Here is a 288,358-nt window from a genome sequence, read left to right as displayed (position 1 = left end):
TTTCCAAGCCATCCACTATCGCATTAAAACATCTTTTTACTATTTGACATACGTAAGAAATAAACATTACACTGGAACAAAAAATTCGGCGATATAAAACTTACCATGTGCCAACCATATCACAGGATCTGCCTGATTTTTAAATGGACAGCCTCTTATATAGCTCTTATTATAAATATTTAATAAACAATTTACCATGTTCTTCAATATAGTCGATACATTCCCTGAACATAACTGGCAGTTCTATTCCATCGTAACATTTATTCCGCTCCACGGCTATTGTCAGCGGAACTCCAAATATAGCTTTATCTAATTCCTCTGTAATTACAATGAACAATTTTTTTACTATTATGACATGCAAGCGATCTTGAACAATCAGTTCTTAGAAATGAATTCCACATATTTTTTTGTAACTAATACCTAAAAAATGTTTTTTTCTTAAATTGTTCTCAATTCAGAATTCAGTGTGCATTTTTATACAATAAGAAAATTGGCATACCTGGGTACATTATGCTTTTGAGGTATGAAAACTAACAATGTGAATAGTTTCCAATTAAAACTATCAAATTATTTTTTTTCTATTCTCAGGACCTGAATGAATTTGAAACTTTATAATAGGGTAAATTTATTATTATATAGACAGCAGCGTTTTATAGAACGTTTCCAGTATAATAAATTTCAATAAATCACACTGTGAAATAAATTTGGTAATTTCACTCTCGCGCTTTCTCCCACCAAAACATCACAACTTTGATATCAATCCACCAATCACAGAATTAAAAATTCATATTGAAAATATTGATAAATTATGAAGAAAATCTATATAATAAATAGGATAATCAATTGGTTATCGTAAACAACCAAAATATTATCACTCTTGCCAAGAACGCTTGAGGATTTAACTTGAGCGTGGAACAAGTTGCGCACACTTGTTAAATCTAGGCGTCTTGGGCACTCGAGATAATATTTTGATAATTCACTCTTTCCAATTAATTATTCTACCATTATTTTTTAAGGTAATGTATCTACAAAGAATAATAATGCTTCACAAGGAAGACGTCACAAGGAAGACTTTCATGGAGGTTCCTAGAGGAATGTTCCCTTGAGAAACTATTACCAATATACCAACATCATGTATGTGACCCTAGGGGAACTATTCACCATATTCCTCTTGGCAGAAGAATTAACTATATACTAGTAAAAGCATTTAATTCCCCACGGGAACAAAGCAAAGAAGCTAACAGCCACCAGCCAATTTTTATAGAACAGGATCTTAGTCAATTTACAACATGAAAACACTGCATACAAAGTAGTAAACTATTTACTGGTAGTGTCTGTAGTCTGTTCAACTTCTTGTTTTCCTTTCTTCTTGTCTTTTGTATGTTTCTTGTGCTGTTTTCCTTCCTTCTTCTTTTCTTTCTCACGTTCTTTTTCTTCTCTTTTTACTTCTTTCTTTTCCTCGTAAAGTAAATTTTAACACATTCCATATTTTCAGGAATTATTGAATTATATAGAGAAGTCTATATGATATTTCTATAAACTATAAGTTTTTACACCTTTGTCACTCTCAGTACTAAATAAGGGGGGTACCACTCTCAGTACTAATTAATATCTTTACACAGTAATATAGTACACAGTCAAAAACAGGAAGCAGGAATCAGCATGCCCCACCCTTGACTTTTATACTCCACCCTTAAATTTAGAAAATTGATATTAATATAAAATTTATAACCAAATATATGTAATTACAATGGATGTAATGACATTTTGTTTTACAGAATATATAAGCTAAGACCATATAAATCAGATTTATGGACCTATAAAATGTATGAAAAGCTTAAAGACTATGAATATGGAGCATAGGTTAATTATCCCCACCCTTCAACTTTGATCTGTAGTGAACAACAAATGACAAAGCAAAGTCTAGATTTTGCTTTTTCAATAACAAGAGGCTCCCAGAAGCCTGGATCGCTCACCTGGTTGAATTTTGCCTTTCAAGGGCAATAAATTAAACAAGAAGTTGTCCAACAATTTTGACTCCAGAAAACTTTAATAGGACTTATCATAAGGATAATTTCAGTAAATGAAAGTCTAAATCAATCATAGCTTTCAAGACGCTGGCTGAAAACTGTAAAAAAACTGCCAAGGGCAATAACTTTTATAAGAACATGTCTGACAAATTTTATGCCTGAAGACTTTTGTAGTCCTAAAAATAAGGATCATTTCAGCTATTGAAAGAATTTGGCTAAACCTAACGGTTTTGGAGATATATGCGAAAAACTACTGTCTGACCACTATGTTCTATTTTTAGTAAGAGCGGCCATATTTTACAATGGATAAAAAAACCTCTTCAATTCTATGCAGGATACCCCAAGGAACACTTATACCAAGTTTTGTTTCAATTGGTTAAATAGTGTTAGAGGAGAAGATTTTTTAAGGAAATAACATTAAAAATAGCAAAAAACTTTGAAAAAGGGCAATAACTCAACATAGCTTAATAGATTAAAGTGAAAATTTGACCCCAGATAGATCTCATTATGCTTAAAACTTTTACTCCTTTCAAAATGGGCTAAACCTAACCATTTTGGAGATATATGCGAAAAACTATTGTCTGACCACTACATGTATGTGCTATTTTCAGTAATGACAGCCATGCTGTTCGACGGATCAAACATCCACACATCAGTTCTATGAAAAATACCCCAAGCAACATTCATACTAAGTTTGGTTCCAATTGGTCAAGTAGTGTCAGAGGAGAAGATTTTTGAAAGAAATAACATTAAAAATAGCAAAAAGGTCAAAAAAGGGCAATAACTCCAACGTGGCTGAACAGATTAAAATGAAAATTTGACCACAAATAGATCTCATCATGATAAACACTTTTACTTATTTAGAATTGGGCTTAACCTAACCGTTTTGGAGATATATGCGAAAAACTATTGTCTGACCCCTATGTTCTAATTTTAGTAACGGCAGCCATGTTTTTTTGACGGATCAAAAATCCCAATATAAGTTCTATGAATGATACCCTAGCAACATTCATACCAAGTTTGGTTCCAATTAGTCAAGTAGTTTCAGAGGAGAAGAGTTTTTTTGAAAAATTGTTTACAACGATGACGGTCGACAGATGCCAAGTGATGGCAATAGCTCACATGGCCTCCAGACAGGTGAGCTAATCATTAGTATAACAAATTAATCATACCTTCTCTTCTTCTTTATCCTTGTCCTTTTTCTTTGTGGAAAATTAAAAAGCGAGTAGCATCAGATCAATTTTACAACAAAATAATTCAAGTGTAAGTTTTTGTAAGAATCAGGCAAAATAAGAAAAATCAGAAAGCATGCGAAACCAGTCTGACAATATGATTTCCCTCAAGGATGCTTTCTCTATATGAAAAGACCATTATTTGATATCTGCATCACATGATATGCTCAGTAATTTTTCAATAGAATGTTAAAAATGATGTTTTTGACAGTTATCTGCTCTTGCAATGTTCATATTCGGTGCATTTCAATGAAATTATAAATCTATTTTCCAACGTGATTTGGAAAATCTTGGCTTTTATTCTTGATTCTGATGGTGAAAATAGGCAAATAAAACTTTTGAAATGGTGTTTTTTTTTCATGGCATGTTTTGCCCACTGCCTGATTCTTACAGAGACTGACACGTCACCATTTAGCCAAATCAGTGTGTCATTAGACTGTCAATGAGGAGTCTAGGGTTTGATCCTAGATAGAGTAAGGTAATTTTTTGTAACGTAAATGATTATATCTTGTTATAAATGGAAATCCTTACTTGACATCCTCTGAGGTGACTAGGGACTCATCTGAGTCATTTTCATCGAACATTATATATCCCTTGTCTTTCTGTCCTTTCTTCCCATCTATTTTCTTCCCAAGTAAGATTTTTCTCTTGTTCTGTTTGTCATAATCATCACCCCTAAAAGTACTACTAAAAAAGTACTATTCCAAATTCAATGCAGGATGGAAGTCAGATTTTAAGTGGTTGCAAACCAGTAATGACTATTTGAAATGAAATCATTCTGATGCATATTTATGTACATGTAATAGTAATTATTGCAGTGACATATTTAAAATGAAAACTATTTAATTAATAACAGCTATAGTAACCAGGGGCGGATCCAGGATTTTAGTTGGGGGGGGGGGGGGCATTAATTGAATTGAATGCGGTGCAAAGCAAGGCAAATCATAGGGGTGAAATTTGTAGTGACGCCCGGTACGCCAGTATTTGGATCCGCACCTGGTAAGAATGACACATTTAAAATGAAAGTTAATTTAATACAGATATCTTTGTTTATGTTATGTAAATATTGTTATTATATATAAAATCATTAAATTCTTCTAAGTGTCAGCCAATCAAAAGGGTCATACCAACTATTCAAGAACTAACATGTACAGTAATAAGCATTTTTGTCTCAAGGAAGCACCCTTTATGCAAGGTTTTTCATAATTTTTACACACATTTGACTAGTTATGCCAAAACAAATCCTGATGAAACCCAGTTTTCATACCAAATCTCCTGCTGAAAAATGACAAATGAAGGAGTGACTGTATCACATTTATGTACTCCAGCAATGCTAGAGGTTGTCTGGCAAGCTATTTTCTGACTTAATGCCATCTTAACCTCAAGCATCTGACATGTTGAAAGCCACCGCAAATGTTAATACGCTCCCGTATGGTTGTATTATCAACTTGGTTCTGTATACTTATGGCAAGAAAAAGCATCAATATCCGGTTTGTACCTGCATTTTCAGGAGCTGAAAAACAGCATAATGGCAGCTTCATTTGCGTATATTTGCAAACCAGTCTGGGAAAATATTTGCTAGTTTCCATAATTAAATACTAATCGACTCATAGTTTTTCCAAGATAGGGTTGGCCTTATAGTCTGCAGTATGGCTCCCGAATGTTTACGAAAATTACGTCATCAATATTACCCATATTTATCGGGTCAAAAAAATTCGAAACGAAAACGAACCAAAACGAAACGAAAATAATTGATATATGAAAAGAGTTGAAACGAAATGATTCGATAAAATGAATCAAATCGTAATTAAACCATACTAAATGAAACAGAATGCAGCGAAACTTAATACAATAAAAGAAATCTTTTAAGACGTTTCACAAATTTTAAGAACCATAATGTTAACCAGTGTCGGACAATTCAACCCAAAGACATTTCGGACCACAAAAATCAATAATTCTTTATGAATGCAAATAGACATATCTGACTATGACAATTAGTATAATGCTTAAGGGCAAATATAAATCATTACAAAATTTACCTATAACATATCAAATAAGAGCTGACAAAAAAAAAAGATGTTTTTATTAATGTTTCTTCGGGAGCATTAAAAGGTTTCACCTTCATCATATTAAGCTAAACAAAACAATGAAAGTGGTCATATATTAAATACTGGGAGGGGGTGGATTTTAAAGTTAATACAGACATCTGTTTAGCCTCTGCAGGGCTGGGGAGGCTGCAGGGAATCAGGGGTGTTCACTAGATGGGGGTCCAGGGGCCGCAGCTCTCCCTCCGTAAAAATGGGATATGGGTAGGGAGGTCGGTAGTGCGTTTATCGATATTCTTGCGAGAGCAAAATTCTCAATTTTGAGTCAATTTTAACATGTTAGAAAATGGTTAAAAATCCATTGCATGACAATAAAAAATACATGTAATTGAAGTTGAGTCATTTCTGTTTCTAAATATACAACTTTCATTGTTATTGGAGTTGATGGTCATTAGGTACAAACGTTTGAAGTTACGATACTTTGAGAAAAATAGCCGCCGGAAAAACTATGTTTCAAAGATCATACCTATTTCAAAATTCATTCCGCAAGCTATTACTCATTTACTGGACCGATTTTCTTCATTTATGGCTTAAATTTTTGGAAATATCTTCAATTTTGATAATCCGGTTGTCAGGCTAATTTTTTGGTTAAAAAACATATTTTTTACGTAATTTTAAGGAAAAACATGTTGAAAAAAAAAGTTTTTGCGTACCCGGAATGCACTGACAGTCGGATTCCGAAAATTTAATCCTTTCTGCGTCCATCCGTAACCCTGGTTTCAGAAGAAAAACAATAATAGCTTGCGGAATCGATTGGATATTAGGGTGGTCAGGGCGTGGTTTTCACAAAAATTAAAGCGGGACCGGTTATCGTTCTTGCTAACCGGATGTTACTGATCCGCCATAGCTCCTGTTAAGATTTTCGAACACTCGTGGATAAATGCCTTTTACCAACAGTTTTCTGGACAGATTTTTGACTGGTGGTGCAGACAACGATGGACCTAGGCCATGGAGGCCAATCACTTACGGTAAGTACCTAAATTATGTCTAATATAAGCCTAATCGCCCTTTTTCTGTAAGGTCAAGTTCTAGAATGACCTTTTATCATCTGCAAGTTTAAAAACTATGTTCACCTTCTTGGAAGGTTTGATTTTCGTTTGATTCTGTATTACCTGATTTAAAAAAGATTACTCTCATTTAGCATTAGTTGGAATATGTTTCCATAACATTTTTATTAAACGATGAATATGTAATGAGGTAAATTCTCCCAACGTTTGATTGCAATCCATTCAAAATCTTTCGGACTTTATCGACTTTCCTATATTATCGGAAGTCTCTGTATTTTACCTTGCTTTTTTCTATTGGTTGGGAGAATTTGCACATTGCATTTAATTTCCTTGATAATTCAATTTTAATTTATATGTATTGCCTAATTTATATGAAACTCACATGTTTAAGCATAAACCTTCTTTATATTTATTAAACTGTTTTATTTATTCAAATTTATCATATGTAGAAAAAAAAATTCAACCTTAAATTGCTTCATCAAATGATACACAACTTTTTTTTCTGGTTTTCATTTAAAATCCTAGTAATATACATTATTTATCATTAAATTTTAATTAATAATGGTTTAATATTTTTTTTTGCCTTTTTAGGATCACATTGATTGACTCATAATACCAATCTTTTGTTGTATGTATATGAAACATACTTGTACTATGTTTTTTCTTCTAATTATTGATTTATTTCAGAAGAAAGTATTAGTTAACAGGCTGCCTAAAAAATTATTTTATTTTGTCATATAAAAAGTAAACACTGATGTAAATTTTATTATGATTTAGTTTTATTTTCTGTTTCTTTTTCATCATGTTAGTTTCATTTTGTTGAGTTCTGGAGATGTTTTGAATTCATGGTAAGTTAGTTTTTATACTTTGATTTAGTTTAGTAGCTTTATTTATTTTAATAGTAAAACTTTTGAGTCTTTTAATTATGGTAACAAATAAGCATTTGCATTTGAATCATATATTACTTACTGAGTCTGAGGTAGGACCATGTGGGGATGGAATAGTTGGAAGCTCTCAGCCCAGGATTAGTATGGTAGGTATGGCTGATGTTTGTCAGATCCAGACTAGGGTGAGTAAGTTGGTAAGTATGATAGATGGGGAAACCTGCTTTCCCATCTATCAATTTTTGAGTCTCAGCTGGATAGAGTAGGTCCTTCTTCAAGTGCACAGGTATGTATGCTGCTCTATCCAGACACCAGGTCCCGAGGAGAATTGGAGTACTTGCCAGAATGCAGACAGATAGGACTGGCAGAAGCTGACCTATTGGACACTGGTTCCACAAGAAGACTTTCCTCAGGACAGATGTCACTAGGACTGATGATGGAGGTCCACAGGTATGTTGATAAGTATTGTGTTGGTTCTAAAGTAAATAATTTTTATGAAATAATTAATTCTTTATTCCAGGTAACGAATATGACTGACACAGAAAAGAACACCTTGCATGTGAGAGTGGAGAGAGAAGTGGACAGGATGAAAAAGATGAAGAAAGCCAAACAGATGAGTCAGAAATGATGAAGAGAGAAGTGTTCATCATGCCTGGAAGTGGAGATGCATTGGTTGACAGGTTGAATTCACATGGTAGTACAGTAAGTAGGGTAGTTCCAGACACATCTGAACCTGATAACCTGATTGGTAAGAGAGTTCAACACTTGATAGAAGAACCAGACGGATCTAGCAAATGGTATTATGGTATTGTTACAGGACTTAAGATAAGACATGGTAAGTACATGTACGGGTTGGTGTATGATGATGAGACAGAGACTTACAGACTCCCCTTGCTAGATGACCTAGAGACTGGAGAGTTGCGGATTGTGCCCCTGGATCCTTCTTTAAATGTAGGTAGACGAGTTGACCACCGTTTTCGTCAAAAGGCTGATGGTGAGGAGTTTTGGTACACAGAAACTGTCACAGGACATGATGCTGATACAGGTTTGTCGACTGTAGCATATGATTACAAGGATGGTGATGATGATGAGGAAGATGATAGCAACATTTTTGAGGAGCCTATATTAGAGGACTATCAGAAAGGAAATGCGAGGATTTTGTTGTAGGAAAATTTTTTTCAGCAAAATTAATTCTTGTTTTCTGTTTTCTTTTAGCACTAACTCATTTTGCTTCATTTCAGGTTCTTAAACCGTTTTTTTTTTCTTGTAGATTTTTATCCAGGGGCTTTTAGTTTTCAGGTACTAATTATTATTTCTTTATTTGTAGATCGGTTGTAGCAAAGCGTTTCGAACGCAGCGAAATTATTCATATTAAGTTATTTAACATAACATTAATATAACCTGATAAAACAATCTTCTTGTTTTGAAATGAAGATAATTATTCTGGAAAAGGAAGTTTGGTGTTTTTAACTCCTCGCCACATCTTTTGTCAACCGCTTTGTGAGCAACCAACATCAAATAAAGTTTTACATTTTTTCAGATTGTTAGCAAACCAGATTATGATTTAATAGAAAGTAAACTAACTGTAAGTAAATTGATAAGGTAAATGATGTTAATAGGTGTAATGTCCTTATGTACATAATCTCTTTTGTAGATTTGGCAGACATAGTAGATCCTGGTGAAGAAACCCTTCTGGCCTGAAATGGAAACTTCGAAAAGTTCATTAAACTTAATCAAATGATGATATTTTGTTTATTATCATTTAATGTACATACTAGTACACATGAGGAAACAGCTAGGGCTTCAAAGGTCCATAGTGAAAGGATGCGCATTGGTTCAAGTCAATGTATTCATAAAAATTTTCTCAATTTCTTGGGAAAACAGCATTTGTTTTTGAAAATTTAAGCATTTTTAACATTATAATGAGATTATTGTTGTGTTAAAAGACCCTATTTAAACAAGAAAACATTACAAGACTACATTAGGAATCTTAGAATTGACCAGACCTTGATATAACATTATTTTGCCACTTTTTGCGGCAAAAATGTATGTTTATTTTGATTATCGTCTGGCTTCATTTAAGGTATAGGCCTAACAAATTTTCATCCACATTAAACATTTTATAGCAAAATAAGATGAAAGAATCTTCATGTGATAGTTTAGATTCTAAGCTTTAAAATGGTACCACATAAGTATATGGTAGGTTGATATTTTGATCAATATTAGCATAAATATGCGGTTTTTTTTTTAATCTGAAATTTTCAAAAATGTTCAATTTACCCCTATTTTTCAACATTTGCTTGTTGATTTTTAAATATAATTTAATCATTTCTTGATAAAAATGTGTTTTTACATATTTAATCACAATAACAATAACTGTCATGTGCTAAAAACTGCTTTTAAATTCAAAATGTCTTTTTTTGTCTGACCTTTCACCATTTTTTCCACTGAAAATAGCTCTAAAATTTACCCTAAAATGTAAATTTTCTACCTCAAAAAATTTGTTTGAGCTGAAAAACATGATTTTTCAAGTCAAGCAACTGTATTGCCATACAAAACAAGTGACAGAAAAAAATAAATATTTTTTTTGAATTCTTAGTAAGCAAAAATGTATTTTTTGTTGAAAAAAACGCATTTAAAAAAAGGGGGTCTGCCGCAGTGTTTTTGATTCCAATGAAAAACAAATCAGAGGTTTTGACATAATATTTGTTTATTTATTTCTGTTTAATGGATTACTCTTGAAAGAACAGCAAAGTATCAGATTTCTACTACCTTCCAATTTCCAAATAAGAATATCCAAAAATGGCACTTTAATTCACGATGCTGTTGACACATAGCAAAAAACACTAAGTCCAAAGTGTTTTTTTTGCCAATTTTAAAAAGTGTAATTTTCTTTGTATCCAAGATACAAGTTTCCGGAATGGCTTAAATCAAAGTACGAAATGGCTTTATTTAAATGATTAAGACACAATGTATAAATTTCTTTACCTGTTTGACTTATGTGGGCCACAGAAGTGCCCAAAATGTGACATTTTTGCCTTCGCAAGAAAAATGACCAAAATTTTGAACTTTAAATTGTAATAACTTTTGAACCCCTTGACCAATTTTAAAAATTTTGCACCTGTAAGTTACATTTCTTGGGCTCTTTCAAACTAATATAAACTTGTACATTTTCTATATACTTCATATTTTGACTGACCTCCCTACTATGGGGATTTTTTATAAGCCCAAGGGGAACACTGGGGGTAAAGGGGGCCTTTAATAAAACGGAGGGAGCGTTGTGGTCCGGGGTTTAGGTTACCCCAATAGGATGCAGCTTTGGGGAATCCCCGACACTATTCCCGCAAAAAAACAGCCAGCCGAAACAAGCACATGTTTCTCAGATATCTAGCAGTTCAGACGAATAGTAGCAAGATCAAGTTGCAGCCAGGAGTACACCACATAAAACACATGGGCTTGGTGAGTACTTTTAGTAACATATATGCGGCGCTAGGCCATGGGAACCTCGGAAAAAAACCTAAAGGGAATTTACAAGTAGCCTACCGTCTTTTTTCAAATTGATTTTTTTCTCGCCAGAAATCGCTATTTGACTAATTTCTGGTCGCCAAAATCGAGTTGATATATTCTTTTTCTGTAATAAACCAACCCTACACTCTAAACTTCTCTTTGAACATCGATTTACCCAGTTTTTCCTCCTGATTCCAGACGACGGACTACTATGACCGGAAGTGAAAGAAATACTCGGAAAATGTCTCGATGCATCCAGTGCAAGAGAAGCACACCGTCGGTAAGTCCCGAAAGACAACTCCGCAGTAAATGATTTTGGTGGGGAAATACAAAGTGAAAAATACAGTGAAAAAATATACAACTTTTAACAACATGCTAAATGACTGTATAACAGTGTCTTGGTATGATTCTGTTAATTCTAAAAAATATAATGGAGCCATAAAAGATTTAATTAACAGAAGTAAACCATTGCCCGGCATTGGGAAAAAATATTGCACCTCCCTTTTCAAAGCTTAAAAATACAAATACTTCTATGAAATAAATTATAGCAAATATATCCTGCTACCTAAGGCCGAATATGAAATATTATGTATCCTTCTTATCCATAATTGTTAAACTTATCACTTATCATTCATATTTTTATTGCTCCTACTCCCCCCTCCCTACACACACAAACTGTGACAAAGACAGTAAAAAGTCCTTCTCTAAGGCCATATAAAATTCACTTTTATATTTTTTATATTCTTATCTTATGTTAATCCAAAGAAGGTGATGCAAGCATACATGTACATGCATGTATACATAGAACCAGAGCTGCTTACCCTTATGAATTAGATGACTCCATATATTTCCCTACTGGAGTTCGTGTGATGAAATTGCCTATTTTCTGCAAGCGCCCTTGTAAATTGTATCATCCGTATTAGGACTGCATTATTGATCAACCTGCATTATGGTTTTCTTTCTGTGTAGGTGACAAGTTGCATGCAATTGTTGAAGGAGTGGGTGTAAATACTGTAAATTCAGAAATTTTTTGTGAGTTTTTATTAATTTGAAAAATGTGACTGGGCACGAATCAGAATAGTTAGAACTAGCATTCTAAATTCAAGTCCATAATATTCAATGTATGGTTCTGTGGAATTGCATTATTTTTAAATCGCATTTGCTTCCATCATTCAAGAATTGTAATAAGTGCTCACAAAAAATTCTGAAATTACAGTATTTAGGCAAATTTTTTTTTCTGATGTGTAATAAAATTCATATATAATTAAGGACAGAAGACTTTTTTTTCTGATATGTTATGACAGATCAAGATTTATTTTTTCAAAACCTACAAACCTTACTTGCTTCAGAATCAAATGACTGTCTCAGCTGATTAATCTTGTTTCTTTTTTTATTTACAGCTGTAGTGTACATGTATTGCTGAAGCTACATGTATAAATTTAATCAGTTAAATTTAAATTCATAACATCTGGACAGTAACATTGTGAATTCCAAAAGAACATTTCTCTTTCACTACTGTCACCGCACCGCTAATATTCCATTACTTTGTTGAATGTTGAGCAAATTGTGCTTATTTTACATGTATGTATTACACCATAGTAGAAGTTTTTAGTGTTTTGGTTTTTCAACTACTTCTGCCTTAGAACCTGGACTTGAAATACTTTAGCAACTCAGCAGTTATTTCTAGGATAACAGAGTATGCTTTCTCTACCAATTCGCCGGGTCCATGCTCACAATTTTTTTGTGGATTCTGGGTTACTCCTTTTTTTTTTTTTTTTTTTTCTATACATGTACATTTCATGTTCTTTTTTGTTGTGTGTGTTTATTTTTCGTGGTCTTATAAACATGTCATTATTCCTAGATTACATGTACATGTATATTGCAACAAAATGGTTAAAATAAAAGGAAATTCAAACATACATGTACATGTATATAAGTTTGGTGTTAAAAATTTATGATTATGTATGACATGATCTTTAAACGATCATGTCACATTTTAGAAGTGTGCCAGTTTGTGTAACATTCATGTATGTTTTCAATTTACTGTAAATTATATGAAACACCTACATGTACATGTAGATTAATGGACTCAAACTGTTTAACATCCTGAATAATCAAATATAAAGCTACTATATGTACAATGTACATGTAGTTGACTTTTTTAGTTTCTACATTTTTAATTCAAAATTCGAGTTCCACTTGTACATGCACATGTATCAACCTTCTGGTCAAATCTGTCAGTCAAAGTTTTACATGTACATGTACAGTGTACATGTATAAGCCACAATTATTGAAATCAATTCTGCACAAAACAACTAACCACAATCACTTCTCAGTGTTCTCCTCATAAGTTTTAAATAGCACAGTGCTTACTGGCATAGCACAGCTCTTTCTGCCTTACTCCAAAATTATAGCACAGTGCCCATAGTGCATTCTAACTAAATTAATTACTGATTAGCACAGTGCTAAGAAATCATAGTGCTGCAAAGTACATTGCTATAATGGCCTGGGGAGAACGCTGTTTCTTTGATAAGCTGTAGATTATGGCATAGTCCTGCGGAAGCCCATATTTTCTGGTGACCTACATTATATACTTCCAGAGACATATACCAGACAAGACAAGTTTATTTTGCGAACTCAAGACACAATTAAGTGCTACAAGAGCAATATACATGTATGAACAAGTATATAACAATGTGGCAAAAGTAAGAAAGAAAACAGCTTAAATGACAACACACACATGTATGTCAAAATCATGAAAACATTTTTTTTCGAATTTCCTTTATAAATATACATAACCTTATAATAACTTGGATTATACATGTACATGTATTTACTGATCAGTAACACAGTTACTCATTGTTCCTACAAGTAAAAAGATAATGACATTCGGACATTTCCAACTTTTTTAGAATTACACAAATAGCATTGCCTATCCTGATATAGTACATTATGCCAGCATAAGTAGTATCAGAATACAACTGTGCATCGACATTTCAAATGCCAGTCTTACAATTAATGTACATACATGTACATGTACATGCATGAATGTACATGCATAATACATTAATACTCCTTTTGTACATGTAGGTCTGGTTTTCATTTTTAGGACAGGAAAAATAAAAAAAAACAAAGGTATGAAAAAAATGTAGTGTGGATCGTTCTTAGACTAGTAAGGGAAATATACAAGGTACAAAGAAATTGTAGTATTTTCATTGATAATTTAAATCGGAGGGAAAAAATGATATTCAGTTATTTATGCAGAAATTTCTTTGTAAGAAATATATGTATGTGGCTGTTTGCTGGCTGCAGACTTTGATTCAAAACATGGAATTGTACATGTAAACAGTATATTAGTACATGTACTGGTATATAATTTTAAGTTATCAATTGAATTACATGTATGAAATGTACATTGTACGCCAGACACCCCCCAATCTCCCCCCTCTATCCCTCTACAGTTTGTCCTAAGATTGGGATAGACCGACACACATCTTTTACTTCATATATGCATACCTCTCTTAGTGTCTCTCATTTTGATTTTAAAAGGGACCTGGCAGATTTTGTAAAAACTGTAGCCGTAATTTTTAAAACATGAAAATACAATTTCTGACCTTCTTTACACCACCTATAATACACACAAATCCTCAGACACATACATATAAATGTATAGAAATAAATATTTCAACATCCAAAAGACAAAAGGTGTAAAAATACATGTATAACTATATGTTCTCCTCTGGCATGATATGCTTCTCTGATGTTATCATGAAAAACTGCGTTGACACACATGTACAGTAGTATTGGTCCTAGTGCTACATCTTATATTGCTACATTGTATGTACTGATGAGTATGACATGCTTGATAAAATATTGAATTGAATTGATATAATACAAATGTACATGTCTGGTAGTGAGAGAAAAAAAATGTTTTAGAACTTTCACAAAACTAATAACATAAAACATTTGAATTAAATCATATAAATCATGTTTGTGACCAAAAATTACCAAATAAGAACTTAGTTTACTTACACTTAAATTTTAGTATAGACTTTTATTATAGTATAGGCTATGCAAATTAAGGTAAGGCAGGAACAGTTTTGAGCTTAAACTTTGTGCAAAATGCTTCATATAAGAATTTCTTTCTCAGTTTTTAGGGTTGTACCAAGTTTTCCCACTTATGATGAATGTGGGGCTGCCTCTGATCACTAAAAAAGATAATTTCTATTTCTAAGTACATGTTATTCTTCCATATTACCATTATTGTGTTCTTTAGTGAAAGCAGCAAAGAAATCAAAAAAGGGAATTGAAATTATATTTTTTTGGGGGGGAAAAAAAAATTTGGAAGATTTTTTATCCTTTATTGATTTTTTTTATAACAGATTCATGCCTGCATTATACTATCAGATTTTCAGATATTGTTCATGGTTATCGACATATTTTTTTCTTTAGATTTGGAGAACTATTTAAAATTAGATTTCTCTTTAAAAAAGCCTGTTTTTTCAATTAGGTTTCCGATGAACTCTAAATGACTTTCAAATGAATGTAAAAGACTATTATTGTTCCTACTTGCCTGAAATTTTATATAATTCTAGTGCTGAAGTTATCTCATGTTGTACTCCATGTAGCTCTTCATGAACTTTTTTTAAGCTAAAATTATTTATTGCACATCATCAGACTGTGGTTTCCATTTTTTTTCAGATATGACAACTACTGAAACTGATACCCACCATGAAGAAGATAAACTTCCAGAAGCCCTGTGGCGACTTAGTAAGGAAAAGTTGAAGATTGCTGATAACAGAGCTTCTAAAATAAAGTACCCAAGAAGTGTTGATTATACTCCAGCTGATCACTTCACCAAACAATGGACTCTTAGAACCATGCATAGAAAACAACAGGTAAAGTTGAACTTTGTCAAATGTCAAAACTTTCCTTGTAATTTTGCATTGTAAATCTTACCAGACAATGTTGCAATTTGATACTTATTCTATCGTTTACTGAAATACCTTGTTGTATGATGTTAATAAGTTTTGGCAATATATATTTATATTAATGTTCCTTTAAAGAAACATTCTTAAAGACTTAACAGAAAGTCTCCCATGAAATTTTTCATAATGATGCATGTATTTTTACTTATATTTTCAGTTTATCACAAAGAATGTAGCAGCATGGTGCTTGAGAGATTTACTTGGCAAAGAACGGGAGTCAACACTGTTCAATTTGTTTGGTGTGATCAGAACACTGGCTCAGCCAAACATTAGTAGAGAAGAACTGCCTTCATTAGAGACACAAGTACTGCAATGACCTTACTAGAACGAGATTTCCCATTGACATTACAGATAAGAAGATAGTGTAAGCATTCACACAGCACAGACTGTCACATCTAAGGAAAACAGGAACGGTGGTTCCACTTGTGTTTCAAAAGCATCCCAATTCTAATATATCATAAATAAAGTATGTAAAAATTCTATTTTAGAAGCAAAGTTATGCACTTTTCAAGTTTTCTGTAAGTAAAAGTATTTTCTGGATTCTTAGCTTTTGATTTATATAAATTTAAGGTTAAAACTATAAATTCATAAAAATTACACCCATTCTTAAGTTGATTTCTTAAAAATGTAATCCATGAATACTGGAATCAATTTTGAGGTTACCGGTACATGTATTTCAGACCCAATCACATTATAGCTGAAACAAAAAATATTGCCCAATTCCTGTGATATATGCTTGTGCTGTAATATGCCAAGCTTGATAATTTCAAAACAGTCTATCATTTGAGGATTCAAAACAACAAACCATATCTGTGGTAATAGACTTTATGCCAGTGTGGTATATAAATACATGTACTACATTGCTATGGTATGAAAATAAATGTAAGAAGATTCATACAAAACATTGCTATAGTATGTAATTACATGTGTGGTAATTCATAGTTCATACACAGCTTTTCAATGGTATGTAACACACATCTATTGATTCATACACAACATTGCTTTGGTATTTGGTATTGTAAATGCATGTATGGCAATTCATACACAGTAGGTGTATTAAAAAATAAATGGAAAAAAAATGTTTTAATGAATGTTTTTCTTTAGAAATTGGAATACAAACTTGTACAGGCCTATTGTGTTTTTTTTTAAATACTGGTACATACATGTATAAAGTATGTACATGTACACATATTCTATTGCCAATGGCAAGTAATTATAATGAAAATACTCTAATTTAAATTACAGAACTTGACTACACATTTGCTGCATCATATTCCTGAAGGTTTCAGGGACTTTGGGCCTTTATATGATTGTTAGCTGTATCCTCTGAAGAGGGCCAATAGTTGGATAGCAAGACAAATTCTTCGTCATGGACACGAAGAAGCATCAGTAATGCAGACATACAGTGTATGTAAATGTTCTTCAGTATATCTACATTACTTTAAACAAACTTATACTCCCATTTATGGAAAACAGACCAGTATATTTGTATCATGATAGGGGTAAATGGATTTTTATTTCTTATTTTATTCTACAGCTTTCGTGGCAAACCTTAATATATATAATTGAGATATGACATTTGAAGTAATATGATCTGCATAATACATAGTTGGATGTTATTTCAATACCAACGATGAAGCTTCAGTAATTTTTTTTCTGACAGTTAATTTGTCAACTATACTTATTGATCTCGTGTCTGTCTGTCTGTCGCATGTTAGGTTATTATACCTCTATTGCTCTTGTTAGTTTGTCAAGTATGTACAGTGATCTCATGTGTGTCTGTCTGTCCGTCACACTTTATGTTATAATACCTCTATGGCTGTCGTTTATTTTGTCAATTATGTACAGTGATCTCATGTGTGTCTGTCTGTCCGTCACACTTTATGTTATTATACCTCTATGGCCCTTGTTAATTTGTCAATTATGTATAGTGATCTCATGTGTGTCTGTCTGTCTGTCACACTTTATGTTATAATACCTCTATGGCTTTCCTTAATTTGTCAAGTATGCATAGTGATCTCGTGTCTGTCTCTCTGTCGCACGTCAGGTTATTGTACCTCTATGGCTCTTGTTAATTTGTCAAGTATGCATAGTGATCTTGTGTGTGTGTGTGTGTCTGTCACACGTTAGGTTATTATACCTGTATGGCTCTTATTATTTTGTCAAGAATGTATAGTGATCTCGTGTCTGTCTGTCTGTCGGATGTTATGTTATTATACCTCCATGGCTCTTGTTAATTTGATAAGTATGCATAGTGATCTCCTGTCTGTCTGTCTGTCGCACGTTACGTTATTTTACCTCTATCGCTCTTGTTAATTTGTCAAGAATGTATGGTGATCTTGTGTCTGTTGTGTCTGTCTGTCTGTCTGTCACACTTGATGTTATTTTACCTTATACCTCTATGGCTCTTCCTAATTTGTCAACTATGTATAGTGATCTCGTGTCTGTGTGTCTGTCTGTCGGATGTTAGGTGATTATACCTCTAAGGCTCTTGTTAACTTGTCAAGTATGTATAGTTATCTCGTGTCTGTCCGTCTGTCACTTGTTAGGTTATTATACCTCGTTTGGCTCTTGTTAATTGTCAAGTATGTATAGTGATTTCCTGCCTGTCTGCCTGTCACACTTGATGTTATTATACCTTTATGGTTCATGATAATTTGTCAAGTATGTATAGAGACCTAGTGTCTGTCTGTCTGTCACACGTCCCCGTGGATGTTGGGGTGTCAAAAGAATAGGCCTGCAGCAGCGCTAAGCTTGTCGTAAAAGGCGACTAAATAGTGCTCAGAAACCTAGTGCGGGGCCAGGCGCTCTGCCCACAGAGCAACTGGGATGTGTGCCCCAGTTGGTGGAATGGGGTACCCCTGGCGTGTTACATGCTGGGGTTGTCAGGCTATAATACAGAAAACCTGACTGCAAACCACAGTGGTGCACCATGCTGGGAAAGAGACCACGTTCCTTGCACGTAAAAGAACCCTGAAGTGGTATTCGATAGGGGTAGGAACCTTTGTGCTCCGCCACAGAAGGCTAAATTGCCCGACTTTACCCATCCCTCCCCTTTTTCTAGTGGCAATCAAAATTTGTTGACTTTATTATCCTTGTGTCCCATCCAATTTTTCATTTCATCATCATTTCATGTTCATTTTATCATTTATTTCATGTTCATCATCTGAATATAGCTGAAATATTGCTGCTTGGATGTTAAACCCCAAAAATCAATCAATCAATCAGTGTGTCACTCGTTAGGGTATTATACCTCTATGGCCCTTGTTAATTTGTCAATTATGTATAGTGATCTCGTGTCTGTCTGTCTGATGTTAGGTTATTATACCTCTATGGCCCTTGTTAATTTGTCAATTACGTATAGTGATCTTGTGTCTGTCTGTCTGTCTGTTGTACACTAGGTGACTATACCTCTACGGCCCTTGTTAATTTGTAAAGTATGTATAGTAATCATGTGTCTGTCTGTTGCACGTTAGGTTATTATACCTCTTTGGCTCCTGTTAGTTTGTCAAGTATGTATAGTGATCTTGTGTCTGTCTGTCTGTCTGTCTCACATTAGGTTATTGTACCTCTATGGCTGTTGTTAATTTGTTAAGTATGTATAGTGATCTCGTGTCTGTCTGTCTGTTTCACGTTAGGCTATTATACCTCTATGGCTCTTGTTAATTCGTCAGGTATGTATAGTGATCTCGTGTCTGTCTGTCTGTTTCACGTTAGATTATTATACCTCTATTCTCTTGTTAATTTGTCAACTATGTATAGTGATCTCGTGTCTGTCTGTCTGTCACACTTAATGTTTGTAGGTTGATTTTATACATTTGATTAATTGGTCAAGTGTGAACTGTGATATCATGGCAGTCTGTCTGTCTGTTACATGTTAGGTTTGGAGGTTGTTTTTATACATTTGATTAATTGGTCAAGTGTGAACTGTGATATCATGGCAGTCTGTCTGTCTGTCTGTCACACTTAAAGTTTGAAGGTAGTTTTTATACATCTTGTTAATTAGTCATGTGCATCTCATGTTTGGAGGTTGTTTTTATACATTAGGTTGTTTGGTCATGTGTATAAAATGATCTCATGTCAGTCTGTCTGTTTGTCTGTCACACTTAAAGTTTGAAGGTAGTTTTTATACATCTTGTTAATTAGTCATGTGCATCTCATGTTAGTCTGTCTGTCTGTGTTACATTGAGTTTGGAGGTAGTATTTCTGTCTCTTGTTAATTAGTTTAGTGTATTAACAGAATTTAGACTTCAAAATTAGTTCCTTATAGACAGTTGTTTGGTACAATTAAACAGATATTATGATATTTATACCCCATGCAACCAAGTTGTGAAGGGTATGATATTTTTGACCTGTCAGTCCATCATCAGTTTTCCAGACTTTTTTTCTAAACACTTGCAGATATTAAGCTGATTTTTGGTATGTGAGACTACCATCATGATAAACAGATTTTGTTTAGGTTTTGTTCTGCTGATTTTTACCGAAATTACTTGCCTTGGACTGTACAAATTCTCAAAAATAAAAGTTTTTGGGACTTTTTTTTCTAAACGCTTAGATAGTGAGCTGATATTTGGTATGTAACTCTACTATGATGAGTATCTAAAAGTTTTTTTTTCTGCTCCGCTGACTTATACCAAAATAACAGGCCTTAGAATTAGCAATTCCTTTTAAATCAACAGTTTTTAGGACTTTTTTTCTCAATGTTCTCAGATATTGAGCTGATGTTTGGTATGTGAGTTTACAATGTATCATGATGAGTTACAGATCAAGTTTATGTTATGTTGAGATTTGCTATGAACTAAGGCCTCTGAACTTTCTTTTTTTCAAATACTTTTAATTTGAGAGTCATATTTGTGTATGTGTTGGGTATATTAGTACGCTCACTAAGGTTCTTTATATTAAAACGTGTCTGTTATAGACAGGTATTCAGGTTATTCAGGTTCAGTTAAGACAGGTTTAAGTATTCTGTTGTAGATATAAGAATTAAAATTTCATCGTAATTTATTAGTGTTCTGTGTTAAATATTAAGGTCATTAGTTCACTTATAACAGATTAGTGTTTAGTATTAGATATTCAGGTCATTCGTTCACTTGTTACATATTTTAGGCATGGAAGTACAGCGTTCTTATTCTTGTTCTTCTTTTTCAGGACATTTATATATCTAATGGTGTTGAAGAATATGGAATCAAAGTCTGCTTTCATCTCAATTGTTTCATGTTCATTTTGACTGTGTATATATCATCTTCCAGTACTATGTGCATGGGGCTGTTTGAGATTATGGCATTTCATCATCATCAGTAGATTCAGCAACTGGGGACCTACCATAGAATTTCTTTTCTTCAATCTTCCAGAATGGATTTCAACTCTCCCATATTAAAGACAAATGTAACACCAGCTTGACCTCTTGAGTATTCTAAAATATATTTAGACCCTTCTTTTTTTAGACCAGCCTAACCCTCTTTTTTTTAGACCAGCCAATCCTTTTTTTTAGACCAGCCTAACCCTCTTTTTTTTAGATCAAACTAACCCTCTTTTTTTAAGACCAGCCTAACCTTTTTTCAGACCAGCCTTTCCCTCTCTTATGAAGACCAACCTAACCCTCCCTTTTTTAAGACCAGAATAACCCTCTTTTTTTATGACAAGCTTTAAGCTGCTTAAGGCACAAACTGAACTGATGAAGGAATGTCACAATATTTATTTATCTATGAGCATTATTTTATTAACATTAAATAGTGAGAAATCTATCAAAACATATATATTTCAAATTTAAAATTGGCTCGGTTAAGACTAGTATCTCTGGTTCGTTTTCTAAGGATCCAAAATGTACATTTACACTGACATAATGATCTTTAAAAAGTGTTTGGTTTAGACAGGTTTCAGTGTATATGAAACCATCTTAGTTTTGTGTCAAAGAAACTTTTTTTAAATGTGAAGTTAAAACTTTCTTGAATTACCTCCCTTAGACCATTTTTTAGCTTCACTCAAATTCTCTTTTAATATTTATAATGATTATATTTGAAAACTTCTTATACAACCCAAAGAAAATTTAAGCCCAACACTGTATCCAGGTTATGCACTGAATCTTTTTTAATACTGAAAGGAAAGGGGGTGGGGTCGGATAATTTGGAGAAAAGTAATTTTCCAAATTTTAGCTATTTTTTTCTCTTCTTTTTTCTCAAGCATTGACAGAAAAAAAATTATGAATCAATATTTCCCTATTACTTTACAATGGAAATTTACAAATATTAAATGATGGCCTTGTTAATTGCCCTTTTTTTTCAACCCGAGATCTTGATATTGGCGGGTCAGTCAATATCAATCAAGGGCTGATAACAAGGGCAATATTAAAATGGCTGTACATATACTGTTTATCACATACACGTTTTTACCAGTAATGGATTATTTATCAATTTTTCCTTTTTTGGACAGAAAATTATAAAAGACTAGCAGATAAATGATATGGTCCATTCTATTATGTTTTTACTGCATTTGAGTTTTCTCTGTGTTTATAGCAGAATCACTCTTCATTATGACAGGTGATTATTGTTTATCACCAATTCAGCATAAAACGAAGAAAGAAGGAGTGCGTAGAATAATAAAAAACTGAAAAATTGAATTGTGCCTCAGCGAGGTATAAAAAGTAGTCAAAAATACAAAAATTCTTCAGTATATTTCTTGGCGACAAAAAGATTCGGAAATGGGAGTTATAAGGGTACCTGAAAATCATAGTTTGGTTGAGTAATGGGGGTGGAGGTGCACAGGGGTTATATCAGTTCACATGCTATAGGTCCATGTTCCTTGTACCAATTGTTAGGCACATACCATTTTTGTACTGAGGGGGAAGGCTTGGTTTGTTACGAATAAAAAAAAGATTACTCCAAATTTTAGCCAAAAGTATTTTACTCAGTCATTTATTGAAAAAAATATTAATATTGTTTAATATTTCCACCATCCCATAACAATGTAGATATTCAAGTACAATTTTTAACTACGGCTGCTGCTGAAAAAAGAAATACTTTTCGTGCCTGGGCAAAAATTAACTCAACATTAAATCCAAGCCCCCTTCAAAAAGAAAATTGTTTGTGTCTTACTTTCATATTAAGCAAAAGAAATGCTTCTCAGGACAATGCTTGATTAGAATGTAGAGGTCTAATCATGAACAGTTGGACCAAACTTTTACACGCTTTTCAACCTTGATACAGATCTCAATTTTAATAGCTATTAGACAGGAAAAGAACTTGACCAAAGTCCCTGTTTTGCCCTTTATTCCTCAGTAAGCACAACCCCCACAATCAATCCAAGCCTTTCTTTTAAGGATGGGTATGTCATCTTGAGGTACATTTATAAGATTTATTCATCTTTACTCAAGCTGTTATCATTGACAGCAATGATGAACTGACGACAGTGTGATACAATTATTCCACCGCAGACGACAATGACGACACTGATGAGAGTGTGGTACCATAATTCGACCACAGACAACAATGAGAAAACTGACTATAGCTTAAACCATTATTCCACCGCAGAGAACAATGACGAAACTGACAACATCATGATACCATTATTGCACCACAGATGACAGCGTGATACCATTATTCCACCAGCCGACAATGACGAAATTGACGCCAGCATGATACCATTACTCCACCACAGAAGACAATGACAAAACTGATGACATCGTGATACCAGTACTCGACGGTTGACGACAGCGTGATACAATTATTTCATCGCAGACAACAATGACGAAACTGAAGACAGCGTGGTACCATTATTTCACTGCAGTCAACAATGATGAAACTGACTATAGAATGATACCATTATTCGACAGAAGACAACAATAACGAACTGACTAGAGCATGAGACTATTATTCCACCGCAGTTAATTATCTGTTTCAAACTTTTCTAGTGTAAAATGTTGTTATACTAGTGAAACTGAAAGAAACTCTCTTTAATAAGGTCTCCAACATGGACCTCTTTAGCAGATACAATCAGGAAGACATGAAACATATCATCAGATGGTAGCGATAAATTGGACACATCTTGACAAAACATCAAGATCACACTTTATCGTCTGAATATAGCTGAAATATTGCTGCTCGGACGTTAAACCCCAACAAACAAACAAACCTTTCATGGACACTAGAGTGAAAGCCAAGCTTCATACCATTGTGTTGGAAATGCGCAAAATTAACCCCTCATGGGAACATCATCAGAAAATGGCCAGAGACAGGCAAGGACATTAAAACTAGCCCTTAAGTGCAAACAAAAAGAGATTTTCGTAAAATATGTTTTATTTTTGTTTACATCAGCAGTGTGAATACTATTACAAGTCTCTTTACACAAAAAAATTTCAGACTTGCTTGGATTAGAAGTAAAATTCTGGATACATGAAAAATTCAAAAGCAATAACTCTTCTCTTCTAAAGTTAAATAAAACTAATTATGGAGGACTGCGATGGCTTGATAATGTTTCACAGTAATTTTGAATTGAAAGCAAATCTGATTGATACATGATCAAAATTGACATACATGTATTATTAAGTTATTGCATTTGTAACATTAGAACTTTAACTTCTATAGCATTAAATAAAATTACAAAACATTTAAGTGGTAAATGTTGTTAAAATATTGTAATAAAGTCTACAAAAAAGAATAAACAAACAAAAACAAAAACAAAAACAAACCAACGAAAAAAAAAAGATAAGTCCCCACTATGAAAAAAATCTTGATAATTCAAACTGTCAGAAACAAAATCCTACTATTGATGAATGGTGGACAGCATTGACATGGAAGCAAAATGGATTATTTCCCTTAGAACTACAATGTAATACAATGTACTATAGAATTATTAATATTATTGGACTGGATCTCTATTTAAACTAAATAATTAACTGTAAGTTTTTAAAATAATCAGGAAACTGAATATTTACAAATGAATACTACATGTACATGTATTTTAAAAGTGTTATTAATTTCACTCTTCAACAACCTGAAGTGTAAGTTCATACAATAATCAAGACACAATGTATAATACATGTACAGGTGAAAAACCTTTGATAGCTTAGTTCTACATAAACGAAAGTTCTCACCTGAGAAAATAATTCCATCTTAAAAAAAAGAATCCAAATAGTCTAGTATTTACAATAAGTGAAAATAATTTCCAGTTTAAGTAAGAAATATTTCAAATTTGAAGAAAAAAATATGAATATTCATGTAACTTGAGAAGGATTTAAACATGTACAGTACATAAAGAAATGTATTTAAAAAGTTTTAAAAAAAATACATTTGACTTGCATGTACAAATTTTGTAGGATATCACAAGTTGTAAAAGTTGAAGACGAAATGTCTTGTAAAACAATTCAAATCATACATGTAGATAAAAATAAAATATAGTACAAGTTTTTACATAACTACTTCTTTTACAGTTTCATTTTTATAGAGTCATTAAAAGGATACATACATGTACATGTACTCATAATATTCATAACTAAAATAAATAATATTTGTTTACAGTTTCTAAAATGTTCATTGTTTTAAAGAGTCTTTTAAAAGAATATACATGTACATGTATATATGATATTAATGACAAAATAACAAATATTTTTTACATCATTTGAGTATGACTAAATCCAATTTAGAAACGTGAATATGATAAATACAACCACATGTATATACATGTACAAAAACAATGAAGTGAACAGATTTTCACTGATGACACATCTAGATACATGTACATGTATTTGAAAAACTTGATGAAGACCAACACTTATTAATAAAGAAATATAAAATAATTTCAAACAAATCATTCACTTTACTAAATAAACTATAATTCTTAATTAAGTTAATTACAAAATGTATTACATGTATGTACATGTAAATAAAATAGTAAAAAAGTCATTAAAGATAATTAAGTCTGTAAATTAAAACATGTTTGTGAAAATACAAAAAAAAGGGGGAAAAATTTCTGATATTGTTATAAAGATTTCTGATAAATTAAATCATTATAAATTAGACATGTTTTATTTACCTTTAAAACTGAATTTGTTTAATTAATATTGTCCTAGTCCATCAAGAGAAAAAAAAAAACACCAAATCATTCTACATGCACCATTCAAACTACATGTACATGTAATGGTCTTGTTAGTCATAAAATACAAACAGGCATTGTTCACCATACGCATCATTCAACATAAGATTTTCCTATTAAATTGTCAGATTTCATTAGATTTGAACTAATTATAAAATACATGTATAAGTGTTAACATGATTACAGTAGCGGATCAAGGGGTTCAGGGTGTAACCCCACCCCCTGAATATTTTAATTTTTTTTTTGCTATCTACGGATCCGAATGAGCAAATAATAATGTGGCACCCCTCCCCCTTTTCAACATTTTCCTATATGCCCCTCCATCTGCCCCTGTTAGTGCTAAATATATAAAATCAAATACATATACATATACATTTACAACAACTGACAAAAAATATCAACCTTTATACCTAAATCAATTAACTGAAGATATTTTTATTTATTATTGAAGTTGCAAGTACATGTTATCACTGTTGAGGGTAATTCAATGTCCTTAGTAGTATCTTTCAATAATATATATGTACACGTAATTCATATTTCAAGAAAAAAGATAATAAAAGTTCAGAAATAAATCATTCTTTTAAAAGAAAATCCATTTTAGTCGAAGAAAGGAAGACTTACATGTATAAGACCACATGTTGCCAAAAAATGTCTATTAAATTAATTCAAACCATGACTAAAATAATGTTACATGTACATTACATGACTGTACCTTTTTTATTATTTTTTTAAAGAAAGTAATTTTTAAAGACCTAAATACTGGGTACAAATAAATCATTAATTGTGAGATAATAGGGAACATTTCAAAATATCCATAGAAACAAGATGGCGGATAAACAATACATTCAATGCAAAATTCTCGTAGAAAAAATAAATTTTGAATTTTTTCAATCTCGGAGGTAAGAACGAAAAATAATTGTAAGGGAACGACATGAATACAATGGCAAGTTTTTGAAAGGAACCGTCGAGTAATTACAAAAAATAAACGCAAAAAACCGCAAACAATCTGAGGTGACTTGGACTATACATGTACTTGACAATCTTGATGAAGACCAAAACTGACTGATAAAAAAATGTAAAATAATTTTTTTTAAAAATCATTCATTTAACACTGTACTCAATATGACATTTCTGTACTATTTGAAAGATTTTTTAATAAGTCAATAATGATCATATTTTTGTAATCTTATACCAGAATAAAAATTTAAAATTCTGTCAGATATTGTTAAGATTTCTGAAAATGGAGACCCAAAAAATAAATGGTGTTTCTTTTCTTTTAATCGAGTTAATTATCATATGAACAAATGTTTGTTTATTTATGTCTGCCAATTAAGAAAAAAGGTAGAAATGTCTGATATTATTAAAATTTATTTAGATAAACAAAGCCTACATGTAAAAAATAAAACATGTTTTCTTACCTTGAAATCGAATTAATCTCAATTATTTGTTTATCTCAGTTTTGATTCTCCATCAAAAGTCAATATACAGTAAATATCCTGACCACATTATTTCTATCAACAACAGTGAGGAGATGGGTCACTTTATCATAATGTACACACACAGGGCGCCACAACCCATCACCTCCACTGACTACAACTTCATGTTTATCTCCATCCCTTGAAATTAGTAATAAATTATGTTTGTTATAATCACACACAAAAACATTGTCCATTTCATCCATTGATATTCCCCGAAGCCATGACATTGTATTGTGATCCTTGAATGTAAAGATAACTCTGAGATCAGAATCCAGGACAGTAACTGTGTCGTTGTTGTTGTGAGGACAGGTATAACATATTCTGTTGCCATCTGTGTCTATATATGAACCACCACTAACAGTCTGGTCATCATGGAGTTTGTCTATTTTTTCTGTTTCTATATTAATTTTTCGGATTCCTACCTGAGGTACACAGAAGTATAAATGTCCATCACTATGTGTACTTCCTCTGACTTCACTCTTTATCTTTAGTGTTTTAATGATTTTACCCCTGTCTACATCTATGATGGAGATTGTTTTATGGCCAGGATTAGAAACAGCAACATGGTTCTCATTGATGACTGTTACATCCTGTACTGCTCCTGATTCTCCATTAAATCTGACTGATGATTTGTGTTGACCATTACTGTGTAGTATGTTTACTACACCATTGGACCCATCAGTCAACACCAGGAGTCCATTAGGCAGCGTACAACAACCATAACACCAACCTTGATTTACTGTAAACTGTTGTTTAAGTGTCAGTTGTCTGGGGAATCTTGTCTTCACCTCTGCCTGACCTTTGTTTGGTTTATTTATGTCTATGGAGGTTCTATTTTTTTCTTTTGATATTTTAATGTCACACAGAGTTTTTATTCCAAAAATTGTGTCGTCTGCTGTAATGTTTTCATTCATTTCTATGTCTGTATTATCCATGGCTCCTTTTTCAGATAATTTGTGTAAGATTTCTTCTGATTCTTGAACTTTTTTCTCCATTTGTTTTGTTGCGGTGAATGTTTGAAAATTTGATGCGTGGTTCTTAATGAGTTCCTCCTGTTCCAATAATTCACCAAGTTTTCTTTTATTTGATTCCAGGATTTTTGTGGTGGCTTTGATTTCATTTACATTTTCATTTACAACTGACTCTAACTCTGATAGTGTTTTGTTTTCTAGTTTCTTTATTTGATCAATAAGACTTTGTGTTCTCTTTTTTACATTTGTTGATAATTCTTCCTTCTTTGTTTTCAGTATTTTCACATTTTCTTCTCTTTCAGTGATCGCGGTCAAAAAAGTTTGATGAGTCGTTTTTAATGATATCCAAACATCTTCAAAAATGGCTGAAGATTTTACATTGCGGATCACATCATCTATGGGTAGAGCGTCCTCACATTTTTTATGATATTGCAATAAACATTTATAACAGACAACGCAATCGTGAGACCTACAGTAATATTGAAATTTTTGCTTGTGTTCTTCACAGTCAAGTTGAACTTTGTGGATAAAAGATGGTAATTTTAGGTAATCCTCATAAGATATGGTGCTGTGGTCTCTTGTTGCTTTTTGTACTCTGTGTTGCTCACTACATGTTGAACAGAGGAAATCCTCACATTGTGGACACCATACTTCAGGAGTGCTGGTTTTTTCTAGTAACAGGCAGATGCTGCAGCTTTCAGATGCCATTTTACTGTAATGTAAATAGAGAAGTATAGGATTTAAATTTTTACATATAGATTACTATAATCCCTTTTGGGATTTGGCAATGGTTATAATTTTTTTTTGTTTTGATGGTGATCAAAGCCAAAAAAAAATCTCCAGCACCGAATCCCAGAATGGATTAAGCTTGTTACCAAATGTTTTTCTCTTAATAGACTTTTGAATGAGTTCAGACCTTTCATAGTGTGTTAACCCTCACGGAGCGTAGTGTATTGGTGGGGGGTTACATTATCGTATCCAGTTTAAGCCCATACTGGTGGTCAAAATATTAAGCCTCTAGACCTTTATATTATAATATCTTCTGGGATTTGGGCACTGGGGATATTTTTTTGTGTTGATATTGGTGGTCAAACCAAAAACAAAAAAAAAACAAAAAACAAAAGAATTTTTCCTGCGCCGAATCCCTACTTTTGAATGAGTTTAGACTTTCCATACAGTGCGTTAAGCCTCACGCCAGTCACGGAGTGTAGTGTAGGGGTTACATTAGCGTATCTAGTTACTCCTAGCTGCGAAACGTAGCTCTATTTTTTTTTTGTATTTTCTTAACGTTAGATCGCAAAATAAAAAAAAAAGCTACGATTTCGCAGCCAAGTTACTCCATACTGATGGTCAAAATACTAAGCCTCTAGACCTTGCCTTAGTTACGTACATGTACATGTATATCAAGCCCCTGGTCGCGTTCTACGTTACAAAAACTAATTCTTAGTTGTGATAACACGGGACACAGGTTTAAACTCTCAGGAATCTCAAATTTAAGTACTATCATGACATGTCTTGATTTGGCACAACCGTCATGTATATCAAGTTTGTAACTCAACAAGTTATTGAAGAACAAATGTTCGTATGACTTACAGACATGATGCAGCACAGTAAGGGATTTAAATCAGCGGTGGTCCTGTATATACGTACCTATCAGACAGACGAGACGACGCTATTGATGACGTATGCCTGCGGGTCTCAATAATTTGCGACAAGAAGTGACAAAAAGCGACAAGAAACAACTAGTCGAATAGCGCCAAGACATTATTGTTTTATTTAAAGACAGAGACATACAATTGTTTATTTTTCAGGCAATAATGTGAAGATAAAAGGTTGTATAGAATATTTTCATTTTTCATTAACGAAAAATAATTAAACAGAAAGAAATAAATCAATAGAGTTACAAGAAAACTGACTTCAAAATATGTCATTAAGATTCATTGAATATAAAAAGACATAATGAAGATAACAATGACAGGGAATTGTTTGTGTAAATTAAAATGCTAACATAAAAACAAGAAAATATTTAAAAAGCAAGGTTGTTTGAAATTTAACACAATATCGAGTTACCGGTAAAATAAATTAAACTAAACGCCTTGTGTCAGTGGCTTGACAAAAAAAAAACAAAAAAAAAACAAAAAACAAAAAAAACAAAAACAAAAACCAAAAACAACCCCAAAACTACAATGTGATATATATATATATATATATATATATATATATATATATATATATATTCCCAATTTTTTAGAATAAGGCATATTGCTTATCTTGGTAATATGATGAAGGTGAAACCTTTTAACGCTCCCGAAGAAACATTAATTTAAAACAACTTTGATAATTTTTATAAACTCTGATTTGATATTTTATACTTATAACCTTCAAGTATGGCAAATTTTGTAATGATATATATTTGTCCTAAAGCATTTTACTGATTGTCGTGGTCTGATATGTCTATTAGGTGAAATGTCCGGCATTCATGAGGAATTATTGGTTGTCATGGTCCGAAATGTCTTTGGGTCGAATTGTCCGAAACTGGTTAACATTATGGTCCTTATATTTGCGAAACGTCTTCAAGGATTTCTTTTGTTTCATTTAGTTTCGCTTCATTCTGTTCTATTTGGTCTAGTTAAATTATGTTTTTATAACGATTTGATTCATTTTTAAATTGATTCGTTTCGATTCTTTCTTTTATCGATTATTTTCGTTTCGTTTTGGTCCGTTTTTGTTTCGCAATTTTTATGACCCGAAAATTGTGGGTAATATTGATTACGTAGTTTTCGTAAACATCTGGACGCCATACTGCAGACTATAATGCCAACCATATCTTGGAAAATCTATGATTCGATTTGTATTTAATTATCGAAACTAGCAAATATTTTCCGAGACTGGTTTAGCTCTCAATCACACATTTACAAGTATATGCAAATGAAGCTGCCATTATGCTGTTTTTCAGCTCCTGAAAATGCAAGTACAAACCGGATATTGATGCTTTTTCTTGCCAAAAATATACAGAACCAAGTTGATAATAAAACCATAAACGCTCCCGAATAATTTTTTTCAAATTATCATATCTTTCTAGAGTTTTATTTCAAATAAAGTTTTCTCTCCTCATTAAGAGATGTACATGTAAAATATAGTGATATTCTTCACAAATTTCTTGAGAGTTGCATATATTGCATTTTCTTTTTTTTTTCAAAAATGCGGCTCCATCTGCCAGATGCTATAGGCAGCTTATGGTTTGTGGTTCGAAATCTAAAAAGAGTGATACAATTGCTATCTCGTAAAATCATTGGATAATTCTCAAACTCAAAACTATTTTTATAAAGTCTATAATTCAGAGCTTTCGGCGACTCTTGAATGTCAGATTGTCAATTTTATTTGAATTGATCTATAAGTGTTAGTTTTAATGAGATAACTAACCAGGATATTCTAGTAAAAAATTCGTTATTCCATACATTTGATTTACCACAATTATCTACGATGGATTTCACATAATTAAGCCACATATAATTATTATTGAAATTCTTATGACAAAGTCTGTATAAAATGAAATGTAATTTACTTTCCTTCCCTTTAATAGGTTTTGCCCAATATTTGACAACTCTTAGTTTAATGCATATATCAAGCGGATATTTCCCTAGCTACCCATAAATCATGAAACCTGGCGTCGAATTATTTGCATTTAGCAGAAGTTTACAAAATTTAATGTGAACTCTCTCTACCACGGAATTATTCCCTGCCCCCACACCTCACAACCATAGAGTAATATGGATTTAATAACTGTATCATACATATCTAGCTGACAATCAATAGATAAGTAATGTAATCTCCCTTTCGAAAAATGCCATACATTGCACGGGTGGCCTTCTCTGCACTATATTTTTTTGGCTTTTAGAAAGCTATACTAGATTTAGAGAAAAAAAGCCTAAGTATGTGAAGTCCTTAAATACTTCCATTTCATCTGACATACTTTTCAGACCAATAATGTTTTTACTATACATAAATCTTCCAAGTCATTTACATATAATGAAAATAGTGCAAGGGACAAGTTTTCTCCTTGTCTAACACCTATAATACAGGGAAATAACCTGAATGTTCTCTACCATTAAAAATACGAGATTTTACACTTCTATACATGTTAACAATAACATAAAATATCTTACCATTAATTGATGAGTTTAGCAGTTGTGTCCATAAACCAGGACGCCAAACCGTGTCAAAGGCCTTGACAAAATCAATAAAGGCAGAGTTTTTTCTTCTTTTGTCTTTTGAAGCAATTCATTTAACAAATGTAAAGTAAAAATGTTGTAGTTGAATAACCATGTCTGAAGCAAAATTGGTTCTCATTAAGTGAAAGATAATTTTCTAAAAAGGCTTTTAGCCTAAATTCAAAATTGATGCGACTAATTTTCCCATACACCTTAAAAATTGTTATGGGTCTATAGTTTTTTATCTGATTTGTCTCCCCTATTTTTATAAAATGGAATAATATTGCCATCTAGCCAACTTTCTGGTACTATACCAGAATTAAATACAATATTAAAAAAATGATGTGTAGGGGCATAAGAATATGACAAGTATTTGTAATATACTCAATAATTATTAAATCATCGCCACAGGCTTTACCATTTTTTAAATTTTTAACACATTTTAAAATTTCATTTCCAGACATCTCATCACTGATAACTGAATTTGAATCTACATCATCGCTATGCGGATTCGGAGTTTGAACCTTGTCGTCATCGACGCTATTTAAATCTTTGAAAAAGTTAAACAAGGAATCAATGGAAATTTCCGGAGCATTTCTGGTGCGATTTGAGTTTAATATATTCCTAATATTCCTTACAACTTCTGAGTGCTTTAAGCTTTTTTTCTCATTTCACGTCGATGTGTAATCATTGCCTTGTTTATTTTATATTTGTATTCTTTTTCCTTTGTCTTCAGATCAGGCATGTGTAAAGAAGATCTATTACACTTGTGACGTCTCTTAGCTACAAGGAAAGCTTTTCTCTTTTCCCAACACTCTTAACTAAACAAAGGCTTACTTTCTTTGCGGTTGTCGCGTTCATCAGTAGAATGTTGAGGATAGTATGAACCAAATAAATGTTCTGCAGGTTCAATCAAAATATTATTAATATCATACACTAATTCGTTGACGTCATTTCGAGTCAAAGCAACTGTATCAACCCGACTCAAATGCAGAATCATAGTATTTACTTTTGACACATCTATGCATGCTTTATATTCCTCTGCTTTATCATTATCCCATTTTTTAAATTTTCTTATAATTACAGTCAACACTTATAGTACCCTCTTTGTAAAGGTCATACGCAGGTGTAAAATATTGAGCTAAAGAAATGGGACAATGGGCATCAGAGTACAATGATGAGAAATCTAGTACATGTAAAGTACCAACATAAGGTAGAAAATCAACAGAACAAATACAATAATCTACAACACTTGATTGTCTACAAGTAAAAATTTCGTTTTTGTCACCATTAACTCTACCATTTAGACTAAATCAGTTATTTTTGCAAAACTCCAACAATTGATTTTCATAATTTGTTTTTACAGAGTCCATACTATTTCGAATGTACAAATATCATACTGAGGTAACATGTTAGCGTAGTTTACTATATTATCAAAAGGACTATGGTTATCATTCACAACTTCCATAAAATCACGATCTGTACCAGTTCTTCCATTGGAATATCCATTTAGGAGAAAATTTTGAGAAAATTTCAAAAATTCTTGTTCTAATTCATTAAAGGAATTCTCTGCCCTGTACAAAGAATTTTCAGGAGTTCTATAAACATTTCCAATAATAACACCATCGTTTATATTAAACAAAGTTTTTGAGTCTTTAAACCATGAGATAAGCTTACTTTCAGATTCTACAGCTTAAATAAAATTATCATATTCAGTTTTATATTCAAAGGTAATACCTCCGGATTTAACTCTATTAAACGGTTTTCTGTTTTAAGAACAAAATTATACCTTGGTATGTTTATTTTATCTAAATCATCAGTCTTAGATTCCAAAATGCTGATAAAACCATAACAGTTTACTAAATCTATAAATTCAGGATAGTTAGCTTTTTTTTCAATATGCCATCACAATTTATAGTTAATATTTTAATATTTGCATGTTTATCAATCAAAGAGGTTCCACAGTCATTATTTGAATTTCTTCGGGTGTCCTAATACCGACTTGGCGTTGATGAAATGCGTCGGCGCTTAGAGTTGCGGGTATCAGGCGTGGATCACTTTATAGAAAATCAAACATTTATCTCCCACTAAAATCAACCAAATGAAGCCAAATCAAGAACGTAACTCTTGCAAAGTTTGCAATACGACGATTATTTGAGGCATACAAACGATCGATATAAATTGATTCAGTACATGAGTACTTTGATTCTACACCATGAATCAACTATACCATTGATAGGCAGTGTCTGAATTATATGTGGACTGGTACTTGAATATACTTGTTTATAGACGAATGTATGTGGCAGAACTTATTTTGTTTTGATATCCCCCCCCCAAAAAAAAATCCTAGTCTTAGTACAGTCTTAAAGTTTGACCCTTGACATTTATCAACAGTTATGAAATAATTAAGTACGGACAATATAGGAAGATTGTACAATGAACTGAAGTAAAAGCTGAATGGAAAAGTAAATCTTACTCTTTACTGGTCAGTATTCCCAATTAGCACGAAGTTAACTTCTTTGAACGTCAACGAGGAAAACGCCCTGTTGTTATGGTATGGAATGTTATCTTTTTACTTCCTGGTAGAACTTCACAGATTACACATGATTGGTTGACCTTTAAGTGGTATTTTTCAAACAGTTAAATATGCGTTAATATTTAAACATTGTGAAATTCTGAATAACACAACGTTATCGAGCACACTGTCCATTTCGTATATTAATCTAACTTGGTATTTCAGCCACGCCACGGGGTGGTCACTTTTGTTATGGGAGTGCAGGAGCTGGAAAAACACCCACATTTATATAGTTGTCTAGCAAGAAAATCCGCCCCATTCATATAAGTTGCAGTGCAAAATACATACCCAATCATATATTCTACCACATCAATTTGAATTAAGAGAAGACACTTATTAATTCAATAATTGGGATAATAGGAAAGTTTATCTTAGCAATAAATTATACATTTAAATTGTAGAAATATGATCCCTTGATATAGTACAGCTCAGAAATTACAACCCATTCACATAGGAAAGCACAAAAAAAATAGACCCAATCATAACTTCCAACTCCAAAAAACAGACCTGTTCCAGCACCACGCCTGTATATATATACTGGTATATAGGAAGTGATTTAAAATACTTTGGCGGGATCTTTTTAAAATGGCAACCGTGAAAAAATATATTACACAATTATACATACCTAAAATCAGTTTTCAAAGGTCCGAATTCACGTATTTTTGATGAGTTTGTGCAGGAAGTGTATATCAAATTGACATAAAGTCCCAGTGGTGGATCCAGAGGCAGGGTGCAGATGGGTGGGCACCCCTCCTTTTAATTGGAAAATTTGTCAAAATCGTGAGTAAAATCGACAAAAGATGGCGAATAATGAATTAGCTCATCTCCCTTTTTTGTGGCACCTCGGCTGGCATCCCTCCTTTTCAAAGTGTTTTGATTTGCCCATGAGTCCCTGGTTAGTCCCTGGTCTTTGCCAATATAATCATGACGAATTCCTAGTTATAATGAGTATTCAATGAATGTTGAAATGAGTCATCTTTAATCCTTTTTGTTCATCAGTTTTGAATTAGGTGAGGGGGGAGCCGGGATGAATATTTTCATATTCCCCCCCCCAAAAAAAAGGTTTCAATTAAAAAGAGGGGGTCTTTTTATTGCTCAAATATTTTATGTGTAAATATGTTGAATGAAAAAGGGGTTTAAAAAAAAAAAGACCATAACTTAATTTGCTGATGGGTCTTATATGATCAATTTCACCTTTAATTTCATGTTAGGAGACTTTTCAGTTCTATGTGTTTCTTATGGTTTGTTTGGTTTTTGTTACAAAGTCACACTTTTTATAAATTATTTCTAGTTTAATGAGTATTGCATGCAAAAAAAAACATATCTGTATGTGACCAATTAGCTTTCCATTAGTTATAGAGGATGTCATTTAAAGAAATGAGAAAGAATGATCAATGTTTTTTATTTAATGAATTTCAATTTTGGAGGTTCAGAAATACATAACTACTGTTGTTTTTTTTTTCAGAGGATACCTCCCCAAATAAAAAGAGAAATGGTAAGTCCCTTAAATTTGTGAGAAGGCACTTAGTATTACAAATCCTTTAAGGTAGGCAAGTTTAAAACAAGTGTTTAACTTCTAAATATTTCACCATTTACTAATGATTTTCCTGCAGTTTGCAATTGTGTGTTGTATGATATCAGACTACTGACAGTTCAATATAAGCTTTGAAGTTTCCATATCTGTCAGTAGAGAATACACAGTGTTGGGTCAGTAGTTCTGTCAGTAGAGAATATACAGATGTGTGTCAGTAGTTCTTTCAGTAGAGAATATACAGAGTTGTGTGTCAGTAGTTCTGTCAGTAGAGAATATACAGAGTTGTGTCAGTAGTTCCTCCGGCCCACTACTAAGTTATATAAGGCTGAATAGGGTACATTGTGTTCTAACTTGTACTAACTTTTCTAAATATGTCTGAAAAATACTTGGATTAACTTGACCGAGTCTCACCTTGTCCAAACTAGTCTCAACTAGTCTCGACAATGTCTCGACTTGTATTGACACAGTCTTAACCTGTCTCGACCAAGTTTTCACAAGTCTTAACTTGTCTCGACCAGTCTCAAGCAGTCTTACCAGTCTCGAATAGTCTCGACTAAGTCTTAAAGTATCTGAACAATTTAATTCGGTATAGGGGAGATTTCCCTGATTTCAACTCTTTTATGTCAGAGATTTTGCGTGACAAATTTTTTCCTCCCCAAAACATATTAAAAAAAATCTTGTAAAATGTCCATTGTTCTTGTTATGCAACATTTACACTAAAACACTGTGGTAGATCAAAACTGATTGTTTTCCTGATGAAAAAACTCTGCAACTTAACTTATATTAACCGGGTGTCCAATGAGGCATCTCTAAAAATTGCATTGTTGTTTTCTCGCTAATTCCGCTTTATTTTTCACTCGATATAAACACAAATTCTTTATACTCATGTATACATAGCCCATGCAACTTATCGAAAACAGAGAGTACTTCGATTATAAATGGTATTACTCAGTGCGTGATCTATCTGCTGCATATTTCAAATCCACAGCGCGCAAATTAATTGTGCTATGAATTATACATGTACGATACATGTGATGTAAAGGAAATGAGCATCTGTACCAAACATCACACAATGAAAATAATTAATCGTTAAGGTAATTTGTATGTTTATAGTTGAGCTGTCTAATCTTTAAATAGAAATATTCGCGTGAATTTTATACATGCAAAAGTGTAGTAAGGAAAGAGCCTTAAATCTCCATTCAGCTCGGAATTTTATCATTTTTTTTTAATTATTTGTTACAATTGTATCTACATGAGTATAAGGCTTAAATTTTATTCATATTTCTCGTCTTCGGTTCACTTGGTCAGTACTGGATTTTACAACATTACTTCGATACCAAAAATGAACTATACATACATGTACAAGTATACCGCTAGTATATTTCATATTAAATAATTTCACTCAGTATCTGTATAGTGTCACTACAGGCGCAATATACACGCGTATCACTTACCAACTGTCAGCTAACTACCATGTGTCTAAATACATGTTTTTATGTTAAATTCTTGCCCTTGAAATAAGATGGCGACCTGAATTTTTGCAGAGCATCAAAACTGTGTCCTTTAGAGTTTATGTTGAGTATTTGTTGTCTTTCATCAGCTGGAGAATTGATCGGCATCTCCCTTAACCCAAACTTCATCTTTGATCTATCTGCGAGGCGCTGTATTGGCGGTTTTGGTGGTAAGTTGGTCGAGACAAAGGACGTAAAAAGACCGGGAAAATTTGTGGAAGGTTTGAAGGCTTGCAAAAACGTCCGGACAGTATTTGTTTGTGAATATGGGAAACGTAGATATCATTAATAACTTTGTTCTGGCTGATTTAGACCCTCTAAACTGTTATCCCTATGGAAGTAAATTTGAATGATGGGTCAATAAGTGACGATAAAGATATTGTTATGAATACATGGAAAGATAGTTTTTGTAATATGTTAAACCAGAATTATAGTAAATGATGATTTTTTAGATAATATTATTTCTGTAGAAGAGGTTTTTAATATTTTAAGAACATCAAAAAACTGGAAAGCTCCTGGTATAGATCAGATTCAAATTGAATTTTAAAAAAATCAAACTGCTTTGAACGCATTAACTCGTATTTTTAATGTTTGTTTTGAGTCTGGTAAAAAACTATCTGGAGTAAAGTTGTGATTACTCCTATTCCTAAATCATCTACAGCTGACCCTCGAGATCCTATAGCATATAGGGGAATTACTTTGGCCCCAACATCATATAAAATTTATTGTGTGGTATTAAATGCCAGAAAATTAATTGAGGTCTCGTGCCAGACTTTGAAATTATACCTGCTCTTACGGGAGGTAACTCTGCAAAAACAGGATAAAATCTAGCTGCACCCCGAGCTCCCCAATTAGGGAATCCCTGACTTGCGGACCAGCATTTTGTCAACATTTATCTCCCTTTGGGCCCCGTGCAGGTCCGGGGGTTAAAATAATAGGCCTGCAGCAGCGCTACGCTTGTCGTAAAAGGCGACTAAATAGTGCTCAGAACCCTAGCGGCGGCTAGGGCGCTCTGCCCACAGAGCAACTGGGATGTGTTCCCCAGGTGGTCGAATGGGGTACCCCTAGTGTGTTACATGCTGGGGTTGTCAGGCTATAATACGGAAAACCTGACCGCAAACCATAGTGATGCACCGTGTTGGGAAAGATGCCAAGTTCCTCGCACGTTAAAGAACCCTACTGTGGTATTTTCCCGGAGTAGGAACCATAGGGCTCCGCCACAGAAGGCTAAATTGCCCGACCCTACCCACCTATTTCCAGTGGCAATCAAAAATTGTTGACCCCATTGTCCTTGTGTCCCATCCCTTTTTCATTTCATCATTATTGTTCATTTTATCATCAATTTCATGTTCATCGTCTGAATATAGCTGAAATATTGCTGCTCGGACGTTAAACCCCAACAAACAAAAACAAACAAATCTCCCTTTGGAGCAGGTGTCTATTCAGAACACGTAAGGTTTTCCATCCAATATCGACGATACTTTAGAAAATCTCGAATGTCAAAAGGAAATTTCTCGTTCTACTGACCCTGCCGTAAATTTTCGTTACCTGGGATTCAAATGAAAATCATTCTTATGTAACCTATCAACAAAATGAAACACCCTGTAAATTTTAGAAACACCGTTGTGTTTGTCTGCTGGGGATTCCATTTTCATTCGAGTTACCTCTTTTTTTTTGCACCCGAATCCGAACATCGATTAGAGAGACTTCGAAATTATACCTGCTCTTACTGGAGGTAACTTTGCAAAAACAGGATAAAATATGGCTGTATCCCGAGCTCCGCAAGTAGGGAATAAAAATATAAAATACACATACCTGAAATAATGATACAAAACTTAAAATAAGTTTTTTATAATTTATTGTTTCCTCGATGCATGCATGTAGGATGCGGCACCGTAGGAACATAGCTTTTTATATCAGATTAGCCAGAAGAAATGATTAACCAATAAAAATCAAAATTTATTTAATTGGTCAACTATCAATCAAAATCTTGACCAATGAAACAAAATATAACAAAGTGTTTCTAGGGTCAAATCGTCACTATGTGTCAACCAAAAGTAATTTGTATTTAAATCCTAAGCCAAATGGACATTTGTTCTTTATTACATAATTTATCTCGTCTTTATTGTTTGTGTTCACTTAGCGAAAATCGGAATTAAAGAAAAGACGTTGTACATAATGCTTTGTGGCTTAATCTTAAGAAAAGATATAAACAATTTACCATAAATAGACTATGATACTTCTATAACAGTGCATATTGCTATATTTTATTTAAAGACAAAAATCACCTTTTCTTTTAATCCTACCACTAAATATTTTTTCCAAATAATTTCTTCTTTGTAATTTCACATAAAACATGTTTCCATATTTTTATCAATTTGAAAACACATCAAATCAAATCTAATATATATAGATGTAGTTTCTTTATGAATTGTAGTATCTAATTTGTTCAAGCTGTTCATTGGTCAAATTGAGAAAAGTGCCGTCAGTGTCATGTGACTTGAATATGTCATGACGTATATTTCACTTAAAATATGGTTGTACTATTTCAGTATTTGGACTAGCCTAACCGTCTTCTATCTTCAATCCTATTTGTGCATGAATTTTTTAATACCTTTCAGTGCTACCTATATGTTGTATGGAAGTGTTTTACTGTACAGTTATTAAATTTATATGTAGCCTATAGTATACATCTTAGCGTGTTATGGCCCACCTTTTCACACGATAGTGTATATTGCTATAATAAAAGCTGTGATATTGAGCGATACATATTTTCTATTGCAAGCCAAAGTAGACAAAAATCAATATTTTGTAATATTAGAAGATTTTTTTAATATTAGAAATTCATTTTGTAATATTAAAAATTCATTTTTTAATATTACAAATTTCTGATTTAGTAATATTATAAAACATCACACATTTTGCAATATTAAAAATTGAATTTGTAATATTAGAAAATCACTTTGCAATATTGCAAAATCAGTCACATTTTGTAATATTAAAAATTCATTTTCTAATATTACAAATTCCTGATTTACATGTACATGTAGTAATATTACAAAACATCACCCATTTTGTAATATTACAAATTGAATTTGTAATACTAGAAAATGAATTTGTAATATTAGAAAATGAATTTGTAATATTAAAAAATCATTTTGCAATATTGTAAAATCAGTCAGTCACATTATTTAATATTACAAAATGATTTTGTTCCCCATTTATTTATATTTATTTAGTAACATGTGTAAAAGAAAATTTATCAACATGTGCATAATTCAATTATTAATATCAATAAATTGAGGAGTTTTCTAGACATGCAAACACAATCAAGACAAAATGTATGTATGATCAAATTTGCTCTTTGGGCAATACCTGAGTCTGAGTTCATACTTCCCCTATTGGTAATACCTGTCTGTGTCCACACTTGTATTTATATAAATACAATTTGGACATTATACTTTCCACTTCTGTATATTATGTCATGTGCATGTCTTTACTAGATGATTTGTAGAACAGTTGTTTTCGGGTTTTACGTAGAACATGTAGGTCTATTTGCATTAATCAGTCTTAAATATCCTTTATGTATAAAATGGAAGTTTTTTGTGTGTTTCTGCAGCTTTTAGTCCTGGTGACAAAGTTCAAAATCACAAAGGCGATGTCATACGATTAGAAGTTATAATGACATATTGGCCCTGTATAGATGCCCGGTTTGAATTCATATCAATTGGTTAGTTTTTGACATATTTTTAACGTATTGTGGGTAGTTGGTTAATAAAATTCCACTAAATGAATAGAAATATGCTAGTATTTGATTTTTTGACGAAAGTAAACAAAAATGTAGTATTGGAATAAAATGACTATAGTTTATGTATAATTTATTGATTAAAGTTCAAATGTTGCCCTAAATATGATCAAAACTGCCAATACAATACAAAATACAAAAGTGCGCCAATACAGGATTTAGCCGTCCAATACGGCTTTTACCCGTCCAATACGGCTTTTACCCGTCCAAAACGTCATATTGGACTTGTTAAAATCCATATTGGCCTACATTGTAGCGTATTAAGCTTGTTAGTCATTAAAGGTAAAATTGTGCAAGGTTTTCCATATTGGCTGAGTTATTGGTCCTTGGCTAGAAATATTTTAACTTGTCAAATCCTCTGAAAATGTTCATTTTTTGTCATTTTGGCTTTCCATATTTTGTTCTTCTTATGACACATGACATATTTTGGTCATGTGATTTGAAGCTTTGCAAATAGCAGACGATACATCTATATCTATTGATTTGTTTCATATTTTTTACTGCATTCTTAAAGGACTAAAATAATATAGCATACAGAGGTTTTGGAAAAGTAAGTTGGAAATATTCTATATTGAGCTTAAACTCCAAAATTACTTGGAAATTACCGGCAATCTCATCTTTGTTGTTTTCATCAAACAGACCGGTTTCAGTGTCCGCAACCTCTGACCCCTGACCAAAGCACATGCATCAATTCTGTACAAAACGCAATGTTAATAATACACCGGAACTACATTTTGTAGTTATATATTGGATAGAGGGTACAGAAGTATAACTCTGGGCTAACTGTCGACTTTGAAGGCATAGTTTTCATATTCCTAAGCAAGGGAGATAATACAACTTAAGCTAGGACTTCTAATCTTTTTAAAATCCTCTTCGTCACTGAGCAATGTTTATGCCATTTGTAGCAGTCAGATCTACTTGGCCTGTTCCATTTTACTAATATTCTTTTTCTGAACATCATTGTACTTTTAGGCCTAGGAGGTATATCAAGGTGATGTTTGATTTCCTTAGGTAGGACCCCAAAAGTTGATATTTAATTCATTGTTAACAATGTTTTTGACATATAATCCAGAGTATTTGAACTATTAATATTTAGAAGATATTACAACTGAAAAATTGATATTTATCCTTCTTCTTGGAACATTTACTTTGTGGGTCGAAAAGGCCTCCTGTCAATATATATGTAAATGCCTTTAGTAATACACATTAATTGAAGTATGATGTCTCTAAAAAATGAAAATTTATAACCTCTGTTGCATACAGGAAAATTTCTTGTTGAATGTTTATAGTTAATGCATATGCCTCAGGTTGCAAAACCCAACAATTTTTAAAATAAATTTACATTTTTGAAGTAATTGGCAAATAAACATATACATCATTTGTGTTGGCACACATTGTTTACACTTTATAACACCACACTGAGGTAAAAACTGTTAAAATAATAAGCTACCCTTACTCCAAGGTTGGGTGCCAATATGACCTTCAGTAAGGGTGGAATGCCCTCAAAACACTTGAGTAAAGCTGGCTTGACACATTTTGGGGAAAATACTAGTGTAGTGCATACAATGTTCATCTCAAGGCCAACTAATTTAGATTGTGTATGTACATACATGTATGACAGTGCTATCAGCGATATGATTTTTAATGCAAATGATGTTTATATGCTGACAAATAAACCACTGTTCAGTAATACAGGTCCAGACATGCTATCGGTCTTGTTAATATATAATAAGGAAAAATAGAATTGATGATTCGTACTGTACATGCTCTTGTTTTGCATCTCATTACATTTTGTTCATTTAAAGTTGATATTTATTAGAGACATCTTTATTCCTTGTTAACTTTTTTTCAGGATTTTATATTGGTATGGTGAAAATACGGAAAGATATTCGTACATGTTTTAAGTGACATTTTTGTGAATCAGTAACAAGTAAATCTACAATGTATTACCAGTAACGCATATCTTAAATGATGTCACATAGGTGGGTTAAAAAAAGAAAATCACAATTAATTTACATTGTTCACAAAGGTGGGAAAAGTTAGAAAGTGACAAAGTCGTTTAAACCTAGTGTTTCTGATGTTTCCAATAGTATTAATCAGAACTGTGAAGCTACAGCAAGTGAAATACCAGTAATTGAGGATGTCAAAATTGAAGAGAAGCCCAGTAGTTCCGCACCTTTAAAAGAAGATTGTCATTCCTGGGACCAAACAAGTAAGTCATTTTGTAATATTGTTATAATAATAATATTTTGTTTATAAAAATTGATGAAATTATTTTTACAATCACAGGAAGTTGTAGGATGACACCTTGTTTGAGAGTAAAAATAAGGCTAAATTTAGATAGCCCATAGAACTACCATGAACAATTTTTTCAAGTAGTGCTTAGTGTTAGTGTCGACCCCTATTGTTTATTTAATACTTCATGTAATTTTTGGATCATTTATATACAGAATATGAGAAGGCTAACTACAAAAGAGTGGAAAATTGAACAGAGGTTAGCAAGAAGCTATACCAGAGAGGACTGAAAAAAAAAAAAACAGTATATAGCGGTTTCTACATGCAGTCAGTGTGACATTTATACAAATAATCTCTGCAGGTGTATTGACTGCATAAATTCCCATGTTGCCTGTTTACCTTGCTTGGAAAAAATATCATGAATTCCCTCTTTTACTTCTGTAGCACAAAGAGGCAAGGTGTTATGTGATGCCCTTCAAAAGTTGTTTTTCTGTCTGTCCGTACGCCTCCCCCTCCATGATAAATTAGGAATGAATTAATGTTTTTTTTGTAAACTTTGTAGATGTTTTATGGACCATGAAATACAGATCAACTTCAATTTTCAGAAAATTGCAAAATTCGGTTTTTAGAAATATATTGAATGCCCAGTAACAGAGTGAAGTAATATGTAAAAAAATTAGGTGAAATACTAGGATTTTAAAATATTTCAAAATTACATTTGAAAAATTTTGTTTTGACACGTTTTTAAACTTTTGTAAACCCTGTGCAGAAGATGCACAGTTTTCTGAAAATAGGCTTTATGTTGCATTCTTTGGATCGTTATGTTAAGCACTTACATACTTCATAATCTTATGGAGTTTGTGGCCTCTACCGTATGAGAAGAATGGGTCAAAAATGGTTAAAAATAGGTGTTTTATTGAAACCATGTATAATGCTTGTTCTTCTGCTGATTTTAATTATTCCCTTTTATTATTGGATTGCTTATGAAAATTCCTGCCTGTGTTTTTCAATCAGATTTAAGATATCTCATATGGCTTTTGAGATTAGGGGTTCAACATGGCCACACCCCAAAAAATTCACTGTTTTTGGGTGATAAGAAAACAATATTTGACTTTAAAATTTTGTCCAAACCAGCTGTTGTGTCGATAATGAATGTTAAGTGCCTAGGCTTAAGTGTGTCAAAAACTAATATTGTTTCAACACTTGATGGAAAAGTTTTGGAATCAACCATTGTGGACGTATCCAGCTGCTTTCCGTAACACTTTTGTTTTTAATGATGCATAAAAATTACATTTAGAATAATATGATACAATATACAAAATCATTACACAGCTTTGTTTACAGAATCTATTGAACAAGTTGATATATATGTAATTAGCATTTTTCATTAATAGGGAAAGGAAATATACAAACTTATCATAGACGAAACTATCCAACAGATTCAGACCTTGTTGATGATGATCTGTCCAGCATGTTTTCAGGTACTTTTTTTTTAAGAAAAACAGAAAATGCTTACGTTAAACATTACACATCATTATTTCAACCAATGAGCTTTTATAACATGTACAAATTTGTCTTACACGTTTATCAGTGCACTTGTGTTAAGTCACTGTGAAAAGGATATTTGGGATTGACCTTGGGGTTTGTATATTTGTAGAATTTAAAATTGGCTGTATATTTTTTTAATTTTTTTTTTTACAAAAGGCAGACTTAGGGCAGACTATTAAAAAAATAATATTGTTTTTATTTATTCTTCTTTATGTACACCTCGTAAGCGCAGATGACCTAAGTACATAAAAAAAATTATTTCAAATAGATATGTATATCAATAAATCTTAAAAAAATAAGTTGCATCAATAATAATGTTATTATATTGCTTTCAGTGTGAAAAAAAGGTTTACTGCTTCGATGCAGACTTTCAGTTGGTCCGAAAGACATCTTCTGGTGAACAGTGCTTATCTACAAAGCACAAAGATCGCTTTTTCTTAGATCAGAAAGAGGTGGATAACTTTATGAGTACTTACACCAAGTCATCTGTTGATAATGTAAGTACTGTTAATATCTGTATATGGCAAGGTTCGTACGGGTCCTTGAATCCTTGAATTCTTGAAAAGTCAATTTAATAAATTAATAAAATCTAAATTTGATACTGTCCTTGATTTTTTTAATATTTTAAATGTTTTATCGAAGTAATGTTTCTTAGTGTATTTTATGTATTAGATTTACCTTTTATGTACCTTTTTATATGTAAATAGCATTTTGTTTTAATTTCATGATTTTATGAAGAGACTTTGATCTTGATTTTAATATTTACATTACATTAAATATTATTGCCGTGATATGGCCCTGGTCGCCGAAACGGCATTAAACAAGAACAATCAATCAATCAATCCCTAACGATTTTATAATCTTGATTTAGGACTGCAGTGAATTTAAAGCTGGGAGCAACATAAGATCTAAGGCAATGAATAGAAAGTTGTCTGATACTGCAGTTTTGGGGGCCACTTGTAGACTTGACTATCCACAAATGATTTTTAGTTTAAAACATGGAGAAAGGTATCTGTTACTTTTTCTTGGCCCTCTTTATGCAACGCCAAAGATGACTTAAGGTTAGCACTATCCTTGTTAAATAATCCTTCAGAATCATTTTTTTATCATGCTTGGAGATTTGGAAATTATTTGTAGCATATAGTTTATCAATTACATGTTTAGGATTAACTTTGATATTTTAATTTGTCCATTTTTTCCATTGTATGCATTTTGAAGGTACAAAGTAGTATAGATATTAAGCAAACATAAGTGTACATGTACTTCTCTAGGTAGTTTTTCCTTCTCTCCTTGTATTTAAAGTAGGGCTACAATAATGTTTCTTACATACTCTGATAGAACTTATCAGTGTTGGATTAAGCTTTCTATTTTAATATTCTTGGTTTTGCTTCTTGTATACCATTTAGTTTTGAATGTTGAATTTCTTATGTTTTGATTCTATTGATGGGATGAGAGGTTACTTACTAAAATATATGTACAGCATACCTTAATTCGCTTTATCAATTTTATAAGTATTTTTGAATTTACATATAATAACACAATTTATTTTTTTCTCATAACATTGTTTTTACCTTTGCTTCTGCTGAAGACAAATTATTGAAACCCACACTTCATTGTGAGGCAGGGTAAGTAATAATAGCTTGTTTTTTTTTTTTTTTTTTTTTTTTTTTTCAGAAGAAAAATGATAATGAAGATATCATCAACAAAGTATCATTTTCCATATCAATTTTTCACTGCTATGGGCATAGTGTTCCATGTCAGGTAATGTGTATATCAAGAAATGTGATCAAGCAGTTTGATATAATTCATTTGAAACAAAGGATTTTTAAAGCAGTATCATTTTCATAAGGCCCCGTGCAGGTCCGAGTGTTAAAAGAATAGGCATGCAGCAGCGCTAAGCTTGTCGTAAAAGGCGACTAAATAGTGCTCAGAAACCTAGCCGGGGGCTAGGCGCTCTGCCCACAGAGCAACTGGGATGTGTGCCCCAGGTGGTGGAATGGGGTACCCCTGGCGTGTTACATGCTGGGGTTGTCAGGCTATAATACGGAAAACCTGACCGCAAACCATAGTGGTGCACCGTGTTGGGAAAGATGCCACGTTCCTCGCACGTTAAAGAACCCTGCTGTGGTATTCGATAGGAGTAGGAACCTTTGCGCTCCGCCACAGGAGGCTAAATTGCCCGACCTTACCCATCCCCCCTTTTTCCAGTGGCAATCAAAATTTGTCGACCCTATTGTCCTTGTGTCCCATCCTTTTTTTTTTTTCATTTCATGTTCATCGTCTGAATATAGCTGAAATATTGCTGCTCGGACGTTAAACCCCAACAAACAAACAAACAAACATTTTCATAAGTGCCCAAAAATTATTTGCATGAAATAATTTTAAATCCATCTTATTTATACCAAAAAATGTTTGTTTGAAAGTACGTTTTGTTTTTGATTCATTTTCTATTCTAAAAATAAAAGTCTTGGTTTTTTTGTATTGATTTACTGGGTAAAAAAAAAAAGATTTACACAATTATGTAGTTTTGATTTTATGTGACCCCAAATTTTTAGATTCCTTAGCATTATTAAATTTCTTATTAAAATTCAAATCAGATTTCAGATACCATTTATGGTTTTCAGTTAAAGGGATCCAAGGCAAAGCTTTTTGAAAGGCACCCTTAATGCAAAACTTCTTTCATCTTTAATTATATTCCAAGTTTTTGCAGTATTATGTCTATTTTTTAGGTTGTAAGAAATGAAGAAGTTACACTTGGCAATTAAATGCCCAAAACAAGCACTTTCTACAGTTGCAAGGTATAAAACATTGGAGGAAAACAGTACTGCTGCATTACTAGAAAATTTTCATCATTTCCATGTAAGCTTATTGTTATTAAGTGTCTTATTTCACAGTATTTCTAGTTTTAATCTATGTTACTTTATTATTTATACTATTTGTAATATAATGCAATGGCATTTTTTGAAAGAAAAATGGAGCTAAAAAATGCTTTACTAAAACATTTGTCTTATCCTTATTTTCATATGTTATTGCAATTACAACCTACTGATTTCTTTAAAGAAAAAAATAAACAATCAAATTCAGGTTTTGATTTAAAAAACTGTACATGAAATTCATTAGATCAATAATGCAGGTAACCAGTCAGATCTTCTGGTACCACTTACTTATACTAATTTTAGAAAAAAAACTTAAATATTTGGAATGGTTAATCAAATATGAGGAGATCGCATCTTCAAAAAAATATTTAGTATGGATCTTCATCCATGTTTTAGAGCAGTGGCAAACATTCTTACATTTAACTGATTTATAAAGTTTCTCTAATTGAGTGCCCTAACTGATTACTTAATTCTTTCTTTTGTTTTTTCTTATTGCAGAGGGTGGAGTTGACATGGGTGCCATTGAGGATTGGGTGAATGAAGAAAAAATAGCTATATTGTCAAGAACGCAGAACAATTCAAGTGAATCTGAATGTAAAGACCTCATTTTCATATAATATTGTAATTAAATATGCAGTGGTACGGGTGCGTGTCCTTTTTTCCCTCTATTATGCAGAGGGCTACCCATCTCTTATCTGTCGCTCATTCAATACAACAGTTAATTTTAATGAAACTTTCACAGAATTCTTATTATACCCCTGCTTTGTAAAAGGGTGCATACCTTTTTTTTACCTGTGTCTACATTCCTTATAACATTTTTGCTCAGCTCCTGTTAAACACAGCATTTAAAGGTTTTGTACAAACAATTAAATGGGTATAGTTTATTGGGATGCAATATTGTTGTCCTTATGACATCTATTTCCTGTTCGCCAAAAATTTGAAATTTTTGAAGCACGGAGGTATAATATACAAAATTTTCATCACAATTATTTCGTCCAGTATTAATTACATGTTACTAAAGGTATTGTGCAGCATTGGAAGCCTTTTTGTTCCTATGTCCATGCCTATGACATCTATCTTTCTAAAAACATGATTTTCTTATACATGTATCATGATGTTAAGCAGTAATATCACTAGTAAACCATCATTCTCAAATTTCTCGTTTAGTATTGAATATATGCACCATCCATTTTCGATCTTGATCAGAAGCTTTTTTAGGTCTCAAATTAGTACTCTTATCAATCGTTGAAGTCTGAGTAACCATCCTTATTCAACACTACTGAAAAAAAACTTAATTAAACTTTTAACGGAATCTTAACATAATACCATTGTTATTAGTTTTTTCATGTAAATCACTGTTGAGGTCAATAGGTGCATTTTAAATAATTGTGGTGTTAATATAGAACAATTCTCACACTTTATATAATATTGTACTTTATTGTATTTTTGGCCTTTAAATAAACTGGTTTCTATAGCAACTTAAGTATATTAAATGATCTCTTTTTGTCTATTCAGTTGCCTTTGAATTGTCCATAAAATGTGTTCTTTTTGTTTTTCAGATGCTTTTAGCAAGAAAGATATATATTCTTTGGATTTTCAGAAATATAACAAAAAGAGGTAATTTAATTATATTTTAGCACAGTGAACTGACCAAAAGTTGATTTATTGTGATTCCTGTTACAAAAAGGTTCAGGAACATAGAAATTATGTGTATCTGCTTGTCCCAACACGGGCCCTTTCACATATATTTGTTAATGAAAGTGTATTCAAGGGAACCAATGTTCTGGCGGTAATCAAAAGAATGTAATCCAGAGACAAAGACCAAACAAACAAAACAAAGAACATAAAGTAATTAAAATAATACATACAAAGTAACAAAAACAACAAGCAACTCGGATTCCACTAAAAACTGGGAGCATTGACCAGGTGTACCAATAGTGTAATCGTCTTCTTTTCTAGGCTTTTCTAGAAACATCCGCCAAGTTGCTCATAAAAAGTCAAGTCCAGAGTAGTCAAATTTTTCTTTTTCAACATTTTTAAATTTTAATATAACGTGCTTACTAACTTCCTCGGGGAATACATGTTTGTGTAGATTTGAAGGAAATATTTCTGAAAATGCAGAAGACCTTTTAAGGTATATCAATAGATTTAATTATCTTTCTGCTCTTTGTACCTTTAGTCTGTTCTAACCTGAACACCTATCTAAACACTGATAATAATTTAGAAATATTTTTAATCACATTATGCCTTTTGTGCATCTCCTGATTTGTTTGTGACTTGAAGAACTTTTGGGGTTTTATTGATGCAAAATATGAAATTGGTCATTGGTCCACCAAGGGACCTCCTCTAAAACCACTTATTATCCTTACAAAGAACATGTAAGATGCAGGGATCTCCCAAGGATTTTGGGATAGCGCTGTATTTACCGCGTGTGACACGACGTTAATATGTCTCCTGTCAAAACGTGCCTCTTTGTATTTAATGTATCTTAATATTCATGTTTCCAAATATTTTCATGAAGTAGTGTGGAGTTGACCTAATTATACCAGGAAAAAGACTTATTATTGTTATTTAAAGTTGGCACACTAGTTGTTTTGTTTTGTTTTATTCATAAATATTATGTTTATATGTAGTTTGTTTATGTCAAATACCCCATTTCATGATTTACAAAAAAAAAAATGTTCTTCCCCCACTCTTGTTGCACTATTTTTAGATTGGGGGATTTTACGATCTATTTCTTAACTAATTTTCCCGCGAAAAAAAAACATGCTCTCGATACACAACAACATGGCAATGTAAACAAAAGACGGCCATTTCCTTTTCATTTTCAAAGGGTTTTGGAAGTATCTGATGGAATAAATATTTTTGGGGAATTTACTGTTAATTACCTTGGAAGATGGCGTAAATTACCTCGGGCACACATGTTTCCTGTCGTAATTGATTTTTAATTCGCAAATTTAAGATTATAACACAGCGCTAGTAGCATGATTGCGCAGTACCGGTCTCGATAGCGCTGTAAAGCGCAGCGCTTTAAGGGCCTGGGGAGAACACTGAGATGATTTTGAATGTTGGGTCATGACACTAATAATATTTATATAATTCGGACTTACATGTGCGCATGCACTTCATTAGGATGAAATTTTAATATTTTCAGAATTGATAAGAAGTTATCTACTTAATAAGAACAAGATGAAAAGACTGGATAAAGAGAGTGAGACCTACTTGTCTTGTTTAGAAGCAGCCAAGTCCACAGAAAAGATGCAGGCTCTGTAAACAATTCACCAATATGTTTCAGAGAAGCAGCATCTGGTGAAGCTAATAAGGAAATATGCAAGTGAGGAACAGTTAAATGCTTATTGTTACATTTATTGTAATATGTATGAAAAAGCCACTTATTCCTTAGCCCTATTTTGAATGTCATTGCTATCGATTATAATATATTTTGCATACTGTGTTAAAAAAAAAAGTACAATTCCTATGAAATTACGGTTCCTTCTCATTACCAATACAAATAATTAAGTACTTATTGTAATACCTTAATTGAAAAATTTAAAGGTTGTGCCATATTTTTAGTCAATTTAGATTGATGTTACGTTTTTGAAATGAAAACTTCTGGTGCCAGACAAGAAGTACATGTATTCCTTTTTTACTACTGAAATGACAACCTGTTTAGTTTAGTTTTTTTTAATTTTACAAACAGAAAGCTAAGTAAGGAAATAATTGATTTTGAAGGTAAAAAGAGGAGGTAATTATCAAAGAGGAAGTCTTACATTTAATGGATTTTGGAGGTAATTATCAAAGAGAACGTCTTATATTTAATGGATTTTGGAGGTAATTATTAAAGAGGAAGTCTTACATTTAATGTATTTTTCAAAACAATTTAGCAATGGTCTCATTTCTATGTCCATTAATTATTTTCTCCTCCTTTTGTTTTAGAGGGGCAATCGGTATACCATAGGCTTTCAAGGCAACTTAAGTGCAGCACAAAGTGGATAAGTCGGTAGATGGTTGCAACGAGATTGGGGAACCATGTTGTAGCATGCCATTGATAATAAGCGTTAATTATGTTAATACTGTTGAGAGTGAATTTTTCAACTGCCTTGCAGAATATCAAGGAATTCCATCAGCAATAAAACAGGAAGTTATCCAGTTGAAATATCTTGCCACCGGATGTGCTGAGGAGAAAGAACTCCTTAAACAAGAAATGTTATCAACTTTTTTAGTAACCTTTTCCAAGAATATATTAGTGATATGTGTGCTCCTTTACCTTTAATTTTAACAGAAAATTTAATATCGGATGACTATGAAAGAATCACAGAAATGTTGTTTTACCTGGCATCAGTTGAAGATTTGTTGGTAGATGGAGATAATGATAATGATATAGAAAGTAACAGTGATGATGACACTGAATGAATGTAATTTTTTTATTTTATATTTTTAAAGTTTTGTTTATTAAAATACTATTTCAGTAATTTAAACTTGTAACGCCTGTTTCAACTTGTGACACACCAGTAGCATGTTTATCATGCCATCGATAATTAACTCTAATTATCGAAATACTGTTGAGAGCAAAATTTTCATTTTGGTTGGGCAATAAGGAGAAACATAAAATTGTTCAGTTAAAATGCTTGGCACCTTATATTGTGTCTCCAGTTTCCAAGTTTGACAAAAACAGTATAGCAGGGTTATTATTAGCACGTTGTAGCTTATTATAGTTGTTACACTTTATACCATACTACTCCTGAAATATCAGTAAAAAATCTTATCCAACGTATTTCAAAATTAGTAGGGAGTAGCTGAATTTTATTTATTTATTATTTTTAAATTGAGTGAAAAAAAATGTAGATTTGAAAGGAATGTATCTTTATTGGGGATAAAATCAAAATATAATTTTTTCTAGGAGAGTGATAAAATTGGATCAGTAAGGAATGAGAATCAATGGTAGTTTTGTTTTTACTTGCAATCCTAAGACATACATGTACTTGTTTACCCTGACTCTCTTTGGATAACAATGAAATAAAAAATGCAAAATAAATTTAAGCAATGATGAAAATTTCCATAATGGAAAAAGAGGTTGAAGAAAAAACATCATCTGTATGTACTTAATTTTAAACAAAAAACTGTAGAACTGTTCACATTATGTTTTTTTATTGCATGCACCGATGTATAATGTACTAATATTTGCATTGTAAATTACATGTAAATGTACCTTGTATTTTTGTGGTTTTTATGAGATCTGCAGGAGGAGAATAGTTTCAGACTGTGTTTCCCTCTTAATACAAAGTGTTTTAGTAACAATCTTTTTTTCCCAAATAGGTTCCTCCTTCACAGCATCATAGGTAAACACAATTCAAAAGGTGTCGTTTATATGTGGATGAGTGTGAAGGAGGACATGATTGTTAGATCCTTGTCATCAGACACTTGCATATTGTGATGATTTAGCTTGCAATTTTTACGTTTTTATGCACTCACAATTTTTATCGTATGTGATGATGAATTTTCGGACACCATGAAAGCCTGAATGGGAAAAATTTCAGTTGATGAAATGAAAAAAAAATCTAAAGAGTTGAACTATAGGAAGACTCCTTGCAGAGTTATTGAAAAATGACATATTTGTTTGCTGTTCTTAGCTTTTTTCTTTAAAACCAATGTAACTTTTCAGAAAGTTTCAGTTTATAAAATGATTTTTTCATGATAAGGCCTACAAAAGTCTTCATGACATTGAAGTTGTAGGACAACTCACTGTTGGTGTTTCTTAACTTCAGGGTCATATAAACCAATCGGAACTCCTCAGACTTTCTAGTACACAAAAGAGAAACCTAGAGGGCGTTAGGTGAAAGAATCTATCCGGAATTTGACAGATCCGATTCTAAAATTATAGTTTTACTTGTTGACATTTTTACCTTTACTTTTTTCCTAGTTCCTCACTTCATGCTGAATTCTTGACTGATATGTTCTTTATTTCTAGTGATATCTTACCAATTTTTCTAGCACCACCTGGTGGATAGAATAACTTTGAGCCGCTAGTGACTCCTATTCCGGCATTTTTTCCGAAAAGAAATTCTCCTTTCTGCATCCGAGGATATTTTCTAGTAAAGCAGAAATGACAGAGTAGTTCCGATTGTCCTAGAAACCTTTTTTTGTGGCAAATAAGACAAAACTGCGGGAAGTTGTTAAAATTTGAGCCACGGGGTGCAATTAACACTCATCAAAACTTTGCCAATGTATGTTTGATTAGTACAAGTTATAATGTGTTGCTTATTACTTTTGATATGAAATATGCATATTTATGTATTATTTTGAAACTCAGTTTTTTTTTCATGTAAATAAAACAATAATTTATAGTTTTATATGATTTTTTGTGTTGCTTGAAAGAATAAAATGATAATTAAACAATGTGTGTTTAGTGTAATATTATACACCAACAAAAAATCTTCTCAAGCTGTGAACAAAAAATGACGCCGAATATGCAGAGGCCACATATATGCCAATCTTCAAATAGGCACAACACAACACAAATATATCAACGGGCACAAAGAACACGAATAACTCAACGGGCACAAAGAACACAAATATCTCAACAGCACAAATAACAGAAATATCTCAATAGGCAGAAAGAAAACAAAATATATCAACGGGCACAAAGAACACAAATATTTCAACGGGCACAAAGAACACAAACATTTCGACAGGCATAAGGAACAGAAATATCTCAACGGGCATAAAAAACAAATATTTCAACAGCACAAATAACAGAAATATCTCAACAGGCACAAAAAACACAAATATCTCAACGGGCACAAAGAACACAAATATCTCAACAGGCGCAAAGAACACAAAATATCAAAACACACCTTTTTTGGCAATTGCATTGTCAGGTGAGACAAATATTATGTCGTCGCCCCCCCCCCCCAAAATATCTCTGCAAAGGAAATGAAAATAATATAATCATGACTCTTCACTTATCTTTCTTTACTTGATTATCAGAAATGTAGAGGGAATTCAGTTATACAAGGAGTAGTAGAATAATAAAAAATTAATTATGAATTTCGATTCAATTATACCAATAAGTTGCATGGATTTCCATATTTCCAAATAACAATTGACCTAGTTTTAACTGACCGGGGAGGGGCGGGGGGTAATCTGTTCCAAATTTCGGATGGGCGGACGAGCTTACTACAGAAAAAGTACAGGAAAACTTCCCGCCAGAATTTTTACACTATAACCAGTCAAAAAATATTTCATGATAAGTAGCAGATTTAAGGAAATGACCACAGAAAGAGTTGTTTTTATGACCTAACAAATATATTTATACAGTTTCATTTATTATCTGAAGGTATGATGAATCATACAAAGGTTAAAAACACATTTAAACTGATATAAAGGGAATTTAAAAAGTGTCTGATTTAGAAGGTTGTTGGATTATTCAGTTGTAATACTTAATTATTCAAATGTTTATGACGTATAGGTTGACGCAGTAAAGGAGTACTTTGATTTTATTGTTCGTAAGTATTTTTTACACATTTGTTGTTTCGGTATGCTAAAAATGATTAGCTACTGTATATCACCACGATATTAAGTATATCACTCCGACATATCACCCTCATCAAAATATACCCCTTCTTGACCGGAAAAGCCTTTTCTTGTCTGTATGCACATCCTGCTGGTATTCATTTTTGAGATGACTTCAATTAACAAAATGAATAGACAAAAGTATTCATTTTTGTTATTTCACTAATACTGATTTATTTAAATGTTTAAATACTTGTAAATTTCATTCCAGTAAGACATTCATTATATCTGAGGTATTGCACCAATTACACTTGGGTTTCTTTAAAAGTTAAGCACGTGTTCATAAAAGTGTGATGATCAAAAAGGGTATTCAGTGTAATATAGCACATCGGTAATGTATAACCCTATGGTTTTCACGTACAACGCTTTATTTTTAGATTCAATACGTTTTCAAAGTGTTTCATAAATATTCATTTTAACGCTCTTATTTTCTGTTGGCTATACACGTAGAAGTATTTGAAATATAAAAGATTTGATATTGATTGATACATTGTCCCAAGTACATGTAGTTTATTTAAGAGTTTATCACGGATTAACGTAATAAACTTTAGGCTTGATGTAAGTTATCTAACAGTGACAAACGTAAATTGATGCTAATTGCTAATTTTCAAAATAAATTATTCTTCAGACAAAAAATAAGTGTTTGAAAGTAATCCTTGTTTAAGGTCACATAAGTTCTAAAGTCTTTATGTTACAATTATTATTATTGGTCAAGCTATTACTTATTCCATATGTTAATCATGTTTATGATTTGAACCTGATATTTGTGATTTTATGTATAGTTATGTTATAATCTGATGAATTATTCGGACGTGATTAAAATATGTAAAACTCTATGTTTTTGAGTATGGTTCTATCGAAGTGACTATTTCCACAAAATAGAGACAAATAGAACGGTTATAATTGCATGCAGCCCTATTAACACGAACAGAAAATGTCAACCTCGAATGAGTCTCTGGTGACATATCTACCTCTTGTGTTCATGTGTACAAGGATTTATATATAGCATTTAAACTCCTTGATGTGTTTAATATCGCCCAAATCGCAATTTATATCTCCCTAGTAGACTATGCGGATCAGATTGAACATGCTAACGTAACCTTTCGATGCACACAGTCACATCCTTTTTTTTTTTTTTTTTTGTTAATTAACATTTAAAGTGCTTGTATGTGTGTGTGTGTTATGTCATGTTTTAAATATTTTCAGATTCATTTGATTCCGTTTGCTATATTGTGTATGGTAGATCGTCGTTTTCCCCCTAAGGCCATGTATTTGAATATATTAATTGTTATTAATGTTTCGGAATTTTTGCCGATATCTAGTAAATTTCATATCAAAATTAATATACAGTACTTACGTAATCATTTTTACATAAAACTAAACACGCTAAAGTTACCAATATTTGTATCAAATATCCACTTACAAAAAATGCAAATGGAGGGGGGAAGGGGGATGGAGCAGGAATGTATTTTATAGAAATGTGATGAGAATGGCATTTTTTTTGTACAAGACATTTAGCAACTATCTGAGCAGATTTTTATTTTGATTTGTCCTCTACATCCAATGACTGTTGATTAAGGTTAGAACACAGGGACTTGTTCTCACTTTCAAATATGCAGTCCAATTAACTAAGACATACCACGAAAAGTATGAGTCCATAATTAGGGTGCCTCGCTTCTACTCTTTTCACTATAATTCCCTTTTTTCACCTGTTCGAAGACAGCTAGCTCCACCGACCGTCCTTTCCGTTTATTATCCCTGGAGATAACCTGCGTGAGTGGTTTCTGGGGGTGCATTGATTATAGTACTAAGGATTTTTTTTCACGATCTTGACCCCCCGTGCAGGTCCGGTGATAAAAGAATAGGCCTGCAGCAGCGCTAAGCTTGTCGTATAAACCGACTAAATAGTGCTCAGAAACCTAGCCGGGGGCTAGGCGCTCTGCCCACAGAGCAACTGGGATGTGTGCCCCAGGTGGTGGAATGGGATACCCCTGGCGTGTTACATGCTGGGGTTGTCAGGCTATAATATGGAAAATCTGACCGCAAACCATAGTGGTGCACCGTGTTGAGAAAGATGCCACGTTCCTCGCACGTTAAAGAACCCTGCTGTGGTATTCGATAGGAGTAGGAACCTTTGCGCTTCGCCACAGGAGGCTAAATTGCCCGATCTTACCCATCCCCCCTTTTTCCAGTTTTGTCTTTTGTTTTCAAAATTTGTCGACCCTATTATCCTTGTGACCCATCCTTTTTTTTTTTCATTTCATGTTCATTATATCCATTTCATGTTCATTGTCTGAATATAGCTGAAATATTGCTGCTCGGACGTTAAACCCAAACAAACAAACAAACACGATCTTGACTACTCTTTCCAGTCTCCCACTAATTATAGGTTAGGGGTAAATCATGATTGGCATATTTATTTTAAGGAAAATGGTTTGTTTATTGACATAAATAATATAAAGTCATCATGGATATTTTAGAACTAACTGTAAAAAAGGGACCTTGGTATTGAAATTGGAAATCTGACTCAAGTCCACATACATGTACTTTGAACAGTGAAATGGAAATAATAATCTTGCCTCGATTTGGTTGGGAATTAACAAAAAAATATCTGACTTACAAAATTTCAACTTGAATATAAATATACTGACCCATACACAATTTTCTTGCCCCACAGGTTCATGTATGATATAAGGACATAATAAAGAGCCTTAAACTTTTTAATATTCATTTAGATATAAAATAGAATTGTCACAATATTAGGATTTTGACTTTATTATCTAAATAATCTAAAGTAAATGTGTAAAATAAAGTTTACTCCATCCCACTTGGAAAACAAACACAAAAACAAAAAAACAAAAAAACAAAAAAATGACTAAATGTGTCCAATTATTGCAATTTTTTGTAAAACTGGCTCGAACGTCGCCCAGTATAAAAAGGTCCGAAGCTGACAGCAGATCGGACACTCTGTTGTCTTGTAAGTATGTGGTGTCCCCAGATGGGAATCTTAGCACACTCACATCTGGTATGGAAAGTGCCCCGACCAATTCAACTAAAAGTACCCAACCACGCGTTCAGTCTGCAGACCATCTATTCCATTACAAAAATTCTGACTATTTTAAAATTATCAAACCATGTTCCATCACTTTAAACGATATATTTGACTACAACGATGACGAACCACATTGTGCCATATCAAAATGTGGTATTAAAAATTGCAAAACATACAACATTCTTATAACCGACCCTTACTTCTCCAGTTCCCTTACAAACAAAACCTTCCATACAAGAAGTCACGATGACTTAAATTTGCAAATCAACAAACTTAATACTTAGATTAGAATGCAACTTATGTGGTTTAATGTATGTGGGAGAAACGCAAGAACGATTAAATAAAAGAATGTGCGGTCATCGTTCGGGAATTAACACCACAAAATTCCCGACAATTTATCAACACTTTAATCAACAAGATCATTCAATCCTCTCCATGAAATTTCGTATTTTTGAACAAAATTTACCATCCTACGAACAGTCCCGTGCTAAGTAAAAACTATCGTAGGGAAAGAGAGGAGTACTGGATACGCAGACTAGGTACTGCAATACCTTACGGATGCAATGACAACATCAAAAGTATATGAAACCTTTCAAGCCAATATAACAATAACATAAATGTGATGAATTTACTTGACAAAAATCCAACAAGACAAGTCATGTCCATCGCCACTATACGTCACCTAAGTTACATGATGTCTCCATAAATGATCTCCTTCCTTTCATACAAAAACCTCTTGGACTTCATCCATTAGAACCAAACTTTATTATATACCTCTCACTCTACTACACTCCCTTTACAAAACAAGTCTTGACACTCCTGTTTCTGACCCCACCTCATCATTATACAGACTTGTTGCCATCATTTTGGATATTGGTTTCCATAGACTCTTTAAACCAGTTTGTGTGAAAAGTCAAGATGAAAAAAAAAAAACGATCATTTCTTCCACTACCGTTTGTCAACAATGGTACAGATGCAATTAATTTGGCTAACATACTCTATCACAAAAACGTTACCAACAAAATTCCCCCATATTTCAAAGACAAATCCATACCAATTATTTCATATTCCTATACTTCACCCATCGCATCCAAACTTTTCAATTATAAAAGACTATTGCAGAACCTCGAGATTGAGGACCTGAAGGCTAAACCACCTGACTGTTCTTGCAAAACATCTCCATTCAAATATGGTCAGTCTGGTTACGTCATTACAGGAGATTTAACCATTATCGAAAACGAATCTCTGCGTAATATCCTTTCTAAAGGTCCCAAGAACCGTGAACCTTGGTCCATAAATTGGAATTATAAACTTTAAAGTTCTTATGGATGCCGTCGAGGACTATGCAAGTAAAATGGATAAAACGAGAACAAGAAGACATTGATTCTCTTTCAGAGTGGTTAAAAGCCGTGAGGTCTTTAATTTTGAAACGAATGAAAGTTTTTAGTAGGTCAATGAGTGCCAAGGCTACATCAGTTTGCAAAGACCCCGATGTAGCAAAAACATTGTCTACTATACATGACAAATATGTTGTCGTACCAGCAGACAAAGCCCAAAACAACATAGTTTTTGTCTGCAAAACGTTTTACATCCAATGGTTATTATCAGAGGTAGACGTAGAAAATAATAGTAGTGATAAGACCTACACTGCTACCACTCTCTCCAAAGAAGATTTGTAGAAAACCATAAATCTGTGCTATCCTCTTTTGGTCTCTCTACCAAGGACGATGATTATGATTTACCGTCTATGTACTGGATTCCTAAACTTCACAAGAATCCATTCAAAAAACGTTTCATAGCTAGATCTGCAAAATGTACCACCAAACCTCTTTCAAAACTTTTATCTTCTATACTTACAACTGTCAAAGAGAGTCTACAGTCCTACCACAACACTTGTTACTCCCGTAGTGGTATTAATTCAATGTGGATCCTGAAAAATTCGAAAGATCTTTTGGAGACAATCAGTTCAAGACTATTATCTGAATATAATAGCATTAAAACCTATGATTTTTCAACACTGCATACTCAGTTAAAATCCCGACTTAAAAACATTATACATCGTTGTTTTTTTCCCAAAAAGATGGTACACCTAGATACAAATATATAGTTTGTAAGAAATAATTCCAAATCATCTTCCAAATATACAGAGGAAGATGTTTACAAAATGCTGGAATTTTTAATTGACAACATATTTGTCCAGTGTGGTGGACGTTATTTTCAACAAACGGTCGGCATTCCAATGGGAACAAATTGTGCTCCTTTACCTGCTGACCTATTCCTTCACTCCTATAAGGCTGACTTTATGGCTGATCTGATCAGAAAGAAAGAATATCGTTGGCTAGATCCTTCAATCTCAGTTTCCGCTATATAGCTATATAGATGACGTGTTGTCTTTAGACAATCCAAATTTCGGGGATTTGATACATCGCATCTACCCAAAAGAACTTGAGATAAAGGATACTACAGACACTGTGAAGTCAGCCTCATATTTTGACCTACACTTAGGAATCGATGGTAAAGGAAAACTATTGACCAAACTTTACGACAAACGTGATGACTTTTCATTCAGAATTGTCAACTTTCCTTTCATCTGTGGCAACATCCCTTCGGCTCCTGCGTATGGAGTGTTCAAATCACAACTCATACGTTATGCCAGAGCTTGCCGAAACTACGCAGACTTTTTGTATCGCGCTAGAACTCTAATAAATAGGCTTCTGGAACAGGGTTATGTTGCTACAAGATTGAAGTCATCACTACAGAAGATTTATGGTCGTCATCATGAACTCGTGGATCGTTATGGTGTATCCATCAGCACCATGAAAACTGATGTATTCAACGGGTCATAGTTTCCTCGTTTGTCTACCCCGGACTTGACTTTTTTATGAGCAAATCGGCGGGTGTTTCTAGAAAAGCAGAGGATGCTTACCCTACCGGTGCACCTGGTCCATGCTCCCAGTTTTTAGTGGAGCCCGAGTTACTCATTTACTTTTGTTACTTTTTATGTATGATTTTAGTTACTTTATGTTCTTTGTTGTGTATGTCTGTTTTTCATGTCTGGTCTTTGTCCCTGGATTACATTCTTTTGATTACCGCTATAACCTTGGTTCCCTTGATTACTCTTTCATATTCTTACCTAGCATCACCATCATTCATCAGTAATGTTAAGCATCATATATGATACCACAGTACAGACAGAAACACAAAAATATTTACATTTTAGTGCATACACATTTTATGCACAACTTTTATGCCAAAGTCCATCAGATTCCATGTTGATTGATAATGACTAAAGCCGAAGGTATTAAAGTACACTTAAATGCATACATGTGTATTGCAAATATGGAGCTAAAAGAACACACGCCATTTCCCATCTTATCCATGATGACATAAAATTACTCTTAACTGTATAAATATTTTTTTTCCAAATTAAAAGACTGCAGACTCCAGTAAGCTGTAAATCCTTTTTATCATACTTTGATATACCATCGTCTATTTCACAAAATTGATGATTTTCTTTCATTTTTTTCCGAATTTAAAGTGAAAATATCAGGACAACAAAGTCATTGCTGCACACAAATACTTGATTGCCCTACCAGCTTTTTTGAGGTGGTCGTTATTAAAATATATATCTTTGATCATATAGGAATGTATAATGCATTTACGATGTTTTACAAACGTGTTTGTTTCAGGCATGTGATATAATTCCATTAACAAATAGTTCTTCATTTTGTACCAAATGCTGCAATGAAAGTCGATGTAACAACAAACTTTGCAAAGAAGAAGATTAGTGAATAAGGAGGTAGACCTTGGGTAAATGACACAACTCTTACAAATCATTGAAACGTTTGTAGTCAGCATTTTACATCAATCTTGTGTAAGCATCAAAGTAACTTGGACTAATTTCATTGTATTTCAAATAAAAGCCTGGTAGACTTTGGTGAAATTAAAGGTGATACAAACACCATTGGTTTCAAGAGTTATATCTCTTACCCTAGGTCTACCTCCTTAAATGAAGGAGTAATGAACAAATGTTAATGTACTGAAGCAGCTGTTTTTATAAGTATTAGACTGGAATGAATCATGCTTGCATTTCAAACACCAACAGAAAAAAAAACTCTTTGTTTCTGACTCTGAAACAACAACAGACTTTTAATCAAATCAGATGTCAATCATTTTTTGCACTTTGTTATCGTCCTTGATCTGGTTCATGGGACAAAAAAGTAAGCATTTTTATGATGCATAGACAATTATTTGAATAAGTGTAAACGGAGCTCGTTTTCAGTGCATTAAAAGATGTTTTTTTAAAAGACTGGAGTTGATTTGAACTGATAAGGAGTTGGGGGTAAAAAGGTCACTTATTGGATATTGATCACATTTAATCCTGGATCAAACATTTATGGCAATCAAAGTTCAGTCTTGTGTCAAGCTTGAAATGTATGTATACTTGCCCTATTTGTTCAGAGTGTTTTTCTTTGAAGCATTTTTAGGTAGTTTATAAAATTTTGAAAAAGATTATACAGAACAAACCAAACAAAAAAATCGGTGTGTACTCTGAAAAAGGAACAAGTACCTGTACCTTATAAAAGATCATCTACTGTTCTGCTAGAAGTATTGTAGCTATTTAATTTACAGTTTTTTAATATAACGTTAGAATTTTCTGTTGATATTTTATAATCAAACTCCTTCACAATTTCAGCACTACCGCTTTTACTATCATATCCTCAGAATCAGACTGCACCATTGGGAAGTACTGTCCATTTACATAGTGAAGTTGCTCATATTAGTAGTCTTCCGTTTACAGTACAATGGTCTCACGAGAATGTGAGAAATTCTGATACATCCCCTAAGAAGGATACACAATTTTATTTTAGTTATTATGTTGTGTATGATAAAATGTATAATTCATTCCAATCCGTCTGTTTTTCTTGGAGATAATCCACATTGAAAATCTAGTTTCTATTGTATTTTAGTGTCATTAAAAGAACTATATTAATTAATTTCGAAGTCTAAAGTACATTCTATCTTCATGTTTATGTCTTAAGAACAAGGGTTATATGAAAACCCACATGCTAATTTCTGTTCACTGTAACATTTTAAACAAAATCTCAAAACCAAAATAATATGTAAGCTTTCCAACCATGATTCACATTTTGCATAATTCTTAACTGATGCGCTACTTAAATGTTAAAGGCGATGGAGAACAAACAAAAGAACATTTATTTGGCGTTTCTAACTTAAGTAAGGTAAACAAATATGTTCTCCGAAGTAGGGTGTCAATTTAATTTTTAATTTTGTTTTTGTATATTCAGAAGAATTCGATGTATATAACATAATGGAAGTCTAGTTAGAATAATATATAGTAAGTGTATACGTACTAATGTATTATTGTATGAAACTGCACGTTTAAAGATTAAAGCATTCCTTTGCAAGAGAAAATAAAGCTCCAAAATAATCTTACGAAGCACCAAATTCATTTTCATTTTTCTTATTGTCAAAATGTATTTTCATAGATTTATAATTACACTCTATACAACCACCCATACACTCTAGAACGTTATACAACCACCCACACACTCTAGCTCGTTATACAACCACCCATACACTCTAGAATGTTATACAATCACACATACACTTCAGCACATTTTGCATCCACCCATAAAATCGAGCACGTTATACACCCACCCATACACTCTACCACGTTTTAAAACCACCCGTTTTCCATAATAATATTCAAATATGACATTATGAAATACTAATACTTAAAGTTAATTGCTTTCATTTATTTATACATACGTTGTACAATAATTTATCTTATTATTCTACAACGACATTTCTTTGTTTTACCCATTGTTATATTAGAATGTTATTATCCTAGGTTTATCATACCACAAAATACCCTCTTGTAAAATACTCAAATGAACACCAGATGGTTACTATGGTTATAACAAAGGATCACTATGGATACTGGAAATGTAATATCAGGAACATTAATGGAGAAGTGTCAAAAACAGCAATCATTACCCCTCCTGTTTCAGGTATGTCACATCTTGTCGAAAAATAGATAACGCAAAAATTTTACCATAGGATGAATTGTAAAAGACAACCACCCTGCAGATCTATACTGTAAAAGTATTCATTTCCGCGGTGTACCAATTTTTGCTATTTTCGGGAAGAAATATACCACGAAACTGCTTTTTTAGTCTCTTTTTTAACCTGCGAAAATTCGTCTAGAATCGATGCAAATTTGGTCGCGCCCTCAGCGGGATTCTAACCCCTCTGATCTGTTTGTTTGTTTGTTTGTTGGGGTTTAACGTCCAAGCAGCAATATTTCAGCTATATTCAGACGATGAACATGAAATTGATGATGAAATGAACATGAAATGATGATGAAATGAAAAAGGGATGGGACACAAGGACAATGGGGTCGACAAATTTTGATTGCCACTAGAAATAGGGAGAGGTGGGTAGGGTCGGGTAATTTAGACTACTGTGGCGGAGCCCTATGGTTCCTACTCCGGGAGAATACCACAGTAGGGTTCTTTAACGTGCGAGGAACGTGCATCTTTCCCAACATGGTGCACCACTATGGTTTGCGGTCAGGTTTTCTGTATTATAGCCGGACATCCCCCAGCATGTAACACGCCAGGGGTATCCCATTCCACCACCTGGGGCACACATCCCAGTTGCTCTGTGGGCAGAGCGCCCTAGCCCCCGACAAGGGTTCTGAGCACTATTTAGTCGCCTTTTACGACAAGCATAGCGCTGCTGCAGGCCTATTCTTTTAACACCCGGACCTGCACGGGGCCCCTCTTATCTGACCTCTATGGCAACACCGCCTTCAGTATGTCCAACGCTCTAGACCACTCAACCAACTGACGTAACTGATTATATATATTAAATGCAAAAAAGACGAGGGTGAAAACATAACTATTTTATTCCTTTTTTGTAGGTTTTGGGTAATTACTCCTATTAGAACCTCTCCTATTGACGGCCTTTATGCCGAGGCAAATAAACCATCCCTTGGAGACATACGTTTAAAATTAGGACTTCAATATGTAAGTAAACTCATGGCCTATCCACATAGCCCTGTCTTCGACTGTGTCATTAATCCTATTTATGTCGACATTTATCGAAAACATGAAAGCAAAACCCCTCCTTTTGGAATTCGAATAAAACCTCATTTGGAAGCAATTCATCTGGAGACACCTATTATTACTTCGAAATGCCCTCCATGGTAGCTTCCACACCCTTCTTTCATTTTTGATCTCCGTGAATATAAAAAGTCCGATATCTATCCTTTATTTTTACAACAAAAATTTTCTGAAATGAAAGCAAATTATCCAGATTTTTCGACGGTGTATACAAGCGGCTCAAACAATGGCGATATGGTGACAGAACTGTAACTGAACGGTTGCCATCGAGCGCTTCCATATTCACAGCTGAAGCTCGAGCAATCTTGTTAGCACTTAAATTGATTACTCAATCTAATCTCTCACAGTATATTATTTGTTCTGACTCGTTGAGCTGTCTTTTGGCAATTAAAATTCACAAACTGATTGATTGATTGATTGATTGATTGATTGATTGTTGGGGTTTAACGTCTGAGCAACAATATTTCAGCTACATTCAGACGATGAACATAAAATGGATGATAAAATGAACATGAAATGATGATGAAATGAAAAAAAGGGATGGGACACAAGGATGATAGGGTCGACAAAGTTTGATTGCCACTAGAATCAATCAATCGTATTTAAGGCTAATGCCTTACTCATGTTACTAATGAAACTAGAAAAGCACGAATGCAATATCATTATAAGTCGTGTCTTGTTTAACATTGATTCATTTAAAACTGATATGACCTAGATTTATACAGATAAAGCACCCAGATTTAACCATTCATTGTCAATAAATAAGAATTATCGAGGTAGGGTCCAATTTATCAGATTTAAATCCCTATATGCTTTGTTGCAATACGTCTGCAGTATTCTTTAAAATACAAAACTATTTCTCCATTTTCGGTTCATGTTGTGTATTTATTTATGTGACTAATGCCGTGTCGATTTAGTCATTACAACATTAAAGGTTAAGATATCGCTATGCATAATACAAAGTATAACAAGTACGTGTAAAACGCTGCTGTTAAGATTGCAATGTTACTTGAATAAGAAGTATCCGGAAATTATTTTATTCATTCCCAATCTCTATTTTTGCTCTTTCAAATACATTGCAAAACGACACAAAATTTAATGCGAGGAAACCTGCTCAATGCAGTGATTATAAGCTTAAAGCAAATACTAGTATTTGATATGAACATTTCAGATATATCGAAATATTGTTTTTTGCTATATTCTATGTATATAGCATACAGTTCATTCAAGGTAGGTCATATTATTGTTTTTTTGTTTTTTTGTTTTTTTTTGGTTTTGTTTTTTTTTTGTATTCTTGATATTGTTTTCTTAATTATTACTGTAATAAGATAAATCTGAAACTACTTGTTTCATTGGAACCAAACTTGATACTTGTTTCTTGGGGTATCCTGCATAGAACTGGTGTGGGATTTAGATACCTGGAAAAATATGGTCGCTGTTATTAAAAATAAAACATGGGGATCAGACTGCAGTTTTTCGCATACATCTCCAAATACGTTAGGTTTAGCCAAATTCTTGCATAACTGAAATGATCATTATTATCAGGACTACACATGTCCTAGTGATAAAAGTTGTCAGAAGACTCCCTGTAAGACTTATTTCCCTTGAAAGTGGATAAAATATGTTTTTTTTATAGTTTACTGTCAATATCCTGAAAACTATGAAAGATTAAAACAAACTTTCAATTGTTGAAATGATCCCGATAAGTCCTACTAAAGACTTCTTGAGTAAAAATTATTGGACAACTTCTTGTTAAATGTATTGCGTTTGAAAGAGGAAAATTCATCCAGGTGAGCGATTCCGGCTACTTGGAACCTATTGTTTTTCTTGTAGTATCAGAAATGTTTTTTTTTTAAGTAACACAAACTACTTTTGTAAAGTCATTGTGATATTTAATTTTCCAATGTCGTCGTTTGTAGCTGTTAATAACACATGTGTTTCCAGTGTACCGATGTTCCAGCTATGGCGGATTGTAACCACGTTGTAACATGTTAAAATAACGAGGTAAGGCTAATGAAATCTCTGATGATACAAAAAAATATTCATTGAAAAAATATCTGATCTTTTACATCATACATATACAATATTAGTTTATTACAGAAAAATATAGTAAGTATTTGTATGAGGCTAAGGGAGGAAAAGTAACTGTGAGGCTCTGCCTAGCAGTTACTCCCCTTCCGAGACGAATACGAATACTTTCTATATTTTTCTGTAATACACTAATATTGTGTTTATCCTGCAATAAGTCAATTTTGATGGTTTTGTGTTGTAATGAGTATTTAATTCAAAAGTAGGAACCTGTCGTGGGCCCTCAATCATTTCCGTTCATTGAAAACCCGCGACAAAAAGTAGTTCTGAGAGATGGACATTATTTGACGAAATATTGTAAATTGTAACTTTTACTTTTAAACGAGTCATAAACATAACATAAATATTCAAAATTAAATAACAATTTTCGGCATTTGACATGTTTTTTTTTCTGATTTGAAATAATTTTTTCCGTGACCTCCTTTCACGTTTGACAAAGTTATCGATTTGTTACATGATGGTGGGCGGAGCTTAATTGCTTTATTCGCTACTATACAAATACAATACAAATAAATACTATATAACATTTATTTGACACCCGTTATTAGCCCTTTAACGAACTTATTGCAGGATAAATAATTATAAATCAACTTTCAGTATCCCCCGTGAGGCCGCAGTGATCATTTGCATTCAGGAGCAATCTGAAATGTGCAATGTATATATCGTATGGTAATGTTTTCGGAGTGTTACACAAGAAGAAGTATTGAAACTGTTGGTAATGTGGTGTACGAATCAGGCTGTATGCCTAATTTAGTAAGTAATCCCAACTACAATATGATATGCTTAATTTAGTGAGTAATCATAGCTACAATACGATATACTTAATTCCGTGAGTAATTCTAAAAACAATGTGATCTCATTCAAATGATGTACATTGAACACTGGCATGTTTTTTTCTCTATGAGTACATGTACATATAACAATAATATCAGTTAGCTTTTTAAGGTTCGAATTTTCGTTTTTTGTTTGTTTGTTTATTTTATTTTATATTGATGTTCGTACTATGTAACGGGAGAGCATGATTTGACTCACAAAATTATATTCCGCCACCGAGAATAGAACCCTTGACCGTTCGATGACAAGCCAGCAACAAACCGACTAGCCTAAAGAATTAATCCTTTAGCTAAGTCAATTAACTGGCTATTTAAATCCCCTACCTACTACAATGCAGGTAGGCGTCCTGCTCCGTTTTCCCCACCTTGAAAGTTTGATTTGTGGAAGACAGTTTCATATGTGGTATTCTATAGGAGTAGGAACCTTTGCGCTCCGCCACAGGAGACTAAATCCCTCCCTTTTATTTTGTGGCAATCCTAATTTATCGACCCTATTATCCTTGTGTACCACCCTCTTTTTAATTTCATCATCATCATTTTTTGTTCATTTTATCATCCTTTTTCATGTCCATCGTCAGAATATAGCTGAAAAATTGCAGCTCGAACGTTAAACCCCAACAATCAATCAATCAATAATGTATAACTCTGTCATAATACTTGTTTTTTTTCTAAAATTCTATTGAACAATTTATGTGCAAAGCCAGTGATGCAGAGATTAAATAATTATCTTTTCAAATAAGGAAGGTATCGAGTGATGTTACATTGTCAGATCAGTGTGGTTTCTGAACTTTCCCATTTTGCCTAACTCTCACTTAATATCTAAATTCTTTTTTTCTACTACTTTTCGCTAAACCAGTGTTACTGACCTATCCTCAAAGTAAAGTAGTTGCACCAGGAAGCAGCGTCCAGCTAATTTGTTTAGTTGACGATACGTCCAAGATTCCGTTTACAATACATTGGTCACATGAAACTGTGCGTATTCTTTACCGACGGAAAAAAAAATAATTTGAGACATCTAAGATTTAGGTTTCTTTTGCACACAATTAAGCATGATTTCTATCCCTTTTATAGCATTATAAATGTCGAGATGAATGAGAAGAAGGGATGTAACATTTTATAGTGCATTCACCTCATGAATATCATCTTCCGATCCAAAGTTGTTCTTGTCACATATTTAAGTAGCTTGACTTATGTTTAGATGGTTTGAAGGTCAGCATGGTTCGTCCTTGACATCATTTGAACTAAAGGTCAAAGTTATGATCAGATCAGGGAAAAATTTAGTCATGACCATTTTTTCTAGTGAATTATACTTCATGATTTGTTAAGTGGATGTTTTACGATCCAGAATTGTTTTTGCGCGAATCATGAAATCGCGTTCGTATATTCTACATCAATGATTAGTTTTTTTTGGAGAAGTTTACAACAAATGACATATATAAGTTTGTTTTTCAGTGACCTACTTTCACAGGCATTGCCCTTAGTAATTTGGCATGGAAACTGGGGCGTCAGTTTGTAACAATTACAACCTTGCGACCTTAAACTATTACTAAAAACTTTTAACTAAACCTTGTATTTGTTTCATTTTATTCAAATACCTATATTTGCATATAACGATTTTTGTATTGTGATTTTTATAATAAAACTATTTCGTGACAATAAACAATAGTATCTCCGTATGAATGAAGCGCTAATAAAGGGAACCAAGATTCTAGTAGATATCTAGGAACACGACAAAGAACACCAAGTAACATAAATAATTCATACGAAGTAACAAAAGTAAATAAGCATCTCGGACTCCACTAAAAACTGTGAACATTGATCAGGTGCACTGGTAGGGTAAGCATCCTCTGCTTTTCTAGAAACACACGCCGAGTTTATCGTAAAAAAAATATGAGGGTAGAGGAAAGGTACACTATAACACGTTCAGTTTCATGGTCAGTTTTCATGATGAAAAAAATGGCACCATTTTCATTTGATTAATCAAAATCATTGCATTTATTTTAGTTGAACAACATAGAAACATCTCCAATGGTCAGATATTCAAATCATGGACAAGTGCTTCATATGACAGTCACAACCAGTCACTATAGTTACTGGAAGTGGACCGTCAGGAACAAGAACGGAAAGGTTTCTAAAGTTGCTGAAGTGTCACCGATACTTCAAAGTAAGACATGCGTATGGATCCTTCATTGTTGTTTAAAATTACAATTATCAGGTTTTCCGTATTATAGCTTTACCACCCCAGCATGTAACACGCCATGGGTACCCCATTCCACCACCTGGGACACACAACACAGTTGCTCTGTGGGCAGAGCGCCTAGTCCCCGGTTTCCGTTTCTGAGCTCTATTTTGTCGCCTTTTACGCCTTTTAGGTCCTAAGTAGGGTCAGGGAAGTGATTTCAAAGTGAAAGTAGTCGTTGAATTGATTAAAAATTATAAAATGATAGTACTATTTACAGTATCTTGATCCGATACTTTTCATTATTTATTACCAGACAACAGCTTACCTACTCTATATCGCCCCTTTCAGCTACCACCCTTTCTTTTAAACTGAACAATCGTAACAACTATGTATAAGTGCGATGATATATAGGCTGTGCCTAACTCATAATATTCGGTATTCTACGAATTAGTTTTGGAATAAGCGTTAAGGACTTCTTGTTTTCTGACTTTTTTTAACAAAAAGTAGTTTTATGGTAAAAAAATAATTAAATACTTACCTAATGGAGAGTCTTTAAGTGCCATTAAGTATTAGTAATAACAAGAGTCAGATTTAATAAAACAAAAACAAAATAATAATAATTTAAACTTACAAATTAAAACCGATAAAATGATAGCACCTGAGCAGACTTTTCTGACCCCGAATTATATCAGATTTAAGTTATAATTATCCAATAATTAAAACACCTTAATCATTGGAGCTTCATTCCTTTTAATTACACAATGTAGAAACTTGATGGATTTGGCTTCCTTTTTGATTCCTTTTGCTTTGAAATGTCGTTGTATACTATTTATAAAGGATTTAGATTCTCCTATATATTAATTCTAATCCTGCCGATGAATAATTACTCCTTGCATAGCGAAATGTTCAGTATATACATGGATATGATTGGCATTTTTCGTATTTATTTTACATGTGATATATGATTGGGTTTAACGCCTGAGCAGCAATATTTGTGACAGTAAATTATTGTTTGCGTATAAAATGCACCTTAACCTGAAATTAATGAATTTATGATGTGATATTAAATAAATGAAAAAAAAAATAAATATTATTTTTTTTTCCTTTAATATTTTTTTCGTGTGTCGTCTGCTTGTTTACCTTTGACAAAATGGCGTCCTTTGATGTTCCCTTTGATGAGGAATTTATACGTCTTGAGTTTGCTTTTTCACTCTAAAAATTCACTTGAGGAAATAACAACATATATTTTTGCTTCCACATCCTCTTGTGAGGCAAATGCTGATTTAGAAAAGGCTTTTTATGCCGACAAATTTCTTAATTTCAATATTCCAAATCCTGAGCTTCTAGTAAATAAACAGAAAAAAAGATTCAAAAGTGTGTCAGAGACGGACCTTGAACATCTTAAAGAGAAAAAAACAAGCTAAATCAAGAAAAAAGGGCACTGAATAGGGTGTCAGACTTTTCTAAGGTGTGAGTTTCTACTTTGATTTAGGTTTTTTTTTTATAAATTTGTATATTTTTTCAAACTTATCAATTCATTGAAATATTTACCTAGACCAAGATTTGGACCTGGATCTATCATGGAATGATTGCTCTTCATGCAGCTATCTAGGTCTTGTAAAAATAAATTGATAAGCTGATAAGTACATGAAAAAAAATTATTCAAAGCCTTAAAGTCAAAACTATCAAATGTTTACATATGAAATATTTTTTTTTTAATACAAATCTCTCCATTTTTTAAGAATGGAGTTTGGAGTCTTTGGGAGAATTTACAGACTTCTCAAATATAACTGCTACAGAACCCGACGATAAATTAGGGAAATTTTATGCTGAAGCCACACCTAAAAACAATTAGAGCGAAACAAATGATAACAGAGCAGGCCGTAGAATATACCAAAAAACACATACAAATCAATTCGTTCAGCAATAAACCGACATCTCCTGGATTTAGGGAGGATAGATATGTTGTTGTGTGAGGGAGGAAATTCAGAACAAGCAATAATATCTTAGATGGTAAACTAAAAAAAAAACTTGCAAGAAGGTTTGGGCCGTCCAACAAAACACAAAGATATCATATTTTCAAATGACTTGAAACAATTTCCACTTACCTGTATGGAGAAATGAATCCAATAGTTTTACTATTTCGTGTCTGGTTTTTAATTGCTGTTCATTTTTGTTCCAGGGGATTAGAATTCCACAACTTAAATTAAATTCATTTATAAGCAAAAATGATGAAATTCGTAATGCATATATGTGCCTCTTACATGAAACAAAACAAAAAAAAAAAAAAAAAAACTGGCAAGGTGGAATTAATTTTTCAGATGATCCTATGGAAAAAAGGATGTACGCCATTCAAGATGCAGGTGATTCGTGTCCTGTAAAGTCTGATTGCTACAAGATAAAAGGGAAGGATGGGTAGGGTCGGGCAATTTAGACTCCTGTGACGGAGTGCAAAGTTTCCTACTGCTATTGAATACCACAGCAGGGTTCTTTAACGTGCGAGGAACGTGTCATCTTTCCCAACACGGTACACCACAATGGTTTGCAGTCAGGTTTTCAGTCTTATAGCCTGACATGTCACTGTAACACGCGTGCACACAACCCAGTTGCTCTGTGAGCAGAGCGCCCTAGCCCTCGACTAGGGTTCTGAGCACTATTTAGTCGCCTTGTACGACAAGCTTAGCGCTGCTGCAGGCCTATTCTTTTGACACCCAGACCCAGACCCAGACGGGTCTCAAAATTGTAATTCAAGGATAAACTTAGAATATTTATGAGGGAAAAAAAGCAATTGAGTTAAATTGACAATTTGAAAATGCCAAAAGTTCCGTAGACTTGTGGAAGCCTATGATAATAAAATCTGTATAAATAATTCAGTAGTTGGTTTTTTACAAGAGAGCTGAAAAAGGTAACCGATTTTTTTAATTAGGTCATTTTAAAATGTTACACAAGACGTTTACTCCTTTTAATCAAAGGGTCATAAATCAACATATATGAAATGGACTATTATAATTGAAAATTGTAGAATAAGGTTACATTTAATTGGTTGTTATCGACCGCCTACCATAGATATAAATTTAAGGAAAAATAAATGTCCATAAGTTCTAAAAAAATATGCTTGTCTTATATGAATGTGAAAAAAATGTGTGAGAAGCTCAGTCAAACTTAGAGAATCATCATTGTCATGTATAGTAACGTCAGGGATCATGTCTTATTTAGATGTTCTTTATTTCAAAACGAGATTCACCTCCGTAATAATCATTTCAGTGAACACGCCCTGGGGATACATTTGCGTATATAGGTGACAGGCAGTACAATAAACAAACATGTCAACTTTCCATTCATTAAATCACAACGCTGTTAATTAGTCTGACGATGATATTAAATACATCGCAGCACCTTCCATTATCTAAATGAAAAAGAAAAAAGACATTGAAATTGCCTAGACATGTTTCTTTTTTGTTTTTGTTTTGTTTTTGTTTTTGTTTTTGTTTTTAGTTTGTTTGTTTGTTTGTTTGTTTGTTTGTTTTTCGTGGATCTATTTTCCTTAGGTCCCGATTAGGTACATGTACTATGTAGTAAAATGCTAGTTTACTTGCGGATGTTTCATCTACTTAAAAATCGCTTTAAAATAAAGGTCTGAAGGTATACATTTAGTTAACCTAATACATTTGCCAATTTCCCCCAGTCAAGTCTGAGTGTGTTGCATTTTTCAAACAAAAATAAGTTCTCAAAATGTAAATACTTCCATGACATAGAACTAAATCCATCATTATTTTATTATAAATTGGAGATTTAACTACATGTATGTTGTGAGGCGCTCTTTTTGACTCTTCTAATTTCTTGATAATTTGTAGACAAAATGTGCAGATCATAGTTTTAATCCCTTTCCGTGGAAACCTCTGAGACACTTTTTTTTCAAATACCCCCGTTCCGCCCTGGAAGGTGTTTTTTCAAAAGAATCTGAATATAAACACCGCTGAGGTACAAACAGAACCAGATGAAAACAATCAATTGACTAGATACCTGTATGTGACGTTCATCATTATACTTGAAAACTATCAATATACGAGTATTAACGCTATTTAGACAATATACCGTACAGCCGCCCCGGTACGTGGCAGAGTTCTTACGATCCGCAAAATCATAATATGCCTATTACTTTAACTAATAAGAGATTAACATGGTGACGTGTAAAATGATAATGTTATACCATTGACCTTCAATTGTGTTACAGACCTAGGGTGATACATTGTATTCCTATGAAAGATTAATTAAAAAAAAACGATATTTCTTCTTTTCTTTTATTTTTGCGTTTTTTATGATGTGTGTGTTTTATTTATTCATTTTAAAATAATAAAAAGTATAAAAGAAATGAGTAGGTTACAATCCAGAATAATCATATGTTTAAAGTTAACAAATACTATCAACTCCGGTAGAGAAACAAAAATATAATTCAGGCCTTAAAAAAGATATGAGAGATGAGAGATGAGTCCCAAACTTAGCAGGAGAAAGGAAGTACGGACGGACGGAAGGACGGACACACCATTACTGTATTTCCCCACTTTACAAATTGGGGTATAAAAACGATCTATAAACATCTGACCATTTACAGATATGGTTTAACTTCCCTTAGCAGAAAGAACGAGAACTACTTTACCAATCGAACAGACCCTGCCCTAAACTAGTTGTACAGTCAAAATAAAGGAAGTTGACAATCTCGCTTGCACCGAAAGCAATGTAACTGGTTAGATATTTGTAAAGATATGTAACATACAAGTTTTACGGGACGGGAATTCAAAATCTGTAGCGGATGTTTCATGTATGATGATTTTTAGATGCAAAACTTTGCATGATAACACAAAAATTAATAATAAACTGCTAATAAGCCTCCATGGTTACATGGATACCATCTGCCTACACTAAAGGTTTGTGAAATATCTCACTTTTTGTCTAGTAAGGAAATGTTGACTCGGTGTTGGAACTTGTTAACAGCAAAACTGATCATCTTAATCATTTGAAATGTAAGCGGATTGATTCTATGGTTTATAAGCTTTTCATTTTTAAAACAGTAGTTAAGGTGAAATACTAAGAGTTTAAGTGAACATGCCTTTTTATTTATTGGAGTCATAAAGGAGTTAGTAACACGGGTGTATAGAGGTTAAAGATATCTTTTCTTACAGAGTATAGTTCTTGACCATTACTAAATTAAAAGGGACTTCGTGTATATACATGTATCTGTGTAATGAATTGTGTCAACGTAACGCTGATGCACATTTTTATTAAACTGGGTTTCTATATATTAGTCTTTATCATATTACACGTATGTTTTATTTCTAAATTTAAGGCGATCATTTAACGATTTTGTCAAAATATTATAATCAAAGTATTCATGTACTGAATCAATTTATATCGATCGTTTTAATTTTTACGCCTCAAATAATCGTCAATTGCAAAAATATTGGATAAAAGCAGGGATAAAAGGAAAGTTCAGGAATCGAATTCTAACGTTTAACTAAACACAAGCCTATGTTGTAAATAGTTAATATTGAACTCTTTGAGTTATTTTTCAATTCACAATTCTGATTACATGTACGAAGGACTTTAAATGAACACACAATTCGTGATGCATCATAGCCAGTTTGTGAAATATTAAGGTTTGATGATGGTTTACACCTTTATCTTTCTTAACTAGCTACGTGTCTCAGTTGATAAGCTATATGTAAACGTAAGGAAAGTATATCCTAATCACGATTATCGGTCGACCTAGTCTCAGATCGATGAAGTGTAGAACACGTGGGGGCTGGAAATAGGTCAACGGCAATATTACGGGAATCATACCCTTCGGTACATATACATTAACGCACTACATACAAACCCCAGCGTGCTAATTAATTATGCATGTGAACAATACATGTGATCCACCTCCGTAGCCAGTTGTTTCAAAAGCTGGGTTCCGCCACAACATCCGTTAGGTATCTACTAACAGTCAGATATACCCCCTAACCCAGGTAAGGGGCGAATGTGAGAGACCCGAAAGGTCGTTCAAGACTAATATGTTCTTACATTAGTATTTGTTAAAAATCTTAGATCTCTTCCGCGACTGAGAACAATTCTGTGATTGATTTTCGATTGCCAAATGAGCAGCACACGACTTATTAGGCGTATCATTGGGCGTGGCTTGTGTGTTTGTAAATTACTGTCCAATTTAATCATGTAAACAAACACGTATCATTCTGATGTGTATCAGCTGTTTTCATTCCTTTCAGCAGCGTGAATGAACTTCAAATTTATATTTAATATTCAATATAGATATTAAACATTATTTTTTAGAAAAACTATAATAAGCAATTGCTAATGAATGGAACAGTGTACATGTCCATGTCTGAATACTGTGACCTTATAGGTTATATACCCTACATGTTGAGTATGGCCTTATAGGTAGAACGGTACTATCTATTTCCCATATGCGACAATAGTGAAATTTTTGAAAAATTCACACCTTTAAAAGAATGACAGAGCTATAAACTGAAAACTGACTTTTTTCCAGTAATGTCTTCATTTCTCTAACTAAAATTGCGATCAAAGTCATCGCAAAACCGTCTCAATTCTTTGGTATTTTAAGCAGATTATGTTTGGGGTCAAAGTTCCCCCTTTTTCTTTGAATGGCACATACATTTTAAAAATTAATAGGATGTATATAAAATGGGTTTCAAGAAATAAAATAATTTCCCAGCACGGTGCATCACTATGGTTTGCGGTCAGGTTTTCCGTATTATAGCATGACAACCCCAGCATTCTACCACCTGGGGCACGCATCCAAGTTGCTCTGTGGGCAGAGCGCCTAGCGTCTTTTACAATAAGCTTAGCGCTATTTGAAATAGTACCGTTCTACCAATAAGTATGCAAGAATTAAAACCACATTTCATGTGTGTGGACATGCGCTTTCTAAATCCAGGATCTTTCATTTGGTGTTATACATGCATAAAAACATTAAAACTGATTTTTTTTTCAAAACTGAACATGAATTAATGATTTTTAAGTATTTATTTTTTTTATAGTTTTCGAAAGTGACATTGCACAGCATGATTACGTTTAGGAAAATACATATACATTTGTACTAGAATAAATTAAGCAAGTGTACATGTTATTGTCTATATTCCTGCAAGTCTTTCATTAAAACGAAAATAGACAAATGAATGGGAAAAAAATCCGATTTTGATAAAGAACATTTTAACATACAAGTTGGGGTCAAAGTAGGTGTTTTGTTTTTTTTTGACGATTTTAGATTTTTGATTATTTCATTATTTAATTGTTGGGAGTTGCTGTTATAGTAATATACCATTTTATACACAAAAATATGAAGAAAACCCTTTGTCCCAACCCCCTCCCCCATATAAAAGTGCTCCTCCCCCGCAATTAAAATTGGTAGGTTTTAAGAAGATGGGATTATTATGAGAACAATCACACTTCATAAAACAGAACACCAGCATGCTTGCGTTGTACGGAAAATAATTTGAAATCTGTATGTACTACATGTACATGCAACAGTGTACTTTGTAACAGGGTATTAATACAGGTTTCACATATTGAAACAGGTCGTTATGAAAATAAAGAGGTCAATGAACGAGTATATAGACATGTATATGTTTTATATGTAATGATCAGATTGAAGATGAGAAACATGTGTTATTAGCTCGTCATCTATAGAAAAACCGACACGTGCCTAAACAAAGCTTAATTACTCATTTGTGATCATTTTCTATAAAATTTTTAATTTATGCAGTAAATATCAGTCTCTAATACATGTAACAGCACCCCTTCAAGTCCGTAGTGGCATAATCTACGTCCTTACTGCACTGCACTATGGAATCATTAGCAGTGTTTAGACGTACCGAAATTTTAAAACGGTAATTATATACCTACATATTGAGTATGGTAACTGTGCAAGAATTAAAACCACATTTGAAGTGTGGCAATGTGCATTCCTAAATCCAAGATCTCTATTTGGTACATGTATGACAACATTAAATCTTTTCAAAACTAAACATTAAATAATTGTGTAGTACAGTCGAACCTCGTTAAGTCGAAGTTGGAGGGACCATGCAAAAAAGTTATACGAGGTCAAGGGTAAACCGGAAATACTAGTAGTTTCGTCCATGATTGTTTCTGTACTTACATGATTTATTGTCCATGTACATGTACATGTATGTCACTTTACACGATACTTCGTAATGTCATGCGTTTCATATAGGAAATTATGTGTATGTTTTGTATGTTGTATATCATGTATAAAATACTGAACGGCACCGAGTGTTTTAGTGAAATTTCCTTTTTTATTTTTTTCTATATCAAAAAACGTCGTAGTCCATAACATGCTTCTTCGTTTGTATAGCGGAAGTCATTATTGCCCGCATGCGCTAAACTTACTTTCAATTTTGATTTAAAAGGAACTAATTACCACAAAATAATTAGAAAGGAACTGAAAACCACAAAATAATTTCAGAGGAAAACAACCTAAGAAAATTCGAATAAATATTTGTTCGTCAGGAAAATAACGTACAAAAATGCGATATGATATGGAGAAAAAGGTCATGTTATAATTCACACTGGCATATATATATTTTTTTTGAAATGTACAAAATGTACGAAAACTGTACGTTTTGTCAAACATGTTTTATCTTTTACAATTTATATTTATTAATAATTTAATCTTGCCTATGAAACTAATATCAACATTTAACAGACACCTGAGAATATTGGCAAACACATGTTGTCTTTAATTGTTTATAGTCAATTTTTGACTTTTGAGTAGCAACATACCAGCAAAACCAGCCTATGGAGTATGTGTATCTCAACTGATGCATTACTTAAGAGTTTAAGTTCTAAGAACATTGATTTTGTTGAGAGAGAAATTATGCTTTCTTAAAAGTTGCTTAGACAGGGCTATGAATCTGTCAAATTAAAGTCAGCATTCGAGAAATGTCATGTTGCCATCATGACTAAAGCATTTCAGAAATTGTATCTGATATTCTTCCTAGCTCAGCCTTTAGTAACTTTTCACCCTTACTGGACTGAGCAAAGACATTGCCATTACATTTCTGATTTCACTCCTTTTATTTAGTGGCATTTGTGCTGTAACTTTTTGTGTTAGTTTCAACTGCTGTAAATGTCTTGATTTTATGAGTCCTTGTTTACTGCTTGGTTTTGATTGGTACTGCCTTCTAGTATTAACTTTTCTATGAAGAACTTTTGATTGACCTTTGTTTTTATGTCCATGGTGCTAGGCAAAGGAGCATAATGTTGTACTCATGTCTATCCCAATTTATCATGGTATGCGAATATAAAAAGAACAGAAATACTGTGTACTAATACTAATTTTATTCACTTTCATTGGTTTTTATTTTGGTACAAATGAGTAATGAACAGGAATATATATATATATATATATATATATATATATATATATATATATATATATATATATATATATATATATATATATATATATATATATATATGTGCATTTTATGCATAAAAAAATCATTACTTACAATAAGATAACAATTGGCCTGAATGAAACTTTGTGTTATTATCTTTTGAATGCATTTTCCTGCATATCTTTGAATATTGTTCAATCAATTTCTAAAATTTCCTAACATTGTTAAATTGTAGAAAAGACTAATTCTAACAAATGGTACAATAACTGATGACCTTAAGGAACCAAATAATACAATTCAATAAACATAAATGTGATTCTTACAGAAGAAAGATACTAAATATGATAACATCTCTTTAAAAGGGTAAAGTTTGATCAATGAACACAGGGATTAAATTTGTGAAATTAGTATTTCATAAAATTTAAAACCATTGGGCAACCAAAAACTATTATAACTTTAATACTGAAACCCTTTTTTATTAATTATAAAGCTTGACTATAGCTAATTGTAAATAATGTTCAAAAAAAATTAGCGCGAAAATCTCATCAATGCCATTTTTTTTTTATTAAAATAACAAAATGTATTGGTTTATATTATGCTAGTATGCTGATAAGCAACATTAACAATAACAAAACGTGTGATAAATTTTCAGTGCTTTCAAATACAGGACAAAGGTTGAATAAAAAAGATAACACCAATAAAAACATTTAAACTGGTTTTCAACAAAACATCAATTTAACACACCAAGCAATCACAATTATGAAAATGACTAAAACAAATTTCAAGATGCATACACACAAGTGTATTTAGAAGTAAAATCATGTCAAAATAAAGTATTAAGCATAGAATTTTTTATAAATTGACAAATAAAAAATACATTTTATACATTCTATATGTGAAGAAACTGACAGTAAAAAATTGTTGCTACTAATGCATAGAGACAAACAAAACTATAGTTTAGGAGCTATTAACTTTCAGTTCAAATCCATGTTGAAATACTTTTAACACAAACAGACTGTTGACCTGTTTGTTAACAATCACTATTCATGTAGAAACTCATAATCTCATGGACTCATATTGAAAATCTGTAAATGTATGTTTTTGATAACAGCTTTAAATAAGTACAATTCATAAACAATGGGAATGGGGAATGTGTCTAAAAGGCAACAACCCAATCAGAACCGTAGATACCTCCCTCTCAATACCCCACATTACAACACTTGCACTTTTTTTGAAAACGCAAGCCTGACCCTCTCAAAATGTGCCAAGATAAATGGAAAGTAAATTATATCCAGCTGTTACAGTTAACTAATCATTCAACAAAGTTTGAAGAAAAAACATTCAACAAATGAAGGCACTCTCCAGGCAACAACACACTATTACACACTTAAGGATGGACAGGCTCAAAACTGAATACCCCTGCAACTTCTATGCATGGGGTATAACTATCTATATTGTGATTCACAAACAATACACACATGATCATTTCTTGGCACTTTGTTCAGTCCAATGCATTTGAAGTGCAGCCATCGGCCACACACTTCGCACTGCACCCACACATCTTTAATTGGTTGTTAATTGTTTTTATGCATAATTTGTTATATTCCATACTTATACATTTGACTCAGTCTTCTTCTGAATTGATTGATGGTCAGATGGATGATTGGTTGCTTAGTGTTCAGTGACGGGTCAGATGCATATTAAGGACAAGGTCATAAACATAATTTATGTACATTATTATGCCCTCTGTCCTTAACCTAAAATTTAACAGGACTAAACACCTAAGTCAATATATCAAACCTATTGTACACAGATTTTTTTGGGGGCATTCTTTATTTCATTGTTCCATACTCTACACAAAACACTAATAAACTGGCACCCAACAAGAATTTATCTGCATGTGTGAATCATATCACGGTTATATTTACCATAAGTATAAACAGTCCACAGCTATGGCCATCTTTTTGTTGACTAGATTTTAAATTTCCACTCTTCCAGTTAACATCAACATCATCTTTTATTTTCTCACTTCTTATTTTCATGCAGTTCCTGCAAAATGTTCTTGTTAGTTATAATACAAATGCAAATACATGAAAATGAAAAAAATGAAATAAATGTCTCAGTACAAATGACACCTTTAACGCTTGTCGTGCTGAAAATTGGTCTGTCACTCGAAAATGGTAATTTTTGTCCATCTCTAGTCATTATTTGCTACCTGTGTGGTTCAACTGGAACAAATCAGGAACCAAAGCACATTCATCCTACAGCCTGTAGATCGTGAAGGCTACTGAAGCCAAATATAGTGTGTTACGGTCACGAGTTGGGGGTCAGGAACCCCCTAAAGGGTCACTCGTGTGAAAAAATAAGGATTTTTCCAATTTTTTGCCTTTGTCCTAAAACCAGTAGTAGTAAATACAAGGGGTTGACATCCAAATGGTGGTGACAAAAATCATTCTTATTTAGTTTCCAGGCAAAATAGAGTACTACAGATCAATTCTGCTCTATATATCAGATAGACTCATTTTAAAGCAGTCACACTGCTTGCAGATGGACACAAAATGCACTTTTCTACACTAAAATTTACATTGCCAGAACCGATAAAGCGGAACCAGGTCCAATCCCGAACAGATCCAGGCATAGCATGACAAGGGTTAAGTTGCATACCACTGCAAAGCTTGGGAAAAGGGCTTCCAAAATCAGTATACTAAAGGTAGGATGATCATTAATTTTTTTTCTCAGATATTTAGCTTGAATAAATAATACTGAAAATCCACATTTTTACATTGCCTGCAATCTGAAGCATGGAGACAAATTAATCACACAATATTCATACACTTTTGTACTAAATTACAAATACACATTATTATGATTAAAGTGATCAACATACAAACATCATATGCACTTACATTATACAATGCATAGAACTAGTCTCGTGTGTTCTTGATACTACATTGAAGGGGGAGGAGGGATGTGGCTGTTGACCCAAAAGTGTTAAGTGAGAACCAACTAAGACTGTCATTCATATGGTACATATCCGTGCTACAGTAGATGTGATATGCCTGATCACATGGACATATTTTTACAAGACTTATGGAGACCAAAATTCATGAAAATTTTTATGTCTTTAATGTGATATTCAATTCACCAAAGTTTCAAGAAAATTGATGTCATTTTTTACAAGGGCCTAATGGGCAACAGTATAGCATAATCAGTCCTGTATCAGATGCATGCCTGTTTAAAAAGTAATTATCCCTCAAACATTTGGTAGAACATAAAATAAACAAATATAATAGTATACTATATATTTTAAAAATAAAATTTATGAGATCCTTATTCAAAATCCATTAAGAGATACCTTCATATCTAAATAAAACACTTTACATAATGAAAATTAATTATGTTTTAATTCAGAACATGTATCAGTTGCATTAAAGATTATTTAAATGTTCACATGTTTTTTTCATTTTTTTCAATGTATAATTCATTATTTCCCTTAATTCTTTTGGTTCATAATTCATGGAAAACATTGGTAAAATGCACTTATATGAAGGCGTTGTGTTAAAGGAAATGCATAATAAAGATTTATTTGTTTTCATTCATTTTCACTGATAATTAATTGAATTACCTCCAATGTTGTACATATTTGTCATTGTTCTCATTCATGGAATCCAGTATTGATACTGATTTACATGGAATATTTGCTGCCAGTAATATCCAGTGGTTTTGACACTTGTTGATTGGCATGAAAATCCAAGTGTATCTTGAGAATTTAACCTAAAAGAACCAAATGTTTTTTAGCATGTGCGTTATAAATGCAAAACAACATGAAACTTTAACATTGAATTTTCAACAGACCATGACTGCGGGGTTTATTCCTAAAATTGGCATGCATTTGTGATGAAATGATGGTAGTGGATCTGCACACCAAATATCACTGATCGAGCATAAGGGGTTCAAGTTGAAATTAACTTATCAGAAAACATAAGTGAAGTTTGTAGGTGCTGTTGTTACATACAAAATATTTTTCTTTGTTTCATTTGGTAACTGGCAGTTTATATATCTGCATAACTTGTAGTCATTATCTTAAAATTTTAAAATAATACATTTTGTACAAATGAAATACTTACCTTACTGTAAAACTAAGTATCAAACCATTTTTGCTCCCAAAGGACTGCCATATATGATGGCAGAGCGAAAATATGACCCTCTTGTTCTAAATTGCTTTCACTTTTTAAGATTCCCATAGATGCGTTTATCAACTGAAATGAACAACTTGGTTGGATCATCCAAAAAAATTATTCTGGTAATGAATATTAAAATACAAACATGCATAACAGTTAGTGATCAAGTATTCATTATGGAACCTGTTGCAGATTGCAAAGTATTCTAAATAGTGGGTCAGCACAAGTGCGGAAAAATTTGAAGATGGTGAAAACTAGATGTGTCAAAACAACAAATTGCCTCGTTTCAAAAAGTCCAAAGGCTGCCATTTTGAAAATCATAACCTTGTGACAAATATGAGTAACTAAACACAACAAATTGTATTATGAGTACAGACAAACCTGTGCGCCTGAGAAAATTAAAGCATGGCTGGACCAAGATAAATATAAAATTTAATTTCTGTTTCAGAACATTAAAAAATACTTTTCCAGACTTTACTCAGCATTTTCAATAAATTCTGTATAGAGTGCTAAAATAAACTAAGTTGAGAAAAGTTTGAAAAGTGCTCCCAATCAGATGATGAATACTTAATATCACAATCTAAGTGTTGTGTTTAGACATTTTACAACATGCAGATAGTGATATAACAATCTAAAGATGATGAATACTTAAAATCACAATCTCAGTGTTATGTATAGACATTTTACAGCATGTAGATTGTGATATAACAATCTAAAGATAATGAATACTTATAATTACAATCTAAGTGTTGTGTATTGACATTTTACAACATGTAGATAGTGATATAACAATCTAAAGATAATGAATATTTATAACCACAATCTAAGTACTATGTATAGACATTTTACAACATGTAGATTGTGATATAATAAATTAAAGATGATGCATTCTTAGAGTCACAATCTAAGCGTTGTGTTTAGCCATTTTACAACAGGTCGGCCAGGTGAACTAATGATATGTTAAGTTTAATGATTTAAATAACCACTAATATTTTCTTTACCCTATACTGCTTCAAGTATACTGCTGCACTGCAGCCCAACGTTTTTGTCCTGTGTTTCTTTTATTATATGCAGCTTGAGGGTATAGATGGTCATCCTGATTCTCCTAAAAAAATCTCACAACTAAAACATATTTTTTTTTAAATAAAAATAACTCAATTAAATGGTTGATATTTGAAAATTACTGAAAATAAGAATCCTTTTGCACAACATATTTACAAATTATAAAAATCTTACAAAATTGTTTTAGCTTTGTTTGTTCAATCAATATGCATGGCTATTCTTAACGTACAATTATTTCATTGTGCCAAGAATTTGGATGAAAACAAAAATCAAATGTTACACCACAATTTTCAATTGTTATATCATAATTTCTATTAGAATCATTGATCTTAGGTATTACCTTTTCATTCTTTTTCAGTCTGTAATTTGGCCCTTGATGACATTCCATCAAACGGTGACCAACGATGAAGAAAGGGGTATCCTGTACAGGAATGTGTGAGCCATGGGTGACAGCACCATCATCTTCCCAGCGCACAAAATGTTTCACTAAGCATTGTTCTGAAATAAAATTAAACAATGAGAGAATTACAACTAAAAATATGTATTTGGATTTAAGTATCATCTCAGTTATGTTTTCAAAAATGCTATATCTTTTCGACTTTTCTATTTTCCCTCCCTTCCACCTTCAATCATCAAAAAGAGATTAGTCAGAACAATTAACACCAATGTTCATTTACAAAATAAATCAATAGATCTTGTGACCAAAATAAATTGCACATTGAGAAGAAAATATGGAAAAGAATATTTCTTTACAAAAGAATATGCCTCACCATCAAGGGAAAATTTTTGGTAGTTCTTGGTACTGCATAAGTTGTGGAGGTAGCTAAAGAAAATTCCTCCACAACCGAATTAGCCGTCCCCAGATCTTTCACCCATCCATAGTAAGGGCTTGTGTGTTGAATGAACAAGTCGCACCATGGAATGTCCTCATCAATGGTATCACCAGTAGCGGTGCTGGACATGCCCTTTAAAAAAAACTTTAAATGTATATACAAGTGTTGTTAAACAAAGAGTTGAATCTGTACATGAATGAACATCTATTATGTTGCTCCCATAAATGTCTGTCGGAGGGGAAAGTGATATTCACAATTCAGTAAAATAAATTTGCAAGTTGGAAATTCACAATCCAAATGTATTTACTGAAAATGATGGTCACCCATTTTTATCTTTTGATCCTTCTCATTAAATATAAAAAATAATTGGTATAAAGCTGTCAAACTTACTTGTTTTTTTTTACAATTAAATTGCTCGCTTCTTAAAGTTTTTTTTCAAATTTTATTAAATAAAAACCAAGAAGAATGGTTGAAAGACAAGCTCAAAGTATTGTGTTCATGTTAATTGATTTCTAGATAATTCATGCAGTCGAAGTGAAAACAGCTTTCGAACATGCGGAATGATTATTATAATATTCCCTACAAACTCGGTTCCATTTCCGCATCACATCACAATCGATCCGTTGTAAAAAAGATGTTCCCCTTTGTTTGATTCACAATCTGACAGGAGTATCGTCAAACCATGTGCTCTATAATATTACGATAAAATTTCAAATTCACTAGCGAAAGGAATATAGTCGTTGAAATACCCTTACTATTGTCTGTTTGATTTTTCATTAAATAGTCAGATACCATTACAATTTATCTGTATTTAAAAAAAACAAAAATTCAAAATATCAAAATATACGATATCACTGTTAGTGTAAATGTCGACATGTTATTAATAAAATTCGTTTCTTATAACAGTGTCAACAAATTAATTAATCATGGTTTGTAATAAAGCAATCAGTTTTCTGACTAATTAGTTGACTTCCAGACATCAGGGTTAATTAACCTCGAATTCCTATCAAGGGGATTGATTGATTACCTAAAGTTATCCGAGGTTTCGATTCAACCGAGTTCGAGTCATCCGAGGTAAAATTGTATTGGAGTAAGGGGAGTTTTGCTGGGACTTTATAATTAGTTCGAGTTATCCGAGATTTCGACTAATCCAAGTTCTACACATCGAGGTTCGACTGTATATTTTTATAACACAGGTGAGCGACGGGACATGAAATTTAAACCAAGTGACATGCATGTTAATTGGGGAATGCATTAGGCTGTATTTTCGATAGTGACATTACACGGCATGATTCCCAGGGGTACATACATCAGAAAACCCAGATTGGTAGCTCGTTTTTATTTTGTTTGATACTGAAATATGACTCAATTCCGATAGATCAGTACTGAATTATGTAAAACTTTTAAGACGTGCGACACACGATAAGTTGACGACGAGATTTATTTCCTTATTCATTGTCCAATACTCAGACAGAAGAAACAAATTTTTTAATGATATTCAAGTGACTTTCCGTGATACATCAGACACTGAAAACTTGTGTGAGCTTCCATCCAACCATAACTTATATAAGCAGTGCAAACTTGTGGCAAACTTCATCACAGACAGTTATTGCATAAGAACTTTAATCTCTTGATAATTTAACTATCTTTTATTTTGTAATTTAAAGTTGAAAACGTAACACTCTTACAAAACATGTATTCAAGTTCGAATTTAAAGTCTCAGTTTCAAAATGTATTTATAATTTCGACCTGATAGTGCTCCTACACTTTTCGCTTCGTTCAAAGTTCACAACCCTCCCCCCCCCCCCCCGTTTTATGTCTTATGCCTTTTAGTTTCGCTCATTCTAATTTTATATCAACCATGCAGACAGCCTTGTTTTCATTTAAGTTCTGAAAGATGTGTGATTGTACAAAAGTATATCTTCTAACATGTACCTTAAAGACTTGATATTTAAATATGATCACCATGTAATTAGAAAGTCCCTAAGTATAGGAAATATCACAATATACCATATAGTCTTAAATATACATGTATATCAGGGGCAGATGCAGGATCTAAGGTTAGGGGGTGGGGGCTAAATAGAATTAAAGAAAATGTAGTGGCTAACATTTGTGAAAAATCAAGATTTTATGCAAAAAAAATTTTTTTTTTTTTTTTCAATTCGGGGGTGGGGGGGGGGGAGGGGTTGGGGCATACATCCGGCACGCCTGTCTTTGGATCAGTGCCTGTATAAATATGTCTCTGTCTATATATAATGTGGCCCTATGCTTGCAAGGAAGACACCTACAGATATTTTCTGTCTATAAAAAAGGTAATTTTAAATTTATGTGTAGTATTTGAAAATATGTTCTTCAGCAATAAACAATTATCTTGGGATATTAAATAGTGCAATACACACACCAAGGATTTAATCATTTTGCATAGCTAATTGAGTTGGTCTAAATTTATTACTATCATGCATTTTAATCATTGTAGGTCTATCTAGAGCTACATTTGTAAATATTTTAACAAAATTTAATAATCACAATTAGTATCTAAATTAGATACTTGATAGAATCAGTTCTGGTAACTTAAACTAAAACACACTTATTTGATAAATGTACAAGGTGGCAGGGTTCTTCGGAAAACCGCAGACAGAAAATCAAATTTAAAAAAAAGTATTAAAAAATCATTTTAAATTAAAGTGGGCTCAACGCAACATTGTAACTAATTAATCTTAATAATAGTGTAACCTTTGTATTGCAGATCTGGTGATCTTTTTAAAAAGACCTGTAAGGCTTTATTATTGGTAGAGTGAGCGACTTCTTTTATCTTTGCACAATTTGGCAGTCACATGTTAAAAGCAAATTTGACGTGACACCATAAATTCAGTACGCAAAATTAATTGACATTAAATAATTCAATTCGGACATTTACATGTACATGTACAGTTACGATTTAATACGTCTAGTTAACGTTTGAAATAATTCGGCATTTTTTTCAAAATCGAAAACCATGATATTGTAATAAACATAAATTACCTATATCTTAAATGACTGCACACGGAATATTTTAAAGATTATTCGGCATTACAATTAAATCACAATTAAACAAAAATAGATAGAATTAAAAATACAAAAAATAAAATAAAATAAAACAAAAATAAAAACAAACAAGCACAAAAACAAAATATTACGAAGCAAGTTGTTTGTGTAGCTGGCTTATGTAACTTTGCATGCATGTACATTATGTACTATTTAATTGGAGGTTAAAGGGAGATAATAAAGCTATTATTTTCTTATACTGAATCACACTGAACAGTCTCTTGTTTCGTACTGAACTCAATTACTGAACAGCTACTGAACATACTGAATTTACTTTGAAGCAGACTAGTGAATACATGGAACGGTATTCTTAACACACTGAACACGACCCAGGCAAAACGCACTGAATTAAACTGAACGATTTTATGTTCAGTAAATTCAGTGTATGTTCAGTCATTTTGGCCGTTTCAGAAAATATATAGTGTCAGCAGTTTCAGGAAGTTTCACTGTCAAACTGTGTGATGGACAGGATAAAGAAACTGGGTGGAGGAATGATTTAAATGTATTTAAGTATAAGTGTTTATAAGAATCAGACAAAATGGGAAAAATCAGAAACAAGCATGTCAAAACCCCACCGATCTAATATAATATCACTCAATGATCCTTTCACTATTTGAAACGATCATTATTTAATATCTGAATCACTGGCTTTCCTCAGAAAATTTTTTCGATAAAATGTTAGGAAAATAAGGTTTTTGTCAGAGTTATCTGCCATTAAAATGTTTTCAGTGCACTTCAATGAATTTGTAACTCAATGGTCCAGTATGCTATGGAAAATCTTGTCTGTTTTCCTTGATTCTCATGGTGAAAATAGTCAACTGCAACTATCAAAATGGTGTTTTTTTCATATTATGTTTCATCTCCTGCCTGATTCTTACAGAGACTGATACTTATAATATAAAACAAATGAAAGCCCTATTATACCTACCTTTCTATGACCTGTGTCATGTGGACAATCATCCAAGATAGCAAGTCTGTTAGGTTTAGGTAAATTGTTGATCAGTTTGTGAAATCTTTCTACTTTACTCTTCTCACTCTTCAGAACTACAAGTATTTATACTTATAATACATACTAGTGTACAGAAAGTTTGTAACTGAATATCAGCAGATAAATAGTTATCTTAAAATTAGTCCTTGTTTTGTCAAGATGTATAGGAACGAACCCTTTATTACCTCGGTGGGTGTTTCTAGAAAAGCTGAGGACCTTCACTCTTCCGCTACACCTGTACCATGCTCCCTATTTTTAGTGGAGTCTGAGTTGCTCCTTTACTGTTGTTACTTTGTATGTATTATTTTAGTTACTTTATGTTCTTTGTTGTGTATGTCGGTTTTCCATGTCTGGTCTTTGTCTCTGGATTACATTCTTTTGATTACCATTAGAACCTTGGTTCCCTTGATTACTCTTGATAATTCATATTGTTTTGCCATTTTATTCAATTTACATGCGTTAAATTGTAGTATCATTTTGTGCTGCAAGATGTACTTAAATGGATACAATTTAGAAATGTCATGCACAAAACAAGACATTAAAATAATTGAAATAGTAAAACACAACCCTCTATTGTCTGCAAAATGCAAATAATGGACCTGTGACAATAATATGATTCAACTGAAAACATGAATGAAGAGACAAGGCCTTAAACATAAATATGAAACCCAGTTAATAAATCAGAGAAAAAAATTACTAACTTGAAGCCTCTTCAAACTTGGGCATGAGCCACGTTGTCAGAACAGATTCTGGTAATTCTCTTAAGAAACTGCTTCAACAGGCTGGCAACAATGTTAGGTTCATGTTCCTCTAAAAATACTGGGAGCCCCTTCTTGTAACACTCCTTCAGCAGCTGGATTTTAGACTTTACTCCAGATATTCTGTATATACCCTCGTATAACAAACCTGAAACATAAGATTAATGTAGTTCAGTCATCAGTGACCTTCCAAGGGAAAGTAAAATCATGGACAGGTGGTCTTTATAAACAGGTTAATTTTGCATAGAATGTACTACACAGGATTATTAAAATCATGGTCATATAAGACAGGTGGTCTTTATAAACAGGTTAATTTTGCATAGAATGTACTACACAGGATTATTTAAATCATAGCCATTTGAGTCAGTTATTGGTGAATACAGGTGTTTGTATAACAACATAGAAGTTAATTGGCTGAGTTTAGTTACTAATCATTTCTGATATGAATGCACTACAAGAAATTATTGGGCAATACGACCTAGCATTCAAATCCTGAACTTCCTACCTTAGTAAAGCAATAACTCTTGACATTAGGGAGGTAGACCTAGGGTAAGGGACACAACTCTTAAAAATCATTGGAACGTTTGTATTCAGCATTTTACATCAATCTTATGTAAGAATCTAATTAATTTGGATTCATTTTATTCTGCTTCAAATGAAAGCTTGAGAGGCTCTGTTGAAATTGAATATGATGCAAACATATCACTGATTCCATGAGTTATGTCCCTTACCCTAGGTCTACCTCCTTAAGTGTGAAGTACAATGTACTTCTTTTTTTCTTTATCCTTGTCCTTTTTCTTTGTGGAGAATTTAAATCCTTTGGCTTTCTTAGACTTTGATGGGCTCCTGAAAAAGAAAAAAAAAGAAACATAAGCGAGTAGCATCAGATCAATTTTACAACAAAATCATTTAAATGTAAGTTTTTGTAAGAATCAGGCAAAATAAGACAAATCAGAAACATGCATTCCAAACCAGTCTGACAACATAATTTCCCTCAATGATGCTTTCTCTATATGAAAAGACTTTATTTGATATCTGCATCACTGGATATGCTCAGGAATTTTTCAACAGAATGTTAAAAAAATGATGTTTTTGACAGAGTTATCTGTCCTTGAAATGTTAAAATTTGGTGCATTTCAATGGAATTATAACTCAATTTTCCAAAGTGGTTATAAAAATCTTGTCTTTTTTCCTTGATTCTGATGGTGCAAATAGTCAAATTAAACATTCAAAATGGTGGTTTCACCCACTACCTGATTTCTACAGAGACCGACATTTCACTATTTAGCCAAATCAGTGTGTCATTAGACTGTCAATTAGGAGTCTACAGTTTCATCCTTTGTACAGTAAGGTACTTTTTTTGTAAAGTGAATCATTCTATCTTGTTATAAATGGAAATCCTTACCTGACATCCTCTGAGATGACTAGGGACTCATCCGAGTCATCTTCATGGAACATAACATATCCCTTGTCTTTCTGTCCTTTCTTCCCATCTGTTTTCTTCCCGAGATCTTTCTCTTGTTCTGTTTGCCATAATCATCATCCCCTAAAAGGAAACAAGCACTACTCAAAAAAGAGGTACAAAGCCTGTCAAAAACCAACGACAGTAAACAACTTTGATTTTCCCATTCAGCACTGTCAATAATGTCCATTGTACACGAGTGTGGTTTTCATTTCACCTGACCAAATGTATGGAATTTTTACCTCTTGACTGCCAATTAGTCAGGAGTCAGGATCCCAGGCTACTTAAATTCCGAGAACGCTGAATGTCATTTTTACAATCTATTCATGGTTGACACCTTTAATACAATAACTCAGGTAGCCCCAAGACTATCTAAGGCTAATAATCAACTGAATAATTGAAGAGTGATTGGATGCCCACGGTTTAACATGGTTTCTTTCCCCATAATAATTAAACTGTGATGCTGACAGATTTTACTGGAATTATACTTGACCTGTATTTTATAGTACTAAACATCTGTACAAAGTTTCAAAACAATTCATTGATCTGATCTCAAGCTATCATCTGGAAACTGGTGTGGAAGGACAGATGGACAGACAATTTACGGAGGGTATCGCATAATACCTCACCACTTCAAAAGATTTGTCTATTTATTCTGATATTTCTTGAAACAGTTTGTAATACATGTAATACAATGTACATGTTACATTTGCATTGTTGAAAAACAATTTATTTTGTATCTCATAAAAAAACTGTCTATTGCTTAAATACAACCTGTGTACCTTTTGTCACCATCAGTATTCTCGTAACTCATGTCCAACCAGCAAGTACATTCTGTGTAATTACATCATTGATATCTGAAATAAAACAGACATGATATTTAAAGTCTGAAAGTTTGAAAGTCTTTATCACATGTATGGTTTAATTTTTTTGTCAAAACCAGGGATGAGCAACCCAGGATACCAAGATGGCAGATCGACCAAGAAGGTGTAGAATGGCAAGGTAAAAGTGTGATTTCTCTTAATTCCATGCACATATCAGGCTGGTTTTGGGAATAGAAATTTATATTTGCCTAAAAATTTTGACTATCTATTTTTTATAGCTGTACAATGAAGTATATTACTGAAATCAGCAGTTGAAATTTTGGTTATAATGGGGACTGAGGGAGAGTTCCAATGACAAATTTTGTCAGAAAAGAAATTTGGGAATAATATATGGCTTCTTAACTGTATAGAAATATGTTACTACTAAATTTGGTCGTTTTAAAACCATCAGTAAAGATCAATATATTGTTTGTTTGTTTACAAATTGTCCCCTTTTGTTAATGTGGCAATTAATGCCTTCAGCTCAGACAGAGTTGTCTGTCTTGGTGGTCGTTAATGAATTACTTTGAACAATTAATGTAAAAATCCTGATGTTATAATTATATTATTTACATATATATGGATAACATATATTTTTGATTTTCAGTAAAATGTTTTAAACGTCAAATCATGTAGTACTACTGAAAATTTTGCATAATATCATTTGATATGTTCACATTGAATTTAAAGGTGTTGTGAATAAATCCAATTGATGGAACAAGGTAAATACACATTAAAATATTGTACAATTGATTGATTCATTTGGACTGATATTCAAGATGGATACTGATGCTTCTTACATATCTGGCCATTCAATTATTGCCTTAAATTAAAACCTGAATCTTTATTGATTGAACTTATTTTCTGTGTCTCAGGTCATACGTAGAGGAAGATAAATTTTGGAGTAAATTCGCCATCCTGTAGACATATTTGTGATTAAGTTTTAGATCTGAATAAATATAGAAGTTAAATATATTTTTATGAATGAATTTTAGCCCTGTCAATGACTGTATTAGACCTGACAGAACCTGAGAGCAAACCTAAAAAAATCAGTCTTTTTTTATAAACTACAAGACTTTATATTAAAAGGAAAATAAAAAGGCCGACTTTATGTTTCATTTTTAAAATCTTCAGGTCTTGAAGTACTTTTAGGAAAACCATTGACATCAATCGAAGTCGATACATACAATTTCAGGAGACAACAACATGTTCATGTTATGCAATGCCTTGGAAAGTGTAATTTACTCCTGAGTTCCGGGGCAAACGCTAATGCAGAAATTACCTAATTAAAGTTATATATACTAGGTATACGTATGCATATATGTATATATATATATATATATATACAAGAACAACTGTACCGTATACTGGCTTCCGAGGCCAGCTTATCTACGGTTTTCCGCAAACTGCAGTAAGCTGGCCTCCGATGGAGGCCAGCTTATCTTCGAATGTTGTTGTGAGGATAATGAATCATGTTTGACTAATGTAATGTATATGAATGAAAAGCGCCGTGTTTATAGATTACAGAATGATTTTATTTCCAAAAATACATTCATAAATAAGAAATTTATCGCAATTTAAAGACACCTCCCCCCGAGAAAACATATATCTCTCATATCCGGTTTGCGGTCAGATTGGGTATAAGCTGGATCCTATCTTAAAATCAAGTTTTCATCTAGATATTTGCTTTATATGTTATATTTTATTGCACGAATCAACGTATGATTCTTTAATCTATATATTTTAAGCATCATATACTAGATATATGTCTCAATTTTAATGTTGTAAGAGATATATATTTGTTTTGCAATCTAAACATCCATTTTTAAAATATATGTGAACATCCGGTGTCATCTACGTCACAGAAAAATGGCGGAACAGAAAACGAAGCGGTGACCTAGATTCTAACATTGTTTTGTAGGATTTACAAATGGATTTACATCCAAACATGAAGGAAAGCAATTCTTCCGAGCTTAGATTTACACTAATAACAGTTAACAGGTTGGTACACGTATGAATTTATAAGAATCGATGAACAATATATGCAGGGAGGAGGGGATTGTAGAGAATGCGAACAAATGTTTTCAATTTTGTGATATTTTGGCCAATTGTGGTAACAAATAACTACTAATATCAAGAATATCCCTGAAACCTCTTTCGGGATCCATCTATTCAAAGTGTATGAATTCTGATATTAGTATGGCTTCAACAAATAGCACCACGATTAGTAGCCACATACATGTTTACATGTATACATGTTATTCACTTCAGTTTAAAGAATATGAATACTTATAAAATAACTGCCATGCATGCATCTTTATACATCTATGATCACTATTAACTGAGAGTAAAACAGTGGTTTTACATAAACAGTTTTGTAGTATGAGACAAACTCTCCTGATGCTTAAGATTATCAATCATTGGACTTGTTTACTATATCTTTTAATGACAATATGAAATGTACAGCCAACAGAAAAAAGTTAATATCTGATATGTAACAAGAAATGATACATAAAGTGTGGATGTATAAGAAAACCACCAGTTGTATTTGCAATGCAAAACAAAAATTTCAGAGTAGACCTCATTTACTTGCACATATGCATTGTATGCCTTGACACAAATAACATGAAGAAAAAAACATGTGATAAAGGATAAAATCATCATTCGTTTTAACTATATGGCATGCTTTGACACAAACTTGACTGAATCAAACATTTATTCTGATTTGCCAATACTCCTTCATGAATTGTAATGTTCTTTTTGAAAGCTGTTATTGAAAAAAAAGATATTATTTTAATTGGAGCAGCAACTTGTTCCTTTAAAGCTTGCTTTTTGTGGTACAATTTATATACATTGCAGAAGCACATAATGAGCTGATGAATATCATGTAATCTATTGCTAATCCTCCTTTAAAATTATCTTTCTGATATCTGATATGTCTTCATTATACATGTATTTGTATACCCACTACAGAGATTTCAATGATTTAAGTTCTTTGAACTGAAAAAGCAACACTGAAAACAACTAGGATATAATTTTAACAGGGGTTCAACAAACTAACTTTCTAATTTGTTTAGTTCTAGGTTATTTTTCTTATTTTGTACACAGTTTCTTATTATGTGTATGTTGTGTTGATCTAAATATTCTAAATATAGTTCACTAATTTGCAGTGTGTAACTGTGAGAAGTTATATTTAGAAATCCTACATTGTAGTTAGTTTACACATAATTATAAGCTAAATGTGTCTGTACATGTTTATAAACAAAACAAAATTAGTTCCATTAGGGGCAATATCCAGTTATGTTCTGTCATCAATTATGTTGCAATTTTGAAAATCAGAAATATTTTTAAAACATGACTTAAAAATTCCTTCAAACATCTTATTGTGGTATAAGTATACATGACATTCCTTCAACTACTTATGTTTCAAAATGAAATGTGCCTTATATTTATTCATCCAACACTTTAAGTGTGTACATTAAAGTGCAAAAAATCATTTCCAGAGGTATTGAAACAATCATAATAATCAAATCATTTTATCTTTATGAAGAAAATACAAATCAGTTGTTTGGTTAATTTTTTCTCATCATGATAATTCAATGACAGATATATGTACAAGTATACATTTACATAGACTAAAATGCACCACTTACATGTTTGAAATAATATCTATTATTTTATTTCTGTTTAATAACAGAATCTTTTCTTTTCAGACTACATCATATTTCATACAAAGACTTCTTGGATAATTGTGGTTTATATTGTGCAAGTATAGACAGAAGAGAGCATGAGGCTGAATTGATTTGATATTGTTTCAAATTAGCAGAAGTGTGTTTCATGCATGACTGTTTTATTGTGACGAAGAATTTATACAGGAAACCTACTCTTTATACTACATGTTTTGATGTCTGGTAGGGAATAATAAATACATATGCACACTTGGATTGTACATGTTGAGTTGTATATTTACACATGTATGTAAAATTAAAATTCTATTGTTGCATTATGTGGATACAAACTATTGTGTTATGATACCTTGTACATGTGCTGCTTTGGTAGTTAATTTAAAATTTAAAGAGAGATTGTGGGGAATATCTTATTTCAAAAAATGTTAAGGACAAAATGACTAATTTAAACCAATGAAATAATTCAAAAACATTTTGTTGCTATGGATAGGGCAAAAAATTGAAATACATTCTTACACAAAGAAACGCTGTTTACTTCCCAAAAAGCTGTTTACAATTTAGTCAAAAAATTAATATCCAATTATCCCACACAAGACCATCTATTTTTTTTTTCTCTGTAAGAATCAACCAGTGGATGAAAAATCAATGGTATGAAATAAGCCTCTACTTTGATAGTGTGATTTGACTGCATGAATTTGTACCAACGGGATTAAGGAACAAAGACGAGATTATCCATGTTAGTTCGATAAATTCAGTTGAATGAACATTTCTGAGGCAGGTAACTCCTTGAAAGTCTCAGTTACTGTCATCTGTCATTCTAAAGACAAACATATCAAGTGATAATGGGCATTTCGACTGCAGAAGATACATGAAGGTACATGAATAAATTGTCATTTTTTTTTTTTTTTTTGACATCCATGTCTTAGTTTCTTCGAGTTCTGTCTGATTCTAACAAATACTTGACAATGTACGTAAAAGTACTAATCTCCAAAAACCTTCAAATACGAGATTAAGTTGGGTTATTACTATGAATTCCCTAATGGCTATCCATTTAGAGGATGGGGTAGTTTTGAAAAAGCAGAAAACAAGTATAACATTCAATATACACAAACAACAACGTTATTGACTTATCTTCCGGACACAACAGCCTTAATTTCCTAGGGTTTGTAGTTTTTTAAAAATATCTCGACTCAAGCTCCTGGAGAACAAAAAAGAACAACATTCAAGATAGTAATTGCATACCATATACAAATGTAATAAAAATGAAACGCTCATGATTAGGTAATAGCATGGTTGTTCCTAGTACATGGAACTGATGGAGAGAAAGTCTTCCTTACTTAAAAATGTGACTTGCTTAGAGCGATGGTTGAGACACGTCTATACTTTCAGTAAAAAAGTACAAGTAGTCACTAGTAGAATAAAAGTGTCAAAACTTACATGTACCTGAATAAGGAAAGGAGAGAAAATAAGTACGAGCAGGGGAGGTGAACAGGATAGAAAGCAACAGGGAGGGAAGTGGTGGAGACTGAAATGTATATCAAAATAATTATGAGCCGGAAAACAAATGTTGAATGAAATCACAGTCATCAAAAAAGCTTCAAGAATATGCTTATACATGTCCTAGTAATGAAAATGGCCTAATAACCCGGTTGTTATCTCTTAAGACTGTTGTCGCAGAAAAAAATGATCCCTATACCTTATGATAACTCGAAGGAATTTCATGAACCAAAAGTTATTTCAGTCGGTAAAGATGTGGTAATTCTGTTTAAAAAGAACTGTACTGAGCTGAAACTTCTTCAGAATGAATGTAATAAAATTTCGTCAGTAATCTAAAACATAGAACTTTTGAAATTGTATTGCCTACTGTTATTTCAAACCAAAACCAATAATATGCAAAACATAACCTTTGCAAAACAAAATTCCAAGAAAGAGTTAAACCATAGACTTAAAAATTGCTATTCACTGTTATACAATGTAACAAGCACGCAGTGTTTAAGGAAATATAGTGACGACTGGTTGGCTCAGATTCAGAGTAATGTGTCTGAGTAGCATACCTACCTACTGACTTACATAAGTCGGACTAATACAAAGGAGGCTTTGTTCGATTGGACAATGTCCGTTTTCTCCCTGCACCATGAATGAAATATCTGCTATAGGACGTTAAGCCATAACAAATCAATCAATTCAATAATGATGATAACCACCTGTTGGAGTGACAACTATTCATACAACTTAAAGTTGCTGTAGCCCCCATAATATAAAGTGAAGTGGAATTATCAGGAATATTACTTCTACAATGTAAGCGGTTGGAATTCCGTTCCTCCATACCAAGTCAGAAAATAGCTTGCCAGACAACCTATAGCAATGCTGGCGTAAAGGAATATGTAAAAAAACGTACCGGACAAGTGTTCTGTGGGATAGCATCTGCATACAAAATCCGAGTAGAATAAACATTTTTATGAATATATCAAAGTGTAGGCACCATATAGGCGAGAGGTCTGAGGTACCAGGTCCAGGACAGAGCCCCAGGAGGGGGGTCGAAGCCCCGCAAAGGAAAATGGTTTTTACCTGTTAAAAATTGAAATACATGTATCTACTTTATAGACATGATTGATGTAGCAAACATTAAGTCGGATCTTCAAGCATGTCAAGCATTCTAGCATGTGATACAAATTATAAAAAGAGAAATCATGTAATACATTAAAAAAGTGAAATAAAATCAAGTCAGGTTGCAAACGTGTTGATGGACATGCCACCGTGATTAACAGCAGTCACGGTATTGTTCATGTCGTGATCAGTGGCGGAACTAGAGGGATAGTTTTGGGGGTTTTATTCAGTACAAAAGTGAGCAAATACTAGTATCAGACTTGAACTCCCTGTCTTCTTATACTCCTCTAGAAATCCGTTTTGGATTCGTCACTCTTGAAATAGTTCAAATTTTATTTCATGATGAAAATACATGTAATCTACCTGTTGGGAGTTGGGAACTTGAAAATACGTGTAATGGCTAATCGCCCCACAGAACGCCCAATGACCGACAGAATATTTTGCTTAGAAACTGATAATTCAGAGAGCTACAGTTTCTGTTGGATTTTCAGTGCTTTGATTACTATTTGTAACTGAAAGTTTCCAGACTGAACAGCTTCACTCTCAGTTATGTTGTCAGTTTGGGACGTCTCCCTCATCCATTTGAACATCTGACCCAGTGTCCTCACTTTGAGTCATGACTACAGTCTGGTCGAAATGTCAGGCTGATATTTGTTTTAACTAACCACGGGATTTATTAACTTTCTCATTTTAAATCGTGTATGTTTGTGTTGAATCTTTGTTCCCTTAATTACTCTTTCTTTCCAAACTCAAATCTTCGTTAATGATGGTAATAAATATGATTGAAACCGTATAGCTCTGATGTAGAATACTAAGGTACCCAACATCTTCATATTGAGGAAGTTGGGGGTAACATGGATGCCTGAGACTATTTTTTTAAAAAATTAAATGTGGGATTTTTCTTTTACTTAGCCATGGACAGAAAAAAAAACATTCAGTATTTACCCCATGGTAAGTAGTCAACACTGTAAGTTGTCAAAATAAAAAAAGAGGTGAACTCCGGCTACTGTTCCCAGCCCCCCTTCTTTTACATAACAAAATGACCACTGAATGAGAAAAAAGAACAGAATTTTTGTTTGCAAATTCTCTATTATATTGTTAAAGTCTTATTGACAGAAATTCATGACGTCTGGGTTGACACCAATTGAAAGTTCCAACGTCAAAGCTTGGCAAAGCTAGTTTGATTTAGTGGAAACAGGTATCACATCGTTTCCATTAAAACTGTGTTATACTCGCACAATTGGAAAATCTCCAAATACTGATGAGGTTTCGTGGGTTTACATGTAATCCCCGCTGTAACTCACATGGACCAAGGGTTACTCTCAGTACTGTAGAACTTCAGCTTAGCCAACAATTATAGAATGATGTAAGAGATTAAAAGCTTTGCTGAAATATCATCTATACATTTGAATCATACATCAATTACTAGTGCTGTTCTACACGAACTGTCTTTTCTAAAATATCGGATCGATTTACCTGTAGTAGAATACTTATGTATGCATAGAGTTTCGAACCAACATGTCTCTCAAAAGTCTTGGACATTGTATGTAAAGAACTAACTGCAGTAGGACGATAACAAGAAGGCGTCTGTTGATCCTCTTTATACAAAAGCGCATACTCTTGTAAACATTTTTGTATTAGTAAAACACAAAACGATATACTATTGTTTATGAGAAAAAAAATCACTTTTGCAAGAATCTTTAAATTCTTGGACCAGTCGTATTCCCCTTTTAAATTCCTGACTTTTTTGCCCTATTTTTTATTAGAAAAGAGTGCTTACCTACTTACTCAAGTTTCAATGCGAATTCCAATACCAATCTACGTTGGATTTCGAGAAAAGGGACTTTCCGGTATGGTAAGGGCATGTGAAAATGTGAAAAAAAACTATGCCAAAGTAAAGTGAATATATCTTGACATGCATCCTGTTTAAACGGAATATGAACTTCATACTCCATGATATAATTTGTCGAATTCTAAAACTATTCTTCCCACGTGGACCTTGCATGTATATTAAAACCGGTGTTTTGTATACCTGTGTGAACTAAACTGGAAAACCTGGAACCCACTGCTTAAACTAAAATCTTGTCTAAACTGAGCCCTCTGCTCCTTACTGAATTTGGACAAATTCTAACTGTTAATTAAGTGTTTCACTTTTTCTACGGAACTGAATGCCATGCGTCTGGTCCTATTTCCTACCCCCCCCCCCCCCCCCCAAAAAAAAAAAAAAAGGCTGCAGGCGTTGTTTTGCATTAGGCGTTCTTAATTCGTACAGGAAGAAGATATCGGAGATCAACCAGAAACATTTACAGCGTAAGCCCATCTTTGTAATGCCACACCATATTTTGAAACAAACTCATCAACTGGGATACCAAGATAATCGGTCGGAACGACGGACAGACAAGGGGTATTTAATCTCGTTTAGTGGGGATTTAAAGTGATAAAATAAAATAAAAATCAACACTAATGAATACACGGATGCAGAAGCTTATATCAGCCACTCTTTTATATCTTGACTTTTCAACTTATTATCTTGATTTTTTTTTATATAATTATAAAGAGAGTGCCCAATGAAGGCTTCTATACACAGATCACAATAAGGTAAATTATACATGAATATTATAAAAACATAACACAAATAATTTGATAGCAATAGAAATGAGAAGTTCTTTAACCATTGTAAATTCATTTTTGTCAAACTTTACTTCCTCTATCCCAATAATCACACTTTTGCGAAAAAAAAATGAAGTGTTCGCCCGAAAAAAGGCTCAATCGGTGTTGTTTTTGTACGTATATTAAATGGATTGGAAGTTTAATCTCTATTGTAGGATAATTTTAAATCTGTCAAAGCTCATGTACAAATGTACTGTATACCCCCCCCCCCCCAAAAAAAAAAAAATATATATATATAAAAATGAAAATGATGTGATGGAAAGGAATTGCCATGCATGTATCATGTTTGTCTTTCAATGTTTTGTTTGCGCTAGTCCTCTTATACTGTATTACATGTGAGTGTATGTACGATACGAAATACGTGTGCTGGCAAAAGGGAGGTCTATCGATAAAAGTGTATGGGGTGAATAGCATTGTCCATGAAATCAATTCTGATAGTACTCACTGCACTTTTAATGTTTTTTTTTTTTCGAGAAAAAAATATTACAAGTTAAAAGTCTACTACAAATGTACGTTAAGTGTGGTACCATCGTTTTTTTTTTGTTTTTTGTTTTTTGTTTTTTATTTATATTATTTCTTTTAATAAGCCCTTTCCTGTCGATAGTATCGTTTGCTTTTTGTTCATTTACGCTCACATTCTGTGACTTCTCATCAAAGGAAATACAATTTAAAAAAATGGTAATGGGGGCAGTATATTTCATGTAAAGAATATCTACAAAAATATGGTATGTCTTTGTTAAAGACTAAAGGAAGGATCATTTTTCATAATCAGCTCAAGGGGGATACATATTTTTTCTGCGTTCATTGGTCAGAGATGAATAGTTCCCGGGGGACAACAGCGTAACTTAGAAAAATCCTGTTGTTACATGTATACTTCATGGATGGGTATTCGGGGGATGAGGTGGGAATAATTAAACAAAGTCATGGAGGGTAACTTGGAAAGGCTTCCTTGCCCGTCTTTCATAATAATACAGGTGGGACCAAATAATCTTGGTAATGTGAAAAGTTGCGAGTTATATACAAAAATATAATGTGATTTGACACGTCTCCACACAATAAGCTAATTTGCTCGACTAATTTGGTCTGATATTTTCATGCGGAGATATTGGTCCGTTGCTACAAATGGAAAACGCTATTGAAACGGCTACGAAAAGAGTGAACCTGCTTCTAATGATGGAAATGGGGGTTGTGTCATACGACACTATAATGTACGTGCCAGACATGATAATTTGTATAGAACAGATGGCACTCGCGTAACAGACCAGCGGCGGATTTAGGCCGAGGCGTGGCAGGTATGCGCCCTCCCCCCCCCACCTAAAATTTGCAAAGTATAGGTTTTCAGGGGTATTTTTTGGCGGTTTTAGGTTGAAACTTTAATTTCTCGCTGATTTTACCACAAAGGATATCTACATTGCGCCAAATTTAGAAGAATATTTCAAAAAGCTAACCTCAATTTTTTTTTCAAAATTTCAATGTGCGCCTCCCCTAATCTAAAATCTTGGATCCACCCCTGCAGACTCTTGTAATGATATTTACCTTAATAATATTCAAGGTACTCTTGAAAAGTTCATATATGTGGAGCAGGGGTCGCTCGTTTTCCAACTTATGGACAATAAAAATAAGCTTAAATAAAAAGTCGTGAAAGGAAGCCGGGTTGGAATTAAAAAGGGGGAATTATGTGGAGGTGAGCAGGCGAGCTGCTCATCTGGCGGGATATGGCAATAATTTATGATAAATCGGATATGTCGGGATCCCAAAATTGTACGGAAGCTTATATTTTTTGGGTTGATTTTCGGTGTTATCGCAAAGATCGGTATTTGCTGATATGTAAAATAGTGGTTTTCTTTGTTACCAGAGAGACCGGTTCCTGAATTTTTACCATTTCCGAATCTTTGAACTTCTTTGAAAACACCGGAGAGTTCGGGTAAATATTTGCTATCGTACCGTATCTCTTGTCGTGTGTTATAATGGGACCAGGAGGATTGTAGCTTTTACTGGTAGCAGGGGGGGCTAGGCTTGCCCCGTTAGTAAATAGGCGGTCTAACTTTTGTCATCTTGCCATATCCTGTTCACGGAATCACTTCTCACTGTGGCCGTATCTTCCACCTAAAGTTTGTGTTATTCGATGCCAAATGAATCTTTCGATAATATTCCAGTATTATTCTATTATACCGTAGAAAACTCAGTGAATTCCCAAATGCTTTGTTGTGCATAGAAAGCTCATCATACAACATCAGTTTTGTGCATACTTGTCTGCTTCTCCATACTTTCTTTTCTGTCAGTTTTTTTTTTATAGATGTAACAATATAGTAAAAAAAAGACATCAATCCATAAGTTTATTTCTCGTAAATTCTTGAGAAAAATAACTGAAAATTTATTTATAATTGCATGTATATGGCATTGCCTTACTATTCTGGTGTTGTTCTGTATTTTGGGTTTATTTTCAGTTTTATTAAATGAACTATTTATCGCCTGATAGATAAACAGTGCTATATTGCAGATATTTTGTTTCTCAAAATCTACATACTGCAGAAATATTACATTTTACTGATCTAATTCTTTATTATCCTCCCTGTAAGACACTAACCTACATTTGTACTATTAAGAATTTCTTTTTCATTCCAATACTTCAATGAAATCATGCTGAATCAATTACACTAACCCAGATAACGAATAAAACATGGTTTGATATTTACATGATTAGCCTACCACTATACTAGAAGTTGAGCGAGAAATTAAATAAGCTTAAATTGAAAGTCGTTGAGCGAGAAAGTAAGCCAATACAATGCATGTCGATGCTAGACCTGCTGACCGGAGAAGATTATTATTTTCATCAGAACATTTTCTTTGTTATTGTTTTAAAGATACATGTGTGCATCTCACCTACTGCCACTACGTTTAGAATATATGCGTTCAGACCATATCGTGTTTTCTTCACGGTCACTGCTTTTGGTAGGTACTGGAACACTCTGGAAATAATTTTTTTTTTGGCATGGCCTGGAATAAGAAGAAAATAATCATTCTGGGCTAAACCTCATGAAAATACCAACATCAATCAATAATTTGAAATAACTAAAAACGATAATGAATTGTAATCCTACCTTAAAGTGGAAAAAATTGTACGAGCTAGTGTTTTAGGTTATTTCTATTCAGATTCATCTAGCTCCATATCAAGGTCCAATTTGATAAGCAACCGATGGGTTTGTCGCGACTTTGGAACGCAACTGTATACAACCGATACAACGATCCGCTCTTGTCAGGGGGTAATGGTTATTCAACATATATTCTCTGAATATGTTTATTTTTTCTGCATAGTGGTGATAAGTTACGTTTGGAGAAAATGCAACGTCGAAAACCAACGACTGACTAAGCTTTGCACGCTTCGTACTTCCCTGGTACGAAGCGTAGTCGATCGTGGGTTTCCGACGAACGAGAAGATGCACGGTATAATATTTTAATCATACAGACCCTCCTTTAAACTAGCCGTACAGCCAAATAAAAGAAGTTCACACTCTCGCTTGCACCGAAAACAATGTGTCTGGCTATTTTTTTTGTTAAGATGTAACTTGTATAATTATTGCGAGATATGTATTCAAAATCTGTAGCGGATGTTCCCCGTTAATGTTGTAGATACATAATTTCGCATGATAACCCAAAAAGTATAATAATAAACAGTTCAGTTGACGCTAATAAGCCTCTGTGGTTACATGTACATGTTTGACATAATATACATATAAAAGGTTTATGAACTATCTCACTTTTTATCTAGTAAAAAGCAGACAAGTGGCATGCAGCATATTTGTATCAGTTTCATGTTTAACAATATACATGTTATAAAAACATGTAATTATTGACTCTTTTTAGTTTGGCTATGCATTATAAAATGGAATGTTTGAATTTGTTGACAACAAACACAATCATCTTAATCATCTGAGATGTAAGTTGGTTGTTTCTATGGTTTATAAGCTATTCTTTTTTTTAGACAGCAGTTTCGGTGTAATACTTAGATAGTATGTATTTTAAAGGAACATATTGGTATCAGAGAGGAGCCAGTAACGCGGGGGTATAGAGGTGAAAGATGTCTTTTCTTATATTTGTATAGTTATTGACCTGTATCAAATTAAAAGGGACTTCGTGTATGTACATGTACCTGTATGATGAATTGTCAATGTGTACATTTGTATTACTGTTTTTCTATATAGTAATCTTTATAATATACACGTATGTTTTATCGCTAAATTTAGGGCGAACCTTTCTTGGGTTAGTCCCAATATTATAAAAACCTTAATCAGGGGCTGTATTATTCCCTAATTAATTAAGTTTTCAGAATTTAACATAAATTACATGTATTCAGGCACATGGTAATTAGCTGACAGTTGATAAGTGACACGCGAGTATATTGCGTCTTTAGTGACATTACACAGTTACTGAGTGGAATTATTTAATATGTAATATACTAGTGGTATACTTGTACATGTATATATAGTTCATTTTTGGTATCAAAGTAATGTTTTAAAATCTAGTACTGACCAAGTGTACTGAAGACGAGAAATATGAATAAAATTTAAACCTTATACACATTTAGTTACACTTGTAACAACGATTAATTATTTTCATTGTGTGATGTTTAGTACGGAGGCTCATTTCCTTTACATCACATGTATCGTGCATGTATAATTCACACGCACAATTAATTTGCGCGTTGGGGTTTGAAATATGCAGCAGATAGATTACACACTGAGTAATACCATTTATAATCAAAGTAATATATGTTTTCGATAAGTTACATGGGCTCTGTATACATGTTTTTAGAGATGCCTCATTGGAATAAATATAAAAATAGAACTTCATGTATGTCAGTGGTAAACTCACCTCAACGGTGCAACCAAAATTGAAATCATTAATTAAAAATATGTTTACATGTAATGTTAGACTAGGAGCTTGATACTAGTATTTCTGTATTAAATATTAATTCTTTAAAAAAATGACGGTTTATGTTGATTGTGCCACAACCCTGTTGTCGGCTATTTATTTTAGATAATCGAATTCTTTGGGAAAAATCCACGATGATATATATACTTATAACTTAATTTTCCGTTTGGACTGATTTGTAAATATATTATGTATCGGACTTCATTTTTAGTTAATTCAAGGGACGATTTTCCCTCAATTAAAGATAGCGTGGGCAGCTTCTTTTATCTTTTCGCGGTTCTAGGATCTGTTGACACAGGTGTGGGCTTGCAATTAACAGACATGTATACACATAGGACTTCATATGGTGCAACATGATCATCTAATTATGAAACAAGTTTCAGTTTTTTTAATCAGGAAAACAATCAGTTTTGATCTACCACAGTGGTTTAATGCAAATGTTGCATAACAAGAACAATAAACATTTTACAAGATTTTTTTAATATGTTTTGGGGAGGAAAAAAATTGTCATTCAAAAGCTCTCACTTAAAAGAGTTGAAATCAGGGAAATCTGCCCTATACCGACTGTCAGAGGTTACAAGACCTCAAGTTTGGGACCCCCCCCCCTCATGTTTGGGGTACTACCCCTCATATGGCAGTTTTTAAGTCAATTATAAAACTTTAAAGTTATCTAAATACATGCATGCAATTTGTTTAAAAGTGGGAATATTTGTGTAATTTTAAGTAACTTTTGAAAATGAAGTACATTTTTATTTTCATTATTTCATAAGTTACAGGCCCAAGTAAACGCAATATTTCAAGGCCCACAACTATTTAGATATATCCTGGGTAGGAAAATTGAGAATATTATACGTTTGAAGTGCCTCGAATAAAACGTTTATTTCAAATTATAAGGAATAAGTGAACAATAGCGACTTTTAAAAGGTAAAAAAGAACTACATAAAAAATATAAATTAAAGGTACAAAATTGACAAAATGACAATATGTCGTGAAATGTTAAAGTAAAGGTATATCTAATATTTAGATATTAGAATAAAAAGTATCTTTATTCAGAAAAATATACTTCAAATACAATAAACATCCCCGCTTTTAAATAAAATAAGACAATTTAAAAACATTATAATGCTATAATGGATGAATAACTCATGTCGAGACTAATAAGGTTGTTGAGAGCTTTGAATTAAATTGTTGAGACAGTTTAAGACTTAGTTGAGACTGGTTGAGACTAAGTCGAGACTATTCGAGACTGGTAAGACTGTTTGAGACAGGTCAAGACTGTGTCAAGACAAGTCGAGACATGGTCGAGACTAGTTGAGACTAGTTTGGACAAGGTGAGACTCGGTCAAGATAATCCAAGTATTTTTCAGACATATTTAGAAAAGTTAAGACAGAGTTAGCACAAGTTAGAACACAATATGCCCTATTCAGACTTATATAACTTAATAGTGTTTTTAGCGGTCACTTATATAAAGTTTAGCAGACAGAACCCTTCTTTGTCGGATACCACGAAAAATTGGAACCAATCCTCCCAACAAGTTCAGTGTACATATTGTCAAGGGCTAATTTGCCCATAATACCATCTTTACAGGGCGGTCATAATTGAAAATTCGGATAGTGAGTGCAAATCAGCATGATTATGGTGATCTAGTTTTGTGACAATTTTGGTTCCAATCCGTTGGACTGTTTTTAGGAATATATAAGAAGAAGGAGAATAAGGGGACACTGACCAAAAATATGTTCCTATGTTTCCCCACTCCGTTTAGGAAACAAAATGAATGAAATTATTACATATTGACAGAACCATTGAAATAATGCCAAAAAAAAGTTTCTTGGCAAATTGTTTTAGTGTGTAAACATGTTATTTACACTGTTCTAGGTATCGTCAGATTAGAATTAATCATCCATATAATCAATATAGTCGACAGTATAATTAGCGGCAGTTATAATATTATGACGTCATTTTGAGACTTCGTCAGCTGTTTCCTCAAAAACGATGTACCTGTGCCTCTCCTTAAAAAGAACAGTCACTTGGAGGTGGGAAATAACAGACCCGTCAGTATACAATGTACTACCAGTGGTTTTGAAGTTTTTCTGGAGGGCCATATACCGGCAGCTTATGGACTTGTTTAAAGCATTGTTCATGCGTCATAGTCTGCTATTAGGCCTGGGTAATACAGCACTCTTCGAAGTTATTGAGGAATGAAAACAAGCAGTCGATAAAAACATCTACGCTGCTGCTGTGCTTATTGGCCTTTCGAAAGCTTTCGGTTGCCTACCACATGGTCTTTTATTATTAAAACTACAAAAGTACAAGATTAAAAATTGAAATAAAAAATTCAGTTTAGACAGTAATGAAATTAAATGTTAAACTCCTGGGTGTGACAATAGACTATCAACTTAAATTTGATAAACATGTATCTGAAATTGTAAAAAAAAGCTGCAAGGCAGCTGAACGTACTGAAACATTTTCGAAAACATTTAACAAATTTGGGGAGGCAAATTATCTACTATTATTTCATCATGTCAAAGTTTAATCATTTTTCAATTATTTGGCATTTCTGTGGGGAGGCACATTTTTGTAAAACTGAAAAATGGGAAAAAATTAAGAACGCGTCTTGAGATTTATTTACGAAGTCTATAACAGCCCTATGAAATTTTACTTCGGAAATCTGGTCTTCCAACATTAAAAATAAGGAGATTATGAACAATGGCTACATAAGTTTTTAAAATGCTATCCAAACAGTCTCTTTTATACTTACAATTACTTATAATTAAATGCATAAATACTTCTTATACTTTTGGAAAGGCAAATACAGTAGAAAAACCACAGGTAAAACAACAATACATGTATTTGAGTTACACTGATTCAGATATGGAGAATCAATATATGGAATGAGCTGCCTGATAAAATTCGAAAAGAAACCTTGTACAATGCAAGAGTTTCATTAATAACTGGAATGGCATCTTATGCAAATGTGGTTCTCGCAGTTCTTGCTAATCATCTTTACTCATATAGCTTAGCATGGTCTTGCCTTTATTTTACTCAGTAATTTTACTCAGTTATTTATTCATGAAGTCAGTGCTCATTTAAGCTTTCAGCTTGCTTTGATTAGTTTATCAATGTGCTTTTTATAGTGATTTAACATTGCATGTACTTTAATTTGATTGATTGATTGTTGTTGGGGTTTAACGCCCGAACAGCAATATAACAGCTATATTCAGGCGATGGACATTATATAGATGATAAAATGAACATGAAATGAAGATGATAATGAAATTAAAATTGGGATGGGCACAAGGATAAAAGGGTTGACAAATTTTGGTTGCCACTAGAAATAAGGAGAGGTGGATAGGGTCGGGCAATTTAGCCTCCTGTGGCGGAGCGCAAAGGTTCAAACTTTTATCGAATACCACAGCAGGGTTCTTTAATGTTCGAGGATTGTGGCATCTTTCCCAACACGGTGCGCCACTGTGCTTTGCGGTCAGGTTTTCTTATTATAGCCCGACGATCCAAGCATGTAACATGCCCGGGGTACCCTATTCCACCACCTGGGGCACACAATCCAGTTGCTGTGTGGGCACAGCGCCCTAGCCCCGACAAGGGTTCTGAGCACTGACTGCTTAGGCGCCTTTAACGACAAGCTTATAATCAGCGCTACTGTGGGCCTTTTGACACACAGACCCGCACGGGACACTAATTTGTGTGTATTTTAATGATATATGTATTGCATGCGTCTAATTAACATGCATCTGTATATCAGCATGTTTGCAAGACATTTGTGTACTTGTATGTGTTGTTTTGTTTTGTGAATTGGTATAAAAGCTCTACAGAGCTTATGTTGTATGTAATGTTTGCATTCAACAGAAAATAAAAAAAAAATGTTCTGTACCGATCTCTAACAGTTCCGTTCTGTTCTGTGATTGGAAAGTCTCCAAATACAGTGTCGGATATCCGAAAAGGATTCCCGGATGGAATTCATTTGTGTTGCAAAAATGTGGTAATCTTGGGCAAAACTATGGCTAAAATGTGGAAGTGCTGAAAACACCACTTTCATATTTTTGGGTCAGAATCACGCATTTTTTGGTTTTTTTTATTTACCCAGAAATTATACATCATATGTTTTTATTTGTTGTGATTTATATTCCCCCTTCTAAAGTGCTGTGGAAGGGGTAATGTCTATCAGCTGGGGGAATGAATCCTCCACCCTGGCAGACTAAAAAACACAGGCTGGGATCGAGTGGTTGTTCTGGTAGAGATTTTATGTCGGTGGACAAAGTTCGGATGTTGACGAATTTATATAATTATGTTCTTCTACGGTAGGATTTTCTGACAACTCACAAGAAACCGACAAGTTAGCACTCCAATTATATTCTGTTATATACAAATGTACATGTACATGTTTATTTTTGTTCCGTTTGTTTTTGTTTTTATTTCTTTTGTTTTTAGTTTATGTATAGGTGAATTTAATAAGTATCAAGAAATGGCCACATTGAATACTTTCTGTATTTTTTTGTGTTTTTGGATTTAGTGTTTATATCGGCTCATTATGGCGAAACCAAGATACCAATTATTGATACCCCTTCACCTGAAATTCAGTGAATGGCAACAATACAGTATAAACCAATTCTGCTAACTGGAAGATGACAAAACCCTATATCAAAAGATTAAGTCCAGAAGTACAGCACAGCTTGTTGCATTATATCAAGTGGCAAGTACCTGAAAAGTGTAACGAAAAGGGTAACAGACAGATGGACACCTCACTCCTCTTGCTTTGATATGGCGGTATAAATGAATATATTCTTGTTTGCAGTATATTGATGTCGTATTATTTGTCAAAACACTATAATATTAAATTTCAAGCCCCCTTTCCTCTAGGCCAGCTAGCACCCCCCTTTTCAGAGCATACCGATGAGTATACCGGTAGTAAATGAAATAATTCACGAAGCGATTACTCTGTCAACCGACAGTGGAATTCCTTAGCAATTAAATTGTTATTTTGTTCTGGAGCAATAGATACGGCGCTCGTAAACCACGTGATTAAACTGAAATCTGACCTATGTGTTTGTTATATTATACATTATGTGTTAATACACTATATTTTAGTAATTAGAATATTTCCGTGAAAGTGAAGTTTAAAGTATTTTTATCGATTACGGAGAACAGAAGAAATGTTCAGAATGTGAGTAAATCATTAATTTCAAATCAATATATAAAGTCGTACAAATGTAACCGAAACCAAAAAAAAAAGGCATGGGGGTGATGTCCCCCTTTGTGAAACTGAATGTACTCAGATTGCAATTAATAGATCGGTCAATGTTGCATGCATGATCTTTCCGTTTCACAGTAGACGAAGGAAAAGAAAAAGAAGGCTTATTTTGCTATCGACGGCATCGTCACAAAACATAACAAAATGATTAAATAAATAAAGGAAGGACACGTGTAATTTCTCAAAATAATGTGAGTGAATCATTAATTTCAAATCATTATATGAAGCACTTGTATAAAGTCGTAGAAATGTAATGGCATCTTAAAGGCCTGGGGAGAGGCTGAGATCATCATTTTTCAAGTAACTTATTAAAGTGGTGTATCGGAAATATTCTGTCTGTCTGCCTTGAAATATTCTACTGGAAGGCTTTGCATCATATTTAGATCTACATGTAGGTGATAGATAATTTATGTCAGACCACTGATTGGGAGGTGGTGGTAATTCCAACCTGGTTGCACTTCATTTGTAAGGTTGCTCACAGTATTTCTAGTTTTCAGTTGTCGCCAGAGTGTGTTCTTATACACTGTGAGCTAGTAAAAATGTCTATAATATTTATTATGTTTTATATTGGCCATAATACTATTATTGTACTTTAACCAGTTTCTGAAAAGTAGCACCTCGATCCCTACTTGCTATAGGGCAACACATTGAAATTAAAATCTGACTTATTGAAAATACATCTGTATTTATAATATTTAATTAGAGTATTTGTTCTATAATGTTTTGTTGTAATGTAGAGGTGTATATTTTCATGATAATTAGTTGCATGTCTAGATAAGCATATTTTGATTTAGTCATTGCACCATTAATCTTATACCCAGAAGTTTATCTTTATTATAATTTTAAGTGGTTTACTATAGGAAAGATGTAGGATGTTTTTAAGTAGCTGTCAAAGTTTTTTATTTGGTGCTAAGTTGGTGTTGAATTGGTGCTTAATTTAGGTCAGTTATGTAAGATATGATAATTAAAATAGTTGATGTGAAATTGGTGTTGAACAGTATATAAGGGCTTTGATTTTCAGTTTTTTTTTTTTTAAATTGGATCGAACTTTAGTAGTGGAATAGAATGGGATAGCCCACCAAACTTGATGTTGAGGAATATACGGCTGCAGGAATGTTGTTTTTGAGAGTTGCAACTTGCCGTAACTGGAAGTTTTGACGTATACTTGCCTTAGGGTGCACTATACAGTTACATTAAGGCGCACTGTTTCGCGTTACCCCGGTCAAATTTTGTAAAACTTAAAATTGAAAGTTGAAATTTGGTGGATATATTGTTTAAATGTGGATAAACATTTATACATAGACAGATGTAATATATGTTCTGGTAAACAGGTGCAATTTAAATGAAAAATGGTATCTGGAAGGTTTCAGTCTCCTGCCGTGTTAGGTTCTCTTCTCAGCATCAGATGACTGATTTTCAAAATACCTTATTTTGCACGAACTTTTGGGACTAAAATTGTGAGAGAATGAATGGAAAAGGGTCAATTTATTTTTACCTTTTTTCCACCTACTCTAAGCATGCTTTCATCCTGTGGTAGTGTCTAAGTGCCTGATATTTTATAAAACATAGTATTTGGCTGTTAGTTTTTGAAAGGCACCCCTGACTTGTATTAAAACTCAGTAATATTTTTTTCAGTATGTTACCATGGCTACTAGATTTTATAAGAATAATCACTAAATTACTTATAAATGACTTGAACCTCCACACACCAAGGATTTGAAAAAATATGCACTTTTTTTTATGACAAAACACTAGAAATTTCTGTGTGGACTGCCTCAAAACAGCTTTATTTCAACAAAATGAGACCAAATTTTCAGAAATGACCTAACTGTATTGTACTACCTTAACAGGAAGTATTTGTATTCTGGACAATATATTCCGAGGTTCCGGACAATGGTCCGAGGTTATTGTGAATTATTGACGTTAGTATACATGTAACTTGCCTTAACATGAAGTTATCGTGTTCCGGACAATGGTCCGAGGTTCCGGACAGTGGTCTGAGGTTCCGGACAGTGGTCCGAGGTTATAGATTGTATATTGTTGAAGATAGTATAACTTGCCTTAACAGGGAGTTATCGCTGTATGGAGAATTCCTCGCTTGTTGATGTCTGTTGTATTGTTCCCCTGTGTCATGTGAATCCAATCCGTATTAAGGAATTCGATAACTTGATTGAGCGCACCGTGTATGTGAGTTTTCGTAATTTCCTGATGTCGAAATAACTTTTCATTCTGTAACATGTATTTTCTGTATAGTCGTAATAAATCGTAGATTAGTGACAATTCTCTTTATTTTATACCCGCCTGGAATTGTGAGCAACTTGGCATCAGTGGTTAAAACATACCAGCCAAGAGCTTTGCACATACTCGGCCGCCATGGCAGTAACTTAAAGTTGTTTTTTACCGGACACAAATTCGGTACCAGTATTTATGTTAATTGTATAACCGACAATTTACCCAGCACATGTGACAGTTCATTTGAATCGAATTATTCTAGGACAGTCGATTAAGAACTAAAGACCGAAGAGGATAAAACAATTACGTTTTGTCTAGATTGCCAATTTCTTGGCCAGATTTAAAAAAAGTTCTAAACTCTCCATCACGCTAGGGTGTTGGTATCTTACTACACATATGTATCAAAGAGAATAGACTTGTTTTAATTTTGTGACTTGAACTAGTATAAAGTTGAGACCGCAAACAGACATTTCATTTCTCCGCGCAATGGTTGTAGAGTCAAATTGTACATGTATATCTCTATGAAATCGTATTACAAGGTTCTATACAGCAAACAAGGTAGATTTGGTTTTATGACATGCAATTTGTAGGAAATAGAATCAAACTGTGACCAAAAACATGTTCATGATAGTTAACAACACATACTTAATTACCGCCAAGTTTTCTATTTTAGAAATATTCAGATTGCGTGGTCAGTTACTGAATAAGTAGAAAACTATAGGCCCAAGAGAGCTTGAATCGCCAACCTGGTTAACCATATGCTTTTTGAAAAAAAACTTGAGGAATGAGACAGGCTAAGTTAAAAATCAACTGAATGGTCAAATGCTGGAAATGCTTTTAATGTCATTTTGATGATCTGAGCCAGAATTTGGCTAAAGGCAACAATTTTTTAATTATTAAAAAAAACTGGCTTCCGACCCCTAAATTTCAATTTTAAGTCGTTAATATTTTTACCGACTTTTGCACTTGTAATTTCAGTAAATAACATTTGCATATCATTTGCTTGAATATGTAGTTATACGACACATAATGATGCAGATCCTCGCCGTGTTTACCGCCATAGCGTCATAGTTCTAGCTTCATACGAGATAAAAATGTACCTCTTAAGTATCAAACGTGTGTTCTACGTGTGTTTCTTGCTTGTACGAGAACGGGAAGTTAACATGAAATCATTGGTTAGCTTTGAACATAAGCCAGTTTCCGATTCAGGCACTGTGACTCATTACAAGACAATATATATCATATACATTAGCACGCCCCAATATTTATGAATAATAGCCAGCTGCTTAATCTGGTCCCTAAACTGGTTCCCAGGTCAACATCATTAGCGACACAAACGCTACAACGTACCTTTTTAAAACATATACACATTTCTATGCGTGTTTTTTTACTTGCATTAGAACGGGGAGTTTACATTATAATAGATAGAATAACCGGTTAGTATTGAATTTATGCCATATTGCCCAGTTTCCGATTCAAACAAAGGCGTTCCTTACAACTGATTATATAAAAGTTAAATATATTATAAGGACACCGATATGTATATACACATATATAGCCATTGCCAGTTGTTTGATCTGGTTCCGGGTAATTGACAACATTCGTGTCATCTCGGTTACATTTACATGTACGAAAGACTGCGCAATCGAATCAAGGAAACCAAGATTTTAGCGGAAGTCACCCGATTTTAGAGCATATCGTATTTGTACCATTTCGGATGTTGAAAGTAAACCAAAATTAGTGACAGTGAATACTTGACGATTAGCGACTTAGAAGACTTCAGTCTTTGATTAATATAGGCAGCCATATCTATTTACGAATTAAATAATCCCGACAGTCATTTTGAGCACAATACACTAAAGAATTGTCATGCTTGTTTTCATTAAATGATCTTAATAAATGGTTTTAGAGAAGATTTTCAAAGTTGTACATGTGAAAAAAAGCAAACAAAAACTGCTTCGGGGGCCGTAACTCCTACATCAGTCGATGGTTTTGAAAATTTCGGCATAGGTCCGTCTAATGATGCTGAACGATATTATTCCCTGCCAGAATTTCACTAAAGGCAACGGTTTTTGAGTTATTTGCAAAATAACTGCCTACTGAGCCCTATGTTTCATTTTTAGTAACGATGGCCATGTTTTTTTCATGGATCAAAAATCCCAACGGATTTGTGCAGAACACCCTAAGGAACCATGTTTGAAACCTGTCGGTCAAGTAGTTTCAGAGAAGATTTTTGAAAATTTGTCCACGACGACGACGGACACCGAGGAATGGCATATGCTCACATGGTCTTTGGCCAGGTGAGAAAATTGAATTGTTTAATCACTTTTTAAACCCATACCCCCCCCCCCATAAAGCAATATGTATAGGTGTACAGGGTACTTCGTCAGTCCATGTAATCTTGTACAATTCTATATTTTAAAACCTTGTCAAGATTTGATCCTGTGTTAAACATTTAATAGTAATCCAAATCTAGAGCTACATCAAGTTTGAAAGTTGTGTCCACAGTGTGTGTACTCTCCCTGTGATATTTCCATTGACCGATGCAGTCGTATTAAGCTGTGCCCGGCGAAGCATGCTACTCTTGACAGGATCACCGGTGAGGATCACGAAGTGATCCGAATTTGCTAGGGTGGGTTGAGGGATGCCCCCACAAGAAGATTTTGAAATATTAAACCTCAAATCTTGCATTCTGAGAGTATCTTGAATAATTTTTCAACAATTTTCTAAGGGAGCAGCCCCTTAACCCCCCCTGGATCCGCCACTGGTACATGTATTAAGATTTTTCGATTTAATTAATGCCCCTCTTGTCAAATGAATGAATTTGTTCCAACGTCGAGCTCTGAATTCGTCAAGTGTTCCCATGTACTGCCTTTGGGATATTTTATTTGGTTTGGAAGGGGTAATCAGGTTTCAGATTTAACACCAACTACTTTTTTGTAAGTTTGATGACTTCAAACGTGCTACTTTCAAGAATAAGAATGTACAACATAAATTTTAAGTGATTCTTGAAGGTTCTTAAACTTGGATACCAAAATGATGAAAAGTAAATACAATACGAGACAGGTATAGTGTGTGAAATATGTAATTTGACACCTCATCAGTTTTCGTTGTGAATTTGGGTCAGCTAGTGCTGAAACTGTGTATTACATGACATCATCAGAATTTATCGTGTAGCTACATTCATGTGTAGATCGATTCTGACTTACACATGTTACCAAAATTTCATGCCACCCCCCCTTTTTTGAAAAAAAATATATATTAGCGAGATATAACGTTATAGAACCCATCAAAACAATATTGAATTCATCATATTTTCGGTATTTCATGAAGTCGACTCATAGTTCAGTCATGTATGCTATCATCTCAGCTTTCACGCGACCTATATAAATGTCAAAACGTCGACGTACATTTTCCTCTCTTTGCAGAAAATGATAATCTCTATAAAAGTTGACTTGGGTAAAAGCATATGGGTCTCTATATAGATTTGTACTACTGTTGGTTCCCTACCACGATGAATTTACCTCTTAAGAGGTAGGTTCAAAAAGGTGTCAGATCTGGCACTTTTTATTCTGAGCTACCGCTCTTATTAAGGTTAATTTTAATGTTTGGCTCATTATAACCATAAAAATGGGCCCCTGTGGTTGTATCAAGCGGCACCCTTCTTTATTTCTTTTTTATGCAAGATTTATAATAAATTGAAAACAGTCTTTGGACTTGAAAATAAAGTCCTTTGAGCAACGGGGGCGTTTCACTGGTTGCGTATTTCATCATGCAGATTACAAATTGATACATGTACATGTCGGTATAAGGGTATTCCCAGACAAAATACAATGTATACATATATGTATACTGTGCCTCAGATGTACACATGTACATTCTCTGATATTGATGATGAAAAACATCTAAAATTTCGATTATCATGTACCTCTGCTCCTACTTTAAAAATTAAAAAAAACGTAAGTAGTAAGATATGTGTTCAAACTTTAATAGATTTAACCAGAATAAAAAAAAAATTATTTGGGCAATGCGGAAATATTAGTCTCTATTTCTATATTTTAATCATAGAGAGTAAAAAGGTTTGTTATTATTTTTCTGACTACTTTACATGTGGTACGAGGTGGCATTATAATTAAAAAAAAATGTGTATATATTATTCGCATATTTATGCCTGACATAAACTACATCAAATTTTATGTAACTAAAAAAAAAATCAGTTTTCGATTTATTTCGCGTCATTTGCCACCTCTAGAATGCTTATGCAAGCACAAGTACCTATTAACAGATAAATGTCAAATGTTTCAATAGGTTATTTTAAATCAAAAGCGTTCGCGCCCCGTTTCATTGAAAAAATGTGTATTACGTTTGCTTTGTTCCTTTTGCATTAAAGCCATCAAATCTTGTTAAAAAGTAAACATGTATAAAAAAAAAAAATAAAAATTTGGGCAGCTCAACCAGCTGACCAAGGTCTTGATCCGCCACTGTTCCCCATCTATAACATTTCACCCGACACGAAAAAGTAAAATGAGTGAATTTTTTGGTACTATCCACATGCTTGATTCTAAATTGTTAGTTAATTGTCCAATGAATAAAATACCGACCCGAAACGAGTAGCGATACGATGTTCGAACGCACCTCTTTTCGTGTTGCTAAGAAAGAAGACTTGTACCGTCACGCAATGACGATGCCGTAAAGGACCAGGTCTATTTCATTCGGAAAATTGTGTTCTCTGAAGGATAATTAGCATACCATGTTATAGCATTCAAAATGCGATGCTTGATGTGCGATTATTGTCAAAGTTGTACATGCGATGTTTAATTCGCATGCATGTATGTGAGATGAGGTTTATGCTAGTCTTGCCTGGACTAGTAAAAAGTGGCTTGATGCTGGCTTGAATTGGATAGACCAAAAGAAGTTTTCTCTTCAAAGTATGTACAGTAATACACGATATGCATACATTTATACTATCAATAATACAACTTAGTTACTCAAAACACAGCCTTGAACTTGAACTTAGATATCTTTTCACATGTGTTGCAAGGGCGATACAAAATTAATTCCTTTCCCCTGGCGTTGGTTCTCATCACTGACATTAGGCACAGACACTTAGATCGACGGTGTTTACATAATGATTTGTCTGAGGAACGTGTGGTTAGTAAAGTCCCGATTGATAGAAGCAAGTTTTTCAATGCCTGTGTTCTCTAGTCGGCCTGCATGTGTACATGCATGCATGCATGTACAATGTACGTCGGGCGGATCACAGGATCTTTCTCCCACTATTAAATTAATCCCTTTTTGGATTTGCCAGTGGCCAAAAGAAAAAATATCTCCACCCGTGATTCCCAAAAGGGATTAGCCATTAAATATGCAGCCCCACTAGTATGTAACCACAAAAAGGTTGATCCCTGATTTGGGTGTGTCTTGCTTGTTTAACTCATTTTTTTCAAATAAAATTGGTTATGTCAAATGATAAATCAAATGGATGATGATTGGGGGTTTTTATGGTCTTGACTATGCTTACGGATCTCGCACAACCGCCCCTTACAGGGATTCTGTTAGTAAATGTCTGTTAGTAGTTGGAGGTAGCAGAGCCCAGCCTTTGGGATACCCGACCGAAGAACTCAGTCAGAGTATGTTTTACTAGCAGCTGGGCTGCTCTGTTGACGCTCTGGCTTACTCCCATACCCCATATGGGTCTGAGAGCGTTTCCCCACTCTAACTATTTGAGAGTACGTCAATGCGTAGAGTGAATCAAATGGGGAAAAAAAACAGGTTATATATACTAGTGGAGTTGCATATTTGATAGTTGGAGCAAGCCCCTGTGGTGGATCCAGGAGGTGTGTGTGTGTGGGGGGGATTTGGGTTGGGGACACAAACTGTCAACTTAGACACCAAGAGCTACATGTATATAGTTTTTTGGAAAGAATATAGAATTCTATAAATCGGTCAGACTACACAAGGAATAATATAGGCTTGAAAATTGATTTAGGTGTTTATGGTCCCAACTGTTCTAGAATTAGGGACTTGAAAAGGACTTAAATGAGCATTTGAAAGACTTAATCTAAAAAATTCGAGTAAAAGCATAGGAATGTCTATGATATTGTTCCATAATATTTTCTACCTTAATGGTCAAGACTTCGATTGATTTTGGTGATGAAACATGAACTTTTCAGAAATTAGGGGCCAAAAAGGGGGAGTTGAAGCATGCATTTTCCATGAAGGAAATAGGATTAGTTTTGCAGGTTTAACTTGAACCATTTTGGAGTAAGGGCCAAAAAATGACCACTTTCGGTTCTCGTCAAATGTGTCAATGCTTGCCCCCAACTGTTCAGGGTTTGACCTCTACGTATACATGAAGCTGGTCCCTGTGAAGTACTTTATCTCTCAAGAAGCATTATTTCTGTCTGATTAATTAATTTGATTAGATGAATATTGTTGCTATTTCACTTAATAAACTTCATTGCAAGCTATGCCTTTGCCATATGCATATTTGCATATCATCATGGTCATATATTCATTGGATATGGTGACTTCCAATTTGAAGGTCAAGCATTAACATTCCAAATTCACTTGCTTATACCAGGTTGAGCAATAGTGTAGTAAGTCAGATACATTTTTCAGCTCCACATTTCTGGTAAGCACAACTCCTCCTAAATGGTTTAGGCATTTGGATAAAATTTTATAGTTTTCGTTGCATATTATATGTAGATGCACATGAAGGAATATAATTGCTGTCAGAGGGACTCCGAAGGGAGATAATTCAAATTAAGTAAGCACAACTCCTCCTAAACCCCTCTTGGGATTCTAATGAAATCTTATGGGAAGGTTGGGCATCATGTGCAGATGTGCATGAAGGAATATGTCGGAGGACTCCAAAAAGAAATAGTCCAAACTAAGGGTCTTGCATGTTAAAACCTTGTAAACACAACACCTGAAACTGCTCAAGAAAATTATATACAATTTTATAGGAAGGTTGGTTATCTAGAAATTTGAATTTAAAGGGAGATAATTCAAATTATGGTCAAGGTTCAGTGAGGTCTCACTAACCACTTCCGGGTCAAATGGCCACCCCCTATGTAGTACCAAAAACACACTGAACCTAGACATATGCATTGTAAGTGCATTATTTGTGTGTATTATGATTAAAAGTAGTCAAAATGAAGCTGAGAATGTGTACTTTAAAATCATATATGTAATTAACTACAAAAGTGTATGAATATTGTTTACATGTGTGAGTAATTTGCCTCCATGCTGTCAGTTAGCAGAATAGGCAAAAATGTGGATTTTCAGTATTATTTATGCAAGTAAATTTTGTGAAGAATTTCTACTATCATCGTACCATTAGCATAATGATTTTGGAAGCCTTATTTTCCAAGTTTCGCAGCGGTATGCAACTTTAAGATGTCATTTGTCATGGGAATTCACAGTGAGACTTTGAAAATTAGTTTTTTAACATGTAAAGTAATGGAAACGTTAGAAATGGTTAGTGAGACCTGAGGCATCTGCCCATAGAATAAAAAAAATGTTAGTTAGAGCGTGTCATTCGACATAACACTCTAATTTTCAACATAGGTTACAGGGTTTTAATGGAGAAAAAAAAATTTTATTTCCAGCAGTAAGTAACATCAAAATATATAGAAATCCCTGGAAATCTAGTAATATATACCACATTATGTGTTGTTATTATACAGAGCACAAAATCTGATACATAAAATTTCTTGAAAACCTTCTATTCCTTAGTATAGTATAGGGAACATTTTTAGTAAATACAATTTGAGGGTCACCAGCCTTGTTTATTCACTATGGACAGTGTTAGAAAATTGTTGGTCAACATAGACCCATCATAAGTTATGTAGACTGCACTGTACATTTCAAAAGATATTGAGCCTGCTTGATTTTACATAGACTCGGTCTGTAAGTCTACTGTTAATTTCTTTCTCTGCATGGACAAAGAGATATGTTATAAAAAATGGAAAAAGGGCAACTTCACCTTGTTTTATGGGCTTTGCTTGTCTCTTAATTTTATTCAATGTCTAATAGCATAGAACTTAAGTTTCTGATTTAGTCATTATAAAGGTCTAACCAAGGACATAACGTACATATTGCTGGAAAGTAAAATGACTAGCCTTTGAAAGAAATAGTTCCTTTGTATAACTTCAAGAGTTGTGACATATTTTTGAATTCAGATGAATTGTTTCTTTCGTTATTTTCTTTCTTGAAGGTCAATGCAATGTGCATTGTTTCTATTATTTTTATAGAATTAATCAGCTTGAAACAGTTTTAGGTCAAGGTCTGTCCAAGAATTTTTTTTTAAAGATTTAATTTTCATCATAAGTCCCTGGGGTATTTATGGCGAAATACGAATATTCCGTTAGGCTTGGATAACTCTTAACCATAGAAATCACTGGAATTATAAAGGTTTCGGTACAACTATTTGATTTCTAACTATTAGAATCATAAGCTGATGAATACATATATCTATGGTAATTTGAAGTACACATGCAGTTACTTGCTAGGTGCAATGAATGAACTATACGAGATTAAGTTGTTTGGTTGTAGTTTCAAGAAACCAAGAGGTTCAACATTTTTGCTAGAATTACACTTCCAGTAGCAAATGCTGTAGTGGTCCATACTTTGCTACCTGTAAGGCACGAAACAAGTAAACAAGTAAACAAGTGTAGAAATAGATAACACAATGTGTTAAAACACACCAGATTTTTACATTTTCAGAGCACATGATGTCGGTCATTATTAGCAATTTGGTTTAAAACAGGATTTCATTATTTTTTATTAAGCATCAATAGACAAGCAGTGCTATAGTTCAAGAAAAAATGAATCGGATCCGGTTTAATGGTACAAATGTATCTTATAAATAATATACATAATGGCTACTTAACCAAGCCAGACATAGGGTTATAAAGGTTAGCATGTTAAAATTTTTGACACTTAGTTTTCATTGTTTTGTTTTCAAATGGTGGATGATATGCATTTCTGGTGCTTCAAATTTTTATTGGATAAGAATGTCTTCTGTGACCATAAATGATAGAACATACTCTTTTGGTTTAATGGTCTTATGAAAAGAAAGGCTTTATTTTTTTATAATTGCTGCTGTTCTAAAATGCATGAATCTGTGACGGATACATGTACTTTGGGATGATTTCAGGATTAGGTCATCTTTTTTTCATAAATTATACTAAAAAATGAGCAAATAATAACCTGGTACCCCTTCCTCTATTTGAATTACTGTCCCATTTTATAGCTCACATGGTAGTCGTCGGTTGTTGTCGTTGAAGTGCTCGCCTTTAGCCACTAGCCTGATGCCTGGGGCTAGTAAAAATTGATTCGGCTAGTGAAATGATATGTACTTTTTTTTGGGCTAGTTGAATCCCATACAGTCCTCTATTATTTGGGCTAGTTGTTGATAATTTTGAAGGAAAGGACTGTCGCTGTTGTTAACAATTTTTCAAAACTCTTCTCCTCTGACAATACTTGACCAATTAGAACTTAACTTGGTATGAATGTTCCTTTAGGTATAGAGCTATTGTGGGGATTTTTGATCTGTCAAAAGATGTGGCTACAGTTACTAAAAACAGAACAGGGGTCAGAGAGTAGTTTTTCACAAAATTATCTCCAAAATTGTTAGGCTTAGCCAAATTCTGACAGAGGATAAAAGTGTTCAGCATGATGGGATGTATCAGTGGTGAAATCATTGTTTTATTCTGTTAAGCTACATGAACATGTACATGTACATGTATGTTGGAGTTATTGCCCTAAGACTTGTTAGCTCACCTACAAAATGTAGCTGAAGGCCATGTGAGCTATTGCAATCACTTGGTGTTTGTTGTTGTTGTCGTTGGCGTGCCCCATGCTGGTCCGGGTGTCTAAAGAATAGGCCTGCAGCAGCCCTAAGCTTGTCGTAAAAGGTGACTAAATAGTGCTCAGAAACCTAGCCGGGGGCTAGGCGCTATGCCCACAGAGCAACTGGGATGTCTGCCCCAGGTGGTGGAATGGGTTACCCCTGGTGTGTTATATGATGGGGTTGTCAGGCTATAATACGGAAAACCTGACCACAAAGCATAGTTGTGCACCATGTTAGGAAAGTTGCCACGTTCCTCACACGTTAAAGAACCTGCTGTGGTATTTGATAGGAGTAGGATACTTGGCGCTCCGCCACAGGAAGCTAAATTGTCCGACCCTGCCCATCCCTCTTTTTTGTCAATCAAAATTTGTCAACCCTACTATCCTCGTGTCCCATCCATTTTTTTCATTTCATCATCATTTCATGTTCATTTTATCACCCCTTTCATGTTGATCGCCTGAATATAGCTGAAATATTGCTGCTCGGGTGTTTAATCCCAATAATCAATCAATCATTGTTGGCGTTGTCATCCATGGTTGTTAAAAATTTTTCAAAACTGTTCTCCTCTGACACTACTTGACCAGTTAGAACCAAACTTGGGGTATTCTGCATGGAACTAATGTGGGGATTCGTGATCCATCAAAAAACATGATAACTGTTACTAAAAATAGATCATAGAGGTCAGACAGTATCTTCAAAACTGTTCGGTTTAGCCAAACTCTGAAAAAGTGAAAGTGTTCAGCATGATGAGATCAACTTGTGATCAAATTTCTGTTTTAATCTGTAAAGCCATATTGGAGTAATTGGTGAACCTGGTCCATGGTCACAGTTTTTAGAGGAGTCTGCGTTGCTCATATACTTTTGTTACTATGTATTATTTTAGTTCCTTTATGTTCTTCGTTGTGTTTGTCTGTTTTCCCTGTCTTGTTTTTGTCCCTGGATTACATTCTTTTGATTTCTGCTGGAATCTTGATTCCCTTGATTACTCTTTTTGCCCTTTTATGATGTTTTTTTTGCTATTTTTAATGTTATTTCTTGAAAAAAATCTCCTTTAACACCTCTTGACAAATTGGAACTAAACTTGGTATGAATATTCCTTGGTGTATCATGCATATAACTGATGAGAGGATTTTTGAGCAGTCCAAAAACATGACTGCCCTTACTAAAAATAGAATAGGGATCAGACAATAACTTCAAAACTGTTAGGTTTAGTCAAATTCTTTCAGTTGCTGAAATGATCCTCATTATAAGGCCTAGAAAAGTTTCCAAAGGATCAAAGTTGTCAGGTGACTCTTGTAAGAGTTATTGGCCTTGAAGGTGAAAAAGGATGTTTTTTTTTTACAGTTTTCAGTCAATATCTTAACTCGAATAATATAGCGCCCTCTATCAGTCAGAGTCCTCTCAAGTTAATGGAACAATCAGAGACAGTGCAATATAAAGACTGATATTATTCAGGTTACCAGTATCCTGAAAACTATGATAGATAGAATGAAACTTTCAATTGCTGAAATGATCCTTATGAAAAGGCCTACAAAAGTTGGTGGGGATTAAAGTTACAATGTATTAGAAAACTCCTTGTTGTTTTATGCAGTTTTCAGCCAATATCTTAAAAACTATAATAGATAGAATGAAACTTTCAAATGAGCAATACATGTCATGTATGAGGTCAACTATTTTTAATTTGGTTGTGTTGTTAATTCAAACCAAATTAATCAGCATATTTAGTTATGTTGTGTATTGGTTTTATTTATTTGCTTAAATATCATGAAATTGATTCTGATATTTTAGAAATAATGGTAAAGGGTACTTTAGTATTTACATTAGAACCTAAATGTTGTTTGCCAGTGGAACTATTTTTTCTGCGGTGGTGTAAGAGATAGTTGTATATGCTAACAAGCTTTACAAATTTATAGGCTCTGGCAACTGCAATATCAATTCTGATCTATGATCTTAATTGATAACAACTACTGTAATTAATAAAACTGTCAATGTATGGTGCTGTCCTGAAACAATTATGTGCAAATGTGTAAAATTGAACTGGACACGCTTTGCTTACAGTATGCATGTGGAAGTGAAAGTTTAACATATAAAAATAGGAAATGTGGTATGATTACCAATGAAATACTCACCAAATCCCAAGAAATGAACGAAGATCCAGAAAAGTGCAGCACTCCTAGTCATCAATTTCAGGCTGTTTTTCTTCAGTGACATAACAATACTACATAGTTACCCCTTCAGCAGCATTCACTACTAAATCTTTATCTTAAGGGTTTTGCATGTTAAAACCTCATAAGCACAACTTCTCAGAAAGAGCTCAAGTGATTTTTATTAACTTTTATAGTAAGTTTGGGCATCATTTGTAGATGACATGCATATAGGAATATAATTACTGTTGGAAGAATGGAAATGGAGATACATGTAATCCAAATTTTTACGATTTTTACTTTATGAAACCCTGTAAGCATAACTCCTCCTAAACTGCGCAAGGGATATTTTTTTAAATTTTAAAGCAAGGTTGGGCATTTTTTGAGGCTGGGGGTATTGTTTTCTTGAGCTTGCTTACAGTATTTCTAGTTAGTTAAGGCTCAGATAGGATAAATGTATTTGTCGAAGGGGATATCAAATGCAATATTGAAAGTTGAAGTACTCTATAACATCATATTTTTTTCTTGTTTCTAAACATACATTCATTCATTCATGTCTTTATATTTTAAGTAATGAAATTACAATGAACATATTACAAAATCAGCATAACAAAATGAATGTATATTATAATACTAACTATTGATATGATATGTAAAAAAAATGCTTTATGAATATTACTTGCTAATGTATGTATAATCAAAGTGCTGAGGCACTGAAACAAGGAAGATTTCAAAGTAATCAAAAATATTCATGTAACCAACTTGTAGGCTAAATAAACCGATCAAAACTTAGTCCTTTTAAAGAATAACCGTTTGTTTTAGTGCCGTGTATATTTATACAGTCCGTTTATCAATATATATTTTTGGATCTTATTTTGTATTGTTGCTTTTGGTATTCCTGGCTGTACACATGTTGATGTCCTCAAATTCCCGAACACTTAAATTTGCATATCTTACAAAATATGAATTCCACTGAGAATCACTGACTATTAATATTTGATGAGTTTTCAAAGTTAGAATGGATCCACACCTTGAAATTTCAGTTTGGAGATGCATGAAGTAGAAATGAATCCTGTAGACTGGATTGATTGATTGATTGTTGGGGTTTAACGTCAGAGCAGCAATATTTCAGCTATATTCAGACGATGGACATGAAATGGATGATATAATGAACATGAAATGAAAAATGGGATGGGACACAAGGACGATGGGGTTGACAATTTTTGATTGCCACAAGTCAAAAGGGAGGGATGGGTAGGGTTGGGCACCCGAGCCTCCCATGGCAGAGCACAAAAATCCCTGCTCTCATCGAACACCACAGCAGGGCCCTTCAACGTGCAAGGAATGTGGCAACCTTCCCAACACGGTACACCACTATGGTATACAGCTAATCTTTCCATATTACAGCCTGACAACCCCAGCATGCAACACGCCAGGGGTACCCCATTCCACCACCTTGGGCACACATCCCAGTTGCTCTGTGGGCAGAGCGCCCAGCCCCTGGCCAGGTCTCCGAGCACCACCCAGTCGCCCCTCACGACAAGCCCAGCGCCGCCACAGGCCCACCCCCTGACACCCGGACCTGCACAGGGCTCGACAAAGTTTGATTGCCACTAGAAAAAAGGGGGATGGGTAAGGTCGTTCAATTTAGCCTCTTGTGGCGGAGCGCAAAGGTTCCTACTCCTATCAAATACCACAGCAGGGTTCTTTAATGTGCGAGGAATGTGACATCTTTCCCAAGACGGTGCACCACTATAGTTTGCGGTCAGGTTTTCCGTGTTATAGCCTGACAACCCCAGCATGTAACACGCCAAGGGTACCCCATTCCACCACCTGGGACACACATCTCAGTTGCTCTGTGGGAAGAGCGCTTGACCCTGGGTAGGTTACAGAGCACTATTTAGTTGCCTTTTATGACAAGCTTAGCGGTGCTGCAGGCCTATTCTTTTAACACCCAGACCTGCACGGGTCCTTTAGACTGGAGGAAGTTGAATTCAGTAGCCTAATTCAGACAACAATAACAAGGACAAATTTTAGTTTCATAACCAAAAAAAAATCTACATCAAAGTGAGCACAAACAGGGAAAAGTTTTTTTGCTCATTTCTCCCTTGAGATTTGGCCTCTGCAGACTGGAGGAAGTTGAACAAAGGCCTAATCTCAAGGGAGAAATGAGCAAAAAACTTTTCCTTGTTTGTGCTCACTTTGATGTAGAATTTTTTTTGTAATGAAACTAAAATTTGTATATGATATCTTTGTCACAAGTGCACTTTGAGTATAAATCCATCTTTTTTTCTCTCCAAAACAAAAAAGTACTAGTGAACCCATACCCCATAAGTACCACTTTGTTTATGATGAATCACTATTGCTGAGTGTTTTATAGCTGTCTACCTTCAATAATGTATGCACATTTCTTTCACTTTTTTCTGCATGAAATATAACTATAATACAAGTAACTCTTATGTTTTGCAAATATATAAGTGCTAATATATCAGGCTTCCTGTTTTTATAGTTTCTTTATTAAGAGATGTTGACATATACATTTACTGCTGCTTTGTAGTGTCCCAGCACAGAAATGGTCTGTTTTACTTTTGCTTTCTTCTCGCTTCATCTAGTGAAACTTTTAACCACTGAAAAGAAATCAAGGAAAAAAAATCATAACAGTGTCTGATTTATGCAAAATGTTACACAGTAAATTCATGAAAATATACATGTATTTTAACTATATGATATGGAGAAACCTCCTCTTGTTTGGAAATATTGTTACATGTGATATAATTTTGTGCAAATCAGGCAAAAATAATGGTTGGTGGTTATAACAGTACCAGGTTTTAACTGGTTTTTAAACCACCTGGTCAATATTCCCACAGTGATCAATACTGGTCAATTGAAATTTTGCAAACAATATTTCTGTCTTTATTCATAGTTTTTTGTCCTACATTAAAAAATGTTAATATAGTATACATTTACTATATTTCAATGTTCTTAGATTTTATTCTTTTAATAACTCTATAAGCTGTATTTATGATTAAGAAAAAATAAACATTTATCAGAAATAATATAACAAACGTTACAAAAATGTACAGTGTATTTCATGAGCACATCTTTGTTTCAATAACTATTAATAACAGGTAACATAAGTAAGAGTAGAAAAGGTTACTTTTCACCTGTCATTGTTAAAACAACATTCCCTCATTGCCAGATACATTTTGTAAATCATTAAAAGTGGTTTGAAGTGATGAGTTTAAAACAATAAATTAAAGGCATTTCATTTACCAGACAAAAACCTTCTAAATACAAAAAATGGAAAGCTTGCTAAGGATATTGCTTTATGGCTTCTTCCATGTATAATTTTAGCTACCTGCTGGTTTATAATGATGTTTGGACCCCATTTCAAAATCTCTGGATTAATCCCTGAATGTTGATTTATCTATGAGCAATTAATGTCACACTGTAAAGTAGAAAACCAATTAGATACATGTATTACTATATTTCAAATATCATGATTTCATGTACGAAATCTTAAATTGATACTGTACTGCATATGCCAGTAACCATAGATAGAGAACATGCACATGTATTTTTTTGGTTTTCAGTGTAAATTTCTTGTTCACAGACATACAAATGTAAACTGCAAATTTTGCTAAGAAATATGACAACATTGTTCTACACTGTTCTAAAAACAGTATACCTATTACTCGTTTTGAAAATTTTGAATAACTGTGTACGTACAAAGTAAATGAATAAATAATGTATACCTTACTTAGTACATTGTACATGTAAGAATGTCCATGAAAATCAGCTCTTAGAAAAGGTCTACTTTTGGTAGCCTTGATATCCAACACATTTTCAATGCACTTTCGTGGACACAGAATTTGTAACATAACTCTCTTTCTTGAGGCTTAAAAATCTTGTTTCTTACTTTATTATCTGCATCAAAAATAAATGTATCTGGTATATCTTGACCATGTACTGAAAAGAAACATATTGATAATCATAGTTATGACTTAATGGATATATACACATGTTCATTGTATTACTATTTCTTTAAACTCCATACTGAATTGTACATGCCAAAATGGAAAGTTATATATATATAGTACTTTATACATACAACTGGTCATTCACTGTTCTGAAAAACACATACATGAAAATAAAAACATTACTGTAATAGTTTTTGGGAATCTAACTCCCTCAAATAAAATTTGGCAAAAGTTGACTCAGAAGCCCAATCTGCTGCTTCTAAAATAGTTTTGACAGATGCACCCTTGTACAATGCCCAAGTTAGAGCAATCGCTCTTGTAGAATGAGCTTTAACTTTCATATCTTTATCTGCATATGCCGTTTTGATTGCCTGAACAACCAACTTGAAATAGTAACTGTTGATACTGGTTTATGTGGTTCTTTAAAAGCCAGAAATAACCTAAAACTGTCTGGCGCTTCCAACCTATGTCGAAAATCTTTTGTCATATCTAAATAGATTTTCAAACATCTATTACGATCCAAAAGTGGCCTTTCCTCGAAATGAGGAACATGTATTTTCATCCCAAAATGCCTTTGTCTATCCTGTTTAGATAAACCATGTCTTATGAAAGTAACACCCTTCTCTTGTACCTTCATAGACTCCTGATCTATTCTGAGACTCCAAATCACTACATCCTCTAAAAGTAGTTATTGCCAACAGAATACTGTTTTTAAAGTAACCAATTTTAATGAAACTTTATCAAGAGGTTTAAACTTTGAACTCTCTAAAGCTTGTAAAATAATTTCTAAATCCCATTCAGGGAGTAATTTTACTTGAGGTGGCCTAGAATGAAAAATTCCCTTAATCAATCTTGAAATGTGTGGATTTTTTCCCACTGGACAATTCTGAATTGGAGGCACAATTGCTGACAACATAGATCTATAACCAGATATGGTTCTATATTGTAAACCTGATTCATATAAATAAACCAAAAAATCATCTACTTCACTTAAAAGGTGCTGAATATGGATCAATTTGTTTTGAACTACACCAACTATTGTATTTGACAAATTTGGTGGAATAATCCTTCTGAGTTCCCTGCCTCCATGAAGCAGTGAGCAACTCTCTAACTGGTTCTGAAAAACCTTCTGCTTTGAAATTTCTGTCAAAAGAAGCCAAGCATTCAGTTTTAACATCTGTGGATCTGGATGATACATCTGAGTTCCTGGTTGAGTCAACAGATATTTCTGTAATGGAAGTTTGAGGGGAGGAGCTATCAACAACTCCTATATCTCCTTATACCAAATTCTCCTTGACCACTGAGGAGCTATCAAAATTAGCTGACAATGGTACTGCTTGATATATTTTAGTATCTTCTGACTTAGACAAATTGGAGGGAAAATGTAAACAAACATGTTCTCCCATGAAATCGACAGTGCATCCAGAGCCACTGCTTCCAGATCCACTGTCCAAGTACAGTACTTGACAATCTGTTTGTTCTGCACAGAGGCAAAAAGATCGATCTGAGGTTTCCCAACCTTGGAAAAGATCTGCTGAACAATTTCCTTGTTCAACATCCATTCTGTTGGTCGAATTTTGAATCGACTCAACTGATCGGCTTATATATTTTTCTTGCCCATTATATGAGCTGCTTTCAAAATTATACCATTTTGAATTGCCATCTGCCACAATTCCCTTGTCAGAAGACACAATTTCGGTGATCGTGTCCCCCCCCCTGACGAGTTACGTATGGAACACAATTGGTATTGTCGGTCCTGATCAAAACTACCTGCCTTGTAGTTGATTCAGAAAATGTTTCATTGTCAGAAATATGGCTTTCATCTCTAAACAATTTATATGCTTTTCTGATCTACATTCAACTCCCCTTGAAAAATTTTGGTCCCAATATAGCCCCCAATACCTTTCATTGAAGCACCTGTCGTGACTATAGCATCGACTTTCGGAAATACTAAAAATCAGCCTTTCAGCATGTTGACTGAATTTTTCCATCATAAAAGATGGTACTTGAGATGTTGAGTAAAGGGAACTACTTTTGACATATCTCTGGAAGATGGTCTCCAAAAATGCAATAGATGTAACTGAATGGGTCTCATGTGTAGACTAGCATTTGGTACTAACTCCACACAAGAAACCATCATACCCAGAATATTTAGATAATCCAAAGCCACTGTCTAACCTGAAAACGTCTTCTGAATCAAGGCTTGAATTTTTTGTACCCTTTCCAATGTTGGATGTACAATTCCCTTGTCTAAATGAAAAACTCTTTCCAGATAAGTTATTTTCTGAGTTGGAATCATAATGGATTTCTCTTTGTTTATTATGAACCCTAATGAAACCAGAAGATTGACACATTTCTCTCGATCTTCTATCAACTGATGTTTTGACGGACAGACTATCATTATATCGTCTAAATATACTACTAGTCTGATGTTCTGTTTTCTTAAGTAAGCTTCCACTACAGATACTATTTTTGTAAATATTTGTGGAGAAAATGTTGGACCAAAGCACATGGCTTTCCACTGATGACTTTGTTTTTGAACTCGAAAGCGCATATATGGCCTGTGATTGTAATAAATTGGTACATGTAGATATGCGTCTGACAGATCAAGAGATTTTGCCCTATTGTTTGGCTTTACTGGGCTCAATACTTTGCTAATAGTGTCCATTTTGAAATGAATCTTTTTCAAATACCCATTTAGAGGTTTGAGGTTTGTCACCATTCTCATTTTCCCGTTCTTCTTTGGAACAGGAAATAATGTATTGTAAAAACCGTTTACAGCCTGTGGAAAATTTACTTTTTCTATGATATCTTTTGCCAAAAGAGTATCTATTTCTTGCATAAAAAGACTCTTGATTTTTTTTAGAAACCAAAGTAGTCTTTATTCCCTTCCAAAGAGGTTTCTCTTGAAATTCCAATTTATAACCCTCTTGAATAATTCAAATTATCCACCGATTTGTGGAATTGTTCTGCCAATTTTGAACAAATTTAGTTAGGTTACCCCCAACAGGTATTTGTGGACACAGACATATTGTACTTGCCTCTGAGTCAACTGTCATTCTTCTTGGGGATCGGAAAAGAACCCCCAGAACTCTTGCCAGACTTGCCATCTTTCTTCTGGTTAGCCTGGTTAGTCTTATACACCACTGACTTCAATTCCCCTTTCTCACGGCTAATTAAATGACAAAAAGGCCCGATACGACCCGCTTGGTCAAGAGTTTTTGTTGACATTGCAGATTGGTCCTTAACAGTTTGACCTACAGTTTCTTTGTTAGTGTCCTTATCCAATGCATTTAACAAAGACCTAATGCCTGTTGCATGTAAAGAATAGAAATAATGTTCATATGAGATGAAAGCTGTGCTTTTCAATTTGACATAGTGGTTGGGTATACAACTGATGGTGACTGTCCCAAGATTTAACAGCCTTCTGACCATGAGTTTGTTTAAGCATAGGTTCAAGAATATCTAAAGTAGGAACCTTCAAAAACTCCACTGCACTATCATGTATAGGGAAAATGTTCTCGTATTCCTCCTTGTAAGATGTAATGTGATCAGGGTTCTTGCTACGCCAAGAATTTTCCAGAATACCTACTTGTGCTTGGTCTAATATTAACCCTACCCTACTCTTTTATTTCGCAATGTCTTCCTTAAAGATCTGTGACAAAAAATTACTCCTTGTCTGACTACTTTCATTAGTCAACTCATGCTCACTCACAGATTGCTGCAAATCTGTATTCTGTGTTATAGCACATGAAATATGTTTCAGAAACCATTCAACCTTACTGTTTGAAACATTACTTGTATTGTCATTTACATGTATGCTATCAGTGTCTCTTTTAACTGGATTATTTCCAGAAACACTTCCATTTGGTTCACTTTTGTCATATTCAGACCTTATGTCTAAGTCCTGACGTTCCCTTTCATTAACCACAAGAAGCAATTCTGACCAGGTGTCAAAGAGTAATCAAGGGAACCAAGGTTATAGCGGTAATCAAAAGAATGTAATTCAGGGACAAAGACCGGACATGGAAAACAGACATACACAACAAAGAACATAAAGTAACTAAAATCATACATACAAAGTAACAAAAGCAAATGAGCAACTCGGACTCTACTAAAAACTGGGAACATGGACCAGGTGCACGGTAGGGTAAGCGTCCTCTGCTTTTCTAGAAACACCCGCCAAGTTCAGGGTAGACAAATGAGGAAAGGAAAACTATGATCCGTTGAATAAATCAGTTTTCATGGTGCAGATGGATACACCATAACGATCCTCAAGTTCATTATGACGACCATAAAACTTCTGTAGTGATGACTTCAATCTTGTAGCAACATAACCCTGTTCCAGAAGCCTATTTGTTAGAGTTCTAGCGCGATACGAAAAGCCTGCATAGTTTCGGCAAGCTCTGGCATAACGTATGAGTTGTGATATGAACATTCCATACATAGTTGCCGAAGGGATGTTGCCACAGATGAAAGGAAAGTTGACAATTCTGAATGAAAAGTCATCACGTTTGTCGTAATAGTTTTCCTTTACCATTGATTTCTAAGTGTAGGTCAAGATATGAGGCTGACTTCACAGTGTCTGTAGTATCCTTTATCTCAAGTTCTTTTGGGTAGATGCGATGTATCAAATCCCCGAAATTAGGATTGTTTAAAGATAATACGTAATCTATATAGCGGAAACTGAGATTGAAGGAGCTAGCCAAATGATATTCTTTCTTCCTGATCAGATCAGCTAAAAGAAAGCCTCATAAGGGTGAAGGAATAGGTCAGCAAGTATAGGAGCACAATTTGTTCCCATTGGAATGACGACCATTTGTTGAAAAACACATCCACCACACTGGACAAATATGTTGTCGATTAAAAATTCCAGCAATTTGTAAACATCTTTCTCTGTATATTTGGAAGATGATTTGGAATTATTTCTTACAAAGTATGAGAAATCTCTACCAAGAACTATATATTTGTATCTAGGTGTACCATCTTTTTTGGAAAAAACAACGATGTATAATGTTTTTAAGACGGGATTTGAACTGAGTATGGGGAATAGAAGTATACAGTGTTGAAAAATCATAGGTTTTAATGCTATTACATTCAGATGATAGTCTTGAACTGATTGTCTCCAAAAGATCTTTCGAATTTTTCAGGATCCACATTGAATTAATACCACTATGGGAGTAACAAGTGTTGTGGTAAGACTGCAGACCCTCTTTGGCAGTTGTGAGTATAGAAGTTAAAAGTTTTGAAAGAGGTTTGGTGGTACAATTTGCAGATCCAGCTATGAAACGTTGTTTGTATGGATTCTTGTGGAGTTTAGGAATCCAGTACATAGACGGTAAATCACAATCATCGTCCTTGGTAGAGAGACCAAAAGAGGATAGCACAGATTTATGGTTTTCCACAATCTCTACTTTGAAAGTCTCTATTACGAGATATTCTAGGGGAACCTAAATCTTCATCTAAATTAGGATTTAACCCTATAATTTGTCGCTGTGGTCTATGCTCCCCTACTGGGTCATTATCCACCTCTCGACCATCAGATTTAGACAGAACTGAGCTCTCCTTATTCTGACAGTTATATCTTGGGAAAATAGCTGAAAAAGTCTATCAAACTTATCATTGAAACTATTTTCCATGTTACTAAGTTTTTTTTCTACCTCAGCCCGAATAGTTTCTGTTTTCAATGGTGTCGAGGAGTACTTCCTCTTACTTGGGACCTTTTCTGTCTGTGAACAAGAAGAATTATCACTCACAACCCTGGCTGTCGGATTCTGAAAGTGAGTTGTGACAATCTGATTCAACCTCCATACCGCAACTGCAAATGCAACTTGAACTATAACACTTTGAAACATAAAATTTCCAAAGCTATGATAAATTTACGATGAGTCCGTCTTGAACGCAAAAATTAAAACTAAATTGCTTACCTGTATTTTCAGGTGCATTTCCGGGTGATGAGGGAACCGGATGTGGTGAATTCGAATTCACTCGGATGTTTTTATTTGCGATAAGAACACGTGTTCGTACGAACGTAATGATCAATATTCTATTGTTAAAATAAAATATTATTTTAGTTACACTTCAGAAATATATTTAACATAATTATTATAAAATCTGTTTCACATGCAGTATCAACAGGTGACTCCTATATCAACTCAAGGGCCACTGGCCTGCTGTGTGATATAGGTCGAGGGTTGATACTGCATATCAAAAAGATTTTTGCATGACATGTTCATTCTTTCTTGTACTTCAATTGTGTTCTGTGCAAGGTGTGATATATGATATTCAATATATGTCTAGGCATGTGCCATAAAAGTCTATGGGTGTGATTTAGCAAATTCGATATAGGTCCATGGGTGTGATATACTGTATTTGATATAGGTCTAGGCGTGTGATATACTGTATGTGATATAGGTCTAGGCGTGTGATATAAGGTATGCAATATGTGGGTGTGATGTGATATATAGGATACTTGAAATATGTTTAGGGATGTGTCACTGTGATATATGGTATGTGATATAGGTCTAGGGTTGTGCGATATAAGTCTAGGGGGTGATATACAGGAGGCAATGAAGGTCTAGGGTTGTGATATATTGTATGCAATAAAGGTCTAGGGGTTTGACATTCAGTATGAGATATGTCTAGGGATGATACAGGTCTAGGGTGTGATATAGGGTATGCGATATAGGTCTATTGGCATGATATAGGGTATGCCATAAAGGTCTGTGGTTGGTGTGGAAGTTTGGATTTTAGGAGCATGTACAAATGTATGCATCATGCATCCACTGGAGTCCCAAAGACATTACCTAATTTCACTGGATACCCAGGCCTTTCATTAAGAGGCTGTACCAGGTACTTTTATCCTTCTAAACTACTGAAAGGTACCTCCAGAATTTTATACATTTTTATCAAACAAAATGATGAAAAGTATCTCCTACAGAACCAAAGGTAACTGCATTGTAAAAAAAATATTGAAACTTCTGGATACCCCCCCACTGAAATTGACAGTGGAATTTCACTGGAATTCCAGTGAAAGATCTTTTTCCAGTGAAATGCCCTAGGAATTCATTTGTAGAAGAAAATATTCCAGTGGTTTTTTTTGTGGAGTGAAAGTATTATCATTGAAATACATGTATTCCAGAGGAATTTTAGAGAAGCCTGCCATGTTTTGTTCCAAAGAAATATTTCAGAATGAGTTTATACAATTGTCTCTCCTAATTGTTTGAAATAATAAATCCAAGTTTGAGATTTATGGCTTATATTTTGCAAAAAAATATTTAAAAGTAATCATATTTTGTTTTCACCACATTCCAATAAATTAACAAAAACCTTTGGTCCTTTTCACGTAAGTGTAAAATTAGTTGTAAGTTATGACATTGCAATACTTTGACTTACTAAATAATGACGTCATAACTTACGACTAATTTTACACTTACGATTTTTTGTGAACAGGACCACTGGTATTAAAAGAGAATTCAAGTTGCATAATTAAATGCATTGGAAATTAAATTAGTATTTGATTCTGATATATTAAAACAATTATGTTTTTTAGGTAAATAGATGATCTTTATAAAAAGTCAATTCAAACCATATGTTCCTTAATAACAATGCCAGTTTACAATTTTGTGTTAATTGATACAATCAATAGATATATTCTTATCAAATGACTAGAAATAATTTATAAGTAGTTTCTGCATCTTCAGGAGGTCACTTATTTGTACAGTTGATAAACTAAAGTAACCAGGACGAATGAGTATGAATACATACAATTGTTTTGTATGTTTGTTTGCTGGGGTTTAATGTCCGAGCAGCAATATTTCAGCTATATTCAGACGATGAAAATGAAATTGATGCTAAAATGAACATGAAATGATGATGAAATGAAAAAGGGATGGGACACAAGGACAATGGGGTCCACAATTTTGATTGCCATTGGAAATAGGGAGAAGTGGATAGGGTCAGGTAATTTAGCATCCTATGGCGGAGCCCTATGGTTCCTACTCCGGGAGAATACCACAGTAGGGTTTTTTAATGTGTGAGGAACGTGGCATCTTTCCCAACACGGTGCACCACTATGGTTTGCGGCCGGGTTTTCCGTATTATAGCCTGACAACCCCAGCATGTACCACGCCAGGGGTACCTCATTCCACCACCTGGGGCACACATCCCAGTTGCTTTGTGGGCAGAGCACCCTAGCCCCTGGCTAGGTTTCTGAGCACTATTTAGTCGCCTTTTACGACAAGCTTAGCGCTGCTGCAGGCCTATTCTTTTAACACCCGGACCTGCATGGGGAAATACATACAATTGAAAACCAGAACAAAAAAACAAAAATTGTAAAACAAAGTTTCTGCTGGTTATTGAACTTTTATTTAAATACATGTACATCTACTGAAAATAAAATGATTTCTTTGTATCAACTAAGGTACAACAATAAGTAAATTAATTTTCTTCAGAAATAAGAAGGAAGTATTTTTTGTGAGGAATGACATATTATTATGTGGGTTTTCTGAATTAAAATTTTGGCACTCAGAAGGGTTATTGGCTGACATCAAGGGATAGCAGTTGGGCACTCTCTTTAGATAAGTTGTTTTTATTTATTTATTCTTTTAATTATAAATATTTGCAGAAAAAAATCACTTACTGTGAAAGTACTTAAATTTGTGGAAACCAATTTCCTTGGATAAGGGAAGAAACACAAGTTTGTGGATTCTTGAATTCGTTGTTTTAGGTTTTCAGTATACACATCAATGGAAATATCCTATTTGATTGGAACCAAATTTCGTGGATTGACCTTCCCACGAAAACCACGAAAATTGGTACCCCAGGAACAATAGTACTTTCACAGTAATTAAATGAAATGTTTAGATATCATTTAACTCATATGTAATAAGCATCAATAAACTGGCTTGCATTCTTCAAAAGCAACTTGAAAGATTTTAAACTTTTCCATTTTAACTGTAAGGTAAACTTTTCCTTAAGTTATATCAGTGAAAAATATTAGAAAAATATACTTTTTATAGTTTAATCTAAATGAAGATAGTATTTTTTTCTTGTAACTTGCATTATATATATAATCAAAATAAACACACTTTCAGACCATCATGCTTTTTATTGAATATGATTTTTTGTGGGTATTTTAATTTTTTTCCAGATAGGCAGAAACTTAACTTTTTAACACTGAATTAAGTTCCCAATGAAATAATTTTAGTGATCAATTCTTTTTCCTGTTCTCACATGTATCACTTTTAATATTTGTTGTTGACAATAACATGAATATTAAACTGCAAATTTACTAGAATATACAACCATAATCACTACAGGAGCATATTTCAGTTCGAGTAAATTTCAGTGGAGTGTATAGTGGGTTCCACTGGACTTTCCATAGGACACAGACCAGTAAACTACAGTAGAATTCCACTTGAATTTCAACTGAATTACAGTGAATTCCAGTAGAAATTCCATTGGGCATTTCGCCCAAATTTTTACTGTAATTTCAGTGGATTCCACTGGAAATTAAACCAAATAACAGTGGAAATTTCACTGGAATTCCAGTGAAATTCTGAATGAATTTGGGTGAAATTGCCCACTGGTATACTAATGGAATTCCAGTGGAATTCCAGTGTTTATTTTCACTAGGGGGCCCTCCTGTTTGATAGTTCAAGATAACCTACTGAATATGATGAAAAATGGAAAATAGTTTCAATGATAAGTTTGCTACAAGTATGTACAAGTATGTTTACCATTTTATTTTATTTATGGACATGTACATGCAGTAATTAACGTATATGTACACTGTGCTTACATTTTATGTACAGAAGTTCAATTAATCACACATGACATTTTCCAATAAAAAGGAGGGGTGCCCTCCCCTGGATCTGCCACTGTAATCTATACTTACTACACAAAAATGTACATTGCACCTTCGAAAATCTGTCATTAGAACCTCCCAACTTCTTCATTAGAAGGGTCAGAATGAGTGAAATAAATTGGCAAATCTCGATTGAGCTTTCCTCCCTGTGAATGTTCAGGTCAATTTGATGATATAGTCCAGCTCTCTGCGTCAAAATTTAAATAGTTAATATCATATAATCATTGAAATCTTGCAGTTCAATGCAGTTTAAATAGCATTAATATTGTTATTCGCCCATGTCATATTTAAAGTAAATATCACATATTTGACATGGAGTATGATCAGCGGTGGAGCGATATCTTAGAATAACCCGTGGAGTGTTATTTTGGTAGTTATATGTTGAAATGTCTATCCTTAATTAAGTGGGTTCCCAGTCTTTTAGATCAGTTGGCGTCTGTTTTCCTGATAAGATTTAGTACAAATCCCATCATTATAACATGAAAGTGCCTGGTAATTTCTCAATTATTATGTCTGACCATGTATCAAAAATGTTAATGTGTGAACAACTATGTAGGAAATATGTGCTAACTGATCTCTGTATCTTCAACCACAAATGGAACAATACTTCACTGATAGTTCAAGAATGTCACATAACAATTTCTTAATAAAATTATACCAGGTACTAATTTCACTGTAACAGAAATTTGCAAATGTCAAAGTTGCAGCTATTGTGCAATACTATCAAGATTTGAAATGCTAGTTCAGTTCAATACCTTCATGAGTTTAACTTTTAACACAAATAAAATGTCTCCACTTATTTTCCATACATAGTTTATTGCAACAGGTCTTATATTCAATAAAAAATGATTAAAAGATTTGTTTGCACTAACGAGCTACTTTCTTATGAATTACTGAAGCAGACATCCAGCATAAATTGGACAGTAGCCTCATCATTTCTGATGCATAATATATCATCTGGGATAAGGGCACAGCTAACAATATTAATAATAACGGTATAAGAATTTGAACATTCAGTATCATACAATAGATTAACAAAGACTAAATATTACAAGAAAAAAGTGCACCCTGTCTCACACTTTCAAGAATTCTGAAACAAAGTGACTTATTGATTTAATGTTGATTTACTACAATAACACTGTGAGTATGAATATAACAATTGTCATTGATTTGGCTTAATTTGCCTTTAACTCATAACTGCTTTAACCCTTACCCCATACTGTAACTGATGCTCTCCTGCCATCTAGGAAAGCAACATATACACATTTCTAAATTATAATGCTAGCTGTGCTCTGGGAAACATTTTGTTGTTATACTGTGCACCAATCTACTTATAGACAGACCTGACTTCACTTTATATCGGAATTCTGATTTTTCAATGCAAGGTTTTAATGTTACGATTCATTTTTCCGAGTTGCTCATTTGCCTTTGTTATTTTGTATGATTTTAGCTACTTTGTGTTCTTTGTTGTGTATTATTGTTTTCCATGTCTGGTCTTTGTCCCTGGATTACATTCTTTTGATTACTGCTATAACCTTGGTTCCCTTGATTACTCTTACTATATATTTACTTCTGATTTTGCCATTTTTCACCATGTTTCTTGACCTAGGAAAATCTGGTCTGTTAATGATTGAGAATTATTCAATGTGTCTGAATTCTTAGTCCCATTGTCATTGACCCAAGAATAGGTTACACTACAGATCTACATTGTATGCCATTGAGGTGCACTGTTTTGTACTCAAAAGTAGGCCCAGTCTGATTTAGTAAAATATAAAAATAATAGGTGAAACTAGATGATGTTGATTGTTGGTAGTAAAGGGCTTACATGTAAATATGTGAAATACTTGAAAAAAAAAGTGTGAAGTGCATGCTTTAAGCTTCAGATCCTCACTGGATTTCACTACTCTGTACAAGCTGGGTGTTTCTCAAAAATGCTTAGTTTCACACAATTTTTAAAGTTAAAATCATGAAAAAAATGAGAACAAACAGGTACATATTTTTATATGCATCACCGCAAGTAGTGGCCCTATGATAAAACAAAACAAAACTAAACAAAAAAAGGAAAAGAAAGAAAAGAAAAAATGGGAAACTTATAACCTGTTTCCATGTTCAGGGCCATATATTGGGATTTTTATATGTTTGAACTGTTCCATTGTTCATGCCTCAGTATTTTTTTTTTATATTGAATGTCAATAAACAAGCCGTGGTGAGTCATAATGATTTCATGAGCATACATATACCATATTTGTTAATTTATAATTTTGATTTCAGGATAAGGAAAGTGAATAATTAAACTGTGAGTTTACTTAATTTAAAAGTCCCAACGATTGGTTACTGCAATACTGGTCCATTTTTTATGTAATCCACCAAGTCACACTTTTTACTGGAATCAATTAGATTAATTATTTGTACAATACCACAAATTGGCAGAAAAGTTACAGAAAAATATGTCCCACAACTTGAAAAGTGTTAGAATTCGCACCCTGACGGCTCCTGGATTTAGGTTAAACAGTACTATTTATTTCTTTTATAGACAACAATAGTAAAACTTTTGAAAAAATTGACCTTTTTAAATAATAATGTAACTATTGACTGACTTTTCCAGTCATTATCTTCATTTCCCTTACTTAAAATGTGAGCAAAGTCATAGCATAACAGTCATCTTACTTTGATATTTTAAGCGGATGATGTTTAATATGAAAGTTCCCTATTTCTATGAAAGGCACATGAATTAAATTAATATAAATATATTTATATAAAATAGTTTACAAAAAATGTTATGCAGTTTTAAAATATGATAATGTTAGAGTCTCAAATTAATAAAAAAAAATTTGTCCAATCATAGTGTCCGGAAGTATTTACTTAAGTAGGATACACGAAAGGGCAACCTGAAAATGAGAAATAGTACTGGTCTGCCTGTGCAGAGAACCCATCACTTTACCTCTTAATTCAAAATCATATGATGAGTCATCAATTATTATTGAGATTTTCTAAAGAATATGAAAGACTGACAGTATTCCACAATATTTTACATGACAATTCTCAGACTGGTATTGATTTTGGGAGTTAAGATTTGAACATTTGAGAAGTTAGGGGCCAAAAGGGGGCCAGAAACATGCATTTTCCTGAAGTCCAGACAATAATTTGACTATTAATAAAGTGATCTCTTTGAATCTGTATTACAAGGTGCTTCATCACCAAAAGAGGACTTGGATTGATTTTTGGGATTAAGACTTGAAGTATTTTTGAATTAGAGGCCAAAGAGATGTCTGGAACAAGCATTTTCCTTATGTCCGGACAATTACATGAGAAAAAGTGAATGGATCTGATATAAATTTTACTACAAGTTGCCATATAATGAAAGGAAGACTGGGAACAGTATTTTGGGTTGTTAGTAGAGCAAAGTAAGAATAGGGGAGCACAAAGGTGCCCGAAACTACAAGGTGCCCTTTGAGGTTTTAACTGAAACCGATTAAGAATAAGGGCCAAAAAGTAGGAACTAAGATTCTGGTCATATACTTATCCTGTGTTAAATATCGAATAGTAATCTTAAGTTCAAAGTTGTATCAAGTTCGAATAAGTTTGTCCATATTTTCCCTAGCTGTTCCAGATTTGACCTCTGTGTTCGTATCAAGCTGTGTCCTGCAAAATATTTCATTGTTGATTTAAGTAGAGCTATTCCTGGGCGATATTAATGTTCTTGATGGTTTGTTAGTTCACAGTTGACTAAACTGGAGAACTGAATATCAAATTAGAATATGAAATCGAATAAATTGAGTGTCAACCATAAGAAATGTGCTGTTAACCCTATCACACTTGCAAGCTTCTGTTTTTCCCTGCTTTCTTAATCTTGGCAATGGCAATGTTATTTTAAGACAAGCATCTTTGAATAGTAAAATTGATAATGAATTGATGTGTGATTTTTTATTGGCCTAAAACTGGATGCAACATATTGAATACTGCCCTGTTTTGAATTCTGTACTAAACAACCATGAGTAAAGTGACATGTGATACTAATGTAATGACATCAAAATATGTGATTCTATGTAGAAGTACAACCATAGTCAGAATGGTATACTGTTGTTAACAGTATTTATGAATGCTTAAGTCCTAAAGGAGAACTACCAGTATGTAGTGTAAAGAAATTTAAACTATATCTGTTCACCATTACAAACTTTATAAGTTGGAGACCTGACTGAAGTTGATTAAATTTCTTAAGACAAGTGCTTGCATTATATAAAGATCAAATATTTGTTTTAACAAATAGTACCTGATTGTTACTGGATTCATGCAACTAAAACTTTTTTTCAGCAAGGAGAAGTATTCCCTGATTAATTGGTGAAATAAAGCCACAGTGTGGAGCGGAACCAGTGTCTGCTGATCAATGTGTATCTGTGAGTTTAATATCCTGAATATTTTATCTGATGTTTTTGACAAAATTCTGAAAAGTGGACTGCAGATATCACTTATGGTATAATAAATGGTTTTAATCAAGTGCAAAAATTTTGTGGTTGTATAATGGTATGATGCTTTGTTGCCATTGTCAATGTATTCATTGTCTCGGTCATCCATAGACATTCTGTTTTGGCTCAATAACTTGAACTTTGGTTTGTTGATTTTTACAAGATTTACTAACAAGGCTACAAACTGCAAAAGGAAGGTTGATATTAATTCTGTGGCTAATGGTTCTAACCGGTTTTGAATTATGAACCTGAAAAAGGCCAAAAACAAGCATTTTATCAAATTTAAATGTATAACTCCAATTAAAGAATATGAATGAATATGACAGTATTCCACAATATTCTACATGACAATACTCAGACTGGTATTGATTTTGGGAGTTAAAATATGAACATTTTAGAAGTTAGGGGCCAAAAGGGGGCCAGAAACATGCATTTTCCTGAAGTCCAGACAATAATTTGACTATTACATGTACTAATAAAGTGATCTCTTTGAATATGACTGTTTTACAAGGTGCTTCATCACAAAAAGAAGACTTGGATTGATTTTGTGGATTAAGACTTGAAGTATTTTTGAATTAGAGGCCAAAAAGATGTCTGGAACAAGCATTTTCCTTATGTGTGGACAATTACTTGAGAAAAAGTGAATGGATCTGATATGAATTTTACTACAAGTTGCCATACGATGAAAGGAAGACCGGGAATAGTATTTGGGTTGTTAGTAGAGCAAAGTAAGAATAGGGGAGCACCAAGGTGCCCGAAACTACAAGGTGCCCTTTGAGGTTTTAACTGAAACCGATTAAGAATAAGGGCCAAAAAGTAGGAACTAAGATTCTGGTCATATATTTATCCTGTGTTAAATATCTAATAGTAATCTTAAGTTCAAAGTTGTATCAAGTTTGAATAAGTGTGTCCATATTTTCCCTAGCTGTTCCAGATTTGACCTCTGTGTTTGTATCAAGCTGTGTCCTGCAAAGCATTTCATTGTTGATTAAAGTAGAACTATTCCTGGGCAATATTAATGTTCTTGATGGTTTGTTAGTTCACAGTTGACTAAACTGGAGAACTGAATATCAAATTAGAATATGAAATCGAATAAATTGAGTGTCAACCATAAGAAATGTGCTGTTAACCCTATCACACTTGCAAGCTTCTGTTTTTCCCTGCTTTCTTAATCTTGGCAATGGTAATGTTATTTTAAGACAAGCATCTTTGAATAGTAAAATTGATAATGAATTGATGTGTGATTTTTTTATTGGCCTAAAACTGGATGCAACATATTGAATACTGCCCTGTTTTGAATTCTGTACTACAACAACCATGAGGAAAGTGACTTGTGATATTAATGTAATGACATCAAAATATGTGATTCTATGTAGAAGTACAACCATAGTCAGAATGGTATACTGTTGTTAACAGTATTTATGAATGCTTAAGTCCTAAAGGAGAACTACCAGTATGTAGTGTAAAGAAATTTAAACTATATCTGTTCACCATTACAAACTTTATAAGTTGGAGACCTGACTGAAGTTGATTAAATTTCTTAAGACAAGTGCTTGCATTATATAAAGATCAAATATTTGTTTTAACAAATAGTACCTGATTGTTACTGGATTCATGCAACTAAAACTTTTTTTCAGCAAGGAGAAGTATTCCCTGATTAATTGGTGAAATAAAGCCACAGTGTGGAGCGGAACCAGTGTCTGCTGATCAATGTGTATCTGTGAGTTTAATATCCTGAATATTTTATCTGATGTTTTTGACAAAATTCTGAAAAGTGGACTGCAGATATCACTTATGGTATAATAAATGGTTTTAATCAAGTGCAAAAATTTTGTGGTTGTATAATGGTATGATGCTTTGTTGCCATTGTCAATGTATTCATTGTCTCGGTCATCCATAGACATTCTGTTTTGGCTCAATAACTTGAACTTTGGTTTGTTGATTTTTACAAGATTTACTAACAAGGCTACAAACTGCAAAAGGAAGGTTGATATTGATTCTGTGGCTAATGGTTCTAACCGGTTTTGAATTATGAACCTGAAAAAGGCCAAAAACAAGCATTTTATCAAATTTAAATGTATAACTCCAATTAAAGAATATGAATGAATATGACAGTATTCCACAATATTCTACATGACAATACTCAGACTGGTATTGATTTGGGGAGTTAAGATATGAACATTTTAGAAGTTAGGGGCCAAAAGGGGGCCAGAAACATGCATTTTCCTGAAGTCCAGACAATAATTTGACTATTACATGTACTAATAAAGTGATCTCTTTGAATATGACTGTTTTACAAGGTGCTTCATCACAAAAAGAAGACTTGGATTGATTTTGTGGATTAAGACTTGAAGTATTTTTGAATTAGAGGCCAAAAAGATGTCTGGAACAAGCATTTTCCTTATGTGTGGACAATTACTTGAGAAAAAGTGAATGGATCTGATATGAATTTTACTACAAGTTGCCATACGATGAAAGGAAGACTGGGAATAGTATTTGGGTTGTTAGTAGAGCAAAGTAAGAATAGGGGAGCACCAAGGTGCCCGAAACTACAAGGTGCCCTTTGAGGTTTTAACTGAAACCGATTAAGAATAAGGGCCAAAAAGTAGGAACTAAGATTCTGGTCATATATTTATCCTGTGTTAAATATCTAATAGTAATCTTAAGTTCAAAGTTGTATCAAGTTTGAATAAGTGTGTCCATATTTTCCCTAGCTGTTCCAGATTTGACCTCTGTGTTTGTATCAAGCTGTGTCCTGCAAAGCATTTCATTGTTGATTAAAGTAGAACTATTCCTGGGCAATATTAATGTTCTTGATGGTTTGTTAGTTCACAGTTGACTAAACTGGAGAACTGAATATCAAATTAGAATATGAAATCGAATAAATTGAGTGTCAACCATAAGAAATGTGCTGTTAACCCTATCACACTTGCAAGCTTCTGTTTTTCCCTGCTTTCTTAATCTTGGCAATGGTAATGTTATTTTAAGACAAGCATCTTTGAATAGTAAAATTGATAATGAATTGATGTGTGATTTTTTTATTGGCCTAAAACTGGATGCAACATATTGAATACTGCCCTGTTTTGAATTCTGTACTACAACAACCATGAGGAAAGTGACTTGTGATATTAATGTAATGACATCAAAATATGTGATTCTATGTAGAAGTACAACCATAGTCAGAATGGTATACTGTTGTTAACAGTATTTATGAATGCTTAAGTCCTAAAGGAGAACTACCAGTATGTAGTGTAAAGAAATTTAAACTATATCTGTTCACCATTACAAACTTTATAAGTTGGAGACCTGACTGAAGTTGATTAAATTTCTTAAGACAAGTGCTTGCATTATATAAAGATCAAATATTTGTTTTAACAAATAGTACCTGATTGTTACTGGATTCATGCAACTAAAACTTTTTTTCAGCAAGGAGAAGTATTCCCTGATTAATTGGTGAAATAAAGCCACAGTGTGGAGCGGAACCAGTGTCTGTTGGTCAATGTGTATCTGTGAGTTTAATATCCTGAATATTTTATCTGATGTTTTTGACAAAATTCTGAAAAGTGGACTGCAGATATCACTTATGGTATAATAAATGGTTTTAATCAAGTGCAAAAATTTTGTGGTTATATAATGGTATGATGCTTTGTTGCCATTGTCAATGTCTTCATTGTCTTGGTCATCCATAGACATTCTGTTTTGGCTCAATAACTTGAACTTTGGTTTGTTGATTTTTAGAAGATTTATGAACAAGGCTACAAACTGCAAAAGGAAAGTTGATATTGATTTTGTGGCTGATGGTTCTAACTGGTTTAGAATTATGAACCTGAAAATGGCCAAAAACAAGCATTTTATCAAATTTAAATGTATAACTCCAGTTAAAGAATATGAATGACTATGACAGTATTCCACAATATTCTACATGACAATACTCAGACTGGTATTGATTTTGGGAGTTAAGATATGAACATTTTAGAAGTTAGGGGCCAAAAGGGGGCCAGAAACATGCATTTTCCTGAAGTCCAGACAATAATTTGACTATTACATGTATTAATAAAGTGATCTCTTTGAATATGACTGTATTACAAGGTGTTTCATCACAAAAAGAAGACTTGGATTGATTTTGTGGATTAAGACTTGAAAGTATTTTTGAATTAGAGGCCAAAAAGATGTCTGGAACAAGCATTTTCCTTATGTCCGGACAATTTCTTGAGAAAAAGTGAATGGATCTGATATAAATTTTACTACAAGTTGCCATATGATGAAAGGAAGACCGGGAATAGTATTTGGGTTGTTAGTAGAGCAAAGTAAGAATATGGGAGCACAATGGTGCCTGAAACTACAAGGTGACCTTTGAGGTTTTAACTGAAACCGATTAAGAATAAGGGCCAAAAAGTAGGAACTAAGATTCTGGTCATATACTTACCCTGTGTTAAATATCTAATAGTAATCTTAAGTTCAAAGTTGTATCAAGTTTGAATAAGTGTGTCCATATTTCCCTAGCTGTTCCAGATTTGACCTCTGTGTTCATATCAAGCTATGTCCTGCAAAGCATTTCATTGTTGATTAAAGTAGAACTATTCCTGGGCGATATTAATGTTCTTGATGGTTTGTTATTTCACAGTTGACTAAACTGGAGAACTGAATATCAAATTAGAATATGAAATCGAATAAATTGAGTGTCAACCATAAGAAATGTGCTGTTAACCCTATCACACTTGCAAGCTTCAGTTTTTCCCTGCTTTCTTAATCTTGGCTACATCTTGGAAATGGGAATGTGATTTTAAGACAAGCATCTTTGAATAGTAAAATTGATAATGAATTGATGTGTGATTATTTATTGGCCTAAAACTGGATGCAACATATTGAATACTGCTCTGTTTTGAATTCTGTACTACAACAACCATGAGTAAAGTGACATGTGATACTAATGTAATGACATCAAAATATGTGATTCTATGTAGAAGTACAACCATAGTCAGAATGGTATACTGTTGTTAACAGTATTTATGAATGCTTAAGTCCTGAAGGAGAACTACCAGTATGTAGTGTAAAGAAATTTAAACTTTATCTGTTCACCATTACAAACTTTATAAGTTGGAGACCTGACTGAAGTTGATTAAATTTCTTAAGACAAGTGCTTACATTATATTAATATCAAATATTTTTTTTAACAAATAGTACTTGATTGTTACTGGATTCATGCAGCTAAAACTTTTTTTCAGCAAGGAGAAGTATTCGCTGATTAATTGGTGAAATAAAGCCACAGTGTGGATTGGAACCACTGTCTGCTGACCAATGTGTATCTGTGAGTTTAATATCCTGAATATTTTATCTGATGTTTTTGACAAAATTCTGAAAAATGGACTGCAGATATCACTTATGGTATAATAAATGGTTTTAATCAAGTGCAAAAATTTTGTGGTTGTATAATGGTATGATGCTTTGTTGCCATTGTCAATGTCTTCATTGTCTTTGTCATCCATAGACATTCTGCTTTGGCTCAATAACTTGAACTTTGGTTTGTTGATTTTTACAAGATTTACTAACAAGGCTACAAACTGCAAAAGGAAGGTTGATATTAATTCTGTGGCTAATGGTTCTAACCGGTTTAGAATTATGAACCTGAAAAAGGCCAAAAACAAGCATTTTATCAAATTTAAATGTATAACTCCAATTAAAGAATATGAATGACTATGACAGTATTCCACAATATTCTACATGACAATACTCAGACTGGTATTGATTTTGGGAGTTAAGATATGAACACTTTAGAAGTTAGGGGCCAAAAGGGGGCCAGAAACATGCATTTTCCTGAAGTCCAGACAATAATTTGACTATTACATGTATTAATAAAGTGATCTCTTTGAATATGACTGTATTACAAGGTGTTTCATCACCAAAAGAAGACTTGGATTGATTTTGTGGATTAAGACTTGAAGTATTTTTGAATTAGAGGCCAAAAAGATGTCTGGAACAAGCATTTTCCTTATGTCCGGACAATTACTTGAGAAAAAGTGAATGGATCTGATATAAATTTTACTACAAGTTGCCATATGATGAAAGGAAGACCGGGAATAGTATTTGGGTTGTTAGTAGAGCAAAGTAAGAATATGGGAGCAGAAAGGTGCCCGAAACTACAAGGTGCCCTTTGAGGTTTTAACTGAAACCGATAAAAAAAAAGGCCGAAAAGTAGGAACTAAGATTCTGGTCATATACTTATCCTGTGTTAAATATCTTATAGTAATCTTAAGTTCAAAGTTGTATCAAGTTTGAATAAGTGTGTCCATATTTTCCCTAGCTGTTCCAGATTTGACCTCTGTGTTCGTATCAAGCTATGTCCTGCAAAGCATTTCATTGTTGATTAAAGTAGAACTATTCCTGGGCGATATTAATGTTCTTGATGGTTTGTTATTTCACAGTTGACTAAACTGGAGAACTGAATATCAAATTAGAATATGAAATCGAATAAATTGAGTGTCAACCATAAGAAATGTGCTGTTAACCCTATCACACTTGCAAGCTTCAGTTTTTCCCTGCTTTCTTAATCTTGGCTACATCTTGGAAATGGGAATGTTATTTTTAGACAAGGATCTTTGAATTGTAAAATTGATAATGAATTGATGTGTGATTTTTTATTGGCCTAAAACTGGATGCAACATATTGAATACTGCTCTGTTTTGAATTCTGTACTACAACAACAATGAGTAAAGTGACATGTGATACTAATGTAATGACATCAAAATATGTGATTCTATGTAGAAGAACAACCATAGTCAGAATGGTATACTGTTGTTAACAGTATTTATGAATGCTTAAGGCCTGAAGGAGAACTACCAGTATGTAGTGTAAAGAAATTTAAACTTTATCTGTTCACCATTACAAACTTTATAAGTTGGAGACCTGACTGAAGTTGATTAAATTTCTTAAGACAAGTGCTTACATTATATTAATATCAAATATTTTTTTAAGAAATAGTACTTGATTGTTACTGGATTCATGCAGCTAAAACTTTTTTTCAGCAAGGAGAAGTATTCGCTGATTAATTGGTGAAATAAAGCCACAGTGTGGATTGGAACCACTGTCTGCTGACCAATGTGTATCTGTGAGTTTAATATCCTGAATATTTTATCTGATGTTTTTGACGAAATTCTGAAAAATGGACTGTAGATATCACTTATGGTATAATAAATGGTTTTAATCAAGTGCAAAAATTTTGTGGTTGTATAATGGTATGATCCTTTGTTGCCATTGTCAATGTCTTCATTGTCTTTGTCATCCATAGACATTCTGTTTTGGCTCAATAACTTGAACTTTGGTTTGTTGATTTTTACAAGATTTACTAACAAGGCTACAAACTGCAAAAGGAAGGTTGATATTGATTTTGTGGCTTATGGTTCTAACCGGTTTAGAATTATGAACCTGAAAAAGGCCAAAAACAAGCATTTTATCAAATTTATATGTATAACTCCAGTTAAAGAATATGAATGACTATGACAGTATTCCACAATATTCTACATGACAATACTCAGACTGGTATTGATTTTGGGAGTTAAGATATGAACATTTTAGAAGTTAGGGGCCAAAAGGGGGCCAGAAACATGCATTTTCCTGAAGTCCAGACAATAATTTGACTATTACATGTATTAATAAAGTGATCTCTTTGAATATGACTGTATTACAAGGTGTTTCATCACCAAAAGAAGACTTGGATTGATTTTGTGGATTAAGACTTGAAGTATTTTTGAATTAGAGGCCAAAAAGATGTCTGGAACAAGCATTTTCCTTATGTCCGGACAATTACTTGAGAAAAAATGAATGGATCTGATATAAATTTTACTACAAGTTGCCATATGATGAAAGGAAGACCGGGAATAGTATTTGGGTTGTTAGTAGAGCAAAGTAAGAATATGGGAGCACAAAGGTGCCCGAAACTACAAGGTGCCCTTTGAGGTTTTAACTGAAACCGATTAAGAAAAAGGCCGAAAAGTAGGAACTAAGATTCTGGTCATATACTTATCCTGTGTTAAATATCTTATAGTAATCTTAAGTTCAAAGTTGTATCAAGTTTGAACAAGTGTGTCCATATTTTCCCTAGCTGTTCCAGATTTGACCTCTGTGTTCGTATCAAGCTGTGTCCTGCAAAGCATTTCATTGTTGATTAAAGTAGAACTATTCCTGGGCGATATTAATGTTCTTGATGGTTTGTTATTTCACAGTTGACTAAACTGGAGAACTGAATATCAAATTAGAATATGAAATCGAATAAATTGAGTGTCAACCATAAGAAATGTGCTGTTAACCCTATCACACTTGCAAGCTTCAGTTTTTCCCTGCTTTCTTAATCTTGGCTACATCTTGGAAATGGGAATGTTATTTTTAGACAAGGATCTTTGAATAGTAAAATTGATAATGAATTGATGTGTGATTTTTTATTGGCCTAAAACTGGATGCAACATATTGAATACTGCTCTGTTTTGAATTCTGTACTACAACAACAATGAGTAAAGTGACATGTGATACTAATGTAATGACATCAAAATATGTGATTCTATGTAGAAGAACAACCATAGTCAGAATGGTATACTGTTGTTAACAGTATTTATGAATGCTTAAGGCATGAAGGAGAACTACCAGTATGTAGTGTAAAGAAATTTAAACTTTATCTGTTCACCATTACAAACTTTATAAGTTGGAGACCTGACTGAAGTTGATTAAATTTCTTAAGACAAGTGCTTACATTATATTAATATCAAATATTTTTTTTTAAGAAATAGTACTTGATTGTTACTGGATTCATGCAGCTAAAACTTTTTTTCAGCAAGGAGAAGTATTCGCTGATTAATTGGTGAAATAAAGCCACAGTGTGGATTGGAACCACTGTCTGCTGACCAATGTTTATCTGTGAGTTTAATATCCTGAATATTTTATCTGATGTTTTTGACAAAATTCTGAAAAATGGACTGCAGATATCACTTATGGTATAATAAATGGTTTTAATCAAGTGCAAAAATTTTGTGGTTGTATAATGGTATGATGCTTTGTTGCCATTGTCAATGTCTTCATTGTCTTTGTCATCCATAGACATTCTGCTTTGGCTCAATAACTTGAACTTTGGTTTGTTGATTTTTACAAGATTTACTAACAAGGCTACAAACTGCAAAAGGAAGGTTGATATTGATTTTGTGGCTTATGGTTCTAACCGGTTTAGAATTATGAACCTGAAAAAGGCCAAAAACAAGCATTTTATCAAATTTAAATGTATAACTCCAGTTAAAGAATATGAATGACTATGACAGTATTCCACAATATTCTACATGACAATACTCAGACTGGTATTGATTTTGGGAGTTAAGATATGAACATTTTAGAAGTTAGGGGCCAAAAGGGGGCCAGAAACATGCATTTTCCTGAAGTCCAGACAATAATTTGACTATTACATGTATTAATAAAGTGATCTCTTTGAATATGACTGTATTACAAGGTGTTTCATCACCAAAAGAAGACTTGGATTGATTTTGTGGATTAAGACTTGAAGTATTTTTGAATTAGAGGCCAAAAAGATGTCTGGAACAAGCATTTTCCTTATGTCCGGACAATTACTTGAGAAAAAGTGAATGGATCTGATATAAATTTTACTACAAGTTGCCATATGATGAAAGGAAGACCGGGAATAGTATTTGGGTTGTTAATAGAGCAAAGTAAGAATGTGGGAGCACAAAGGTGCCCGAAACTACAAGGTGCCCTTTGAGGTTTTAACTGAAACCGATTAAGAATAAGGGCCAAAAAGTAGGAACTAAGATTCTGGTCATATACTTACCCTGTGTTAAATATCTAATAGTAATCTTAAGTTCAAAGTTGTATCAAGTTTGAATAAGTGTGTCCATATTTTCCCTAGCTGTTCCAGATTTGACCTCTGTGTTCGTATCAAGCTGTGTCCTGCAAAGCATTTCATTGTTGATTAAAGTAGAACTATTCCTGGGCAATATTAATGTTCTTGATGGTTTGTTATTTCACAGTTGACTAAACTGGAGAACTGAATATCAAATTAGAATATGAAATCGAATAAATTGAATGTCAACCATAAGAAATGTGCTGTTAACCCTATCACACTTGCAAGCTTCAGTTTTTCCCTGCTTTCTTAATCTTGGCTACATCTTGGAAATGGGAATGTTATTTTTAGACAAGGATCTTTGAATAGTAAAATTGATAATGAATTGATGTGTGATTTTTTATTGGCCTAAAACTGGATGCAACATATTGAATACTGCTCTGTTTTGAATTCTGTACTACAACAACCATGAGTAAAGTGACATGTGATACTAATGTAATGACATCAAAATATGTGATTCTATGTAGAAGTACAACCATAGTCAGAATGGTATACTGTTGTTAACAGTATTTATGAATGCTTAAGTCCTGAAGGAGAACTACCAGTATGTATTGTAAAGAAATTTAAACTTTATCTGTTCACCATTACAAACTTTATAAGTTGGAGACCTGACTGAAGTTGATTAAATTTCTTAAGACAAGTGCTTACATTATATAAATATCAAATATTTTTTTAACAAATAGTACTTGATTGTTACTGGATTCATGCAGCTAAAACTTTTTTTCAGCAAGGAGAAGTATTCGCTGATTAATTGGTGAAATAAAGCCACAGTGTGGATTGGAACCACTGTCTGCTGACCAATGTTTATCTGTGAGTTTAATATCCTGAATATTTTATCTGATGTTTTTGACAAAATTCTGAAAAATGGACTGCAGATATCACTTATGGTATAATAAATGGTTTTAATCAAGTGCAAAAATTTTGTGGTTGTATAATGGTATGATGCTTTGTTGCCATTGTCAATGTCTTCATTGTCTTTGTCATCCATAGACATTCTGCTTTGGCTCAATAACTTGAACTTTGGTTTGTTGATTTTTACAAGATTTACTAACAAGGCTACAAACTGCAAAAGGAAGGTTGATATTGATTTTGTGGCTTATGGTTCTAACCGGTTTAGAATTATGAACCTGAAAAAGGCCAAAAACAAGCATTTTATCAAATTTAAATGTATAACTCCAGTTAAAGAATATGAATGACTATGACAGTATTCCACAATATTCTACATGACAATACTCAGACTGGTATTGATTTTGGGAGTTAAGATATGAACATTTTAGAAGTTAGGGGCCAAAAGGGGGCCAGAAACATGCATTTTCCTGAAGTCCAGACAATAATTTGACTATTACATGTATTAATAAAGTGATCTCTTTGAATATGACTGTATTACAAGGTGTTTCATCACCAAAAGAAGACTTGGATTGATTTTGTGGATTAAGACTTGAAGTATTTTTGAATTAGAGGCCAAAAAGATGTCTGGAACAAGCATTTTCCTTATGTCCGGACAATTACTTGAGAAAAAGTGAATGGATCTGATATAAATTTTACTACAAGTTGCCATATGATGAAAGGAAGACCGGGAATAGTATTTGGGTTGTTAATAGAGCAAAGTAAGAATGTGGGAGCACAAAGGTGCCCGAAACTACAAGGTGCCCTTTGAGGTTTTAACTGAAACCGATTAAGAATAAGGGCCAAAAAGTAGGAACTAAGATTCTGGTCATATACTTACCCTGTGTTAAATATCTAATAGTAATCTTAAGTTCAAAGTTGTATCAAGTTTGAATAAGTGTGTCCATATTTTCCCTAGCTGTTCCAGATTTGACCTCTGTGTTCGTATCAAGCTGTGTCCTGCAAAGCATTTCATTGTTGATTAAAGTAGAACTATTCCTGGGCGATATTAATGTTCTTGATGGTTTGTTATTTCAGTTGACTAAACTGGAGAACTGAATATCAAATTAGAATATGAAATCGAATAAATTGAGTGTCAACCATAAGAAATGTGCTGTTAACCCTATCACACTTGCAAGTTTCAGTTTTTCCCTGCTTTCTTAATCTTGGCTACATCTTGGAAATGGGAATGTTATTTTTAGACAAGGATCTTTGAATAGTAAAATTGATAATGAATTGATGTGTGATTTTTTATTGGCCTAAAACTGGATGCAACATATTGAATACTGCTCTGTTTTGAATTCTGTACTACAACAACCATGAGTAAAGTGACATGTGATACTAATGTAATGACATCAAAATATGTGATTCTATGTAGAAGTACAACCATAGTCAGAATGGTATACTGTTGTTAACAGTATTTATGAATGCTTAAGTCCTGAAGGAGAACTACCAGTATGTATTGTAAAGAAATTTAAACTTTATCTGTTCACCATTACAAACTTTATAAGTTGGAGACCTGACTGAAGTTGATTAAATTTCTTAAGACAAGTGCTTACATTATATAAATATCAAATATTTTTTTAACAACTAGTACTTGATTGTTACTGGATTCATGCAGCTAAAACTTTTTTTCAGCAAGGAGAAGTATTCGCTGATTAATTGGTGAAATAAAGCCACAGTGTGGATTGGAACCACTGTCTGCTGACCAATGTTTATCTGTGAGTTTAATATCCTGAATATTTTATCTGATGTTTTTGACAAAATTCTGAAAAATGGACTGCAGATATCACTTATGGTATAATAAATGGTTTTAATCAAGTGCAAAAATTTTGTGGTTGTATAATGGTATGATGCTTTGTTGCCATTGTCAATGTCTTCATTGTCTTTGTCATCCATAGACATTCTGCTTTGGCTCAATAACTTGAACTTTGGTTTGTTGATTTTTACAAGATTTACTAACAAGGCTACAAACTGCAAAAGGAAGGTTGATATTGATTTTGTGGCTTATGGTTCTAACCGGTTTAGAATTATGGACCTGAAAAAGGCCAAAAACAAGCATTTTATCAAATTTAAATGTATAACTCCAGTTAAAGAATATGAATGACTATGACAGTATTCCACAATATTCTACATGACAATACTCAGACTGGTATTGATTTTGGGAGTTAAGATATGAACATTTTAGAAGTTAGGGGCCAAAAGGGGGCCAGAAACATGCATTTTCCTGAAGTCCAGACAATAATTTGACTATTACATGTATTAATAAAGTGATCTCTTTGAATATGACTGTATTACAAGGTGTTTCATCACCAAAAGAAGACTTGGATTGATTTTGTGGATTAAGACTTGAAGTATTTTTGAATTAGAGGCCAAAAAGATGTCTGGAACAAGCATTTTCCTTATGTCCGGACAATTACTTGAGAAAAAGTGAATGGATCTGATATAAATTTTACTACAAGTTGCCATATGATGAAAGGAAGACCGGGAATAGTATTTGGGTTGTTAATAGAGCAAAGTAAGAATGTGGGAGCACAAAGGTGCCCGAAACTACAAGGTGCCCTTTGAGGTTTTAACTGAAACCGATTAAGAATAAGGGCCAAAAAGTAGGAACTAAGATTCTGGTCATATACTTACCCTGTGTTCAATATCTAATAGTAATCTTAAGTTCAAAGTTGTATCAAGTTTGAATAAGTGTGTCCATATTTTCCCTAGCTGTTCCAGATTTGACCTCTGTGTTCGTATCAAGCTGTGTCCTGCAAAGCATTTCATTGTTGATTAAAGTAGAACTATTCCTGGGCGATATTAATGTTCTTGATGGTTTGTTATTTCAGTTGACTAAACTGGAGAACTGAATATCAAATTAGAATATGAAATCGAATAAATTGAGTGTCAACCATAAGAAATGTGCTGTTAACCCTATCACACTTGCAAGCTTCAGTTTTTCCCTGCTTTCTTAATCTTGGCTACATCTTGGAAATGGGAATATTATTTTTAGACAAGGATCTTTGAATAGTAAAATTGATAATGAATTGATGTGTGATTTTTTATTGGCCTAAAACTGGATGCAACATATTGAATACTGCTCTGTTTTGAATTCTGTACTACAACAACCATGAGTAAAGTGACATGTGATACTAATGTAATGACATCAAAATATGTGATTCTATGTAGAAGTACAACCATAGTCAGAATGGTATACTGTTGTTAACAGTATTTATGAATGCTTAAGTCCTGAAGGAGAACTACCAGTATGTATTGTAAAGAAATTTAAACTTTATCTGTTCACCATTACAAACTTTATAAGTTGGAGACCTGACTGAAGTTGATTAAATTTCTTAAGACAAGTGCTTACATTATATAAATATCAAATATTTTTTTAACAACTAGTACTTGATTGTTACTGGATTCATGCAGCTAAAACTTTTTTTCAGCAAGGAGAAGTATTCGCTGATTAATTGGTGAAATAAAGCCACAGTGTGGATTGGAACCACTGTCTGCTGACCAATGTTTATCTGTGAGTTTAATATCCTGAATATTTTATCTGATGTTTTTGACAAAATTCTGAAAAATGGACTGCAGATATCACTTATGGTATAATAAATGGTTTTAATCAAGTGCAAAAATTTTGTGGTTGTATAATGGTATGATGCTTTGTTGCCATTGTCAATGTCTTCATTGTCTTTGTCATCCATAGACATTCTGCTTTGGCTCAATAACTTGAACTTTGGTTTGTTGATTTTTACAAGATTTACTAACAAGGCTACAAACTGCAAAAGGAAGGTTGATATTGATTTTGTGGCTTATGGTTCTAACCGGTTTAGAATTATGGACCTGAAAAAGGCCAAAAACAAGCATTTTATCAAATTTAAATGTATAACTCCAGTTAAAGAATATGAATGACTATGACAGTATTCCACAATATTCTACATGACAATACTCAGACTGGTATTGATTTTGGGAGTTAAGATATGAACATTTTAGAAGTTAGGGGCCAAAAGGGGGCCAGAAACATGCATTTTCCTGAAGTCCAGACAATAATTTGACTATTACATGTATTAATAAAGTGATCTCTTTGAATATGACTGTATTACAAGGTGTTTCATCACCAAAAGAAGACTTGGATTGATTTTGTGGATTAAGACTTGAAGTATTTTTGAATTAGAGGCCAAAAAGATGTCTGGAACAAGCATTTTCCTTATGTCCGGACAATTACTTGAGAAAAAGTGAATGGATCTGATATAAATTTTACTACAAGTTGCCATATGATGAAAGGAAGACCGGGAATAGTATTTGGGTTGTTAATAGAGCAAAGTAAGAATGTGGGAGCACAAAGGTGCCCGAAACTACAAGGTGCCCTTTGAGGTTTTAACTGAAACCGATTAAGAATAAGGGCCAAAAAGTAGGAACTAAGATTCTGGTCATATACTTACCCTGTGTTCAATATCTAATAGTAATCTTAAGTTCAAAGTTGTATCAAGTTTGAATAAGTGTGTCCATATTTTCCCTAGCTGTTCCAGATTTGACCTCTGTGTTCGTATCAAGCTGTGTCCTGCAAAGCATTTCATTGTTGATTAAAGTAGAACTATTCCTGGGCGATATTAATGTTCTTGATGGTTTGTTATTTCAGTTGACTAAACTGGAGAACTGAATATCAAATTAGAATATGAAATCGAATAAATTGAGTGTCAACCATAAGAAATGTGCTGTTAACCCTATCACACTTGCAAGCTTCAGTTTTTCCCTGCTTTCTTAATCTTGGCTACATCTTGGAAATGGGAATATTATTTTTAGACAAGGATCTTTGAATAGTAAAATTGATAATGAATTGATGTGTGATTTTTTATTGGCCTAAAACTGGATGCAACATATTGAATACTGCTCTGTTTTGAATTCTGTACTACAACAACCATGAGTAAAGTGACATGTGATACTAATGTAATGACATCAAAATATGTGATTCTATGTAGAAGTACAACCATAGTCAGAATGATATACTGTTGTTAACAGTATTTATGAATGCTTAAGTCCTGAAGGAGAACTACCAGTATGTATTGTAAAGAAATTTAAACTTTATCTGTTCACCATTACAAACTTTATAAGTTGGAGACCTGACTGAAGTTGATTAAATTTCTTAAGACAAGTGCTTACATTATATAAATATCAAATATTTTTTTAACAAATAGTACTTGATTGTTACTGGATTCATGCAGCTAAAACTTTTTTTCAGCAAGGAGAAGTATTCGCTGATTAATTGGTGAAATAAAGCCACAGTGTGGATTGGAACCACTGTCTGCTGACCAATGTGTATCTGTGAGTTTAATATCCTGAATATTTTATCTGATGTTTTTGACAAATTTCTGAAAAATGGACTGCAGATATCACTTATGGTATAATAAATGGTTTTAATCAAGTGCAAAAATTTTGTGGTTGTATAATGGTATGATGCTTTGTTGCCATTGTCAATGTCTTCATTGTCTTTGTCATCCATAGACATTCTGTTTTGGCTCAATAACTTGAACTTTGGTTTGTTGATTTTTACAAGATTTACTAACAAGGCTACAAACTGCAAAAGGAAGGTTGATATTGATTTTGTGGCTTATGGTTCTAACCGGTTTAGAATTATGAACCTGAAAAAGGCCAAAAACAAGCATTTTATCAAATTTAAATGTATAACTCCAGTTAAAGAATATGAATGACTATGACAGTATTCCACAATATTCTACATGACAATACTCAGACTGGTATTGATTTTGGGAGTTAAGATATGAACATTTTATAAGTTAGGGGCCAAAAGGGGGCCAGAAACATGCATTTTCCTGAAGTCCAGACAATAATTTGACTATTACATGTATTAATAAAGTGATCTCTTTGAATATGACTGTATTACAAGGTGTTTCATCACCAAAAGAAGACTTGGATTGATTTTGTGGATTAAGACTTGAAGTATTTTTGAATTAGAGGCCAAAAAGATGTCTGGAACAAGCATTTTCCTTATGTCCGGACAATTACTTGAGAAAAAGTGAATGGATCTGATATAAATTTTACTACAAGTTGCCATATGATGAAAGGAAGACCGGGAATAGTATTTGGGTTGTTAGTAGAGCAAAGTAAGAATATGGGAGCACAAAGGTGCCCGAAACTACAAGGTGCCCTTTGAGGTTTTAACTGAAACCGATTAAGAAAAAGGCCGAAAAGTAGGAACTAAGATTCTGGTCATATACTTATCCTGTGTTAAATATCTTATAGTAATCTTAAGTTCAAAGTTGTATCAAGTTTGAATAAGTGTGTCCATATTTTCCCTAGCTGTTCCAGATTTGACCTCTGTGTTCGTATCAAGCTGTGTCCTGCAAAGCATTTCATTGTTGATTAAAGTAGAACTATTCCTGGGCGATATTAATGTTCTTGATGGTTTGTTATTTCACAGTTGACTAAACTGGAGAACTGAATATCAAATTAGAATATGAAATCGAATAAATTGAGTGACAACCATAAGAAATGTGCTGTTAACCCTATCACACTTGCAAGCTTCAGTTTTTCCCTGCTTTCTTAATCTTGGCTACATCTTGGAAATGGGAATGTTATTTTTAGACAAGGATCTTTGAATAGTAAAATTGATAATGAATTGATGTGTGATTTTTTATTGGCCTAAAACTGGATGCAACATATTGAATACTGCTCTGTTTTGAATTCTGTACTACAACAACCATGAGTAAAGTGACATGTGATACTAATGTAATGACATCAAAATATGTGATTCTATGTAGAAGTACAACCATAGTCAGAATGGTATACTGTTGTTAACAGTATTTATGAATGCTTAAGTCCTGAAGGAGAACTACCAGTATGTATTGTAAAGAAATTTAAACTTTATCTGTTCACCATTACAAACTTTATAAGTTGGAGACCTGACTGAAGTTGATTAAATTTCTTAAGACAAGTGCTTACATTATATTAATATCAAATATTTTTTTAACAAATAGTACTTGATTGTTACTGGATTCATGCAGCTAAAACTTTTTTTCAGCAAGGAGAAGTATTCGCTGATTAATTGGTGAAATAAAGCCACAGTGTGGATTGGAACCACTGTCTGCTGACCAATGTTTATCTGTGAGTTTAATATCCTGAATATTTTATCTGATGTTTTTGACAAAATTCTGAAAAATGGACTGCAGATATCACTTATGGTATAATAAATGGTTTTAATCAAGTGCAAAAATTTTGTGGTTGTATAATGGTATGATGCTTTGTTGCCATTGTCAATGTCTTCATTGTCTTTGTCATCCATAGACATTCTGCTTTGGCTCAATAACTTGAACTTTGGTTTGTTGATTTTTACAAGATTTACTAACAAGGCTACAAACTGCAAAAGGAAGGTTGATATTGATTTTGTGGCTTATGGTTCTAACCGGTTTAGAATTATGAACCTGAAAAAGGCCAAAAACAAGCATTTTATCAAATTTAAATGTATAACTCCAGTTAAAGAATATGAACGACTATGACAGTATTCCACAATATTCTACATGACAATACTCAGACTGGTATTGATTTTGGGAGTTAAGATATGAACATTTTATAAGTTAGGGGCCAAAAGGGGGCCAGAAACATGCATTTTCCTGAAGTCCAGACAATAATTTGACTATTACATGTATTAATAAAGTGATCTCTTTGAATATGACTGTATTACAAGGTGTTTCATCACCAAAAGAAGACTTGGATTGATTTTGTGGATTAAGACTTGAAGTATTTTTGAATTAGAGGCCAAAAAGATGTCTGGAACAAGCATTTTCCTTATGTCCGGACAATTACTTGAGAAAAAATGAATGGATCTGATATAAATTTTACTACAAGTTGCCATATGATGAAAGGAAGACTGGGAATAGTATTTGGGTTGTTAATAGAGCAAAGTAAGAATATGGGAGCACAAAGGTGCCCGAAACTACAAGGTGCCCTTTGAGGTTTTAACTGAAACCGATTAAGAAAAAGGCCGAAAAGTAGGAACTAAGATTCTGGTCATATACTTATCCTGTGTTAAATATCTTATAGTATTCTTAAGTTCAAAGTTGTATCAAGTTTGAATAAGTGTGTCCATATTTTCCCTAGCTGTTCCAGATTTGACCTCTGTGTTCGTATCAAGCTGTGTCCTGCAAAGCATTTCATTGTTGATTAAAGTAGAACTATTCCTGGGCGATATTAATGTTCTTGATGGTTTGTTATTTCACAGTTGACTAAACTGGAGAACTGAATATCAAATTAGAATATGAAATCGAATAAATTGAGTGACAACCATAAGAAATGTGCTGTTAACCCTATCACACTTGCAAGCTTCAGTTTTTCCCTGCTTTCTTAATCTTGGCTACATCTTGGAAATGGGAATGTTATTTTTAGACAAGGATCTTTGAATAGTAAAATTGATAATGAATTGATGTGTGATTTTTTATTGGCCTAAAACTGGATGCAACATATTGAATACTGCTCTGTTTTGAATTCTGTACTACAACAACCATGAGTAAAGTGACATGTGATACTAATGTAATGACATCAAAATATGTGATTCTATGTAGAAGTACAACCATAGTCAGAATGGTATACTGTTGTTAACAGTATTTATGAATGCTTAAGTCCTGAAGGAGAACTACCAGTATGTATTGTAAAGAAATTTAAACTTTATCTGTTCACCATTACAAACTTTATAAGTTGGAGACCTGACTGAAGTTGATTAAATTTCTTAAGACAAGTGCTTACATTATATAAATATCAAATATTTTTTTAACAAATAGTACTTGATTGTTACTGGATTCATGCAGCTAAAACTTTTTTTCAGCAAGGAGAAGTATTCGCTGATTAATTGGTGAAATAAAGCCACAGTGTGGATTGGAACCACTGTCTGCTGACCAATGTTTATCTGTGAGTTTAATATCCTGAATATTTTATCTGATGTTTTTGACAAAATTCTGAAAAATGGACTGCAGATATCACTTATGGTATAATAAATGGTTTTAATCAAGTGCAAAAATTTTGTGGTTGTATAATGGTATGATGCTTTGTTGCCATTGTCAATGTCTTCATTGTCTTTGTCATCCATAGACATTCTGTTTTGGCTCAATAACTTGAACTTTGGTTTGTTGATTTTTACAAGATTTACTAACAAGGCTACAAACTGCAAAAGGAAGGTTGATATTGATTTTGTGGCTTATGGTTCTAACCGGTTTAGAATTATGAACCTGAAAAAGGCCAAAAACAAGCATTTTATCAAATTTAAATGTATAACTCCAGTTAAAGAATATGAATGACTATGACAGTATTCCACAATATTCTACATGACAATACTCAGACTGGTATTGATTTTGGGAGTTAAGATATGAACATTTTATAAGTTAGGGGCCAAAAGGGGGCCAGAAACATGCATTTTCCTGAAGTCCAGACAATAATTTGACTATTACATGTATTAATAAAGTGATCTCTTTGAATATGACTGTATTACAAGGTGTTTCATCACCAAAAGAAGACTTGGATTGATTTTGTGGATTAAGACTTGAAGTATTTTTGAATTAGAGGCCAAAAAGATGTCTGGAACAAGCATTTTCCTTATGTCCGGACAATTACTTGAGAAAAAATGAATGGATCTGATATAAATTTTACTACAAGTTGCCATATGATGAAAGGAAGACCGGGAATAGTATTTGGGTTGTTAATAGAGCAAAGTAAGAATATGGGAGCACAAAGGTGCCCGAAACTACAAGGTGCCCTTTGAGGTTTTAACTGAAACCGATTAAGAAAAAGGCCGAAAAGTAGGAACTAAGATTCTGGTCATATACTTATCCTGTGTTAAATATCTTATAGTAATCTTAAGTTCAAAGTTGTATCAAGTTTGAATAAGTGTGTCCATATTTTCCCTAGCTGTTCCAGATTTGACCTCTGTGTTCGTATCAAGCTGTGTCCTGCAAAGCATTTCATTGTTGATTAAAGTAGAACTATTCCTGGGCGATATTAATGTTCTTGATGGTTTGTTATTTCACAGTTGACTAAACTGGAGAACTGAATATCAAATTAGAATATGAAATCGAATAAATTGAGTGTCAACCATAAGAAATGTGCTGTTAACCCTATCACACTTGCAAGCTTCAGTTTTTCCCTGCTTTCTTAATCTTGGCTACATCTTGGAAATGGGAATGTTATTTTTAGACAAGGATCTTTGAATAGTAAAATTGATAATGAATTGATGTGTGATTTTTTATTGGCCTAAAACTGGATGCAACATATTGAATACTGCTCTGTTTTGAATTCTGTACTACAACAACCATGAGTAAAGTGACATGTGATACTAATGTAATGACATCAAAATATGTGATTCTATGTAGAAGTACAACCATAGTCAGAATGGTATACTGTTGTTAACAGTATTTATGAATGCTTAAGTCCTGAAGGAGAACTACCAGTATGTATTGTAAAGAAATTTAAACTTTATCTGTTCACCATTACAAACTTTATAAGTTGGAGACCTGACTGAAGTTGATTAAATTTCTTAAGACAAGTGCTTACATTATATAAATATCAAATATTTTTTTAACAAATAGTACTTGATTGTTACTGGATTCATGCAGCTAAAACTTTTTTTCAGCAAGGAGAAGTATTCGCTGATTAATTGGTGAAATAAAGCCACAGTGTGGATTGGAACCACTGTCTGCTGACCAATGTTTATCTGTGAGTTTAATATCCTGAATATTTTATCTGATGTTTTTGACAAAATTCTGAAAAATGGACTGCAGATATCACTTATGGTATAATAAATGGTTTTAATCAAGTGCAAAAATTTTGTGGTTGTATAATGGTATGATGCTTTGTTGCCATTGTCAATGTCTTCATTGTCTTTGTCATCCATAGACATTCTGCTTTGGCTCAATAACTTGAACTTTGGTTTGTTGATTTTTACAAGATTTACTAACAAGGCTACAAACTGCAAAAGGAAGGTTGATATTGATTTTGTGGCTTATGGTTCTAACCGGTTTAGAATTATGAACCTGAAAAAGGCCAAAAACAAGCATTTTATCAAATTTAAATGTATAACTCCAGTTAAAGAATATGAATGACTATGACAGTATTCCACAATATTCTACATGACAATACTCAGACTGGTATTGATTTTGGGAGTTAAGATATGAACATTTTATAAGTTAGGGGCCAAAAGGGGGCCAGAAACATGCATTTTCCTGAAGTCCAGACAATAATTTGACTATTACATGTATTAATAAAGTGATCTCTTTGAATATGACTGTATTACAAGGTGTTTCATCACCAAAAGAAGACTTGGATTGATTTTGTGGATTAAGACTTGAAGTATTTTTGAATTAGAGGCCAAAAAGATGTCTGGAACAAGCATTTTCCTTATGTCCGGACAATTACTTGAGAAAAAATGAATGGATCTGATATAAATTTTACTACAAGTTGCCATATGATGAAAGGAAGACCGGGAATAGTATTTGGGTTGTTAATAGAGCAAAGTAAGAATGTGGGAGCACAATGGTGCCCGAAACTACAAGGTGCCCTTTGAGGTTTTAACTGAAACCGATTAAGAAAAAGGCCGAAAAGTAGGAACTAAGATTCTGGTCATATACTTATCCTGTGTTAAATATCTTATAGTAATCTTAAGTTCAAAGTTGTATCAAGTTTGAATAAGTGTGTCCATATTTTCCCTAGCTGTTCCAGATTTGACCTCTGTGTTCGTATCAAGCTATGTCCTGCAAAGCATTTCATTGTGGATTGAAGTAGAACTATTCCTGGGCGATATTAATGTTCTTGATGGTTTGTTATTTCACAGTTGACTAAACTGGAGAACTGAATATCAAATTAGAATATGAAATCGAATAAATTGAGTGTCAACCATAAGAAATGTGCTGTTAACCCTATCACACTTGCAAGCTTCAGTTTTTCCCTGCTTTCTTAATCTTGGCTACATCTTGGAAATGGGAATGTTATTTTAAGACAAGCATCTTTGAATGGTAAAATTGATAATGAATTGATGTGTGATTTTTTATTGGCCTAAAACTGGATGCAACATATTGAATACTGCTCTGTTTTGAATTCTGTACTACAACAACCATGAGTAAAGTGACATGTGATACTAATGTAATGACATCAAAATATGTGATTCTATGTAGAAGTACAACCATAGTCAGAATAGTATACTGTTGGTAACAGTATTTATGAATGCTTAAGTCCTAAAGGAGAACTACCAGTATGTAGTGTAAAGAAATTTCAACTTTATCTGTTCACCATTACAAACTTTATAAGTTGGAGACCTGACTGAAGTTGATTAAATTTTTTAACACAAGTGCTTGCATTATATAAAGATCAAATATTTTTTTTTAACAAATAGTACCCGATTGTTACTGATTCATGCAACTAAAACTTTTTTTCAGCAAGGAGAAGTATTCCGTGATTAATTAGTGAAATAAAGCCACAGAGTGGAGCGGAACCACTGTCTGCTGACCAATGTGTATCTGTGAGTTTAATATCCTGAATATTTTATCTGATGTTTTTGACAAAATTCTGAAAAATGGACTGCAGATATCACTTATGGTATAATAAATGGTTTTAATCAAGTGCAAAAATTTTGTGGTTATATAATGGTATGATGCTTTGTTGCCATTGTCAATGTCTTCATTGTCTCGGTCATCCATAGACATTCTGTTTTGGCTCAATAACTTGAACTTTGGTTTGTTGATTTTTACAAGATTTACTAACAAGGCTACAAACTGCAAAAGGAAGGTTGATATTGATTTTGTGGCTTATGGTTCTAACCGGTTTAGAATTATGAACCTGAAAAAGGCCAAAAACAAGCATTTTATCAAATTTAAATGTATAACTCCAGTTAAAGAATATGAATGACTATGACAGTATTCCACAATATTCTACATGACAATACTCAGACTGGTATTGATTTTGGGAGTTAAGATATGAACATTTTAGAAGTTAGGGGCCAAAAGGGGGCCAGAAACATGCATTTTCCTGAAGTCCAGACAATAATTTGACTATTACATGTATTAATAAAGTGATCTCTTTGAATATGACTGTATTACAAGGTGTTTCATCACCAAAAGAAGACTTGGATTGATTTTGTGGATTAAGACTTGAAGTATTTTTGAATTAGAGGCCAAAAAGATGTCTGGAACAAGCATTTTCCTTATGTCTGGACAATTACTTGAGAAAAAGTGAATGGATCTGATATAAATTTTACTACAAGTTGCCATATGATGAAAGGAAGACCGGGAATAGTATTTGGGTTGTTAGTAGAGCAAAGTAAGAATGTGGGAGCAGAAAGGTGCCCGAAACTACAAGGTGCCCTTTGAGGTTTTAACTGAAACCGATTAAGAAAAAGGCCGAAAAGTAGGAACTAAGATTCTGGTCATATACTTATCCTGTGTTAAATATCTTATAGTAATCTTAAGTTCAAAGTTGTATCAAGTTTGAATAAGTGTGTCCATATTTTCCCTAGCTGTTCCAGATTTGACCTCTGTGTTCGTATCAAGCTGTGTCCTGCAAAGCATTTCATTGTTGATTGAAGTAGAACTATTCCTGGGCGATATTAATGTTCTTGATGGTTTGTTATTTCACAGTTGACTAAACTGGAGAACTGAATATCAAATTAGAATATGAAATCGAATAAATTGAGTGTCAACCATAAGAAATGTGCTGTTAACCCTATCACACTTGCAAGCTTCAGTTTTTCCCTGCTTTCTTAATCTTGGCTACATCTTGGAAATGGGAATGTTATTTTTAGACAAGGATCTTTGAATAGTAAAATTGATAATGAATTGATGTGTGATTTTTTATTGGCCTAAAACTGGATGCAACATATTGAATACTGCTCTGTTTTGAATTCTGTACTACAACAACCATGAGTAAAGTGACATGTGATACTAATGTAATGACATCAAAATATGTGATTCTATGTAGAAGTACAACCATAGTCAGAATGGTATACTGTTGTTAACAGTATTTATGAATGCTTAAGTCCTGAAGGAGAACTACCAGTATGTATTGTAAAGAAATTTAAACTTTATCTGTTCACCATTACAAACTTTATAAGTTGGAGACCTGACTGAAGTTGATTAAATTTCTTAAGACAAGTGCTTACATTATATAAAGATCAAATATTTTTTTTAACAAATACTACCTGATTGTTACTGGATTCATGCAGCTAAAACTTTTTTTCAGCAAGGAGAAGTATTCGCTGATTAATTGGTGAAATAAAGCCACAGTGTGGAGCGGAACCACTGTCTGCTGACCAATGTGTATCTGTGAGTTTAATATCCTGAATATTTTATCTGATGTTTTTGACAAATTTCTGAAAAATGGACTGCAGATATCACTTATGGTATAATAAATGGTTTTAATCAAGTGCAAAAATTTTGTGGTTGTATAATGGTATGATGCTTTGTTGCCATTGTCAATGTCTTCATTGTCTCGGTCATCCATGGACATTCTGTTTTGGCTCAATAACTTGAACTTTGGTTTGTTGATTTTTACAAGATTTACTAACAAGGCTACAAACTGCAAAAGGAAGGTTGATATTGATTTTGTGGATTATGGTTCTAACCGGTTTAGAATTATGAACCTGAAAAAGGCCAAAAACAAGCATTTTATCAAATTTAAATGTATAACTCCAGTTAAAGAATATGAATGACTATGACAGTATTCCACAATATTCTACATGACAATACTCAGACTGGTATTGATTTTGGGAGTTAAGATATGAACATTTTAGAAGTTAGGGGCCAAAAGGGGACCAGAAACATGCATTTTCCTGAAGTCCAGACAATAATTTGACTATTACATGTATTAATAAAGTGATCTCTTTGAATATGACTGTATTACAAGGTGTTTCATCACCAAAAGAAGACTTGGATTGATTTTGTGGATTAAGACTTGAAGTATTTTTGAATTAGAGGCCAAAAAGATGTCTGGAACAAGCATTTTCCTTATGTCCGGACAATTACTTGAGAAAAAGTGAATGGATCTGATATAAATTTTACTACAAGTTGCCATATGATGAAAGGAAGACCGGGAATAGTATTTGGGTTGTTAATAGAGAAAAGTAAGAATGTGGGAGCAGAAAGGTGCCCGAAACTACAAGGTGCCCTTTGAGGTTTTAACTGAAACCGATTAAGAAAAAGGCCGAAAAGTAGGAACTAAGATTCTGGTCATATACTTATCCTGTGTTAAATATCTTATAGTAATCTTAAGTTCAAAGTTGTATCAAGTTTGAATAAGTGTGTCCATATTTTCCCTAGCTGTTCCAGATTTGACCTCTGTGTTCGTATCAAGCTGTGTCCTGCAAAGCATTTCATTGTTGTTTAAAGAAGAGCTATTCCTGGGCAATATTAATGTTCTTGATGGTTTGTTAGTTCACAGTTGACTTAACTGGAGAATTGAATATTAAATTAAAATATGAAATCGAATAAATTGAGTGTCAACCATAAGAAATGTGCTGTTAACCCTATCACACTTGCAAGCTTCAGTTTTTCCCTGCTTTCTTAATCTTGGCTACATCTTGGAAATGGGAATGTTATTTTTAGACAAGGATCTTTGAATAGTAAAATTGATAATGAATTGATGTGTGATTTTTTATTGGCCTAAAACTGGATGCAACATATTGAATACTGCTCTGTTTTGAATTCTGTACTACAACAACCATGAGTAAAGTGACATGTGATACTAATGTAATGACATCAAAATATGTGATTCTATGTAGAAGTACAACCATAGTCAGAATGGTATACTGTTGTTAACAGTATTTATGAATGCTTAAGTCCTGAAGGAGAACTACCAGTATGTATTGTAAAGAAATTTAAACTTTATCTGTTCACCATTACAAACTTTATAAGTTGGAGACCTGACTGAAGTTGATTAAATTTCTTAAGACAAGTGCTTACATTATATAAAGATCAAATATTTTTTTTAACAAATACTACCTGATTGTTACTGGATTCATGCAGCTAAAACTTTTTTTCAGCAAGGAGAAGTATTCGCTGATTAATTGGTGAAATAAAGCCACAGTGTGGAGCGGAACCACTGTCTGCTGACCAATGTGTATCTGTGAGTTTAATATCCTGAATATTTTATCTGATGTTTTTGACAAATTTCTGAAAAATGGACTGCAGATATCACTTATGGTATAATAAATGGTTTTAATCAAGTGCAAAAATTTTGTGGTTGTATAATGGTATGATGCTTTGTTGCCATTGTCAATGTCTTCATTGTCTCGGTCATCCATGGACATTCTGTTTTGGCTCAATAACTTGAACTTTGGTTTGTTGATTTTTACAAGATTTACTAACAAGGCTACAAACTGCAAAAGGAAGGTTGATATTGATTTTGTGGATTATGGTTCTAACCGGTTTAGAATTATGAACCTGAAAAAGGCCAAAAACAAGCATTTTATCAAATTTAAATGTATAACTCCAGTTAAAGAATATGAATGACTATGACAGTATTCCACAATATTCGACATGACAATACTCAGACTGGTATTGATTTTGGGAGTTAAGATATGAACATTTTAGAAGTTAGGGGCCAAAAGGGGACCAGAAACATGCATTTTCCTGAAGTCCAGACAATAATTTGACTGTTACATGTATTAATAAAGTGATCTCTTTGAATATGACTGTATTACAAGGTGTTTCATCACCAAAAGAAGACTTGGATTGATTTTGTGGATTAAGACTTGAAGTATTTTTGAATTAGAGGCCAAAAAGATGTCTGGAACAAGCATTTTCCTTATGTCCGGACAATTACTTGAGAAAAAGTGAATGGATCTGATATAAATTTTACTACAAGTTGCCATATGATGAAAGGAAGACCGGGAATAGTATTTGGGTTGTTAATAGAGAAAAGTAAGAATGTGGGAGCAGAAAGGTGCCCGAAACTACAAGGTGCCCTTTGAGGTTTTAACTGAAACCGATTAAGAAAAAGGCCGAAAAGTAGGAACTAAGATTCTGGTCATATACTTATCCTGTGTTAAATATCTTATAGTAATCTTAAGTTCAAAGTTGTATCAAGTTTGAATAAGTGTGTCCATATTTTCCCTAGCTGTTCCAGATTTGACCTCTGTGTTCGTATCAAGCTGTGTCCTGCAAAGCATTTCATTGTTGTTTAAAGAAGAGCTATTCCTGGGCAATATTAATGTTCTTGATGGTTTGTTAGTTCACAGTTGACTTAACTGGAGAATTGAATATTAAATTAAAATATGAAATCGAATAAATTGAGTGTCAACCATAAGAAATGTACTGTTAACCCTATCACACTTGCAAGCTTCAGTTTTTCCCTGCTTTCTTAATCTTGGCTACATCTTGGAAATGGGAATGTTATTTTTAGACAAGGATCTTTGAATAGTAAAATTGATAATGAATTGATGTGTGATTTTTTATTGGCCTAAAACTGGATGCAACATATTGAATACTGCTCTGTTTTGAATTCTGTACTACAACAACCATGAGTAAAGTGACATGTGATACTAATGTAATGACATCAAAATATGTGATTCTATGTAGAAGTACAACCATAGTCAGAATGGTATACTGTTGTTAACAGTATTTATGAATGCTTAAGTCCTGAAGGAGAACTACCAGTATGTATTGTAAAGAAATTTAAACTTTATCTGTTCACCATTACAAACTTTATAAGTTGGAGACCTGACTGAAGTTGATTAAATTTCTTAAGACAAGTGCTTACATTATATAAATATCAAATATTTTTTTAACAAATAGTACTTGATTGTTACTGGATTCATGCAGCTAAAACTTTTTTTCAGCAAGGAGAAGTATTCGCTGATTAATTGGTGAAATAAAGCCACAGTGTGGATTGGAACCACTGTCTGCTGACCAATGTTTATCTGTGAGTTTAATATCCTGAATATTTTATCTGATGTTTTTGACAAAATTCTGAAAAATGGACTGCAGATATCACTTATGGTATAATAAATGGTTTTAATCAAGTGCAAAAATTTTGTGGTTGTATAATGGTATGATGCTTTGTTGCCATTGTCAATGTCTTCATTGTCTTTGTCATCCATAGACATTCTGTTTTGGCTCAATAACTTGAACTTTGGTTTGTTGATTTTTACAAGATTTACTAACAAGGCTACAAACTGCAAAAGGAAGGTTGATATTGATTTTGTGGCTTATGGTTCTAACCGGTTTAGAATTATGAACCTGAAAAAGGCCAAAAACAAGCATTTTATCAAATTTAAATGTATAACTCCAGTTAAAGAATATGAATGACTATGACAGTATTCCACAATATTCTACATGACAATACTCAGACTGGTATTGATTTTGGGAGTTAAGATATGAACATTTTAGAAGTTAGGGGCCAAAAGGGGCCAGAAACATGCATTTTCCTGAAGTCCAGACAATAATTTGACTATTACATGTATTAATAAAGTGATCTCTTTGAATATGACTGTATTACAAGGTGTTTCATCACCAAAAGAAGACTTGGATTGATTTTGTGGATTAAGACTTGAAGTATTTTTGAATTAGAGGCCAAAAAGATGTCTGGAACAAGCATTTTCCTTATGTCCGGACAATTACTTGAGAAAAAATGGATGGATCTGATATAAATTTTACTACAAGTTGCCATATGATGAAAGGAAGACCGGGAATAGTATTTGGGTTGTTAATAGAGCAAAGTAAGAATGTGGGAGCAGAAAGGTGCCCGAAACTACAAGGTGCCCTTTGAGGTTTTAACTGAAACCGATTAAGATAACGGCCGAAAAGTAGGAACTAAGATTCTGGTCATATACTTATCCTGTGTTAAATATCTTATAGTAATCTTAAGTTCAAAGTTGTATCAAGTTTGAATAAGTGTGTCCATATTTTCCCTAGCTGTTCCAGATTTGACCTCTGTGTTCGTATCAAGCTATGTCCTGCAAAGCATTTCATTGTGGATTGAAGTAGAACTATTCCTGGGCGATATTAATGTTCTTGATGGTTTGTTAGTTCACAGTTGACTAAACTGGAGAACTGAATATCAAATTAGAATATGAAATCGAATAAATTGAGTGTCAACCATAAGAAATGTGCTGTTAACCCTATCACACTTGCAAGCTTCAGTTTTTCCCTGCTTTCTTAATCTTGGCTACATCTTGGAAATGTGAATGTTATTTTAAGACAAGCATCTTTGAATAGTAAAATTGATAATGAATTGATGTGTGATTTTTTATTGGCCTAAAACTGGATGCAACATATTGAATACTGCTCTGTTTTGAATTCTGTACTACAACAACCATGAGTAAAGTGACATGTGATACTAATGTAATGACATCAAAATATGTGATTCTATGTAGAAGTACAACCATAGTCAGAATAGTATACTGTTGTTAACAGTATTTATGAATGCTTAAGTCCTGAAGGAGAACTACCAGTATGTAGTGTAAAGAAATTTCAACTTTATCTGTTCACCATTACAAACTTTATAAGTTGGAGACCTGACTGAAGTTGATTAAATTTTTTAACACAAGTGCTTGCATTATATAAAGATCAAATATTTTTTTTTAACAAATAGTACCCGATTGTTACTGATTCATGCAACTAAAACTTTTTTTCAGCAAGGAGAAGTATTCCGTGATTAATTAGTGAAATAAAGCCACAGAGTGGAGCGGAACCACTGTCTGCTGACCAATGTGTATCTGTGAGTTTAATATCCTGAATATTTTATCTGATGTTTTTGACAAAATTCTGAAAAATGGACTGCAGATATCACTTATGGTATAATAAATGGTTTTAATCAAGTGCAAAAATTTTGTGGTTATATAATGGTATGATGCTATGTTGCCATTGTCAATGTCTTCATTGTCTCGGTCATCCATAGACATTCTGTTTTGGCTCAATAACTTGAACTTTGGTTTGTTGATTTTTACAAGATTTACTAACAAGGCTACAAACTGCAAAAGGAAGGTTGATATTGATTTTGTGGATTATGGTTCTAACCAGTTTAGAATTATGAACCTGAAAAAGGCCAAAAACAAGCATTTTATCAAATTTAAATGTATAACTCCAGTTAAAGAATATGAATGACTATGACAGTATTCCACAATATTCTACATGACAATACTCAGACTGGTATTGATTTTGGGAGTTAAGATATGAACATTTTAGAAGTTAGGGGCCAAAAGGGGGCCAGAAACATGCATTTTCCTGAAGTCCAGACAATAATTTGACTATTACATGTATTAATAAAGTGATCTCTTTGAATATGACTGTATTACAAGGTGTTTCATCACCAAAAGAAGACTTGGATTGATTTTGTGGATTAAGACTTGAAGTATTTTTGAATTAGAGGGCAAAAAGATGTCTGGAACAAGCATTTTCCTTATGTCTGGACAATTACTTGAGAAAAAGTGAATGGATCTGATATAAATTTTACTACAAGTTGCCATATGATGAAAGGAAGACCGGGAATAGTATTTGGGTTGTTAGTAGAGCAAAGTAAGAATGTGGGAGCAGAAAGGTGCCCGAAACTACAAGGTGCCCTTTGAGGTTTTAACTGAAACCGATTAAGATAAAGGCCGAAAAGTAGGAACTAAGATTCTGGTCATATACTTATCCTGTGTTAAATATCTTATAGTAATCTTAAGTTCAAAGTTGTATCAAGTTTGAATAAGTGTGTCCATATTTTCCCTAGCTGTTCCAGATTTGACCTCTGTGTTCGTATCAAGCTGTGTCCTGCAAAGCATTTCATTGTTGATTGAAGTAGAACTATTCCTGGGCGATATTAATGTTCTTGATGGTTTGTTATTTCACAGTTGACTAAACTGGAGAACTGAATATCAAATTAGAATATGAAATCGAATAAATTGAGTGTCAACCATAAGAAATGTGCTGTTAACCCTATCACACTTGCAATCTTCAGTTTTTCCCTGCTTTCTTAATCTTGGCTACATCTTGGAAATGGGAATGTTATTTTTAGACAAGGATCTTTGAATAGTAAAATTGATAATGAATTGATGTGTGATTTTTTATTGGCCTAAAACTGGATGCAACATATTGAATACTGCTCTGTTTTGAATTCTGTACTACAACAACCATGAGTAAAGTGACATGTGATACTAATGTAATGACATCAAAATATGTGATTCTATGTAGAAGTACAACCATAGTCAGAATGGTATACTGTTGTTAACAGTATTTATGAATGCTTAAGTCCTGAAGGAGAACTACCAGTATGTATTGTAAAGAAATTTAAACTTTATCTGTTCACCATTACAAACTTTATAAGTTGGAGACCTGACTGAAGTTGATTAAATTTCTTAAGACAAGTGCTTACATTATATAAAGATCAAATATTTTTTTTAACAAATACTACCTGATTGTTACTGGATTCATGCAGCTAAAACTTTTTTTCAGCAAGGAGAAGTATTCGCTGATTAATTGGTGAAATAAAGCCACAGTGTGGAGCGGAACCACTGTCTGCTGACCAATGTGTATCTGTGAGTTTAATATCCTGAATATTTTATCTGATGTTTTTGACAAATTTCTGAAAAATGGACTGCAGATATCACTTATGGTATAATAAATGGTTTTAATCAAGTGCAAAAATTTTGTGGTTGTATAATGGTATGATGCTTTGTTGCCATTGTCAATGTCTTCATTGTCTCGGTCATCCATGGACATTCTGTTTTGGCTCAATAACTTGAACTTTGGTTTGTTGATTTTTACAAGATTTACTAACAAGGCTACAAACTGCAAAAGGAAGGTTGATATTGATTTTGTGGATTATGGTTCTAACCGGTTTAGAATTATGAACCTGAAAAAGGCCAAAAACAAGCATTTTATCAAATTTAAATGTATAACTCCAGTTAAAGAATATGAATGACTATGACAGTATTCCACAATATTCTACATGACAATACTCAGACTGGTATTGATTTTGGGAGTTAAGATATGAACATTTTAGAAGTTAGGGGCCAAAAGGGGGCCAGAAACATGCATTTTCCTGAAGTCCAGACAATAATTTGACTATTACATGTATTAATAAAGTGATCTCTTTGAATATGACTGTATTACAAGGTGCTTCATCATCAAAAGAAGACTTGGATTGATTTTGTGGATTAAGACTTGAAGTATTTTTGAATTAGAGGCCAAAAAGATGTCTGGAACAAGCATTTTCCTTATGTCCGGACAATTACTTGAGAAAAAGTGAATGGATCTGATATAAATTTTACTACAAGTTGCCATATGATGAAAGGAAGACCGGGAATAGTATTTTGGGTTGTTAATAGAGCAAAGTAAGAATGTGGGACCACAGGTGCCCGAAACTATAAGGTGCCCTTTGAGGTTTTAACTGAAACCGATTAAGAATAAGGGCCAAAAAGTAGGAAGTAAGATTCTGGTCATATACTTATCCTGTGTTAAATATCTAATAGTAATCTTAAGTTCAAAGTTGTATCAAGTTTGAATAAGTGTATCCATATTTTCCTAGCTGTTCCAGATACTGGAGAATTGAATATTAAATTAAAATATGAAATTGAATAAATTGAGTGTCAACCATAAGAAATGTGCTGTTAACCCTATCACACTTGCAAGCTTCAGTTTTTCCCTGCTTTCTTAATCTTGGCTACATCTTGGAAATGGGAATGTTATTTTAAGACAAGGATCTTTGAATAGTAAAATTGATAATGAATTGATGTGTGATTTTTTATTGGCCTAAACTGGATGCAACATATTGAATACTGCTCTGTTTTGAATTCTGTACTACAACAACCATGAGTAAAGTGACATGTGATACTAATGTAATGACATCAAAATATGTGATTCTATCTAGAAGTACAACCATAGTCAGAATGGTATACTGTTGTTAACAGTATTTATGAATGCTTAAGTCCTAAAGGAGAACTACCAGTATGTAGTGTAAAGAAATTTAAACTATATCCGTTCACCATCACAAACTTTATAAGTTGGAGACCTGACTGAAGTTGATTAAATTTCTTAAGACAAGTGCTTACATTATATAAAGATCAAATATTTTTTTTATCAAATAGTACCTGATTGTTATTGGATTCATGCAACTAAAACTTTTTTTTCAGCAAGGAGAAATATTCGCTGATTAATTGGTGAAATAAAGCCACAGTGTGGAGCGGAACCACTGTCTGCTGACCAATGTGTATCTGTGAGTTTAATATCCTGAATATTTTATCTGATGTTTTTGACAAAATTCTGAAAAATGGACTGCAGATATCACTTATGGTATAATAAATGGTTTTAATCAAGTGCAAAAATTTTGTGGTTGTATAATGGTATGATGCTTTGTTGCCATTGTCAATGTCTTCATTGTCTCAGTCATCCATAGACATTCTGTTTTGGCTCAATAACTTGAACTTTGGTTTGTTGATTTTTACAAGATTTATTAACAAGGCTACAAACTGCAAAAGGAAGGTTGATATTGATTTTGTGGCTTATGATTCTAACCAGTTTAGAATTATGAACCTGAAAAAGGCCAAAAACAAGCATTTTATCAAATTTAAATGTATAACTCCAGTTAAAGAATATGAATGACTATGACAGTATTCCACAATATTCTACATGACAATACTCAGACTGGTATTGATTTTGGGAGTTAAGATATGAACATTTTAGAAGTTAGGGGCCAAAATGGGGCCAGAAGCATGCATTTTCCTGAAGTCCAGACAATAATTTGACTATCACATGTATTAATAAAGTGATCTCTTTGAATATGACTGTATTACAAGGTGTTTCATCACCAAAAGAAGACTTGGATTGATTTTGTGGATTAAGACTTGAAGTATTTTTGAATTAGAGGGCAAAAAGATGTCTGGAACAAGCATTTTCCTTATGTCTGGACAATTACTTGAGAAAAAGTGAATGGATCTGATATAAATTTTACTACAAGTTGCCATATGATGAAAGGAAGACCGGGAATAGTATTTTGGGTTGTTAATAGAGCAAAGTAAGAATATGGGAGCCACAGGTGCCCGAAACTATAAGGTGCCCTTTGAGGTTTTAACTGAAACCGATTAAGAATAAGGGCCAAAAAGTAGGAAGTAAGATTCTGGTCATATACTTATCCTGTGTTAAATATCTTATAGTAATCTTAAGTTCAAAGTTGTATCAAGTTTGAATAAGTGTATCCATATTTTCCCTAGCTGTTCCAGATTTGACCTCTGTGTTCGTATCAAGCTGTGTCCTGCAAAGCATTTCATTGTTGATTAAAGAAGAACTATTCCTGGGCGATATTAATGTTCTTGATGGTTTGTTCACAGTTGACTAAACTGGAGAACTGAATATCAAATTAGAATATGAAATCGAATAAATTGAGTGTCAACCATAAGAAATGTGCTGTTAACTCTATCACACTTGCAAGCTTCAGTTTTTCCCTGCTTTCTTAATCTTGGCTACATCTTGGAAATGGGAATGTTATTTTAAGACAAGCATCTTTGAATAGTAAAATTGATAATGAATTGATGTGTGATTTTTTATTGGCCTAAAACTGGATGCAACATATTGAATACTGCTCTGTTTTGAATTCTGTACTACAACAACCATGAGTAAAGTGACATGTGATACTAATGTAATGACATCAAAATATGTGATTCTGTGTAGAAGTACAACCATAGTCAGAATGGTATACTGCTTAAGTCCTGAAGGAGAACTACCAGTACGTAGTGTAAAGAAATTTAAACTATATCTGTTCACCATCACAAACTTTATAAGTTGGAGACCTGACTGAAGTTGATTAAATTTCTTAAGACAAGTGCTTACATTATATAAAGATCAAATATTTTTTTTATCAAATAGTACCTGATTGTTACTGGATTCATGCAACTAAAACTTTTTTTCAGCAAGGAGAAGTATTCGCTGATTAATTGGTGAAATAAAGCCACAGTGTGGAGCGGAACCACTGTCTGCTGACCAATGTGTATCTGTGAGTTTAATATCCTGAATATTTTATCTGATGTTTTTGACAAAATTCTGAAAAATGGACTGCAGATATCACTTATGGTATAATAAATGGTTTTAATCAAGTGCAAAAATTTTGTGGTTGTATAATGGTATGATGCTTTGTTGCCATTGTCAATGTCTTCATTGTCTCAGTCATCCATAGACATTCTGTTTTGGCTCAATAACTTGAACTTTGGTTTGTTGATTTTTACAAGATTTATTAACAAGGCTACAAACTGCAAAAGGAAGGTTGATATTGATTTTGTGGCTTATGATTCTAACCAGTTTAGAATTATGAACCTGAAAAAGGCCAAAAACAAGCATTTTATCAAATTTAAATGTATAACTCCAGTTAAAGAATATGAATGACTATGACAGTATTCCACAATATTCTACATGACAATACTCAGACTGGTATTGATTTTGGGAGTTAAGATATGAACATTTTAGAAGTTAGGGGCCAAAATGGGGCCAGAAGCATGCATTTTCCTGAAGTCTAGACAATAATTTGACTATTACATGTATTAATAAAGTGATCTCTTTGAATATGACTGTATTACAAGGTGCTTTATCACCAAAAGAAGACTTGGATTGATTTTGTGGATTAAGACTTGAAGTATTTTTTAATTAGACGCCAAAAAGATGTCTGGAACAAGCATTTTCCTTATGTCCGACAATTACTTGAGAAAAAGTGAATGGATCTGATATAAATTTTACTACAAGTTGCCATATGATGAAAGGAAGACTTGGAATAGTATTTTGGGTTGGAAGTAGAGCAAAGTAAGAATATGGGAGCACAAAGGTGCCCGAAACTACAAGGTGCCCTTTGAGGTTTTAACTGAAAGCCATTAAGAATAAAGGCCAAAAAGGAGGAACTAAAATTCTGGTCATATACTTATTCTGTGTTTAATATCTAATAGTAATCTAAGTTCAAAGTTGCATCAAGTTTGAATAAGTGTGTCCATATTTTCCCTAGCTGTTCCAGATTTGACCTCTGTGTTCGTATCAAACTGTCCTGCAAAGCATTTCATTGTTGATTAATGTAGAGCTATTCCTGGGTGATATTAATTTTCTTGATGGTTTGTTATTTCACAGTTGACTAATCTGGAGAACTGAATATCAAATTAGAATATGAAATCAAATAAATTGAGTGTCAACCATAAGAAATGTGCTGTTAACCATATCACACTTATGATGGTATAATACATGGTTTTAATCAAGTGCAAAAATTTTGTGGTTGTATAATGGTATGAAGCTTTGTTGCCATTGTCAATGTCTTCATTGTCTCTGTCATTCATAGACATTCTGTTTTGGTTCAATAGCTTGAAGTTTGGTTTGTTGATTTTTACAAGATTTATTAAAATGTTTTCCGAACTATATCTGTTTATGATTTCATGGCGATTATTCCCTAAATGGTAATAGTTAGTCTCTTGAGAATAAAAATTGAGTATATATTATCCCAATTTGATAAAATTTTAATATTTTCATACTCTTGGTTTAGTCAAAATGTTTTGCCGAAGGCCATGTGAGCTATTACCCGTCATTGTCCATCGTTGTTAATATTTTTTCAAAACTCTTCTCCTCTGAAACTACTTAACCAGTTGGAACCAAACTTGGTATGAATGTTCCTTGGTGTATCCTGCATAGAACTGAGTTGGGGATTTTTGATCCGTAGAAAAACATGGCCGTTGTTACTAAAAATAGAACGTTGAGGATGGACAGTACTTTTTCGCAAATTCTGACAAGGTAAAAATGTTTAGCATGATGAGATCTATCTGCTTTTATTTTCATTTTAATCTATGAAGCCATGTTGGAGTTATTGCCCTTTTTGGACGTGTTTTGCTATTTTTTATGTTATTTCTTTCAAAAATCTTCTTCTCTGACACTACTTGACCAATTTGAACCATCCTTGGTATTCTGCATAGAACTGATATGTGTATTTTTGATCCCTCAAAAAACATGGCCGCTGTTACTAAAAATAGAATATAGCGGTCAGGCAATAGTTTTTCACATATATCTTCAAAACAGTTTAGGTTTAGCCCATTCTGAACGGAGTAAAAGTGTTCATCATGATGAGATCTATCTGTGGTTAAATTTTCATTTTTATTTATTAAGCCATGTTGGAGTTATTACCCTTTTTCAAAGTTTTTTGCTATTTTTAATGTTATTTCTTTCAAAAATCTTTTCCTCTGACACTATTTTACCAATTGAAGCAAACTAGGTATAAGTGTTCTCTTGGGTATCCTGTATAGCATTGAAGTGTGTTTTTTTTATCTGTTGAAAAAACATGGTCACTGTTACTGAAAATAGAACATAGGGGTCAGACAGTAGTTTATCGCATATATCCAAAACCGTTCAGTTTAGCCAAATTCTTTCATAGCAGAAATGATCCTTATTTTTAGGATTACAAAAGTCTTCAGGCATAAAATTTGTCAGACACCTTCTTGTAAGAGTTATTTCCCTTGACAGGGGAGGTGAGCGATTCAGACTCCTGGGAGCCTATTGTTTAGAAAAATAAGATGGTATTGCAGTATCTAAAATAGATAATTATTTTAAAAAAGAGTGCTTTTTACAAATATCCTATGAAACTTTGGTATTTTAATTCTTCTGGAACAAGGAAGATGTGTTCACAATGATCTATATACACCAAATATGGACATTTTTCATATAAAAATTACTTTTTTTCTTTTTAGAGCAATAAGATGGTATTGCATAAGTCAAAATACTCAGTATCTAAAGATTGAGTATATCTTACCCTTATTTTATGAAATTTCAATATTTTACCAGTAAAAATGTCTTCACAATGTACCATGTATAATAAAAATTGACATTTTTCATATCAACAATGCAGTATGTTCCTTTTTAGACAAGTAAGGTGGTATTGCATTAGTTAATAAGAGCTAAATTATATAAAAAAGAGTTCTTTTTTACCAATATCTTATGAAATTTTGATAATCTAATTTTCTTGGAACAAGGAAAATGTATTCCCAATAATCTGTATACATCAAATATGGACATTTTTCACATAAAAATTACATTCTTTTCATATTTAGAGCAATAAGATGTTTTGTTATAAGCAATAAAAAATACTCTATTATCTAAAAAAAAATTGAGTATATTTTACCCCAATTTTATGAAATTTCAATATTTTCATACTCTCAGTTTAGTCAAAATGTTTTCGCAGTGTACTGTGTATAATAAAAATGAATACTTTTCATATTTTCAATGCAATATTTTTTTAGATAACTAAGATGGTATTGCAGTATCTAAAATAGATAAATTATTTTAAGAAAAAGGGTGCTTTTGACAAATATTCTATGAAATTTTGGTGTTTTTATTCTCCTCGAACAAGGAAAATGTGTTCACAATGATCTATATACACCAAATATGGACATTTTTTACATAAAAGATACTTTGTTTTTATATTCAGAGCAATTAGATGGTATTGCATAAGTCAAAAGTACTGCATTTTCTAAAAATTGAGTATATTTTACCCCAATTTTATGAAATTTTAATATTTTCTGATTCCAAGACCAGACAAAATGTTTTCACAATGTACCATGTATAATGAAAAGAGACACTTTTCATATTAAAAATGCAATATTTTCTCTTTTTTACACAAATAACATGGTATTGCATTAGTTTACATAGCTAAATTATTTCATAATAGAGTACTTTTTACCAATACTTTATGAAATTTTGGTATTTTTCTTCTCCACGAACAAAGAAAATGTGTTCCCTATGATTCATATACAACAGATATAGACATATTTCTGATGAAAATTACTTTGTTTTAATATCCAGAGTAATATGATGGTATTGCATCAGTCAAAAACACCATATTGTCTAAAAAATGAGTATATATTACCCTAATTTTATGAAATTTCAATATTTTCATACTCAGAGACTAATGCAAATGTTTTCTCAATGTACATTGTATAATAAAATGGACATTTTTCATATCAACAATGCCATATTTTCTTTTTTAGATAAATAAAATGGTTTGCATTAGTTAAAATAGCTAAATAATTTTAAAAAATGAGTACTTTTTACCATTACTTCATGAAATTTTTGTATTTTAGTTCTCCTGGAACAAGGAAAATGTGTTCCCAATGATCAATATACAACAAATATGGACATTTTTCATATTATTTTTTTTTTTTTCATATTTAGAGCAATAACATGGTATCACATAAGCAAAATATACTCTATTATCTTGAAATTGAGTATATTTTACCCAAATTTTATGAAATTTCAATATTTTTATACTCAGAGACTAATCAAAATGTTTTTGCACTGTATCATGTATGAGAAAATGGACATTTTTCATATCAACAATGCACTATTTTCTTTTTTAGATAAATAATATGGTTTACATAAGTTAAAATAGCTAAACTATTTTTAAAAAAGAGTACTTTTTACCATTACTTCTTATGAGGCTGACTTAATAGCTGATTTTATCCGAAAGAAAGAATATCGTTTGGCTAGATCCTTTAACCTCAGTTTCCGCTACATAGATGATGTATTATCTTTAAACAATCCTAATTTCGGGGATTTGATACATCGCATCTACCCCAAAGAACTTGAGATAAAGGATACTACAGACACCGTAAGGTCAACCTCATATCTTGACTTACACTTAGAAATCGATGGTAAAGGAAAACTATTGACCAAACTTTACGACAAACATGATGACTTTTCATTTAGAATTGTCAACTTTCCTTTCATCTGAGACAACATCCCTTCAACACCTTCGTATCGAGTGTTCATATCACAACTCATACGTTATTTCAGAGAATGCCGAAACTGAGAATTTTTGTATTGACTAGAACTCTAACAAATAGGCTTCTGGAACAGGGTTTTGTTGCTACAAGATTGAAGTCATCACTAAAGAAAGTTTAATGGTCGTTGTTATCTTTGTTGTATATGTCCGTTTCCCATGTCTGGTCTTTGTTTTTGGATTGCGTTCTTTTGATTACTGCTGTAACCTTGGTTCCTTTGATTACTCTTTCATGAAATATTGGCATTTTTGTTCTCCTGGAACAAGAAAAATATGTTCCCAACGATCCATATACAACAAATATGGACATTTTTTACACTTAAACATAGGTTTATTTATTTCATATTCAAAGCAACATGATTGTATGGTAAAAACACTTCATCAACATATTTTTTTGTAGAATTTTCCTTCAATTTAAAAAATAAAAAATCAACATTTTCATACTTCCAGACCAATGACAATGTTTTCACAATGTATGATGTATGACGAAAATTAAAGTGATTTTATATCAAAACATTTATAGACATTTAAAAATTGTGTATATCGAATGTATTTACAAAAGCATAATTCACATTAATGTAAAAGTTCATGTAAGATTTTATCAATCAACGAAATACGACGAACACGTACACTGTATAATAAATTATTATTACTTTCATTTTGCAAGTAAGATTTCGAAATATACCAATTACTGAGAAGAATACTTCCGGTGGACACGATCATTTGTTTATTGTGCTTCGTGCAAAGTGTTTCGTGTGGCTTTCGTGTATCGTGTGCTTTGTGTGTGTGTTTCATGTGATCGTGTTTCGTGTTTCCCGGGATAGTGTTTCATGTGCTTCGTGTGCGTGGGATTGGGAACATTGCACATTTCAGGAGGTATAAATTAGTTTTTAGTTTTTTAATTGGCTGTAAACATTAGCATGTACGCAGAACAGTTGGTTATTTTTGAAATAATTTCAAAGCTCTGAGCATAATTAAGTAGCCTTCAATAAAGAATATGCAGTACATTTAACAATAGTTTATTTGTGACATATTGTATAACTCTTCATTTTTGCAGATCCTTGCTTGAAGTCTGAATGAAGATTGACGTTGTCTGTTATCTTGTTACTATCCATGTGCTGTGTTTATTTTATCATAGTACTTTATAGTGACTAGTTTACATGACATGGTTAACATCAGCAGCATCTTAAGAGAATGCCATTAGCGGGAATTATCTCACAACTTTTTTGTTTTCAGGAAACAGCAGGCATACATGTAAGAATGCAGCAGTTTTAGGAAAGTATATTAATGATTTATTTATATCATTTTAAGATAAATGTTGAAGAGGTAACAGTTGTATGACGTGCAATTGCAATATTGCTGTATGAACAACATTATATTTGTATATAAAATACAGCTATACCACACATAAAACTGAGAAAAAGCCTCCCACTAACCACTTGTCTACCAAATTCAAGGTCGGTTGATGGGACCAAGGACTATCATTCCATCTTTGGACTATGATGAGAATTTTGGGCCTTCTTGAGTACTATTAATTCTCAAAATATTGGGAAATTTTCTATATCCACCTCTGTTGTTGAGAAGAATATTAAAAGGGGGCCATTCCTTACTGCTTGTGTACCAAATTTGAGGTCAGTGACTGGGATCAATGTCCATTAGTCCACCTTGGGATTAGGATAGGACTTTAGACCTACTTGACTATCAATTTCTAAGATATTGGGAATTTCCACATCTTCCTCTGTCGTTGAGAAAACCTTAAAAACCAAGGTCCATTAGTCCATTTTGGGACTGGGATTAGATTTTAGGCCTACTTGAGAGGTATCAATTCCTAATATATTAGAAATTTCTATATCTTCCTCTGTCGTTGAGAAAACCTTAAAAACAGGTCCTCACTACCGCTTTTGTACCAAGTTCGAGGTCGGAGACTGGGACCACGGTGCATTAGTCCATCTTGGGAGTAGAATGAAATTTTAGGCCTATTTGAGGACTTCCAATTCCAAAATTACGGGTATTAAAGGCCACCCCCTTACCGCTTAGGTACCAACTACGAGGTCAGTGGCTGGGACCAAGGTCCATTAGTCCATCTTAGGAATGGGATGAGATTTTAGGCCGCTTATCTACCAAATTCAAGGTCGACGGATAGAACGAAGGAGTTTAAGTCCATCTTTGGACTATGATAAGAATTTTAAGTTATTTTGAGGACTATCCATTCCCAAAATATTGGGAAGTTTCCATATCTTCTATCATTGAGAAAAATATTAAGAAGGGGCCCTTCCTTACCGCTTATGTACACAATTAGAGGCCAGTGACTGTGATCAACATATTTTAGTCTGCCTTGGGATTGGGATAGGATTTTAGGCCTATTTAAGGACTATCAATTCCCAAAATAAGGGGAATGTCCATACCTTCCCTTGTAGTTGAGAAAATTTTAAAAAAGCTTCCCCCTTACCACTTATGTACCAATTTAGAGGTGGGTGACAGGGACCATGATCCATTAGTCCATCTTTTGACTTGAGTGAGATTTAAGGTCTACTTGAGGACCATCAGTTCCTTAAATATTGGGTTTTTCAATAACCTTCTCTGTCACCGAGAAAATTTTAAAATGGGGGCTCCTTACTACTTATGCACCAACTTCGAGTTAGGTGACTGGGACCAAGGTCCATGAGTGCATCTTGGGACTGGGGTTAGATTTTAGTCCTACTTAAGGACTCTCAATTCCAAAAATATTAGGAATTTCCATATCTTACTCTGTCGTTATTAAAATTTTAAAAAGGGGACCCCCTTTCCACTGATGTACCAATTTTGGTGTCTGTGGATGGGACCAAGGTCCATGCGTGCATCTTAAGAATAGGATGAAATTTTAGGCCTACTTAAGGACTATCAATTCCCGAAATATTGGAAATTTTAATATCTTCCTCTTAAAAAGCCTTCTCCCTAACAACTAATGTACCAATTTTGAGGTGGGTTACTGCAACCAAGGTCCATTAGTCCATCTTTTGACTGGGATGAGATTTTAGGTTACTTAAGGACTATCAATTCCCAAAATATTGGAAAATTCCATACCTTTTTCTGTCGTTGGCAACAAAATTTTAAACAAGGACCCCCTCAACACTGATGTTCCAACTTCAAGGTGGGTGTCTGGGACCAAGATCAATTAATCAATCTTGGGACAGAGATAAGATTTGGCCTACTTGAAGACTAACAATTCCCTAAATATTTGGAATATCCATATCTTTTTCTGTTGTTGAGGGAAAAAAATTAAACAGCGATTCCCCCTACAGTCCTTAAACCGATTGGCGGAACGATTTGACGGAGATTGATCTGATCGCAGTTTTGTTATGTAAAATGACGTAAGATCTGTTTAGAATGAAAGAAATGTAAAATAATAGTATAAATTGATGATTAAATCTATAACATAATGTAAATATATGTAAAATGGACAAAAATTACAAAAAAAAAAAAAAAACAAAAAAAAACTGTAAATTACATTGACCGCGCTAGCACTGTGGTCATATGATGCAATCACCACTTTAATGGATCGATTTAACGGCTCGATGACTGACCGGAAACTGGTCGGTGATCTCTGACCGATCGCAATTTTTGTTGCACGGATCGGTTCAGGTACTGTACCACTGATGAACCAAATCCGAAGTGTGTGTCTGGGACCAAGGTCCGTTAGTCCATTTTTAGAGAAGGATATTATAGGCCTATTTGAAGAACATTACAAAAAGGAGGCCAATCTCACCACTTATGTACCAAATTCGAGGTGGGCCATCTTAGGACTTGGATGAGATTTTAGGCCTTCTTAAGAACTATCAATTCCCAACATTGTGGGAATTTCTATATCTTCTTCTGCCGTACAGAAAATTTTTAAAAGGGGCACCCCTTACCACTTATGTACCAAGTTCGAGGACGGTGACTGGGACCAGGGTGACTGGGACCATCTTGAAACTGGGATGAGATTTAAGGCTTACTTGAAGACTATTAATTCCTAATATATTGGGAATTTCCATATCTTTCTCTGTCGTTAAGAATTTTTTATATAAGGGGGCCCCCTAACTACCTATGTACCAATGTTGGTGTCGATGGATGGGACCAAGGTCCATCTTGGGACTTGGATGAGGTTTGATGGAAGACTATCACTTGCCAAAAATATTCGGAATTTCCATATCTGCTGCTCATGTACAAACTTCGAGGTCAGTGGATGTAAATTATTTGTTACATGTAAACATTTGTACTATAAATGAACTGGCCATCTGATGCTAGTTAACATGCAAACAAACTACAATAAGAAGGCCTGATAACTTACATAACTTTTATTTCTACCTTTTTGTTAAATTATCATGGGAAATTCATGGTGTGTCAGACAAAAGGAGAAGTTTTCTCTTAGAATTTAGCACATATAAATCATGTACTACTATTTAACAAAACATTTTTTTTTGAAAATATTCATCGCTAAGCAATACAGGAAATCTAAACACCGAATTTCCGATTTTGTATATGTAAATATGCGATTTATCAATAATAATGTCAACAAAAACCAAACGTATTGTATCAAGTACCCCTATAACTGTATAAATAAATAATGTTCTCTACCTTTCGAACTGTATCAAGTACCCCTATAACTGAAGAAATAAATACTATTCTCTACCTTTCGAACTGTATCAAATTCTCCTAATTACTGTAAAATTAAATTATATTCTCTACCTTTCGCCAATTTTATATTCAATTTATTTGTTATAAGTAATTATTCAAATGCCAGATTATGTACAAACTTTTTTATTTTTTATGTTATTTCTTTCAAAAATCTTCAGCTCTGACACTACTTGACCAAAGGGGACCAAACTTGGTATGAATGTTCATTGGAGTATCATGCATAGAACAGATCTGGGGATTTTTGATCCGTCGAAAAGCATGGCCGTCGTTACTAAAAATAGAACATAGGGGTCAGAAAATAGTTTTTTGCATATATCTTCAAAACAGTTAGGTTTAGCCCATTCTACAAGGAGTAAAAGTGTTCAGCATGATGAGATCTATCTGCGGTCAAATTTTCATTTTCATCCATTAAGCCATGTTGGAGTTATTGCCCCTTGTCAAATTTTTTTTGCCATTTTTAATGTTATTTCTTTCAAAAATCTTCTCCTCTGACACTATTTTACCAATTTAAACAGTTTATGGTACGAATGTTCTTCACATATATATTTCAACAAGTAACTTGAATATTGCATATGAACACAGCACCTGCCAACAGATAGTGAAAATAATTTATTTTTACAAAAATTAGGGATACTACAAGGCAGTTCTTATAATATTTTTTTTATTATTTAAATGTATGTTTACATATGACCTCTGGAAACCGGATGTAAAATATTCCTTTGTTACGGGGCAAAGAAAATTTAAAAATAACTATATTATTAAAAAGTTTTTCACAAAAAATATGAGCTTAACTCTAAGAAAACTTCTCTTTTCTCTGATAACATGACATGTAACACCTTATTTCCTATATTTCTTAAACAACAAGGTAAATACAAAGGATATATAATTTTGGAGGCCAGCTTACTGCAGTTTGCGGATTTCTGTACATTAGCTGGCATCGGAAGGCCAGTTTATGGTACGAATGTTCTTCACATATACACATGAATATTGAATATGGACACAGCCTCTACCAAAAGGTAGTGAATATAAGTTTTACAAAAAATAGGGGTACTACTATGCAGTTTTTATGGTGATTGTTATCAAATTGTTTGATGTTTTTATTGATTTAAATGTATGATTACATATGATCACCGGAAAGCGGATGTAAAATATTCCTTTATTATGTGGCAAAGAAAATTTGAAACTGAACTACTTCATTAAAATGTTTTTCACTGAAAATATGTGCTGATATCTAGAAAGGCCTCTGTTTTCTTCGATGACATGACATTTAACATCTTATCTCCTATATTTCTCTAATAACAGCTTACTGTTTACAGCCCCTACCAAAAGATAATGAAAACAATTTATTTGTTACAAAAATTAGGGGTACTACTATGCAGTTCGTATGGTGATTGTTGTCAAATTAGTTGATATTTTTTATTTATTTAAATGTATGTTTAAATACGATTTCAGGAATCCGAATATAAAATATTCCTGTGTTACATGGGAAAGAAAATTTAAAAATGAACTACTTAATTAAAAAGTTTTTCACGGAAAATATGTGCTTAAATCTACAAAAACTTTTCTCTGATAACATGACATTTAACGTCTTACTTTCTATATTTCTTAAACAACAATATAAATGATTTTCTATGTCAGCTTACGGTAGTTTGCGGATTTCTGTACATTAGCTTTTTTATTATTTAAATGTATGACTACATATGATGTAAAATATTCATTTGTTACGCGGCAAAGAAAATTAAAAGTAAACTATTTTATTAAAAAGTTTTCTGACGGAAAAGAAAATATTTGCTGAAAACTACCAAAACTTCTCTTTTCTCTGATAACATGACCTTAATATCCTATATTTCTTATTTCTTTTTGATCCGTCGAAAAGCATGGCCGTCGTTACTAAAAATAGAACATAGGGGTCAGAAAATAGTTTTTTGCATATATCTTCAAAACAGTTAGGTTTAGCCCATTCTACAAGGAGTAAAAGTGTTCAGCATGATGAGATCTATCTGCGGTCAAATTTTCATTTTCATCCATTAAGCCATGTTGGAGTTATTGCCCCTTGTCAAATTTTTTTTGCCATTTTTAATGTTATTTCTTTCAAAAATCTTCTCCTCTGACACTATTTTACCAATTTAAACAAAACTCGGTATTTAGTGGTTTTTTTTTAATCAGTCGAAAAACATGGCCACTGTTACTAAAAATGGAACATAGGGATCAAACAGTAGTTTTTCGCATATATCTCCAAAACCGTTCAGTTTAGCCAAATTCTTTCAATAGCTGAAATGATCCTTATTTTTAGGACTACAGATGTCTTCAGGCATAAAATTTGTCAGACGCCTTCTTATAAGAGTTATTGCCCTTGACAGGGGAAAATTACAGGTTTTTTTTTACAGTTTTCACCCAATATCTTGAAAACTATGATAGATTTAGACTTTCATTTACTGAAATGATTCTTATGATAAGTCCTATCATAAGGCCTCGAAAATTATATATTGAACTTTTAAGAAATATAGAAAATAAGAGGTTAAATGTTATGTTATCGGAGAAACTAGAGCATAGAAACTGTACATATTTAATAAAATAGAATTTTTTAAAATTCTTTTTGCCTCGTAACAATGGAATACTTATTTTGATTTCCGATGATCATATGTAAATATATAAAGTCAATAAAAATATATACTAATTTAATAACAATCACCATGCAGACTGAATCAAAATACCCCTGATCATTGTAAAAATGAATTGTATTTACTATCTATGTATCCATACTCTATATTTAAGTTATTTTTACAATACATATGTAAACAACATTCGTACCATAAACTGGCCTTTCGATGCCAGCATATGAACAAATTCCGCAAACTACAGAAAGCTGGCCTCGAAAATTATATATATCCTTATATCTACCTTCTTGTTTAAGAAATATAGGATATTAAGGTCATGTTATCAGAGAAAAGAGAAGTTTTGGTAGTTTTCAGCAAATATTTTCTTTTCCGTCAGAAAACTTTTTAATAAAATAGTTTACTTTTAATTTTCTTTGCCGCGTAACAAATGAATATTTTACATCATATGTAGTCATACATTTAAATAATAAAAAAGCTAATGTACAGAAATCCGCAAACTACCGTAAGCTGACATAGAAAATCATTTATATTGTTGTTTAAGAAATATAGAAAGTAAGACGTTAAATGTCATGTTATCAGAGAAAAGTTTTTGTAGATTTAAGCACATATTTTCCGTGAAAAACTTTTTAATTAAGTAGTTCATTTTTAAATTTTCTTTCCCATGTAACACAGGAATATTTTATATTCGGATTCCTGAAATCGTATTTAAACATACATTTAAATAAATAAAAAATATCAACTAATTTGACAACAATCACCATACGAACTGCATAGTAGTACCCCTAATTTTTGTAACAAATAAATTGTTTTCATTATCTTTTGGTAGGGGCTGTAAACAGTAAGCTGTTATTAGAGAAATATAGGAGATAAGATGTTAAATGTCATGTCATCGAAGAAAACAGAGGCCTTTCTAGATATCAGCACATATTTTCAGTGAAAAACATTTTAATGAAGTAGTTCAGTTTCAAATTTTCTTTGCCACATAATAAAGGAATATTTTACATCCGCTTTCCGGTGATCATATGTAATCATACATTTAAATCAATAAAAACATCAAACAATTTGATAACAATCACCATAAAAACTGCATAGTAGTACCCCTATTTTTTGTAAAACTTATATTCACTACCTTTTGGTAGAGGCTGTGTCCATATTCAATATTCATGTGTATATGTGAAGAACATTCGTACCATAAACTGGCCTTCCGATGCCAGCTAATGTACAGAAATCCGCAAACTGCAGTAAGCTGGCCTCCAAAATTATATATCCTTTGTATTTACCTTGTTGTTTAAGAAATATAGGAAATAAGGTGTTACATGTCATGTTATCAGAGAAAAGAGAAGTTTTCTTAGAGTTAAGCTCATATTTTTTGTGAAAAACTTTTTAATAATATAGTTATTTTTAAATTTTCTTTGCCCCGTAACAAAGGAATATTTTACATCCGGTTTCCAGAGGTCATATGTAAACATACATTTAAATAATAAAAAAAATATTATAAGAACTGCCTTGTAGTATCCCTAATTTTTGTAAAAATAAATTATTTTCACTATCTGTTGGCAGGTGCTGTGTTCATATGCAATATTCAAGTTACTTGTTGAAATATATATGTGAAGAACATTCGTACCATAAACTGTTTAAATTGGTAAAATAGTGTCAGAGGAGAAGATTTTTGAAAGAAATAACATTAAAAATGGCAAAAAAAATTTGACAAGGGGCAATAACTCCAACATGGCTTAATGGATGAAAATGAAAATTTGACCGCAGATAGATCTCATCATGCTGAACACTTTTACTCCTTGTAGAATGGGCTAAACCTAACTGTTTTGAAGATATATGCAAAAAACTATTTTCTGACCCCTATGTTCTATTTTTAGTAACGACGGCCATGCTTTTCGACGGATCAAAAATCCCCAGATCTGTTCTATGCATGATACTCCAATGAACATTCATACCAAGTTTGGTCCCCTTTGGTCAAGTAGTGTCAGAGCTGAAGATTTTTGAAAGAAATAACATAAAAAATAAAAAAGTTTGTACATAATCTGGCATTTGAATAATTACTTATAACAAATAAATTGAATATAAAATTGGCGAAAGGTAGAGAATATAATTTAATTTTACAGTAATTAGGAGAATTTGATACAGTTCGAAAGGTAGAGAATAGTATTTATTTCTTCAGTTATAGGGGTACTTGATACAGTTCGAAAGGTAGAGAACATTATTTATTTATACAGTTATAGGGGTACTTGATACAATACGTTTGGTTTTTGTTGACATTATTATTGATAAATCGCATATTTACATATACAAAATCGGAAATTCGGTGTTTAGATTTCCTGTATTGCTTAGCGATGAATATTTTCAAAAAAAAATGTTTTGTTAAATAGTAGTACATGATTTATATGTGCTAAATTCTAAGAGAAAACTTCTCCTTTTGTCTGACACACCATGAATTTCCCATGATAATTTAACAAAAAGGTAGAAATAAAAGTTATGTAAGTTATCAGGCCTTCTTATTGTAGTTTGTTTGCATGTTAACTAGCATCAGATGGCCAGTTCATTTATAGTACAAATGTTTACATGTAACAAATAATTTACATCCACTGACCTCGAAGTTTGTACATGAGCAGCAGATATGGAAATTCCGAATATTTTTGGCAAGTGATAGTCTTCCATCAAACCTCATCCAAGTCCCAAGATGGACCTTGGTCCCATCCATCGACACCAACATTGGTACATAGGTAGTTAGGGGGCCCCCTTATATAAAAAATTCTTAACGACAGAGAAAGATATGGAAATTCCCAATATATTAGGAATTAATAGTCTTCAAGTAAGCCTTAAATCTCATCCCAGTTTCAAGATGGTCCCAGTCACCCTGGTCCCAGTCACCGTCCTCGAACTTGGTACATAAGTGGTAAGGGGTGCCCCTTTTAAAAATTTTCTGTACGGCAGAAGAAGATATAGAAATTCCCACAATGTTGGGAATTGATAGTTCTTAAGAAGGCCTAAAATCTCATCCAAGTCCTAAGATGGCCCACCTCGAATTTGGTACATAAGTGGTGAGATTGGCCTCCTTTTTGTAATGTTCTTCAAATAGGCCTATAATATCCTTCTCTAAAAATGGACTAACGGACCTTGGTCCCAGACACACACTTCGGATTTGGTTCATCAGTGGTACAGTACCTGAACCGATCCGTGCAACAAAAATTGCGATCGGTCAGAGATCACCGACCAGTTTCCGGTCAGTCATCGAGCCGTTAAATCGATCCATTAAAGTGGTGATTGCATCATATGACCACAGTGCTATATGTGAAGAACATTCGTACCATAAACTGGCCTTCCGATGCCAGCTAATGTACAGAAATCCGCAAACTGCAGTAAGCTGGCCTCCAAAATTATATATCCTTTGTATTTACCTTGTTGTTTAAGAAATATAGGAAATAAGGTGTTACATGTCATGTTATCAGAGAAAAGAGAAGTTTTCTTAGAGTTAAGCTCATATTTTTTGTGAAAAACTTTTTAATAATATAGTTATTTTTAAATTTTCTTTGCCCCGTAACAAAGGAATATTTTACATCCGGTTTCCAGAGGTCATATGTAAACATACATTTAAATAATAAAAAAAATATTATAAGAACTGCCTTGTAGTATCCCTAATTTTTGTAAAAATAAATTATTTTCACTATCTGTTGGCAGGTGCTGTGTTCATATGCAATATTCAAGTTACTTGTTGAAATATATATGTGAAGAACATTCGTACCATAAACTGGCCTTCCGATGCCAGCTAATGTACAGAAATCCGCAAACTACAGTAAGCTGGCCTCCAAAATTATATATCCTTTATATTTACCTTGTTGTTTAAGAAATACAGGAAATAAGGTGTTAAATGTCATGTTATCAGAGAAAAGAGAAGTTTTCTTAGAGTTAAGCTCGTATTTTCCGTGAAAAACGTTTTAATAATATAGTTATTTTTAAATTTTCTTTGCCACGTAACAAAGGAATATTTTACATCCGGTTTCCTGAGATCATATGTAAACAAACATTTAAATAAGAAAAAAATATATCTACTAATTTGATGACAATCAGCATAAGAACTGCCTTGTAGTACCCCTATTTTTTTGTAAAAATCAATTATTTCACTATCTGTTGGCAGGTGCTATGTTCATATGCAATATTCAAGTTACTTGTTACAATATATATGTGAAGAACATTCGTACCATAAACTGGCCTTCCGATGCCAGCTAATGTACAGAAATCCGCAAACTGCAGTAAGCTGGCCTCCAAAATTATATATCCTTTATATTTACCTTGTTGTTTAAGAAATATAGGAAATAAGGTGTTACATGTCATGTTATCAGAGAAAAGAGAAGTTTTCGTAGAGTTAAGCTCATATTTTCTGTGAAAAACTTTTTAATAATATAGTTATTTTTAAATTTTCTTTGCCCCGTAACAAAGGAATATTTTACATCCGGTTTCCAGAGGTCATATGTAAACATACATTTAAATAATAAAAAAAAATATTATAAGAACTGCCTTGTAGTATCCCTAATTTTTGTAAAAATAAATTATTTTCACTATCTGTTGGCAGGTGCTATGTTCATATGCAATATTCAAGTTACTTGTTACAATATATATGTGAAGAACATTCGTACCATAAACTGGCCTTCCGATGCCAGCTAATGTACAGAAATCCGCAAACTACAGTAAGCTGGCCTCCAAAATTATATATCCTTTATATTTACCTTGTTGTTTAAGAAATATAGGAAATAAGGTGTTAAATGTCATGTTATCAGAGAAAAGAGAAGTTTTCTTAGAGTTAAGCTCGTATTTTCCGTGAAAAACGTTTTAATAATATAGTTATTTTTAAATTTTCTTTGCCACGTAACAAAGGAATATTTTACATCCGGTTTCCTGAGATCATATGTAAACAAACATTTAAATAAGAAAAAATATATCTACTAATTTGATGACAATCAGCATAAGAACTGCCTTGTAGTACCCCTATTTTTTTGTAAAAATCAATTATTTCACTATCTGTTGGCAGGTGCTATGTTCATATGCAATATTCAAGTTACTTGTTACAATATATATGTGAAGAACATTCGTACCATAAACTGGCCTTCCGATGCCAGCTAATGTACAGAAATCCGCAAACTGCAGTAAGCTGGCCTCCAAAATTATATATCCTTTATATTTACCTTGTTGTTTAAGAAATATAGGAAATAAGGTGTTACATGTCATGTTATCAGAGAAAAGAGAAGTTTTCGTAGAGTTAAGCTCATATTTTCTGTGAAAAACTTTTTAATAATATAGTTATTTTTAAATTTTCTTTGCCCCGTAACAAAGGAATATTTTACATCCGGTTTCCAGAGGTCATATGTAAACATACATTTAAATAAAAAAAAAAATATTATAAGAACTGCCTTGTAGTATCCCTAATTTTTGTAAAAATAAATTATTTTCACTATCTGTTGGCAGGTGCTGTGTTCATATGCAATATTCAAGTTACTTGTTAAAATATATATGTGAAGAACATTCGTACCATAAACTGGCCTTCTGATGCCAGCTAATGTACAGAAATCCGCAAACTACAGTAAGCTGGCCTCCAAAATTATATATCCTTTATATTTACCTTGTTGTTTAAGAAATATAGGAAATAAGGTGTTAAATGTCATGTTATCAGAGAAAAGAGAAGTTTTCTTAGAGTTAAGCTCGTATTTTCCGTGAAAAACGTTTTAATAATATAGTTATTTTTAAATTTTCTTTGCCACGTAACAAAGGAATATTTTACATCTGGTTTCCTGAGATCATATGTAAACAAACATTTAAATAAGAAAAAATATATCTACTAATTTGATGACAATCAGCATAAGAACTGCCTTTTAGTACCCCTATTTTTTGTAAAAATCAATTATTTCACTATCTGTTGGCAGGTGCTATGTTCATATGCAATATTCAAGTTACTTGTTACAATATATATGTGAAGAACATTCGTACCATAAACTGGCCTTCCGATGCCAGCTAATGTACAGAAATCCGCAAACTACAGTAAGCTGGCCTCCAAAATTATATATCCTTTATATTTACCTTGTTGTTTAAGAAATATAGGAAATAAGGTGTTAAATGTCATGTTATCAGAGAAAAGAGAAGTTTTCTTAGAGTTAAGCTCGTATTTTCCGTGAAAAACGTTTTAATAATATAGTTATTTTTAAATTTTCTTTGCCACGTAACAAAGGAATATTTTACATCCGGTTTCCTGAGATCATATGTAAACAAACATTTAAATAAGAAAAAATATATCTACTAATTTGATGACAATCAGCATAAGAACTGCCTTGTAGTACCCCTATTTTTTTGTAAAAATCAATTATTTCACTATCTGTTGGCAGGTGCTATGTTCATATGCAATATTCAAGTTACTTGTTACAATATATATGTGAAGAACATTCGTACCATAAACTGGCCTTCCGATGCCAGCTAATGTACAGAAATCCGCAAACTGCAGTAAGCTGGCCTCCAAAATTATATATCCTTTATATTTACCTTGTTGTTTAAGAAATATAGGAAATAAGGTGTTACATGTCATGTTATCAGAGAAAAGAGAAGTTTTCGTAGAGTTAAGCTCATATTTTCTGTGAAAAACTTTTTAATAATATAGTTATTTTTAAATTTTCTTTGCCCCGTAACAAAGGAATATTTTACATCCGGTTTCCAGAGGTCATATGTAAACATACATTTAAATAAAAAAAAAAATATTATAAGAACTGCCTTGTAGTATCCCTAATTTTTGTAAAAATAAATTATTTTCACTATCTGTTGGCAGGTGCTGTGTTCATATGCAATATTCAAGTTACTTGTTAAAATATATATGTGAAGAACATTCGTACCATAAACTGGCCTTCTGATGCCAGCTAATGTACAGAAATCCGCAAACTACAGTAAGCTGGCCTCCAAAATTATATATCCTTTATATTTACCTTGTTGTTTAAGAAATATAGGAAATAAGGTGTTAAATGTCATGTTATCAGAGAAAAGAGAAGTTTTCGTAGAGTTAAGCTCGTATTTTCCGTGAAAAACGTTTTAATAATATAGTTATTTTTAAATTTTCTTTGCCACGTAACAAAGGAATATTTTACATCTGGTTTCCTGAGATCATATGTAAACAAACATTTAAATAAGAAAAAATATATCTACTAATTTGATGACAATCAGCATAAGAACTGCCTTTTAGTACCCCTATTTTTTGTAAAAATCAATTATTTCACTATCTGTTGGCAGGTGCTATGTTCATATGCAATATTCAAGTTACTTGTTACAATATATATGTGAAGAACATTCGTACCATAAACTGGCCTTCCGATGCCAGATAATGTACAGAAATCCGCAAACTGCATTAAGCTGGCCTCCAAAATTATATATCCTTTATATTTACCTTGTTGTTTAAGAAATATAGGAAATAAGGTGTTACATGTCATGTTATCAGAGAAAAGAGAAGTTTTCGTAGAGTTAAGCTCATATTTTCTGTGAAAAACTTTTTAATAATATAGTTATTTTTAAATTTTCTTTGCCCCGTAACAAAGGAATATTTTTACATCCGGTTTCCTGAGATCATATGTAAACATACATTGAAATAAAAAAAATATTATAAAAGCTGCCTTGTAGTATCCCTAATTTTTGTAAAAGTAAATTATTTTCCCTATTGTTTGGCAGATGCTGTGTCCATATGCAATATTCAAGTTACTTGTTACAATGTATATGTGAAGAACATTCGTACCATAAACTGGCCTTCCGATGCCAGCTAATGTACAGAAATCCGCAAACTGCAGTAAGCTGGCCTCCAAAATTATACATCCTTTATATTTACCTTGTTGTTTAAGAAATATAGGAAATAAGGTGTTACATGTCATGTTATCAGAGAAAAGAGAAGTTTTCGTAGAGTTAAGAACATATTTTCCGTGAAAAACTTTTTAATAAAGTAGTTCGGTTTTAAATTTTCTTTGCCACATAACAAAGGAATATTTTACATCCGGTTTTCGGTGATCATATGTAATCAAACATTCAAATCAATAAAAACATCAACCAATTCGATAAACATCAGCATAACAACTGCATAGTAGTACCTGTGTCCATATTCAATATTCAAGTGTATATGTGAAGAAAATTCGTACCATAAACTGGCCTTCCGATGCCAGCTAATGTACAGAAATCCGCAAACTACGGTAAGCTGGCCTCCAAAATTATATATCCTTTATATTTACCTTGTTGTTGAAGAAATATAAGAAGTAAGACGTTAAATGTCATATTATCAGAGAAAACAGAACTTTTTGTAGATTTAAGCACATATTTTCCGTGAAAAACCTGTTAATAAAATAGTTATTTTTAAATTTTCTGTGCCATGTAACAAAGGAATATTTTACATCCCGTTTCCAGAAGTCATATGTAAACATACATTTAAATAAATAAAAATATCAACTAATTTGATAACAATCAGCATAAGAACTGCCTTGTAGTATCCCTATTTTTTGTAAAAATAAATTATCACTATCTGTTGGCAGGGGCTGTGTCCATATGCAATATTCAAGTTACCTGTAACAATGTATATGTCAAGAACATTCGTACCATAAACTGACCTTCCAATGCCAGCTAATGTGTCAGAAATCCGCAAACTACAGTAAGCTGGTCTCGAAAATTATATATCCTTTACATTTACCTTGTTTAAGAAATATAGGAAATATGGGGTTAAATGTCCAGAGGTTCCACGCTATGTCTTACTAAGAATACCCCCAATGACTCATTTCATTAAAAGCTGGGAAAAGGGAAACCCAATTCAAGTCATCACGAGAATGCAATATACCAAATATCTATGCATCCCCTCCAGTAGAAGCCGAGGAATCTGTTACGAAGCCTACCATCATGCAGCTACTAAAAATATACTAAGTCGACCAGTACACAGGAAATAGATGAGCAACGAACCTGAAAAGGGAAAACATGGTACAGGTTATCAAGAGAAAGCAGTATACCAAATATCTAAGCAGTCCCTCCAGTAGGAGCAGAGACATCTGTTACAAAGGGTGTAACGGATGGATGGACTGATGGAGATGGTGATTGAAATGTAGTCCCCACTCTAATGAGTAACATTACTGACCAAGAACGCTAGATTTGTGAATTGTATGTCAATGGAATACATAACCAGGTAAACACACCTGCACAAAACAAACTTTTTCCCAGGCAGGCAGTAAGAACATTGGAGCAACAATAGACATATCAGAAAGTAGTACTGCTATAAGCACCAATGAAAGTCATTTGCAACAGAAACATTAAGAATTAACAGAATAGACCACCAATTCTATCACTAGCCTTTCATGATTTTTGTTTGGAAATACAAATCAGTAAATAATTCAAAACTTGTATGAAAATATGTGATAAACAGATTAATACTTGGCCTTATTTAAATATTGCTCTATTATTAACCTTCATGTATCTTGCACACTAAAATTCTAACATCACATTATTAGTAAGATACATGTATGAGTAATTATAGACAAGATAGCAGACACACTAACAGGATAGCCTGTGGCTCAAGTGGACTTGCATTCCTAACCTTGTAAGTCTTCATGGGTGACTTGTTAAAAAAATATACATACTTTAGAATTTTATATTTTTTTATTTCTATAATGGTACAGTTTGTTCTGTCTTTTTAATACATTCCACTGGTTCCAGCTTGCTGCGATCCCTATGGCCATTGTAAACCATACCTACAAACATATAAGAATGCATTCATTTAACTAAAAGTTAAAATATTTCTAGGAATTATATAAAAACAAATTATGACAAATATTCATACATTTCCTAATGTAAAACAAAAATACCCTTGTTTTACAAAAATAAACACTGTTATCACAGAGATACATGTATGTCTTGCCTGTTGTGCATGGTCATTGTTGTTCAATATTTGATAGTACTTGCAGAGCATATGGATGAAACAGATATGATATCGTAATGTAGGCGAGAGACCACAATAAATTTTCAAGTGTATTTCAATATACACATTTGAGCAGATTTTTAAAACTCCACCACCACAAACTAAATAAAGCTTCTCTGGCCTTAAGATACCTACAAGCCTGATTTTATATATAAATATTAGAAAAAGTAACAAATTTTCTGGAATAAATTCATATGACCTGGAGATGGGGAACTATCAGTGGTTCATTCCATGACTCACGTCTTGTGGTCAAAATAAATAAGAGCCCTTTAAAAAGTCCGTTTTTTTTTTAAATGCAATATTTTTGGTAACTTGTTTTACATCAGTTGCATCATCACGTGTATTTTAATTTACAAGAGCTAGAGTTGGTTTGAGGCAAAACGTGTTTTTTAAGACCACGTAAAGCGGTAGGTATGAAAACTCATTTTGTGATTCTGACAGTGACTTAAAAGGATCAACTTAAAATTTGAAGTGGCCTATATATATTAAAATGTACATTAGAAATAATATGAAATGGTTTCAAAGCTAACAGTGTCACTTCAGATCATTTTAAACCAGACCTTTACATAGCTTGCTGAAGTGCGATTTTGACCTTTATCTTATGCTAGCCTTTATTTTGGCTTTGAACAAAAAGCTGAAAAAATGTGAAATAATGTAAGGTTCTAAGCTTATAAGATACATAAGCCAACAGTCAGCTGTATTTTATGTGTGTTTCTACAAAATTTGTCTGTTTTGAAACCTTACCTTGTATGACTTACTCTAAATAAAGTATTTCTGAGACCTCATAAGGTACATGAATATACATGTATTGACTAGATGTATTAATGTCAATGGAATGAAACTATGAGGTCTTCTTTCACATTATAAATGTTTTTTCTCTAGCAAATACAAAAATTTCAAAACAATTAAAAAACACAACTCTGTGTTTTTATAGACCCTAAGACAAGGCTGTGAAAACCCCTGATTTTGACATATTGAATTAATTGGGTTCATAAAAATGAACTAAATTGTCAGATTTCAGTCTAAACCTTGTTCACAGATAATTTTGTGGTTGTTTTAATGTTCCTAGTGTATAGTTAGTCCAGAAAATCTCAAAGCTGAGCAATGTTTTGCTCACTGGTTTATATTTCACACCTAGCAGCCCTAGCAAAAGTATAGTGCAGTTTCAATGGAAAATCAGAGTACATTTCTTTTGGTCTCTCTACCAAGGACAATGATTGTGATTTACCATTTATGTACTGGATTCCTAAACTCCACACGAATCCATACAAACAACGTTTCATAGCTGGATCTGCAAAATGTACCACCAAACCTCTTTCAATACTTTTAACTTCTATACTCACAACTGTCAAAGAGGGTCTACAGTCCTACCACAACACTTATTACTCCCATAGTGGTATTACTGTGGAACCTGAAAAATTTGAAAAGATCTTTTGGAGACAATCAGTTCAAGACTTTGATAGCATTAAAACCTATGATTTTTCAACACTGTATACCTCTATTTCCCATACTCAGTTAAAATCCCGACTTAAAAACATTATACATCGTTTGGCTAGATCTTTTAATCTCAGTTTCCACTATATAGATGACGTATTATCTATAAACAATCCTAATTTCGGGAATTTGATAAATCACATCTACCCCATAGAACTTGAGATAAAAGATACTAATGCCACTGCAAAGTCAGCCTCATATCTTGACCTACACTTAAAAACTATTCACCAAACTACGATAAACGTGATGACTTTTCATTCAGAATTGTCAACTTTCCTTTCATCTGTGGCAAGTTCCTTCAGCTCCTGCATATGAAGTGTTTATATCACAACTAATACATAATGCCAGAACTTGCCGAAACTACGCAGACTTTTTGTATTGCACTAGAACTCTAACAAATAGGCTTCTGGAACAGTATTTTGTTGCTACAAGATTGAAGTCATCACAACAGAAGTTTTATAATCGTCATCATGAACTCATGGATCGCTACTGTGTATCCATCTGCGCCATGAAAACTTATTTGTTCAGCGTGTCAAATTTTTCCTTTCCTCTTTCAGCTACCCTGGACTTGACTTTTTATGAGCAACTCGGCTGGTGTTTCTAGAAAAGCTGAGGATGCTTTTGAGGATGTATGTCTGTTTTCCATGTCTGGCCTTTGATTCTGGATTACATTCTTTTGATTTACTGCTATAACCTTGGTTCCCTTGATTACTCTTTCATGTAGATTTACAGAATTCTTGAAAATAAACATCAACTTACCCCCCCCCCCAAACACTAGCAAATAACATTTCTGATACCCCCTATTAGGCACTAGACCACAATAAATTTTCATGTGCATGTCAATATACACATTTGAGCAGATTAAAAAGAATTCACAAGCGCAAACTATATAAAACTTCTCTGGCCTAAAGATACTTACAAGCCGAATTATATACATAAATTTCAGAAAAAATTATTATCGTTTTCTGTAATTAATTCATGAGCCCCAGCAATGGAGTAAACATGACAAATGAACTGAGTTAAAAGTCCTTAACAATAAATAACCTTCTACTGAACAAAATCACAAAATTGATTAATAATAAAAAAAATCCCAAGATCTACTTTTTACCAATTAGAGGCAAAACTACAGCAAATTACAACCTTACAAGAGTTTAAAATTTCAAAGTCACTAGATCGTGAATGCCGGGGCATATGCATAAACTTATATATAATTTTGATTCAGTGATCTACCACAAGTGGTTCATACTAAACTGACCTAAAAAGAAAACTTAACATTTAAATCTGAAGTTTCAAAATCAATAAAGTCAATAAAACATGACTGCAAACGCATATGCAAAAAATGAAACTGAATTGTGATGTAGTAATGCTAATCCAACTACATACCAGATATGATTAACTTAAATGTAGCAAATTTAGTGCTTCATAATCAAGTGATCTAATCGAAAATCTTAAAAATGACGCAAACAAGTAATACCTTAAAAATTGTATCTTAATTTTTTTTTATTAGATTCCTCAAATGTCGCAAAACTTTCGTGACATATGAGGAATATATTAAAAAAAAAAGAAACAATTTAAAAGAACAAAAGGCTCTTGAAAAGCCTGAATCACTCACCTACTTGATTGATTGATTGTTGGGGTTTAATGTCCAAACAGCAATATTTCAGCTATATTCATGCGATGAACATGAAAGGGATGATAAAATGAACATGAAATGATGATGAAATGAAAAAGGATGAGACACAAGGATAATAAGTCAATAAATTTTGATTGTCACAAGTTAAAAGGGAGAGATGGGTAGGGTAGGGCAGTTTAGCCTCCTGTGGCGGAGCACAAAGGTTCCCACTCCTATCGAACACCACAGCAGGGTTCTCTAAAGTGTGAGGACTGTGGCATCTTTCCCAACATGATGCACCATGGTTTGCGGCCAGGTTTTCCCGACAACCCCAACATGTAACATACCAGGGGTACCCCATTCCACCTCCTGGGGCACACAACCCAGTTGCTCTGTGAGCAGAGCGCCTAGCCCATGGCTAGGTTTCTGAGCACTATTTAATCACCTTTTATGACAAGCTTAGCGCTGCTGCAGGCCTATTCTTTTGACACCCGGACTTGCAAAGGGCCACTCACATAGTAAACCCAGCCTAATTAACCAAATAAATAAAGGTATCACGCTTTGTTACCATGTTTAACCAAAATATTGCAGAAAAAGAGTACCTGAGATGTAGGAAATTTTAGAATCCCTCAACAAAATTTAGAATGGGGTTGCTCTATGCCTTGTTATCCAATTTGGTCAAGGGTGGGTGGGGCCATTAGACCGCTATGCATTTGCTGCAAAAAAACATAAAATGAAGTTAAATCATGGTATGCAACATTTGCATCATTACCATTCAACTAAGGAGACAATACTAACTATATACATCAAATATCGTTGAAATTAAAGCACATTTTTTTAGGGTGTGGCCTCTTTGACCTTTAATGACTTGAAAACCTTAAGAGAAACAGAAATCTGATGAAAAAACACATGCAGGGATCCAATACAAAATACTTTTTTTTTTAAATTTGACCAAAAATTGAACAAAAAATTTTGCATGACCCAATTTTGTATCCCCTTTACTCCAAAGACTACCCTGTAAATATTTTTAAAACAAAATTTTAAAAGAAACACATTGACTTTTGAAACATAAAAATCAGATTTAGAACATTCTTTTTTATTCCAATTATAACACTCATCTTCCCTCTTTTTAAAAGTGATGGGGTAAAAACCACAAAAAAACAATATGGCTTTCCACCATGTCCCTAGGAACAGTGTGTTGAAATTTAAAAAAAGACCAGACAAGTTTAACCCAAGTTAACATAACTGAGAGGACAGGGTGATTATATGACCAAGACAATTTTTTTCTTGTAAGTTAACTAGTCAGATAATTAAAGTATTCTAGTATGATAAATAGGTTTACTTGTCAGATAACTAAGTGACAACTAGTACTTAAAATGGTGAACCTTTAAGAAAGCTTATACATTATATTTATTGTAAAAGCACTGATTCAAATTAATCGAAAAAGGGAAAGAAATGCTAAAACCAATAAATGCACCATTGTATAAACTTTATAAAAAATGTAGACTGGATTTCGAGTAGTAACATTAAGTACTTAATTAGATAAGATTTGAAGTAGTGCTGTACTAAAACAAGAGGCTCCCAAAAGCCTGAATTGCTCACCTGTTGAATTTTCCCTTTCAAGGGCAATAGATTAAACAAGAAGTTGTCCAACAATTTTGACTCAAGATAACTTTGATAGGACTTATCATAAGCATCATTTCAGTAAATGAAAGTCTAAATATATCATAGTTTTCAAGACACTGGCTGAAAACTGTAAAAAAAAACCCTGTCATTTTCCTGTGAAGGGCAATAACTCTTCTAAGAAGCCGTCTGACAAATTTTATGACTGAAGACTTTTGTAGTCCTAAAAATAAGGATCATTTCAGCTATGAAAGAATTTGGCTGAACTGAATGGTTTTGGATATATGCGATAAACTACTGTTTGACCCCTATGTTCTATTTTCAGTAACAGTGACAATGTTTTTTTCAATGGATCAAAAAACCCCACTTCAAGTCTATGCAGGAACACTTATACCAAGTTTTGTTTCAATTGGTGAAATAGTGTCAGAGGAGAATATTTTTGAAAGAAATAACATTAAAAATAGCAAAAAAAATTTGAAAAAGGGCAATAACTCCAATATGGCTTAATAGATGAAAATGAAAATTTGACTACAGATAGATCTCATCATGCTGAACACTTTTATCCCGGTTAGGAGATATATGCGAAAAACTACTGTCTGACCCCTATGTTCTATTGTTAGTAACAGCGGCTATGTTTTTCGATGGATCAAAAATCCCCACAACAGTTCTATGCAGGATACCCCAAGAAACATTCATACCAAGTTAAGTTCCACTTGGTCAAGTAGTTTCAGAGGAGAAGAGTTTTGTAAAATTGTTAACGACGATGATGGACGACGATGGACACCCAGTGATGGGAATAGCTTACATGGCCTTCAGCGAGGTGAGCTAAAAATGACTTAGTTTTTACATAGGGTAGCAATTAAGGGTCACCAAGGTATATGTTTTTTTGATAACAATGACCAACAATACTATCTAGATTGCACAAACAAATAAGACACTATTTTCAAAAGGAAACTATTTCTTCCACAAGAAGCCTAGATAATGGTGTGAAATTAAATGCTTTTAAAAGGGAGTTAGCTCATTTTCCCAAGGCAAGATAATATTTTTTCTGTATACCCCTAATATGCTTCTAAAGAAATCTGAAAAAAAAAATTTAAGAGGAACAAATTGACACTTAATTCCTTAAAAAATAGAATTAAAATAAAATTTTTCTATCAATTCAAATGATTTCACCTTTTTTTCCTCTTTTTAGTTACATATTTTCAAAGGAGTTGGGGCAAAAAACCACCCAAAACTATGGAGTCCTCCACCATGTCTGTCCCTAGGAACAAAGCTTTCAAAGAATTGAATTAGTTTTACTTGTGTTATCATAAAAAGACCAAAGTGAAGAGACACCAATGACTAGGATGACAGGGTGATTCCATTATACCATATCAATTTTTTTAGTGGTGTTATAAAACTGTGACTGGATGTAATCACAACTATTAGAAGTAGTAGTAATAACTTGTTGGTATTACTGAAGATGAAAATATAGAAAATATATAATCACAGACAAAATCTCATTAACTTCAGAACTTACAGCAGTACTATAACCATAAAAATATTGCTAATTCTTTGACTTACATATTCTATTATGTCAAAAAGCTTTTTCTACTAGAGTCATGACTGCTAGATTACAGACCATATAACCGGTACATCAGGAGGCTTCAAATGATCTGCTGAAATAAAAAAGATTATTTTAGCAATAAAATTTTGACCTGTTAAGTTAAGGAAACTGTGAGCAAAGCCTACATGGTGATACCCTCACAAGTTATTTCCCTCCCCAGAAACCATATATGATACCCCTTAAGTGATTTTAGCATTCAGATGGTAATCAAATTGGAGGTACACAAAGGTCTAATGTAATAAAGAATCTGTGATAATTTCAACAAAGTCCATTCAGCATTTTCAGAGAAGTAGACGATTTGCAGAGGGTACCCTTTTGGTCTACATATGACTAAGTACATATTTTGCATCAGGAAACCCCAAAAGTCAATCAGATGGGAAAACAAAATAGGAGATGCAGTATGGAATCATGTACAGTAAAAGTACAATTGTTCCTGGGGTACCATTTTTCAAGGTCTCAGTGGGTAGGCCAAACCATGAAAGGAATAGGTTTGGTAAGGTCCTATTTTGGCCCCAGTATTCAACATTTTTGAAAGATTTGTTTTGGTCTTTACTAGATAATGGTTGAAGTAAATACATCTCAGCCGATTTTGGTGACATCATGAATGTATTTGACCTAATAGCAGTCAAAATTAACACGTAGTAGTGAAATCTTCAATTTTGTTGCATTTTTGTGCATATTTCTCTATGGTTTTTGCCTAAAAAGGGAGTGGTGATTGATATCCGTGTTTATCCAAATATTGACATAAATGTTGTATCTTACAAACTACACAATATATATAAAGATAAGAATGATCACAAATGTGACCAAATTGATATTTCACAAAAACCATCAAATATATGCTGAATTATTAAGATTTTATGGATTTTTCATCATTTAGGCAATTTTGTTTGTGCTACAATGATGAGATGCTTTTCTGTTTTGGCCTAAATCTTATCAAACTAGCTGGTTTAAACACTTATGTGTACAAAAAAGGATAAAAAGCTCTATTTTGAACAATTCCAAATTTCGAGGCCAAAATTGGCCATAACAGGACCTGTTTCTTTGGTTCCCAATGAAAAGTAGGTTCCCACTGATAAAACTTCAAAACCACAAATTCGATAATCCACAAACTTATGTTTCATCCCTGCTCCATAGAAATTGGAATCCACAAATCAAAATACTTTCACAATATCAAAGAATCTGTTTCATCAAATTTCATTCAGCAGTTTCAGAGGAGTTGCAGATTAGAACTGGGAACAGATAAATGGATGGACACATCATCACTATATACCTCCTGCTTTTCAAGTGGGGGTATAATTTAATTTATCTCAGTGCGCCAGTTGATTCAACTTACAGGTGTTAAACTGAATATTGAGAGCAGGTACTTGTACAGTCAATAGTTTAAATTAAATACAATATCAAACATGTTTGTGTACATCTTAGGGCTTAACTTTGAAAAACTTTCAACTTTCTTAATGCTGAATGTGATCATAGAATATAGAATTATAATCAGATATTTAACTGTTAAAAAATTCAGTGAAAAGTGGGATTTACAGATACATTTAGTATGTTGATAATTACAAAAGAATTATTTTTTTTTAAAATCAAAATAAAGTTAAACTTCATCCCTTTTAACCCCAATGAAAACCAAATTAAATAAAAGGTCCAAATTCTAAAAGGTGAAGGGGCATTAAGCTATGAATATTGCCTAAAAATATCAACTTTGTTGTATAAGTTGTTCAAAACATAGTAAAATATAAAAAAATAAGAAAACTAATCATTTGTGGCATTAGTTCATTGTAAAGGAGTCATAATGGTGCCATACTTTTACATAATTTAGCAAAAAACTGCTGAGAATTTTAGATTTTGTTATACAATAAATTTTTTTTTTTTTAGACATACTTACATATACATCCAGAAAACTATGTCAAAACCTAAGAAACAACTTTATATTTTTACATATATATGCTAATTTATGTAATAATGAATGTATTTACTAAATATGAAGTAGTTTCTTGCCAAAAATATGACCAGAGAGTGATCAAAAAGTACAATATAATATTTTATTATTGGTAAACTTCAAGCAATTTGTCTGTCCGTTGAATTCAAGAATTATTAGAAGTCTTTATGTTTTCTCATTTGTGATTGATTCAAGTCTCAAAATTCACAACTGAAATTATTGAACACTTTATGATTAATTTTCAGTTGAATTTGAGGCCAATAAGACCCGTTATCACGGTAAGTATTCACCCCTTCTCCTTTGAAGAATATACAGGTTGTGAATCAATCAAAGTGCAGAACTTTTTGTTTCTGACTGAAAATGCTGTCCATCTAACTTCCTTAGGTCTCACTAACCACTTCTGGGCTAAATGGCAACTACCCCCCCCCCCTCCCCCCCGAACACGTAGTGCCAAAAACACACTGAACCTAAAAATATGCATTGTATGTGCATTATTTGTGTGTATTCTGATCAAAAATAGTCAAAATAAGACAGACAACCCCATTCCCAAAAATACTCCCTCTTTGCAAGTGGTGGGTATTATAAATGCTCACATACCCTTGTGTTCACATATTGGAAACTCAAATAAAATGTATTTGAAAAAAAAACAGAGGCTTTAGAGTGCCAGAATCACTCACCTTAAAACTTTGAAATCATGTGGTCATATCATTAGATCATTTAAATAAAAGATTAAGAGAGTTTTCTATACATACATCATTCCTGCCATCCCCAGAGCCATACAAAACATAGACTATTTGTAAGGTGTATTGAGGTCATTATCCCTATCAAGTTTCAAAATTTTGGCACGTGTTTTAAAATGGATTGTTAGGGTTGTCCCTTTCATTACTTCTGCCAAGTTTGGTCACCACTGCCTTCAGAAGAGTAAACATGTAGGCCAAAACATGTTTCCACATAGGGTTTCATAAGCCAAAGCCACCCACTGTGCCACCTGAGCCACACACAAGGTGGATCATGCAGAAGACATTGGTAGTTAACCCTACTCAGTTTCAGATTATTGGCACCTGTAGTTTCAGAGGAGGTGATTATTGAAAACTCAGAAAATCAGAAGCTTAAATGGCCTCCGGCCGCAATCTTGTTTAATCAAGTGGAATCAAAATTTAATCAAATGTTAAAGTTGTCCATTTTATTATTTCTGCCAAGTTTGGTCACTTTTGACCGCTTTGCAAAAGCAAAGATAAAGGCCAAAATGTGTTTTCCCATAAGGTTTCAAAGGCAATTTCGAGTGGCTGCAGCCACCCCATGAGTTACAAGAGCCCCACAAAAGGTGAATCATTTGTTGAAGGCATCAAAGTCATTAACCCTATCATGTTTCAAAACATTGATACTTGTGATTTCAGAAGTTGATCATTGAAAATTGGCCAATCAGAAGCTTAAATGGCCTCTAAGGGGACCATTTTGATTAAGGGGAACCATAAGTGGATCTTTTGTAGAGACTTTTGCGTACAATGTTTCTGCCAAGTCAGGTTAAAACTGGTCCAATTCATGTATATGAACATGAGAGAAAACGGACACAAAGTCAAAGCATGAGCTCACTGGGAACTTTGTCCATGTGAGCTTAAGGGAAAGTTTAAAGGGCCTTAATTCAAAGTAAATTTCAATGAAGCAAAAACTTGATCTGAACTAATCAGGGTACAAAAATGCAAAATGAATTCTCAAATACCAAAAAATCAGCTCAATATCTGCAAGAGTTTAGAAAAAAAAAGTGCAAAAAACTGTTATTTTGTAATTTTGGTAAAAATCAGCAGTATGGTACAAAAAATATGCTTGATCTGTAACTCATCATAGTCGAATAATACACCAACAATCAGCCCATTAATTGCAAGTGTCTGAAAAACTTTAATTTTTGTAAAATTTGCAAAGTCTAAGGACCATAATTTCTGAAAAAATCAGTGAAGTGGAACAAAAACTTAATCTTGATCTGTAACTCATTATGGTAGACTCAAATACAAAAAATCAACTCATTATCAGCAAGCTTTAGAAAACAAGAGGCTCCCATGATTTGAATTACTCACCTAGCTAAATTTTTGCCTTTCAAGGGCAATAACTCGAACAAGGAGTCATCCAACAATTTTAAATCATGTACACTTTGATACAACTTTTCATAAGGATCATTTCATTAATTGAAAGTTTCTTTCTACGATAGTTTTCAAGATACTGGCTAAAAACTGCTAAAAACCTTATTTTTGCCTTTCCAGGGCAATAACTCTAAGGCCAAAAACCACTAATTCCACTTCCCATAGGCTTCTATGCTAATTTCACAATATTCAATGACTTCTCTGGACTTTACCTTAACTTTAACCTGCAGAGGACTATATATCAGCATGATTCTACATATGTCAGCTCACATTCCTCAGAATGGCATGTGGGGTTAGCAGACTTGCAGTGCAGTACTGGTCACCGGAAGTGAAGGGTCTATAAATAGCATGGGAAATCCCAGTGTTTTCACAAGATACGGGTATATTTAAAAATCATTATGGAGATTAGGCTTCACATCACAAGAAGCAAAATGCACCTATAAAATGTACAGAAATGTTTTTCCTTTCAGAAACTGTTTAAATTTTTTAAATAAGATGAGAACTTTTTTCACAGCACTATGAGGAACAGGGGTAATTTCTGTGTAGGACTATTTTTGCGTACGTTCCAAATGCTCATTGGTTGAATTGGTGGTCTGTAACCTCTAACAAGGCATTGTCTGACAACTTGATCCCAAAAGACATTTGTAGGCCTTATGATAGGGATCATTTTGGTAATGAAAGAATTTGGCTAAACCTTTTAATTTTGGATATATACATGTAAGAGAAAAACTGGACTGACCTCTTTGTCCTATCTTAAGTAACTGCGGTCATATTTTCCATGGGTCAAAAATCCCCACATCAGATCTACATAGAACAAGTTAATGAATATTCATACTTACTTTAGTTCTTATTGGTCCCGTAGCTTCAAAGGAAAAGATTTTTGAAAGAAATAACATTAAAAATAGGGACAAAGCATTAAAAAAGGGTAATTATTTCAACATGGCTTAATGATTAAAATGAAAATTTGACCAGAGATAGATCTCACTATTCTAAACACTTTCAACTGCTGTCAGAATTTAGCCAAACATAATGGTTTTGCAGATATGTGCAAACTACTGTCTTATCCCTATTTTCTATTTTTAGTAATGGTGGCCATGTTATTTAAGGAATCAAAACTCCACACACAGTTCGGTGCAGAATACCCCAAGAAACATTAATACCAAGTTTTGTTCTAATTGGTCCAGTAGTGTCAAAAGAGAAGAGTGTAAAAAATTGTTAACAAAGAGGGCTGCTAAATGATGCCAACAGTTCATAAAGCCTTTGGCCAGGTGAGCTAAAAAGGGACAACAGCTGAAAGGGGGAGATAGGATAGGTAAACAGTGATGTCCATTTTTTAAAAAAATAATTCAGTGTACTGTACCTTCACGTAAATACTGTAAATAATAATATATATATATTTATATATCTTAATTTTTACCCAATTTAAAGACCACTTTCTCTTTGAATTCACTACCTTGATCAACTTCTTTGGACCTATCTGATACCTATTCCAGTTTGACTGAAAGTCTATCATTTGCCTTGCATGCAATGCTCAGTATAAAAACCCTTAAGTTGGATTACCTCCCTTTGGAGTCCGTAACAGGAACTATATTCCTTCATGTTCATCTACAAAAGATTCAAACTTTCCTTTAAAGTTTCATCAAAATCCCTTCAGCGGTTTAGGAGTTGTGCTAACAAGAACTGTGGCCAGTTGGACAGACAGACAGACAGACAGACAGACAGACAGACAAAGAGATTCCAATATATTCCCTAAATTTGTTTGCAGGAAGTATAAGAACATGTTTTAAATACCTGAATCCTTATTACATCAAGAGCATAATCTAGTAGCTAATGTTTACAAGCCAGACTGCAGTACAGATCCATTCAACTTTGATGCCTGTAAATAAATTTAACATATAAATGTACCATGTACATATGTAAATTTTAGATATCTTCAAGAAATATGAAGCTGTATGCAGTGTTGTGCTAGGTATACCCCAACTCGTACAGGAAGGTGACATTGGAGAACAACTTGTTTCTTACTTACATTTTACATGTACATATATAAATCCTCATATAAAATTTGAAATCCATCCCCTTGGAGCAGAACAATTTTAAGTAAAAATATTCTCACAGAAAGAGAGACAAGGTGATACCAATATGTACAATGTATGCAACAATATATACATGTACTTCCAGAAAAATAATGAAATGATAACCATAATAGCAATGCAATTTTTCTTATTTTTATTAGTTTTCTTTTTCTCAAGGCAATGTGCATGTATGTTACAATGTACATGTATGTGCACCAACAAAATTGTATAGTTGGGCAAAATAAGTAGGTATAGAATTACAGCCTTAAGAAATATGGTACACATATTATATTTAAAATTAAATTATTGCCTTACATTTTCCCAGTAACAAAAGGATATATCATACTTTGTTTCAAAAGATCTTATCAGCTGAAAAAAAAACAGTGTCTTTAGCTCCACTTATCTGAATGAAGCAACAGGAAAAGTGTTTTTTCACTAAGTGTATCCATTTTATTACACAAATAAGAAGTTACAGAGCTCTCATACTTTGGTTTGATCCTTGCCAGGGCATATTAGAATTAATGTGCGCATCATGCAAGACAGCTTTTTTTCCTCCTGCAAAAAAAAAATATATTAAATGCTGTTCATTACATAAATAATGAAAGCTGAACAAAATACACCCTTGTTTCATCATTAGTTTGATGAAGTAGTGTATTTCCTATAGGAACATAGCCCCAATACATAACACTGTAAAATTTGCTTATTTTTATCACATCTTCCATCTCAGGAAATTAGTTAATGAAAAACACATATTTTTTTTTCTGGTAAAGCATAAAATCAGCATTTTAACTACATGATAGAATAGTGTGGTATATGCTAACAAATAAAAATGCTTACATAAATCTTTCAAGAAGGTTATTTTCAAATCAAGTGTCAAAATACATAAAGCTGTGGTGCAACAGCAGGGCACAGTTGTTCAGTCAAACCTCTAAAACCTGGCAATTGACATCTATTCTCGATTGCTTAAACCTATAAAAGACAGAATACTGTATTTATTACATGAAAAATTCACAATTTGCCACCATATTACCAAAAAACATGAAATTCATATGTTTTATGCTATGACATTTAGGAATCGGACTGAGTAACAGACAATTCAGGTTTACAAGAAGAAATATGACTAAAGTATGATAAAAATTGTTATTCCAGATTTGTCGTAAACTACAATATTTATAGCGAGTGCCACGAAGCAGTGTGAGCTCTACCGCTATTACGTGTACTTTCTAAATTTCCCTTAAGATTCCCCAATATACTTAAGAAAAAAAAAGTCATGTCCCTGAAGTAACAAAAAATGACTGTCCTTACAGAGAAAATTCATCATTTCCATAAATCAAACAAATAAAAATATATAGGTTAAGATTACATTTCAGTAAGAAAATATAAGACGTTACTGGTGAACCAGGGTTATATTTGAGAGAAACTTGTGGAAAGAAAATATTACCAGGGCTTCCAGGTTAAACAGCAGAGATACACGCACTTACATCCACATGTTTCCCAAAGTTTTTTATAAATATAACATTCACTTCTTTAAATAAGTATAACAAATTAGAAAAAGACTTGAAACTATCAGAAAAGAGGATTTTTTTTTACTGAAATGTAATCTTAACCTGTATATTTTTATTTGTTTTTCAAATAGAAATATTGATTTTGCTTGCTGCTTAAATATAAATAAGAATATTGCACTTGCGAGGCAAAAATTTCATCCGGGTCGACCCCCCCCCCCTCCTTTGTAATGTCCTTTATTATTTTTACAAGTCTCGCACAGACGATACATGGTAAAGCTCATGGTGCTCGCTGATTTAGGTGATGCCTACCCCATATTAAATAGTAACAGTAATTTGCACCTTTAAAAAAAAAAGTTGTACGTGAATGAATCTGATATTAAGTGACCATATGTAAGGGGAAATAACTGTTTTTTCTCAAAATCCTCAAGAACTGCATAAAAACATTATTTCTAGAAAAAATATAAATTGAAAGGAGCAAAAATACATTCAGTGAGTGATTCTTACATTCAAATATACATAAACAAAGTGCACCTACTTTGAAAACTTCCATATCAAGTCATGTAGGTGTAAAGTGTGTGTTTACGCCATGAAGCAGTGTCCGCAGAAAGTTATCCAGTTATTTTTTTTTCCATAGTAATACACTTATTTCTGTCATTTTTGTGAATCAAGTTTCATCTTAGTGATACTATGCAAAAACATGCTACAAGTATCAAGATGTTGCATTGCATGTGTTGAAAAATTGAAAAACACCATTCAGCAGAGTTAGAAATAGTAGCCTGTCCCCAGCCCGAGACTTTTTTGACAGGGCTGACCAATTTTAACAAAAATCTATAAAGCCATATATTGAAAAATTGTATTCAGGACTGACCAGAATTTGAATGAGTTTCATACCCTACATTCAGGTATAGGAAAAACAGTAGTATTTATTTTCCTATAGCTGACAATACTAACCTTTTTAAGTTTTTCAGTAATTTCTTATACATGTACATTCCATACATATAATTCAATTGATAACTTAAAATTATATACCAGTACATGTACTAATACACTGTATGTACAATTCCATGTTTTAAATTAAAGCCTGCATCCAGCAAACATAGCCACATACATGTATTTCTTACAATGAAATTTCTGCATAAAGAACTGAATATCATTTTCGCCTCCTATTTAAATTATCAATGAAAATACTACAATTTCTTTGTACCTTGTATATTGCCCTTACTAGTCTAAGGAGTTAAAGAACGATCAAAACTATTTTTTCATACCTTCGTTATTTTTATTCTTCCTGTCTTAAAAATGAAAACCAGATGTACATGTACACAAAGGAGTATAAATGTATTATTTATGTACATTCATGCATGTAATAATGTACAATAATATGGGTTCAGGCAAACTGTTTACCTACATGTTCATGTATAATTGCATTTGCACATGCACTTGTCTACTGCTCGTAAGACTTCAGTTATCCCCCATTGTTATGCTTCAACATACATGTATATATTCATACGTTGCTTTCATAATCTGTTGTGTCAAGGAATTTCAAAACTTGTGCATGTCGTTTGAGTGTTTCCTTCATTAGGCTTTATTGCTGAAGTTATATTCTAAGACTCTGGCATTTCAAAGGTCGATGCACAGTTGTATTTTGATACTACTATGCTGGCATAATGTACTATATCAGGATAGGCAATGCCATTTATGTAATTCTAAAGAATTCGGAAATGTCAAAATGTCTTTTATAGCTTCAGCAATACATGTACATTGCAACTATAAATATAAAAGAAACAAGATTACAAGTGCTTACATGTAAATGAATGAATTACTAAAACAGGGGTCGCGCTGGGCTTCGCCAATGTCGTAATTTGTGATTTTTTATTTTATCTGGCGACAAAAATAGCCAGTTGGCGATTTTCTTGGCGCCTAGGTTTTGTATATTAAAATTGACAGCTAGTTTACCAGCAACGGATATTCTCTCTAATTTTGTGTTGACACCTGGTCAGAGTTAATTGACTATGATCTATTAACGACTGAAAGCAATTAAAGGTAATTAGACCAGGCGAATATATTCATGGGAGGTGTCAATCAAATGTAAATATATTATTGAGCCAATCAAAATTCTCATCTGGTCAAAGGTAAACACAATTAAGGCTATGTGCACGTGGCTACACACAAGTTTCACAGCCCTGTTTAACAATGTAATACATTCAGAAACAGACTCACCTAATAACAGAATAAATTAAATCCAATTAACAATGATTATCCCATCAGGAAGTGTCTAAATACTTCGAAATGAAAGAATTGGTAAAAGAAAATGGATGACATTTGTTTACACTTTTGCCATGTGACTTTTTTGGCGGAAAAATTGGTAAACAAATAGAATGGGGATTCCCAAAATCTAATTAAAGAAATGCTATTCAGATATCAAGATAATTAAACAGGGACACAGTTAATGGTCCATGGTACAAAATGTAGTTTGATAGAAATTTTATCACTTGAGAAAAAGAATCGAATAAAAAAAAATAAATTATATTGTATTAGATAAATTAGCCCATAAATGACAAAGGTGAACATGTTTTAAAATCATTGAATATATGAGAATAGTAATATAAAGTCTTTGATAGAAGTAAAGTACCAGTTTCTGGAGTAGTACGTTTTTATTTTATGCATATGAAAGTGACAGACTAGAGCAAAAGACCTGCTTTATACATGCATCATGAGTGAATCTTGGGTACATGTTAACATGTCATGACAACATGGCGACAAAAAATGGTAGCTGGTGATTTTTCTGGGAACATAATTTTGGAAACCAGAGCAGCCCCTGCTAAAATACATTTTGTATCCAGTGCCACAATCATGAAGTATCTATTTCCTTAATTGTTTAAATTTTTGTTCAAATAAAACAACTTGGTTATGCATAATCATATTCATAAATTAAAGTCTTCTATCTTTAGATAACGGATGTTATCTAAAAAACGTTTTTTGAATTCACATCTTTAGTTAATAATAACCAATACACTTAAATAATATGGGCTGTACCAATGGTCTGACAGTTCTTTAGTCCAACAGGTTGATGGTCTGACAGTTTGATAGTCTAACAGTTCTAAGAAATGTTATTGAAAAGTAAAAGAAACAATTCATCCATGTACATGTACATATATATCTCAGTCTATAGAGATACATGTACATGTATATAACCGTCAGGAGTTTCATTAATTTTTCAAGCCAGAGGTACTTTACAGAAAGTAGAAGGTAGCAAATAAATTCGGCAAGGGGTCTGGGGGCCGCTTAAGTGGGTCAAGGGCAATGCCTTGGTAAGGGGTCCGGAGGGTGGGGAAGGGCAAAGCCCGGAAGCTCCTGAGATTTAAATTTTGGCTTGAAAATATGGGATTAAGTCTGCAATATTTGATTCATTAAAGCATACAAATTTGAAATCAAGATATATGATGAATCATAACTGATTTAGTCTCATAACCCTGAAATCCAGGAACTCCCCTTGATTCCCACCAGATACAATTCTAGACTAATCATTTTCATAATAAAACTTCATTGTTGTTTATTGTCTATAATTATTACTGTGACATGTAGAGCAATTGCTTGTGTCTCATTATGAAATGTTGGTCTAAAAATCATAGTCTGATAATAAATTCTTTGCTTCTGAAAAAGAACAAGGCTGGCAGTTTTCAGTCTGGTTGACTTTAAGACGGACAGAATTTTTTAAACATTACAATGCATCTATTTTCTAATATTATATATATAGCAGTGTTGAATCTCGGATTTTTTCTATTCTTGTGAGCAAAGACCAGACATGTTCTTTTAAAACTTAGGGTTACCAGAATATTTTTACAAAAACTCCCCCTCCCCGCTGAATCGAATGGTCGTCCCTTAAATTATATTTTGTACAAGTTTGTTTCACGACGTTAACTCGTTGTCAACATTAATAATTCCTGCTCTCGCCTGCACAAATCACAACAAATATCGGGAAAAATGACGGGTATGGGGCAATTCCAAATACGAACGACATTTTTTACACGTTTTATAGAATCTTTACCTGTGTTAAGCTTTTTGTTCAGCACAAAATAATCGGTGGTTGAGTCACCACATGTTTTCTACAAATGGACACTACTTTATATCCCGTAGGTTAAAGGGCTTTACCGATTAGATTTCGACGCGGACCTCGACGAAGACACCAATATAAACAATAATTAACAATTTTGGAGACATAGCCTACACGGGCTACAGACAGAACGATCTTAGATATCTGTTAACTAGATTTTTCCTCAAGATTTGTTTTGTTTTTATTTTATTCTGTCGGTACCATACGCTACCGTAGCCGGGTAAAAGTACCGGGTACCGGCTCTTAATGAAAGCACTGCATTTATAATAAAGAAAGTTGGTGTGCTTAGGGCATACAAAGATGAGGCGTTTTTTTTTCTGACCTGACCGGTTGTTTGTCACATATCTTCAAAGTGCATATCCAATGAAAACTACAATACTGAATACATGTATAATGAAACCTGTCAATAGGCGTAATTAATTGTCAACTTATAAAGACAAAAATTATGAGATAAAAAGTTCCAGAAAGGTCTTAAGTAGTAGTCTTTGTAAGAATCATGCAAATTCTGTAGAACCTGATACATTGTACATCTTACAAAAAGGCTACACATTTTTTTTTTGTTATTATGTTACTTAATAGGTCTATGATAAAATATATAAGCATTCATTCCAATCTGTTTGATCTTAGATATAATTCACATTGAAAATCAAACAGCTTCTATTGTATTTTAGTGTCACTTACCAGGGGCAGATCCAGGATTTGAGTTTAGTGGGGGCATTAATTGAATTTAATGCAAAGCAAGGCAAAAAATATTGTGGGGTGAAACTTGTGGTGAATTTTTTTTCCTTACCAATTTAGGGGGGGGGGCGTATGCCCAGCATGCCAGTCCTTGGATCCGCACCTGCTTACAGAGTAATCTCCCTTAATTTTGAATTCTATAATACATTCTTTATGATTTTTATTTCCTAAAGACAAGGGTGATATGAAGAGCCACATATTAATTTCTGTTTACTTTTAAACATTTTAAAATAAACAATACAATTGTATCAAAAATTAAAAAAAATATGTAGGCTTTCCAACAAATGAATCACAATTGACTGAATCTTATCTGGAGTGCTACTTAAATGTTATTTATAAATCCTAGGTTCTAGGACCAATTTTAAACATGTTCTAGCAATAACAAGTCCTGGATTGCAGAGTGGGGGGTACATGTTTATGTACATAATGATAGGGGTGTCCATCCTTCTGCCTATCCTTCCTTCCTTCTGTTACAGAAGGTGGGACCCATCCATTAATCCTCCTACACCACTGAATAGAATATGTATGAATTTTCACAGAATCTTTATTACATATATATTCCCATTGTGCACCTCCTACTTTAGGTTCGAAATAACATATACATGTATGTTGTGAAGTGGCTCAAATTAAATGCACATTGTAAAGAAGAATATTGTATAAGTAAACAAAAGCCACTTTTAAAAGGTAAAATGGAATTACAGATGAATAAAATACATGTATCAATAAAATGTAAAAAAAATAAAGAATATAGGCTACAATTGTTGGCCTCATGGTCTTTGTCAGGGCCATTTGCAATGCAGGACATACCCAGACAAGTTTGTCTGTCAGGTACATTTTGTACAGTACATGTATCCAGAAGTCAGACCGGCTCTATCCACAATTGCTACAAATGTACCAACATTCATATGTTATAGACGAACAGCTAACAAAATTTCTGTAAGGTTTGGTTGTGTGAGATCCACAAATCATACATGTACATGTACATGCATGTACGTGTATGATAAACCACCGTATATACTTACGATTTTTGATTGATTGATAGATTGATTGATTGTTGGGGTTTAACACCCAGGCAGCAATATTTCTGCTATATTCAGGTGATGAACATGAAGTGGACAATAAAATGAACATGAAATGAAGATGAAATGAAACATGGGATGGGAGACAAGGATAATGGGGTCGACAAATTTTGATTGCCACTGGAAATAGGGAGAGGTGGGTAGGGTCAGGCAATTTAGCCTCCTGTGGCGGAGCCCTATGGTTCCTACTCCGGGAGAATACCACAGTAGGGTTCTTTAACGTGCGAGGATTTTTGAAACTTTTGTCCATTTTTCACCAATATCATGTCAAATTACTGTGGAAAATCAAATGGCTATGGCTAAGCTTCAATGTCAAGACGCTCGTACCAACCTATTATATTTTTTTTCCATACCACATTCTACATATGATGCTTTTATTTCAATAATTTCTAAATTGTCAGTTTCTTCTTGGATCAATAATGTTACTAGTACATTCCACAGTTAAAGTGACAGCCCTGTGTACAATGTACCCCTTCTGTTTGCTAGTCCCACTGTCCCAGAGGTAGAGATCATTATTGTTTAAGTATTGTAAACAGTATCTGATTTTGTTCAATCTCATTTTAAATGACTTTTTGTGCATACAATGAATGTCCTAGATCTTGACCTTTTTGCCTACCTTGATGCATGACTATCAATAAACTTTCATTCTGCTATTCCCATCTTGTTTCACCATATTGGTGAAATGTTAAATCTTGCTGGATAAAACTGAATTCAAGATCCCGTCACTTGGTTCATTACTGATACATGTATATATTACAAGTCCATATTATCGGCACCAACGTGATCGGCACACGCCTTATGATAATAAACAGACGTTTCTTTACTGCAGGATATTTCCTTCGAATAAGACTTATCACAATTATAATAACATCTTAAACTTCAAACACATGGTTTGGGATTTACCCCCTTTCTCTTCTGTACACACCACGTGCGCATGGAGATTAGATCCAACAACACGATTAATTTAAAATAAACAACTTAAATTAAGTCTAGCTAATCCGTACATTCCTTATATATGACGTCAATGAATGTTATATCTCAGTCCAGTTTATCCCACTAACTTTCTGAGGTCATGGGGTACATAGTCCAGCTTACGGGCTTGTTGTGCATGAACAAAAAATAGGTGCCGTAAGCTGGCATCGTATATAGGTTTTAGCAGTAATCTGGCCTCGAGGAAGCCAGTTTACTGGCCAAAAATAGTTATGTCTTTCAAAAATTGCAAATTTAATACAGTCAAATACTTAACCGTTAAGTAACACAAAATAATGTTAAACTAGTTAATTTAGGCAATATATAGCGTAAAATAACAATAAAATACCGATTTTCGTAAAAGGCCAGTTAATGGACATTTGTAAGCAAGGCCAGTTTACGGGCTTATTGTGCTTATATATATATATATATATATATATATATATATATATATATATATATATATTTATATATATTTATATATATATATATATATATATATATATATATATGATCAAATTAATTTAATTAAAAAATAAACTTGCATCCAAATACATTCCATTCATTTAGTTTATGCATATAAACATCCTTTTTTTTTAAATTCAATACCAGACTGTAACAACTGAAAGAACAAAACCACTTTGTAAAGTAGATTAAAAAAATCAAATATTTGAACGACCAGGCATGAAAAATAGGAATATTGACAGCCACCTTTTAGAAACATTTGTCATATGTATTGATTAAAATATTAATTCAGGTAAAGAAGCATGAAATTTATATTTATAATGAGTCTCTGTCACAGGCTGTTAGAACAGCGAATTTTGTTTATACTACCCCGTCAGATAGTAATGAAAAAGTACTTGAGACAAGGTAAAGTAAAAAGGTCTAGCTAGAAATGGTATAGCTAAATACCCAAAAAATCTTCCACACCTTGTGTAATGGGTTTCTCTCCCCTATACTATAATACCCCTGTCAAAACGCGTCAATATTAGGTACCAGTATCGTATTGCATATCCCTGAGCGGGTGTACGTCAAAACATGGATGCCATAAAAATATAGTGCATTTTCTTTTTGCCTCTCTACAAACTAATATTTTGTCAAAAGACATGAACAATGACTTATAAAATAGAGCAAACATCACACTGTAAGATGAAGAACTTTTTTAAAAGAAAATCTAACATAATATCATAAAAATGTTCCACTGAAAAGGTTGGTTAGGTGAGTGCAAAACGAAAGTGAAAGTAGGGAAAATGGCTATTTATAGTTCAAGACTACTTTTCTGTCCAATCTTCGTGGACTCACCCTATTTTCTTTGCAGGAAATTATTTTTTCACATGTCCTTAGAAATGCTACATAAGTGAAAGTTTTATTGAATCAATTTACATATTTTTTAAAAAGTCCTAAAAATATGCACTTCACTATAGAGGTCTATGGGAAAATTAATACGATACTGAGACCTAGTAAGCCAGTTTTTCAAGTAAAGTTGGATATTCAGCAAGTGGTCTTTACCAGCTGAAAAAGTAGTACCCCAATACAGGTAACACTTTTAAGATGAATTAGCCAACTTTTGAACCTGATTTTTTATGGTAGCTCTGGTTTTTTGCATTTATGGTTAATCTTGACCAAATTTGGAAATGCATTTTGTTTTCATGAATTTGTAGGATATCAGTTCAATAAAATTATTATCTTGACTATTTATGATGAGCATATCTATATTCAGGTAACCTAAAGCAAGTAATACTCCTGCATAAAGGATAGTTTTCAAGTTACAACACATTTTAAGTATGTGGTTAGGACTTGAAAATAGTCATTTTCCATACATTGCCTCTTATATATGAAAAAATGAATATTTTTTTTATTTTTTGTTTTTCTTTCAAATAAATAGCTAAAATGAGTTGCCATATAACTGTGTGGTTGATTTAAACACAGAAATGTCACAAAAGTCATCAGCCAATTTTTTAGTGGACTTTTTTTAGTGGTTCAAATGGACAGATTCTAATGCGGCAAGAAAAATAATGGTGTTTTTTCATATAAAAACTGAATTTTTTCAAAAAGTATCTAAAGCAGACAATTGTTATTATAATATTTATACCAGTAAACTATATTTCTTGCATCATAGCTATCTGTTTTAAAGAAAAAGTCCTTTTCCTGTGACATTGAGGTCCATTTGTATCTGCCTGGGGTACCAAAATGGCTTAAAATCTGTATTTTCTGCATATGAAAAGCTATATTTTTTTAAAACTATGATATTGGTATAATTTTTTCTGGATTTATTATAATTGAAATGACCATATCTATAGTTTAAAACAGTTGGTTGTACCGGTCATTATACTTTACTTTAAACAAGAGGCTCCCTTGAGTTAAAGACAAAAAAGGAGGTTCGGATATTAATATTTCCATATATGGAACTCACAAGTGGGGATTAAATAATGATTTGGAACTCATAGTACAGCTTATGTATCTACCATGTCAGAATAAACCACAAAGTTGCTTAGTTTGATTAATGCAGCAGCTTTTTATCAAAAGTAATATTTTCTGGCTAACATTGAGATATTAGTCTTATGCCTGGAATAGGGTACCTATATAAGAATTTTAATAGAAAACTCATGTTTGTAGCAGGGCAATGATATTCTGAATTTTCAGTATGGAAATGAATACTCTAGCAGAAAAACAACAACTTTTAGGATTATATTGAAATGTTTATTAGTAATAGGTACCAGTATCGTATTGCATATCCCTGAGCGGGTGTACGTCAAAACATGGATGCCATAAAAATATAGTGCATTTTCTTTTTGCCTCTCTACAAACTAATATTTTGTCAAAAGACATGAACAATGACTTATAAAATAGAGCAAACATCACACTGTAAGATGAAGAACTTTTTTAAAAGAAAATCTAACATAATATCATAAAAATGTTCCACTGAAAAGGTTGGTTAGGTGAGTGCAAAACGAAAGTGAAAGTAGGGAAAATGGCTATTTATAGTTCAAGACTACTTTTCTGTCCAATCTTCGTGGACTCACCCTATTTTCTTTGCAGGAAATTATTTTTTCACATGTCCTTAGAAATGCTACATAAGTGAAAGTTTTATTGAATCAATTTACATATTTTTTAAAAAGTCCTAAAAATATGCACTTCACTATAGAGGTCTATGGGAAAATTAATACGATACTGAGACCATTACGGAATAAGGTTTGTTTACATCAAAATTAAATCGAAGGTCATGGGTGCATTGACCCCATAAAACAAAAACGTGCTGTATGTGGCGAAAACCGACTCTACATGTATTGTACACAGCAGCAGGGGCATTCACGAAGTCTCAGCAAATGTTTATCTGTTCAATCATTTTTAAATATGCTCACTTGGTTTTGCATTCTAACATGACTTTCAGGGCTAAAAGAAAACTATCATCTCATCTCATTGCATTATATCTAACTGGCGTTCACCTCAAACAAAACTACCTCTAAGTTAAAAGTCTTCTTCCAAAAAATTTCTTACTGAAAATAAAAACAAGCAGAAGTGAAATAAATACAGAATATTTCAAGTGAAAGACGGTGACGAATACGAATGAAAATTTGGAACAAATATGTTACAATTTTTTATGTAAGAAAAAGTTTAAATGCGATTTTATTGATATTTTTTTTAATAAAACGAATAATATCACTATCAATATTTCATTCTTACTCCGCTAACTTTGATTAAGATCTTCGAGTTATCTCGTTACGTTGAAATGATCCGTGATTCAATTTTAAACCAATCATGACTTACGGTAGATCGGTCATAATTGAGTACAAAAAGTAACATTCATTTAATGTATGCTATACTTAATCCTGCGTTTATAGAGATAAATGAAAGGCAACCAAACAAATACTGCTAATTAATATAGCGCTTTCATAGACTTAATTTCTTTCAACGTTTCCATGCATTTCAAAGACAGAAATCGTCATCTCCCTTCTTTGTACTGGATATATAAACTCCTTAAGTTTCCACACATTAAGTAGGTAAATAAGTTTTATCTAAAGTCGGCATGAGTATATAAAAATAACAATATAGAAACATGAGCTCTGTAGAGCTCTTCGACCAATTGAAATTTGTTAACAAATAACAAATATACATAGGTATATCTAATAAAATATGACAGACGCATCTGGAAACATGCAGAAGACATTAGCACATACAAAACTTATAGCATATACAAATATATTTGAACAAGTTTAAGTAGCACAAGATAAATACCTGTAAAAGGCTGAGCACACATTACATGCCAAAAAACAAAAAACAAAAAAACAAAACATAAAAAAACCCCAAAACACACACATTTTATATAAGCAGAAGCAGCACATAATTATAGACATAGAAACCACCCAAATATAATTGTAGAAAGCAGCGCATTTACACAAATTGAATGTACCAAGTACAAAGCAGTAACACATGCCTAGCTACAAGGCTGCATACGTAATCTACACGAGCTACATGGGCAATTTTAGGAATAGCACCATCTAGATATGAAATAAAGAATATTATTATTATGAATTTTTTAAACTGTTGATGTATGATATGAACAATGACTTATAAAATAGAGCAAACATCACACTGTAAGATGAAGAATTTTTTTAAAAGAAAATCTAACATAATAACATAAAAATGTTCCACTGAAAAGGTTGGTTTGATGAGTGCAAAACGAAAGTGAAAGTAGGGAAGAGGCTATTTATAGTTCAACTTCAAGACTACTTTTCTGTCTGATCTTCGTGGACTCACAGTATTTTCTTTGCGGGAAATTATTTTTCCACATGTCCTAAGAAATGCTACATAAGTGAAAGTTTTATTGAATCAATTTACATATTTAATAAAAAATGATGGTGAATTTTTCTGGCACTCTTATAGAAATCTGCTTTTATACATGTTTCCATATTGGTGAAGTTTGAATGAGTTTGAAGCGGTGGAATTTTTTTATATGTCAAGATGAGTCTGTTGAAATGCACTACGAAATTAATTGTGTCCTCGTACCTATAATTTGTCTGCTGGTGATTCCATTTTCATTCGAGTTACCTCTTTTTTCTGCACCCGAATCTGAACATCGATTAGAGAGACATCGAAATTATATCTGGTCTTATGGGAGGTAACTCTGAAAAACAGGATAAAATATGGCTGCATCCCGAGCTCCGCAAGTAGGGAATATCAGAGGCGGATCCAGGATTTGAGATAATTGAATTAAATGCCGTGCAAAGCAAGGCAAAACAAATTATGGCTTGAAACTTGTGGTGAAAATTTTTTACGCCAGTCCTTGGATCCGCGTCTGTATATAAGAAATGAACGGATTAGCTAGACCTAATTTAAGTTGTTTATATTTAATTAGTCGTGTTGTTGGATCTGATCTACATGCGCACATGATATGTGGTATGGAAAAAATATAATAGGTTGGTACGAGCGTCTTGACATTGAAGCTTAGCCATAGCCATTTGATAATCCCCTGTAATTTGACATTATATTGGTGAAAAATGGACAAAAATTTCAAAAATTGTAAGTATACTGTGTATTATCACGTACATTCATGTACATCATCACTACATGTATGACTTGTGGATCTCACACAACCGAACCTTTCAGGGATTTTGTTAGCTGTTAGTCTGTAACCAATGAATGTTGGTACATTTGTAGCAATTGTGGATAGAACCAGCCTTCAGGATATATGTACTGTGCAACATATACTTGATCCATAAACTTCCCAGGGTATGTTCTGCATTACAAATGACCATGACAAAGACCATAAGGCCAACAATTTTGGCCCATATTGTTTAATTTTTTTTTTACATTTTATATATATTTTATTTGTATGTAGTTATTTTCTACCTTTTAAAAGTGGCTTTTTTTTAGTCATTCATTATACGTATCCTATTTACAATGTACATGTACATTTATTTGAGCCACTTCACAACATATATGTAATTATGTTATTTCAAATCTAAAATAGGAGAAGCACAATGGGAATATATATGTAATAAAGATTCTGTGAAAATTCATACAATTCTATTCAGTGGTGTAGGAGGATTAATGAATAATAGATGGGTCCCACTTTTTGTAATGGAAGGAAGGAAGTATTGACTTAAGGACAGACACCCCTATCATTATGTACATAAACATTTACCCCCCTCCTTAGCAATACAGGACTTGTAATCACTTGAACATGTTTAATATTGGTCCAATAACCTGGGACTTAAAAATAACATTTAAGTAGCAGGTCAGATAAGAGTCATGCAAATTGTGAATCATTTGTTGGAAAGCCTACATATTTTTATTTTTGATACATGTACCGTATTTGTTTTAGAATGATTAAAGTAAACAGAAATTAATATGTGGCTCTCCATATAACCCTTGTTCTTAGAAAATAATAATCATAAAGAATGTAATGTAGAATTTAAAATTAAGGGAGATTACTCTGTAAGTGACTAAAATACAATAGCAACTGTTGGATTTTTAATGTGGATTATCACTAAGAAATGACACTTTTGGAATAAATGTTTATAGTTTTTATCATATAGACCTATTAACTAACATAATAAAGAAAAAATGTGTAGCCTTTTTTGGGGTGCAGCACATATTACAGAATTAGCATGATTCTTACAAGGACTGCTACTAAAGTCTTTTCTCATAGTTTCTGTCTTTAACAGTTAACAATTAATTTTGACTGATAGTACTGCCTACAATGGGGAACTAAGCAAATATCCGCACCTATTGACTGGTTTCACTTTACATGTATTCAGTTTTGTAGTTTTCATTGGATATGCGCTTTGAAGATATATGACAGACAACCGGTCAGGCCAGGAAAAAAAAAACATGTCTCATCTTTTTTATGTTATGCCCTGAACACACCAGCTTTCCTTATTATGGTTATACATGTATATCCCTATAGACTAAGATATACATGGATGAATTGTTTCTTTCAACAACATTTCTTCGACCTGTCAGACTATCAAACTGTCAGACCATCAACCTGTTGGACTAACGAACTGTCAGACTATTGGTATAGCCCATATTATTTAAGTGTACAGGTTATTATTAACTAAAGATGTGAATTCAAAAAGTATTTTTTCAGATAAGCATCTATAATCAAAAGATGTAAACATAGGGTTTTAATTTTAATTCTTTTTTATTTACAGCTGCAATGTACATGTATTGCTGAAGCTACATGTATAAAAAAACAGTTAAATTCAATATCATAACATCTGGACAGTAACATTGTGAATTCCAAAAGAACATTTCTCTTTCACAACTGTCACCGCACCGCTTATATTCCTTTACTTTGTTGAATGTTGAGCAAATTGTGCTTATTTTACATGTATGTATTACACCATAATAGAAGAAGTTTTTAGTGTTTTGGTTTTTTCAACTACTTCTGCCTTAGAACCTGGACTTGAAATACTTTAGCAACTCAGCAGTTGATTCTAGGAAAATAGAGTATATTTTTCCTACCGATTCGCCGGGTCCACGCTCACAATTTTTTTGTGGATTCTGGGTTACTCATTTTTTTTTCATTTCTATACATGTACATTTCATGTTCTGTTTTTGTTATGTGTGTCTATTTCTTGGTCTTAAAAACATGTCATTATTCCTAGATTACATGTACATGTATATTGCAACAAAATGGTTAAAATAAAAGGAAATTCAAACATACATGTATATGTATATAAGTTTGGCGTTAAAAATTTATGATTATGTATGACATGATCTTTAAAAGATCATGTCACATTTTAGAAGTGTGCCAGTTTGTGTAACATTCAGGTATGTTTTCAATTTACTGTAAATTACATGAAACAACTACATGTACATGTAGATTGATGAACTCAAACTGTTTAACATCCTGAATAATCAAATATAAAGCTGCTACATGTACAGTGTACATGTAGTTAACATTTTTAGTTTCTATCTTTTCAATTCAAAATTCAACTTACATTTGTACATGCACATGTATCAACCTTCTGGTCAAATCTGTCAGTCAAAGTTATACATGTACATGTACAGTGTACATGTATGAGCCACAATCATTGAAATCAATTCTGCACAAAACAACTATCCACAATCATTTCTCAGTGTTCTCCTCTTAAATTTTAAATAGCACAGTGCTTACTGGCGTAGGACGGATCTTTCCGCCTTCCTCCAAAATTATAGCACAGTGCCCATATGCATTCTAACTAAAATTAATTACTGATAGTGCAGTGCTAAGAAATCATAGTGCTGTCAAGTACAGTGCTATAATGGCCTGGGGAGAACGCTGTTTCTTTAATAAGCTGTAGATTATGGCATAGTCCTGCGGAAGTCCATATTTTCTGGTGACCTACACTATTTACTTCCAGAGACATATACCAGACAAGACAAGTTTATTTTGCGAACTCAGACACAATTAAGTGCTACAAGAGCAATATACATGTATGAACAAGTATATAACAATGTGGCAAAAGTAAGAAAGAAAACAGCTTAAATGACAACACACATGTATGTCAAAATCATGAAAACATTTTTTTCGAATTTCCTTTATAAATATACATAACCTTATAATAACTTGGATTATACATGTACATGTATTTACTGATCAGTTACACTAACTCATTGTTCCTACAAGTGAAAAGATAATGACATTCTGAAATTCCCAACCTCTTTAGAATTACACAAATAGTATTGCCTATCCTGATATACTACATTATGCCAGCATAAAAGTATCAAAATACAACTGTGCTTCGACCTTTGAAATGACAAAGTCTTAGAATATAATTTCAGCAATAAAGCTGAATGAAGGAAACACTCAAACGACATGCACAAGTTTTAAATTCTTTGACACAACAGATTATGAAAGCAACATACATGTATAAACATATACATATATGTTGTAGCATAGTAATGGGGGATAAGTCTTGCAAGCAGTAGACAAGTGCATGTACAAATACAATTAAACTTTAACATATAGGTAAACATTTTACCTGAACACATACAGAATTATTGTTCATACATGTACATGTACGTGCATGAATGTACATGCATAATACATTAATACTCCTTTTGTACATGTACGTCTGGTTTTCATTTTTCAAACAGGAAAAATAAAAAAAAAAACAAAGGTATGAAAATATATAGTGTGGATCGTTCTTAGACTAGTAAGGGCAATATACAAGGTATGAAAAAATAGTATTTCCATTGATAATTTTAATAGGAGGGAAAAATGATATTCAGTTCTTTATGCTGAAATTTCATTGTAAGAAATATATGTATGTGGCTATGTTTGCTGGCTGCAGGCTTTTATTCAAAACATGGAATTGTACTTGTATACAGTGTATCAGTACATGTACTGGTATATAATTTTAAGTTATCAGTTGAATTACATGTATGGAATGTACATGGAAGGTAAGCATTGTCGGCCATGGAAAAATAAATACTACTGTAGTGATCTTAGATTTAGGTCGACCCAAATCCTGATCAGTCTGGGGAATCCCCCAGATGATGACACTTGTTTGCCCCTTAATTAGGTACCAGTATCAGTCTTCGAGCTGCAGACACTGACCAGACAAGACATGACATGACAAATACCTGCAATAAACACAGAAAATGGAGCCTGAAGCACCCCCAAAGTAACTACAAGTAAGTAGTACCAGTTACTTCACTACCATTTTCCTATACCCGAATGGTGTTTTTAAATTTTTCAACACATGCAATGCAACATCTTGATACTTGTAACATGTTCTTGCATACTATCACTAAGTTAAAACTTGAGACACAAAAATGACAGAAATAAGTGTGTTACTGTGGAAAAAAAATAACCGGATAACTTTCTGCGGACATCACTTCGTAACTTAAACACACACTTACACCTGCATGACTTGATATAGAAGTTTTCAATGTAGGTGCACACTTATTATATATATTTGAATGTAAGGATCACTCACTTGTGTTTTTGCTCCTTTCAATTGATGTTTTTTTCTAGAAATAATATTTTTATGCAGATCATGAGGATTTTGAGAAAAACAGTTATTTCCCCTTACATATGTATATATATGTACATATGGTCACTTAATATCAGATTCATTCATGTTGACCATGTTTTTGAAAAGTTTTGGTGCTTATTACTGTTACGATAAATATTGTAGTTTACGACAAGTCTGGAATAACAATTTTTATCATACTTCTGTCATATTTCTTTCTGTAAATCTTGAATTGTGTGTGACTCAGTCCGAGGCCTAATTGTCATTGCATAAAGCATGTAAATTTCATGTGTTTTGGTAATATGGTGGCAAATTGTGATTTTTCATGTAATAAATACAATGTTCTGTCTTATATAGGTATACACAATCAAGAATAGATATCAATTGCTAGGTTTTAGAGGTTTGACTGAACAACTGTGCCCTGCCGTAGCACGACAGCCTTATGTATTTGGACACTTGATTTGAAAATAACCTTCTTAAATGATTCATGTAAGCATTTTTATTTGTTAGCATACACCGCACTACCATATTGTGTACATTATTTATTTAGAATGCTGATTTTATGCTTTACCAGTAAAAAAAACTGCATTTTAATTAAAAATATGTGTTTTTCATTTTCATATAAGCAAATTTTACAGTTTTTTTTTTATGTATTGGGGCTATGTCTCTATAGGAAATACACTACTTTATCAAACTAATGATGAAACAAGGGTGTCTTTTGTTCAGCTTTCATTACTTATGGAATGAACAGCAGTGAATTTATTTTTTTGCAGGAGGGAAAAGGCTGTCTCGCATGATGTGCACAGTGATTCTAATATGTCCTGGCAAGGATCAAACCAAAGTACGAGATCACTGTAACTTCTTATTTGTGTCATAAAATGGGTGTACTTAGTGAAAGAATAATCAAGGGAACCAAGGTTATAGTGGTAATCAAAAGAATGTAATCCAGGGACAAAGACTAAACATGGAAAACAGACATACACAACAAAGAACATAAAGTAACTAAAATCATACATACGAAGTAACAAAAGCAAATGAGCAAGTTGGACTCCACTAAAAACTTGGAGCATGGACCAGGTGCACCGGTAGGGTAAGCGTCCTTTGCTTTTCTAGAAACACCCACAGAATTGCTCATAAAAAGTCAAGTCCGGGATAGACAAATGAGGAACGCACTTTTCCTGTTTGTTCATTCAGATGAGTGTAGGTAAAGGCACTGTGTTTTTTTTCCAGCTAAACAGATAATCTTTTTTATTAAACTTCCTCAAAAAAGTATGATATATCCTTTTATTAGTTGGGAAAATGTAAGGAAAAAAATTAGTTTAAAATGTAATATGTGTACGTTATTTTTTGTGCTGTAATTCTATACCTACTTATTTTGCCCAACTATACAATTTTGTTGGTGCACATACATTGTAACATACATGCACATCTCCTTGAAAAAAAAAAAAAAAAAAAAAAAAAAAACTAATAATAATATCAATGGCACCTGTTATCATTTCAAAGTTTATTTTTTGGAAGTACATGTATGTATTGCTGCATACATTGTACATATTGGTATCACCTTGTCTGTATTTCTGTGTGAATATTTTTACTTATGATTATTCTGCTCCCAGGGGATGGATTTCAAATTTTGTATGAGGATTTATATATGATCATGTAAAATGTAAGTAAGAAGCAAGTTTGGTTGCTCTCCAATGTCAGCTTCCTGCACGAGTAGGGTATACCTAGCATAACACTCCATACAGCTTCATATTTCATGAAGATATCTAAAATTTACATACGTACGTGGCACTTTATATGTTAACTTTATTTACAGACATCAAAGTTGAATTGAATGGAACTGTACTGCAGTCTGGCTTGTAAAGATTAACTACTGGATTATGCTCTTGATGTACTAAGGATTCAGGTATTTAAAAACATGTTCTTATACCCCCTGCAAACAAAGTTTGGGAATATATTGGAATCTACCTGTCTGTCTGTCTGTCTGTCCATCCAACTGGCCACAGTTCTTGTAAGCTCAACTCATAAACTGCTGAAGGGATTTTGATGAAACTTTAAAGAAAAGTGTGCATCATATGTAGATGTATATGAAGGAATATACATGTAATTACTGTTGAGGACTCCAAAAGGAGGTAATTCAACTTGAGGAATTTTATACTGAGCATTGCGTGCGAGGCTAATGATAGACTAGTCAGACTCGGATAGATATCAGGTAGGCCCAAAGAAATGGGTCAAGGTAGTGAAGTCAAAGAGAAAAGAGTCTTTAAATTTGGTGAAAATTCAAATATATATCTCAGTCTCAGAATGTGAAGACTATTCGTTACATTGCTCCATCGGATCAAATTGATACAAGGAAGATAACGTAAATTTCTAGAAGGGTCTAAAAAAATTCCCAACGATGTTAGAACTGTCAAATTTGCGATGCAAATGTTTCGGGTTGTTCCCTCCGCGGGACTTGAACTCGAAACGCTGTGACATCTATAGATCTTGTTAATTTGTCAAGTATGCATAGTGATCTCGTGTCTGTCTGTTTCTCTGTCGCTCGTTAGGTTATTATACATCTATGTCTCTGGTTAATGTGTCAACTATGTATAGTGGTCTCGTATCTGTCTGTCTATCGCAAGCTAGGTTATTATACCTCTATGATTCTTGTTAATTTGTCAAGTATGTACAGTGATCTCGTGTCTGTCTGTCTGTCACACTTTTTATTATTATACCTCTATGGCTCTTGTTAATTTGTCAAGAATGTATAGTGATCTCGTGTCTGTCTGTCTGCTTGTCTGACGTTAGGATATTATACCTCTATTGCTTTCGTTGATTTGTCGAGCATGTACAAAAAATGTAAATTGATCTTTTGTCTGTGTGTCTGTCTGTCTGTCTGTCCGTCCCATATAAGGTTATTATACCTCTATGTGTCTCTTTAATTTGAGAGTATGTATAGTGATCTAGTGTCTGTATGTCTGTCTGTAGCACATTATGTTATTAAACCTCTAGGGCTTTTGTTAATTTGTCAAGTATGTACAGTGATTTCGTGTCTGTCTGTCTGTCACACTTTTTATAATTATACCTCAATGGCTCTTGTTAATTTGGCAAGAATGTATAGTGATCTCGTGTCTCTCTGTCTGTTTGTCGTACGTTAGGATATTATACCTCTACTGCTTTCGTTGATTTGTCAAGTATGTACAAAAAATGTAAATTGATCTCGTGTCTGTCTGTCTGTCTGTCTGTGTCAAGTTAGGTGGTTATACCTCTATGGCTCTTGTTAGTTTGTCAAGTATGTATAGTGATCTCATGTCTGTCTATCTGTGTGTCCCACATAAGGTTATAATACCTCCATGGCTCTGGTTAATTGTCAAGTATGCATAGTTATCTCGTGTCTGTCTGTCTGTCACACGTTAGGTTGTTACACCTCTATGGCTCTTGTTAATTTGTCAAGTATGCACAGTGATCTCGTGTCTCTCTGTGTGTAGCAAGTTATGCTGCGATGTTAAGGACCTTTTTTGTTAGGATATTGTAATGGGCAGAGAACTCATTGACTTTACCGTTGAAATGACGTCATCACTTGGGCGTCCCTAAACACTTTTGCAAATGACAGTTTATCTGATGATGAAAATATCTCAACTAGTAGTTGATATGATGTCAAATTGTCATTCTTTGACTTAATGATTACTTTATTAAAAAGGCAAACGTTTTATTTGTGTTAAATCATGAACACAGGCCGTGGTAAAGCTCCGCCTTCTTTTGACAATCGTCCAATCAAATCCTATAATTGCAAATCGATTCAATGCTTGACACCAAAACGGACAGCAACAGCATCAACAAATTATCAATTAACCCATTAATCGACTAGAAAAAGGTGCTCGAGACTAAAACTGGTCTTTGCTGTTCACTGACTTCAGCTGTTCAGGAGTGTATGCACGTGGTCAATGTTTATCATTGATTTCTGTGTAAATAAAGTGGAATTATTTCAATATTTGACTTATTTGATACCCACAACTATTTTCAATTTCCACATCCAATGTTTAATAACCCAAAATGTTATGGTATTAGAGAGACATTTTTTATGGGAGAGAAAAGATGGGGTCTCTACAAATATGTGTTTATCTCTAGGTTGTTTTTTTTGTTTTTTTTAAACTTTTTTGTTGTTGTTTTTCATAAAAAATGCAGTTAAAGAGACGAAATGTGACAGTATTACAGTGTTTTAGGCACTGGACTTGTTATCTCCAAGTGTTTGATTGACCAAGGCAATTTTCTATTTCTGCATTATTTTATATTGGCCTGGGCTAAAGCATTGCTGTAGCCAGAGGTGCAAGCCCTCCCAATTTTTGCTTATAATATTTAAAATCCCAAGAGAAAATCGGCTAAAATTGTATGTAAACCCCATTTGAAAGATAAAACTTATACGAATTTCTGGCTATGGCACTGTAAAGCCCATAGATTCACAGGCGCTTGTTTCTATTAACTGCAAATTAGTATCAAATATGGGTAAATACTTGATAGTATTTGGCCAATGATAGAAACAAGTCTGTATAATCTTTACAAGCTAAGCCCTGGAATTTCACAATTTTCAAGCTTTCAGGCATACCTCATATATACATGTAGCCTAGAGACCATGGAAAAAGCTCATTGACATATTTTGCAAATGTTCTCACTGTCATTTGGAAGTTCAACTGCTTGTATGAATTGTGACACATTTGTGCACATACTCAACAACAATAAATGAAACTTCCCTACAATGCCTTGAATGTTATATACAAAGCAACAAGACCTTGGCTTGTCATGCATGACCAAGCAAACTGCCAACTGTACATGTGTATGTAGATGTAACTTCTAAGTTATTTAAGTCATGCCCCCTCCTCAAATAACAAAAATATTTAATGCCCCCATATTGATAAGAGTTTAATTCACAAATCACAATAAAACATATGTACATGAAGTTTAATCAGTACAACTGTGTGTATATATGTTTTATATAGTGATCGGTATGTACAAGCTCATTATTTGTTCTCTTCTGTGTAAACGTGTTTACATTAGTGGCATGTTTGTTAACCTATGCTGTTACACAGAGGTTTCCGTAAACCAATTTAGCTTTGCGTTGCACCATGCCTTCATTTTCTAGCACCATGCTGCCCTCATCATGAATTTTACAATGTACCCCCAGGCAGCCAAACCCAACTTTCAAGATTAATTTGATCATTTTCCACTAATTTGTAAATTAACATGTACTCCTTTTCACCCAATTACATGTGTAATACTTTTACGATACCATACTAGGGTGAAGGATGTTTATTGCAGGTGTCAGTAAATAAATTGCCCTAGTGTCAAGGTGGGATACTCCCATTGAAACCCTCTGGGACTGTTGAGTGTCCTCAAAATACTTATATAACCATGCCTTTACAAATTTCTGTGGAAAACACTATTACACGTATCTGTGATTGAATCAACTTATTTTTGAACATAGTCATCTACGTATCCGGTCTATCTTTCCTTTTATTTCAATCTAGACCTGTTGAAGTTGGACACAGCCACAACGACTGTTTATTAATATTACATGTTTGTGTAGAGCAACTTATACATTTTTTAGCAATTCAATTATGCCAATAAGGAGTCAGTACATAGGGTGTTTCTCTTTCCATATTTTAAGAATGTGTTTACTTCCGGTGGTATGGGAACGTCACTGCTGTAGTAAGTTGTTTCACTTTAACAATAATCTTATTAGAGGCCGATCTTCAATCACTGCTCACCTTTTAACTGGATAAACAACTTTGTGACTGGCCAAAAGAATAATTGATGAAGTGAATATTTATTTTCAAATATTCACTGATATTTAACATGTGAGTAATGTACCATTGTGATTTTTTTATACATGTACATGTCTATGGGTGTGTTGAAACCAAAAAGCTATTTTTGTTTTTGCCAAAATAGTGTTTAGCATAAGGTTTTAAATTGTTTTTCAGACATAATTTACTGTTTACAGTAACATGCATCATTATTAAATTGTATTGTTTGTTTTGCTGCATGAGTAATAGCAACTTAATTCTACATGTACATGTATATTCATGAAGAATCAGACCCCACAATAAAAAATATAGATTTGATCCCTCAATGGCTTTTTCTCAATGCAGTACTTCTGCAATGTTCATGAACATTTGTACATGCACATATGTAGAATTACATTGGATATGAGAATTAGATTATGTGATTATAGTTAAATGTTTTGGCATATATTTCATGAACTTAGGATGGAAGTCACTCAAATAAACCTTAATCGTACTAGTCCAAATCACAAAACTGAAATCTTATAATATGCTAGCGAACAGAAACAACAACCAGCAAGAGGCATCTTACCCAATTCAGACACATTATTCTAATTTAAAGCCAACCAGTTGTCCAGTATCTCTTACATTTATAAACGATGTATACATTTACATGCTGCATACTTACAATGTAGCAGAAAAGCACATCTACCAATATTAGAGTCTGTTGTGTTATCTGGTCAGGATTTAATCAAATACAGGACCTCCTACAATCAAGGTGGTACTCGAAGCTCTGACGTCCAAAGGCTGATTTGCCAGACAGGCTAGGGCAATGTAAAGTCAGAGCTTGTCCCATATCAAAACCTCTGGATTTTGCACTCCATTTTTGTATGTGTTTCAAGGCAATAATTTACTACATGTACTTTATTGTCTCTTGAAAAGTTTTAACTAGGTATGTAATGAAAGTTTTGTTTCTTTTAACAATATTAGGTGTATGCTTTTCTGCAGTAATTGGTGCTATGAAAATGGAAATTGAAAAAGAAAATAACAAAATATTGTGATCTTTAACTTTATTAATATGATTTTTTTTTAAACTAAGAAGTGTACAAATTACATACAAAATGAAAACCATTCAATAGTTCATGCAACAACGAATAACTGTCTTTCTTTGAATTTACATAACTTCAAGTTTCAACCCAAACCCGGTGTTTTTTCATATGGGACAAGCTCTGACATCCCATGGTCCCAGTTTGTCTGGCAAACTTAGAGCAATCTCGGACTATCAAGGCAGTTACAGAGTTAAAATAAAGTACCTAACCAAAAAACAGGCCCAATATGGGGGATTGGGCACAGTACATTGCCTCATGGAGTTTTTACTTCTGGCAACTATAGCTTTTACTTCTAGGAATAAATTTCCTTATGGCAGTTATCTGAATTAAGAAAATGAAAAATTAAATTTTTAGCATTATATACATGTACATGTATATTTTTCTCATTCTACACAACTGGTTAATAAAGGTGTCTCATAATGTGTGATTTCACATAGGCCCATGCAATTATATCCTGACATATTCTATGGGCAATGCCTCAGCCCAATAAGACTGTCGTTGGACAAAATACTGAGCCAATGTGGAAAAAATGGATAAACCCTACAATATTGTACTATGTCACAGGCTAGGGAACATATGTATATGTACAATGTATATCAATACAAGGATGGATGTACAATTACCTAGGTTTGGGCAAGTAGAATTTTTTATTACTTTGTCCAATTGGATAAGGTTCATAAAATGATAACATCTTACCCTGCAATATACTTGTATATGCACTTGCTATAAAGTACATAATTACTGTATGACTTATTTTACATTACAGATGGATGCTTTTTTTCCTAGAAAGGAAGTTTGTTTTTCATATTTGTTGTTTGTATACAAACATTTCATATATATTTTGATATGTAGAATATTGATATTTTTTTTTATTTTGTAGTGGAAGAATCAAATATGCTTTGACATATTTCATATACCTGTATTTAACATCCATGTGTGTTTTAAACAAAAATAAATAGTAGATGTGGTATATGATAATTTCTGACAGAAGGTAACATAAATCAGCAAGAGAAAATTATTGATGACTTCATTAACCTTTGGTGTCATTCCTTTCTTATAGGACTGAAATAAACTTGCAGTAATGTTAGGTAATGGCACTGTCATTATTGTGGTTGTCCATAAACATCTGTTTTTTTGGGGTTTTTTTTTTTGTGTTTTTGTTTTTTTTTGTGGGGGGTTGGTGGTTATGCAATAAACTTCAATATGAGGTAGTTGATCTTTTTTTTTCTTCAATTTTACAACAAGACTCCAAACCACAACAGGAAGATTGGTATTGATTATGGGGTTTATGCCCGAAATATTTTGGAGATCGTGACTAGAACAGATCACGAATTTACTGTCAAAAAAGGGCCACTTAGATTTTGGTCAATTACCTAATCACAATTAAATTTCAAAGCTACATGTATATCAAGCTTGAATGATTTGTTCAATTTGTTCGTTCAGTCTTTGTGGTTGTATCAAGCAGTGCACTGTGAAGGATTTTACTGCACATGTTATTAATTGTAATATATGTAGAGTACTGAATATGCTATAATCATGATAATACACTTTAGATTCTGATGGTCATTCTTTTACAATATTTTTTGTGAATTTTGTCAAACTTTTGCAGGTTTGAATATAGACTGGATCATCATTTGTGGCCATGGGACAACTTGACAGAAGAGGATGAACCTACACGTAGCTGTGTTTTAAATATCATTGGCAGTTTGAGAAGTTAGTAGTTAAATTAATCGTTTTAACGTCATATTTAAAGTTTGGGCTGGTGTATTGGAATCACTCTCTCCCTGTCCGTCTATCTACTTGTCAGTCAAAAGATCCTATTAGCATAACTAAATTACTCAATATGTAGGAAATGATGTGTTTGATTCTCTTCATACTATACACAGTTGTATTTACAATTGTTTGGAGAATTTTGGTGAAATTCAGCATAGTTCGATAATTCTATATAACCATGTCACATAGCACCAAATTAGAATATGAAGATATAACCCAGGAGAATTTCTAAATGTATGCATGATTTTTACCATGACAGAACAGTCAAACACTTAGTCAGCTATTGAAAAGATTGATCTTAAACTGTACATGGATAAAACCAATTTAAGAAATAAATTAATCTAACTTGAGGCCAATTATAAGACAACAACCCTCTCAGCATAATATGCATATTTATGCTGTCTTCCTGTTTTAATCCTAAGTCACGATAAATGTAGTTTTGGTCAATAGAGTTATGATGTACATGTAATTATATGCCTTTTAAAATAAATTGTTGACAAATACGTGAAAAATATGTTATTTAGCACTATTCAAAACTCTTGATGACTATTATTTTATTTTAGGAATCTGCTACACTGCTTTGTGCGGACCTGTTTTCTGTCGCACTTTATGTTATTATACCTCTATGGCTCTTGTTAATTGGTCAAGTATGTTATAGGGATCTTGTGTCTGTCTGCCTGTCTGTCTCACATTAAGTTATTTTACTTCTATGGCTCTTGTTAATTTGTCAAGTATGCATAGTGATCCCATGTCTGTCTGTCTGTCTGTCTGTCTGTAGCATATTAAGTTTTTATACCTCTATGGCTGTTGTTAATTTGTCAAGTATGTATAGTGATCTCATGTCTGTCTGTCTGTCGCACGTAAGGTTATTATACCTCTTGTTAATTTGTCAAGTATGTATAGTGATCTCGTGTCTGTCTGTCTGTCTCACATTAGGTTATTTTACTTCTATGGCTCTTGTTAATTTGTTAACTATGTATAGTGATCTCGTGTCTGTCTGTCTGTCACGGGGCAGGTTGTTATACCTCTATGACTCTTGTTTATTTGTTAAATATGTATTGTGATGTCGTGTCTGTCTATTTGTCAGTGATTTCATATTTGTTTTGTTGTCTGTCTCTTACACGTTAGGTTTGGAGGTAGTTTTTATACATTATGTTGTTTGGTCATGTGTATAAAATGATCTCATGTCAGTCTGTCTGTTTGTCTGTCACACTTAAGGTTTGAAGGTAGTTTTTATACATCTTGTTAATTAGTCATGTGCATCTCATGTTAGTCTGTCTGTCTGTGTTACGTTGAGTTTGGAGGTAGTCTTTATACCTCTTGTTAATTAGTTTAGTGTATTAACAGAATTTAGACTTCAAAATTAGTTCCTTTTAGACAGTTGTTTGGTACAATTAAACAGATATGATGATATTTATGCCCCATGCAACCAAGTTGTGAAGGGTATAATATTTTTTACCTGTTAATCCATCATTAGTTTTCCAGACTTTTTTTCTTAACACTTGCAGATATTAAGCTGATTTTTGGTATGTGAGACTATCATCATGATAAACAGATTTTGTTTAGGTTTTGTTCTGCTGATTTTTACCGAAATTACTTGCCTTGGACTGAACAAAGTTTCAAAAATAAAAGTTTTTGGGACTTTTTTTTCTAAACGCTTAGATATCGAGCTGATATTTGGTATGTAACTCTAGCATGATCATCTAAAAGTTTTTTTTTCAAACTTATACCAAAATAACAGGCCTTAGAATTAGCAATTCCTTTTAAATCAACAGTTTTCAGGACTTTTTTTCTCAACACTCTCAGATATTGAGCTGATGTTTGGTATGCGAGTTTACAATGTATCATGATCAGTTTCAGATCAAGTTTATGTTATGTTGAGATTTTCTATGAACTAAGGCACATGAACTTCCTTTTTTTTCAAATACTTTTAATTTGAGAGTCATATTTGTGTATGTGTGGGGTATATTAGCACGGTCACTAAGGTTCTTTATATTAAAACGTGTCTGTTATAGACAGGTATTCAGGTTATTCAGGTTCAGTTAAGACAGGTTTAAGTATTCTGTTGTAGATATAAGAATTAAAATTTCATCGTAATTTATTAGTGTTCTGTGTTAAATATTAAGGTCATTAGTTCACTTATAACAGATTAGTGTTTAGTATTAGATATTCAGGTCATTCGTTCACTTGTTACATATTTTAGGCATGGAAGTACAGCGTTCTTATTCTTGTTCTTCTTTTTCAGGACATTTATATATCTAATGGTGTTGAAGAATATGGAATCAAAGTCTGCTTTCATCTCAATTGTTTCATGTTCATTTTGACTGTGTATATATCATCTTCCAGTACTATGTGCATGGGGCTGTTTGAGATTATGGCATTTCATCATCATCAGTAGATTCAGCAACTGGGACCTACCATAGAATTTCTTTTCTTCAATCTTCCAGAATGGATTTCAACTCTCCCATATTAAAGACAAATGTAACACCAGCTTGACCTCTTGAGTATTCTAAAATATATTTAGACCCTTCTTTTTTTAGACCAGCTTAACCCTCTTTTTTTTTAAGACCAGCCTAACCCTCTTTTTTTAGACCAACCTAACCCTCTTTTTTTAAGACCAGCCTAACCTTTTTTTTCAGACCAGCCTAACCCTCTTTTTTTAAGACCAGCCTTACCTTCCTTCATTTAAGACTAGCCTAACCCTGCTTTTTTTAAGACCAGCCTTTCCCTCTCTTATGAAGACCAACCTAACCCTCCCTTTTTTAAGACCAGAATAACCCTCTTTTTTTAAAACCAGCTTTAAGCTGCTTAAGGCACAAACTGAACTGATGAAGGAATGTCACAATATTTATTTATCTATGAGCATTATTTTATTAATATTAAATAGTGAGAAATCTATCAAACATATATATTTCAAATTTAAAATTGGCTCGGTTAAGACTAGTATCTCTGGTTCGTTTTCTAAGGTTCCAAAATGTACATTTACACTGACATAAAGATCTTTAAAAAGTGTTTGGTTTAGACAGGTTTCACTGTATATGAAACCATCTTAGTTTTGTGTCAAATAAACTCTTTTAATATGAAGTAAAAACTTTCTTGAATTACCTCCCTTAGACCATTTTTCAGCTTCTCTCAAATTCTCTTTTAATATTTATAATGATTATATTTGAAAACTTCTTATACAACCCAAGGAAAATTTAAGCCCAACACTGTATCCAGGTTATGCACTGAATCTTTTTTAATACTGAAAGGAAAGGGGGTGGGGTTGGATAATTTGGAGAAATGTAATTTTCCAAATTTTAGCTATTTTTTTCTCTTCTTTTTTCTCAAGCATTGACAGAAAAAAATTATGAATCAATATTTCCCTATTACTTTACAATGGAAATTTACAAATATTAAATGATGGCCTTGTTAATTGCCCTTTTTTTTTAACCCGAGATCTTGATATTGGCGGGTCAGACAATATCAATCAAGGGCTGATGACAAGGGCAATATTAAAATGGCTGTACATATACTGTTTATCACATACATGTTTTCACCAGTAATGGATTATTTAGCAATTTTTCCTTTTTTGGACAGAAAATTATAAAAGACTAGCAGATAAATAATATGGTCCATTCTATTATGTTTTTACTGCATTTGAGTTTTCTCTGTGTTTATAGCAGAATCATTATGACAGGTGATTATTGTTTATCACCAATTCAGCATAAAACGAATAAAGACGGAGTGCGTAGAATAATAAAAAACTTTGAAAAATTGAATTACGAGGTATCAAAAGTAGCCAAAAAATACAAAAATTCTTCAGTTTATTTCTTGACGACAAAAAGATTCGGAAATGGGAGTTATAAGGGTACCTGAAAATCATAGTTTGGTTGAGTAATGGGGGTGGAGGTGCACAGGGGTTATATCAGTTCACATGCTATAGGTCCATGTTCCTTGTACCAATTGTTAGGCACATACCATTTTTGTACTGAGGGGGAAGGCTTGGTTTGTTACGAATAAAAAAAAGATTACTCCAAATTTTAGCCAAAAGTATTTTACTCAGTCATTTATTGAAAAAAAATATTAATATTGTTTAATATTTCCACCATCCCATAACAATGTAGATATTCAAGTACAATTTTTAACTACGGCTGCTGCTGAAAAAAGAAATACTTTTCGTGCCTGGGCAAAAATTAACTCAACATTAAATCCAAGCCCCCTTCAAAAAGAAAATTGTTTGTGTCTTACTTTCATATTAAGCAAAAGAAATGCTTCTCAGGACAATGCTTGATTAGAATGTAGAGGTCTAATCATGAACAGTTGGACCAAACTTTTACACGCTTTTCAACCTTGATACAGATCTCAATTTTAATAGCTATTAGACAGGAAAAGAACTTGACCAAAGTCCGTTTTGCCCTTTATTCATCAGTAAGCACGACCCCCTCAATCAATCCAAGCCTTTCTTTTAAGGATGGGTATGTCATCTTGAGGTACATTTATAAGATCCATTCATCTTTACTCAAGCTGTTATCTGCAAAACAGGAAAATGTTTGTTTCTGATCTCTCATTGGTAATCAGTTCAAGTTAAAACCCCTAAAATCAATCCCAGGCTTTCTTTAGTGGTTTAATTTCATGAAGATCCATACACTCAATTTATACTCAAGTTATTGTTCAAACATGAAATATCTACAGACGACAATAACAAAACTGACGACAGCATGATACCATTATTCCACTTCAGTCAACAATGACGAAACTGACCACATCATGGTACCATTATTCCACCATAGACAACAATGACGAAATTGACTATAGCATGATACCATTATTCCACCGCAGACAACAATGACAAAACTGACGACAGCAATGATGAACTGACGACAGTGTGATACAATTATTCCACCGCAGACGACAATGACGACACTGATGAGAGTGTGGTACCATTATTCGACCACAGACAACAATGAGGAAACTGACTATAGCTTAAACCATTATTCCACCGCAGAGAACAATGACGAAACTGACAACATCATGATACCATTATTCCACCACAGATGACAGCGTGATACCATTATTCCACCAGACGACAATGACAAAACTGATGACATCATGATACCAGTACTCGACGGTTGACGACAGCGTGATACAATTATTTCATTGCAGACAACAATGACGAAACTGAAGACAGCGTGGTACCATTATTTCACTGCAGTCAACAATGATGAAACTGACTATAGAATGATACCATTATTCGACAGAAGACAACAATAACGAACTGACTAGAGCATGAGACTATTATTCCACCGCAGTTAATTATCTGTTTCAAACTTTTCCAGTGTAAAATGTTGTTATACTAGTGAAACTGAAAGAAACTCTCTTTAATAAGGTCTCCAACATGGTCCTCTTTAGTAGATACAATCAGGAAGACATGAAACATATCATCAGATGGTAGCGATAAATTGGACACATCTTGACGAAACATCAAGATCACACTTTATCGTCTGAATATAGCTGAAATATTGCTGCTCGGACGTTAAACCCCAACAAACAAACAAACCTTTCATGGACACTAGAGTGAAAGCCAAGCTTCATACCATTGTGTTGGAAATGCGCAAAATTAACCCCTCATGGAAACATCTTCAGAAAATGGCCAGAGACAGGCAAGGACATTAAAACTAGCCCTTAAGTGCAAACAAAAAGAGATTTTCGTAAAATATGTTTTATTTTTGTTTACATCAGCAGTGTGAATACTATTACAAGTCTCTTTACACAAAAAAATTTCAGACTTGCTTGGATTAGAAGTAAAATTCTGGATACATGAAAAATTCAAAAGCAATAACTCTTCTCTTCTAAAGTTAAATAAAACTAATTATGGAGGACTGCGATGGCTTGATAATGTTTCACAGTAATTTTGAATTGAAAGCAAATCTAATTGATACATGATCAAAATTGACATACATGTATTATTAAGTTATTGCATTTGTAACATTAGAACTTTAACTTCTATAGCATTAAATAAAATTACAAAACATTTAAGTGGTAAATGTTGTTAAAATATTGTAATAAAGTCTACAAAAAAGAATAAACAAACAAAAACAAACCAACCAAAAAAAAAAAAAGATAAGTCCCCGCTATGAAAAAAATCTTGATAATTCAAACTGTCAGAAAAAAAATTCTACTATTGATGAATGGTGGACAGCATTGACATGGAAACAAAATGGATTATTTCCCTTAGAACTACAATGTAATACAATGTACTATAGAATTATTAATATTATTGGACTGGATCTCTATTTAAACTAAATAATTAACTGTAAGTTTTTAAAATAATCAGGAAACTGAATATTTACAAATGAATACTACATGTACATGTATTTTAAAAGTGTTATTAATTTCACTCTTCAACATCCTGAAGTGTAAGTTCATACAATAATCAAGACACAATGTATAATACATATACAGATGAAAAGCCTTTGATAGCTTAGTTCTACATAAACGAAAGTTCTCACCTGAGAAAATAATTCCATCTTAAAAAAAGAATCCAAATAGTCTAGTATTTACAATAAGTGAAAATAATTTCCAGTTTAAGTAAGAAATATTTCAAATTTGAAGAAAAAAATATGAATATTCGTGTAACTTGAGAAGGATTTAAACATGTACAGTACATAAATAAATGTATTTAAAAAGTTTTAAACAAAATTTCATTTGACTTGCATGTACAAATTTTGTAGGATATCACAAGTTGTAAAAGTTGAAAATGAAATGTCTTGTAAAACAATTCAAATCATACATGTAGATAAAAATAAAATATAGTACAAGTTTTTACATAACTACTTCTTTTACAGTTTCATTTTTATAGAGTCATTAAAAGGATACATACATGTACATGTACTCATAATATTCATAACTAAAATAAGTAATATTTGTTTACAGTTTCTAAAATGTTCATTGTTTTAAAGAGTCTTTTAAAAGAATATACATGTATATGTATATATGATATCCATGACAAAATAACAAATATTTTTTACAGCATTTGAGTATGACTAAATCCAATTTAGAAACATGAAAATGATAACTACAACTACATGTATATACATGTACAAAAACAATGAAGTGAACAGATTTTCACTGATGACACATCTAGATACATGTACATGTATTTGAAAAACTTGATGAAGACCAACACTTATTAATAAAGAAATATAAAATAATTTCAAACAAATCATTCACTTTACTAAATAAACTATAAAGATTCTTAATTAAGTTAATTACAAAATGTATTACATGTATGTACATGTAAATAAAATAGTAAAAAAGTCATTAAAGATAATTAAGTCAGTAAATTAAAACATGTTTGTGAAAATACTTCTTACAAAAAAAAGGGGGAAAAATTTCTGATATTGTTATAAAGATTTCTGATAAATTAAATCATTATAAATTAGACATGTTTTATTTACCTTTAAAACTGAATTTGTTTAATTAATATTGCCCTAGTCCATCAAGAGAAAAAAAACACCAAATCATTCTACATGCACCAATCAAACTACATGTACGTGTTATAGTCTTGTTAGTCATGAAAATACAAACTGGCATTGTTCATCACACACATCATTCAACATAAGATTTTTCTATTAAATTGTCAGATTTCATTAGATTTTAACTAATTATAAAATACAGGTATAAGTGTTAACATAATTACAGTGGCAGATCCAGGGCTTCATGGTGTAACCCCACCCCTGAATATTTTAATTTTTTTTTGCTATCTATGGATCTGAATGAGCAAATAATAACGTGGCACCCCTCCCCCTTTTCAACATTTCCCTATATGCCCCTTCATCTGCCCCTGTTTGTGCTAAATATATAAAATCAAATACATATACATATACATTTACAACAACTGACAAAAAAATATCAACCTTTATACCTAAATCAATTAATTGAAGATATTTTTATTTATTATTGAAGTTGCAAGTACATGTTATCAATGTTGAGTGTAATTCAATGTCCTTAGTAGTATCTTTCAATAATATATATGTACACGTAATTCATTTTTCAAGAAAAAAGATAATAAAAGTTCAGAAATAAATCCATCTTTTAAAAGAAAATCCATTTTAGTCCAAGCAAGGAAGACTTACATGTATAAGGAGATCACATGTTGCCAAAAAATGTGTATTAAATTAATTCAAACCATGACTAAAATAATGTTACATGTACATTACATGACTGTACCTTTTTTTATTATTTTTTTTAAAGAAAGTAATTTTTAAAGACCTAAATACTGGGTAGGAATAAATCATTAATACATGTACTTAATTTTTACCACATTAATATTTTGATGTTGTACATGTATGGTGTTAGATAGCTGTGAAACGTAGCTCTAATTATATTTTTTGTATTTTCTTAATGTTAGATCGCAAAAGGTGTTAGATATTTACACAATGGTAGTATTAGATTTTTTTTATTTTATTAATAAATCTTAATTTGCTAATTATTTTCAGTTTTTAAATAAGAAAAATCCATTTATTTATTTAGAAACATGAAAATACAAGTATATAATATAGATACAACAAAAGGCTAAAATTATTTTCAATGATGACACATCTTTTGAAAGTAACCGTCGAGTAATTACAAAAATAAACGCAAAAAAAACCCAAACAATCTGAGGTGACTTGGAGTATAGATACATTTACATGTATTTGACAATCTTGATGAAGACCAAAACTGACTGATAAAAAAAATGTAAAATAATTTTTTAAAAAAAATCATTCATTTAACACTGTACTCAATATGACATTTCTGTACTATTTGAAAGATTTTTTAATAAGTCAATAATGATAATATTTTTGTAATCTTATACCAGAATAAAAATATAAAATTCTGTCAGATATTGTTAAGATTTCTGAAAATGGAGACCCAAAAAATAAAAGGTGTTTCTTTTCTTTTAATCGAGTTAATTATCACATGAACAAATGTTTGTTTATTTATGTCTGACAATTAAGAAAAAATGTAGAAATGTCTGATATTATTAAAATTTATTTAGATAAACAAAGCCTACATGTAAAAAATAAAACATGTTTTCTTACCTTGAAATCGAATTAATCTCAATTATTTGTTTATCTCAGTTTTGATTCTCCATCAAAAGTCAATATACAGTAAATATCCTGACCACATTATTCCTATCAACAACAGTGAGGAGATGGGTCACTTTATCATAATGTACACACACAGGGCCATACAACCCATCACCTCCACTGACTACAACTTCATGTTTATCTCCATCCCTTGAAATTAGTAATAAATTATGTTTGTTATAATCACACACAAATAAATTGTCCATTTCATCCATTGATATTCCAGCAGGCAATGACATTGTATTGTGATCCTTGAATGTAAAGATAACTCTGAGATCAGAATCTAGGACAGTAACTGTGTTGTTGTTGTTCCGAGGACAGGTGTAACATATTCTGTTGCCATCTGTGTCTATATATGAATCACCACAAACAGTCTGGTCATCATGAAGTTTGTCTATTTTTTCTGTATCTATATTAATTTTTTGGATTCCTACCTGATGTACACAGAAGTATAAATGTCCATCACTATGTGTAATTCCAGTGACTAAACTCTTTATCTGAAGTGTTTTAATGATTTTACTCCTGTCTACATCTATGATGGAGATTGTTTTATGGAGAGGATTAGAAACAGCAACATGGTTCTCATTGATGACTGTTACATCACATACTGCTCCTTGTCCTCCATTAAATCTGACTGATGATTTGTGTTGACCATTACTGTGTAGTATGTTTACTACACCATTGTTATAATCAGTCAACACCAGGAGTCCATTAGGCAGCGTACAACAACCAAACCACCAACCTTGATCTACTGTAAACTGTTGTTTAAGTGTCAGTTGTCTGGGGAATCTTGTCTTCACCTCTGCCTGACCTTTGTTTGGTTTATTTATGTCTATGGAGGTTCTATTTTTTTCTTTTGATACTTTAATGTCACACAGAGTTTTTATTCCAAAAATTGTGTCGTCTGCTGTAATGTTTTCATTCATTTCTATGTCTGTATTATCCATGGCTCCTTTTTCAGATAATTTGTGTAAGATTTCTTCTGATTCTTGAACTTTTTTCTCCATTTGTTTTGTTGCGGTGAATGTTTGAAAATTTGATGCGTGGTTCTTAATGAGTTCCTCCTGTTCCAATAATTCACCAAGTTTTCTTTTATTTGATTCCAGGATTTTTGTGGTGGCTTTGATTTCATTTACATTTTCATTTACAACTGACTCTAACTCTGATAGTGTTTTGTTTTCTAGTTTCTTTATTTGATCAATAAGACTTTGTGTTCTCTTTTTTACATTTGTTGATAATTCTTCCTTCTTTGTTTTCAGTATTTTCACATTTTCTTCTCTTTCAGTGATCGCGGTCAAAAAAGTTTGATGAGTCATTTTTAATGATATCCAAACATCTTCAAAAATGGCTGAAGATTTTACATTGCGGATCACATCATCTATGGGTAGAGCGTCCTCACATTTTTTATGATATTGCAATAAACATTTATAACAGACAACGCAATCGTGAGACCTACAGTAATATTGATATTTTTGCTTGTGTTCTTCACAGTCAAGTTGAACTTTGTGGATAAAAGATGGTAATTTTAGGTAATCCTCATAAGATATGGTGCTGTGGTCCCTTGTTGCTTTTTGTACTCTGTGTTGCTCACTACATGTTGAACAGAGGGAATCCTCACATTGTGGACACCATACTTCAGGAGTGCTGGTTTTTTCTAGTAACAGGCAGATGCTGCAGCTTTCAGATGCCATTTTACTGTAATGTAAATAGAGAAGTATAGGATTTAAATTTTTACATATAGATTACTATAATCCCTTTTGGGATTTGGCAATGGTTACAATTTTTTTTGTTTTGATGGTGGTGATCAAAGCCAAAAAAAAAATCTCCAGCACCGAATCCCAGAATGGATTAAGCTTGTTACCAAATGTTTTTTCTCTTAATAGACTTTTGAATGAGTTCAGACCTTTCATAGTGTGTTAACCCTCACGGAGCGTAGTGTATTGGTGGGGGGTTACATTATCGTATCCAGTTTAAGCCCATACTGGTGGTCAAAATATTAAGCCTCTAGACCTTTATATTATAATATCTTCTGGGATTTGGGCACTGGGGATATTTTTTTGTGTTGATATTGGTGGTCAAACCAAAAAAAAAAAAAAACAAAAACAAAAACAAAAGAATTTTTCCTGCGCCGAATCCCTACTTTTGAATGAGTTTAGACTTTCCATACAGTGCGTTAAGCCTCACGCCAGTCACGGAGTGTAGTGTAGGGGTTACATTAGCGTATCTAGTTACTCCTAGCTGCGAAACGTAGCTCTAACTATTTTTTTTTTGTATTTTCTTAACGTTAGATCGCAAAATCAAAAAAAAAAGCTACGATTTCGCAGCCAAGTTACTCCATACTGATGGCCAAAATACTAAGCCTCTAGACCTTGCCTTAGTTACGTACATGTACATGTATATCAAGCCCCTGGTCGCGTTCTACGTTACAAAAACTAATTCTTAGTTGTGATAACACGGGACACAGGTTTAAACTCTCAGGAATCTCAAATTTAAGTACTATCATGACATGTCTTGATTTGGCACAACCGTCATGTATATCAAGTTTGTAACTCAACAAGTTATTGAAGAACAAATGTTCGTATGACTTACAGACATGATGCAGCACAGTAAGGGATTTAAATCAGCGGTGGTCCTGTATATACGTACCTATCAGACAGACGAGACGCGCTATTGATGACGTATGCCTGCGGGTCTCAATAATTTGCGACAAGAAGTGACAAAAAGCGACAAGAAACAACTAGTCGAATAGCGCCAAGACATTTTTGTTTTATTTAAAGACAGAGACATACAATTGTTTATTTTTCGGGCAATAATGTGAAGATAAAAGGTTGTATAGAATATTTTCATTTTTCATTAACGAAAAATAATTAAACAGAAAGAAATAAATCAATAGAGTTACAAGAAAACTGACTTCAAAATATGTCATTAAGATTCATTGAATATAAAAAGACATAATGAAGATAACAATGACAGGGAATTGTTTGTGTAAATTAAAATGCTAACATAAAAACAAGAAAATATTTAAAAAGCAAGGTTGTTTGAAATTTAACACAATATCGAGTTACCGGTAAAACTAATTACAACTATACGCCTTGTGTCAGTGGCTTGACAAAAAAACAAAACAAAACAAAAAACAAAAAAACAAAAACCAAAAACAACAACCCCAAAACTACAATGTGATATATATATATATATATATATATATATATATATATATATATATATATATATATATATATATATATATATTCCCAATTTTTTAGAATAAGGCATATTGCTTATCTTGGTAATATGATGAAGGTGAAACCTTTTAACGCTCCCGAAGAAACATTAATTAAAAACAACTTTGATAATTTTTATAAACTCTGATTTGATATTTTATACTTATAACCTTCAAGTATGGCAAATTTTGTAATGATATATATTTGTCCTAAAGCATTTTACTGATTGTCGTGGTCTGATATGTCTATTAGGTGAAATGTCCGGCATTCATGAGGAATTATTGGTTGTCATGGTCCGAAATGTCTTTGGGTCGAATTGTCCGAAACTGGTTAACATTATGGTCCTTATATTTGCGAAACGTCTTCAAGGATTTCTTTTGTTTCATTTTGTTTCGCTTCATTCTGTTCTATTTGGTCTAGTTAAATTATGTTTTTATAACGATTTGATTCATTTTTGAATTGATTCGTTTCGATTCTTTCTTTTATCGATTATTTTCGTTTCGTTTTGGTCCGTTTTTGTTTCGCAATTTTTATGACCCGAAAATTGTGGGTAATATTGATTACGTAGTTTTCGTAAACATCTGGACGCCATACTGCAGACTATAATGCCAACCATATCTTGGAAAATCTATAATTCGATTTGTATTTAATTATCGAAACTAGCAAATATTTTCCGAGACTGGTTTAGCTCTCAATCACACATTTACAAGTATACGCAAATGAAGCTGCCATTATGCTGTTTTTCAGCTCCTGAAAATGCAAGTACAAACCGGATATTGATGCTTTTTCTTGCCAAAAATATACAGAACCAAGTTGATAATAAAACCATAAACGCTCCCGAATAATTTTTTTTCAAGTTATCATATCTTTCTAGATTTTTATTTCAAATAAAGTTTTCTCTCCTCATTAAGAGATGTACATGTAAAATATAGTGATATTCTTCACCGATTTCTTGAGAGTTGCATATATTGCATTTTCTTTTTTTTCCAAAAATGCGGCTCCATCTGCCAGATGCTATAGGCAGCTTATGGTTTGTGGTTCGAAATCTAAAAAGAGTGATACAATTGCTATCTCGTAAAATCATTGGATAATTCTCAAACTCAAAACTATTTTTATAAAGTCTATAATTCAGAGCTTTCGGCGACTCTTGAATGTCAGATTGTCAATTTTATTTAAATTGATCTATAAGTGTTAGTTTTAATGAGATAACTAACCAGGATATTCTAGTAAAAAATTCGTTATTCCATACATTTGATTTACCACAATTATCTACGATGAATTTCACATAATTAAGCCACATATAATTATTATTGAAATTCTTATGACAAAGTCTATATAAAATGAAATGTAATTTACTTTCCTTCCCTTTAATAGGTTTTGCCCAATATTTGACAACTCTTAGTTTAATGCATATATCAAGCGGATATTTCCCTAGTTACCCATAAATCATGAAATCTGGCGTCGAATTATTTGCATTTAGCAGAAGTTTACAAAATTTAATGTGAACTCTCTCTACCACGGAATTATTCCCTGCCCCCACACCTCACAACCATAGAGTAATATGGATTTAATAACTTTATCATACATATCTAGCTGACAATCAATAGATAAGTAATGTAATCTCCCTTTCGAAAAATGCCATACATTGCACGGGTGGCCTTCTCTGCACTATATTTTTTTGGCTTTGAGAAAGCTATACTAGATTTAGAGAAAAAAAAGCCTAAGTATGTGAAGTCCTTAAATATTTCCATTTCATCTGACATACTTTTCAGACCAATAATGTTTTTACTATACATAAATCTTCCAAGTCATTTACATATAATGAAAATAGTGCAGGGGACAAGTTTTCTCCTTGTCTAACACCTATAATACAGGGAAATAACCTGAATGTTCTCTACCATTAAAAATACGAGATTTTACACTTCTATACATGTTAACAATAACATAAAATATCTTACCATTAATTGATGAGTTTAGCAGTTGTATCCATAAACCAGGACGCCAAACCGTGTCAAAAGCCTTGACAAAATCAATAAAGGCAGAGTTTTTTTCTTCTTTTGTCTTTTGAAGCAATTCATTTAACAAATGTAAAGTAAAAATGTTGTAGTTGAATAACCATGTCTGAAGCCAAATTGGTTCTCATTAAGTGAAAGATAATTTTCTAAAAAGGCTTTTAGCCTAAATTCAAAATTGATGCGACTAATTTTCCCATACACCTTAAAAATTGTTATGGGTCTATAGTTTTTTATCTGATTTGTCTCCCCTATTTTTATAAAATGGAATAATATTGCCATCTAGCCAACTTTCTGGTACTATACCAGAATTAAATACAATATTAAAAAATTGATGTGTAGGGGCATAAGAATATGACAAGTATTTGTAATATACTCAATAATTATTAAATCATCGCCACAGGCTTTACCATTTTTTTAAATTTTTAACACATTTTAAAATTTCATTTCCAGACATCTCATCACTGATAACTGAATTTGAATCTACATCATCGCTATGCGGATTCGGAGTTTGAACCTTGTCGTCATCGACGCTATTGAAATCTTTGAAAAAGTTAAACAAGGAATCAATGGAAATTTCCGGAGCATTTCTGGTGCGATTTGAGTTTAATATATTCCTAATATTCCTTACAACTTCTGAGTGCTTTAAGCTTTTTTTCCCATTTGACGTCGATGTGTAATCATTGCCTTCTTTATTTTATACTTGTATTCTTTTTCCTTTGTCTTCAGATCAGGCATGTGTAAAGAAGATCTATTACACTTGTGACGTCTCTTAGCTACAAGGAAAGCTTTTCTCTTTTCCCAACACTCTTGACCTAACAAAGGCTTACTTTCTTTGCGGTTGTCGCGTTCATCAGTAGAATGTTGAGGATAGTATGAACCAAATAAATGTTCTGCAGGTTCAATCAAAATATTATTAATATCATACACTAATTCGTTGACGTCATTTCGAGTCAAAGCAACTGTATCAACCCGACTCAAATGCAGAATCATAGTATTTACTTTTGACACATCTATGCATGCTTTATATTCCTCTGCTTTATCATTATCCCATTTTTTAAATTTTCTTATAATTACAGTCAACACTTATAGTACCCTCTTTGTAAAGGTCATACGCAGGTGTAAAATATTGAGCTAAAGAAATGGGACAATGGGCATCAGAGTACAATGATGAGAAATCTAGTACATGTAAAGTACCAACATAAGGTAGAAAATCAACAGAACAAATACAATAATCTACAATACTTGATTGTCTACAAGTAAAAATTTCGTTTTTGTCACCATTAACTCTACCATTTAGAATAAATAAGTTATTTTTGCAAAACTCCAACAATTGATTTTCATAATTTGTTTTTACAGAGTCCATACTATTTCGAATGTACAAATATCATACTGAGGTAACATGTTAGCGTAGTTTACTATATTATCAAAAGGACTATGGTTATCATTCACAACTTCCATAAAATCACGATCTGTAATAGTTCTTCCATTGGAATATCCATTTAGGAGAAAATTTTGAGAAAATTTCAAAAATTCTTGTTCTAATTCATTAAAGGAATTCTCTGCCCTGTACAAAGAATTTTCAGGAGTTCTATAAACATTTCCAATAATAACACCATCGTTTATATTAAACAAAGTTTTTGAGGCTTTAAACCATGAGATAAGCTTACTTTCAGATTCTACAGCTTAAATAAAATTATCATATTCAGTTTTATATTCAAAGGTAATACCTCCGGATTTAACTCTATTAAACGGTTTTCTGTTTTAAGAACAAAATTATACCTTGGTATGTTTATTTTATCTAAATCATCAGTCTTAGATTCCAAAATGCTGATAAAACCATAACAGTTTACTAAATCTATAAATTCAGGATAGTTAGCTTTTTTTTTCAATATGCCATCACAATTTATAGTTAATATTTTAATATTTGCATGTTTATCAATCAAAGAGGTTCCACAGTCATTATTTGAATTTCTTCGGGTGTCCTAATACCGACTTGGCGTTGATGAAATGCGTCGGCGCTTAGAGTTGCGGGTATCAGGCGTGGATCACTTTATAGAAAATCAAACATTTATCTCCCACTAAAATCAACCAAATGAAGCCAAATCAAGAACGTAAACTTGCAAAGTTTGCAATACGACGATTATTTGAGGCATACAAACGATCGATATAAATTGATTCAGTACATGAGTACTTTGATTCTACACCATGAATCAACTATACCATTGATAGGCAGTGTCTGAATTATATGTGGACTGGTACTTGAATATACTTGTTTATAGACGAATGTATGTGGCAGAACTTATTTTGTTTTGATATCCCCCCCCCAAAAAAAAAATCCTAGTCTTAGTACAGTCTTAAAGTTTGACCCTTGACATTTATCAACAGTTATGAACTAATTAAGTACGGACAATATAGGAAGATTGTACAATGAACTGAAGTAAAAGCTGAATGGAAAAGTAAATCTTACTCTTTACTGGTCAGTATTCCCAATTAGCACGAAGTTAACTTCTTTGAACGTCAACGAGGAAAACGCCCTGTTGTTATGGTATGGAATGTTATCTTTTTACTTCCTGGTAGAACTTCACAGATTACACGTGATTGGTTGACCTTTAAGTGGTATTTTTCAAACAGTTAAATATGTGTTAATATTTAAACATTGTGAAATTCTGAATAACACAACGTTATCGAGCACACTGTCCATTTCGTATATTAATCTAACTTGGTATTTCAGCCACGCCACGGGGTGGTCACTTTTGTTATGGGAGTGCAGGAGCTGGAAAAACACCCACATTTAAATATTTGTCTAGCAAGAAAATCCGCCCCATTCATATAACTTGAAGTGCAAAATACATACCCAATCATATATTCTACCACATCAATTTGAATTAAGAGAAGACACTTATTAATTCAATAATTGGGACAATAGGAAAGTTTATCTTAGCAATAAATTATACATTTAAATTGTAGAAATATGATCCCTTGATATAGTACAGCTCAGAAATTACAACCCATTCACATAGGAAAGCACAAAAAAAAAATAGACCCAATCATAACTTCCAACTCCAAAAAACAGACCTGTTCCAGCACCACGCCTGTATATATATACTGGTATATAGGAAGTGATTTAAAATACTTTGGCGGGATCTTTTTAAAATGGCAACCGTGAAAAAATATATTACACAATTATACATACCTAAAATCAGTTTTCAAAGGTCCGAATTCACGTATTTTTGATGAGTTTGTGCAGGAAGTGTATATCAAATTGACATAAAGTCCCAGTGGTGGATCCAGAGGGAGGGTGCAGATGGGTGGCACCCCTCCTTTTAATTGGAAAATTTGTCAAAATCGTGAGTAAAATCGACAAAAGATGGCGAATAATGAATTAGCTCATCTCCCTTTTTTGTGGCACCTCGGCTGGCATCCCTCCTTTTCAAAGTGTTTTGATCTGCCCATGAGTCCCTGGTTAGTCCCTGGTCTTTGCCAATATAATCATGACGAATTCCTAGTTATAATGAGTATTCAATGAATGTTGAAATGAATCATCTTTAATCCTTTTTGTTCATCAGTTTTGAATTAGGTGAGGGGGGAGCCGGGATGAATATTTTCATATTCCCCCCCCCCCCCAAAAAAAAGGTTTCAATTAAAAAGAGGGGGTCTTTTTATTGCTCAAATATTTTTATGTGTAAATATGTTGAATGAAAAAGGGGTATAAAAAAAAAGACCATAACTTAATTTGCTGATGGGTCTTATATGATCAATTTCACCTTTAATTTCATGTTAGGAGACTTTTCAGTTCTATGTGTTTCTTATGGTTTGTTTGGTTTTTGTTACAAAGTCACACTTTTTATAAATTATTTCTAGTTTAATGAGTATTGCATGCAAAAAAAAAAAAACATATCTGTATGTGACCAATTAGCTTTCCATTAATTATAGAGGATGTCATTTAAAGAAATGAGAAAGAATAATCAATGTTTTTTATTTAATGAATTTCAATTTTGGAGGTTCAGAAATACATAACTACTGTTGTTTTTTTTTTTTCAGAGGATACCTCCCCAAATAAAAAGAGAAATGGTAAGTCCCTTAAATTTGTGAGAAGGCACTTAGTATTACAAATCCTTTAAGGTAGGCAAGTTTAAAACAAGTGTTTAACTTCTAAATATTTCACCATTTACTGATGATTTTCCTGCAGTTTGCAATTGTGTGTTGTATGATATCAGACTACTGACAGTTCAATATAAGCTTTGAAGTTTCCATATCTGTCAGTAGAGAATACACAGTGTTGAGTCAGTAGTTCTGTCAGTAGAGAATATACAGATGTGTGTCAGTAGTTCTTTCAGTAGAGAATATACAGAGTTGTGTGTCAGTAGTTCTGTCAGTAGAGAATATACAGAGTTGTGTCAGTAGTTCCTCCGGCCCACTACTAAGTTATATAAGGCTGAATAGGGTACATTGTGTTCTAACTTGTACTAACTTTTCTAAATATGTCTGAAAAATACTTGGATTAACTTGACCGAGTCTCACCTTGTCCAAACTAGTCTCAACTAGTCTCGACAATGTCTCGACTTGTATTGACACAGTCTTAACCTGTCTCGACCAAGTTTTCACAAGTCTTAACTTGTCTCGACCAGTCTCAAGCAGTCTTACCAGTCTCGAATAGTCTCGACTAAGTCTTAAAGTATCTGAACAATTTAATTCGGTATAGGGGAGATTTCCCTGATTTCAACTCTTTTATGTCAGAGATTTTGCGTGACAAATTTTTTCCTCCCCAAAACATATTAAAAAAAATCTTGTAAAATGCCCATTGTTCTTGTATGCAACATTTACACTAAAACACTGTGGTAGATCAAAACTGATTGTTTTCCTGATGAAAAAACTCTGCAACTTAACTTATATTAATCGGGTGTCCAATGAGGCATCTCTAAAAATTGCATTGTTGTTTTCTCGCTAATTCCGCTTTATTTTTCACTCGATATAAACACAAATTCTTTATACACATGTATACATAGCCCATGCAACTTATCGAAAACAGAGAGTACTTCGATTATAAATGGTTTTACTCAGTGCGTGATCTATCTGCTGCATATTTCAAATCCACAGCGCGCAAATTAATTGTGCGTATGAATTATACATGTACGATACATGTGATGTAAAGGAAATGAGTCTCTGTACCAAACATCACACAATGAAAATAATTAATCGTTAAGGTAATTTGTATGTTTATAGTTGAGCTGTCTAATCTTTAAACAGAAATATTCGCGTGAATTTTATACATGCAAAAGTGTAGTAAGGAAAGAGCCTTAAATCTCCATTCAGCTCGGAATTTTATAATTTTTTTTAATTATTTGTTACTAGTGTATCTACATGAGTATAATGCTTAAATTTTATTCATATTTCTCGTCTTCGGTTCACTTGGTCAGTACTGGATTTTACAACATTACTTCGATACCAAAAATAAACTATACATACATGTACAAGTATACCGCTAGTATATTTCATATTAAATAATTTCACTCAGTATCTGTATAATGTCACTACAGGCGCAATATATACGCGTATCACTTATCAACTGTCAGCTAACTACCATGTGTCTAAATACATGTTTTTATGTTAAATTCTTCCCTTGAAATAAGATGGCGACCTGAATTTTGCAGAGCATCAAAACTGTGTCCTTTAGAGTTTATGTTGAGTATTTGTTGTCTTTCATCAACTGGAGAATTGATCGGCATCTCCCTTAACCCAAACTTCATCGTTGATCTATCTACGAGGCGCTGTATTGGTGGTTTTGGTGGTAAGTTGGTCGAGACAAAGGACGTAAAAAGACCGGGAAAATTTGTGGAAGGTTTGAAGGCTTGCAAAAACATCCGGACAGTATTTGTTTGTGAATATGGGAAACGTAGATATCATTAATAACTTTGTTCTGGCTGATTTAGACCCTCTAAACTGTTATCCCTATGAAAGTAAATTTGAATGATGGGTCAATAAGTGACGATAAAGATATTGTTATGAATACATGGAAAAATAGTTTTTGTAATATGTTAAACCAGAATTATAGTAAATGATGATTTTTTAGATAATATTATTTCTGTAGAAGAGGTTTTTAATATTTTAAGAACATCAAAAAACTGGAAAGCTCCTGGTATAGATCAGATTCAAATTGAATTTTTAAAAAATCAAACTGCTTTGAACGCATTAACTCGTATTTTTAATGTTTCTTTTGAGTCTGGTAAAAAACTATCTGGAGTAAAGTTGTGATTACTCCTATTCCTAAATCATCTACAGCTGACCCTCGAGATCCTATAGCATATTGGGGAATTACTTTGGCCCCAACATCATATAAAATTTATTGTGGGGTATTAAATGCCAGAAAATTAATTGAGGTCTCGTGCCAGACTTTGAAATTATACCTGCTCTTACGGGAGGTAACTCTGCAAAAACAGGATAAAATCTAGCTGCACCCCGAGCTCCCCAATTAGGGAATCCCTGACTTGCGGACCAGCATTTTGTCAACATTTATCTCCCTTTGGGCCCCGTGCAGGTCCGGGGGTTAAAATAACAGGCCTGCAGCAGCGCTACGCTTGTCGTAAAAGGCGACTAAATAGTGCTCAGAACCCTAGCGGCGGCTAGGGCGCTCTGCCCACAGAGCAACTGGGATGTGTTCCCCAGGTGGTCGAATGGGGTACCCCTAGTGTGTTACATGCTGGGGTTGTCAGGCTATAATACGTAAAACCTGACCGCAAACCATAGTGATGCACCGTATTGGGAAAGATGCCAAGTTCCTCGCACGTTAAAGAACCCTACTGTGGTATTCTTCTGGAGTAGGAACCATAGGGCTCCGCCACAGAAGGCTAAATTGCCCGACCCTACCCACCTATTTCCAGTGGCAATCAAAAATTGTTGACCCCATTGTCCTTGTGTCCCATCCCTTTTTCATTTCATCATTATTGTTCATTTTATCATCAATTTCATGTTCATCGTCTGAATATAGCTGAAATATTGCTGCTCGGACGTTAAACCCCAACAAACAAAAACAAACAAATCTCCCTTTGGAGCAGGTGTCTATTCAGAACACGTAAGGTTTTCCATCCAATATCGACGATACTTTAGAAAATCTCGAAAGTCAAAAGGAAATTTCTCGTTCTACTGACCCTGCCGTAAATTTTCGTTACCCGGGATTCAAATGAAAATCATCCTTATGTAACATATCAACAAAATGAAACACCCTGTTAATTTTAGAAACACCGTTGTGTTTGTCTGCTGGGGATTCCATTTTCATTCGAGTTACCTCTTTTATTTTGCACCCGAATCCGAACATCGATTAGAGAGACTTCGAAATTATACCTGCTCTTACTGGAGGTAACTTTGCAAAAACAGGATAAAATATGGCTGTATCCCGAGCTCCGCAAGTAGGGAATAAAAATATAAAATACACATACCTGAAATAATGACACAAAACTTAAAATAAGTTTTTTTATAATTTATTGTTTCCTCGATGCATGCATGTAGGATGCGGCACCGTAGGAACATAGCTTTTTATATCAGATTAGCCAGAAGAAATGATTAACCAATAAAAATCAAAATTTATTTAATTGGTCAACTATCAATCAAAATCTTGACCAATGAAACAAAATATAACAAAGTGTTTCTAGGGTCAAATCGTCACTATGTGTCAACCAAAAGTAATTTGTATTTAAATCCTAAGCCAAATGGACATTTGTTCTTTATTACATAATTTATCTCGTCTTTATTGTTTGTGTTCACTTAGCGAAAATCGGAATTAAAGAAAAGACGTTGTACATAATTCCTTGTGGCTTAATCTTAAGAAAAGATATAAACAATTTACCATAAATAGACTATGATACTTCTATAACAGTGCATATTGCTATATTTTATTTAAAGACAAAAATCACCTTTTCTTTTAATCCTACCACTGAATATTTTTTCCAAATAATTTCTTCTTTGTAATTTCACATAAAAAATTGTTTCCATATTTTTATCAATTTGAAAACACATCAAATCAAATCTAATATATATAGATGTAGTTTCTTTATGAATTGTAGTATCTAATTTGTTCAAGCTGTTCATTGGTCAAATTGAGAAAAGTGCCGTCAGTGTCATGTGACTTGAATATGTCATGACGTATATTTCACTTAAAATATGGTTGTACTATTTCAGTATTTGGACTAGCCTAACCGTCTTCTATCTTCAATCCTATTTGTGCATGAATTTTTTAATACCTTTCAGTGCTACCTATATGTTGTATGGAAGTGTTTTACTGTACAGTTATTAAATTTATATGTAGCCTATAGTATACATCTTAGCGTGTTCTGGCCCACCTTTTCACACGATAGTGTATATTGCTATAATAAAAGCTGTGATATTGAGCGACACATATTTTCTATTGCAAGCCAAAGTAGACAAAAATCAATATTTTGTAGTATTAGAAGATTTTTTTTAATATTAGAAATTCATTTTGTAATATTAAAAATTCATTTTTTAATATTACAAATTTCTGATTTAGTAATATTATAAAACATCACACATTTTGCAATATTAAAAATTGAATTTGTAATATTAGAAAATCACTATGCAATATTAGAAAATCACTTTGCAATATTGCAAAATTAGTCACATTTTGTAATATTAAAAATTCATTTTCTAATATTACAAATTCCTGATTTACATGTACATGTAGTAATATTACAAAACATCACCCATTTTGTAATATTACAAATTGAATTTGTAATATTAGAAAATGAATTTGTAATATTAGAAAATGAATTTGTAATATTAAAAAATCACTTTGCAATATTGTAAAATCAGTCAATCACATTATTTAATATTACAAAATGATTTTGTTCCCCATTTATTTATATTTATTTAGTAACATGTGTAAAAGAAAATTTATCAACATGTGCATAATTCAATTATTAATATCAATAAATTGAGGAGTTTTCTAGACATGCAAACACAATCAAGACAAAATGTATGTATGATCAAATTTGCTCTTTGGGCAATACCTGAGTCTGAGTTCATACTTCCCCTATTGGTAATACCTGCCTGTGTCCACACTTGTATTTATATAAATACAATTTGGACATTATACTTTCCACTTCTGTATATTATGTCATGTGCATGTCTTTACTAGATGATTTGTAGAACAGTTGTTTTCGGGTTTTACGTAGAACATGTAGGTCTATTTGCATTAATCAGTCTTAAATATCCTTTTTGTATAAAATTGAAGTTTTTGTGTGTTTCTGCAGCTTTTAGTCCTGGTGACAAAGTTCAAAATCACAAAGGCGATGTCAGACGATCAGAAGTTATAATGACATATTGGCCCTGTATAGATGCCCGGTTTGAATTCATATCAATTGGTCAGTTTTTGACATATTTTTAACGTATTGTGGGTAGTTGGTTAATAAAATTCCACTAAATGAATAGAAATATGCTAGTATTTGATTTTTTGATGAAAGTAAACAAAAATGTAGTATTGGAATAAAATGACTATAGTTTATATATAATTTATTGATTAAAGTTCAAATGTTGCCCTAAATATGATCAAAACTGCCAATACAATACAAAATACAAAAGTGCGCCAATACAGGATTTAGCCGTCCAATACGGCTTTTACCCGTCCAAAACGTCATATTGGACTTGTTAAAATCCATATTGGCCTACATTGTAGCGTATTAAGCTTGTTAGTCATTAAAGGTAAAATTGTGCAAGGTTTTCCATATTGGCTGAGTTATTGGTCCTCGGCTAGAAATATTTTAACTTGTCAAATCCTCTGAAAATGTTCATTTTTTGTCATTTTGGCTTTCCATATTTTGTTCTTCTTATGACACATGACATATTTTGGTCATGTGATTTGAAGCTTTGCAAATAGCAGACGATAAATCTATATCTATTGATTTGTTTCAAATTTTTTTACTGCATTCTTAAAGGACTAAAATAATATAGCATACAGAGGTTTTGGAAAAGTAAGTTGGAAATATTCTATATTGAGCTTAAACTCCAAAATTACTTGGAAATTACCGGCAATCTCATCTTTGTTGTTTTCATCAAACAGACCGGTTTCAGTGTCCGCAACCTCTGACCCCTGACCAAAGCACATGCATCAATTCTGTACAAAACGCAATGTTAATAATACACCGGAACTACATTTTGTAGTTATATATTGGATAGAGGGTACAGAAGTATAACTCTGGGCTAACTGTCGACTTTGAAGGCATAGTTTTCATATTCCTAAGCAAGGGAGATAATACAACTTAAGCTAGGACTTCTAATCTTTTTTAAAATCCTCTTCGTCACTGAGCAATGTTTATGCCATTTGTAGCAGTCAGATCTACTTGGCCTGTTCCATTTTACTAATATTCTTTTCTGAACATCATTGTACTTTTAGGCCTAGGAGGTATATCAAGGTGATGTTTGATTTCCTTAGGTAGGACCCCAAAAGTTGATATTTAATTCATTGTTAACAATGTTTTTGACATATAATCCAGAGTATTTGAACTATTAATATTTAGAAGATATTACAACTGAAAAATTGATATTTATCCTTCGTCTTGGAACATTTACTTTTTGGGTCGAAAAGGCCTCCTGTCAATATATATGTAAATGCCTTTAGTGATACACATTAATTGAAGTATGACGTCTCTAAAAAAAATGAAAATTTATAACCTCTGTTGCATACATGAAAATTTCTTGTTGAATGTTTATAGTTAATGTATATGCCTCAGGTTGCAAAACCCAACAATTTTTAAAATAAATTTACATTTTTGAAGTAATTGGCAAATAAACATATACATCATTTGTGTTGGCACACATTGTTTACACTTTATAACACCACACTGAGGTAAAAACTGTTAAAATAATAAGCTACCCTTACTCCAAGGTTGGGTGCCAATATGACCTTCAGTAAGGGTGGAATGCCCTCAAAACACTTGAGTAAAGCTGGCTTGACACATTTTGGGGAAAACACTAGTGTAGTGCATACAATGTTTATCTCAAGGCCACCTAATTTAGATTGTGTATGTACATACATGTATGACAGTGCTATCAGCGATATGATTTTTAATGCAAATGATGTTTATATGCTGACAAATAAACCACTGTTCAGTAATACAGGTCCAGACATGCTATCGGTCTTGTTAATATATAATAAGGAAAAATAGAATTGATGATTCGTACTGTACATGCTCTTGTTTTGCATCTCATTACATTTTGTTCATTTAAAGTTGATATTTATTAGAGACATCTTTATTCCTTGTTAACTTTTTTTCAGGATTTTATATTGGTATGGTGAAAATACGGGAAGATATTCGTACATGTTTTAAGTGACATTTTTGTGAATCAGTAACAAGTAAATCTACAATGTATTGCCAGTAACGCATATCTTAAATGATGTCACATAGGTGGGTTAAAAAAAGAAAATCACAATTAATTTACATTGTTCACAAAGGTGGGAAAAGTTAGAAAGTGACAAAGTCGTTTAAACCTAGTGTTTCTGATGTTTCCAATAGTATTAATCAGAACTGTGAAGCTACAGCAAGTGAAATACCAGTAATTGAGGATGTCAAAATTGAAGAGAAGCCCAGTAGTTCCGCACCTTTAAAAGAAGATTGTCATTCCTGGGACCAAACAAGTAAGTCATTTTGTATTATTGTTATAATAATAATATTTTTTGTATAAAAATTGATGAAATTATTTTTACAATCACAGGAAGTTGTAGGATGACACCTTGTTTGAGAGTAAAAATAAGGCTAAATTTAGATAGCCCATAGAACTACCATGAACAATTTTTTCAAGTAGTCCTTAGTGTTAGTGTCGACCCCTATTGTTTATTTAATACTTCATGTAATTTTTGGATCATTTATAAACAGAATATGAGAAGGCTAACTACAAAAGAGTGGAAAATTGGACAGAGGTTAGCAAGAAGCTATACCAGAGAGGACTGAAAAAAAAACCAGTATATAGCGGTTTCTACATGCAGTCAGTGTGACATTTATACAAATAATCTCTGCAGGTGTATTGACTGCATAAATTCCCATGTTGCCTGTTTACCTTGCTTGGAAAAAATATCATGAATTCCCTCTTTTACTTCTGTAGCACAAAGAGGCAAGGTGTTATGTGATGCCCTTCAAAAGTTGTTTTTCTGTCTGTCCGTACGCCTCCCCCTCCATGATAAATTAGGAATGAATTAATGTTTTTTTTTGTAAACTTTGTAGATGTTTTATGGACCATGAAATACAGATCAACTTCAATTTTCAGAAAATTGCAAAATTCGGTTTTTAGAAATATATTGAATGCCCAGTAACAGAGTGAAGTAATATGTAAAAAAATTAGGTGAAATACTAGGATTTTAAAATATTTCAAAATTACATTTGAAAAATTTTGTTTTGACACGTTTTTAAACTTTTGTAAACCCTGTGCAGAAGATGCACAGTTTTCTGAAAATAGGCTTTATGTTGCATTCTTTGGATCGTTATGTTAAGCACTTACATACTTCATAATCTTATGGAGTTTGTGGCCTCTACCGTATGAGAAGAATGGGTCAAAAATGGTTAAAAATAGGTGTTTTATCAAAACCATGTATAATGCTTGTTCTTCTGCTGATTTTAATTATTCCCTTTTATTATTGGATTGCTTATGAAAATTCCTGCCTGTGTTTTTCAATCAGATTTAAGATATCTCATATGGCTTTTGAGATTAGGGGTTCAACATGGCCACACCCCAAAAAATTCACTGTTTTTGGGTGATAAGAAAACAATATTTGACTTTAAAATTTTGTCCAAACCAGCTGTTGTGTCGATAATGAATGTTAAGTGCCTAGGCTTAAGTGTGTCAAAAACTAATATTGTTTCAACACTTGATGGAAAAGTTTTGGAATCAACCATTGTGGACGTATCCTGCTGCTTTCCGTAACACTTTTGTTTTTAATGATGCATAAAAATTACATTTAGAATAATATGATACAATATACAAAATCATTACACAGCTTTGTTTACAGAATCTATTGAACAAGTTGATATATATGTAATTAGCATTTTTCATTAATAGGGAAAGGAAATATACAAACTTATCATAGACGAAACTATCCAACAGATTCAGACCTTGTTGATGATGATCTGTCCAGCATGTTTTCAGGTACTTTTTTTTAAGAAAAACAGAAAATGCTTACGTTAAACATTAAACATCATTATTTCAACCAATGAGCTTTTATAACATGTACAAATTTGTCTTACACGTTTATCAGTGCACTTGTGTTAACTCACTGTGAAAAGGATATTTGGGATTGACCTTGGGGTTTGTATATTTGTAGAATTTAAAATTGGCTGTATATTTTTTTTAATTTTTTTTACAAAAGGCAGACTTAGGGCAGACTATTAAAAAAATAATATTGTTTTTATTTATTCTTCTTTATGTACACCTCGTAAGTGCAGATGACCTAAGTACATAAAAAAATTATTTCAAATAGATATGTATATCAATAAATATTAAAAAAATAAGTTGCATCATTAATAATGTCATTATATTGCTTTCAGTGTGAGAAAAAGGTTTACTGCTTCGATGCAGACTTTCAGGTGGTCCGAAAGACATCTTCTGGTGAACAGTGCTTATCTACAAAGCACAAAAATCGCTTTTTCTTAGATCAGAAAGAGGTGGATAACTTTATGAGTACTTACACCAAGTCATCTGTTGATAATGTAAGTACTGTTAATATCTGTATATGGCAAGGTTCGTACGGGTCCTTGAATCCTTGAATTCTTGAAAAGTCAATTTAATAAATTAATAAAATCTAAATTTGATACCGTCCTTGATTTTTTAATATTTTAAATGTTTTATCGAAGTAATGTTTCTTAGTGTATTTTATGTCTTAGATTTACCTTTTATGTACCTTTTTATATGTAAATAGCATTTTGTTTTAATTTCATGATTTTATGAAGAGACTTTGATCTTGATTTTAATATTTACATTACATTAAATATTATTGCCGTGATATGGCCCTGGTCGCCGAAACGGCATTAAACAAGAACAATCAATCAATCAATCCCTAATGATTTTATAATCTTGATTTAGGACTGCAGTGAATTTAAAGCTGGGAGCAACATAAGATCTAAGGCAATGAATAGAAAGTTGTCTGATACTGCAGTTTTGGGGGCCACTTGTAGACTTGACTATCCACAAATGATTTTTAGTTTAAAACATGGAGAAAGGTATCTATAACTTTTTCTTGGCCCTCTTTATGCAACGCCAAAGATGACTTAAGGTTAGCACTATCCTTGTTAAATAATCCTTCAGAATCATTTTTTATCATGCTTGGAGATTTGGAAATTATTTGTAGCATATAGTTTATCAATTACATGTTTAGGATTAACTTTGATATTTTAATTTGTCCATTTTTTCCATTGTATGCATTTTGAAGGTACAAAGTAGTATAGATATTAAGCAAACATAAGTGTACATGTACTTCTCTAGGTAGTTTTTCCTTCTCTCCTTGTATTTAAAGTAGGGCTACAATAATGTTTCTTACATACTCTGATAGAACTTATCAGTGTTGGATTAAGCTTTCTATTTTAATATTCTTGGTTTTGCTTCTTGTATACCATTTAGTTTTGAATGTTGAATTTCTTATGTTTTGATTCTATTGATGGGATGAGAGGTTACTTACTAAAATATATGTACAGCATACCTTAATTCGCTTTATCAATTTTATAAGTATTTTTGAATTTACTTATAATAACACAATTTATTTTTTTCTCATAACATTGTTTTTACCTTTGCTTCTGATGAAGACAAATTATTGAAACCCACACTTCATTGTGAGGCAGGGTAAATAATAATAGCTTGTTTTTTTGTTTTTGTTTTTTTTTTTTCAGAAAAAAAATGATAATGAAGATATCATCAACAAAGTATCATTTTCCATATCAATTTTTCACTGCTATGGGCATAGTGTTCCATGTCAGGTAATGTGTATATCAAGAAATGTGATCAAGCAGTTTGATATAATTCATTTGAAACAAAGGATTTTTAAAGCAGTATCATTTTCATAAGGCCCCGTGCAGGTCCGGGTGTTAAAAGAATAGGCATGCAGCAGCGCTAAGCTTGTCGTAAAAGGCGACTAAATAGTGCTCAGAAACCTAGCCGGGGGCTAGGCGCTCTGCCCACAGAGCAACTGGGATGTGTGCCCCAGGTGGTGGAATGGGGTACCCCTGGCGTGTTACATGCTGGGGTTGTCAGGCTATAATACGGAAAACCTGACCGCAAACCATAGTGGTGCACCGTGTTGGGAAAGATGCCACGTTCCTCGCACGTTAAAGAACCCTGCTGTGGTATTCGATAGGAGTAGGAACCTTTGCGCTCCGCCACAGGAGGCTAAATTGCCCGAACTTACCCATCCCCCCTTTTTCCAGTGGCAATCAAAATTTGTCGACCCTATTGTCCTTGTGTCCCATCCTTTTTTTTTTCATTTCATGTTCATTTTATCATCCATTTCATGTTCATCGTCTGAATATAGCTGAAATATTGCTGCTCGGACGTTAAACCCCAACAAACAAACAAACAAACATTTTCATAAGTGCCCAAAAATTATTTGCATGAAATAATTTTAAATCCATCTTATTTATACCAAAAAATGATTGTTTGAAAGTACGTTTTGTTTTTGATTCATTTTCTATTCTAAAAAGAAAAGTCTTGGTTTTTTTGTATTGATTTACTGGGTAAAAAAAAAGATTTACACAATTATGTAGTTTTGATTTTATGTGACCCCAAATTTTTAGATTCCTTAGCATTATTAAATTTCTTATTAAAATTCAAATCAGATTTCAGATACCATTTATGGTTTTCAGTTAAAGGGATCCAAGGCAAAGCTTTTTGAAAGGCACCCTTAATGCAAAACGTCTTTCATCTTTAATTATATTCCAAGTTTTTTGCAGTATTATGTCTATTTTGTAGGTTGTAAGAAATGAAGAAGTTACACTTGGCAATTAAATGCCCAAAACAAGCATTTTCTACAGTTGCAAGGTATAAAACATTGGAGGAAAACAGTACTGCTGCATTACTAGAAATTTTTTCATCATTTCCTTATAACATTTTTGCTCAGCTCCTGTTAAACACAACATTTTAAGGTTTTGTACAAACAATTAAATGGTTATAGTTTATTGGGATGCAATATTGTTGTCCTTATGACATCTATTTCCTGTTCGCCAAAAATTTGAAATTTTTGAAGCACGGAGGTATAATATACAAAATTTTCATCACAATTATTTCGTCCAGTATTAATTACATGTTACTAAAGGTATTGTGCAGCATTGGAAGCCTTTTTGTTCCTATGTCCATGCCTATGACATCTATCTTTCTAAAAACATGATTTTCTTATACATGTATCATGATGTTAAGTAGTAATATCACTTGTAAACCATCATTCTCAACTTTCTTGTTTAGTATTGAATATATGCACCATCCATTTTCGATCTTGATCTGAAGCTTTTTTAGGTCTCAAATTAGTACTCTTATCAATCGTTGAAGTCTGAGTAACCATCCTTATTCAACACTACTGAAAAAAACTTAATTAAAATTTTAACGGAATCTTAACATAATACCATTGTTATTAGTTTTTTCATGTAAATCACTGTTGAGGTCAATAGGTGCATTTTAAAAAATTGGGGTGTTAATATAGAACAATGCTCACACTTTATATAATATTGTACTTTATTGTATTTTTGGCCTTTAAATAAACTGGTTTCTATAGCAACTTAAGTATATTAAATGATCTCTTTTTGTCTATTCAGTTGCCTTTGAATTGTCCATAAAATGTGTTCTTCTTGTTTTTCAGATGCTCTTAGCAAGAAAGATATATATGCTTTGGATTTTCAGAAATATATCAAAAAGAGGTAATTTAATTATATTTTAGCACAGTGAACTGACCGAAAGTTGAGTTATTGTGATACCTGTTACAAAAAGGTTCAGGGACATAGAAATTATGTGTATCTGCTTGTCCCAACACGGACTCTTTCACATATATTTGTTAATGAAAGTGTATTCAAGGGAACCAATGTTCTGGCGGTAATCAAAAGAATGTAATCCAGAGACAGAGACCAAACATACAAAACAAAGAACATAAAGTAATTAAAATAATACATACAAAGTAACAAAAACAACAAGCAACTCGGATTCCACTAAAAACTGGGAGCATTGACCAGGTTTACCAGTAGGGTAATCGTCTTCTTTTCTAGGCTTTTCTAGAAACAAGTTGCTCATAAAAAGTCAAGTCCAGAGTAGTCAATTTTTTCTTTTTCAACATTTTTAAATTTTAATATAATGTGCTTACTAACTTCCTCGGGGAATACATTTTTTTGTAGATTTGAAGGAAATATTTCTGAAAATGCAGAAGACCTTTTAAGGTATATCAATAGATTTAATTATCTTTCTGCTCTTTGTACCTTTAGTCTGTTCTAACTTGAACACCTATCTAAACACTGATAATAATTAAGAAATATTTTTAATCACATTATGCCTTTTGTGCATCTCCTGTTTTGTTTGTGACTTGAAGAACTTTTGGGGTTTTATTGATGCAAAATATGAAATTGGTCATTGGTCCACCAAGGGACCTCCTCTAAAGCCACTTATTATCCTTACAAAGAACATGTAAGATGCAGGGATCTCCCAAGGATTTTGGGATAGCGCTGTATTTACCGCGTGTGACACGACGTTAATATGTCTCCTGTCAAAACGTGCCTCTTTGTATTTAATGTATCTTAATATTCATGTTTCCAAATATTTTCATGAAGTAGTGTGGAGTTGACCTAATTATACCAGGAAAAAGACATAAATCTTATTCTTGTTATTTAAAGTTGGCACACTAGTTGTTTTGTTTTGTTTTGTTCATAAATATTATGTTTATATGTCGTTTGTTTATGTCAAATACCCCATTTCATGATTTACAAAAAAAAAATGTTCTTCCCCCACTCTTGTTGTACTATTTTTAGATTTGGGGGATTTTACGATCTATTTCTTAACTAATTTTCCCGCCAAAAAAAACATGCTCTTGATACACAACAACATGGCAATGTAAACAAAAGACGGCCATTTCCTTTTCATTTTCAAAGAGTTTTGGAAGTATCTGATGGAATAAATATTTTTGGGGAATTTACTGCTAATTACCTTGGAAGATGGCGTAAATGACCTCGGGGCACACACGTTTCCTGTCGTAATTGATTTTTAATTCGCAAATTTAAGTTTATAGCACAGCGTTAGTAGCATGGTAGCGCAGTACCGGTCTCGATAGCACTGTAAAGCGCAGCGCTTTACGGGCCTGGGGAGAACACTGAGATGATTTTAAATGTTGGGTCATGAAACTAATAATTGCTTTTTATATGATTCGGACTTACATGTGCGCATGCACTTCATTAGGATGAAATTTTAATATTTTCAGAATTGATAAGAAGTTATCTACTTAATAAGAACAAGATGAAAAGACTGGATAAAGACAGTGAGACCTACTTGTCTTGTTTAAAAGCAGCCAAGTCCATAGAAAGGATGCAGGCTCTGTAAACAATTTACCAATATGTTTCAGAGGAGCAGCATCTGGTGAAGCTAATAAGGAAATATGCAAGTGAGGAACAGTTAAATGCTTATTGTTACATTTATTGTAATGTGTATGAAAAAGTCACTTATTCCTTAGCCCTATTTTGAATGTAATTGCTATCGATTATAATATATTTTGCATACTATGTTGTAAAAAAAAGTACAATTCCTATGAAATTACGGTTCCTTCTCATTACCAATACAAATAATTAAGTACTTATTGTAATACCTTAATTGACAAATTTAAAGACTGTGCCATATTTTTAGTCAATTTAGATTGATGTTACGTTTTTGAAATGAAAACTTCTGGTGCCAAACAAGAAGTACATGTATTCCTTTTTTACTACTGAAATGACAACCTGTTTAGTTTAGTTTTTTTTTAATTTTACAAACAGAAAGCTAAGTAAGGAAATAATTAATTTTGAAGGTAAAAAGAGGAGGTAATTATCAAAGAGGAAGTCTTACATTTAATGGATTTTGGAGGTAATTATCAAAGAGGACGTCTTACATTTAATGGATTTTGGAGGTAATTATTAAAGAGGAAGTCTTACATTTAATGTATTTTTCAAAACAATTTATGGATTTTGGAGGTAATTATTAAAGAGGAAGTCTTACATTTAATGTATTTTTCAAAACAATTTAGCATTGGTCTCATTTCTATGTCCATTAATTATTTTCTCCTCCTTTTGTTTTAGAGGGGCAATCGGTATACCATAGGCTTTCAAGGCAACTTAAGTGCAGCACAAAGTGGATAAGTCGGTAGATGGTTGCAACGAGATTGGGGAACCATGTTGTAGCATGCCATTGATAATAAGCGTTAATTATGTTAATACTGTTGAGAGTGAAATTTTCAACTGCCTTGCAGAATATCAAGGAATTCCATCAGCAATAAAACAGGAAGTTATCCAGTTGAAATATCTTGCCACCAGATGTGCTGAGAAGAAAGAACTCCTTAAACAAGAAATGTTATCAACTTTTTTAGTAATCTTTTCCAAGAATATATTAGTGATATGTGTGCTCCTTTACCTTTAATTTTAACAGAAAATTTAATGTCGGATGACTATGAAAGAATCACAGAAATGTTTTACCTGGCATCTGTTGAAGATTTGTTGGTAGATGGAGATAATAATAGTGATATAGAAAGTAACAGTGATGATGACACTGAATGAATGTAATTTTTTTATTTTATATTTTAAAGTTTTGTTTATTAAAATACCATTTCAGTAATTTAAACTTGTAACGCCTGTTTCAACTTGTGACACACCAGTAGCATGTTTATCATGCCATCGATAATTAACTCTAATTATCGAAATACTGTTGAGAGCAAAATTTTCATTTGGGTTGGGCAATACTAAGGAGAAACAGAAAATTGTTCTGTTAAAATGCTTGGCACCTTATATTGTGTCTCCATTTTCCAAGTTTGACAAAAACAGTGTAGCAGGGTTATTATTAGCACGATGTAGCTTATTACAGTTGTTACACTTTATACCATACTACTCATGAAATATCAGTAAAAAAATCTCATCCAACGTCTTTCAAAATTAGTAGGGAGTAGCTGAATTTTATTTATTTATTATTTTTAAATTTGAGTGAAAAAAAATGTAGATTTGAAAGGAATGTACCTATATTGGGGATACAATCAAAATATTATTTGTTCTGGGAGAGTGATAAAATTGGATCAGTAAGGGATGAGAATCAAGGATAGTTTTGTTTTTACTTGCAATCCTAAGACATACATGTACTTGTTTACCATGACTCTCTTTGGATAACAATGAAATAAAAAATGCAAAATACATTTAAGCAATGATGAAAATTTCCATAATGGAAAAAGAAGTTAAAGAAAAAATATCATCTGTATGTACTTAATTTTAAACAAAAAAAACTGTAGTACTGTTAACATTATGTTTTCTTATTGCATGCACGATGTATAATGTACTAATGTTTGCATTGTAAATTACATGTAAATGTACCTTGTATTTTTGTGGTTTTTATGAGATCTGCAGGAGGAGAATAGTTTCAGGCTGTGTTTCCCTCTTAATACAAAGTGTTTTAGTAACAATCTTTTTTTTCCAAAATAAGTTCCTCCCTCACAGCATCATAGGTAAACAAAATTCAAAAGGTGTCGTTTAAATGTGGATGGGTGTGAAGGAGGACATGATTTTTAGATCCTTGTCATCAGACACTTGCATATTGTGATGATTTAGCTTGCAATTTTTACGTTTTTATGCACTCACAATTTTTATCATATGTGATGATGAATTTTCGGACATCATGAAAGCCTGAATGGGAAAAATTTCAGTTGATGAAATGAAAAAAATTCTAAAGAGTTGAACTATAGGAAGACTCCTTGCAGAGTTATTGAAAAATGACATATTTGTTTGCTGTTGAGCCTTTTTCTTTAAAACAATGTAACTTAGAAAGTTTCAGTTTATAAAATGATCTTTTATGATAAGGCCAACAAAAGTCTTCATCGCATTGAAGTTGTAGGACAACTCACTGTTGGTGTTTCTTAACTTCAGGGTCATATAAACCAATCGGAACTCCTCAGTCTTTCTAGTACACAAAAGAACAACCTAGAGGGCATTAGGTGAAAGAATCTATCCGGAATTTGACAGATCCGATTCTAAAATTATAGTATTACTTGTTGACATTTTTACCTTTACTTTTTTCCTAGTTCCTCACTTCATGCTGAATTCTCGACTGAATTGTTCTTTATTTCTAGTGATATCTTACCAATTTTTCTAGCACCACCTGGTGGATAGAATAACTTTGAGCCGCTAGTGATTCCTATTCCGGCATTTTTTTCCGAGAAGAAATTCTCCTTTCTGCATCCGAGGATATTTTCTAGTAGAGCAGAAATGGCAGAGTAGTTCCGATTGTCCTAGAAACATTTTTTTGTGGCAAATAAGACAAAACTGCGGGAAGTTGTTAAAATTTGAGCCACGGGGTGCAATTAACACTCATCAAAACTTTGCCAATGTATGTTTGATTAGTACAAGTTATAATGTGTTGCTTTTTACTTTTGATATGAAATATGCATATTTATGTATTGTTTTGAAACTCATTTTTTGTTTCATGTAAATAAAACAATAATTTATAGTTTTATATGATTTTTATGTTGCTTAAAAGAATAAAATGATAGTTAAACAATGTCTGTTTAGTGTAATATTATACACCAACAAAAATTCTTCTCAAGCTGTGAACAAAAAATGACGCCGAATATGCAAAGAGGCCACATATATGCCAATATTCAAATAGGCACAACACAACACAAATATATCAACGGGCACAAAGAACACGAATAACTCAACGGGCACAAAGAACACAAATATCTCAACAGCACAAATAACAGAAATATCTCAATAGGCAGAAAGAAAACAAAATATATCAACGGGCACAAAGAACACAAATATTTCAACGGGCACAAAGAACACAAACATTTCGACAGGCATAAGGAACAGAAATATCTCAACGGGCATAAAGAACAAATATTTCAACAGCACAAATAACAGAAATATCTCAACAGGCACAAAGAACACAAATATCTCAACGGGCACAAAGAACACAAATATCTCAACAGGCGCAAAGAACACAAAATATCAAAACACACCTTTTTTGGCAATTGCATTGTCAGGTGAGACAAATATTATGTCGTCGCCCCTCCCCCCAAAAATATCTCTACAAAGGAAATGAAAATAATATAATCATGACTCTTCACTTATCTTTATTTACTTGATTATCAGAAATATAGAGGGAATTCAGTTATACAAGGAGTATTAGAATAATAAAAAAAACATTATGAATTTCGATTCAATTATACCAATAAGTTGCATGGATTTCCATATTTCCAAATAACAATTGACCTAGTTTTAACTGACCGGGGAGGGGCGGGGGGTAATCTGTTCCAAATTTCGGATGGGCGGACGAGCTTACTACAGAAAAAGTACAGGAAAACTTCCCGCCAGAATTTTTACACTATAACCAGTCAAAAAATATTTCATGATAAGTAGCAGATTTAAGGAAATGACCACAGAAAGAGTTGTTTTTATGACCTAACAAATATATTTATACAGTTTCATTTATTATCTGAAGGTATGACGAATCATACAAAGGTTAAAACACATTTAAACAGATATAAAGGGAATTTAAAAAGTGTCTGATTTAGAAGGTTGTTGGATTATTCAGTTGTAATACTTAATTATTCAAATGTTTATGACGTATAGGTTGACGCAGTATAGGAGTACTTTGATTTTATTGTTCGTAAGTATTTTTTACACATTTGTTGTTTCGGTATGCTAAAAATGATTAGCTACTGTATATCACCACGATATTAAGTATATCACTCCGACATATCACCCTCATCAAGATATACCCCTTCTTGACCGGAAAAGCCTTTTCTTGTCTGTATGCACATCCTGCTGGTATTCATTTTTGAGATGACTTCAATTAAAAAAAATGAATAGACAAAAGTATTCATTTTTGTTATTTCACTAATACTGATTTATTTAAATGTTTAAATACTTGTAAATTTCATTCCAGTAAGACATTCATTATATCTGAGGTATTGCACCAATTACACTTGGGTTTCTTTAAAAGTTAAGCACGTGTTCATAAAAGTGTGATGATCAAAAAGGGTATTCAGTGTAATATAGCACATCGGTAATGTATAACCCTATGGTTTTCACGTACAACGCTTTATTTTTAGATTCAATACGTTTTCAACGTGTTTCATAAATATTCATTTTAACGCTCTTATTTTCTGTTGGCTATACACGTAGAAGTATTTGAAATATAAAAGATTTGATATTGATTGATACATTGTCCCAAGTACATGTAGTTTATTTAAGAGTTTATCACGGATTAACGTAATAAACTTTAGGCTTGATGTAAGTTATCTAACAGTGACAAACGTAAATTGATGCTAATTGCTAATTTTCAAAATAAATTATTCTTCAGACAAAAATAAGTGTTTGAAAGTAATCCTTGTTTAAGGTCACATAAGTTCTAAAGTCTTTATGTTACAATTATTATTATTGGTCAAGCTATTACTTATTCCATATGTTAATCATGTTTATGATTTGAACCTGATATTTGTGATTTTATGTATAGTTATGTTATAATCTGATGAATTATTCGGACGTGATTAAAATATATAAAACTCTATGTTTTTGAGTATGGTTCTATCGAAGTGACTATTTCCACAAAATAGAGACAAATAGAACGGTTATAATTGCATGCAGCCCTATTAACACGAACAGAAAATGTCAACCTCGAATGAGTCTCTGGTGACATATCTACCTCTTGTGTTCATGTGTACAAGGATTTATATATAGCATTTAAACTCCTTGATGTGTTTAATATCGCCCAAATCGCAATTTATATCTCCCTAGTAGACTATGCGGATCAGATTGAACATGCTAACGTAACCTTTCGATGCACACAGAGTCACATCCTTTTTTTTTTTTTTTTTTTTTGTTAATTAACATTTAAAGTGCTTGTATGTGTGTGTGTGTGTGTGTGTGTGTGTGTGTGTGTGTGTGTGTGTGTGTGTGTGTGTGTTATGTCATGTTTTAAATATTTTCAGATTCATTTGATTCCGTTTGCTATATTGTGTATGGTAGATCGTCGTTTTCCCCCTAAGGCCATGTATTTGAATATATTAATTGTTATTAATGTTTCGGAATTTTTGCCGATATCTAGTAAATTTCATATCAAAATTAATATACAGTACTTACGTAATCATTTTTACATAAAACTAAACACGCTAAAGTTACCAATATTTGTATCAAATATCCACTTACAAAAAATGCAAATGGAGGGGGGAAGGGGGATGGAGCAGGAATGTATTTTATAGAAATGTGATGAGAATGGCATTTTTTTTGTACAAGACATTTAGCCACTATCTGAGCAGATTTTTATTTTGATTTGTCCTCTACATCCAATGACTGTTGATTAAGGTTAGAACACAGGGACTTGTTCTCACTTTCAAGTATGCAGTCCAATTAACTAAGACATACCACGAAAAGTATGAGTCCATAATTAGGGTGCCTCGCTTCTACTCTTTTCATTATAATTCCCCTTTTTCACCTGTTCGAAGACAGCTAGCTCCACCGACCGTCCTTTCCGTTTATTATCCCTGGAGATAACCTGCGTGAGTGGTTTCTGGGGGTGCATTGATTATAGTACTAAGGATTTTTTTTCACGATCTTGACCCGCCGTGCAGGTCCGGGTGATAAAAGAATAGGCCTGCAGCAGCGCTAAGCTTGTCGTATAAACCGACTAAATAGTGCTCAGAAACCAAGCCGGGGGCTAGGCGCTCTGCCCACAGAGCAACTGGGATGTGTGCCCCAGGTGGTGGAATGGGATACCCCTGGCGTGTTACATGCTGGGGTTGTCAGGCTATAATATGGAAAATCTGACCGCAAACCATAGTGGTGCACCGTGTTGAGAAAGATGCCACGTTCCTCGCACGTTAAAGAACCCTGCTGTGGTATTCGATAGGAGTAGGAACCTTTGCGCTCCGCCACAGGAGGCTAAATTGCCCGATCTTACCCATCCCCCCTTTTTCCAGTTTTGTCTTTTGTTTTCAAAATTTGTCGACCCTATTATCCTTGTGACCCATCCTTTTTTTTCATTTCATTTTCATTATATCCATTTCATGTTCATTGTCTGAATATAGCTGAAATATTGCTGCTCGGACGTTAAACCCAAACAAACAAACAAACACGATCTTGACTACTCTTTCCAGTCTCCCACTGATTATAGGTTAGGGGTAAATTATGATTGGCATATTTATTTTAAGGAAAATGGTTTGTTTATTGACATAAATAATATAAAGTCATCATGGATATTTTAGAACTAACTGTAAAAAAGGGACCTTGGTATTGAAATTGGAAATCTGACTCAAGTCCACATACATGTACTTTGAACAGTGAAATGGAAATAATAATCTTGCCTCGATTTGGTTGGGAATTAACAAAAAAATATCTGACTTACAAAATTTCAACTTGAATATAAATATACTGACCCATACACAATTTTCTAGCCCCACAGGTTCATGTATGATATACGGACATAATAAAGAGCCTTAAACTTTTTAATATTCATTTAAATATAAAATAGAATTGTCACAATATTAGGATTTTGACTTTATTATCTAAATAATCTAAAGTAAATGTGTAAAATAAAGTTTACTCCATTCCACTTGGAAAACAAACACAAAAACAAAAAAACAAAAAAAAAAAAATGACTACATTTGTCCAATTATTGCAATTTTTTGTAAAACTGGCTCGAACGTCGCCCAGTATAAAAAGGTCCGAAGCTGACAGCAGATCGGACACTCTGTTGTCTTGTAAGTATGTGGTGTCCCCAGATGGGAATCTTAGCACACTCACATCTGGTATGGAAAGTGCCCCGACCAATTCAACTAAAAGTACCCAACCACGCGTTCAGTCTGCAGACCATCTATTCCATTACAAAAATTCTGACTATTTTAAAATTATCAAACCATGTTCCATCACTTTAAACGATATATTTGACTACAACGATGACGAACCACATTGTGCCATATCAAAATGTGGTATTAAAAATTGCAAAACATACAACATTCTTATAACCGACCCTTACTTCTCCAGTTCCCTTACAAACAAAACCTTCCATACAAGAAGTCACAATGACTTTATTTGCAAATCAACAAACTTAATACTTAGATTAGAATGCAACTTATGTGGTTTAATGTATGTGGGAGAAACGCAAGAACGATTAAATAAAAGAATGTGCGGTCATCGTTCGGGAATTAACACCACAAAATTCCCGACAATTTATCAACACTTTAATCAACAAGATCATTCAATCCTCTCCATGAAAGTTCGTATTTTTGAACAAAATTTACCATCCTACGAACAATCCCGTGCTAAGTAAAAACTATCGTAGGGAAAGAGAGGAGTACTGGATACGCAGACTAGGTACTGCAATACCTTACGGATGCAATGACAACATCAAAAGTATATGAAACCTTTCAAGCCAATATAACAATAACATAAATGTGATGAATTTACTTGACAAAAATCCAACAAGACAAGTCATGTCCATCGCCACTATACGTCACCTAAGTTACATGATGTCTCCATAAATGATCTCCTTCCTTTCATACAAAAACCTCTTGGACTTCATCCATTAGAACCAAACTTTATTATATACCTCTCACTCTACTACACTCCCTTTACAAAACAAGTCTTGACACTCCTGTTTCTGACCCCACCTCATCATTATACAGACTTGTTGCCATCATTTTGGATATTGGTTTCCATAGACTCTTTAAACCAGTTTCTGTGAAAAGTCAAGATGAAAAAAAAAACGACCATTTCTTCCACTACCGTTTGTCAACAAAGGTACAGATGCAATTAATTTGGCTAACATACTCTATCACAAAAACGTTACCAACAAAATTCCCCCATATTTCAAAGACAAATCCATACCAATTATTTCATATTCCTATACTTCACCCATCGCATCCAAACTTTTCAATTATAAAAGGCTATTGCAGAACCTCGAGATTGAGGACCTGAAGGCTAAACCACCTGACTGTTCTTGCAAAACATCTCCATTCAAATATGGTCAGTCTGGTCACGTCATTACGGGAGATTTAACCATTATCGAAAACGAATCCCCAAGAACCGTGAACCTCGCTCCATAAATTGGAATTATAACTTTAAAGTTCTTATGGATGCCGTCGAGGACTATGCAAGTAAAATGGATAAAACGAGAACAAGAAGACATTGATTCTCTTTCAGAGTGGTTAAAGGCCGTGAGGTCTTTAATTTTGAAACGAATGAAAGTTTTTAGTAGGTCAATGAGTGCCAAGGCTACATCAGTTTGCAAAGACCCCGATGTAGCAAAAACATTGTCTACTATACATGACAAATATGTTGTCGTACCAGCAGACAAAGCCCAAAACAACATTGTTTTTGTCTGCAAAACGTTTTACATCCAATGGTTATTATCAGAGGTAGACGTAGAAAATAATAGTAGTGATAAGACCTACACTGCTACCACTCTCTCCAAAGAAGATTTGTAGAAAACCATAAATCTGTGCTATCCTCTTTTGGTCTCTCTACCAAGGACGATGATTGTGATTTACCGTCTATGTACTGGATTCCTAAACTTCACAAGAATCCATTCAAAAAACGTTTCATAGCTAGATCTGCAAAATGTACCACCAAACCTCTTTCAAAACTTTTATCTTCTATACTTACAACTGTCAAAGAGAGTCTACAGTTCTACCACAACACTTGTTACTCCCGTAGTGGTATTAATTCAATGTGGATCCTGAAAAATTCGAAAGATCTTTTGGAGACAATCAGTTCAAGACTATTATCTGAATATAATAGCATTAAAACCTATGATTTTTCAACACTGTATACTTCTATGCCCCATACTCAGTTAAAATCCCGACTTAAAAACATTATACATCGTAGTTTTTTTCCAAAAAGATGGTACACCTAGATACAAATATACAGTTTGTAAGAAATAATTCCAAATCACCTTCCAAATATAGAGAGGAAGATGTTTACAAAATGCTGGAATTTTTAATTGACAACATATTTGTCCAGTGTGGTGGACGTGTTTTTCAACAAACGGTCGCCATTCCAATGGGAACAAATTGTGCTCCTTTACCTGCTGACCTATTCCTTCACTCCTATGAGGCTGACTTTATAGCTGATTTGATCAGAAAGAAAGAATATCGTTTGGCTAGATCCTTCAATCTCAGTTTCCGCTATATAGCTATATAGATGACGTGTTGTCTTTAGACAATCCAAATTTCGGGGATTTGATACATCGCATCTACCCAAAAGAACTTGAGATAAAGGATACTACAGACACTGTGAAGTCAGCCTCATATTTTGACCTACACTTAGAAATCGATGGTAAAGGAAAACTATTGACCAAACTTTACGACAAACGTGATGACTTTTCATTCAGAATTGTCAACTTTCCTTTTCATCTATGGCAACATCCCTTCGGCTCCTGCGTATGGAGTGTTCAAATCACAACTCAAACGTTATGCCAGAGCTTGCCGAAACTACGCAGACTTTTTGTATCGCACTAGAACTCTAATAAATGGGCTTCTGGAACAGGGTTATGTTGCTACAAGATTGAAGTCATCACTACAGAAGATTTATGGTCGTCATCATGAACTCGTGGATCGTTATGGTGTATCCATCAGCACCATGAAAACTGATGTATTCAACGGGTCATAGTTTCCTCGTTTGTCTACCCCGGACTTGACTTTTTTATGAGCAAATTGGCGGGTGTTTCTAGAAAAGCAGAGGACGCTTACCCTACCGGTGCACCTGGTCCATGCTCCCAGTTTTTAGTGGAGCCCGAGTTACTCATTTACTTTTGTTACTTTTTATGTATGATTTTAGTTACTTTATGTTCTTTGTTGTGTATGTCTGTTTTTCATGTCTGGTCTTTGTCCCTGGATTATTGAAAATCTAGTTTCTATTGTATTTTAGTGTTATTAAAAGAACTATTTTTATTAATTTCGAAGTCTAAAGTACATTCTATCTTCATCTGTTTTAAGAACAAGGGTTATATGAAAAACCACATGCTAATTTTTGTTCACTGTAACATTTTAAACAAAATCTCAAAAACAAAAATAATATGTAAGCTTTCCAAACATGATTCACATTTTGCATAATTATAAACAAATATGTTCTCCGAAGTAGGGTGTCAATTTAATTTTTAATTTTGTTTTTGTATATTCAGAAGAATCGAATACCATTGTTAGTTTTTATACCTGATTTCGATGTATATAACATAATGGAAGTCTAGTTAGAATAATATATAGTAAGTGTATAAGTACTCATGTATCATAGTATGAAACTGCACGTTTTAAGAATCAAAGCATTCCTTTGCAAGAGAAAAAAACAGCTCCAAAATAATCTAACGAAGCACCAAATTCATTTTTATTTTTCTTATTGTCAAAATGTATTTTCATAGATTTATAACTACACACTATACAACCACCCATACACTCTAGCTCGTTATACAACCACCCATACACTCTAGAACGTAATACAACCAACCACACACTCTAGCTCGTTATACAACCACCCATACACTCTAGAACGTTATACAACTACACATACACTCTAGTACATTTTGCATCCAACCATAAAATCGAGCACGTTATACACCCACCCATACACTCTAGCACGTTTTAAAACCACCCGTTTTCCATAATTATATTCAAATTAATGACATTATGAAATACTAATAAAGTTGATTGCTTTCATTTATTTATACGTACGTTGTACAATAATTTATTTTATTATTCTATAACGACATTTCTTTTTTTTACCCATTGTTATATTAGAATGTTATTATCCTAGGTTTATCATACCACAAAATACCCTCATGTTACATACTCAAATGAACACCAGATGATTACTATGGTTATAACAAAGGATCACTATGGATACTGGAAATGTAATATCAGGAACATTAATGGAGAAGTGTCAAAAACAGCAATCATTACCCAAAACGCAAAAATTTTACCATAGGATGAATTGTAAAAGACAACAACACTGCAGATCTATACTGTAAAAGTATTCATTTCCGCGGTGTACAAATTTTTGCTATTTTCGGGAAGGAATATACCACGAAATTGATTTTTTAGTTTTTTTTTTAAACCTGCGAAAATTCGTCTAAATGCAAATTTGGTCGCGCCCTCATCGGGATTCTAACCCCTCTGATCTGTTTGTTTGTTTGTTGGGGTTTAACGTCCGAGCAGCAATATTTCAGCTATATTCAGACGATGATTATGAAATTGATGATGAAATGAACATGAAATGATGAATGAAATGAAAAAGGGATGGGACACAAGGACAATGGGGTCGACAAATTTTGATTGCCACTAGAAATAGGAAGAGGTGGGTAGGGTCGGGTAATTTAGGCTCCTGTGGCGGAGCCCTATGGTTCCTACTCCGGGAGAATACCACAGTAGGGTCTTTAACGTGCGAGGAACGTGGCATCTTTCCCAACACGGTGCACCACTGTGGTTTGCGGTCAGATTCTCCGTATTATAGCCGGACATCCCCAGAATGTAACACGTCAGGAGTACCCCATTCCACCACCTGGGGCACACATCCCAGTTGCTTTGTGGGCAGAGCGCCCTAATCCCCGGCTAGGGTTCTGAGCACTATTTAGTCGCCGTTTACGACAAGCATAGTGCTGCTGCAGGCCTATTCTTTTAACACCCGGACCTGCACGGGGCCCCTCTTATCTGACCTCTATGGCAACACCGCCTTCAGTATGTCCAACGC

At 33.1% G+C, this 288,358-nt stretch overlaps 5 protein-coding genes, 4 long non-coding RNA genes and 3 pseudogenes across 35 annotated transcripts in view; 6 read left to right on the top strand and 6 right to left on the bottom strand.

Moving 5' to 3' along the window:
- Positions 1-6,212, bottom strand: part of LOC148596754 (uncharacterized) — a 74,459-nt gene extending 68,247 nt beyond the window's left edge. The window contains exons 1-3 of the mRNA XM_088564315.1: positions 6,202-6,212; positions 3,794-3,937; positions 3,203-3,236 (exon numbers count right to left, since the gene is read on the bottom strand). Coding sequence (XP_088420441.1) covers positions 3,203-3,236; positions 3,794-3,937; positions 6,202-6,212 — 189 coding nt within the window. The remainder of the gene's footprint in view (positions 1-3,202; positions 3,237-3,793; positions 3,938-6,201) is intronic.
- A 1,087-nt stretch (positions 6,213-7,299) lies between these two features.
- On the top strand, positions 7,300-9,557 carry LOC148596753 (uncharacterized; annotated as a pseudogene).
- A 6,489-nt stretch (positions 9,558-16,046) lies between these two features.
- LOC148596752 (uncharacterized) lies at positions 16,047-21,465 on the top strand. The gene is made up of 3 exons (XR_015919198.1): positions 16,047-16,117; positions 16,999-17,160; positions 20,902-21,465. It is a non-coding gene; the product is annotated as an uncharacterized LOC148596752 (long non-coding RNA).
- Positions 21,466-24,026: 2,561 nt separating this feature from the next.
- On the bottom strand, positions 24,027-35,102 carry LOC148596751 (uncharacterized). Of its 3 annotated transcripts, none has more exons than XM_088562817.1 (2): positions 34,976-35,102; positions 24,027-29,000 (listed from the first exon to the last, which is right to left on the bottom strand). In XM_088562817.1, exon 2 carries the CDS (start codon positions 28,994-28,996, stop codon positions 27,317-27,319), a length of 1,680 nt encoding a protein of 559 aa, XP_088418943.1. In that variant the 5' UTR covers positions 28,997-29,000; positions 34,976-35,102; the 3' UTR covers positions 24,027-27,316. The 3 variants fall into 3 exon arrangements, with proteins under 3 accessions (XP_088418943.1, XP_088418944.1, XP_088418945.1); XM_088562818.1 differs by lacking the exon at positions 34,976-35,102 and adding an exon at positions 32,455-32,550; XM_088562819.1 differs by lacking the exon at positions 34,976-35,102 and adding an exon at positions 29,882-29,900.
- Positions 35,103-43,281: 8,179 nt separating this feature from the next.
- Positions 43,282-54,981, top strand: LOC148596750 (uncharacterized; annotated as a pseudogene). Its single transcript, XR_015919223.1, has 12 exons — positions 43,282-44,136; positions 44,375-44,572; positions 45,554-45,640; positions 46,043-46,204; positions 46,579-46,751; positions 46,926-46,932; positions 47,382-47,549; positions 48,437-48,464; positions 49,082-49,177; positions 50,143-50,200; positions 51,748-51,917; positions 52,520-54,981. The product of XR_015919223.1 is annotated as an uncharacterized LOC148596750 (transcript).
- A 25,979-nt stretch (positions 54,982-80,960) lies between these two features.
- On the bottom strand, positions 80,961-85,019 carry LOC148596749 (uncharacterized). The gene is made up of 2 exons (XM_088562848.1): positions 84,524-85,019; positions 80,961-82,947 (listed from the first exon to the last, which is right to left on the bottom strand). Exons 1-2 carry the CDS (start codon positions 84,640-84,642, stop codon positions 82,806-82,808), a joined length of 261 nt encoding a protein of 86 aa, XP_088418974.1. The 5' UTR covers positions 84,643-85,019; the 3' UTR covers positions 80,961-82,805.
- LOC148596746 (uncharacterized) lies at positions 84,656-229,594 on the bottom strand. 14 transcript variants are annotated; one of them, XM_088562838.1, is made up of 12 exons: positions 229,500-229,594; positions 227,855-227,989; positions 94,041-94,123; positions 93,210-93,350; positions 92,536-92,650; positions 91,748-91,952; positions 90,987-91,102; positions 86,912-87,106; positions 86,482-86,639; positions 86,081-86,184; positions 85,026-85,157; positions 84,656-84,672 (listed from the first exon to the last, which is right to left on the bottom strand). In XM_088562838.1, exons 6-9 carry the CDS (start codon positions 91,770-91,772, stop codon positions 86,628-86,630), a joined length of 348 nt encoding a protein of 115 aa, XP_088418964.1. In that variant the 5' UTR covers positions 91,773-91,952; positions 92,536-92,650; positions 93,210-93,350; positions 94,041-94,123; positions 227,855-227,989; positions 229,500-229,594; the 3' UTR covers positions 84,656-84,672; positions 85,026-85,157; positions 86,081-86,184; positions 86,482-86,627. The 14 variants fall into 14 exon arrangements, with proteins under 14 accessions (XP_088418964.1, XP_088418954.1, XP_088418966.1 ...); XM_088562828.1 differs by having other exon boundaries at positions 85,026-86,184; XM_088562840.1 differs by having other exon boundaries at positions 85,026-86,184; positions 92,573-92,650.
- Positions 95,754-98,212, top strand: LOC148596748 (uncharacterized). The gene is made up of 2 exons (XR_015919161.1): positions 95,754-96,130; positions 97,843-98,212. It is a non-coding gene; the product is annotated as an uncharacterized LOC148596748 (long non-coding RNA).
- Positions 203,269-224,868, bottom strand: LOC148596747 (uncharacterized). Of its 8 annotated transcripts, XR_015918816.1 has the most exons (8): positions 224,140-224,868; positions 216,928-217,059; positions 216,577-216,645; positions 215,810-215,894; positions 209,899-209,993; positions 207,315-207,428; positions 204,835-205,017; positions 203,269-203,379 (listed from the first exon to the last, which is right to left on the bottom strand). It is a non-coding gene; the product is annotated as an uncharacterized LOC148596747 (long non-coding RNA). The 8 variants fall into 8 exon arrangements; XR_015918814.1 differs by lacking the exon at positions 207,315-207,428 and having other exon boundaries at positions 224,140-224,853; XR_015918821.1 differs by lacking the exons at positions 203,269-203,379; positions 207,315-207,428 and adding an exon at positions 214,858-214,880 and having other exon boundaries at positions 203,386-205,017; positions 224,140-224,857.
- Positions 229,595-229,736: 142 nt separating the features above from the next.
- On the top strand, positions 229,737-247,305 carry LOC148596745 (uncharacterized). 3 transcript variants are annotated; one of them, XR_015918867.1, is made up of 6 exons: positions 229,737-230,012; positions 234,818-234,949; positions 235,234-235,301; positions 236,277-236,366; positions 242,935-243,038; positions 243,662-243,745. It is a non-coding gene; the product is annotated as an uncharacterized LOC148596745 (long non-coding RNA). The 3 variants fall into 3 exon arrangements; XR_015918866.1 differs by lacking the exons at positions 242,935-243,038; positions 243,662-243,745 and adding an exon at positions 245,344-247,305; XR_015918865.1 differs by lacking the exons at positions 242,935-243,038; positions 243,662-243,745 and having other exon boundaries at positions 236,277-236,697.
- A 1,478-nt stretch (positions 247,306-248,783) lies between these two features.
- On the bottom strand, positions 248,784-254,889 carry LOC148596744 (uncharacterized). The gene is made up of 2 exons (XM_088562855.1): positions 254,858-254,889; positions 248,784-253,906 (listed from the first exon to the last, which is right to left on the bottom strand). The coding sequence occupies exon 2, from the start codon at positions 253,900-253,902 to the stop codon at positions 252,223-252,225; it is 1,680 nt and encodes a 559-aa protein (XP_088418981.1). The 5' UTR covers positions 253,903-253,906; positions 254,858-254,889; the 3' UTR covers positions 248,784-252,222.
- Positions 254,890-267,177: 12,288 nt separating this feature from the next.
- On the top strand, positions 267,178-279,153 carry LOC148596743 (uncharacterized; annotated as a pseudogene). The gene is made up of 7 exons (XR_015919222.1): positions 267,178-267,424; positions 268,729-269,088; positions 270,504-270,590; positions 270,989-271,150; positions 271,524-271,660; positions 275,878-276,057; positions 276,725-279,153. The product of XR_015919222.1 is annotated as an uncharacterized LOC148596743 (transcript).
- Positions 279,154-288,358: the final 9,205 nt, after the last annotated feature.

Source organism: Perna viridis, chromosome 15, assembly GCF_037379345.1.
Source record: "Perna viridis isolate PV_CMFRI_1.1 ecotype Kerala chromosome 15, ASM3737934v1, whole genome shotgun sequence".
Classification (NCBI taxonomy): domain Eukaryota; kingdom Metazoa; phylum Mollusca; class Bivalvia; order Mytilida; family Mytilidae; genus Perna; species Perna viridis.
This window is presented reverse-complemented; position numbering and strand designations above follow the sequence as displayed.

What these genes read in the sequence shown, in the direction of transcription:
- LOC148596751 (XM_088562817.1), bottom strand. Translation starts at nt 28,996, where the DNA reads ATGGCATCTGAAAGCTGCAGCATCTGCCTGTTACTAGAAAAAACCAGC.
- LOC148596749 (XM_088562848.1), bottom strand. Translation starts at nt 84,642, where the DNA reads ATGCCAATCAACAAGTGTCAAAACCACTGGATATTACTGGCAGCAAAT. An exon ending in AAATATGTACAACATTGGAG is followed by an intron (nt 82,948 to 84,523) that starts GTAATTCAATTA and finishes AACATTTTGCAG; the next exon opens with GAACTGCATGAAAATAAGAA.
- LOC148596746 (XM_088562828.1), bottom strand. Translation starts at nt 91,772, where the DNA reads ATGCCCAAGTTTGAAGAGGCTTCAA. An exon ending in CAAGTTTGAAGAGGCTTCAA is followed by an intron (nt 91,103 to 91,747) that starts GTTAGTAATTTT and finishes AAATACTTGTAG; the next exon opens with TTCTGAAGAGTGAGAAGAGT. An exon ending in ATGACACAGGTCATAGAAAG is followed by an intron (nt 87,107 to 90,986) that starts GTAGGTATAATA and finishes TTTTTTTTAAAG; the next exon opens with GGCATGTCCAGCACCGCTAC.
- LOC148596744 (XM_088562855.1), bottom strand. Translation starts at nt 253,902, where the DNA reads ATGGCATCTGAAAGCTGCAGCATCTGCCTGTTACTAGAAAAAACCAGC.